We start from the raw sequence: 230,529 nt of genomic DNA on the forward strand, positions 1-230,529 counted from the left end.
CATCTGATGTGAGGTAACATGTGAGGGCGAGCTTCCATCTGTCCACGGTATACGCTAGCAGAAGGTGCAGCTAATGAGGCTTGATTTGCTGCTGCACCTGCCTCCAATCTGGGGGGCGATGGTAGTGGTGGTGGTTGAGTGTGAGGTTTTGTATGAGTGTGTGTGTGTGTATACTGGGGATGCTCTATCTCACCAGCCTCCACTCCTCTTCCACCCGCCCCCTCTCCCCCTCTAGGTGTAATCATTGGTTAGCTTGTATGGGAGCGCCTGCAGGTTGATGGACCCTGGGAATTCATTAGGAAGTAGGTGAGGCCTTGGGTTGAAAGGGCCTTTTGACCTGCCTCCAAACACCCTCACATTACAAAGCAGAGGACGATTCAAAGGGAGAGGGGAGTCAGCCAACTTGTCGATGCGCCTTCCCTGCTATCACGCTAGCCCGTCTTTTGTTAAAATAAAACATTTTGACTCTCACACTGTTGCTGTTTTTTTCCCCCTTCACAAAATCGATTTATTCAGACACAACTCGAGCGCCAGTTGAGTTGTTGCTTCAGAATTAAAAGCAAATTGAGGTTGATGAAATGCAACCAAAAACAGGATCTTTCTTTGGTAGCTGCGGATGAGATTGTTTTCCTTCCCAGATGGTGTTAGGGGGAGGTGTTATGTCCACATGTTAAATGCAGCATGTTTATCCCCCTTCCCTGTTCCCTGTCACAGATACCATTTGATACAAGAGCTCTTCAGGGGCCAGTTATTCCAGGCCATTGAATCCAGATCAAAACCAGCCCTGAATTTTTCCTTTTTTTGGGGTGGGGGGGGACTCTGTTTTCAGCTCCTCTTTTCTTTTCTATCACTTCTTCGCTGCTTCTTCCCCGGCTCGGTATAGCGAGGCCACAAATATGACCACCTCTCTTGGGTCGACTTGTCATGCAAAACATGTAATTGTGAAAGTTTTTCTAAATATGTTGTTTTTGGCAGTAAATTTCAGACGCGGTGGGAAAGCGAGGGGGAATTCTGCACCCTGCGGTTCGATGTAAGTATTTTGGACGGGGAAAGGACACAGAGAAAACCAAAGAGAAAGAGCTTGTTGCCCCGAGGCGGCACTTATAACTGGTAGCAAAGCCATCACTGGGAAACAGTCTTTAGAAGCGGCGTGAATAATCGACGGGATGATGTCATTGCCGACAAAAAGCTGTGTGCCACTTTAGATTATTTTCAAATTAGCTCCTCCATTCAGAAAGGACTTATACGTGGAGGCCCAAATTAGAACTCACATATTAATGACTGACCTGGAAAGACTGGTAATGCTTAACATAATTCACTTTTCATTTGGAGATTAGAGATAACACTCACAATCACCAAACATCCTGGGAATCGACTCAAGGATGTTCTTAGAGCTAATATTTTAACTTTCACCTTCTCTCACACGAGCGTGCTCGAGACTGTGAAGGAGATCGGCATCCTTGACTGGCATTAGAGCCGTTTTCATCAAAACTTTAAGGCCGTATTTTAAGTTGCCTGACAGCAAAACAAAACAGTATGGACTCGATAATGGTACTTGAGCCCCGCAGCCACTCCATAAATTGCATTTTAAACTCATCCCCTCTTTGAAACCTCTAAAAAAAGACGTCAGAGTTGAGAGCTGTTATAAATCAGAGCTTCGTCACCAAACGAGACGAGAGCTGAGATAAATCCAAGTCCTGTGCTTAAATTATGAGCCAGCTCCATGGGAAAAGAGTTTATGCTGCGAATCTGAGAATGCTGATCATCCCATCGGGCTCATTTGTTTACTTTTAAATTCCCTCTTTTGTGGGTTTGGAATTAGAGCAATGTTTGTGCTTGCACTGGCCAAGGGGGAAATCACTTGAGATGTGATTAAGAAAATGGATACTGCCCTCTTCTGGCAGCAGCAGTGATCACTTCTAGAGAGAACAGTAATTTTATTGAATATCAGTGTAAGCTGGCATTAAAGTTGCATCTTATAATTACAGCAATGATCAGTGCAGTGCAGAACGAATCACCAGCGAACAAATGGGGATGTTAAACTACTTATTTGAGCATTTGTAGTACTGACTGATAGTGAAACTGTTAGTGTTGTTTCTCCATAGTTTTATCTGATTACACAGAGATTGTTTTTACAATTCACATAAGACTTTGGAGGGCAGGCCATCGGGCTCCAACCAGGTAACTGTCCAAAGCTTTTAATGACCACTGCAAATCATTCATTACAGCGAGGTATAAATCCCATATGTTTCCTCTGCCTCGCTCTTGTGTGTAACGGTGCTCCAATCTTGTGGCTGACGTGGGTCAGATCTTCAGGCAGGTGGCTGGGAAACAGAGGCAGATGGGCCGAGCACGCCACCACTGAATCTGTGAAGTTCTCTCTTCAGTTTCAAGCTGCACCGATGGGCCCTTGAATTATTACCGGGCCCCCCATTCATAATTAGCCCGGGCCTGGTGGAGACTAAAGCCCCACTAATGACGCCTTTGTTGCCGCTGATCTGCAGCGCACAATCAACAAGAGAGGACGTATGACTGGAGAAGCAGTCCCACACTGAGCAATATCGTGCCTTTAGGGCAGCCTCTCTAAAACAATCACGCATGGTTTCAGCTCTCCCCTCGTTAAAGATGAGTGTTCACACGGGGCGTGAGACAGAGCGGGTATGTGTGACTGAGGGAGAAAGTGACGCTTGTAGGTCCAAGGATATGCCAGTTCCCACAGGCAATATGTGGCTTTTGATAGGCCATTAGTGTCTTTAGTGTTAAAGACTCCTCCAGCCTATAACAATCATATTGAGCCTACATTAATCTCTCTCTCTTTGTCATATAATTATATATAATAATTATATATATTTAAGTATGTACTCCAGCACCATCTGGCACTTATCAGTTTTAAATGTTTTTTTCTAGAATATACTATATTTTAGAAACTATTTGTCACATTTATAAAATGCCAATATGAGGGCCTTTTTAAAGTTATAAAAAACAGATACTATTATACTATATGTTAAATTTAGAGAAGCTTAAATAGAAGCTGAATTGTTGCCATGTTGTATTTTCATTCTTTCTAGCATTTGAGCGAATATTGATTGACTAACAGGGAACAAGCTCTGATGTCAAACTGTTCTCACTGGAGTTAAATTTGATGTTCAGACAATCTTCATTCAGAAACAAAAGACACGTGTACACGTTATTTTAACTTCATTTAAAACCCCAATAGTACATTTTTAAAGTAGGTTGAAGAACGTCACCTGTTTTCTTGATGTCCTTTAAGTCTCCTCGTCCCGTGTGTGATCCCCGTGAATTTGGAACAAGTCAGACTTTAATAAAGTGTAGAAAAACATGCAGAAATGCTGCATTAAAAACAGTCAAAATGTTATATATTCTTATCTATCTGTGTTGTGTATAAAAATTTATGTCCGAGAAAGCTGCTGTGGAGTATTTGTAGGATTTTTTTTAATTTTTGTAGTTAAATAAAAGTGTAAAGTAGTATTGATGAAGTTACACAAAACTACAATTTCATTAAATATTCTCTTGTTTTTTTTGTCTGACTGTCTCTGAAAAATATTATGTAAATATACAGTACAATTGCTGTTTCAATTGGGGAATCGTAAAGGAAAGGAATTTTCCATGGATGTTTTTCAATGCATATTGTGATTCACCATTTAAGAAAATGACCATAAACAAAACAAAAACTGATGGAAACATAATAGAATATTTTCATTATTTATAAAATATAGTGTACATGATTGTTTTCTCCCATACTTATTGGTATTTAAATAATGTGCGTAATTTCAACCATGCTATCTGTTATCTATTACACCTACAGTACCTAAGGCCTATCCCATTTTTGCCACATTTCACTACAAAAAACACCATCCCACTGCTTCCATCTGCCAGCTCTTCTTCACCTTCTTCTTTGCCCTTTTCACCGATCATATCAAAAACACTCAAAAAAAAAAAAGAGAGAACCCACTCCCACTGATGAGTGCAAGGTCACACATAGGTCTGAAATAATCTCCTACTTTCTTCCTCTTGGTCACAGCACTCATCTTCTACCTGGAAGTGAGTTGGAACGGAGCGGCAAGGAAAGGAGGGAGGCGAGGATGGAAGAAACACAGAGCAGGAAATGAATCGCATCTGTGCTTTCTTTTCATATCAAGGACTTCATTTGACTTCAAAAAATGTTTAAGTATTATTTCATATGCATCACGTCCACATTGATACTGGAGTCATTTAACATATGAGACAAACACAGTTTCCTTTAGAGTGCGCACTTGAACATCACTTGAGCCTCCGCTGGTGAAGGAGACTGAATTTGGCAGCCCCTGTCATCTTGGCAGTATAGTGGTACCAGCATCTGTTTCTGACTCACAGTGGCATTGAGAAGCTGGAGTAGGGAATGGATTTATTTTTTACTTTTGGGAGAAAACTTAAAAAATCCTGGTCAAATATGAAGTGTCTAATGGCTCTTAATGTCTCGCGGGGATGACGGCAAAGTGTTCCTTTGTTTGGTGCTGCAGTGGAGGTTTGTTGCTTAGTAAGAGAAGTGTGCAGATGTGCTGAATGAAGCTGAGGGTGCTTAAATCTATCCAAGAGGGGGTGGATCCCAAAGTCCAGAAACTTGGCTCTTTTTCAAATCAAAGTGTATTTGTGCATTTATCAGTCAGCGCTGACATCCTGTGTTAAAAGACTTCTTTCCACCCACTGGTTAAGTCCAGCTTTGAAGTCACATGTGGAAGGATTACCAATCTATACATGCCAAGGCAGGGTTTAAAAAAAAGGAATATACTCTGGATTCTTTTTAATTATTTCTCAGAGTCGAAGGAGTGACTTGAGTTATGTTGGCTTTGACAGCACAGTCGATGAAAATGAGCGTTAGGATTGAAACACAGAGTTGGGACATCGAGCTAAATTCAGACAAACTCAGCAGCTATTTGGATTTGTCTTGTGTTGTCAAAGGTTATACTGGCGTCACCCTTGTGTTTGTCTGTTTCTGTTACTTTCTCTTGCTTCCAATTTAATTTTGAAGAATTTTTCCCGTCTTGCCTTTGTTCTCATTCCATCCTCATTAGTGTCCCACTGAGGCCGCCTGTGCCTCTGAATGAACACAATGGAGCTGGGACTGAGTATGGAGTCAGCATCCTATCCCTGCTCCTGTTCAACCTATATGCCAAAGAGATCTTTTGGAATGCTGGGCTTGCTGATTGTGAATAAGGATTTTATGTTGTTGGGGGCCAAAATACGAACAACCTCAGATATGTAGATGACACGCTTTTAATAGCAACCAGCACCCGATGCATGAATAACCTACTGAGAAAGCTATAACATGGCACTACTACTCAATATCAGTGGTCTCCAACCTTTTTTCCCCCACGGACCGGCCTTTAAGGTGTCGCGGATAAATACAACAAAATAAAATGATACGACCGAGACAAAAACTGTGGTATTTTGTAAATATAGTAATAAACGCAAATTCATTGTGTAATTGTGTAACTCTATTAGCAGCGTCCTCCTGAAATGCGCCAGCAACATTGAGAGTAACATCCTCCTCTCTGCCCCTAAATGCTCTCTGGTCGCTATGGTAACGTGTAAATATTTCTTTCAAAATAAGACACGCAACTAGAGATGGCACGATACCACTTTTTTATGTCCGATACCGATACCGATATCATAAATTTGGATATCTGCCGATACCGATATGAATCCGATATAGTGTTTTTTAATCAACAAAACTGTTTTTTAAATATCTTGCTGCATTTTGTATAAGTTCATACTCAAGTTTAAAACAACAACTACACTAAAGTTATTCTGTTATACCTGTATGCAAAAAAAATATTTCATAGTTCAGCAATACTGATCAATCTAATAAACTTAAACCTACACCATCCTCCCTATTCTGGTATTTTAAAGAGTACTTAGCATAAATATTAAGCAACCTAACTAATAGGGTTCCAACTCCCAGCAACAACAGAAATAAATAAATAAAAAATAGGGAACCACCCCTCACGCTCCACCTCATGATGCTTAATCGACGTAATCAACCTTAATTTGATGCAGTGTGAAAAAAAATGCACAGAAATCAATTATTTTTCAAGAAATATTAAATAGATTCAACATCTTTCTTCAACAAAATTGCAGACTGCACAGATGGTACCTTCCCAAAGGAAAAAGTACTATAGCTTACTAGGGTATATATATATATATATTAGACTTAATAGTTACTATATACAGTAATTGACTTCTATTCATTTTACATCAAATTAAAACTTTGGGTGTCAGATAATTATTTATTAAAAGCTAGACATTTTAAATGAGAATAAGAAAGAAAAGTATGTCTTTGTGCCCCCTTTTCCCTGTTAATGCCCTATTGGCCCCCCTGGCTAAACTTTGCTAGATCCGCCCCTGCACAGTTACAGCCGTCAGCTACGTAGAAAAAGATCCTCGAGTAGAAAGTAATATTAAATAAATTCTAACAACAGCTGATCAAGCTTAAACGTGCTGCTGTTGTTCAGCCGCTGGTTTCCTCTTTCTGGTGCAAAGTGGGCCAAAAGCAAACTAGAGACACGGACTCACGACAGAAAAGCCGATCAGCTGATCGTTAAGCAGTTTCATGATTGAAGTAGCAGCAGGAGAGGCAGTCGCTTGTTAAGCTTAACGCAGGAATGCTTTACAAACATTCAGAGATGGACTTACACACTTGCTTTACTTCTCTCGGGATAACTTTGTCGGAGATGAAATGCCGGGTTGCTAGCGAAGCTCCAAATGCTATCCAGACCACAGACAGGTCCCGCATGCCACAGCCGCTCTATCACGTGATGCATACTGCTCCGACTGCTAACGTTCTGAGGTGAGTTACGGCGTGTTGCAAGTTTTGTGAGGTGCTTTCGTGATATTTAATGGATCGGATTACATTTTTTATTTTTCTCCGATATCCGATCCAGTAATTTAGGTCAGTATCGGACCGATACCGATACGTAATATCGGATCGGTCCATCTCTACGTGACGCAACTACAACACAGAAAAAGACCTAGAGAAAGCGAGTTAACGATAAAAACCCTGAAAACCATAAATTTCACACCCGATTCTCAACTCTCAGGGCCTGGCACCAAATGACTCTGGCCCGGGGATTGGGGACCGCTGCTCAATATGTCTAAACCCCCAAATCCTAGCAGCTAAAAACTACACCTTCAACACAGACAACAAGAAAATAGAAATATTCAAGAACTTTAATAATGAGGCCACGTCTACGTTGGAAATCAAAAGGAGCAACGAGGAAATCACTGCATAAGGTCTTCAAATCCAAGGACATTTCTCTGTTGATTAAAAGAAGACTTACACATGGTCAGATTTTTTTCATGGTTATAAATACTTGTGACAGTTGGACAATAAGAAACCAGGACTCAATGAGAAGTCAGTGCTTTTGAGTGTCTCCTGTGTTGGAGACAGGTTTTATTAGTACTGTGGACAACCAGCGGGACAGCCATTCAGCTGTGGAAGAAATCAAGCCAATAATGTCACTGGAAGGACAAATAAGGTAACTACAACCTGCTGAATTTTAGACACATCATTAAAAACTAAATTACAAAGGGACATCATGATTGGAAGAACAGAAGCAACAGGGTGCAGAGGAAGACCAGCAACGGGTTGGCTGGACAACATTTTGACAATGACAGGAAATAACTTTGGATGGGCTTGATCAACTCACACAGGATTGGTCTGCCTGTAGATTATTTATCCCCCAAGTCACTATAGACTTGGCCTTAACTATGCCTCTTTACTCGTCTCCCTGCTGCAAATTTAGTCTTTTCTCAGTTTTTGTTGGATCATTGCAGCTCCCACCTAACCTGCTTCTTTTCCTCTTGCAGCAACTTTTGTCTTATTTCTTCATAATGTAAAGACACTTATTTTAGTTCCTGATTGCCAGCCTTCCTTCACATCCTACACGTGGGTCCATTAAAAAAGCTTAAACATTAAAATCCTGACAGGCTTAGCTTAGTCTAAAACAGTGGTTCTTAACCTGGGTTCAATCGAACCCTAGGGGTTCGGTGAGTCGGTCTCAGGGGTTCGGCAGAGCCTCCACCGTGACATGCACGGCTCATTTTGTGCACCAATAAAAAACATATCTATGTCTTGAATTTGAAAAAAATCATATTTTATTTTTCACTAAAGAGGGGTTCAGTGAATGTGCATATGAAACTGGTGGGGTTCGGTACCTCCAACAAGGTTAAGAACCACTGGTCTAAAAAAAGCTATCTTGGCTTCTTAAGACTAATAAACTTATTTCACATGTTTTTGGTTCTTTTCTCAACTATTAAGGTGGATTTTAATTGAAATTAACATCATTATATATAATCAATAATATTCATTTAACTTAGCTTCAATAACTACTTTCCCCCCCCCCTTGGTGATCCATCAACAGCCCCCACCCTCCACCCACCCAAACCCTTTGCCAAATGCAAAAATCTGTAGAAATGTTTTATGGTACGCAACATGGCCATCGCTGTAATGTAGCCCCCAAAACTCATCTCTAAAGAGATTTAAAACTTCTCTCTTTTCAATGACTGCCTGACAAGTGTTATGTTGCCAACATGTTTTCCAAGATCTAATAATTCAGCCTTTGGCTCACAGCTCTTTTGAAACTGATTGTTAAGATGTTGTTACAGATGTGCAAATGCTGCGAAATTAACAATATCTGAGCAGCGCGGCTCACTGATTACATTGAAACTAGGATGCAGGAAGCCAGCTGTGGAGAAGCCCTCTATGGTTTTTGGCATGTTGGAGCCACTATTTGCAGCCAATTGTTCGAGTCTCTGTTGTTTTACAGATCTGAGCAAAAGAGCATGCAGTGATACAGCAAACTGATTAAAAGAGGACATCACAGCACTTGAATGTGCATTTGTGAAGTGAAAATGAGAATATTAGGACTTTATAGAGAAACCCCGAGTGTTTTAGATTTGTGTTATTCTGAGAAGTTTTGCCGAAACACATATTTTTATTACATGCCAGTGTTAAACGCCTCATGGAACTATTTTAAAAGGGGTTTGGAAAAAAAGGCCAGAAGCTAACAGTTTCCAGATAAGATTCCACTTTTCTCAGCACTTGCAGTTCCCCTGCTGACCTTCCTCCTGTCAGAAGAATACACATTGACCTCGTCAACAGTGCGAGGCTCCTTAAAGGAAAGCTGAAAATCCATAATGTGAAATGTGATTTCTTCTTGTTTCCGGACATACTTCTTGTTTCGGGGCAAACTCGGGGCAGACAGCCACTGTGCCTAGTAGATTAGACTTCTCCAGTTCTTCCTGTTTCATTCCATCCAGGTGCATACTGGGAACGCTGCCATGTATATCCCTCGGTGCACAACAGTACAACGCAGCTGTGGAAGCCACCTAAATTTGATTCCTCTCGTTGTAGCCTAGCAACGGTGGGTATTAACGCACACAGGCTGGATGGGTGCAGTTCTGGTGCCAGAGGCAGGATGGGCGCCTGGTTGCAGCTCATTGGCAGATGACATTGAGTGAAAGCTGGCATTCTGAGATTAGGGGATCAGATGCTCACAGCGCTCTATGCAGGAAGTAGGATGAAATGTAAAAATCAATGCCAGGAGGGCTTGACAGGTCCTTTACACTTGACGTGCAGATGTACACAGATACGCCATACATAATGTTGTTACACAGCGCATGAACCCACATGTTTTAGTTTGCTGTACTCTGTAATTTGCTTTTTGGAAAGAGAAATATATTATCTGGTGATGTAAATCCGAAAATGAGCATTTCAGAAATCTGCTATCCGATCTTGGCTCGTCCTGCAGATAAGACATTTGAGAAAATATTCTGGCACGTTTCCAATAGACGCAAATTCCTGCCGTCACCTTACCTATTGATTTACTCTGAGTAAATAAGCTAGTGTTTATACTTGTTGTGTTAAGAACATTGCACAGGGGTGTCCTGGCAGCTCTGCGGTATAAAGTGTGTGCCTTGTAAACATGACTTCCTGGTCTGAATCCAGGCCAGGACCTTTGTCACTTGTCTGTGTTGTGTCTGTTCCACCTGCAAAAAATACCATGCCCACTCCCCTCAAAGCAGCCTTTGGACGACGCGGCCAACAAACACACCTCTTGTGGATTTAAAACACAGCCTTCGCCAGCAGCACTTCCACTGGCTTGAGGCCGCTGAGCGGGGGGAGGCTTCTCTCCCCTGAAAGCATTGGCAGCTACGCTAGCTTCTGTTTTCTAGAATACCAGATGCCTCACGCCACATGCTTCAGCCACTTTGATTTCATCTCTGTGCAGTTGTTGATCAGATCTGTCTCTGTTTGACACAACCTGCCTCCCGTCTCCCTCGTAACTTTCATCTTTTCCATGCCGGGCAGGCAGGCGGCCGCGGCTGTCTTGAGATGTCACCCGGTGACGTGCAGTGTCCATCTGGTATACGATGTAATGGGCCTGGATGAATGAATGGCCAGCCACTCCACTGCTTCCTTTATGATTCTCAGCAGTGGTGCTGTCCAACTTTGATTCCCCAGTTATTAGGGAATTGAATTCCCCACTGAGGCGACGCCCAGAGGAGAGGAAGAGAAAGAGACACACAAAAGGAGTGTGAAATCTGTGGCAGTGCTACAGAACATGCTGCACAGCCCACCACTGCTCTCTTCCTGGAGCCTCTTCTCTCTTTGTGTTAGTCTGTAAACACATTTGCACCAGAGCCACTGCTCCAAAATGTAAAGATTTGCAGCAGCAATTCATTGTCAGGCATGATCTAGGGCTCTTCACTTTTCACATAGGCGGAGAGGAAGTCACTCAGTTTGAAGAGCAGCACGTCCTCTGAAGGTCACGTAATGAAACAAACCTCCTATAACAGAGACGGAGTAAACTAGGTGGATAACCCTCAGGGGATTTTGCTTCATCTTAAAAACTATTGACGGTTTCCCTCTGAATTTAAAGGGCTCCTACTGGATCCCATCACAAGGGGATTAAAAAGGAAAAGGGCAACTGGGATCACTTGGAGAGCAGACCCCTTCCACTTGAGCCAACACTCAAGCAGGGATGAAGTGGAGGCGTAGAGGCAACCCAGAGGGAAAGAGCGCAGAGGGAAGGGAGAGACGGGGAGGTGGCATAGTTTGGATTCCCAATATGTGTCCAGGGAATCCGAAGTGAGGCCAGATGGCACAGGCCTGCCGGTCTTTGGGAATCACAGCATACGGCGGCGGGATGCATGGCAGAAGGTAGCGGGAAACAGTGCCGGGGTCAGCTCTTGATGTTGGACGCTCCCCGGAGCGGTTCCTTCCATCTCTTTGAACAAGAGAGCATCTCCACACAACTGTGCCGCTTCTCTGCTTAATGCGGCAGTTGACTTCAAACGCAGCGCTATTCCCTCCTGCCCAAAACCTCCCGAGTTCGAAACATATGTTATCAGACCCGATGAAAACACCGTGCCAATAATGTGCCACCGAGCGCCACGTATGGACATATGTGTTCTGTTTCAGCTGCAACTTTCATCTCGTACAATTTCATTCGACTCGCTGGCGGAGCCGACATGTGGGAGCTACGTCACAAGGCCGGAGCGAGGTGCGGCGGCGCTTCGCGGTGCCTGTCGTGCCAGCGTGCTTCGCCGTAGACCGAAGCACAATATGATGGCGGCCAATTATATATCAGTCAGCTTTCGGAGACAGATGTCCAATATAACCTGGTTAGCGCTAATAGGCAGATTTTTAAACGAGTAATTATTCATCGTTCGCAGACCAGTAAAAGAGACGGATGCTAATATCTGATGCTGAATGTGTGTGACAGGTGTTACCACCGATTTCCCTCAGTCTCTCGTGGCAGCCACCACTACGCAAACATCTTAAAACATGTCTGCATTCACGTTGCAGTGATCTCACATTTTTTGACACATACTCTTTGACTTTGGGAAAGAAGCAGCCCTGTATGTGCATACTGATTATCTGCCTCTATTTCTGTCGAAATAACAGTTTTTTGGAAGCCAAGTGTGGTGTTATGCTTGTTGTCGCATCTCCATATCTGTGTATAGACTAAGATCCCCTCATTATTCTCATTAATGGTCCATCTGTCATCTTGGCAGAAGCCCACTGGTATAGAGTTAGCTATGATTAACATTTAATCTATATGATTTTCTAATGAAAGCAGGGGTACCGCACTCGGTAATGATTGATTTGTTTCGCTTTTTTAATAATGGCTCGAGTTGTTGGAGAAGATGTTTCACTGTGTGCTGATTATGGTGCCATTGTTTTCTTAATTTCATAAAGTGCTGCTTCTTAATCTGAATTTCCTTATTGTGTTTTTTCTGAAGTCGTCATTGTGCACGTCGCAGGGGGAATGAAAACGCTGTCACTCATGCATGAAGTGCTGTTTTGTGTTTTTTTGTAGTTCAGCTTGTGACATGTCAATTTTCCGAGGGCCATCAAAAGGCTTAAGGTTTTCAGTGAACCGAAAGTTCACGCACACTGTGTGTTTGATCGATATTAAAACAGATTTGGAGAGTCTGTCTAGTATTTCTCTGCAGGTCGTACAAGTGCAGAATAAAAACGACTAGGTTTTAGTAAGTAATTAAGATGAGTCGGTCACATAATAAAGAAACAAAGCAAGTATGAGGTCAAAGTCGCATTTGATCTGTTTTGCAATCTGTATTCGAAATTCACATAAAGAACAACTGTAACAGGAGAACAGGGAACAAAACAGGTAGAGGAAAAAAGAACAGGCTGCACATACTATAGGTGCCATATGTGCAGAGCAGCGAGGAAAAGAACTGCAGTAAGATTACACCGCAGAAAACCAGAACTGCATTATCATAATCCCCTGGGAGACTGCTTAACTTCAGTTTTACCATCTACAACAAACTAAAGCTACACATGGAAATTTCCCAGATCCCAAAGCGGTATCTGTCTGAATAACTTCTTTGGTTAAATTTAAAACAGCATTAAACACAGAAAAGCTGAAGAGAGTCTTAAGCTGAGCTCAAACATCAACATTTATTTGTCTTTGATTTACCAAAAGAAATCAATGGGATGCTAAACAATAGTATATTTAATAATGTGTTAAACATCCAGCACTTTTTTTTTTTTACTGAAGAGCAAAACAAATAAATTATACTCTTCAAGTTGCAGTGATTAAAGTATGGTCTAATTCACAAGTACAATTCAACTAACACAATCTGACTCACTTTTATTGAACACAGTCGGTAATCTTTCACAGTACAGGCTGGAAAATTCAACCGAACCTCGACCTCTGCGCTAACGACGTCTCTAAAAATACAGGGAGTCAGGTGGTCCAATTAAAGAGAAGAGACTAGAAGTGGGGGTTGTTCTCGTGTTATTCCTATAAATAAATGCATTAAAAGCCTTGTTACTGACACAAAAGTCTGGACTTCATAAAAGTGATTCAGTTTGTGTCCTGATCACAAGAGTGGAAGCTGGAAAACAATTCAAGAGGACGCGAGTGTTCACCGATCCACATTCGGACACTTTGTTTACAAGCAGGGGAACTCTTGACATGATTCTCGGTGTGATCACCAAGCAGCACCAAACCAACTTCAAAATAAAAGAATTGAAGTTTTTAAACACTAAACAGATTTTCCACAACACATCTGGAACAAATGAGAGACAAAATGCTGAACACTATATGTAGCTAAAAAACAAACAAACTACACAACATCATCAAACCTGTGGCGATTGGCGGATGGCTTCTGGGGCTGGAGGCTTTGCTGCTAAGGGAATCAAAATTATATTCGGGAAATTTTAGGTGAGAATATAAATGGAGAGGGTTGGTGATGCAACAAGACAATGACCCTATATCTGTTCGTGTGTTAATACCCAAGTCAGATTGTGTTTGTCTTCAGTTTGGTTGTAAAGAGCCAGTTTGGAAATCCCGGTAATCCCAAATGGTTAGCAAACTTTCTCTTTATGACGCTAAGTTGTGTTGCTGTTGTCTGCATGAGAAACAGATCTGTAACCTTCCATAGGCTCACCGAGACATCTGCTGTACATGGCAACATGAATAGAGCTTTTGGCTTGGGTTCAAGGCTCCGAGAGTGCCTTTTGTCGGTGAACGGTCTATTGTGGGTGGATAGGAGGATGGTGTTTACGGTCGCCACTACCTCCATGGCCCCCGCAAGGAGGATAATGAGATACAGTTGTTATCAGTGACAGCCGAGGGCCACGAGGAGTTGTATCGGCCCGGTGCCTCGACTCTGATCCTCCCAGAGTGGGAGGCAAGATTGGAATGATGCTAATGTTCACTTGAAAGCCTTTCTAATTACTTCTTAGTGGGAACTGCACATCTTTAACTGGAGAGATGTGACATGAAATTTAGCATATAGTTAATAAGCTGGTCCGACTGGTCATTTTTGCTCTATTTTGCTCATTAGTAAGTTGCATAATTTGCATTTTAATTGACCAAAGCTAGTGTTAGACTCTTGAATAACTTTTGCTAAGTCTACATTTAGCTAACGATACACAAGGCTAGTAAAAAGTTGCTTAGAGGTGTAGTTCTGTTGGTCAACATATAACCTCTGTGGAAGTCTGCATTGAAATCCCTCTCATCTTAGTGACTCATGTTAAATTTCCCAACTTAGCAGCAGAAAAAGAAAAAATGGTATGAAAGCCTGGTGTAAAAAGGGGTACTGTGGTATGTGATAAAGTGAATGCGCAGTGGAACACTTTCATCCTCACCACTTGTCTCATAAATATGAATTTTATACACCACAGTATATTATTTTCTACATGTGCTTATTTGCTATGTTTTGCCATTGCCAAAGTAACACTTACTATTCTGGGTTTATTTGTGTTAGCATTATGTTGCAGTTAACATCAAAGCAATTGCACAGATGAATGCAAATACAGTCTATCTTTTATTGTGTTGTAGATGTTTCCTGTCATTTATTCCTTTGTTCATACTTTACTATTGTTTCTTTGTTCTGAGCCGTAGTGGAGGTAAAGTGTTTGGGAAGGAGGCTCCTCCGCATCTCCTGACTTTTATAGTGCTGGTGATTTCATGGTCGATATGACTGGGTTACATCAAGACGAGGGTTTTTCTTTCAGTAGGAATGTTTTCTTTTGTGTGAGTTTTTTCTTGTCTGGATCACGGAATCACTTGTCAAGAGTATTTGTCTTATTGGGAGCTATTTAGCTGTGTAAATTAGCAAGTTATTGAGTTACAATTGAAGTTCAGTAAAACACAGAAGAAACAGAAGAAACACACAAAAAAAAACCCTACACAGAAGTATTTTTGTGGAGACATTAACACAATGAAACAGCTGTGACAAGCTAACAGAGACAAGCTAACAGTGACAAGCTAACAGCTAACGGCTACTGGCTAACATGTATATATAAAATCATATGACTCATGAGATTAAATCACATATTACCTGCATCTTTTTCTACCTTTGTGTTTTATGACATTTTGTTATTTTCTATCTCTGTTGTGTTTTATTCAACTTCTGTTGTGTTTTGTGTTTTTCTTTTTCTGGGTATTTCCTTAAGCAGTGGTGCTTTTGACCCTTCAAGGCCACAATAGATTTGGGGAGTTGTTGGTTTGACTTTTGCACATCCTGTAGAACACTCTAAATAAACTGCTCATCTCTGGGAAAGCATTGCCAGACTGTTTTACATGGTGCAAGGACAAAAATGTTGAAAGACTCCTTTAAACTGAATTAAGACTTTAAGTTATGCATATTAGGAGCATGGCAGCTGGCACGTAGGTTTTCGGTACATGCAGTGTTAGCTACTAGCTGTCTGCTAAATGATTTCACAGGGACATTTTTATATAGGCACAATAAATACTAGAGCCCTGGGCTAAACTAATGCTTCCCACTGAGTAGGCCTGTGCATATTAATATAATGGAAAGTATTCAAGCATTACTTTGTAAACTGGCATACTATTCGGCTGACAGAGGTCTGATTTAGAATTAAGACGTTTTGATCTAAAATATACCTTAGTTTGAACTTTGACATATCTTTTACTCACCCAGCCTCACTCTAATCACAGATGCCATTCATTCTTATCTCAGTGCTCAGACCAAACATAAAAGCGAATCAGTAGTAGAACCCTTCACCCAATATCCTTGCTGGATGTAGCACAACATCTTAATTGATTTGTTCCAAAACCAGATGAAGTGACTCACAAAAATCTGCACTATATGCCCTCAGATAAGTGCAAAAAAACCAAGATTTCTGCTTTGAAGAGTATCCAGCAATTATATGTGGTATTTGCGGACAAACACCATTGTTCATGGAATTTAGGGTCGAAGCCGAGGCCCTTACAGATGATTTATGTATTCAGCTGGGGATGGGGGAGGATAAAATGGGCAAATTTCATCTGGCTGTAGAAAGCTCCAGCCCAGCGGGCCTAGAGAAGGCTTAAACATAAGCAGGACGGGTGCCAGGTCCTCTCCTCGGCCATTGTGCTTTAATTAACCTACATAGGAGCTGACTGCTTAAATGTGCAATGATAGATAAGGCCCCTTGGATGATTGATTTATTTACTGCACATGCTAGTGATTTCCATAACATTACAAGCCATATGAGGCACAAAAGTCATTAATGCTCAATATGGCCGTCAATGTCTACAACATACAGTAAAACCTGCTTTCAGGTGGAGGTAAGCTAATAAAAATGCAGCAAATGGATGGGAAATTTTGGCTTGAAGATCAGCCAAGGTCACTGATGTTCCAGTAAATAACAGCGAGGACAGGAAATGATGGAGAGATGTTGAATTCACGACTTTTAGAGACATTGTTTTATAAAAGCACACCAGGTCTGGCTTTGTCAAGTGAAGTCTGGCATGGGCCCAGCAGCAGTCTGAGGCTGTGATTGCAGCCGAACGTCTCCATCAGAGAGCACTAGAAGGTAACGGTGGGATTAAAATGGGCACTGCTGGCACATACAGGCGGGCAGGGTGTTTCTTTCTTTTTTTTTAGCTAGGCCATTGTTCCATATGTGCTCCACCTGCGCCTCTCAGAGCCTCGCGCCAAACACACGGCCGGCAGGCTCCACCATCCTCGCTGATTGGAAGTTGCCATGGTGATGCTGGAAGCCGGTGCTGAAAATAGGGGGGGTGTGCTGTAAATCTCAACATGGTATTTTTTTAATTTAGGAAATTGGCAAAGGAAGTGTAGTAAATGAATCGGCGTTAATAATAATTCACATATGGGACAAAACACAATTAGGCTGCTTTTGGCTACAGGCAAAGAGAAGACAGCTCCCTCTAAAATGTGATCTCATCTCATCAAAGGCACTTCAGCTTTCCCAGTAGTCCTGAGTGAGCAGATAGTACGGCTCTATGTGATAATGATGTTTATGGAAATAATATGACTGAAAGTTATCACTGGACACAAAGAGCAGCGAGATGGAGACATCAATCATGCAATGATGACCCATAAATTGATTCCTTATCAGCTCGTGTAAATGGATGGAAAGAGTGATTCAGTGCTTTGGTTTATTAAATAGAAAACTCAATTTTTTCTTCCTCCCCCTGTGGAATGCTCACCCACTACCAGCACTGTTTTGTTTCATAAGTTAGCTTTAAAAAAAAAAAAATTATTTCGTTTTTTTATAAATTTGTTTGGAGTGCAGAGGAAAGCCGAGCAGCAAAGCTCACCCGTAGCTTTTAATAACACGATGGCCACCATCCAGCTTCAGACGAGTCCTGGGATTGGCTGATCCCTTCACACTCTGGCACCTGGAGCAAGCCTGAAGTATATGTATGTGTGTGTCTGTATGTGTGAGTGGGAGAGGGAGAGGGTGAAAGAGGCTGTCATTGGTGGCTGCACTATTGGAGGCGTGACATGACGAGAATCAAAGGCCGTCACCTGCAACCGAGTGAGAAGAAAAATCATTAAAATGGTTTCAGGCCAAAAGCCTTTGCATAAAATCCGAAAACTTTTAGTTTGGGAGAGGAGAAAAAAACATTTTCTCTTGGTTTTAAATTCAAAGTTCAAAGTGCATTCAAGGAAATTCTTGGCTTAGGTTTTGGTATTTGCAGCAGGTGTGAGGGAATACGTGAGGAGAAAAACCTTCCTGACTAAAACTGTCTGCGTTCGAGTTTGTATTAAAAAGACAAAGCTGCAGCGCTGCCCGCAACACTCAGTGGTGACCCACGTATTTGTTTATGATTGGCAACCCCCGTCTGAAAACGGCTGTGCAAATACGATATGTGCATTTGCATGTTTGTTGTCATTCATTTCACCATTAATCCATAATCCAAACTAAACTGGCGGTAAACAGCATTGCGGGGGGAGGTGTTTGGTTGTTCAGCTGTGGCTCCAGGATCATCCAGTGATACATGCAAAATGGGGCTTTGGGTCAAGATCACAGCACAGATAGAAACAGATAAAAAAAAAACCTGCCGTTTTCTCTGCACAGAAATCCTCAGCAGCGTTTTCTATACTTCTCAAGTCGGTGTTGTTTATGAGACTCCTGCGCCAGCTTAGCCGGTGCGGAAGTGACCTTTCCGAGTCATTGAAAATGCAGAGTAGCTACAGACAAACTGACCTGCAGAGGAATTAGCCGCTGCTCCTTTCGTCTCCTGCAAACCCAACAGCTTGAACACGCCTGGGCGCTGCCTCACAAAGGCGCTCTATGGAGGAGGCCTATTAATCTTCCCAAAGCCTCAAAAAAGCAAAAGAGTCAGTGTGGGCCCCTAAGTCTGGTGCCCGGGGCCCGCAGAACGGGGGTCCTTGGCAGGCTCTGTGGGGTCAGTCTTGGCCCTGGATCAAATAGGTGGGGGTGGGACAAGGGCACAGGATGGTGTACCTGTGCCCTTTAACAGATGCCAGGCTGAGGCCGGCTCCGGGGAGAGGGGAAAGGATCATTCCTGGTGCTGCTGGCCTTCACAAACATCAATCAGGATGTAGCTGTTCTTCCTCCATCATTAAAGAGGAGATAGAAAGAGGGTCATCTGAAAGCGCTGCAGCTTCTCCGTCTGATATTTAAGGGCCCGGAGTGCGACTGAAGAGAGCGAGTGACACCTGTGATGCCGCCACTGCATTACGGAGAGAAATATTTTATTAGGAGTTTAATCTTCTGATACATGAAGCGATAACAGCTGACAGTACAACATGCAGATTGCGAGTGTGAGTAATTATTTGCCTGCACTCTGAGTAAATATTGAAGCAAAATAGGCCCGTTCTGTATTTTGAGCCTTTTGCGGCATGTAAAAATAGCAAGAAATGATCGTTAAATCTTTAAAAATATAAGTATTTAGTAGTTCCCTACAAACATCTGCTGAAACACATTACACATACTGTTGCAATGGATGATATATTCCTTCAGAAAGATGTGAAAGGAAAGAGGAAAGGTTGTAAAATTTGCTGGCTTCTAGTGGGTGGGGCTTTTAAATTAAATCAGAGGCCCAGGTGCAAGAAGGCATGAAGGGAGGGGATCTTTTTCCTTTTTTTTTTTTACTTTAACTGAGCCAACACCTGCCTTTAGCTTAGTTTACCTTTTTGGGACTGGCCGCAAGCAGCAAATCTTAACAAGAATCTCTGTATTAAGTACTATTTAGGCCGGCTGCTGGTGCTGAGAAATCTACTTAAGCTAACCTGACTTAAGGTAAGCCCTAAATAACCCAGTGCCAGCAACCTTCAGTTACTTCCTGTAAATCCTTTACAGGCACACCCGGTGTTAAAAAAGTAGAGCTTCTAGTCATTCACTGTCATGTCTTAAATACATACATGCATTTAAGTGTGTGTGTATTGTCAACAGCGTGCACCAAACCCAGTGTTACTCAGAGGGTGTAACAGTCTGTCGCAAACGTTAAAAGTTAGGCACTGAAATAATCTTTTATAAGGGAAACATACAAATATAAAGTGCTGTAATTAAAAATGAATTCATTACTCAATAAACTCAATTATGCAAAACCGTAAATTAATATTACTCATCTCAATATACAACATAAATGAATGAGACCAAAAATAAATCCAAAGCCATTAAATAAGGTTACAGTTGTGAAGCCTCGAGCTGTTTTCACTATCGCCATCGTCAAGCCAGAGGCACGTCTGACCGAGGAGCTATTGAAGACTGTAATTTGCAAAATAAGCATCTAGTTGGATTAAATGAGACTTGGAATTGATATTTTACAGCATAAATTTAAGAGGAACCTACTGAGGTCAAAGATCAAGGGAAACAGGGGCTGTTTTTTTATGGCCTAGACAATAGCGACTTCTTTTTGCCACCGGTTGGCAATCAGAAAGAATGCAGGTTCAAGGCTCTCCTCTTTAGGCTTCACTTTTCCAGCATCTGCATTCTTTTAAAAGAATTATACATGTGGAATTGGCACAGATGGCATCATGGAGGGGAAAAAAGCAAACAAAACACCAGTTCTCTGCACAGCAAGTCTGTCTACCATGGACACAATTCACGCAGACTCTACCTCCAAATCATCATTTTATTACAGTCCAGTGATTTATTCTGGTACATTTAAATGATAAAAATTTAACTTTCATCACATTTTAGAGCGCAGAGATTCATAATCAGTAAGATAAAACTAATAAATTCAGATTATTTCCTGCTGTTTGACTGTTTGATCCCTAGGGGTGTAGTTTTGAATTCAGCATATTTGTGGAGGGGCTGAGGTAGAAACCAAATGATGATTTTTCCTTAAATAAACAGTCTGTAATCAAGTTTCCTGAGCTCTAAATGCACAAACAATAAAGAGGAAACATTTAATTTGATTTCTGTCACGTAAATCTACGAAAAGCAAAACCCTAAAATTATCCTGTTATTGCCTTAATGCTTCACTATCCTTCAGCTGGGCCTAATGCCTCTTAAACAAACAGACCTTGCTCAGGCTTTTCAGTGTTTGTAAGGACTTGTCAGAATAGATGTACCCTGCTGTGGCTGCTGCTCTTTTCCCCCCACAGCCTGCGAGGACTGAACAGAGCTCTACTGTGCCTCGGCGGACATTGAAATTCCCCCGACGTTTGTACAGTGAATTCCATTTCCGTGCCTTTTGATTCATACTTCTTTTTTCCTCCTCCTTTCCCCCTGTGAAGTACCTTTTTGTCCCCTGTTTGAACTTGGGTGAAGAATTCATCTGCAAGTGGAGGTTGGAGGTCAGACAAAATGGGCGAACTGAATGACTTAAGGAGCGACGGAAAGGGAAAAATATGAGGAATGGTGGCATGCATTGACAATGAATAAGATTAAATAAGGTCTGCAAGTGATGGCTTCCTCTGTTAATGCGATTAGTGGAAGTGGGCTGTTTGTATAAGCGTTAATGGGAATTCAGTTGAAAGAAGTAATGGTGATGAATATCCAAAGTTCAACCAATCCGACCTATGAAGAAGAAGGAGCTCAGAAACTGTTACGCTTTAAAAACATTGTTTTATTATTAATGTTCTTCTTTATTAGCAGTAACACGTGCTCACAAGAGTGATGGCAGCTGGCCCGCGACACAAACTCATCTAACTGGAAGCTAAAAAAAGAAAGTCAGCATGAACTCCTGGATTGGACGCTTTGTTTTTGCTCCTGTGCCATACACTCTAGCTGCTCAGCTTTTTCTTTATAATCAATGCTGTCCACATTTACTGTTGAGGTCAGCTCTGAGCAGCTTGTTCTCATCACAGTGAGGTTCATCTATAACTATATGCGGTTTGTGGATTAGGGGATGAAAGAATGCCACTGACTGTGAAATTGCCTGATTTTTATCGGGGATGTTGGTGAGCAGCTGTGCACAATCCTCTGCCCTAATCTCGGGGCTGGAGAGGGGACTGGGCAAGGAGGGGAGGTGTTTGTGTGTGTTTTTGTCTCCATGCATGTGTGTGTGTGTGTGAGAGAGAGAGAGAGTGTTGCGTGCATGCCAATGTTGGAAAGGTTCTGAATGGTTGTGTTTATGCATGATCCTTCAGAAGACTAGTTATCCCTGATAAGTTATCCCAGTGTTGTCCCAAAATCGGTGGTGCTACAGGGATGCAGGATTCAGTAGATGACTGTGGCGACAGCTTGGCTTTTTCTGTTTCAGTTGGTAAAGGCCAGTAAAAAGATATGTCATAATAATATTATTGATGCATTGACTGTATAATCCTGTCTCTCCACTATCTAACCAAGTCTAGTCCTGGAATAAGGATAGAGAGGAAATCTAATTAAAGTTCATGTTGCATAATAGTGAATCCATAAAACTGTATTCTGTCTACAAAGTTTCATATTAAATTAAATTCAGTTTGACTTAGCACTGAGTCACAACAACAGTCACCTCAAGACACTCTATATTGCAAGGTAAAGATCCTACGGTAATACAGAGAAAACACAGACAACCCCCTCTGAGCAGGCATGTGGTGACATTGGGAAAGAAAAATTTCCTTTCAACATGAAGAAACGTCCGGAAGAACCAGGTTCTACAACTTCCTGCCCACCTATTTGAGCAGACAATTTGCATGGGGCATTTGAATGTCACTAAACTCTGTGGTGTTGTGCTCAAGTTTACTGTTTTAGCTCTTTTGAAAAAAATGCTCAGATATGCAAAAGGCCCAGCAGCAACTGGGAGGCAGACAATTAGCAACTCAGTCATGGAGCATGGAGCAACTACAAAGCGGGATATTTTCCTTAGAACGAGCCAAAATGTTCCTCTCACCCATAGCCTCCTGACTTTACGGCAGTAAAGATATTCACAGGTGAAAAAAAGAGTTTTAATCTCTGTTTTTAATTTTCCTCTTAATAACAGCTAGGTGATTTCTTTTTATAGTTAATAATTAAATTTAGGCTCACTGTTAGGCATTATATAGCAAGTGGAAGCTGCTAACTGTTTGCTAATTACTCTGCTAGTTACTGAACTGGACCTCTTTACAGTTTTTGTGGTGCTGGTGCCTTCTGGACCTTTTTTAATGGAGTTAGCTAACAAATAGCGTGGTTTGCCATGTGGCACAGCCCATTCAAAAAGTCCATACTCTATTTTTGGTAAGTGGAGCTCTAGTATTTTACTGAGCTACTTAGCCTTGCTAGCCAAACTTGCTAGCATTAGCGGAAAACTTTACACCATCTTTTCTAAACATGGTCACTTCTGGCAAGTTTGCCATTATGTTAAATTTGAGTTTTTAAATCAGACTTTACAAAGCAATGTGCGATGCTATAGTATCTTTTATTTAGCCTAGTCTATAATTTATACATAGAGTGCTTGAAAATATATCCTAAAAAAACCAAAATAAAGTGCATTACTATTTAGTACTATTTGAAATGTAATTAGATTTTTATTGTATATTTATGGATTTTTTTTAACAATGTATTGAATTTTACTATTTATGGAAATTCCCATAAACTTCTGCAAAAAGTAGACAATGTACTAGCAAAAAATTTGGAGGCCATTTTACATGTATTGTGGATTTATTGTTTAAGTGTCTATACTTTTACTAAAATTTGCACAGCACAGTAGTACAGCTCTTTGGAAGTCATGTTCATACATATACATTTATGCAATTAAATGTTTTAGAGATTTCAAATGTTTATAGTAAAATATACATTTGGTAAAAAAAAACAAAAAACCTCCAACTCACAATTGTATGAAGTGTGACCACTTTTGTGACCAAAAAGAAACAAAGTTACAGAATAGAGAAATACAGAAAGTGTCATTTCGGTCAGTTAAATAACATATACGATCAATGTAGGAAGTGTGTGTGTAGATTTATGTTTCAGAAACATCACAAGAATTTCTTTTTTCAAAGTGGATGCAGAGTACAGGGTTTGTCAGTCTTTGATCGTGTGTTTGATGTATTGCTGCCCACATACAGAAGCATGCTTTGTGTGGGCAACGCATGACACTGAAGTTCCCTATCTCCTTGTCTCTCTGACTAGGGAATTATTCCATGTGGTGGCGCTCAGAAATTTGCATACACAATGATTTGAGGCCTATCTCGGTGGCCGTGCCCGATGCACGGACTGAAATAAACGCAGCAGGTGACAGGCAAACATATGCCTCGAATGCCATGGGGTCCCGAAGCCGGATCATCTCCAAAGGCTAACTGGCAGGTCTAAGTAGAGACGGCATTAATACATATTATTCACAAAGAGCATGATTGAACAGAAAAATGTGCCCGGCGTGTACCCAGCTGCTTTGTTGGCACACAGCTCAGCCTCTGCCTGGGTTTCAAGACTGAGCTTGGATTTAGCCATGCATTCACTGAATTCCCCATGCAGCTCTTATTCATTCATTCAAGCACAGGCAGGGCTATACCAACAAACTGGTGTCTGTGAGTGTGAGAAAGAGTGTGCTCATATGTGCCAGTTCCTGAATGGGTGTGTAAATCACAGCAAATTTAGATTTTTGACAACTATGTACCGTAAATATTTGCTGTTCACAAACGTGATTGACGTGATTTAAAAGCGCCGTTCTAAGAGGGTATTTATTAAATTTGTAAAACACAGAGATGGCTGCATTGTGGCAGCTAAACAAAATGATTTTCCCGGCAACATCAAGCCTTCTTTTACCCTAACATGACTAATATTTCTGCTCTTCGCAGTAAGCCGGCTTACAGCTTTCATTTTCTTTTCTTCAGATTCATATTGACATTTCTTGGCTGACGCGAAGATCGAACACATGCTTCGTGTTTGCAGCCACAGCAAGACGTAATTAATTGATGTGCTCATCTTCTGATTACATACATCAACATGTATGGATACATTTTTCCAAAGCTTGCCACCCAGTCAATAGGAGGTCACAGGTGCATCTGTACTTACAGATGTCTTCAGACTGTGGGTGCGATGGCCATATCTAGAGATATGACGCCCTCTAGAGGGAAACATTTGGAGGTTTTACAGGCCGAGACTTGCTGATGTGAGCGCTGCCTTTCTCTAGAGAAGAAGCTCATAAAAATGAGAAACACATAATTTCCTCACTAATTATTAAAATTGTGGTTTAGTTTAAACATTTACAATTGTGAGCGAATTGCTGCAAATTCAGTAACAAAAAAACTGTTAGAAGCAGTTTAATCTACAAAATTACAGGAATACTAACATCTAAGTTTTCACAAAGCAAAACTATATGATGCTAAAAACCTGTCATTGTATTGTATATTACATATAATTATTCAAACTAATGCACTGATACAAGTTATCCTATAAGAGGAGGGTTAAGCTGGATGTGGACTGTGTAACATCCTTTTTACTTCTTATTTCTCTGAAAGAGAAAACAAAGAAACAAAGGTGTTTATGTATTACAACAGATCACAGCAGCTAAAAGTCATAATTGAACAGAATATTAATAGTGTCTTTGGAGCCAAACAGAAAATAGGAGTCTGGCTTAAATAATCAAAGAAGTGGATTTCATACTCACAATCGATATAGGACTTGCATTCACCGTTTTTCGGATTTTCGGAAAAAAGCCGTCTGCAAAAGAATTTGGTGAATTGCTGCATTATTATATTTGCTTACTGGGACGTCAGTGTACAGTATTTTTTTTTGTTTCAAGCAGAATAATCAACAGATGTGATTAAATGATATATTAATGCAGCTGAGCCAAACTGTCCTACTGCAAGTGAGGTAAACGTACCTGCTGTGCTTTAAGCGGCTTGCTGTAAAAATCAGACTCTGCTGGTTGGTTTCCTCTTTGACTTCCATTCACCGCAACACCTGGGGGAGAAATTATCCAATATGCACTGCTGAACAGAGAATCATTCGGTAAAAGAAAATAAAGGACTCTCATTTAGCGCTGGTGAAACTCACTAGATCAAAACACAAGGCACTGGGGATTTGATTAAATAACACTTCCCGGAGGATTAATTTCCCAGCACTGCGACTGCAGCTCGAGAAACTACAAAGGCATGCAAACACAGATTTCCTCTGCGCGCGCTGAGATAAGTTTTTAAAGACTTACTTGCCGTGTGATGAACGATGTTGATTTTATCTGTAGGGAGAGAAGACTTTTTAAGCCATTTACAGTATACAGTTTAATACACTCATTTGTACCGGGGTTATTTATTCCATATACTTAATATTTTAAGGAAAACCAAAAAGTCTCTGCGATGACAGCACAGTTTAGCCCACATCGAATGTGAATATTTACCATAGACGCTGTCGTCTGCCTCTCTGTTGTTTATGATAGTGGCTCTCAGATGGCTCAGCTTCTGCTGTAGAGACAAAGATCAGTGCTTCAGTATTAGACTGACTGTACAGAAGGCATCCAGGTCTTTATACATTCTGAGATTTCCATGATGGAGCCGTGTTATGTTTACACTGGCTAAGACAAAGAAAAGAGCGCGTTTCACAGACTCATCATAAATCTTTCGGTGCTTTCGTGGAGGTCCAGTGGAAAACATACTGCAAATATAGTCCAAGTATGCAACAACACAGCAGAACAAAAGGGTGGAGGTAGTTTTACTGACGATATTAGTCCGCAGACCAATAAATCTGCTCTCTGTACTGTGCTGCATTTCAGAGAGCAATATACTTTTAACTGTTGATGATGTTGATGTTAAGGTGCTACCTTGATCATTTATCACTAAGTCTGTTATAAGATGTGAAAAGTAGTAAGAGTTAGTGCTGAAATGCCCAGATGAAAGCTCCTTATATCAAATATTGAAAATTTGTGTAGCAGAACTGGTGACTCTTTAGTCGGACTTTGAATGACTTTGATCTCTGTCGCTCTACTGATTCTTCTCCTCGAGTCTTACATTTTTGCAAGTATTGTGACTTGACTTCAGTGTTAGGCGGGAAACAAATTCCTTTAGCTTCTACAAAGGCGTCTACCGCTGTTTTACAACCTCATAACCTGTCTGTGTAACGCACAGCAGCGCACCGTAGACCAGACCTTATAACTTGCCTCAACAGGAAAAGCACAGGTGTTACTAATAACATTAAAAATGTGTCTCAAAAATGAGACGGTGAGCCAACAAAACCAGGACCCTGAAATAAAAGCAGGTAGATGGAATTAGCGCATCATCTGTTTTATTATTTCCTACTCTGACGTGCCAGAAAGTATTAGGCGAAAAAGGTTTGTTAAGGCAGATTGAGCCCGAGCACTTCATTGTAAATTAACATTTATATTAACTGCAGCCTGATGAAATTTACAGTACTGTGCGAAAGTCTCAAACCACTCTTCATGTCTTTATATTTTGCAGCAATTTATTCAAAAATCTGAAAACATAACTGGAAAGTGTATAAGGAGTTTGTGCAATTCTAACGAGCTCGAAAGTGAGTATTTGGCATGACCACCTTTGTTTTCCTACACACACACAACGCTCTGAGGCAAGCTGTCTTGTCAATAATCTTTTTTTTATCCAGGTAAAAATATCATTGAGATTCAAATCTAATTTCCAAGCGAGACCTGGCATCATGGCAGCAAAAAGTCAAAACACAAACGCATAAGGGTTAAGTAGTCATCAGGAATAGTTCTCCAGGCTTCTTGAAGGACATTCAAAGCTCTTCTTTGGATGTTTTCTGCCTTTTGTTCTGTTCTCTGTCAAGATGATCCCACACTGCTTCAGTAATGTTGAGGTCTGGATTCTGGGGAGGCCAATACATGACTGATTATGTTCCATTATTTGTGTTTTCCTTTACCCAGTTATGCTTTTACTTTGTTATCAGGGTGTTTGGGATCACTGTCATGCTAAAAAAAATTAAACCCTTTTCAATCAGACACTTTTCAGGTTGAATTGTATGGTGGATCAAAATCTGATGGTACTTTTCTTTGTTCATAATTCCACCAATTTTGACAAGATCTACAACACCACTGGCTGAAATGCAGACCAAAGCCATGACAGAGCCTCCACCCTGTTTTACAGATGGCTGTAGACTCTCACAGTTTGGATTCATTACTCTATAAGACGTCTTGCCACTGATTTTACGTCCAAATTGGCATACAGTCTCTTCCTGTTTCCCTTCCTTAAATAAAACTTCTTGACAGCTATCCTTCCACTGAAACCATTAGATGGAAGGTCCAGATGCATCTCATGTCCTGTGTTAGGTCTTTGGTGGATTATTTTTTTTGTATTTCTTAAGGACTTAACTTTCTGTACTGCTCATTTTCTGTAGATAGTTTTTTTTTGTAGGCCTGTCATTTCTTCTTTTCCCCTCACTTCTCCAGTTTTTTGAAGTTTTTTTATGGACGGATGGCACATCAAGCCAAGGCATGCCAAGTTTACGGCTAAAACCTCTTTGGGAATCACCTTGTTGGTGGAAAACTACATTCCTTTCCTACCCTGGTGTCCTAGTGTTGCACAGCTACCTGATAACGAACAGATACACCTTCCCATCATTCCCCTATCTCTATCTGGAACTTAACAGCAAGTAACTTGTGTTGTGCTTCAAATCCTTCACTACAGCCGTTACAGTATTTTGATTGCATAAGTTTCACATTATTATTTATGAATTTATAAAGAATGCCAAAAAAAATACTAGGTAAAAATACCCCTCAAAACTGGACTGCGGAGCTATTAAAAACTGCTCTCCCTCTCTCTATCATTGCCTTCTTGGTTAACAACATAAGGCGCCGATGCAGGGTAGCTTGCCGAAAGCTCTAGATTTGACAGACTTATTTTTTAAGGCACAACAGCTAAAACCACCCAGGTCATGTGATATGTGCAGTTTGGTGTTTGAAGAATGTGTGCGTAGAGGCTCCTCGAGTTGCAGGTGTTGACGAAATAGAGTAGCTACAGGAAAAAAACGACAGCCAGATATTGTAAACATCATTTCTGCTACTTTGTGGTGCGTAACAATACTAGAAAACAGTACCATGTCAAAATTTACATGCTGCTGAAAATAAGAAACCCTTCCCTTCAAATGTGAGTTTGTCATATTTTTGGCCCCTCTGGCTTCCTGTACAATTCATAGCAGAAACCCTATTTTGAATCAGCGATTCTTAACGTCTTTCTTTTTTCTGGCCTACAGAGATCTTTAAAACCTGAGGGACTGTTTTCTTTATTGTGACACATGGTTCCCCAGATGCATACCACACTTGCCTGATTATTCAGTATTTGTATTGTATCGTGTGTGGACCTGCTTGCTTCTTTCAGATCCCTTCATGTGAGTTCGGTCAGAGCGTGCAGCGATCCTACCTGCTGCTTGGCATCCAAGTCTTTCTGAACGTGCTGCCAGTCGCTGAAGAGCTCGAGAGCCTCGTCCACAGTAAGCGAGCCTGCCTTCACCTGCTGCTGGAACTCAATGAGCTGCTGAAGCCCGTCTATCTGGTTTGGCACAAAGGTGTCGTAGGTGGTAGAGACGCTGCCTTCTCGCCCGCGTGCTGCTGTAAACGACAAGCCCATAAAAACAGTAAGCAGGAAAGTTTCAACATGTTTACTGCTGTAGATTATAACATAATCATAATGTAAGTCCTAAAATATCCACCCATAAATTAAATAGCTGATTTCTAGTTGGGAGAAGATAGAAGGAAGAAAAGCCCGAGTGTAATACTAAAGCAGCTGGTATCCATAGTCGGGTAATGTGAGTTCGCTCAGCACATCTGTGATGTCTGTGAGTCACCGAGATTGTAAGTAATTTTCGTGGCGAGTGTGATGATCTGTGGACGTGTCATTCAGTGTCACTAATGGAACAGCGAGGCAGACAAATGGCTTCATCTCTCTGTAGGTGCTCACTATTGCAGTTCATCCTTTTTTTTTAAACTTCTTGGCATGTGGCTTTGCTTAAATCATTTTATTGCCTTTTTTACTGCGTGTGTACCCATTACACTGCTGCTTTAATTACTGCCTTCCCCATGCTGATTACTGGAATATTAATCTGCTTAACAGAACACTACAAATTATTTCATAGCGTCTCCATTAACTTATATCATCCAGCAGGTAATTTTAATAGACAAAAAATTACAACAAAAAATTAGAGGAAAGTATTTATTAAAAAAATGATTGGCACATCTAATCTGAAGTGACGATATCAGTCGTAGCCAAAGAGGGAAATACAAGCAACTGTTTAAAGACATCGCAAGCATGAAAAAAAGCATTAACTGCTTATTCTAGCTGCAGGGCTTGTTTGTTTCAAAGTTAATGAACTGCGACTGTCTGTCCCAAACAAAGCAAAGAGTAAAGCGGCAAAACATATCAAAGCTACTTGCATTAGTATGCAGGCGACTGCTTAGTCAAGCCTGAGAATAAAACCCTGATATATCTTCAGGATTATCTCAGCATGGGTCTGGAGACTGCAGATTTTTAACAGAAAGTCTGCATCACTGAGGGCATGGAGTTTGAAAGATGCAGATGTTTGGATATCTCACTGGTCAAAGCTTATTTAAAGCAGCACACAGGCAGAAATAAGGGAACGCTATCGGAAGAATGTCTTCATGCAGCAGTAGTTCATGGAGTTCTAGCTCTAGTTCAGGGGTCCGCAACCTGGCTCGCGCGCCCTTCAGCTGTGGCTCATGTGAGCTTTGAACGAAAAAATATTGCAAACTATACGAAACAATAGGAAAAAAGATTACATCTGTTATCCATCTGGCTGTGTTGCGGCTAAAGAGGCTCTTTTGATGTTGAAGGTTGCCGACCTCTGGTCCAGTTTATACACACATATCCCAGAAGCCACTTTGTTGGTCCGCTTGTTCAACTGTTCATTAGTGCAACCAATTTAAGAGTCCAGCCCAGTACTGACAGGGCGTACCTAATAAAGTGTGTATGCATTTAAATGATACCAACTGAAGGGCAAATTGTATATGATGAAACAGAAAAGGATTAGCGCTGCTTTTTGTAAATGATCACATACGACTGGTTAGCACTGGTTTCCTAGTGATGTTATATAAGTTACAAATATTCAAGTAAAGTCCACGTACCTTAAATATTGTACTAAATGACTGTTGTACACATTGATCACATGTTACTTATTGCTCTTATTACTACATATTACTCAACACCTACCTTGTTTAGAGGGAAGTGAGTACAGATCTCCATCGCCTGGTGTTTTCTTCCTCTGGAACACTGTTGATGCACAACAGTTTTATGTAACATTGTGTTAATAATGTGGTAAATATCTCTGTAATTTTCCACTAATTATCTTATTAGATAATACTACTAGAATGATGAAAACCAGATCTGAATCTTAAATTTTTTCTAATTTGTGCCTGCATTTTAACTGTCCTGCCACACGATGGAGCCGTGATCTTATTTCAAAGCACCCTGCTTGTGGCTTGTTCGTAGCTTAGTTAAAAAAACCCATCCAGCACTGTTTCAGAAATGACAAACGTAGTGACATCTGAATATATGTTTAAAAATCTCAAAATAAAAAATGCAGGATCTTGGCTCTTTGCAAAGAGACACAGTTGAGCTCTGAATTGAGTTAGACACTGAATGATGCTTTTGGTTTCCTGTCAGCGCTCTGAATGAAAGACTGCACTGTTTTAGCTGTCAGAGGCGGGGGAGCTGCGGCCGTGTGACCAACGCTGGATTTCAAATTCAGCATCCACACCCTGGAAGATAATCCCAGCCTCTGACTCCGTCCTCTGTGACAGCATCTCCTCTTTTCCACTTCACGCTCAAACACGACCTCTCTTTCCTGCCTCGCTCATAATACAAGCCCGGCTTTGTGGCTTCATTCGGCCTCGGAGTGTGTCCATGTATGTTGCATGTGCAGAACTGCCTGCCCATGGGATTGAATTTCATTCACGTTTTCAGTCTCACTGAGCCCGAGACGTCGCTGCTAACAAAAAGAAGACTCCTCATTGTTTCCACTTGTGCCGTGTTCTCCAATAACTGGCTCGTCGCCTAATCCTCCACCGAGCCTCATCTCTGCCCTCACATCTTTGACTGCGGTGGTGGGAGTTAGGGGCAAAATGTGATCCTTGTGTGGTTTGAAGCTCCTCTGTCTCAATAGATGGAAACCTCAAAATCCCTCTCCTTTCTCTTGTGCGCTCTGGGGACAAGGACGATGGAAAACATGTGTAATGACTTATTCTGGCTGACTTGGCCTTGATCTGGCCAAGATTGGTTGCAGATGGCAGCCCGGTAGTTCCCTCTCTATTACTGAGAGGATGGTTGGGGTGCAGAGAACTCAGTGGTGCACTCAATTCCTTGTTTTGCTTCGTAAATCCCACCGGGAACGGGGTCGGCTCAGTAGATACAAGCAAGCTCACTAAAGGAAAAAAAAAGGAGCTATTTACTGAGCCGCTCTAATTAGTTTCGTCCATTTGAATGCACGTGAATGCGAGAGGCGGGCGTAATATTGTCTGCGGTAATAATTAATTGCGGCCCCGCGTGTTCATTTTTGCATTTGCGAGACGGAAAAAAGAGAAGCCACAGCTGTTTTAATGATTTATAAGCCTTGATAATACCAGTCACTTTTGGATGTTTCATCTTCATGAAATATTCACACAGCTGTAATTGAACAGTTAGGGACTGCGGGCTCTCAACGCAGGCAAATGGGTCTTTCTCCAGACTCGCTCGTGTTTGTTTTGTGACGGGGAGCGACTATGTTCTTGCGGTTTCTGAAATCAAAACAAACTGCATCACAAAGCAAGCTCTCTTTTCTCTATTCAGCGCTCTGCAGCGCTCTGCTGATGGTGGCGATGCACATTCCAGGCCCTTCCTCCCCCCATCCTGCATAACTCAGAATCATAATCATCACTATTGTATCTGTCTGAATGAGTGATGCAAGAAAAGAGTCTCAAGTTACCTTGAGTGATGTAAGGGGTTTTGCTGTCCATCAACTGGGTGCCTTCAGGCCGGGGTGTGGGTGCTGGTGGGCGGTTGGCAATGACCACTGCTTTTGCTTTAGCTGAATTCAGGATGGTGTCGTATTCACCATTCACCCCCAGCGGTGCGTAGAGATCTTCATCCTCCCCCTCTTTTTCCTCCACCTGTTGCGGTTTCTGTGTGTCTGTGATGGAAAGATTCCCTGACACACAGAGTGTTTACTGCACTAAAGCCTCAGAATCATAATGGATGCTGCACATGCCGGTTTTTTTTTTTGTTTTTTTGTTTTTTTTGGCCACTTGTCATTTCACAGCTGATCAGAAGCAATGCTACACGATGTCCCCATCATTGAGGGGAAACGAAATGAAAGGAAACACAGCGTAATCATATGCCGGGGGGCATAAAACAATTCCATTACTGGCTTGCCTTCTGCCCTCCCTCCACTTCCCATCAGTTGCTCACTCACCTGCACTGCACATCATTTCGTACACGCTGGTATCGTCATTGTCCCCGCCTGAGCCAGACATATTCTGCAACAACAACAGAACACCGAGATGCATTTCTTGCGCCCGTCCAGGAGGCCACTTTAAAGGATATTTGTCTTGCATTGTGATACAGTGCAGCAAAATGTGGATTACTCCTTAGCTCGCTCTCCCTACTTTGCCCGCCGGCTCTTTTTCTCACCTGCGTTCTTAGGCTTAGAAATTGAAAGCTCAGAGCACAGATGACTCTCCACACACCACCACAGGCTGATATCTTCTTCCGTGCACTGATTTGATATTCAGCATTTCATGTCAGCTGTGACAAACGTCCAGATTATTAATCGAGCTTTCTCACTGCATCTGTTAGGACTTGTGGAAAAGCAATTTCAGGGGGCCATAATGTGAATTACAGAGGTGTGCTTGTTACCCCGCCTGCTGGCTAGCAGAAATCCGTTTTCTCTCTGACAACAAAAGCTGCAGCAGACTAGGCCTCTTCGCTAATAGCACGCTGAGGGACAGACAGGGGTATGATCAGGGTAATTATGAAATCAGACTATCTTCCCTTTTCAGTCTAAACATATCATTTAGTGAGCAATTCAAGACCCCTTTGCTCCATATCAGACCGCATCTATAATTAGGATGAGAAACAGATAATGATTTGCTGCCATATTTCAACTTCTGATAGAGATGCACATTCTGATATGGCTAACAGAAAAAAAACAGACAGTACCACTACATTTTTAAATAAAAAAAGCTTTTACTGTATTGTAGCTTTTCCATCGAAAGAGTGAATATGCAATAATATCTATTGATTACAGCTGACCCCGCTGCCGCTTTACGAGGATACATTGTGAATGCAGCAATGTAAATCTGCAGAATGCATGAGATACAGCTCATTTGGATCAAAACATCCACCATATAACCCGCCCTGCTGCGTGTGCCGTTCCCAAGCAACACAGCAAATCATGACTCAATTAGAATATTGCACTGTTCCGAGTACTGCAAATTACACATTGGCTGCCATGAATGCATTACTTAACAGTAGAGGTTCATAACAAGCCCAACAGGTGGAAGGGACGGGTTAATTACCACCACTCGATCATTGAATTTTAATAGTCATATGCTGTGCCGAAGCACAGTGTGGTATTTTCAGGGGTAGTTCTGAACCGAGGAGGGGTATTTGTTTACTAACCACAAATGCTAAATCATTTTAAAGATGCCTGAAACTGCAGAAGCCCCATTCATTCCAGACAAATTCAATATGAACTGCCGCAGTCCAGACAGTATACATCTAACATGGGATAAGGGCCGTAAATCTGCCTTTAACGGCTGAAATGGCCAATTCACAAGCTTGCTCTTCGCTCGGCTCTCAGCTTTAGCGTGCTCGCTATCTTTTTGCATACTGGTGTCAGCATGGGAGTGTTTGATGTGTGACAGATTGCAAAGTGTAAAGCTGAACATCACACAAGTGCTGTGCAGTTAAAAATCTGTCCAACTTGTTGTTTTTTTTGGCATAGAACAGCTAGTTGAGCTGGCGAATAAATACTTCACACTTCTGTAAAGCTAATTTTGCTCAGGAATGTGTTACCTTCGCACTTTTCTTTTCACACAAAGCCAAACATGTATTATTGAAGGCTAACACAGCAAGCATAAATCAGTTGTGCTTACATCAATCTGCTGTCAGTGGCAATGCTAAGATGTCGGTTACATGTTTACCATAGTTGACCTATTCTTATATTAAATAACAAACAACTGGGAATAATGTTCCAGAGGGAGAAGGTTTTTTTTTTAAACCAGCATTTTACTGTAAAGAAAATGCCTACTTTGATATATCAATAATTTATCCTTCTTTAAAGGTGACTTGATGCTAAGTGACTGCCCCAAAACTAAATTAAGCTAGCACTAGCTTATGTTAGCGAAAGTGCGTATCAGACAGATACTGATAGTGACATTTTCTAATGGCTCATCATATGTGTTACTTTGTCCTGAATGAGACTATTAATTATTTGTTCATTGATTTCCATGGCACTCGCACGGCATACAGTTAGCATCTCAGTGTATACCTGAAACGCCGCTAAAGAAATGTGTAAAGCTGCACGTGGGTGTTCAGATGAACTCGTTTTCTGTTAGTTAGAAGGCATGTGGACTAAGGAGCAGTGAGAAGAAGAGACTATGCAAAGTAAAAGCTTGACTAGAGTTGTAATATTCACTGAAAACATTATACAACATTAACACTTTAGAACTTTTATGTTACTACCAACATAAGTCGACTGTAACATAAGCGTTATTGTACAAAAACCCATCCATTCATCTATTTTCTTCCACTTACCCAATTCGGGGTTGTGGCGATTCACGCTCACATTCACAGCTATGGGCAATTTAGAATCACCAGCCCAACAGGTGGAAGCCCAATTAACCTAACCCCACTAACTTCATGTTTTTGGACTGCGGGAGGAAGCCAGAGTACCCGGAGAGAACCCACGGAGAACGTGAAAACTCCACACAGAAAGACCTAGGCCACATGGTGGATTCAAACTCAGGACGTTCTTGCTGTGAGGCAAGAGTGATAACCACCAAACCACATTACTTTAACCAAGTATACCCCATATCATAAATACAGTTTGAGTAAGTTTGAATCTAGTTGTGATTTCACTGTGTAGAGATCTGTGTTTCCACAGACGTGCATTAGAAATTAGAGTGCAGAGGTGCTTCAATGGATAGCCACTGCCATATCTACGCATATATGTCTCTATTAATATTTACCATACTATGCTGAATAACATCGTCATGCCGACATTTGCTAATTAGAAACAAAGTCGAGAGATTCATCATGTAGGACTGTGAGATAAAACAACAACAACCTAATCTGTTTCACTAGAAACTTTGTCAAGCTGACTGAACGATGTACGAATTCAGGGGATTGCTAAATTCAGGCTTCTTCAACCTGTTAATATCTGCAAAAGCTTTTGATGGAGCTCCATCCAGTAGCTGATATATTTCAAGTGTTTCTAAACCAGCTATGCTAGTCCGGAGGAATAAGTGCTTGGTGAAATGCAATGGATATGCAACATATAGTCTGGTAATGAATGGTAAAACAGCGTTTTACTTGAGGAATACGCAAATGTTAAGCAAATCTCTGGAGCTGACGCATATTACTGTGCAGTTACTAATAAACCAAACACCTTATGCAAAATATGGTCAGCTGATATAACAAATCTCACGACCAGAGTCTAGGACGTCACCTAATTTGGATTTTGTGAATTTGAATAGGTGGATACACGAACAACACATAAAACGTTCTTTGTAGCCTTCGGGTGGTGAAGTTGCTAGCTGATTTGTATTTATCGAGTTGTGCTCTGCACTCAAAGCGCACACAGTGAAATCTTGCAGCATGAGCACAGAGTCCATCGAAATGCCAAGTGACACTCAGCCAGATTTGTGACCCAGTTCTGAAATATTAAATAAGGAATATGCTGGCTTGTGTAAGTAATTGAGTGAGCACATTGCAGTCTGAGGACATAAACATTGTTGATACCAGCGGAGCATTTTCTATATTTGTATTCTAGTTATGCTCTCCCTGAATAATTCAGCTTTCCCCTCTGGAGCAGTTCACAGCTAATTAACAAAGAAGTGTGGTGCCGGGGCAGACTAGTGGATCTAACGCAGGCCCTGTGAGTGATTCGGCCCGTCTATGAAGCAGGGGGCCAATCCATCTAGGATTTATTGACAGAGTGCTGCTACGCTGACGCCCAAATCACTGATGCATCATGGGTTGATTAATTGGAGGTGGTGGGGGGAAACGCTGCAGATGATTTAATGAACCGAGGACAAAAAAAAAAGGAACAAAACCCACAACACAATCATGGCTCTCATAATTTCTCCTCCAGGCCACATGCAAGCACAGTATGTGTTGTTTTTAGCTGTCGAGATGAATACCCTCCAATAAAAACTGCCAAGAAATAACACTTTCGTCTGTGTGCTGTATCTGAAGTCTGTTAGGTTGTAGCTATAGACTCCTTTTTGATAGACCTCCGTATGACTCGACCGCTCCTCTGTCAGTTCCGCTCCAACGACTTATTGTACACTCACAGCGAGCACCCGCTAGACCGCTCTGATCGAACCTCGCTCACTCTGCACTCACTCTCAATTAGCAGCGTTGCCAGGGGGATAAATACATTTGCAACAGCTGTTGGAGTGCCAGGGCTTTCTATAGGTTAGGCCGAGGCATTAATAAAGCAAAAATGTTTTCGGCATCATAAGGAAAGATGAGGGGAAATTGACATTTTCTGACTGAGCATTAAGTATGTCTGAAACAACCTGATTGTAATTTGTCTGATTGGCTGCCGTAGCTTTTATTTTTTCCTCTGTTTCTTTTTTCTTTGTCTTCTGTGCCTCCCTGTCTGTGTCTATTTTCTATGTTGTTGTTCTTTTGTTTGGTATATCTGTGCTTCATTCCTCTTCCCCACAGAGTGTATTTAGTTTGTGCTGTCACATGAAGCTGGTTATCTGCTTGATAAGATAACCCAGAATTTATCGATCTAGCTATGAGTGTGTTCACATAAAAAGGGGGTGACATCTGACCAGTCACAAACGGATAAGGATCTCTGGAACATAACCTGTTCTGGAGCAGGTGATGTCTGCAATCTCTTAAGAGGTTAACAATATGAAAACACACAGTTAGCCCTGAAGCTACCTGAATAAGCCCAAACCTCTGCTCATCATCTTCTCTTAAGCTGATTTTATTTTTATTCCTTTTGTGGGGATTTTTGTGTTTTTCAATTCAGTTTTATTTATACAGCGCCAAGTCACAACAACAGTTGCCTCAAGGCACTTTATATTGTAAGGTAGACCTATATATAATAATACATATGGAGAAAAACCCAACAATCATATGACCCCCCATGAGCAAGCACTTTGGCGACAGCGGAAAGGAAAAACTCCCTTTTAACAGGAAGAAACCTCCAGCAGAGCCAGGCTCAGGGAGGGGCGGGGCCATCTGCTGTGACTGCTTGGGATGAGAGAAGGAAGACAGGATAAAATACATGCTGTTGAACGTCCTGTCTCCTTCCCCTCGCCCTGCAGCGCTGCCCTTAACTAATCCTGGTTCTGTTCAACTTCCTGTTAAAATTGAGTTTTTCCTTTCCGCTGTTACCAAGTGCTTGCTCAAAGGTTGTTGTTTTTTGATTGCTGGGATTTTCTCTGTATTATTGTGGGGTCTTTACCTTTACTATACAAAGGGCTTGTTGTGATTTGGCGCTATACTGTATATCGCTATATATACATAAATGTTGATGTTTCTATTCAGGTTTTGAGGTGTCTCTCTCTGAAACACTATTTGTTTTCATAAGAATGAGTGTACCTCTGTGGACATTTGTGGAAAACATACTTATCCTTACTGATACAAAATAACACTTTTATTTAGAGCTTTAGGTAGGAAGATTTGGTAACCTCACTTAAGAAGCTTGTGGGTATCATGAGCAATCAAACCTTGCTCAAAATTGATGTTCGACTACCTCACAACAGTGTACCAAAGATATACCGCTCCGGCTAAAATGAATACACTGAAAAGCTTTTGAGGTTCACTGACAGCAGATGTGCAATGTTGTGTAATATTTGCATTACACACTGAAAAAAAGGACCCGCTGACCTTTCTGTAACACTGGGTGCGTGATGTGTGTTTTTGCTTTGTTTTTTGGTCTTGTTTTGTTTTTAAATATATATATAAATAATGTCCTCACGGCCTAATGAAATTAGTATCGGAAAGAACATTGTGATCCTACAGGTTTATCAAGTAAAGTGAGGTAGGTGCACGCAAGGAATCTATTAAATATGGATTACCTCTAATTAGCGCGTGAGAGGCTAACCTGCGGCTCAGGCGCGAGTGCGTCTGCACAGCGAAGTGGAAGGTTGAGCGGGAAGATGATCTCCGCATTAGCATGACAAAATGGCAGCTGTTACGCAAGGACATTTTTAACATCAGCGGCCGCATTAATTGTCTGAATGTATGCAGACGACCTGTGCTGGGAGCCATTGTGCACGCATGAACAAACACCGTCTTTCTAATCTCTGTGGGGGTGTTCCATTAGGAACCTCACAGGCCAGATATATTGAAGATGGGAGGAGGGAGCCCACCATCCATGTGCTAACTGAGTCATGATCTGGATATAAAGACGCAAGTTAGGAGGGAGTGAGTTCGCCTCTCCTCGCTTTCAATCCTTCCTATTCTCTCCGTTCCTTTCATTATTGATAAGGGACCAGTCACTTATTGTCCTGCTGCCGTACTCATTTCAGTAAGAGCATTCCTAAGTGCTGCACTGCTTACCCCGGCTTTTAGATCTCAAGAACAAACGTCTATCTTGCTATTTTCCTCAACTGTCAGCAAGTAACTGGAATTCAGCTTACCTAAAATGACATCCAAGCAGCTCTGTAACAATGATTAATGGATTTACAGCTTTTTATTAAAATTAGAAATCACTGAGCCGGAAAGCTGCAATCAGATATTGTGATTTTTCTAATAATGTCTTATGAATGTCTTGCATCTATGGAAGGTTAATAAGCCAGAAGCATGATCTAACTTGTTGCAAGGATCAATTCCACATGGAATAAGAGTCAATATGAGCCCAGAAGATGAAACGCACACAGCGAGAGTGAAAGAAGTCTTATAAGGACGTAGTTACCAGCATCTCTTTCAGTATGACGTGAACCTCTGTGTGGCCGTGACTCTTGGCAATCTGAACGGGAGTCTGTCCGTGGCGATTGGCCGTGCGGAGTGTTCTTACAGCACCTGGACACTGCAGGAGGAGGCTGGAGACATTTCTGAAGCCGTACCGAGCGGCAAAGTGGAGGAGCGAGGGCACCTCTGCACGGTGGAGCTCTGCGGGGGATGTTTGAGAGTTTAGGTCTTGGAAAGGAATTTCCATCCATTACATTAAGGCTGAAATTGAAAATGAGCTGCTGTATCACGTAATAGCAGCAGATACCTCTGCCTTGTGATAACTTGACGGCGATCTAGTGCAATGTGGGTAATCTAACACATCCAGGAGCGTCAAAGAAAGACAGCTTGGAGGTACTTATTGACCTGTTTGTCATGGCAACATTTCCCTGTGCCCTTTTCAACAGAGTTAAGAATCAATCTCAGTGGCTGATGAAGCCATCAATCTGCCACATAATGAGCCAAGTAATAATGGAAGGCTTTTTTTCCCCTTTCAAAGTGGATACTGCGCTTGATGCAAGTGGGACCTATTTCAGCTGTGTGCATTATGTTGAATTCACGTCATTGCTTCAAGACATGGTCAGGAAAGAGAGAATTAGGTAGGCATTATAGTGCAGCAATGCGGCACCTAATATAAATGGCCCGATCTGACATTTTCTGTTGTCATAACCTGCCGCAGCTTGTATCAGCTACACGTTAGACGTGTTGATTTGTAGCTTCTGTCTGAAGGGAAAATGTTTTACACACAATTAGGGATCGTGTAACTACTGTGGTTTGGACTGTGGATCTTCTGACAATCAAACAAGAGTTTTGTTTTTATACATTTTATATACCAGGTTGGGTTTTTCTGTCTTTGTGATTACTCAGCAGATGCTTTTTAATGTAAAGTTCAGACTAAGCAATCCACCATTGAGAGCTGTACCTCTTTCAGGTGCGTTTTCACACTGCAGTCCTTGAAAGCCTCCCGTGGGCATGTTCTCCAACAGCATGGAGGCCAGTTTCTGATCCAGCGTGTTCACAGAGGACACCTGAAAAGCCTGAAATGCAAACACAGTCTAGTGAGTAATGGCTGTAAAGAAAAGCTTGCAGCCTTTTCTCTTAATGACCAGGCTGGAGGCCTTTTTTGTTTTTATTTGATGAACGAATTAAACATATGGATTAAAAAAAAGTACAATGGAACTGTTGTTGATCTTATACTGAATTTACAGTAGAGAGACCATAAAAGTGCCAGGTTGATTTTTAACCACACACACATCAGAGTCGTGTCCGGGCCTTTAGTTTGAGATTGTCTTGGCAAATTCTTCTGCTGGCGTGCCTCGAGTGTGCCTCTTCAGCAAAAGGGATCTAATCAAATCAAGTGTTCATGGCTCCAAGACAGCTGAAACCTGCTGTCCTTTAATTTCAGAAAGGAGATGGTGAATGGTTGTTCATAAAACAGAAGAAATATGCTGATTCAATCTAATGGATGTTTTCCCACATCTTTGTGCTTTTAGGCTGTGTTCTGAGGTAGTGATTGACTAATTTTGATGAGTGAGTTGCATAATCGTGAGTCACACTAAGTAGCATTGCGCAGTACCTCAGAAGAGTTACTTCTATTGTTAAGGGGGAGTCTGGAACAGCAGTTAAAAGTGCTCTAAACATGAGTAAGTTAATGATTGACTGCAGGTATTTAAATATATTTGCAAGTGTTATATGTTTGGAGTCCCACTGCTGTTTCTGTGCACACATATACTGTGAGCTAAGAGCCAGTCTTTAGTACAATTATTTAGTACAAAAACCAAATGTTTTCTTGTCTTAATGGCTCCTCAATTTAATTGTCCACCTCTGTAAAAATAGTTGGAAACAGACTCTAAAGAAAGGATGCGGAAATAGAAACAACAGAGATCATTGATGTATGTATAATGAGGAAAATTTCCCAGTTCAGCACTAATCCTTTCTGGGGGAAGTAGTGGAATTTCCCATTTTAAAACTCAGATGAGGCATTTATTCTTTATTCTTTACCCACATATCACTTATGGCTTTACCTGACACATGAAATCTACAGGGTCTGTTACCCTCGAGAGCAGACACGCGATTTCCTCGATGTTGTTGTAGTACTGCAGCTGTGCATCATTCAGCGGCGCTCCACCGCTGTAGACAGTCACTCCTACGTTTCCTGCTGGAAAATCTTCAGTAAAAACACACAGATAACACACAGGCATGGTCAGAGAAGATACTGAGATTTTTGTGTGTGACCAAGTTGTTATCACGTGCCAAGAAGTTACTTTAGCAAACAGCCTATTATCTTGGTTCAACTATTTAGTCCCTTGTATACAAAGATAAATGACTCATTCAAAGAAGATCACTTCGTAGGACTTTAGAGGCTTCACACAAGACAGAATAAAGCTTCATTAATCATACAGTCATCACAGTATTTTATTGTTTTGTTCACCTGGGGCGCTGACACATAGGATCCGTTCATTCCAGCGGAGAGGCTTCACTCTTAGCGTCCGACTCTTACCCGTAAACTCAACTTCAGTGTCGGAGCCAGCCACCTCATTTTTTAGAAGAATGAACACTTCCATAGAGCTCTACCAAACAGACAGTACACATGTTACATGTGGTTTGTGAAAAAAAAGGCTTACTAATGACTAGATGAGTTTCTCACCCCACAGGGAACTCTGGAAGGAACCACCATAATGCTGGATCTGGCGCTGTCAGCTCCAGACAACTGCATCTGCACCCCCTTCAGCTCTGATGCTGATGGTTTGTGTGTCATGGGGTTCATATTTGCTGCTGAGGCTGAAAAAGATAGACACTCAATAACATGCTGAACTATGCACTGATAATTTCTACAAAACACATTTTTCAAATAGCAGTAGCTATCTGAAACATGTGTTTTAGTTACTGGAAGATCCCAGATGGTTGTTCTGCCACTTTGGCCCGAGCTGTAATATCTTGCCGACAGTCAAAGACATTGTCAAGGTGTCGACAGCGTTATAGAGCCACTGGTGGTCAGCAGAGAATGAATTCCTGTAGCATTAGGATAAGTTTCTTGCAGTCGATTTTGTGGAAATGTCTAAGCATGTACCTATACTGACTCTGTACAGCAGCACAGTGGATCTCTCAATATGTGAACTCTCAATATGAGGTCTGCTGGTCATACTGTTTTTCTTTGTTTCTTTGTTTCTTCAACCATCGTTCCTACATCTGCTTCACATTTGATAATCAGGTGCTGGAGATAGCAAGGCAGAAGGTTGCAGCAGTTCACATTCTCACCATTATGCTCCCGACTCTTAAAAACCTTGCCACCTTGGAAACACACTCATCTGCTGCCTTTAGAAACCTCCTGCCAAGCTTGCCTACTCATCGGTTCTCACTAACCCACTAACTAACCTGCTCACCAGCCAACCAACAATCTGCCTATTGCTCTTGCTTACATTGGCTTTGCCACCAGCTTCCCACAGACCATCTTCGTAACTTCATTCTGACAATCTCCTCTCTGGCATCTTAGGCAGTTTCTAGTCTTCCTAGAAGACTAGTGGACATCGCGGCAAATTGCTGACAATGCTGAGAGAAACTGTAAATAAACCCAAGAGCTATATCTCAGATTCTATGTGCCTCAGTTAGCATGCTAAATGTTAAAGGTCATGACAGTGCAATTATAAAAAAAACTGAGCAAGTGTGATTTGTTTGGTGGTTGTTTGGTGGGGTGGTTAGGAGAAAGGCTCGTGTCTCTAAAGGAACATGGCAGCAACGCTTAGGTTTACAAAGCTGCATCTGAAAAAAACAAAAGATTTCTTGAATAAGGTCCTTTGAACAGATGAGACTGACGTGGAGGTGTTTGGTCATAATGTGCATGTAATACGTCATCCATAATGCGTCATGTTTGGAGAAAACCAAGTGTATCAACACCTCATGCTAACTGTCAAGCACAGTAGTGGAGGGGTAATGGTTTGGGCTTATTTTGTAGCCATGGGATCTGGGCAACATGAAGTCATTGAGTTGACCATGAACTCCTCTGTATACCAAAATATTACTTAAATATGAGGCTATCTGTCATGCAGCTAAACTGGCTGAAACTGAGCTACACAACAGGATAATGATCCCCAGCAGAGCAGCAGAATAGTTGATAAAGAAAAGGATCTATCTGCTGGGCCAAGTCACACTCCAGACTTCAACCTGATTGAAATGCTGAGTCCTTAAGAGAGCTGTGCATAACAAATGCCCACAAACCACAATGAATTGAAGCAACGTTATAAAGAAGAGGGCGCCAAAATTCTTCTATAATGACGTGAGAGACTGAAAAATACATACAGCAAACAGTTAATATAGCTGCTAAAGGTGGTGCTAAAAGCTGTTGAATCGTGGGGTGTAAATTTAAGACCTGGTGAGAACTTGATGTTGATTTGCTGTCATGTCCTAACATGTAAAACCTGGAAAAACTGGCAGAGGCTGTACATTGGCTGTATGGCTGCCAGGGGAATGAAGGCAATGATGTTTACTGATGATGTGACTGCTGACAAAAGTAGCAGGATTTGTGAAGTGTACAGGGTTATGCTCTCTGCTCAGATTCAGCCGAATGGCTTATGACCTAAAGCATACTGCAAAGGTTTTCTCATGGCAAAGAAGTTGACAGTTCTTCAATTATCAGGTCAGCTGCATGTATACTTTGTCAGGTATAATACTGGCATAAAAATACTGTATGAGCATGTTAGCATGCTTATGCTAGCCTTTTGCTCAAAACATCGGTGTGCTCAGAAGAAACTGATAGACCTGCTGCCATGGTTACATGATGTTCTCTTGTCGTTTACTTACCTAACCTAACATGGTAAATAGAGTTTTTAATTTAATGATTTCACATGTGTTTGAAATAGAAAATCTAAACTCTCCTTTTTTATTGGAAACAGCCTGACGCTGATGCATGTAGGTACAGAAACCAGTAAAGAAGTACGCTTACTTTACGTGGGGTACGCACTTATCAAACACCCACATGTCTGTTGCATGTGTCAACAAACAAACAGCTTCATCCTGCATTAATAGTGAAGGTGCTTCTGGGTTAAAGTGTAACTGTTTATAGGCTCCCGCTCTGAACCACTTCTCTGTACCGCTGCAATGAAGCAATGCTGTAAGTGCTATTGAATTTACATGGCTCACAATGAGTAATCAGTGGTGTCTGAATTTGCATCAAATGTTCCTCCTGCTCCCACACCTGTTTAAATAGAAGCCCACTCCTCCACTTTATGGTTTTATACAAATAGTGTAATTAGGAAAAAAACGGGAAAGGAGGCAGAGGATAATTGGCGGGGCAGATGAGGACATGGTAGTGATACACTCAGTTTCACCAAAGATGTCTCTGCAGCTGCTCCTAACAAATATTGGATCTTCAAAATGCACAATTCTCATGAAAAAAAAAAAAACTGAGTAAACAGGTTTCCAAGCTGCTCAGGCATTCTAGCAAATAACGAGCGCTCGTCTCTCCTCGCATTTATTACAAGGGAACAGCAAGGACATTTGTCCTAAAGGAAGGGCAGGTTGAAAAAGCTGTTCTGGGTTTTCAAAGCTGAGATCAGCACTGAGCCAAAAAACATGTTTTTAACTGTTTGTTTTTAACCATCATGCATTGAGATATTTTGCATGCTATTTGAATTCAAATTCAAACCTTAAACTTCAAACATAATTTTTAGAGAAACACTAGGTAGCGTTAGGACTGGAATAACAGTTGGAATGATGTTGAGCTCAAAATATGAGATGTGACAGAGTTGCGGGGTATTTCACACCTGACTGGTTCATGAAATAAGATCAGAGACCTCATGGGGTGGCAATGATAAAAGATACCAATAGTTCAGTTTTACTCATTATCCACTCTGCAGGAGGTGGTTGATTTACTTTTACCCATTCTTTTGCACTTTAGCCAATATTAGCATTCTTAAAGTCCTATAATCTTCTACCAGGCTAAAGACAATGGTGCTAACACAATATATGGTCAGTGATTTTAAAAAGATTCCATACCTTTTCTCACAGTGTCCATCACAGTGGACAGGTACTCAGAGGCGTCTTGTTCACTAGAGATCTGCGTGCACTCATCACCGTTCAGAGGCACCAGCTCTAGCAGGGGGTTCAGGCTCTCCACCCCACATAGCAGAACCACCACATGAGCCGCAGGACTCAACACGCGTCCCAGGAAGAAGCGTTTCGTCGGGCAAAGACCCTCCAGCAAGCCCTTGGAAAGGATTAGGAGCTTGCAGGTATACTGGACAAGCCTCAGGAAATCACCCTTCGGACTGGTCGCTGCAGCAATGTCATAGCAGCAGATCCCAGCCTCTGAGATGGGACCAGTGAAAACTGACTGTAGGTAGGTAGCCCATTGCTTTGCCTCAGTGTCGTAGACGATCAGCAAATCCCCAGCTATGTGAAGAAAAAACTTTATGGTTTCAGTATTTTATGAAACAACATTATCTAGACTTTTCTGGAGCTGAGCCACATAGAGGTAAACTGCCAAAGTAATCCCTGTTTATTTAAATATATAAAAACAAGTGAAATACAGAAATTATTGATCTGGTGATGACAACAAAATCAATCAAAAAGCATTAACTACAAAAATCACATACTACACAATCATTTTTCACTATCCAAGATAAAATAGTAATAATGGGCTAATTAATAAATAATATGAAAAAGTAGCTTACCTGTGTGGCTCATGTCTGTGGTGCTGCTTGTGTGCAAGGCTGACTTCACAGTAACTGGATGGCTATTGTCAGGAGGCGTGCAGATAAGAGGCTGTTTCCGTGCCAAAGCAGACAAAGACTCAGCTATGATGACCAGGAAAAAGTTAGGCTTTGATGTTTTGCTTAAAATATACATAAATAGTTGCTTGATATACGCTATGAAGTTAGTCTAATTGAGAAGTTACACAACTTTTTACTTTTTGTCCTTTAACGTGATTTGAAATTTCCCAACAGACCATAAGAGATAAGGACATCAGAGGTTTAGTTTTGCTCTTAAAATGATGCTGACACCATAAAAGCTGGCGTGTTGTGCGTAAAAGGGAGTTATAAATTTATAGTCATAAAATAATAAATAAAACACGATGCTGAGGTAATGGAGTAAACATTATCTAAAGAGGGCGGCACATTAAGATGAAAAAGATTGTTGTCAGTGTTTGTTTACATCTTTCATGCTGAAAAATCTAATTTGTGTGGAGCGTTTTTGAGTATCACCTTATCACGTTATATCGTAGACATGCCAAAATAATGAAAAAAGTCACATACAGCCATGCTTAGATTTTATGGTATCCCTTATAAAGACAAAGTAGGCATTCAGGTAAGCGAAAGAGGAAAACAGAAACCAACAAAAGGTCATCGTCAAGCAGAGCTTGAGTCACAGACTTGACCGGAGTTTAATTAAGCCTGGGTACAAAACAAAGTGTTAGAACCCGAGGCGTGTTAAAATTAATGATCTGATGTGAATGCCTCCCGTACAGCCAGAAGTTAAAAAAAAGAAAAGGATTGTCTGACCTACCAGGTGCAAAGCTTCTCATTGAGAGAAATGTAAAAGTTAGGGCTTCATTAACTGCCTCCACTTGTCAAACAACTGACTCATACCACACAGGTATCTCATTAATAGCAGTTTGCAGCCGTTTATGTCCTTTCAGTGTTAGAGGGGCGACTGAAATGTACAAGTCGAGAAAATGAGCAGGTGAAAGTTGAGGTCTCCTTCATGCAAATCACTGACGCCGTCTATCTGGTGACTCACCAGCCACAGATCTTCCTGTTCCTGTACACGCAGATCCAGACTGGTTCACTCAGATTTATTCATTTGTTTTTATTATCGTTATTTTTTTGTTGCCAAACTACGCTGAAGAAACCACTAAAACAGAAAACTATTGTATTCTGTATGAACTATTCTGCATTTGGAGGAAGCCCAGCTGAACATAGTTGACAATGAAGCGACAAGTACCTAAAAACATGTAGTCAAATAAAAATGGCCTTAAACCTGACCTCAGATGAATGACTCACTGTGTACAAACACGTGAAGCTGCAGATCCTGTCCTGAGGGTGGTGCCAGTGGGAAAGACATAGAGTAGTTGAAATTAAAAAAAAAAGGTTTACCTTCATGGAACAATGAATGTTCCTATCATTTTCTTTTAATTAATTAATTAATTTATTTTCAGTAAATGTGTCTGTTAGATAGGGCAAAGTACAGACAGGTGAAAAATATAAAGAAAAATCAGTATAAAAAGGTCTTTCCCGTATGTGTTCAGCTGGGCTGAGATCCAGTCGCTGTGAAGACTGCCCCTCATAACCTGTAGATGAGGGGTTACTGACATCAGAATAAAACAGATTCTTCATATGATTAAAGTGATCAGTAGGAGCAGTTTTATATTGATTTCCTTTGATTGTTCCCTCTGGGGAACATGTATACCCAAACCTGGTAACCACATTACCCTGGAGCATAACAAAGTCATGAGAACCTTTCACTTTAAGGGTCAAAGGTGAATTCTTTGTCTTCACTTTGTCACATGCTATCTTTGCAAATATTGATTTATTGTCCCAGGGTTGCTGCACATGGAGAATCTGATGTAGAAAGGTCAGGGGGACCTCTTATATATAAGCATTAAGGAATCCTTTACTTCTCAGTTACTGTGAGAATATTTTGCTATAATCTCATAATATAATCTCATATTTTACTTCTGAATTTTTACTTACGTCACAATATGCAATGAGACTTTTTTTTTTACTGTTATTCAAATCTGCTTTGTTTTGTTTTGTGTGTAAATGACTTGTTAATATATTTTTAAAGCTAGCTAAACAGGTGTAAATCTTTTGAGAGCTAATTTCCAGCTGTTTCACCAATCTTTTCAATATGCTGACAGAATGTTTCAGTTTTTATCTTTTTTTAAAATTTAAATCGTTAGGGACTGTTTATTTGTGCACTTTAACCAGTGTATACATTCATATTTATCCATACCAGTTATTAATACCAGACTGACACAGAAACAGCCCTTTGATGAAAGTGGATGTACGGGCATAGGCAAACTGTCACTCTCGACCAATGGGCGAAGCCGCTGTCACCAGAAGGCGGGTCTTGCGCGACAGCACGTTTGAGTGCACACTGCGTTGAGACAACTTGATACAGAGTAACAGTAAATCAGACAGAGCTGCTCCTACAGCACCAGCAGTGAAATTGTAACCCTGTTGCAAGTATTTTTGGCCGCTGATAGGACCGAGTGAGATCACTGCGGTCTCTTTCCTCGGATAGACTCACGAGTTGTTCGGCCAGAGCAACGCAGGGACCGTTTTAAGTCTCATTTCTGCCCTATCTTAATTTTATATCACACTGGAAATGTCCGAAAACAAGCCGAATGATGAACCGAAGTTATCTACGACGGACAGGGTGGTGAAATGTAAGTGTTGCTTTTCGTGTCATATTGAAACGAGACGCTACCACAGCTCTGGGTCTGACCAGCACAAGCAGACTTGAAGAATTCACGGTCGCAGCAACAGCGGGCGGCAAATGTAGTCGAAAAAAAATTGTTTGCTGGCTAGGGAGGAAGAAGGGTGTTAGCCGAGCTATGACAGCAGCAGTAAACTAGGAAGTCAGGGTAACTCCAGTTTGTAGACCAGAGCAAGAATTTAGCATGAAATGTGTCACAGTCTGTGCGCGAGGCGTTAGACGCGGTACAGCCGCTCGTCTGTAAATACTCGGGGTTTTTTTTTTTTTGCTGTTTTTTCCCCCCTATTATTAGTGAATAGCATGCTACCAGCGGTGTGACAGATGCATGAGCGTTTCGATTCATATATAGTGCACAGGTTTACAGTATGCATGCAGATGTTGCACAACCGTTGCATTCAACCCCAAGGGCGATTTTCCCTCATTTTGCATGCATCGTCAAACAGTTATACCAAGGCTCCTCTTCTCTCTCTCTCCCCTCTCTCCATTGCATAATACTGCTTGATGTCGTCTATTTTGTAATCTCACATTTGGGGGTGTTCATCGTGTGCTTTGTTCGTGTCACACACGGTGGTTCTTCCTGCACTCTGTGTTTACACGTCTGACATTCCACCTTTGCAGTCTACCATAAGAATGCAATAAAGATCATAATCGAGGCAGCCTTCCCTCGAAATAGGAGCAATGCAGCCTGCCCAGTTTCGTGTCACTTGACGTCTCATGTGTACTTAAAGGCAGCACACTTAAGTTGCAGCATTCAAGCCTATTTCTGTGTTAGCATGTGGGCACTTCAAAGTGAAAAATACCCCCCTCCTCCTTTCTCTTGTTGGAAGACAAAAGCTTTTCCACACAAGTGAGATGACAGAATGTGTTTACTCCTGCTTGCTGGCACTAGTTACAACCCCCCCAAAAATCCTCTGCAGCTCCAGCCCAACAGGGATGTGCAGTGATCACAGTGTGCGCGCACACACACACACACACACACACACACACACACACACACACACACACACAAGGGGACTGTTGAGTGATTTTTATTCAAGTTTAGCTGGTTGAGTTCAGTCGATTGAAATGATTGGATCATCTCTGAGCATTAAACGTCAAGATTTATGCAAGAAAGTTGGAATGAATCGGTCTGGTATTGTTGACTCTGTGTTAAAAGACCTGGTTGCTCAACTCAGTAAGGAATACAGCTCTCCCGTGTTGCTATCTCGGACTTAGGACTTGACACTTGAAACAGAAGAAAACGTTTCACAAAGATATCTGCAGCCATTTTTTTGCAGCTACATTTTGCTCCAAAAAAATAAGGGGTTGAGTGTTAAGAGTCACTGCATGTCTTGGGTGCTTTTTGTAATGAATATTTCAAGAGATCATACCCCTACAGTCTCCACCAACTTGAAGGCTAATGAAAAATATATGTGACAAGCATAAGTTTTAAAGAGACAACAATATCACTGGGTGACCGGTCTTGTTGCATGGATCTGAAGCTACATCTTCCTCTGTCATGCAGAGGAGATGCCAGATCTTCATGCTCGGCTCTGTGGATATTAATCGGGTTGAAATGTATCAATTAGACGTTAGAGGGCCCTGTCAGTTAATCTCGGAGGCCAGCTCACTTTTAAACCTTGTGTCAAGCTCAACAAAGTAATTTTGCTCATTTTTCATTCATCAAGTTTCGAGGACTCAGTGTTTTGGTAATGCATTAGTATTATGACAACACAGGCGCTAGCTGTGTACAAAGCACCTCCAAAATAACTGCAGGCTATAGGTGTGAAGTAATTTGTTTTCAGCTGCCTAGCTTGCCGTGCTACAAGGTGTCAGTCCAACTTATCATAAGTGCTTTGCATCCACCTGTTTTCAAAATGCATTATCATAATGCTCCTGAAAGCCAGCGCTGCATAGTAATTGAGTTTAATCAGCTAAGGCGAGAGAAGTTGCTTAATTTTTCTTGTGCTTTCATCACTTGCAGGAATAAACACGTCAGCAATTTCCAGTATATATTTCAACAGACTTGACTGTGTTTGTAGCTGTTTTTTTTAATATTGTATATAATGCTTGGTGGATCATCACTGGATGACCTTTTTTTTTTAATGCTCGGTTAATTAAATGGAGTTTAAATAAGGATTATCCTCTTATGGTAATCCTGATTATTTTGTCAGAATTCGTGGTCATGATTTTTTGTTTTATTTTGCTACAATTAACAGCAAAGCTTTTTCATTATCAACTAATGAGTCATTTAATCTTTTATTTTGAAAACCCTGTTTACATACTGATATTGCTGAGTTTTGTCCAGCACTGTATAAAGCAAAGATGTAGCAATGTCACATAAAAAGTTGGTAATATGGTTGTCATGGTGCAGTCGTGACAACCTCAGCACGCCAAAGTAAAGCAAGCGCACTAATAGTGTTTTTCCATCAGCGACGGAGAAACTGGGCCTCCGAGCCCCCAGTGGTGCGCTGGGTGCTTCTCTGCGAGTTGGGGATGGATAACATCTGACATTTGACTTTTGAGAAGAGGCCCCCATGCTCAGACATGCGTGGGCTGGAGAGACGGCGGTGGTGACAGCGGCGCGATGCCAGCCACTGATCCCAGCTGGAAAGCCGAGTCATTTATAGAACAGAACATTAAGTAATGCCACAGACTTGATCCTTGCCTTACGTGCGATCACCTGCACACAGACCCGCCGCATCGTGCTCATAAAGCGACCTGTGTGCCATCATAGTGTTTCTTTCTAATCGAGTACAAGCGCTGTGTATTGCAGAGCTATAAAATTACCAGTCGTGAGTAATTTTCCTTGAGGTGTTGTCATTCTGAGTAATATTTCCTCATTACAATTCATAAACCTTGTCATCAGGTTTGTTTGCATGGGAATAGGATTGCTGTGAGAAAGTCAGGTGATTTATAACCATCGAGGTTGTTTATAATTTTAAACCTGTGCCAGTCTGCTCTGTCTGTAATTTGTAATGTTAAAATTTCAACTGGGATTTTTAATTTTTTTTTTCGGTGACGTTTGTGTTACCTTCCACTCGTACTTTGGTTTGGCACATAATTTCTTCATCTTGCGAGCAGTCATTTTTATTCAGAGGGAGTAAGGACGTAGATTTGTTGCTTTGTGAGACGGAGACAAAGCAATAAAGATGGCATCAAATTGTCTTAATTAAATTGGAGTTGCAGAGATGTGTTGTGATGAGACAAATACATTACACTCTGTTAAGTTGTGCTGCTACTAATGAATAGAAAGAACCCGTTTGAAAGCGTTAAAAGAAGAAGAGAGGCACTTTTGGCCATTATTTTTATTTCACTTAAGTGTAGTGGGATACAAAAAAACACTCTCTGGGAGCTTAAACATAATGTTGGGTTAGTAGGTTTGTGAGTAATTAATCAACATTTCTGTGATCAAGTTATTTTTTTAAGGAGAGTTGCAGTGAGTGTCTGTATTTCTTCATCTCATGAGACAGCAAACAGATTGTAGCTGCTCCTGTGTGCGCGTGTGAGTGTGTGAGAGCAGCAGTTAATCTAAGGCTGCGATTGGTCAGACAGCTGACCCGTGGGTTGCTTGAGCCGATGCTCCAGAGCAGGCACTTAAATGTCAAATTGTCAATTTCATACCAAGTCTAGTTTAATTATCTTGGGAAGGAAATATCATCTTGAAAAAATAAAAAATATATTAACTGTGCACGATCAAAAAGGAGTTTGGGAGGCTCCAGCTGCTGTCTTGCATTGCGTTTCAGTGCCAGCTTTCCCGAGTTATTCCAGACAATGAGTTTGCAAGATTTAGTTTTTGCTTTCTGCTTTTGAACTCTTGAGAAAAAAGTTAGTAGGTCACTTTCCTAGGTTTCATAAGTCATCAGGGCCGCCACTTTCCAATTCCTTGACATATCTCCTTCGCATGCGAAGAAGTCTGGGGTTAGGAGCCTGAGGGAGGGTGGGCCACCTCCTCCACCTTTTGAATCTTCTGACAGCAGTCCACTTACTCAGCTCAACCCTGAAATGTCTCCCATAGCTGCAGCAAGATAACCGAACTAGCTATTGGTGCCTGCCATGTATGTGCTTGTCTGATCTCCTGTGAGGTTTCCTTTTCTTCTTTCTTTTTGAGATTTGATGGTTCTGATAACAATGCATTGCATCATGGCCTGAAAGGGAAGACCTGAGCCATCTCTGTTGTGGTACAACAGTAAGATATACGGTCTGCGGTATTCCAAACCAGAGTAAGTGCACCTTTACTGCTCATTAGATTAAAGAGGAATTAGGCTCTGTTGTGGATTTGGGGCACAGCAAAGCAGCGGATTTGGACAGATTAAGCTCCATATAGGGGGATAAAGGCAGCTCTGCTCAGAGGTTGTAATCTGACTCCATGCATTAGCTGCTGCTCTTGCTAATTCGTGTGAACAAATGGATGTTGGTTTTCGAGGGGAAAAAGTGTTTACCTACCTTTGCATTTTCAGGTTGTTGCTAAGCCTGCGAGTAGATTTTGGGGATTTTCAATCCTTTGAACTTGTGCTGTTGATACACTTGTCTAACCAGTACACATTCATAAGCAGCACTTCTGTAGCTTATACGTTGATGGAAGCTGTTTTACTTTGGCTTTTTAATGTAGCTGCTTTCTTCATAAGGTGCCTTTTTAATCACCAAATGTAAAAAATGTAAAATACCCAGAGTAGCATCTGTGACCCAGTGACTATAACACTGTTTTATTGTTTTTTGTGGTTAAAAAAATCAACCTCTACATAAACAAATCCTCAGTTTTTTCCCATTTCATGGCATGTACACACCGACACATGTTGCTGCTGCTGCTGTGAGCTACAGTGGCTAACAAAAGCCATTTGCAGCAGAGGCAGGAGTTATGTGTCATTGGATCCCTCTCTAGAGTTGGTTGCAGAACAGTCACAAATCAATCAATATAGTGTCTGCAACACATGTAACTACAGGCTGCGCTCCCAGTACAATGAGTGTGGGGGAGGAGAAGCTAACCCAGTGAACTGGGAGCAGTCGGGTGGCTGGGTTATATTAGAGGCTAGTAGAGCAGTAAATCTGCTTTCTCACTTTGACTCTTACTTGGAGGGCTGAGCATGGACAGCCTAGGAAGACACTAAATTTTTATAGGAGTTGTGCATCCGCGTCTGCACACTCGTGTATACAGGCATGCACGTTAGCTGCAACACTGGACACATAAAGTTAATTGAGAAAGCAGATTTTGGTAGAATTTACATTAAAAAAAAACATCTGTGTGCAGTTGTTTGGTAGCTTATGTTTAGCAAAAATTGGGGAAAAAGTTTTGTCAAAGAGCGTGCGTCATTGGCTGAACAACACTCAGTTCAATCAGCAAGCTGCTAAATCGTTATTTGACTTGAGTTGGAGTAATTTTGTGCTTTTTTTTTTTTTTTTTTTCTTGCATTTTGTCAGTAACAGTTTGGTAAGTTAAAATTATGACTCCATTTGAGAAACTTATGCTGGGAAAACAAGTGAGTCTGTATTTCGGCTATGAAGTAATTGCTCGGGGGTTTGTGAAACACTAAAGACTGAAGTATAATTAATTCCATGTAACTATGTTGAGCTGTTTCCCACTCATAAACCTCACCTCGGATGTGCCTCTTAGATAAATTAATGGCCACCCATCTGTATTCGGCAAGTTATTTGAGCACGATGTGTGTGTGAGAACGATGAATTTGGATTACTTTTGGATAATCGCCGCATCCTCTATTTTGAAAATCTGCTAACCAGCTGCCTTGTATTATTCCTGCAGCCTGCCTCGCCAGCCACTTTACTCTTTTGGTGGTCTTAGATATCATTCAGCTGCTTCTTCAGTGAGAGGCTTATCTTGTGGTCACGTCCTATAATAATTCAAATCGTCGTGGCAACGTTAGTTTTTGTTCTGCTGTGGAAACAAGCTGCAGCCCACCGGATGACCACTCCAACCAGATCCTGCTAAAGGAAAACGATAGATAATATAAATTCTGGTTGAAGATGTGGGTGTGAAAAGTGAAGACAGCCTGTCTCTTTTTAATAACCAGCAGGAGGCGATGGCTGCGGCTGCAGCAAAACTTCAGGTCCTGTGGAGGTTTATGAGAAAACAGCCCTCATGCTTGACCTCAGTAGACACTTTCCTGATAACTTTAAGGGCTCAGTCACACATTACGGGTCAAACTGAATAAAACCTAAAGTTCATTTTGTGAATTTTGGTCATTCTACGTTTGAAAAAGGAGCATTGTCCATCACAAGAGTGCATTTTTGCTCTCAGGTTCGCCCGCTCTCGTCTCACATCTGGTTTCAAAAAAGCAAGGTGGTAACAGCTTCAAAATGGGACTTCAGAAACCAGTGGGTGACATCACAGTAGCTACGTCCATATATTTCTTCACAGTTTTATGATGACAAATGCCTGACCTGCCATTTCATGCCAAACTCACAGAGGCTGCAGAACAAGGACTGCAGGCCAGGACGTTGTAGGTTGGAGTTCAGTATTGAGAGACTCATGGAAGAAGCAGCTGATCAAATTCATTATTTTTATTAATTTAAGGAATGGGACAATACAAAAGCAGTTTGAGAATTGCCAACAGTTTGATCTATTTCATATGTGAGTTTGCTAAAGTCAGAACAGTCTATTTTCTTTTGCAGCGTGAATGCAATTGAATCTGCATAAGTGAATGAATGTATCAGTTACAGATAAATGTTAACACCTCCAGCTTTATTCTCTGCACAGAGAATCGCAGTCTCTTAATATATTTGAACCTGCATGTACGTGCACACGTGGCCACCTTTAACTGCTCTGTGCATGAGACAGTTTTCACTACCCTGAGTAATGTTTTGAGAGCCCAAATACAATTTCTCTGCAGTAATGTGTTTATCTAGGACAAATATCCCGCGTGTAGATGCACACAGTATTTTGGCCTCAGTTTTCATGCCATGCTATTTAGCAGAGGAGTTTCCTTGTGGTGAAAACATACCTGCATGCTAAATGGGAGACTCGACTTCCTGGATTAGGTCAAGCCCCTGCATGGTGCTGTGTGACAGATGCAAACACAGTCGCACACTCTCCTGTGCTGGGCCAGGCAGTTGTTTGTATTTAAATACGAGCAGAAAGAGTAAAGCCATCTGCTGGTTGCCTGTAAATGGTAGATTAGTAAGCGGAGAAAGCCATCCACAGGGGAAAGGGATGTTGTAACTTTTATGCCCGCTCATCAGCTCAGCGCATGCACAGGAGGGGAATGACATGGGAAGGGTACACAGTGTTTCATGGCTAATGCCTGTTTGCAATTGCATCTCGCTGTTATCATAGTAGCATCTGCACTGGTTGACACCCACACACGTATACATACTGAGGCTGATGCAAATGTGACCTGTTGAAGATGAGATGGATATGCTGTTTTCTTTTCATTTCCAGCACATTGGAGTTTGCACCAGGGAGCACACAATAAACTCAGCAGATGTAAAACTCGTATATTTTATCCATCATTATGACTTATCGAGGAAAGGTAAACCTCAGCTATGAGGAAGTCTGATGCGATGGCTCTAGTTTGCCTTTTTTTTGTCAGCTCGACACCGTGAAAAGGGACGAATTTCACAGGAAGACTGAGAAGAACCGTTGCTTCCTGTTAATTTCCCTGTTTTCTCATTGTGTTTTGATCATGCTGTCGTAGCAGAGCAGGATTTTACGCAGAATTCCTCGTTGCCTTCTGGGTGTAGCATTCCACTGTAGTGTTTGTTTTGGCAGCGGTCTGGTTTGGCACGTCACTGAAGCACCGGGAGCAGTATCAGCCAACATGGCATCAGGATTTAGACATGTTGCCCCGGTGGTTTGTGGCCAGTGACGAGTTTCAGGCCTTAAAAATGCAGTTTGACATTTTCCAGGCCAGGACCCATAGCTATGAACCAGGAGAGTAAAGTATCTGTGGCTCTTGTATTAAATACCGTGTGTAGCAGTTTCCAGTTGTCTGGCTAAATTAGTGAAAGAATCCAAGTGGACTCACCATCCTCCCTTACCTTCTTATTAATCCTTTTATTTCAGCGAGCGCTCGAGATTTCTTTTACACGACGAGAAACTCCGTCTTTAATTAATCATCATCAGATTTTATGTATACACTTCAGTAAGGCTGTAACAAGAACACACACACACACACTGAAATATTTATTTATGTTTCTGCCTGAGTGTTGGATAATGCGATTTAGTTTTAAGGAATTTAAACAAAGAGCACAATTCATTTTCACTCTTTGCTGAGAAAAGTCAAAGCTATTCCTGGGTTCTGCACGTTTTCTGCGCATTTTTGCTTTGCAAAAATTATATTCATTGAGAAAACCAGTAATTATGGATGGGTGTTTAAGCACATTGCATGCTACGTGGCTGTACTGTGTAGGTTCATGGTGGATCTTGGTGCGTTAGATCCTGGTGCACCTTTTTCCCCCCCTTGTTCTTCCAGGTGTTATCAGCTTACTAGTTAAAGTACCCAGCTTGTGGACAAGAGAGAAACTCCAGCTATACAAATACAGCTGGAGGTGAGTCGAGGCCCCAAGGTTTATTTACCCTCATTCACACGCGTTAATTATAGACCACCTGGCTGAAAATTAACCCTCTTATTCCATGTGCTGGTGAATTTGGCGTGTGCTTATCTTGGATTACCTCTGGAAAAAAAAAATCTGTCGTTGCTTGTTGCCGTGTTCTATAGTTGACCTGAGAGGAAGTTGTCTGGTGAGACTGGCATTTGTCTAATGGGATATGATGATTTTGGCTGAAATGCTTTATCAATACAGCCTTCAGGATATTACTTCCAAGTTTTCACCTGCAAATGTTTCAAACCTGTGAAACATTTTTTTTTTGTTTGTTTTTCCAGTTTTACTGCCAAGCTGTGTTTTTTGTGCTCAAAAAAGGACAAAGAGGCATTAAGTTTGCCCAAGAGCTGATGATTTCAGGCCACTCACTTCCTCCCACGTGGAGAGTGGAGCAGGAGGAGGACCACTGGCTGGCCCACTCACTCAAAACATTGCAGAGGCTGACCGAAGCCAGAGTCGTGACTGAGATGTGTCTCTGCTGGTGAGGGAGGGGCTTGGGGTTAGGCCAGCTCTAGAGGTGGCATATATATATACACACATAATGTTCCCCTGCCTCTGCTGTTTCGTCTTTTGAATTAGGCCCCAGAGACAATTCGAAAAGCTCCAGTAAATTTCCTCTGGGATTACTCTCCACGTAATTGCAAGTATCTTGTTCTAAGTTCCATGATAGACCTTAGCTTTGGCAGTAACTCAAGGCAGAATTTGGCCTCGGCTGTTGCCACGTCAAATCGAGTCCAATCATAGGGCAAACTGATATCCCATTAGTCTGAACTCACAATATGCCTCGGCTAGCCAGATTGCGGCGAGGTTAGTGTGTCCCATGGCTCCGACTGATTATGTGCCTGTCCAAACACCACCAGAGTGCCATACATTACAGTGACCAATCACTTGTGCATCCTATTCCCTGTTGCACTCAGGGTATAGATATATATATTCTTTTGGGCTTGCCACTCAGGAGCAGTTCCATTTTTGCTTTATTGATTTGCATGCAGGGAGATTTTCAGCAAACTGCTGCTGATGCACTAGTCAGCTGTCACCGTTGTGCGTGTTCATACGTGTGCCTGTGTGTTCTCAGGATCGTGTAGTGACGACTCTGAAAAGCGTCAGATGTGAGGATGGAGGAGGAACCTCTCATTCCACTCATTTTTGTGTGTGTGTCTCGTGCCTGCATATGTGCGTGTGTGTATTAAATTTAGTGAAAACTGAATCATGAAACTGTGGGAGACGTGTTGTTTCAGCTAATCTTCACTCCATGTGAACTCCCGAGCCAAAGATGTGATCTTTTGTTGGTAATTAATACCGTTGTCGCACCCCAGTCCTACACACATATGCTCCCTTGCTGTCATGCTCTTGGCAGCCTATTTATTGCTTTTGTATATCATGCAAGCCTTTCATACTAGCCTGCCCCCACATAAACTGGTAAGGTTGCAGAGTGACACAGCAGCTAAGTGGTGCACAGTTACTGCTGCGCTGCAGGTTTGGGTATGTCCACATTCATGTCACACAGTCTCAAGAATACTAAGGAGTACGATGTCTTTGACAGCTTTGCTGCCGAGGCTCGACAGTTTCACAGTTTGCCTTTTTTTCCCCCGTTTCTTGTAGAAATGTCAGACATACTGTACAAGACCGATTATTTTCTTGTTTTACCTGCTCACTTATTTTTGTCTCTGCCTTGTATTCCAGCAGTATATTTTATATTACTGTCTTTTTCCTCTATTTAGCTGCACTTCATCCATTCCTGCTTTCAGCCATGACTGCAGTGTTTTTTTTTTTTTTTCTAGGCCACCGTCTGTATTTCATTCAGCATTTCCTTTCATTCCCTTTTGCGCACTTGCTTGCTCAGGCTGCTGCTCAACTGTGGCAGACCCATGCTCCAGGGCCGTCTCCCTGTATAGAACGTAATCCGATCCCTCGGGAGGAATGTGGTAAGCCTAGGGGACGGCCAAATTGAGGTACAAATCAGCTGGTCATCCAGCAGATTGTGTATCTCCAAGTAATTTTAAGCGACACTTGAGCAGTAATTAGAAGTGTGGACTCAATTTAGCATTTAGCCTCCACTGCTCATAATTCATGGTTATTATTTTATTTCAAACACTCCATGACAGCAGGGATGTAAGACAATAGTTTTAAGCTGAATTAAACATAAGTCGAGTACTTTCTGTTTTGCAGCCAGCAGTTAAGAGGGCCAGAGGCTTCATTTTAGCCCAACAGATGGTGCGAACACAGTACAGTTTTATGCAGTCCCACAGTACTGGGCTGGAGCCCTGCATGGGATGTCTCTATAAAGCCTGTTTGCTTTTGATGAAAGTAAATATAGTGTGTTAGAGCAGCAGATAACGTAAACACCCTGCCCAGGGTATGTGACAGTGCGTTTTGTCCTTGTTTGTCTTTCGAGGAGGAAATGGTTACCTGAAATTTAACTCCAGCGTTTTTCCTCTTTCTTTATGTAAACATGGACGTTATTCAGCATTTACAGTGCAGCGTGATCCGTTCTGGGGAAACCCAGAAACTGTTTTTAATAATTAGAGGGGAAAAAACTGACCCTCCACCCTCCCGTGTCTGATCTGAAAATGTAAGTGCAATAGAAGAAAGTCAAGACTCCCTTCAGGCACTCAAGCTGTCAAGTGAGCTGAACATACTCTGTGACCTGATCCTCAAGAACACATGAACCTTGGAGCAGCCCTGTTTGTCCCAGAGGGATCAGGGGCATGACCCAGGCCGCACACTGCTGTTTGATCCACACAACCCAGCAGTGCTCGGAGTCTTATAAAGGCGCTGTCCATTGCTTATGCTCTCATCTTTGATTGGATGCTGGCTGGCGGATGGCTTTTCAATGCGATGCTTTAACTGCCTTTAATCTCACGGCTGCTAGCAAAGCCTGCACAGATGGTGCTTCAGCATAATACTCCTGTAGTGAGTTTTGAAAGTGCTTCCTCTGCTATATGGGGGTCAGGCTGGCAGCAGGGAAGGATGATTTACTTTACAGTCACTTTTAGCCTAGAAGAGTTGCATAATAGCAGCTACTTCAGGAGCTTCGTCACAGATTCTCCTGATATATAGAGCTCCTCTGGGGTGCTAACAATGGCGAGACAAGATGCGTGTGCGTGGTTAGTGTGGAGTTATTGCTCTTGCTGACTCAGAATTCCTTTGGTCTTTAGAGATGTAATTCCTTTGTTGCCCATCCTCTCTCCAAGTCAAGCCACGTGCTGCTTTTGCTTTTCTTTCTTGGCAGTCAGGTACCCCTGCTGGCAGGAGAACCCACCACACCCACACAATTTTGGCCTAGAAACAGCGATAGGCTTGAGAGGTGGGCGTGGGTAAGGGGGAGAAGGAAGCAATGGCAAAGGAAGGGAACTCTTAGGGGCTTTGTTGACTTGGCAAGAGGTGGGAGGAGGTGGCTGGCTGCGCCATCCCATTGCCTCACCACCTGTCCCCTGAAAAACCACGGTCAGTCTGCCAGAAATAAAAACTCTGCCATGGACCTCTTGGATGCAAATGCTTGATCCCACAAAAATCCTTGCTATAATATAAGTACTTTATACGTTCAGTATTATTTCTTTGCTATAAATACTTTCAGTACTTAAGTTGAATCATTTTGTTTGCCATTTCTGACCCATCCTAGTTATTTTGACACGGCATGGAGGAATGCTTTTCACATATGAGATGTAGCTATTCTTGTGTGGCGGGGAGGGTTTTCCCCAGTCCACACATCATTGTAATAGTTGGCAGTGCGGTATTCATTTTTAAATCAAACAGGTAGCGTCCCCAGCTGAGAAGAGTGGGGGGGTGGGGGTTAATTAATGATGAGGAATATTATCTACAGCTCAGGCTCTGTTTTATTTGGGTCAGCCTCAGGTCTGGTATGCTCCGTTTACCAAGTGTGGTTGCAAATATAGACTGGCCTCAACCCCTCTGTATGTGTCTAGTAATTGCATTCTAGAAATGCCAACATTGCGGCTGCCAACAAGCCCTCCTTGGGAGGTGCGATCACGCCTGTTGAGGCATATTATCTCTGAGGCAAGCTGTGAATGAGTACAGAAAACACTGAAGTCAGTTGGAGTTTCTGGAACGTAAAAGCATTTCGCTATTGATTTGCGCTCCATATTGTTTCACGTTACATAACACCGTATCCAGTTAGATTCTTCACTGTGTCATATGTATAGATTTGCAGTTGGATGTTTGATGTTGTTGTGCGTCTTGGTCCAGAACTTTCTCAGGTGATAGATGAAATGTCACAGTGTTGTATATAAATATGATCCCAATTTTTCAAGAATTCATGAATGTACTCTATTAACGAGACTTAATGTGCGTAGCAAATGTGTACTTTTCAGACTTCTCTTCGAAAGGTTCATATGTGTTTAGAAATTTTTACAAAGGTCTGGCAAAACGGCTTCAATAATGATCTCTACAGCTGATATCGACAAGCAGTGAAATAGTGATTTATTTATTTTCTATTTAGAAACTAAGACTGGGTGTAGAGTAATACATCATGTCACTTGTAGAGCTAACATGATGCATTTTATTCTTACACATCTTCCAGTTTGAAAAAGTTTTAAAATGTATATGAACTGCAATGCACGAATGCAGTAATTAGAAAATAAATTGGGATTAAATTAAAATCACTACAGATAACGTGTTCAGTGTTCAGTATCTTGCTTGAACCTTGTGTACAGGTTTTCAGGGAGTGTCTTGCATGTTTCAGCCAAACCACAATTTCCAAGTAGCATGACGTTGTGGTAAGAGTTTGGCTCTTAAAAAAACAAAACAAACATGTAAACAAACTGGAATTACCTGCTATCCAGAAATGTCAGTCACGGAAAGCATCTGATATATTTAAGAATTTCTTTGGGGCGGATTATTTTTGTTTTTTCACTGTTGACAGTGCTTTGAATAGAGGGGTAGCAAGCACGTGTTGTTTTATTTTTATTTTTTTATGACAACACTGAATCTGTATCCTGTCCAGCCACCTGTCTGCTTGTCACTGCGCACTCATAGAACAAGCCACCAACAAGAACCCTTTGTAGACTGGCTGCCGGCACACTCGCAGAGCTCTCCAAGGTTAGTGGGGACACATGTTCTCGATAGACCTATGTCGTCAGTCCTTCCCAATACAAGCGCCAGTTGACAGCATGGTGGAGAGTGGCGCGAGACTGACACAAAGGCGGTTCTGTCGATGTACAGGGCCAGATTTTTGTCCAGACCGGAATATAAACATGTCCACCTAATCCCTTCTCAGCTGCGTGACCTTTGCCTTTACCACCTGAAGAAAAGGTTGAACTTGTAGTTTGTCATTATGTCAAAGAATAGACACGAAAGACCTTGAGGGTAATCACATATCATTAGATGAAGTTGTGTTGAGTTGCCTTTGTTAGTTTTTCTTTTTATGGAGGCAGCCTTAGGTGTTTTGTAGATTAAAGCATGTGAACATATCTAGTAGCTTTCTCTTATTGCCTGTAGATGAATAATTAAGCCCATTAAATATTAAACGTAGCAGGAAAAATTAAAGGCGTTGGCTGCCTCTGAAGTGCTCAAGAGCAGAAGAGTACCTTGCATGCAGTGTCAAGGCCCTAAAAACATAAGAGAAGCAATTAGCATGTTGCATTCAGTTTGTTAACTTTTTGTTTTTAAGCTGGTGAATAGATGCCACACAGCATTACTTCTCTATCTGGCTGTGCCACAGGTTGCATTCGGAGCTTGCATAGAGCAAAGCATGCACCCTTAGCGCCCTGTCTTCCAGATCCTTTCAGCCTCCTCCATTGTTCCGTCTCTGCTATGCTCCAAAGCTGATTACAGCACCTTCTCTAATGAAAGCTAATCCTGTGTCACGGCATTGTGTAGGAGGAGGAGGGGGCAGGCCTGAGCCAGCAAAGCTAGCAGGGAATGTCTTCTTCAGGGCCTGTCAGAGTGGCTTTCAGAGGAAATGCCAGAAAGTGTTAACGTCTCCACAAACCTGCAAATCCGAGTTTTAAGTGGAGGTTTTTTTCCTCTGGGCTGGCCCATTGTCCCTTAGTGACTTCTACACAACAGCAGCAATTTCTAAAATCCTCTATTAATTCCCCCCTATGTTCACATTAGTTGTTCAAAATATTTATAGGAAAAATATAGGGTACACTTTAAAGTGTTATATACAGGGATTGTTATCCTTATGCCGTTTCCCTTCCCAAGTAAAGCTTCTATAAAACCTATAAACTACTTATCATGGGAGGTAGCACAAGTCCAGGGATTACAAGTGAAATCAGTGTGAATCATATCAAAGTTAGGATTGAGGTCTGAATGAATCTGCTTTCAGTCAAAACAAGACGTTGCGCATTTTATTCCTTAACAGGATGTGTTTACATAATCCCAGCTAATCTTCTTACATACACCCACACAACAAACAATGATCTTGTTAAATGACTTTGTTTTAATCGATTTCAAAGGGGAAGAGCTGTAACGCCTTTGAGTTTGACTTTTATCTACTGAGCACAGGACCAAGGTGCTCTCCTGGAATAAAAGCACAACACAATCTCATATTTATGTGCTATAGGCTGTTATAATGTTACATTATGCAGGATTGTAGTAGCAAACTTAATGTTAAGCAACTTCTGGCATACTGAGATGTGCTGTGTTTAAAGGTATATGGGTTGCTTAGGTTAAGTTTTATTTACCTTCGTGTTAGATTAGTGAGTCCATGCGTGCAGTGGGTTGCTGGCTTGATGTTGAGCCCCATGTCAGCACAGAAAGGCACATTGTGTTATTAAAATAAAGAACAACTCTGCAGTTTGATTTAAATTTTTCAAATTTGAGTACATTTGTCTCAGTAGGTTTCTTATCAAATTAAAAAAACAGGTCATTGCTGTGATTAGTTGTGATTGCAAAAAAAGTAGGATTTACCTGCTAATACACACATGAATGTAATTATATACACCGTACGATTACAAAATGTGAACATTTGAACAGAAACAAGAAGTTTTGAATCAAAAATAAATAACTTAAGTACATCACTCAAAAAAATGAGTTGGAAAATGTAAAAATTAGACGTTTATGCAGATCCTGCTCTAGCTTGATGTTCAAAATAATCTGATACGATTATGTAAATCCCAAGTTAGAGGGAGGAAGACCAAGGACAAAATAAAAAATACATATTGTCCGATATAATACTTGTAGCAAAAACCATGATGTTCAGATTCCCTGTAAGAAGTGTGAAAAGCGTTTTACCTTACACCTGGGCCCTTGGCTTAATGCTGGCTCTTTCACTGTGTGACTGTATAGCTTTCTAGACGTTGAACTGTTTTTTCAGGGTGCGGCTCATAATTTACTGTAGGTAATAAATTGTGCAAATACACAGGGACCTCCCATTATTGGACTGTGACTTGGTGAATAGATTTTTTTTTTTAAAGATTGGCAAATGCTCTTTTCTTCTTTTTCTTTTTTTTTCATCCATTGTTATTTCATTGACTTATCTTTCACTCTCCCTGACTCATGCCCTTCCCCCAGTCCAGCTCCAAATAACTGAAGTCATTTTCCAGCCATGATCTAGATCCCTGGTGGCCTCTCACTGTGTCATTGATCCACTGCTCCACTGACGGCTTACCACACACCCAAGCACTACCAAAAAAAGCTGCAGTAGGAGATCCCTCAAACTGCCTGTTGACCCCCATCCCCCACCCCATCTCAGTATCTACTGCCTGCTCCTTTCTATCCATCCTTACATGCATATATATCCACCCCTACATTCACCCACGTCAGCCTCCCACGCTCCAGCCCTAACCTCACTAATTAATCAGAGACTTAGGCTGACTAAGTGCTGTCTGAGTACCGGTGCATTTTGATCACCTACTTCTGCAAATGTTTTCTGCATTTCTCATCTAAAATCTGTTGAGGCGACAGCAGGACCAACGTTCACTTGTCACTCATGCGGACTTCGCTGTTGCCCAGGTCTCTAAAACACTGCTCAGGGCTATTTTCTGTCAGAGCTGGATGGTCTTTGATAACCCTGACAAAAATGGCAGGACGAATGCAGGTTTGGGGTGTGTGGCCGGCTTATTAGTACACAACCTGTCTTAATAATGAGCATACCTCGATAACTGTCGCTGATGAGACCTCCTGTGCAGATGGACAAACATGCCACTGCATTGAACGGCCGTCAGATCCACCGTCGCGCTCCTGTTTGTGTTCACCGCATTTTTCTAGCATGTCATTTTTAAGCATGAATATATATATATATATATAATTTCCAGAGCTTTATCGACTCTGTGCAGAACGTAACATGCTGCCAGCAATTCATTTTTAAGCCAATATTTTGATGGATGAAAGATTAATACCGAGACTCTACAGCACTGTTTCCCTGGCAACCCCTTTACTCACTTTTATCTAATATCTCTCCTGTTTGTCGACGCGATTTAAAAGCTCTTTTCTCTGCAGCAGATGATGATGGTCAGCAGCACTTTAAAGTGCAGTAATGGCACCCTGGAAGCAATAAAGCAGAAAGTTGGGGTCTTTGCAGCTTTGGTTGGTTATGACACTGACCTCCATGCTGTAGCTACTGACTGAAGGAAAGAAAAGTAGATGTGTACGGGATAATCTCGTTGATTTAAAAGCTTGTTATGCAAAGATAAAATAGAGCCAAAACATGACATGTCTGCTTGCTGCGTTCAGACTCGATTTAACAAAGAGCTCGATTTAGATTGCTGCTAATCAGCCCCAGTTTATTTTTAAATTGATCAAACCGTGGCTTTTGTGCGCCACGGATGACCAGCAAAAAGTGGTCATATTAACGCATGAAATTAATGTTAATTTAAATGCAGTAAGATCAGTAGCTCCAGGACCTGTTTGTAATGAGGCACAGTTTGAGTGCTTTTCCTCCCTGGCCGGACTCTATACACAGTTGTGTGTAATTTCTCCTAATTCTGCTGACCTGCTGTTAATTCAAATGAATGAATTGAGGGAAGCAAAGACACCATTTTGCTAATGTTCGGAAATGTGTTATTAATTGCAGGGGACACATTAAGCAGTACGGGAGTCCAAATTATTAATTTAAGGGAGCCATTGCTCATTTGTTAACATTAGAAATCTTTAATACCTGCTGGGCGATCTCCATGGGATGAGATGCCAGCCCCCTGAGTTTTTGTTGACTGCTCTGCTTGCCCCACCCACCTCTTGTTTTTGCATGGGTCTGTATAGTATTTTATCTGATGCAGCTTCTCTTTCTCGTACTCTCCCTCTCTGGGAAAGTGAGCGCTATTGGCCATGCTCTCCTTCCTGCCTCAGCCAACCAAAAGTAACGCCTACACCTCCATAATGGCACACAGATATAATCAGCAGACTCGTATCATTGAACTTCAAAGCTATGCTGTGCTAAATGTTGTGTTTCGCCTGGGTTCATAGCCATACGTAGCAAAGAGCTTCACACCACTTTCCACCACCGTTAACCCTGAAGCCCACGGGCCTTCTAAAGTCCTCACTGAACAGAGTTCTAACATTACATGATCTTTATATAGCATCATATTAAGATTTATAATATAGTGGTAGTAGATAAAGTCGACCGGCGTATAAATATCCGGCTTCTGGATTTAGTTTTTGCAGTTTTCAGCATAAGCAGCTGATAAACGACCAGGTTTTGGTAAGAAAAGAAGAATTGCAGTCTAGAAACTTCTCATCACCCACATAGCAGCAGATTCCATTAAGGAATTTTTAAAAGGCTACCTAGATCAGCCAAGTGTCATTATGTCCTTATATTTCTTGCCAGTAGCCGATTTAATATTCTTTTTGAAATCCTTTTTGTAATAAAAAAATATATACTCCATTATTACTGTGGACTGACATTTGGGTCATTCTGCAGCTAAAATCTATGTTGTGTTAGCTTAATAAAAGATATCGAATCTTAGGAGCGCAGACTTATGAATTATTGATTTACTGTGTCTTAGGCTTTACAGGTGGGTTACAGAGACACGGAGCTGTTAAATACAGCAGTCTCATCTGTGACTTGCAGACATCACACTGCAACCTGTGTGCGAAAGATGGGTTATTGTAGATCATTTCTCACCTTGCGAAAGTAATTTGTGGTGTGCTTAAAGTGCTGCAGCTCTTTGTTGTTAGTAAATCAGGGTCTCAATCTTTGTGCAGTATGCGTGTCTGTTAACCAGCTTCCGAATGGGCCGAACTGTGTAATAACGGAGTAATAAAACAGCTTCTAAATGACGTGAAGTTGAGGTGTTTTCTGCTGTACAGTATGTCCTTTGTTTCCTACCGCCTACAGAAGCTCATGCATTCTGTTCATCCTGGACTCCTACCCCACTCTTATTCAGTGTTGTTACGTAATTTAATTAACAAACCCTGACTATCAGTGGAGAGTGAGTTGCACACTCTGTGCCCCTTCAACACTTGGCAGTCGTCCTCTATGCATACAAGACGCGCAGTGGATCCTTCATCACTAACAGGCTTCCAACTGGGGGATAGTAACAAACCAAAGAATCTGCACTGTCGATAGCAGGTTAATCTCATATGCAGATATTGCAACTGCAGTGTAGCATTCAAAGCGTGATCTCACGTTGTGCAGCTGGATGCATTTCTGTTTTGTTTTTCTTTTTTTAAACATACTGCTGCACTCCACTTTGGTTTTGTGTCTTACCTGGTGCTGGTATTTATGTACCATTTGATCAGATAGTGAGTTTCCACTTGATGCATTACTCAGAGATCTTGCTCACGCTGGCAGCCATTTACCTTGCCTCAGGATAAAGAGCACTGTACCGTCATTCAAAAAGGCAAATGGATCTGGCAAGTAGTCAGTGCTGCTTTGTGCGGGTAAGGAAGCAAAGTTATAGATCGGTATCGCGCTTCAGATCCGACACCGCACCGCCTTTTGCATAATAACGTCTGGCTGTGCAGTCAAATGAACTCTGTTATTCTATACTTTGTATGAACTGACCTTCTGTTGCACTCACAAACAGTTTCCTGAATCTTTGTTCTGACTTGGCTCTCTTTTGTCATGCTGAGATTTCCACTGAGTCTTAAGGGAGGGGAAAATGCCGGTGCTGTGGCTTGTCTGGTGGAAGGGGCCCGGATGGTTTGATGTGGGAAATGACAACCCAAGTCTCGCCCACACTCGGGGAGGGCCGTTGCTGCATCATGCCATGTCAGCTGTTTCTGTGGGGTTCAGTTTAGCATCGGCTGGTAAGATGCTGTGCTATGCCAAAGTGGTTGTGGACGTGGAATTGGAAGAATTTCTCACAGGTTGCTGGGATTCTTTGCCACCAGTCTGCTGTGTCTTTATGGTTTTAATGGATTTTTTGCTTTTATAAATGGCTGATCGTTGGCCTCCATCCCAGTCCAGCTCAGACTGTGCCAGCTTTATATTTTTTTGTCCAACAGAGGTAGTAGGTAATGGCTTATGCTGCATGATTTTCTGCATCAGCTAAAATTAAGCCATTTTCTCATGTGCACTGTGTGAAAGTGGCATTTTCCTCAGAGCATCGTGTCGTGTGTGCTGCCTCCTGCTTGCTCTGTCCTCACCTAACACACACCAAGTACTCCCAGTAGCATGTGAATACATGTGAGAAAGAAAATTGTTAGAAATTGTTCAGTTTGTGTTTGAAAATGACTTTAGTTTATGTTTTTTTTATCGTTCAGTTGGTGTCTCTAAGTGGCACAAGTTGGATATTAAATGACTGCATTGTGTGAGCAGCCTCAGCAGTTTTCTGATTTGCAGAAATCGCTCTGAAAGAAGACCGAACGTGATCGTCGTTACGTCTGTTTGCAGGTTTAGCACACACCTTTCACAAAGCTGCCGGGGCCAAAAGGACATTGATGCGCACCAATTGTAGCGACCTGAGCTGCCGGATCAGTCCAGACTAACGGTTGCACTCCATGTCCTTCATTAAACGGAGTCAGGGGTTGGTGAGCTCTGCAACAGTCTGTCTCTCTTTCTCCAATTAAGCTGATCTGTCCAACAGCGTATGACTGCGCACCTCCCGCTGTCTCATTCCTCCAAAAGACTGCCTTAGCGGTGAACTACACCAACCTCACAATTTCCAGCTGCCTATCTTCCCACTGCTTCTCAGCAGTTTATGCTGCACTGCACCCCGTGGTGCCGATTTTCTCAAAATTCACACCTGCATGTCTGCTATGCGGTGTGTAGTTATATCATGATTGCTGCATGCACGAAGGTGGCTGCGGGGGTCGACGATCTAAAGCTGGATGACTTTAAAACCCGAGGTACATGAAACCATACCGTTTGCGTGAACCTGACTGTAGTTTTAAATTTATTTTATCCACACTTCAGTCATTTAGAGGTCTATTAGGCTTACAATGAAATGCCTGATGAACGGCTAGCTTGGAAACTATAATACTAATCTGAGACAAATTACCATGGAAAGTGAAGTCGGACTCCAGATTTCTTTTTGCGTTTTATATTTTTTAAATTTAAAAAAAAAAAAAAACCTGACTCTCTCTCGCTCTCTCATCCTTTCTTTCTCATGCCAGATTTGAGGCTGCAGTGCAATTTCCCTGTTACATAACAGAAGAGAACAGAGAAATGTTAAAATTAATGAAGGCAAAAGTGAACGGCTAATGGAGACCATTTCTGACTCATACTTGGGTTTCAGGCACATCGCCGCAGGTCAGTTTGTGCTCTCACGGCTATAAAGCATTGTAAGAAAAGAAGAATAGATGCACAAGATTATTTGCAACAATCAACAGCTGCTGTCTGGGGAAAGCCCCGATACCGCTGATAAAGGCTGGGTTTGGGAGGAAAAGGATCAGAGAGATTTTTGCCGTGTGGTTCTTTTAGACTTGGAATAGCCAATCACTTCAAATAATGATTATATAATGCAATATCTGACACAATTATTTATTCTTGTTTCTTTTTCATGAAAGAACAATAAATGTTAGCTTGTTTTTAAATGCATTTCTTTATGGAGTTGTTTTTTATTTATTTTTTAGACAATTTAATTTTTTTGTAATGCGTTGCTGTGCAAAAGCCTCGAGACCCTCCTCATTTCTGTGTTTAGGTTCCAAGGAGCCAGACTTAATGCTTTTACACACCGGATCCGTTAAAAATATTTTTTGTCACCTGTTCATAATGTAATTGTTTTTATTTTTAATTATTTTTTTTTATTAATTTTTGAATCAGCTCGATATTTCCAAATAAATAGATCTGACCAATCAGACCGTTGCATTTGGCAAAAAGTGTGCTCATACTAAAAAATGCACACCGCTACTGAATATATAAAGATTTGGAAATAGTAAAATAAAACTGTTTTGGAATTTCAAATCGTATCGTTTGTTCCAGTTTCTTTAGCTGAATCTACGAAAAATGTCACAGATAACAATTTGGTTGCCGTAAAATGTTGGGAATCCCAAAAACCTGGGATGTCTCATTTCATGTTTTTGAAAAAACTTGAGGATACTGGACAAGTGGAGGGCAAAAGAAGAAGTGCTGGGCCGTTTTTAAAATGAAAAATGTGCATCAGATGAACAGTGTCTGAAAATCATGTCCTAGAGAAATGGGAGTAACACATTCTTCTTAAGAGTGTGGAACTGATCATTGCAACGTGCCATGTAGTGTTTTGGCAGATGTGGGTGTTACTCTTGTTAATAAGGGAGCTGTTAGAAATTCCACAAGGGGAAAGTTCACAGTGTTTCCATTGTCATGACTGTAGGAAATGGAAGGGTGATGTGTTAAGAGGCTGCTAGCATGCCAGCACCTGCAGCTTTCACACAGCGTATTTTTATTCCAGAATAATGTCTTTGGTGTTTGGATTTTAGAGTGCGTCATGTTCTGTCACTTCGGCGGGAAGTGGGATCACTCTCGGCATTCACAGTGGCTACACTGTTTGGGGACTATCAGTCTCAAAATATCTGTAAATCAACTCACCGGTTGCCATTGTTACTGCATCAGTTACTGGTTATTTTGGGGTGGGGGTCGGGGGTTCTACTTCTTTCACTGACTGACTTACTACTAATTATTATCTACAGGAACCAAATAACTATTGCAGCTGGTAGGTACAGGGTTTCCCATGTAGTTTCCTCATAAGCTCAATATGTTTACCGTCGGGTATGTTGTTACACAGATTTCGTACGTCACTCTGCGCATGAATGATTTATGGCTTTGTCCTGCCGCTAACTGTCATTCCTCATAATCAGAGTGTTTTTCTTTTTTCCTGCACAAATGGCTCTGTTTCCTCTTATGCAGTTCAAATTCAACAGCAGCGCAGTTGTGGCAAACAGCCTGGGGAGTTTACCTGCATTGCCTAATTGGCTAACAGCGTGGGATTAGGGAAATAATTTAAGCACCTTACTCTCTACTCCCATTTGACAGTTGGATTACGTTTAGCCAATTAAAGCACCTAATCCTTATAGTCTGCGGTTCATTCCCCGAAAGTATCCCTCCAACATGAAAGCCAGCTTTGGTCATTCTTTTGTCTTTTTCTGGCTTTAATTTACCGAGTTTGCATAAGAAGTTGTCACATTGGCAGCTATAAGTAAAAGGTTTTTCTGTATTTACCTGAAATCTAAGTTGAAAACGTGTACCTGTGTATGAAATTTGACATCCGAAAGGATTTCGGGGTGTGATGTTTAAATTTTGTAGCACTTTTCAAATAAAAAAAACTCTTTTTCGTGCTGCTTCTCAATCATTATCTGAGAGCTAATCATGTCGCAGATTCGTGGCCTAGCTGTCATTTTTTAAAAGCTTGCTGCTCAGTTGAAAAATGCCCTCTATCAAGTTCAGAACACTTCACATGAATGTAAACACTCAATTTGTTCAACAACTCAAGGGGCTGTGCTTTCTGCACCGTGGAGTCAAAAAGCAGTAAGGCTAGAGTTGCGTAGCAGGTGCTCACACCTGGGGCTCTGGTAAATCACTCTCAGATGGGGGAATCTCTAAATGCTCCTGACACCTGAGCAAAGACATCGTATTGTATTATTCAAGATTTATTTCAAGCATCGTAACTATTTATTTGGCTTAAAGTGACTTTGTGGTATCCACCTCCTTCAGACATTTTGGTTTTACGTGTTTGAATTTACAAAGGAAACTGAATGAGTTGCATTAAAATGTTTGATGTTGGAAAACTTGTGTTATGTCACACAGATTCTCAAAATAGCATTTATGGGGAAAATAATTGCCAGGTAGGTAGAACAAAGCTTATTTCCGTGCAGCTTGCCAGCATCATAATTATAACTTTCAGATATCAGAAACAGCTTTCAGCTTCACTTCTTTTCTCTTTTTTGGGGGGCTTTTATAGCTCGTGTTTCTAAAAGCAAGTTGGGACGCCTTTAAAAAAGTGAATAAAAATGGAACGCATTGAAATGAGTACAAAGACAGCACATCGAATGTTGTCCTATCATTGCAGGATCCTTTTTTATAAGGAAGGACGTGGACGTGTTTACGGCCGCGGTGCATGACCTCATCCTATAGCAGCCCTCTTAAGTGTTAACTCAAAATAAAGCAAAACGTTTCCCAATCCTTCGTGTCGGATTTAATCTGCAATAGGTCCGACCTCCTTTGCGGTATTTTCCTGCCATCATACTTTCCAATGCTGGCAGGTCTGTACTGCAAACATGCCAGTTTAGATGGAGCCATGCTGGCATTAAACATGCTGGATGTGCTTTGGTGTTGTCTTGCTGAAATAGGGAAGACCTTCCGTTGTCTGGATATGTTGCTGAAAACCTGTATTTATTGTTAAACGTCGATGATGCCATCACAGATGTGCAAGATATCCATGCTTTGTGAACGAATACGCCCTCATGCCGTCACAAATGCTGGCTTTTGAATTGTGACGATGAACTGTCCATGATTTTTGAAAACAATTTAAAATTCTGATTAATCATACCCCAAAACAGTCTTGGCTGTTTACTAGTTAAGAGTTAAAGCTTACTAGTAGTTAAACCTTGAAGCTCTGAGCTGAGCCGCCTCCTGTTTCAGGCTAGCTTATAGACCGACATGACTGGATTTGCATCAGTAGTTGGTGAGGATCGTCTCAGAAAACCCCAGAAACTATTCCAATGGTCGTCAAACCATGTCTTTGTTGATCTATACCCAGGTGTCAAAAGTTGTCAATTAGAGGTCCAGGAGAGATCGTCAGATGTTATGAGACGAAAGAGTTAAATGCGTGTGTAGTTTTAACATGTATATGTGGATGCGACAAGACCAAACCATATCTAAACATTTAAACCTTCTCTGAATCTTTTCAATTAGAAACAATACTCTTACATTCGCCCTCTCACAGGGTTATGCCTCTCTGAATTTACTACTATTTTGTACATCCTGTCTCTTTCACCCTGCTGATTTTACATTTTTACACACATAGCATTGCTGAAAATACCCAGGATGCAACTGTGCAAGTCCAGTAAATTTGTAATTTCCACATAGACCCATTAGAAACTGGAGCTGAGATCCCAAATGTCATCTGTTGCTAAAGCTCACTGTGACACAGATAAAGTGCTGGCCTGATTACCGCTGATGTCACCTTCAGGAAGGATGGATGCTGGAATACACGTGCACACCACACATGTATACAACAAACACGGACACTAGCTCAGCAGTATTTTCTTCTGGTTTTGTGGATTAGTCACCTGTAAGCTGTATGTGAAGTCTGACTAAGAGCATGATGTATGTTTTAAACTCTTAGAAGCAGTTCGATTGAGCAAAAGAAAAAAAGCGGGGAGGAAAAAAACTGTAATTTTGTACATTTATTGTAAGTAATATGTTTAGCTTTCATTTAATAAAAGCATTAGGCTACTAACATCGCAATAATATGAAGTCCAGTTTGAAGAGCGTTTTTAATAAAAGAAGACTAGACCTAGACTGCAAATCCCTGTTTTGATTTAAAATGCATGCAAATAGCATTGCAGCTTGCGAGTGCATCAGTAGGATTCCAAATTACTGGGGAACATTGAATTACTCTGAAAAGCTATCCCTCATAAGCCACTAATTATGGAAATTGACAGTTACAGAGATTTGTTGAGGATTTGGATATTGTCTGATTTCCACAGTGGCTGCAAGACTCTGAGGAATAAACCCAATTTTACTCTTAAAAAAATAAATAAATAACTGTTGCTGAGAAATAAGTAAATGCTTGTCAGGCTGAAGATGATATCTCTGTTGTTTCAATCGAACACAATAAAAGAGAGCACACTGAAGTATGGAGTTGGTTACACGTCACACATCCGCATACACTGGTGTTTCTGTCCTCGCAGCACAAGCTTTTAATGTTAATAAAATAAAGATGTGTTGGTTCTCTGCCTCGTTTTTAATATACAGTCTCTTTTCTCGTGAATATTGCCAAGTAAACTAGAAAATGTGTGTGTCTGTAATAAATATTGAAAATTGAATGACTCACAGATCATAGCAGCAATCAGGTAAATTGTCTCAGAGGGTGGGCTGGAAGCATGGGAGTGAGCGCTAACTCCCTCTCCTGCAGGGAGTCGATCCCCTGGTACAAAGTACCTTCTAATCAAACAGCTTAAATGCAGTTTTCTCAGTGATGTGGAAATAACTGTGTATTGCTGTAAGCCTTTTGTCAATGAAAAGTGTATTAAAGGACTGTAAACGTGGTATGAAAGTACATCAGTTCTAATGATTTTCTTCTTCTATTTTTTTTTTTTTTTTAACCCTTGCAGCTGTCCCCTTCCCCCCCAGTCACCGACTGACAGCTAAAGAGGTGTTTGACAGCGATGGGAAGCCCAAAGTGGACGTGCTGAAAGCTCACCTAACCAAGGAGGGCCGTGTGGATGAGGCGGTGGCGCTCAGGCTCATAGGAGAGGGCGCCGCAATCTTGCGTTCAGAGAAGAACCTGCTGGACATTGAGGCTCCTGTGACAGGTCAGGGTTCAAATACTGCATGTGTTACTGCAAACCAGTAATCGACCAATAAAAAGTGAATAATTTTGTTTCACTCCAGAAATAGGAGTCAGAGTAATTATTCAGTAGTCAGCTGATGCATCTAAGATTGTATGCAGTCACCCTGCAACTAGCCAGTGCTGCAGCCCTACGACTTTACCAAACTGGACACCAGGGTGTATGTCACTCATTTGTTCTCTACTGCTGCAAAAGTGACAGGAAGTTGTAACCAAGCACAGTGAAAAGTAAGACATGACTGTCACGTAAATAATGCAAAACGACATTGGGCATGTGAAAGTTAACCTGTGGGCAAGGTAGGTTGTGCCAGCACTGAAATGGGTGTGTGTTATGTTGTGTGCAACACATTTCAACATCTTTTGAAACAAGGTAAATTTACTGAAGAAGGCTCACCAGTTTGTCTTTTGGGTTTTTATTTTCAGACAATAATGGAAGATTTGTTGAGCTATTTATTTATTTTTATTTTTTTTGTCTGCGAAACTTTCAGGATTTATATTCATAGTCTAATGCAAAGATGTCACTGTGCACTTATAGAAATTTAAAAGGGAATCATTGATTAATTGATGATCAGAAATGACGTAACATCAAGGAAACACAGCTGCTTGGGTGGACACCGCTCATATACTCTTTATTCCACAAAATCCTGCATATCATGACCTACATTCATTTTTCTTTTTAGTTTTTCTCGTGTCAAGTTTAGGCTCCATATATCTAAAATGCAAACCTTAGAACCGGCCCACAACTATAAGAAGAAACAGACTCATTCATCATCATTTACCTTAACAAACAACAGATGATGATTCACTTACAGACACTTCCCAGCACGTTTCGCACTGTGTATTCCAAGTATTCCACCTTCCCAAACAAACGGCAGCTCACAGTAACCTACAATAACTGTTTGTTTTATTTATTTGCAGGTATAAACAATATACAGATACAAGATTTTAAAATCAAACCGACACAATGGAAGAGAGAGCTGAATGTTTACAGCAGTATAAAACTTAATTTTCCTAATTAACTGAGTCACTGTTTTACCAAGCCACACGCGGGCCATGCCGATAACTAGAGCAGTGTATTTTTAAGAAACACTGCTTCAGTTCATCCAATTTGGCAAAGCTAACGAGCAGTGTTGCATTCAGTTACTAGGCTGAGTCTCAAAGCAATGCAGAGGGACGTTATTGAAAACATCTGCTAACTTTGGAGAGAGGTAGTATGACACATCGATCGTTGTTGTTTTAAAATCGCTTATTAGTCATTGTAGTTTTGAAAAAAATGTCATTTTCATTTCATTTGCTTGGTTTAGCTAACAGCTTTTACATTCAAAGCTGCTAGTAACTGAAGCTTAGCTCATTCACCCCCGTCACACGCTGCTGCGGGAGGTTCGCTGATGCATATGCACAAATCCAGCGCGTCTATTGTCGTCTTTTCTTCCTGGTCAAGTGCCCTGTTCCTCCATTAGACTTTCTGATGAGGCTTCTTTGATGTTGTCGTAATCAGAGGCAGAGACACACTCATAGGATCTATGGCAACCAAACATTTCCTAATGTGAGATCATTCCCACAATATCATCCAGAGAGGCCTGCGTTCATATTTAGCAGGCGTGGCACTTACTTAAATTCATAAATGCAAATACCCCCTTTTTTTTTTTTAAAAGCTGTTTGTTGTTTTGTCTTAATGGATGTAGACCGTTATGATAACCCTTGCTGTTCGAGAGAGTTGAGGTAAACAAAAAGATGCAAACAGACTGCATGTTTTCCACGTCTGTCTTTGTGTTTGCAGGCACCTGAGAGCTGTAAGGTTAACAGATGTGTTGTTGAACACAGCTAGATTCCTCCAGTTTGAGCTAAAACTAAGTGCATATTTATACTAAAGCTGTGGGCTGTTTGTGAAAATTAAACACAAGTTCATTCTCTGGGCGTCTAAATAGGGGTTAGAGGGTTAGGGGTTAACCCTAACCCATTTTAAATCTGACGCTCTAGGTGTTTAAAAACAAAAAACACAAAATGTGGTGCTGGGACAAATTGGATAACTAGCATGGATAAACCTTATTCGATTTTCTGGCTTAATCTGATCGCAGGGTGGATTCCTGTGTGTAAACATGCTCCAGTGGTGACCTTCCCCGGTCAAGTCGCCTTTTTAAAATCTGGTTCAAGTTAACATGTTTTGGTTTCAGATTTTACAGCACTTCAAATAAGGGATTTGCCAGGAAAGCCTCCTCTCTTTGTTGTGTTACATGGAAACAGTGGACAGCTTCTCCTTCGTGTGCGAGCCACAGATCCCGAGGAGCGGTGCGCGTTCGGTGCACTTGTGTACACAAGTGCAGCGATGAACCGGTTCTTTCCCTCCCACTCAACACCCCTGCCTCAACCCCTCTCCCACTCAGTAGGCTTGGACAAGGATTTCTCTGTTGCGCGTGCTCATGCGCCTGCTGTGTTTCCCTCTCCGTGCGCACTCCTGTTTGCTATAAGCATTTCTTTGTTTTTGCTCCCATTCCCTCTCTGCCTGCCATGTTTTGACTGTCTGTGTCACGGTCAGGAGCTGTTTCTCTCTGCCTCTCTCCGCGTTAGCAGGCCTCCAATTCCAACATGACACATGGTCAGTGAATTAGTATGTAAATATTTATCATGGATGCAAAGCACCACGACATGTCAGCTACCTCTCTCTCTCATAGTTACTTCCTTGTTGGGCCAGATGGCAGGTGGGGTTTTTCATGAAAGGGAGGGGTGTGTGTGTGTGTGTGTGTGTGTGTGTGATGAACGGTGCTGGCTTAGTGTACTGAGTACAAGCTGCTCTCATGGCCTTCACACAAGTCACCCATCAATAGAGCTCCTACAGCCACATCACCAGGCAACAGCCAGCTTTTAAACTATTCATACACATTTGCAGTGTGTGAGCTCCACTTTGCGCAGGGGCTCTGTCATGGTTTCCTTGAACAAATGATCTTTTAATTCTTTTTGTTGTGTGTTGATGTAACACTACACAGCTGAGTATAAAATGCTCTAAGTTTCCCTGCATCTTCCTTTAGCTGTTCGTGTTTGATAAGATTAGAAATAAATTCGAGAAATCTGCAAAGCATAGTTGGTCAGGAAATATTAAGACCTTGGTTGTGGAATTTCCTGTATAGAGCTTAAAAAGCCTCCTAGACCCTGGTGAGAGTGGCAGTTTTATGCGCATAATGTGAAGTGTTTGCTCTGTGCAGCATTACAAGGTTGTTGAATATTTCCAATAGGTTCTTATGCAACAGTGTTATAATGAGAAATGCACTTGTATGGACATTAGAGCAAGGTGGATAGCATGTATGGTATTTGTACGTATGGGCCCTGCTTTATTTTGTAAAATGTGACAGCCAATGTAAACACGAAAAACAATTAGAAGATATTTTCTTTGTAGATTAGCAATCCTACAAGTTTACTGCAAGCCATGCAGTGCAGTGTTTCCCAGAGAGCTGCATAGTATTTATGGCAGTAGTAGGTATTGGGTGCACTCCAATGCTTTTAAATTGAAAAGAGAATTTATTGTGTAGTCAGTATAGGCAAGACAGAATACATGTGTGTGAATGACAGGAAGACAGGTGGGAAGGTGAAGTTGGAGGAGTTTAAACATGTGTCAGCTATCCAAAGTAACGAACAGTGCACGAGAGAGGTGAAGAGAGTACAAGGGGTGGAGCGGGTGGAGATGAGTGTCGGGGTAGTGAGACCTGCTATGATGTATGGTTAGGAGATTGTGGCACTGACAAAAAGACGGGAGGCTGAGCAGAGATGAAGCTGCTCATATGTTTATTGCAAATGAGCAACAGAGGGGCAGCTTAGGTTGAATGCTTGAACTGCAGCTGGTCACAATAGTCCCTGCTTTGCTGTGCAGCTTTGGATCTCGGCATAAAACAGGGATTACTCTAGCCGACTCCAGTTTAGGATAGTGCAGTTGGCATCTGTCTGATCCTGGGAGACCTGAGACAGCTTAATGACATTAAGGACTGCTTCAGTAGCATCTTAAACAGCCCGCCAGTAGGAAACGCAGTAAGGAAAAGAACTAGTTAATTAGCAGTGACTGAACCTCCACTAATTCATCCACTAAAGACGTAAATTACAAAGCCAGTGGTATACATCACCTGCCCATGTAGAATATATGTGTGGGAAACCATGCTGTGCATTTTATTGTAAATAATAAGATCTACTCAATCATAGGCTGGAATTCCTCGATGTCCTCCTCAGCTCAATCCTGATAGCCGCTTGAAGAAACATTGTATAAACAAGGGTCCTTCTGACACGGGTCAGCTGTAATTTATTTTTGAATGTGTTTTGATTAGGACATTTATTTCCATCGTGGTGAGACCATTACAAAGGTCACCCCAAAGCCTGCTCTGTCATCCAGTGGGGATGACTGTTTTGGAGCCACAGTTTTGTCTGATCTTTTGGTCGGGGCTAATCCGATCATGGAAAGGTGTTTTGTTTTTTCCCCTATGTGAAGTAAATTAGTATTGACATTTTCAGGGTTTGGTTTTTTTCTTTCTTTGATTTCTGAGGTCATCATTGATAATATTTGTCAATACTGTCTAGAAAAATCCATTATTAGCAAATCTCCATGGATATGGATGTGAAGGGTTATGTTTTTTTAATAGTTGGGAACTATTTGTATTATATCCAGACAAAATGAATCTAAATCTGACTGAAATATATATAATATGTTCAATATTTAGTTTTGCTGCTTTACTTTAATGGCAGCTTTCACAATATTGCATTCAAATTGAAGTTTAGAACAGATTGCGTTTTCATAAATGTGGGCTAAAACCGGGGGTATTGTTATCATCCAATCTCAATCAAAACACGATCTGACACAGTCTGTATCACAGTGGATTTCACTCGCTCAATGAGCGCGCCCTTTGGAGTGGCTTGTGTAGGTTCTGAAGCCAGGTTGTGTAATGCCCGCCACCCACTCAATAACTGCTGCCCGCTGATATGCTGCTACTCAGGGAGATCACTTTAGCACACAAGCAGTAGATGGCCAGAACGAATTGTTTCTCACTCCAGATAATGTACTCCCACCTGCTCTTCTTATGTGGGCTGTGGTTCTCACCTCTTTTTTGTGTGTTGTATGACAAGAGGGAGGGAGGCAAAGCACGTCTGTAGGTGTACTGGAACAGAGTGATGGGTGGATTGTGTGTTTGCTGCGATAAAGCAGAGCCCTGAGCTGGAGGAGTGAGCTGCTGTAGTGTTACCGTTTGATTTGCTCTGACCAGTGGCGTCCGGGGTTGCACACATGAGACAGCCGCAGTTCACAGTGACCGTCACATCGGGTCTTTTTGGCCACCGATTGAACTCTTAACATCACCGCATCGCCCCTGCTGTTTTCTTCAGCAGCAAGCGATAGCTTTCCAAAAGGTCAGCTGGAGTCCTCCCACACACGGTGTGTTTTCCATTAGCTTCAGGTGAAATCGCTGTCTCTGGCTCCCTAAATGGACTTCTAAAAAACATATTGTATATTAATTTTTCTGTGAAAACTGGGAACGCTTAATTTTGATAGTAATTACTCTCGTGGTGGTCATCCATTCAGGCAATATCGTATTCTCAGGAGCACAGTTTATTGTGAATATTAGAACGTTTAGTCTACTGATGAGATGGTTACTTATGTTGTGCCATCAGCCTGTGTGGTTTTATACAATAGCTGCATTGGATTGCTGCCTCTGGTGATGCTCGTAGAGGTCCTCTATCAGGTCAGGAGCAGCTTAGGTTAGCCTTTTTATTTTCTTGAGAGATATTGACTGCCATTGTTTGGAGGATTTACTGTCTTGGGGGTGTTTCTATAGCGATAACCAGCCTATGAAGCTATGAATCACTAGGATTTCCGAGTTGTGTTGACCTTTTTTGAAATATATTAATTTCTTGTTGTGTAAAAATTCCATTAACACCTAATGCGTACGCTGCAGTTTGAACTCTTGACTTGAAAGAGTTAAGTCTGCATAAAACTGTCGAAGAACTCAGTAGTCATGTAGGTTTTAAAAGGTCAACATTTTTTCTTTTTCTGTCATTTTTTCTTTTTTTTTTTCTTCAATTTTACATAATGAGTTCATGCTTGTGACTTGGCTTTGCATATACACAAACCTGATATTGAATTTAATTTTTAATACAGTGTCAAATCACAATAACAGTCGCCTCAAGATGCTTTCTATTGTAAGGTCGATCCTACAATAACACATACAGAGAAAAACCCAACAGCCATATGACCCCCTATGAGCAAGCACTTTGGCAACAGTGGGAAGGAAAAACTCCCTTTTAACAGGAAGAAACCTCCAGCAGAACCAGGCTCAGGGCGGGCCGGCCTGATATGACCATCCATAATCAGATATCCCAACTGCAGTTTGTAAAGCTTCTGTTTACAATTGAGAGGCAGTCAAAAGAAATTTGGTGAGCTGAGGGGCTGCACCAACAAGAATGTTGTTCATGCAAAGCTACTCTAGTAGAGCCTAAGAATAAAAGTGAGGCGATGGAAATGAGAATTATGAGTTTCATTTAATTATCTTATTTTGGGGCATAAGACAAATATGTGTAGCTCTAATGAAAACAACTAAGGAATCAACATGTGGGCATTTTAAAACATCAAAGAAAACAATTTGAATTGTAATTTTAGTCAAATCAATAAACTTTTAACGATGATTTAACAATGATACATCGTTGTCAGGATGAATCAATACATTCTCTGTTGGTGAGGAAAAAAATTAAACCTTTCTAACGATGATGGTGTGATTAGAAGTGCTGCATCATGATCATCTATCATATCTGATAGACAAAATATAATTTATGTATCCCAAAGTTTGGAATTTCTGAAAAGTTGGGATCAGGTGGGAACTTGGTGGCATTAAAGCACCAACAGACTGCAATGAAGTATTTTTCTCTGAGTACATACAATTTAAAAAAAAATGGTGTCAATAAATAAGTTTTGTGCAACTAATATTTAATAAAGCTCCGTTTGAGTGTTTTTGTTTCAATAAATCACTTTCACAGGAACTTTACAACAATTGAAAACAGACCAGCGCTCCTTTGAAGTATACTTAGCTTGATTGCAAGAGAGAGTGAGGACGTCCTTAGAAATGGGACTACAACTACAAGGCTCCTTTTAAGTTGGTCCCCGCTGTGGATTTAAACAGTTACTCTGTGTGGGTTTAATAAAAGACAAATGGTAAAGTAGAGGTTTACGATACAGTCACGCAGAGCTGATTCTCAGAGCTGTCTCACGAGGCTCGTAACCTGAGATAATTGCTCTCCAACGCTGTCCTCCAGCTTCCACTAATTGGGTATCTCTGTGAAAGAGTTTTTCACTGGCTCTTATTGTATTTCTTGCTCCTAGATACAGTTCATAAAGCAACGGCCTCGCAAAAAGAAAGTCTGTGTCCTTTTCAAATTAGATTTAAATCTATTCACCCTGTGGTTAATTACTCAATTAGCCGATTACTTGAAGAATAGATGAATTGAGGTGCGCTGGCTACGAATGCCATGCTTATCATCACAGTTACTGTGATGGTGTTCAGTGGATACTGGTAATTGGTATCTTTGGTGTTATTTGTGTGTTGCATTTTGCGGGTGAATAAACTTTTGTAATATGTTCACTGAACTGGAAAGGCTTTAAGTTTATAAAAATAAAAAATAAAAAAAAAAAGAGGAAAAACTTATTAATTATTGTTTTGAACACTAGCTGTGAATTTAATTAAAAAACTTATCTGACTGTATTTGTTGAAATCTGAGGCCCTAATAACACATTTGTCCACGAACATGTCCACCAATATATATGGAACTATTTAATAGGTGTTATCACACAGTGTGTAAAAGACCCGCACAGTGACGTCACGCTAAACACCGTTTAAAAAGAAGATTTCAACCCCTTGAAATGAGCTGAGGAGACCGTGACTGTTTCTTGTATCAGGCTGTAAACTTGTTTATTTTTGTTGGTCATTTTAACATGGGAGTCTGCAAAGATTAAATCGCCTTTCAACCATAGACTGTATAAAACACTGGCGTAGCTCCCAGATTGGAACAATTAAGCCAATGTTGAATTGCCTTAAACCAGCAGTCTGTGTAAAGACCGAGTACTGTGATTGCAAAAAGACATCTAGTCCTCTAGAAGTCTGTGGGAAAGCATATTTTTGCATCGACCTCACTTTCTGACCAAACTGTTTCCTAAGTCGTTTCACATAGAAAGAAACAAGTACTCTGCCTCAAGTGGCCGCTAGGGGAACTGCAGTTTTTGCCACTTGGCATAATGGAGCTTCACATTTTAAATGTGTTTTAATCACATTTTTGTTTCTGTGCAGAAATGATCAAAAAGTTAACCAACTCTTGAATCGATCTTTATGGTATCTACAAAATTGAGCAGAGGCTTTTCAATCAGATTATCTGACATCCCTCAATGTTGTCTAAGCAGCTAATCTCCTGTTGCTTCTGTTCATCCTGTATCCTCGGGGAGTGAAAAGAGTATTGGATCACAGTGATAAGAAACTAATTCAGACTGAATCGGTGTGCTGGCTCATTCCTGACACAGATGTCATCCAAGAAGCCAAACATGACAGTCGGTTTATCTCATACCTGCTGTGCTTGTTGTAAAATAACAAATCTATATGATTATAGTTTAAAGTTACAAGATAAAGTCATTGATTACTAATAAAATGTGGTATGATGTTCATCAAAGCTACAAGCTACCTCTGCTGGCGCCCTGTGGCATCTGGCGCTGAATTGTTGGCGAGGGATCCTTTGGGTTGTGTGGTTTACAAGGTTTCTAAAGAAGTTTCTCGAGAATGAATCCACAGTGCTCGAAAACTATGCCTCTATCAACCAGTCAGGTTGCGTTTTACAAGCTTTCCTGCCCAGACTTATCATGAGTGTTATGGTCCTGAAACTGAGACCAAAATATGGAGTTTCATATCACACTTGAGCTGTTCCATTTCACAACAACTTTTGAGATAGTGCCTCTTATCATTTGTGTGGACACCATATGTATAAAGAATGTAACTATATGCTGCTGACAATCATGTCGTCACATTGCTTGTGCTAAAAAGCCATGTGGGGCTGTGTTGGTTAAATCATGCTTTAAAGCATAAACTGGAAACGCACCAGAATGAGGTTTGTTTTTGTTGATGATCCAGTAAATGTTATTGTGACATCTGTTTGTTTTTTGTCCTCATTTCTTTCATAGTCATCCTACCTCTTAAAATAATGAACCTAAGTGTGGGTAAAGTTAAATTAACCGGATCTATGATTTGAAGAATAAGTGCACTCCCTAATATATGTAGTAAAGATGAGTATGTGAGCACCAAAGATCTACGTCACCATTTCAGTGTCTGACAAATGTTGAAATGCGTCCCATCTCCCCCTCTGTTCCCATGTTGTTGTTGATTAATGGACTGAATAGTTTTAGCAGAACATTAAGATGTCAAATGAAGTTCCCCTTTGACCTTTACGTATAAAATCACGCTCCTTCTAGGAAGTCTTGCTACTCGTTATCTTGGTAACGCCCCCCGGAGGTTATTTTGGGCAGTTATTTATTCCACTACACAACCACTTGCGTCAGTCCAGCAATACCATTGGCTGAGTATGTTTCCCTGCTTGGCTGTCTTAAAGAAGACAATGGCTCAGGAGAGGTGGGTGATTCAGCAATGCCCATGATCCAAAGTACACAAAAAGGAGGGGAAAAAAAGATTGTAAAGTCCAAACGCTGATCTTAACCCAAACTGTAAACCTCTGGCATGTCCACCTAAAATTATGATGATCTGAAACAGGTTTTGAAGTGGTCTCAAAAGCAGATACACGAAGGGTTTGATGGATTGTTGCAGGTTTACTAAATTAAAGAGTCCAGTCTTTGTGTGGTCTGATCCAGAAATCCTGGTTAATCCAAAAGCTCATAACTTTTTTGTAAGTGATAGAGTGACCAGATAGCACCGAAGCCACGTACTTTGTAATTGTCTTTTAATATTTGTCGTGACAAAGCCAGGTTTTTAGTCGCATCAACAGGGGAAACTTAGAAATGAACACAGCTGGAAGCTTTGTGGTGGTTTAAGTTCAGTCAAATGCTAGTTTATTTGTTCAAATTAAGTCTCGCAAGCCAGCTGAAACACCTGAAGGTTATAAAGAGATTGAAAGAGGATGGGATGGAAAAGCAAGGCCTGGAAAGGGACACTCAGTTCTTGTGATTCCAAAGTATTACAGCATGTTAGAAGGAAGATGGCAGATGCACTGTTAACAATTTCTGCAGGCTTTGATTAAAAATCTCTTTTTAGGAAAAGCTTGTTTGGATTATTTCTTATTTACCTTACTTTGTGCAATGGGATAAACGCTATGTGCAGAGTTATTAGGCAAGTCATAATTCCATGATTCACTTTATTGTGTAATACTCTCGATCCAAACTCAAAGTTTAACAATATGAAAGTGAGTTTTGTTATCTTTAGGAGGAATATAATTATGCATATTATCTGGACATAATAAATTACAGAGAAGATTTTTTTCCAAACTCGCAGCCTTATTCTCAATTTTATACAGCGTGTGTATATAAAACACAGATGACGTGGTATGTCGGTTTCTTGAACTATTTGGAAGCAGCTCGGCCTCCGAAATGTGTCCAAAGATCCTCATTTGGTCATTTTTGAGGCTTCTGCTGGCCAAACAGTGGGCTGCTTGAAAAACGAAAGGGAGAAAAATCTAAATGCGACCATTTTCATCACTGTGGACATGTTGTCAGCAGTAGTTTCTCCCCGTTCATTTTCCATAACACCTCTGAAATGTTCTTGGCCCATCAGCCTGTAAACAGTTGCCATGTTTCAGTAGTCTTTACCTTGGCGTTTTGGCATTTAGTAGAGCTGAGGGACAACCAACAGAGTCAACAAAGTGCTCTGCAAAGCTGGTAATGGTGTGGGTGTGGAGCCCGACTCTCTGACAGCGGTTTCAGAAAGGATGCAATCCAAGTTGCAGTCAATACTGAACAACCGTTCACGCCCTCTCCACCGTCCTCTACATCTTGTGCTGATCAGCAACAGGAGCGTGTTCAGCAAAACACTCATTCTCACACGATGCACCGCAAAACACCACACCACTTGTAATGCCTTGTTTGTATTGTGTGTGTAACATTTCACACTAAGAACTTTAGTTTTACTTCTTCTTTTTTACATAGAGAGTTTACATTTTTATCGTTCATATTTTCTTTTTCTGACCTTTTTCCAGTTTGCGGAGACATCCACGGGCAGTTCTTTGACCTGATGAAGCTGTTTGAAGTAGGAGGCTCACCAGCATCCACGCGCTACCTTTTCCTGGGGGACTACGTTGACAGAGGGTATTTCAGTATTGAAGTGAGTCTGTATATTTGTTTTTGTCCTCACCAGGGCCTAATCAAGTGTGACACACGCCATGTGTTCGGCTGAAGCTGTGTTTATTAATAGCTTTCTCTCAGCGTAGATCAAATCAGGCTGCAGATATTGTAGTGGTAATAGGCTTTTGTAATAATTTCAAATGTGCCTTGGAAAACAAATGTCACAGTGAGGCTTGGAGTTTTTTAAAATAAAGCAATATACAGATATTTAATCTGGGAATTTGCCTATATGTGTATATGGCCTGAAATATTATTGTTTTATTAATAAAAGAATAATGTATTGGCGTGTGCCATGAGCACAAAATGCAGAACTACTTTTATTGTACCACTCTGTAAAAGTGGCACGATGTGACTCGATGGTTTTATGCTTCCAGCCTCTTAGAAATATGACACGCTAACAGTTTCCTGCTTTCTTTTGTTCTGCTTTGTTTCAGTGTGTGCTGTACTTGTGGGCCTTGAAGATCCTTTACCCCAAAACACTGTTTTTGCTGCGTGGGAATCACGAATGTCGACATTTAACAGAGTATTTCACATTTAAGCAGGAATGTAAGTAACGCTTGTGCACTTAATGTTTAACCTTTTGATATAAAGCGAGTTAGTCTCTGAAGCTCTGCACGGGGAGGGAGCAAATTGAGTTATCCTTGCTAAAAAGCTGTTTATTATGTGTGCAGTTCAGCCACTGACCTCAAACGTTCGCTTAAAAGCACACTCTGGCCCGTTACAGGATTCAGCCTTTATATTTGTACATGTCAAAACTGTTTCTGTTGGACTCGGACGGGATGGGGGGGAAAGCCCAACGAAACCCAACAAAAGGGAAGTTTTTGGAACTGCGGAGAGCCTTTCCGTCCGAGGCCAGTGAACTTCCCTGATGTATGAGAGCGCCGTTGTTTGACTTGGCATCCTCTGTTCTCCCTGCCCCGTTTCTCCCCATGACAGGTAGAATTAAGTATTCAGAGAGGGTGTATGACGCATGTATGGACGCCTTCGACTGCCTTCCCCTGGCTGCACTTATGAACCAGCAGTTCCTGTGTGTACACGGAGGACTATCTCCAGAAATCACAAATCTCGATGACATCAGGAAAGTATGTGTCCGATTTTTTTTTTTTTTTTTTTTTTTTTTTTCCTCCCCCCCCTTAATTTTAATAAAGCTACAGTCCTGTGTTTTAGCATGCCATAACAACATTGCTTGCAATGAGTGAAGTTATTCCTCCGGATCTGTGTGCAGACGTGGACACGGTGGATTGTAAGCAGCAGTCTGGTCCTACCTCTGATTAAAAAATGTTGACGAGTCAGATCCAGCTTTCAGACTAATTCAATAATTCTAAATGGATTTTGTGGCTGCAATCAGAGGGCATGCATAATAGAATTTTCTCTATTGAAGTGTCCATCATGCTACCCATCCAGTAATCCACGAGCTTTTGTTGGAGAAAGAGCTACGCTTGCCTGAAAGCAAAGCCATTTATGTTCAGCGCTCGTAAAGAACGGCTGCCAGTTTTTGCAAGTTTTTTCAGGCCTTTCCTTGAAAGATCCGTCCATGTCCTGAAAGACGAGTGGTGTCTTTTGACACGTCACCCATATTGTGTTACCTCGAATGCGATTTAAAATCCCATCAGCAGACATGTTACTTAATTATGATCATAGCTGCAGTCGCCAGCTCGGCTATCGCAGAAGCAATTTCTCCGCAGCAGTGTGAAGACTCCGTGTGTCATATTTCCATTCGAGCAGACTGACGGGAGTCTTGACTTTTTCCCTTCCACAGCTAGACAGATTCAAAGAGCCCCCTGCATACGGTCCAATGTGTGATCTGCTGTGGTCCGACCCCCTGGAGGATTTTGGGAACGAGAAGAGCCAGGAGCACTTCACACACAACACAGTGCGAGGCTGTTCCTACTTCTACAGGTGAGTGTGTTCTGCGTTGATTCACAGTCATGTGATTTATTTATTTGTTTGTTTTTAAGACATTTGTGTGTGTGTGTGTGTGTTTGTTTTCTTTTTGGATTCCAAGTAGCTGTCAGAAGGAAAGCAGCTTTAGTTTAGAGTTACATTCATCTGCAAGCCAACATTGTTTTTGTTGGGCAATCGGAATTAAAAACAAGATGTTGTTGCCGGTATTTTAGAAACTTTCGGTGCTCTTATTCCGCTTAGTAAAACTAAATAACCTGATTAGTTTTACTTTGTGTTTTTTTTTTTTTTCTCTAAACAAAATATTTGAACTTGGAGGGGTGAAGGAGGGGGAAAAAGAGTTAATAACTTCTCTCCTCCCATCCCACAATGCTCACGCCTCTGCAGCATCTCAGCTGTGAGACGGTTGTTAGAGCGCGCTGTGCAATTGAGAAATCACAAAGACTCCTCCCTAGACTGTCGCCAGTATTTATGTAACCCACATTACCTTCAATTGAGCTGAGTAACTGAACAAACTGAGGAAATGCTCGGAGCGAGCGGCTCGCGCTGTCACAAAATGTAATGAACTGGCACATTACCACGAGGCACAGTCCCGCTTCTAAATGCGCTCGGCACTCCCTCCACTCATTACTGCCTGAGTGATGCTTGCTTCGCCCTGGCGTGCCTCTGGCGAGCAGCAGAAGTCGTTGGAGATGTCCCCAGGCTCCTAATAAGCATTTTCTCATTTTCTTTTCTTTTTTTTTTTTTTCCAGGTGTTTCATAACTACTTACTTAATAGTTTTTTAATGCTCATGATGCTCAGAGAACGACTGAGTCTCGATATTGCAGATCAACAAGTGGTTCTGCGTTACAAGAATATTTTGCCCACGCGTGTTGTCACCAAAAATGTAAGCTCTGTGGCCTTTTTGCCTCATCGACAGATTCGATCACATGTTTGTGTTGTATCAGCATCCCAGTTAACCTTCTGCCACTTCGGTCAGAATTCCTCTGGAGTCTTTCTTTCATCGTTGTCCCCTCCACTCCATCTGCCCAGGGGATTGCTGCTAATTGGCATCACATTGAGTTTCAGGATTTATGAGACGGTTTTAGCCAGACCGAGAGAGAGAGCCATTCCTCAATACTCCTCCCCAAACCTATCGGCTTCTTTACCCCCCCCACACCATCGCCACAGGCACGCTCGTAACACTTTTACAAACGGTATTCAGGCGTGAAATTGCACATGTTTGAGATACGGCTGCTTTTTACAAACGCCTCCACTCGGTAGTGCGTATGAATAAGCCTACAGTGGATGTTTAAAAAAACCAAAAAACATCTGTAATTAGTTCATATAAACAACTTTAAAGCTTTAATTTTAACCTAGCGAACGAGTTCCTCTTGGATCGCACATGGCGAAGTAATTTCTTGTACATCTCTTCTTGTTGTCCAAGGAGCACATTAACATCTGTGCCCCGTTGTTGGACAGATGGGAGACGATCTAATCTCAGAACGCAAACTGCCAAAAGACAAATTAGGCCAAAATGTGTCTCGACTACCAAACAGCAGCATATGGCACGTATCTACATCTGCTGGAGGAAATCAAGTGAGAAATCAAACATTTATTTCTAATTTCTCGTCCCCTGTAAAGAAAAACAAACTCATTGCGTCGTTAATTCCTTCATGGCATCTGCTCTCTCCTTTCACATGACTCCCAGCAGAACGCGCGGGTTCTTGTGTCTACATGCGCCGCGATTGTTGATAGATTTCTCCTAATGCCTTCACTTTTAATAATTAATCTCTGCAGCGAGCGTGGAGCAAGACATCCAAAAAAACAGCCAGTCAGATTAACGCTTGCTTGTATAAATTTGCTTGATAATGACCGTGTCCCAGAAGGACTGTACAATAGGAAATGCAAATGTAAAGCTGCAAAACGCTTCTCTGCGGATCACACTTGAACAGAACTCCACAACAGCTTATCAGAGCCATTATGAAACCTCAGCGGTGCTTTGCGTTGATTATAGAGAAGTCTAAAAAGCTATTTTAAAATCAGCAGGTTTCGTCGTGCAGCAGTTGCTGAGGAAAATGTCTCGTTTGGTTTTGATTGCAGCGTGTGGGTGGTGTTCATTGTCGGGCAGAGGTGTCGAGCTAGGATTACAGAACCTAGTTTAAAATCCAGCCTGTATTTTATTCAAGAACTTAATATTACTTCAGTGAATCAAAGAGATTTGAGCATTCAGGGGTGTTCATTTCTTGGTGCACTTTTGTGTTTTTAACTTCTGGGTTGAATAAAAAGCGAGAAAAACTAATTGGGGTGTAGAGACGGGGCCCAGAGAGATGGGGATTTGAAGCAGACTGACAAAAAGCATTTCTAAGTAACCGAATTGTAGCAGTGATTTTAAAAAAAAATTGAGAAGGATGTTGTAACCCAGAGTAGAAGAAGAAGCGGGCAGCTGTTGCGCAGCGCCTGGGGACCAGCTCCAGATGTAAGCCTCGGTCAAGGGCGCGACGACAGAACATCCAGCCTAGTTTTTGATGGCAGGGGAAGCTGGAGCTCCACACAAAAGGGCCCTGTCCTTTTAACATCACGAATGATATTTCAAATGCTCTCATTTAATTAACTTCTGCGGCTCGCACAGGGCTGTAAAGTGGCTTGAAATTTCATCTGCATAGCCGCAAGATGCCAGGGGAGGAGAGGAAAAAAGAGAAACCTCTTGAATTTCGCCCCTGTTACTGTCGAATAAATCCTCCCACACTGAAGCGTTTCACATGTTGCGCGTCGGTGCCACTCATTTATTGCGAGTTGTCACTCACTTTGCGAATCGTGGGTTTCTTTGAAATGAACAAAACCTCGGCGTCCACTGGGGTTTTATTTTATTTATTTAATTTTTATTCACGCGGGGTTGAAGCATCTCTCAAATGTTTGACGGGAAGGCTGTTTTTCAAGAAAACCTATAATGAGATCATTGTTTTTGTTCTTTTTTTTTTTTTTTCTTAAAAAAATAAATAATCTCGAGGAAAGGATAACCGGTGGAAGCTGGCGCTGCAGGATGGCAAACTGCAGAGAAGATCTCTGAAGCCTTATTGTACTGCAGTATGCTGGCAGTAAGGGTTTTAGTCATGCTGCTCACAAACTGAAAAGATCAGCTCAGGCATGAAACAATGCCCTGCTTTTATTCCTTAAAGTATTTCGCCGTGTGTCACTCCGTAAGATAAAATCCAGCATTTGGAAATAGTCGCACTCCTCTTATGTTCTGAACCTTTTTTTGAGAAATTAAGTGCATTATTGGTGATTATATGAGGTATGAGTTATCAAGCCTTCGCTCAGGAAGTGAAAGAGCCTGCTTTAAATTTCAGGTTAGATGTTAAGATCACCTTTAAAGGCTTTCATAATAATCTTGATGTATTTTTATTCAGTGTGCGGCTGGTTTTAGAGCTTGGCCACTGTTTCCCTGGGCACAATCAATAAAGAGCCATGACTTATTTGGTTTTTCTATTGATTGTCCTTTCTTGGTCTTTTCTTGACATGGGAGTAAACTAAATACCTCTTTTATTCAACAGCTACCCTGCAGTCTGTGACTTTCTACAACACAATAACTTATTATCTATCATCCGGGCCCATGAAGCACAGGATGCTGGGTGAGTGCTGTGGTATTTTGTCTTTTCTCATCCCACTGTCACACAGAGCGATTCAGACTGGGGTATTAAATGAAAAGCCTTCCCCTGGTACCTAGGGGTTTGCTCCAGTCTGTCTGGGAGCAAGTTCAGGGCAGCCTGATCTTTGAGAGGAGCCACGTTAATCCAAGAAATGAAAAAGAAACCTCCGTGAGGAGCGAGCTGGCCAGATGTGAAGCGACAGGAATGATTCACGCAGCTCGCGGTGCGGTTTAAAAAGTGTTGCGCATTTCACATTTAGACACCTTTACAATTTTAAGTACCCAGCAAATTTTTTTGGCACAGCAGGAGGTGTGATAAGCATTTCATCAGGATTTCTACAAAAATAAAGCCTCTTTGAAATGTTTTTGTTTTTTTTAACACTGCCAGGTGGGTGGATGTGTCAAGCCGATCTTCCTCTAAGCAAGGTTAAGACAGTGGGAGGCACAGCAGCAAAGTTGTTTACCATTGCACTCCCACTGGGTGGTCACATGGGACACCTTGGCCCTCAGTTGAGATAGCTGCCCCAAGACACCTCAGACCACACATCATTAAGTTAATGGCTCCCTTTTAGACTTAATTTGCAATACCCAGTGAATATGCAGATATTTTTTTATGTCTGCAGTCTGTGGTCTAATAAATCGTCTAGGCTAAAACATGAAGCTTTAGTCCATTCCAGATATAAATACGTAGCATTCCCCATCATCAGTAGCTGTTAGTTGCATCAGACTACTCAGAACTTGGGACTTTAGCAAAGGGATTTACTCTCTGGAGGCACAGTGAAATATTAGGCAATAAAAATTATCACTACTAATCAATCTCAAGGGTCAAATGCAGTTGAGTAATTCATGAATGAATAGTTGAAATGTTAACTGATGCTTCTCCCTGGAACTTCACAGATACCGCATGTACAGAAAGAGTCAGACCACTGGCTTCCCGTCCCTTATCACCATCTTCTCAGCACCTAACTATCTAGATGTCTACAACAACAAAGGTAAGAGCGTGGAATTTGTCGTAATCAGTCTACTGCGGCTCGTAGCTTTTGAATACCAGATTGTGACATGTCGTTTTATGACTTGCCTAAGGCGACATAATATTCACTGTCAAGTCGATCCAGGCTGTAGAGTTGTTAGTGTCAGATTTGTTAAAGATGAATGACAGCAGTGTGACGTCTCAAAATGCTTCGAAATCACTGCAGGATGATTGTAGATATAACTAATAATATTATGATTTTTGGGGAGGTTATTTGTGAAGAATTGCTCTACATTCATAAACTGTATAAAAAGACAGACGCAGCTTCTATATCTGATAGGGCTGCCACAAACGATTATTTTTATAGTCAACTAGTCACCGATTATTTTTGCGATTAGTCGACTAATCAGATCATGCGTCCATTGGACGTAAAACGTACAGCTTATTGCACCAGCACCACTCCAGCATCTCGCACTTCTGATAATCAGTTGTCTGCCTGACATTTATTCAGCTGTGTAAAAATTATAACTTTAATCTGAGCCAAACAGATTTACTCAGGAACAAATAAAATACTAAAAAAAGCCAAACGATAACATTTTAAGTTATCTAAGTGACTTATATATCATGTTTAACCTGAGTAGCGAAAGACAGCAGGGGGGTTTGAAAACGATTTGCCGGGAGTCCGGTGTTCTCACGGCTCTAGTGAGCCTTGCCCCCGGTTAGCTATCGAGCTAGTGGGTAACAGACGTCTCCGAAAACGTCAGAGCACTTTTGAAAATATGTGGTGTCTTAATAAACTGAGCAGATATTTGAGGTTTACAGAGCTACATTCTCGCCAGAAAATATGTTCAACGTTTATTTTGTGACCCAGAAAGTATAATAAGAGTAATATTAAAACTAACTAGCTGCCGCCATTGTTGGAAACTGAGCAGGGCCGCGCTATGAATTCTGGGATAGGTTGGGCCACAAAGCGACCCATCCTTCAAATCTGGGGAAATGAAGGGCGCGTTTGTCGGCCGCGTTTGTCGGAGTCTTCGAATTTGGACAGTCTTCGACGTGTCGCTGTAAAGTAATCTGCCTACAAATGCGGGCACAGGAGGATGCGGTTCCTAAATTTGGACACAGCTACGATACCGGACACCGCTTCTTCTTCTTCGAGGTTTAACGGCAGCTGGCATCCTCGTACATGCAGTGCTGCCATCTTCTGTTTCAGTCCGTTATTACACTCTTAAATCCTACTACTTATTCCTGCGTCTTTTGGGATCTTACAAAGCTTCAAACGATGCTTCGACTATTAAATTAGTCGTCGGCGATTTTAATAGTTGACTAATCGTGACAGCCCTAATATCTGAAAAGTGAGGCCAGTGCAGACATGGCTTAACTCTTTACTGCTTAAAATCCTACTAGGAGTAACCTTAGTTTTTTCTGACATGAGTGGTTTCTGTCCTATTTCAGGTCTACTTTTAGTTTGTGAGGGTGGTCTCTGCCTATGTGGCCACCCTTGGAAAAACCCAGAAGCTATTCTAGTGGTCATCACACGACATCTATATTGATATATATTCCAATAGAGAACTACTCTTCCTTGGGTCAGTGGTGTACACAAAAGTTGGTTTGCACTATTTGTCCTGTGCAACATTGATTTTAGTCTGGTAGTTTTGGGGAGGGAGCTGGTGTGAAGTGGCCTGGTGCCGCATCACTTGGCACCTAGTGACGCCCGATGCTGTGCTGCGGTGCCTGCACTGAGATGGGCTCGCCTTTGTGCTGTGAGTCAGCACTTTTCCCCGAGAGAACAGACAGTATCTGCTTTAACTGTGGGGGCACGTTTGGAATGGTGACATCGGTGGGAAAACCACAGGAAATGGGAAGGAAAGAGTGACGGGGGCTAGTTCGTGCTGTTCTGCAATGCCTCTCTTGATGAAATGCCACATCACCGCAGTGGTTATTACACATGGAAGTGAGGGCTTTCCTATTTGCAGGTGTGTGCCATCTTTGGTGAGACATTAGGTTACGTTTGTTTACTTTTTTTGGAGCTGCCTCCTTCCCTACACAGTGAAGATGGTGAAGAAGTGTGGCACTGTGCCTTTGTTTATTATTAGAAACCTATTTGTTCCATGCCAACTAATCTTCCTAGGACTCACAGTCAACACAGCACAATCCAAACAAGCACGTGTTTGGGTTTTTGTGTTTTGTTTTTTAATTCTGGTAACCAATTGCCCGGAGAATCGTTTAAGTCTTCTGGAGATCATAATGGAACAGCCGAAATATCAATTTTTCTTCCCGATTTTGTCTCAACGCTTCTTTTAGATGTAGCTGGTGGATGTTCAGCTGATTAAAATACTACCCAGGGCATTGGTGGTTATCAGACAGAAAAGATTGCTTTGTGTTGTTTCAGAACTGACTTCATTTAGACATAAAAATATATCTTCCCCCAGAGTACATGCTTTAAAAAATAAAATAAAATAAAATACAATTTCTCAACATTTACTCTCCGTTGCAAAACGATGCACACTTTTTGACTAAATCCATTTTCTTAATGTAGCTACAAGCAGTAATGAAGGCAGCCGTGCAGTTCAGTAGAGCAAAGTCGCGATGGAAATGTGATCTAATCATGTTAAAAGCTGAGCAGTAAGCACTGATATAAAAAATGCTTTTTTGCTCATTACAGAAAGTTACCAGACACAAGAATTACTTATAGATATTAGGTTAAATCCATTTTTTTGCAACTTGCTGGTTTTTATTTAGTTTTTTAGTTTTTCGCTTGGTTGTAACAAACACTTTCTAAATTTTCAGTACAACAACTAACGTGATGCTGGGCCATCTGTGTTAATTTTAGCAAAAATGTTTCCTCCTTAAAAAATAAAATAAAAATGAATTGTGACCTTTCAGTCTTCAGTGGGTGTAAACCAGTTTAACAGTCTGTGTCGTGAAGTTTTCTGCTTGATCTCAGGAATCTTAGTGTTTCGTATCTAAAAACTGGCCGTCGGCTGTTGTTCAGAAGTCTCTATATAAACACTCTTCTAACCTCCACCTCTGATGGTGTTGGATGGAGACCTGGATAAATTAAGGGACGGTTACAAATCACTATCGGGTTTTTAAAACTTCACAAATATGAGTGGGGAAAGGGAGTAGTTCCCAGCCACAAAGAATAAAACACTCCAACTTAAAGGCTCTGAGATTTCATATCAACACTAAAGCAAATTACTTAGCTCCTATTCACTTGGCATCCACTTGACAGTTACACAAGTCCGTGAAACGATCCCACATTCCTGTTGATGCTCTTAACGAGTGCTGTGGGTGGGGTTCATTGGTAGAAGTAAAGCCCCTGTAATGAATTGCTGTGCTCTTAGCTTCATGCTGGAGCTCCACGCACACTGAGCAATGGCCCTGTGATTGATGGCCAAACGAGTGGGCGCATAAATTTTAAAGAGGAGGGAGGAGGCATCGGCAGCTCCCATCAATCCCGCGTTAGGGGGTGGAAGGATTAACCAATGATACCTCTCCACGTGGGGGTAAAAAAAGAAGAGAAGTGCACCTCCTATCAGAGAGGTGGACGATATCTGAAGCAACACAAACTGACTCCTTTCCCAAAAGTAGACTGAACTCACTTGAAGGCTAGTTAGACTGACGAACACACGAATTAGGACTTAATTCTATAAATTCCAGCTTTAGATGCCACCCCAGCCCTCAGTCCTCCTTTTTTCATTGAGTGTCAGATGCTGACCAGCTGTCCATCACTGCTCTGACCCCTTCAACCCTTCAGTAAAAAGTGACACAGGCAGTTGCGACATGGCAGAGGGAGGCTGTGTGAAATGAAAACTCAGCAGCAGTGATTTTGCAGTTTTCACTGTTTGATCTTTCTCGGTTTGGCTCCAGAAGTGACTGCAGTGGGGGGAGAGAGTGATGGAGTAGGGTAGATGGAGTGGGTGTAGTTGGCAGTTGTACACTTGTGCTTTTGTATTAATGGAGTGCTTTGTGCTGCATCATTATTGACCGGTCCAGAAAATCAGCAACTAAGCCCGAATGGTTATGTTTCTTAGATTGAAGTAAAGCTAAACGACAGTGGTGCTGCACGAGCTGTTTACATGAAACATTTACTTCGTCCACGACGACAGTTAAAGGTAGTTTGATCCATCTCGCTCGTGTCGCTTTCCTTCCTTCCTGTTTTCCTTTCAATTAAACAGAAAGTACCTGTTGACATCCCCTTGCAATTAATTACATACAATACAAACTGGAAAGTAGGGCAATGAGTGGTAACATCAGCAGATGCATTGTATTGTAGGACAGTTCAGTTCATGCATGGATTAGAGCCAAAGTGGAGCAGATCCAGTATGGCTCCAGTTCACCGAGACGTCGCACATCGTGAGGACACACTGTGATTCGTGAGTTCTTCAGCTGTACACGGACAGCACAGACCAATTACGCAGCAGTCACTTTGATATGAAATGTTAGGCGGACATTGCAAAGGTTATTGATGAAGGTTGTGTTCTGTTTAGTTCAATAGCCTCAGTTGTTTGTGATTAGTACCGCCTCTTTCCCCACCATCTCATACCAAAATGACTGCTCTAAAATCTTTTCAGTCCCTGCAGTCCACGCGTGTGGCGTCAGCTTCTAAATGGCTGGTGTGAAAAGCTAACCCAGTGCAACTTTATACGCGAGGCATTAAAGGCAAATATGTAGTCAGCACCGAGTGTCGGAAGGACAGCGGGAATCTCCCCCTGGTCTCAAAGCAGATTTAACAGTCTTCGTTGCCAGGGAAACCGGCTGGAGGCACTCCCTTATGAATAATGAATGAGCAGGCGTCTCTCTGCAATATCTGTGTTACCGTTGCAGCAGGCTTGGCCTCAGCTGCCCTATTATCCGCCGTCAGAGCAGCAGAGCCCTCTAGTGGCTGTCATGCAGCATGCTCTGGCAGTGGACACAGAACTCTCAGCTGGTCCGTGCGAGCTTAAGTGACTTCCATCGTATGAAAAAGCTGCATATAATTGTGTTTTGCAGTGATGAGGAAAATAAAGTGCTTTAATGTCACCCTCATCTGCCCTGACAATACAGACGAGGGCACTGAATACATATTTGTCTCTAATGCCTCTTGTATTTTAAAAAAAGAAAAAAAAAAAAGCCTGAACAAGTGTGTTTGTTTGGTACGAGGCAGGTTGCTGGGTGTCTCTGTTCCTTTAAAAGGAATCTGATTTGAAGGAGCGACAACAGGGGAGCTGACCTTCTCCCCCGCTCTGCCTTTTTTCCCTCTGGGCTTCCATGGCTGCATTCAATCAAGTGCCTCAACGATGTTTATGCAGTATGTGATGTTTATGCAATGGCTGCCCACGTGTGCGATTGCTTTCATGCACGCCAACGCGCAGGGATAAACACCCACAGCTCCGTCTGAGTGGAGCGTGTTGTAGCAATGCTGCGCTGTTCTTATTCGAGCGGGTAGTAGTGTTTTGCTGATATTGATAATAATCCTGCATTAATTATACAAGTGTATGGATGTTCCCCTGCAGGAAAGTTTTCTGTTTGTATTGTGTTGCCTGGCACTTACGAGTGTTTAAGTATTACTTGAGCACCACTTTCAGTGCATACTACACACACACATTTGTATCAGAATGCTTACTGACCTGAATTGTGTTGTTCCTGAGGTAAAGCTGCCTGGATGCCAGGTTTGATGACTTGCTATTCTTGAATCTGAGAGGAGCTCAGGCAGGAAAGTCCCCCTTGGTGACCCTGCCACAGTATCCGCTTTCCTCAGATCTGGGCCACCAGACTGGCCTTGTGTATTAGAGAATCTGAGGCTGCTATATACAGCATGGGTATATTTATGTTTGGCAGCTCTCATGTTTTCCTCCACACCCACGTTAACACTGTCTAATCATGGGTGAGGTCGCACGGGGCACACCGTGTGGCCAGTGTTTGAGAGCTGGTTTCTGTGTGCGTGGAGATCACGATTATAATGAGACATTTTGTAAAATAAACTGAGAAATATACTGTAAAATATACCAAATATGGCACAAGCAGAAATGTATACTGGTGAAATGCTGTGTCTTCTTTTTAATACCTAAGATTTACCTGGCAAGTTCATAAGGAGTGACACATACCATGCCAGCTGTGTAATCCTTTTTGGAAAAGCAGGTGCTGTCAAGCAGGCTTAAGTTAAAGACCCAACACACAGCATGTTTGTGCTTTTATTCTGCTGCTCTTTCTCCACCCTTACTGTGAACACCAGTTACCACACCCACTCAAGTCTCTCCTCTTAAATTATTCATCTGAGTAATTGAAAACCACTGTGTATGGATTTTTTTTTTTAAGGCAAATGTAGATTTTTGTAAATATTCTCTAAGTTTGCAAACTGAAACTGCTCTAAAAATAAGAAAAAAATAACATGTGGGTAACTTATGAGTTCATATATCGATTGCCTAGAAACTAAGAATACATACTTTCATTACAGTAATGATCATTATTGTGTCTAGTACCTTACTTTTCTATCTATTCCTTCCTTTCCTCCTCACCAGGAACTGCTTTTCTGTTAACCAGTGAAACGTGCTCGCCCTCATGAGCCTAAATGTTCCAGAGCATCGATTTTTATTTTCTCCAAACAGCAGGTTACCCTCGTTTAGATGCTTGTGCAGTTTGCTAACTTTGATTTGCAGAAATCAGTTTGTACTTTTGCATTTAAATGAGTCCTTCTGTCAAAGTGAGAGATTGGCACATGCTGACTGTGTAGATATCACCTTAAAGTGGCAAAAAAAAATATCCGCCTTTTAGTCTTTGTGTAGGTATTTTGTTCTAAACCGTTTTATTCGCCATCATCTCCAGAGGTTGACTGACAGCATTTGACATGATGTTGAGCGACGTCCAGGTTTCGGTGTGGACGTGGACGACAGTTTTGTCCACCTTTTCCTTTTTTCTTTTCGGGCAAATGGTACTCTGTAGTTATCAGTGGTTTTGCTGAATCACACCTCCGCACAGCACCTGCAGCTAATGAATCATTAACCAGGAACAGTAAGCGACTTTTAACATTGAATCCCACATCAAGTGTTTCATAATGCGACTGAATTAATTTGTTGTTTTAGGTTTGAAGAAGAAATGTTAAGGCCAGTCTCGAAATGCTTTCTTACTTCAACTAAAGGGGGGGGGAAAAGTTACTTGTAAAGAATGCATCACTATTCTTCCAGCGATTGCTCGGATGTTTGTTTCTTCTGTGTGTATACCATTAGCTCTTCAGCTGAGTACTTTGAGGGCTATTCTCCTCAGACCAAGTGTAAGAGCCATCATGACAGTGAAGGCTGTAAGTGGTGGTTGGGAACAGGATAGAATCTAATAATGGACCCTGGACCACAGCGAGAGCTGAGGCCTCTTTATCGACATAAATCCCAAATGTGTCATAAAATCATAAATCAAAACTTCCATTATAGGCTTGGGTGGTATCTCTTTTTTCATACTTTGCTGACATTTCATAGGAGTATATTATATTTGTTGGGTGAAGCAACCGCAACTTTCTTGAGGCAGATGGTACACGCAGCTTTGCCCTTGCTGGCGGACAGATTTTTATCAACAGGATTAAATCTAAATGCTTCCATTGGGGTTTTTTTCTGTCTTTCGCAGCTTGCTGAGCTCAGCTGCCTTGTTCCACCAGTAGAGACTGAGCTCTGTGCACTGCAATCCATGACCTAGGGCTGCGGGATATGACCAAAATCTCATATCCCGATATAAAACATCTCTATATAAACGATATAAATTTTCTGTAAATTCTGTGAATCTCGGGCAGCTCGACTTGCGTGAAGTGTTTCCAGCTGGGCGTCATGTACCTGGAGTCAAGTGTTTTAACCGATGCATGAAACGATACATTTTTAGTCATAAGTTGTAACGCCCATCGTTTTCTTTGTATTTATTACTTTGTGTTTGAGTCTAAGGTTTATTTTTTTAGCACCTTTGCTTCTCATCCGTAAATACTCTGCATACTCTCTCACGTGATTCAGTTTATTTTGAAAAGGATCTTGAGCTTTATTGTGAAAGGTTTATGTGGAATATAAACAAGCGGACACGCGATGCTGTTACCATCATTGTTGCTAACGACAACTCATAAAAACAGGCGCTTGTCCGTCCGTAGTGTGGTTATATTAAATATAAGAGAAAGAGAGAACTTTAAGAAATTAATATAGCCACTACAGTGACCATCAAAACGATGAAAAATATTGCCGTAAACAGTTTATTTTGTGACTCCACGAAACAAACGATAGCGTAAAATGAAACGATAGATGTTTTTATATCGTCATCCGATATATATCGTTATATCGAACAGCCCTACCATGACCCCGATACATCTCTATACCATTTCATTTATAGAGAGATGTATACTCCCTGATTTTCTTTATTTTGTGACCGTATTGAAAATTTCTACATCCCACAATACCCACAAAGCTTATTGTCTTGTTACATGTAGGCAGAGACGTTCTGGAAACTACGACTGTTTAAAGGAATATTTTGTTACAGCTATTCATCTTGTTTTTCCGAGGATTGGAAAGAAAACAGGATTTCCTTTTATTTAATACTCTGAATTTGGATTTGCTTTAACATCTTTCCTTTTTTTTTCCCATCCCCAGCGGCAGTGCTGAAGTACGAGAACAACGTGATGAACATACGACAGTTCAACTGCTCACCTCACCCCTACTGGCTGCCCAACTTCATGGATGTTTTCACCTGGTCCTTGCCCTTTGTTGGTGAGAAAGGTGAGTGTGCATGCACTACATTCAGTTTCTTTTAGTAATGAGTGAAAGCAGTTCTTCTTTTCATTCTTGAATGGCGCTTGTCCTTCTGATTTTCATGAATTGCTATTGAAAACAGCCCGGTCTTGAGAAATATAGCGTGTACACTTTGTGCAGCAAAATCACTTTGCAGTTCATACACGGGATACTTAAAGCCAAAGATTTACAAGCCAGAAAGGCGCTTGTATGCAGCGTTATAAATAAGTTAGAGGTAGAAGTTGGGACGAATGGGTTTGTTTTTTAACAAGGCACGTACACTTAAGGATACATAAAAGGGAAAATTGGAGGAAAGTTGGAAAATAAGCGTGTTTTGAATGTTTTGTTTGATAGTTTCCAGCGGACTGGATAATCTAATAGCAATAGGAAACTTTTCCAGAGACAAAGGCAGCAGATGCTCAATCTCTTTGATCTTAAGTGAAAGGATAGACAGTGGAGAGCCAATCTGGTTGGATTTAAGTCCTAATGCAAACACGAATCATTCAGAAATATGCTCCAACGTTGCACCATGTAGCACCCAATAAGCAACCAAAATTATGTATTGATTTCTAAATTCTTCTTGGAGCCAGTGTTTGTCTCCCTGCTTTCTTGATCAGAAGATAAACTCCAGCTTTTCTTGTCTTTCTTTGTTCTATTTGCTGATGAGCTGCAGCTCCTTGTTAAAGCAGGAGTATAATGAGCAGTTGTGAGCTCTCTCTATATATATATACATGTCTATATAAAGTAAATTGCAGATAAGTAGAAGTCCATGAAAGTTAGAAACTGCCAGACATTGGCTGTGCTTGGCATTGTCGAGGTCTGGGTTGCTTTGAAGATTTACTCTGGTTAAGCTGTGACACATCTGTGTCAATTAATCACACATAAGTATGCCATTCCTGGCAGTCTCACGAGGTCACTGATCAGCACAGCTAACTGCATGTGTGTGTGTGGAAGAGTCAATCGAGTGAACCGGAGCAGCCCAGAGTTTCTCAGCGAAGTTTTTTATTAAATATGTGTGAGATGTTTTAAAGTATGCTTCTCTTTTCTTGTACAGTGACGGAGATGCTAGTGAACGTATTGAGCATTTGCTCCAATGATGAGCTGTCAACTGAAGAGGAGCTGGACGGTAAGCTCGGTGGTTCAGTTTTCTCTGCACTTTGCCCCTGCTCCACTAGAGGGCGTATCAGACGTTCATTATTCAAAACCTCACACACACAGACTCTTACTTAGTTTTTACATGTATGGTGTTCAGAATTTTACATGTAAAAACTATATATGCTTTAAAATATTAAACACAGAGGAACGTGACGTCTGAATGACTGAACTCGGCAGCTTGGAAATGATGACCTTAGATAATCCAGGAAATATGAAGACCCTTATAAAGTCTCAACATGTCTGTCAGTATTAAAACAAAAAAAATCCTTTGAGGACAGTTTTTTGAAGTGTTGTTTTCTGCTAAGTTGCTTGGTTTATCTACGCTAGTGGTGAGTCTGAGTCATCTGTTTGATACCAGCTTACAGCTTATGTACACGAGATGGCCAGTTTTCCTCTGCCTGCCCCACCTCTTACTGCCAAACAGGAAATGATCTCACCAGACCCCCTCCTCCCACCTCTCTTCCTCCTCTTTCTTTGTGTTTACTAATGGTCACAGTGTGCATTGGTAAACCCAGGATATGTGTCAGGATCTCAGCAGATTTCCACCATGTCTGAGCTCCTTCTGCACATCTAAACGCAGCGTTTCCTTTAATCTACTGATCAGGGAGCGTAGATTGAGATTTGCACAGATCATGTGCAAGACCAAATGTTGTGGTTTATAATGATTTAGAAATATTTGGGGGGGTGTTTGTTACTTTTCCAAATTCACAAAGAGAACCTTTCTTGCTTCATTGTGCTGTTGAAGTTGTGATTGTAAATATCATTATAGAATGAACTGGTTTTACATGTGGCTCATTTTAAAAGCATTTCATATGAGAAAAGCTAAATTCTGATTATATCGATGAGGAAATTGGCACAACTCATGCACTCGGCCATTCCTAAACATTAGTAGCTGTCCTTTAACATCTTCATTTTCTACCAACTCATTCATGCTGATTTTAGCTGATCTCATTTCTTGCCACTGCTTGTTTCTTGTTTAGTTTCGCAGCCATTTCCATGCTTGTTTTATTTATTTTTTTTAACTGTTTTGACATTTGAATTGTGTTATGTTTTCTTTCTCGCTCATGAGCTCCTTTTTTGTGCCCTGTTATGATTTCAGATAATCCTTCCTATGACCCGCTCTTTATCTGCTATGGTTTCCATGGTTTTCAGTTGCCATTATGTTGATGTTTCCAACCTCACTACATATTTCACATCTTTTCTTCTCTCTCTCATTCTCTGTCTTTCCCATGATTATCTCATCTAATTTCTCTTTTTTATGTTTTCCAGAGTTTTGTGCTCAAGGCATCGCTTTTGTTTACACTCGTGCTTTCTTGCCTCTTATTTTGCCGTGCGCTCCCTCTCTTCCACCTCATTCATTCTGCAGCCATCCACTGATCTCTCTGTCCTTTCTCTTGTCTTCTCTTCTGGGGGTGTTTCATGAGAAGGACAGCTAATATATCCCCCCAAAAAAGGTACAAACACTAGCTGTACTGGTGTGTGCAGAGATGGACAGACTTTTGTTCAGTGCTTGCTCTCTGCATTTCTGAAGTCTCTAAACTAACACTTCTGTTTAAAGCACCTGCTAACACTTCTGCTGAGGCTAACTGTGGTTCTCAATTAAACCGAAAAATGGGTCAAAAGTGTTAACAGTTACCCACTCCTGTTTGAGGCCGGCCCAGAAAGGGGAAAAAGTGTTCAGGAGGGTCATGCCTTTTATCTAAATTAGTCTTTGTTGTACACAATAAATATATTCTGAAGAATGAGCAACCTGAGGATGGCAGGAATACTTTGAAACAGATCCTCACACTGTCAGCTGTGTCCCTTACCCAGCTTTACTCCATGCATCGACTTCATTTCTGTCCCTCGTACATTTTCCAAACTGGGCCTTTGGGACCTTGAAACTGTTATTTTGCAAAAGGGGATCTTTAAAACAAAGTTTCCAGTCCAGGAAAAATCCCGTTAGTCTCCACCGCTAAAACACAGCACAGGAAAATTTAAAGAGCGTGCTTATCGAAACATGCTGAAAACACTTTGGACAAGGTCAGAGCCATTCAGTGATGGAGAACAGTGGCTTGTTTTAAAAAGGTTTAAGTGCTCTCTGGGCAAAATAATCTGTGAGAGTCAAAGGGACTGCAGCTCACAGTACGTAACACAGCCGCAGCATGAATGCACTGAATGCTGAGAATTACTCAGATGATGTGATGTGTTTATAGATGCAAACCATTTTCTGTAAACCGAACTTAAGACTCCAATAACAATGTGTTTGCATTGTATTCGTCTCCTGCACTGCTGGATAAACTAATAGTGGAGAGACGTGCTCTGTTTTGAGTAGACTCACTGAATTCGATGGTCTTTTTAAGTGAGGATTTGGGGGATTAAAACAAACAGCACATAGACTATGCGGTGCATTGTACGCTCGACTTCCACAGGACGTGGTTGAGTTCAGATGAGTCACGGGTTGTAAGACTTTTTGCACTTTCTCAATGCAGGTGCCACAGCTTCTGCACGTAAGGAGGTCATCCGCAACAAGATCCGTGCCATTGGGAAGATGGCCAGGGTATTCTCTGTGCTCAGGTAAACACTTAAAAACAGTGTTGTTGCGTTAAGCTCCATTTACACAGCCTTAGAGATCTGCGCTTGAATATATTATTAATAACTTATTAAAGTAATAAATATGTTACTTTAATATTTCATGTTACAATTGATTTCTGACTTTTGTTTTGTTTTTTTTGTTGCCAACTTAGTAACATGGTTATGTAGTTATGTGACAGCCCAAAACCCATATTTTTGATGTTTTTCTAAATAAATAAAATCATCTCTACCGTGTAAATAAATAAAATGTTGCTCTGTTAATATTTCAGAGAGGAGAGTGAGAGCGTGCTGACGCTGAAGGGTCTGACGCCCACAGGCATGCTACCAAGCGGAGTGCTGTCCGGAGGCAAAGAGAAGCTGCAGAATGGTAAGTGTGTCACAGAGACCCCCCACCACCAGTGGATTCTCACACCAACACGTTTTCCCCTTACACAGCAGAACTCTCAACAAAGTGCAAGCTTAGTGTTTACAGAATACTGCAAATACAGAGTCCTTCACTTTTCTCGTCATTAACTGTACTGGAATTTCAAAATGTTAGCATAGTTAAATGTTTCTGAGAGTGTCAGTCTTTTTTTTATGTTTAGTTTAATTGTTACTAAACAGCAACAGTTGCTCCTTGTAGTTTTTATCTCCCTAAACAATGACAAACACATTCAGCAGATTTTTATTTATTTTTTTAAATTTTTTTGTGTCCATGTGTCTCCTCTGATCTGTACGGAGCCCCGCAGGGGACATGGGAGAAAAAAAAATTAAGACGGACTTTTGCGAGATTTCGCAAAACAAACTCGGGATCTCGTTAGCTCGAAGCTAACGGGAGGTCGAGACCTACTACAGCCGGGAGGAACACTGCTTTCCTGGCACATCGTGCCTCGACCTCCCGGTCGGCTTCAAACCGGCGTCCGAAGAATGCGGCTAAAACTTTTGCGAGATCCCGAGTTTGTTTTGCGAGATCTCGCAAAACTTTTGCGAGATTTCGCAAAAGTCCGTCTTAATTATTTTTTTTTCTCCCATGTCTCCTGCGGGGCTCCGTAGATCTGGCATTAATACGCTCTCTTCCCGTCCTATTCTTTCACTGTATTCCACTGGGTTTATCTCAAATATTACCTGTATCTTTTTCTTTCTCCTTTCTCCCTAGAAACTGCAGGTATAATCAATTGTGCAAGTATTCCATTGTGTGTTGTTATTTTTTTCTTTGTGGGAAAAGATAAGAGTTCAGTTCACTCTTTCTCATGTGAAATTTCAAATGCTCCCTCAATGAGTTTGGCAAGCTGCCGCAGCAAGGAGATGAAGGCTTTTTTGGAATCACCTTTACGCACGCTTTAATTGGATACAAACGTTTACAGCGCTGATCAGATCTGAGCGCTAGCAGAGAATCTCAGCAGTGCTCTGTCAGAATAGACTCAGGTCTCTGTGAATCAAGGGATAAAACTGTATCGACACTAATAAGTGTAGAAAAAGGGATAGCTGCCATCTGCCTTGTCATTCACCAAGTAAAGCAGAAATCCGGTAGACTTCCCTCTCCTCGCACAGGTTCTCACCCTACATCAGCTAGCACTTTCCTGAATACACAAAAACATCTGTAGCATAGTGTTAGTAACCTTTAAATAATGATGATAATAATAAATGTTTAATCATGCTGTACAGTATGGTGTACAGTACTTTAGCACACTTAATCATCAAACTGTTTGTTTGGTCCTCGTGTAGCATTACCTACTTAGCTACTGGTCATACCACACTAAGGTAGCAGCAGTCGTGCAGGTTTATGGATCTCAGTAAGATTGTGTTTTATTGCTTAATAACACCCCTTTTCGTTTCTAATGTATAAAATCTTATTGAAATCGTGGAAGACTTTACTAAAGAACCACTTGAACATATTACATAACACCGTGTTCATCAACTTAGTGCGCACGTGTCCTTAGACGTGAGTCTGTCAGAAATCAAAGAGCCTCTGACTAAAGCTGTCAGTTTTGCATATCTCTGTTAGGAAGGATGCAATTATCCTGAAAGCATAGCATTCTTTCACAGTCATTTTCAGCATCTCTACTGAGCTTTTAAACCAACATTAAAGTGGACCTATCATGCTCATTTCCAATATCATGGGTTTTTTCAGGGGTTTTTTTTTTTTCTGGGAATCAACTAAAGTAGCTCTGCATGATTCATTTTTATCATCATTTATCTTATGCTGGGCCGTGTTGCTGCCCATTAGCACATGCCCTGTCTGAAAAGAGCTGCTTGAATAGCAGGTGGGTGGGGCTTCTGTGTTATCAGCCGGGGGAATATCTGACTCTGACCTCATTATTTGGAACTTTGACCATGTCTGATATGCCCGTCCAGCATTGGAAAACAAGGGAAAGCATCATGGGTCCCCTTTAAGTTTCAAACAGGTGTTTCTGCCGATGGCCTACATGACAATAGTGCTCTTAAGGATTAGTATATACAGTATATAAGTTCAGAGGGATTTGTTTTTGAAGCAGCTGACACTAAAGAGAACTGCGGTGAAGGTAGAGCGATGTTCAGAGATTCCTGTTACGACATTGGTAGAATCACACTGCTGCCCTTAGCACATCAGTGTGCTTCTACTCTAATGTTGACTCCATCAGTCATACTCTTTAAAGTCTCATGCTATTGTGCCCTTTTTTTAAGTATGTAGTCTTTAGTAGAATTTAGTCATTACTTTGTTGTCACCCTCGCCCCACCCCCCATCTTTGTTAAAGTTGACTCTGCAAAGTTTTATCGTGTGTTCACTTATTATCTCGAGGATGACTGTAATTGATTGGTAAGTGGCTGAAAGGTTTCCTCCCCTCACGCGTCGCAGAAGTAAGCCAGCACTTTTGATATTTATTATCAAAAGATGCTAATCCCGCAGCTGCAGATGCTACTTCATGTTGCACACAACACAACGCTAACGACGCTCCATGTTTCTGTTGTACTTCGAGCTTTTACATTAACAGTTCAGTCACGGCCAGAAAGCTCACACCTGCACGCGCACTTAAGTCCTCTCTCTGTTTTCCATTTGTCTCGTTTCGAAATGTACTCTTTTCTTTGCGTAACAGGAACACCTAATGCATCTGCAACGTGCTAAAATTGCTGTCGATGTTCATTCTTGCAGTTTCCATTTTATCTGTCACACATTCAGACCTTTTGTCAAACACATTCAAAGTACCTCAAACATGCAATCCTCTCCATGAGGCTTGCTGCTACATACGTGTATCGCCTTCCCTTTACAGATCTGGAACTAAGGCTCATCCTCTCCCCTCCTCCCCCCTCTTTCACCGTTTCCCCTGTTTGCTAACATCCACATGTCCTCTGTCATAAAATGTGGAGATGATTTTTAACCTGTGTTGTCGGCATTGGCTGTCTTTGCTGCTCATTGACTTGTTCCTGGGACAAAATGAACTCTCCTGCTCACTTCTCTCATTCATTTTGCAACCTCCCTCTTCTTCTCTTCAGCTACTATTGAAGCTATTGAGGCTGACGAAGGTAAATGGGTCTGGCTGCCCTCTTCTGTTGCTTCTCATGGCAATAGACAGGGGGCTGTGCTGGGTTTTCATCCATCTCGCTGGTGCTTGAATAGAGTGTGTTGGGTGTTTGGGCTAACAAATTGTGGCATAGTATTAACGGAGAAAAAGAAGTAAGTAAATTAGGAAATCCTGTGGTCACATGTTTGAAAGGGGAATGTCTTTCATAGCACAGATTTTATAATCACAAAGGTCATCTGTGATTTTGAGTGAGTGCAAAGCAAATTACCACTCGCGGTCTTCCTCGGAAATCAGCGCTAGTGTAGGCCACAATCGGTTCATCCACAAAAACTCCTGCGTTAAGGATCTTCTCTGTTAGAAGTTAAAATAATCTGCATGAAACATCAAGATAAAGAGAAAATGCACATTCACACGTATATAATGTAGGAGGTGGGTATCATCAGGTCATCTGGCAGCTTTACCAAGCCTTCAGCCTATCCAGAGGGATAGACTGGACCAGCATCCTTAAAGGTCCTGAAAACCTAAAGTTTTGAGGGGTTATATGATGCACACAAGCCAATAAAATCCTTCATTTTTTATTCATAGAAAGCTGCTTCTTAATTAATGTTGAAAAGTGCAGTATTGTGCAAAGGTCTTGAGCCGTGGCCCATTTTATATTGTTTTTGTATCGTTTCGGCAAGGAGCCAGACTATGTTTGGCAATTTTTAAGGTGGTCTGGAGCAATACTTCTCCAGGCACTCCATTTTTAGAATTAGTACCGCTGAGCTATGAATCTTTCAAGTGTAAAAAGACACCCGACGAAAGGGATGAACCAGTGTTGTGTCTACACATAACAGACAACTTATTTAAAAGCCTATTTTAAATTGTATCTTTAGGCACGTTGTTACTAGCAGCTTATCACAGAAACACACGAGATGAGTTTCAGAGCTGTTATCCAAACAACTTGGTATCTCTCACATGGTTTGCCCTTAAAAAAATTGATAAAACTGGACAAACAAGCGGTAAATCAAGACTTTTGCACGGTATTAGATCTGGCATGAACTTTTCCTAAACAAGCCTTAACTACTTCAGACCAATAGGAGAAGCACAAAGGTTATATCACCATCACGGGTTCTGAATTTGGCCTTTCCCAAAAGCACAAGTGCTAATGTTGTGGTACTGGTACCAGTATTTTTTCCACAGCAAATGTGTGCAGCAGATCTAGATAAAGCACCATGTAAGTGAAAAATAACCTCACCTTCCTGATTAAGGTTTTCACGACCTTAAAGAGGAAGTAGGTCCTGTAGAGTTATCGGTAGAGTTCACCTTGACAGGATATTGAATATCATTTTGAAGTAACACTTTATTTCCTAATGGAATATATTCCTAATGTTACCGAGGGTAATACTTTATGTGGTAAACTGCACTTGTTCTCTTATCTGGGGATTGAATGAACTTTTCCAGAGGAAGGTACTTCAATGAAATCACTCATCATAGTTTAAATGATTAATGCAATGCTCTTATCATAGTAGACAGCACGCTCCCCCTCTACTCTGCCCTCACACAATGCAATGAAGTCTTGCTATGAAAGCTCTTGATGGGTTTCCCCTTTGAAACAGCTGAAGCAGTTGTGCATTGTTGTTGCTGTTTTATTTATGTAACACCTTCCTTAGAGCTGAATCTGAATTGGTAGACGCTCCACAGGAGGCTTTGAAATCCAAATTGGACGCTCCCTAAAATCTGCTTTACTTGCATCGCCTTTGGCGCAAGAACAACCTCAACTGCGAGCTAAATAGTAGTATGCCAGCTGCTATTTACATTGAAATTGTCCAGTACTTCCTCTTTAGCCCCATAGAGGACAGTCCATTGTAGTGTCCAGACTCTTCTCTGCTTCTCTCTCCATGTGGATCCTCTGTGGCCCTGCTGTGTCGTGTTCTTTCCTCTGAGCTGCTAATAACCTGTGTCTGACCTGTGCTATGCAGCAACACAACTACGCTACCCATCACACCGTCCTCTCCACAATCCCCAATTTGTCCTCTTAAATCAAATCCCCTCCTCCCCTTGTCACACCCCCATTCTAGTAAGAAGGGTTTTCTTATTTACAACCATAGTATTAATCACCCTCAGTCTGTATGAAAGGTGGAAGTAACAAAATGTTTTTTAAAAAGTGCTGAAATAGAACTCAAGCTGAATATTGGAACGATTCGTTCTTGTAATACTTAAAGTATCCATCGACTTGAATGAAACAGCCTTGAATTGCTGGTTTTATTCATTTCATTGGTGTTTCTTTGCATATTTAAAGGGTTTTATCTCCATTATTCAGTTTAGTTCACTCAGTTTTGTATCATATTGCGACTTCCACCCATCATAACCTCCAGTCAACCTTCAATTGCTGCATGCTTCAAGCAGACTAAACAAGTCGTTAGCACCCCAAGTTCCTTTGATAGTGTCTTTGTACGTGAGCTCAGTCTCAACGTGGTTTCTATTTTGTGGAAGTGAATGTCTCAGTGGGCTCCACTCTAGTGTTTCTTTTTCTCCTCCCTTTATTCTTTTCTTGTCTCTTTGATCATTTCTCCCCCTTCCCTTTTGTCGTTACAAAAGCTGTGTTGTGATGGGGTGACCTGGATGTTTGGGGTCTTCAGGTGTTCCGCGATACGGCTGCGTTGAGATTTTGGTTAATATCGGTCACATTCTTAACTTTTAACATGCGCAAAAAAGCATGACAAGATGGCCACGAGATGGTCTGCTATCACGGATATTGTTGGCACAGTGAAAACCTGTCGACCCTGATGTCAGGAAGTGCCCTTTGTAGAGTTAGAAGGAATATGTAATCGTTTCATCTGTCAAGCGGCATTATCACATAAGTTATATCAGTGTGTTGTCACATTATCAAATTGCTTAAATACTTTCATATTGCGTTCATGCCTTATTAAACCATTAATCGTTTAAAATGCTGCACGACAAATACTGTTTTCCATGAAAAACACAAACAAGTAACAGTGGTTGAAGACTTTGTCTGGCCTCATGAATAGCAAAGATTCTTCTCACTTCATTCATCTTCAACCCAAAGAAAGTTCAACTTTTAGAATTTTTTATTTCCTGGGTGGAGTCACAAGAGAAGATTCATAACACTCGTGATTCTCAGTCACAGCTAGCTATTTCAGCTTAACACCCAGCAAAGCACTAATGTGCACAAACTTTGACCTGCCTGGTATCCACTTATAACTCATAGAAATTATTAATAGAAACCAAAAAAACAATATTTTGTACTAGCCTGTAAACATTCCTTTGGTAGTCTCCTTTGATTGCCTCGCTTTTGGTTCCACGTTCAAGGGGCGGAAGTTTAACGCTTTAGTCGGCTCCATAGTGTAGTGGTTAACACATTTGCCAAACATGCAAAAGATGCATGGTTCTAGTCAGGAGGAGATTATCAAAATCCCTTGAAGAGTTGTATCAAAAAGGACAGCTTGGATAGAAATATGAGGATATTGACACTTTGCAAACAAGGTAGCAGCCAAAAGAAACTTTTTTTCTTGTTACTAAGCTAAGCTAACCAGATTTAATGGGCAGGATTTTTTTTTTTTTTTTAATCTTCTCATGTGACCCCACCCAAGAAAGCAAGTATTTCTGTTTTCCATACCTACAAGTGTGTCTGGAGAGATCGACGCCATGCACTTATCATATCAGAGATCGCCTTTAGATATTCAGTTTTCATGGATTAAATGTAACTGAACTAGCCAGCAGCTCATCAGGTGATCAGGTGCAGTCTCTGTTGTCATTTTCTCAGTAAAACTATTTTTTTCTCTCACAATTTCAAGAGCAAAGCAAATATAATCAAATTTGGTGATTCACGGGTGAATGTGAGCGTGACCCCCACCCTTTCCACCCCCATTCTTTTAATCATTTAAACTCTACACCATATAAAATCACTCCTAACTCTCTTCCCCCCCCCCTCCCTACCCTTATTTCCTGCATCTCAACAGCAATCAAAGGCTTCTCGCCTCAGCACAAGATCACTAGCTTCGAAGAGGCCAAGGGCCTGGACCGCATCAACGAGAGGATGCCTCCGCGGCGAGACGCCCTGCCTTCTGACGCCAGCCTCAACTCTCTCAACAAGGCCCTGTCCTCGGAGACCAACGGCACAGACGCCAAGGGGAGCACCAGCAGCGGCAGCAACATCCAGTGAAGGCCCAGCAGCAAGGCGCCACCTTGGCCGACGGGGCTGCCTCGCCCCCCAGCCTCATCGCGACCCGCCACCACAGAAAAGGGGCAGAGGGTGAAGGTGTGGGAATGGAGGAGGAGAAGGAGTGTTGGAATGTGGAGGGGGGAGGCATCTATGGCTCATAACGGGGGGACATCTCACTTGCTAGTCTTTGGATATGCCTTCAAAATATTAGTTCATAGTCAAATCTGCTAAGTTATTGCCAGGTCACATTTCTGAAGGGTCAGGCCGTAACCGCGCTTGATTCACCTCCACACCACAGTATGTCAGAGAGGGAGAGAACGATGGGGGAGAGAAAGAGAGATCGAGATCTTAAAGGTGATTCAGTTTCTTGTTTTTCTTTTTTTTTCCTTTCTTGAAAGACCCTTGCTCATTTACACCGAAACGGAAAGTCGTTTAACTTCTTACTAACTATCGTACGTTTACAAAAATACAGCACTAAAAAGGACAGAACATGAGATAATGTTTTTAACATATAAGGGTGTACAAACTAAATAAGGACTATTTATTGATAACTTTTTGTTTTGCTACTCTTATAAAATAGCTCTGAAATTAATTAGGCAGTCTTAAAAAAAAAAGAATGTTGCAATGTTGTGGAAATGCCAAATAATGGAACGTTTTATGGTTTTGTACATATTATGCTTACCTCAGGTTCTTTTGGTGTGTGCTTTGACCTGATTTTTCTGTATAATGGCTAAATAACTCAGTAATGAATACCTATTTTCTTGAGTTTCATAACTGGAATTTACACTTAACCTATCTATCATTTGCAGATATGTTTATTTTTTGTCTCTTTTGGAAGGGGGGGGGGGGGGGGGAGGGTAGATTTATTGTGGCTTGCTGGAAATGAGTGTTATTTTTTTTTTCTCTTTTTAAGTATTGCGAACAAAGTAAAAATAGAGAAACTATATTGTGTAAAAAAGAAAAGGAAAAAAGAATACAATAAAGTGTCTGCCTATGCATGTTTTATAAAAAAAAAAATCAAACAAAAGGAAATAGAACATCTGAAAACTTTGGCTGTGGAGGCCTGTTTTGAAATATATTGCGCTTTAGTGAACATATACTGGAAACGTATAACTGCATACTTTCAATTAACACCATGATGCTCTATGCCTTCTTTTTTTGTAATTGAAGCATTTAATTATCTATGATGGATGAGAAATGAAATTTTTAACCTGCGCTTGTAAGTGCACACAGTCCAATTAAGCATGTTTGACAATTCTTGTGAGGTGTGTGGTTACATGTGGAACTCCAAAATGCATGATTAGCTGTTTGTGTCATATAACAGGTGAATCGGTTTTGTTTTGTTTTTGTAAATGTGCCACAGAAAGTGTAATTTGATTATTATTATTATTATGACTATTATTTGGACCTCTGCTTTGTATATCAGTTACAGGTTTGATACTGCTCAATACTTTAAGATGAAACGAGGAAAAAACAAACTTAGATCTTTTTTAAGAACTGCTTTAAGTGCCCAAGTAATTCACTACACGACATGAAGCCTTGCTTTTGTAATTTAACTTCAAAACTGTTGGCAGATGAGGCATGCACTTGCAACTATGAAAAGTATTTTATATAACTGTTCAATAAAAATGTGCATGAATTTCAACTTGAAATGAACCTGAATCTCCTGTGTGTGTGGTGAATGCGTGCGTGAGACCGCAGGTCGGCCTGCAAGTCGTCCCGCAGTGGATTTCAAATGCGGTGTGATCAGGTGTGTGTTTTGCGGAGAGATTACAGGAAGCCCACTCATGTTCTGTGTAATTTAAACCTGTGAGGAAACCAAAGACGGTAGAGGTGTGGTATTTAATTTGCAGCTCAGGGTTCAGGAAGGGAAAAGCGCCTGAAAACCGATAGAAGTCATCGTCATATATGGTTTCATACGAGTTCAGTGTGATTCTCCGCTACAGCTCCAGTCAAACACAGCTTGGCTCAAAGCGCTGCAGTATGTAAATAGGAAATTGCTACTTGGCAGTTCCTCAGCAAAGGTGTTTCCTCTTTATCAACCTCAGTGACTTCTTTGATTAAACTCGGGAGGCTAAGCTCAAACATAATCACTGTGCATAATCACACTTGTTTGTGAGAACAGGGATCTGCAGCCTTGTTTCTTTTTTAAATACATGCAACTGCCACTTTATTAGCTACACCCGAGTTGGACCCTGAGGTGTTGAAAACATTCCTCAGATTGATGTGACAGCATGGCTGCACATCCATGATGCGACTCTCTGGTTTGCGCCACATCTCAGAGGTGCTCTTCTGGATTGAGATCTGGTGACTGGAGGCCATTCGAGTGGAACGAACTCACTGTCACATTCAAAAGAAGTTTGAGATGACCTGAGAAGGAAGCCGTCAAAGGATGGGTGCGCTTTAATTAAAGAGATCGACATGGTAAGCAACAGGTAGGCTTGTGACTTTTAAACAATGAGGGAATTGATACAAAGGGGCCCAAAGTCAATATCTCAAACACCTGAACTGCTCATACAAGTCAGGACGGAGCCATGCTTTTATGCTGTTTATGCCAAATTCTGATCCTTACATCCAAATGCAGCATGAGCTCGAGACGACACTTTGCAGTAGCAGTTCTTAGCTGATGGGAGTGATGTTCTGCATACCTTTCTTGTCACAAGTGGTTATATATTGGCAATAGTGCTGCCTTCCTGTCAGCTAGAAGAAGCCTGGTCATTCCCCTCTGACCTCTGGAGTCAACAAGATATCTCCACCCAACTGCTAACTGCATATTTTCTCTTTTTAGGCCACTTTCCTTACTCATACCAACCAGCCTGCCAAGGACAAACACATTAAATTAAACAAACACTTCAATCACTTTTCTTCCTCATTCTGATGATTGATTTGAAGTCCAGTGAGTCATTGTGAGCATGTCAACAGGTCTAAAGGCACTGAGCTGCTGCCACGTGATTGGCTGATTACACATTTGTATTGACGAGGAACTGAATAGGTGTACCGAATGAAGTGATCGGTGTGTGCATGTACATTAGGTTGCAGTTGAAGTTTACGTTTAATTTTGGAAATGTCAGGCTTTCTGAAAATGTGTTGGGAAAATATGTTGCAGCTATTTCTATTTTATTGTCAGTGGAAAAAAACAATTTCTAATTAGTAAAACAAACATTTAAGTCATTCTATATTTTAGCTAAGAAGTCCACTTCTCGTGTGTGTGTCTCAAGTGTCTTTCGTTTGGACCTCCTTTCATTTATTAAACACAATGTTTAAATGAAAGGAAGTAAACTCTGACATCCTGTTTTTTGGGAGGGCCCAAAAACAGCAGTTTGGTTTTGTTGGGGGGGGGGGATAGGGTAGGAAACAATATGAGTTTTTAAAAAGAAAAAGTTTTTCAAGTAAAACGTTTCAAGTAAAAACGGGCAGTGTTCAAAAGTGAAGAACTCATTTTGTCTTTGATTATAACCTCACTCTGTATAAAAATCCAAACTAATTTTGTGATGCTTTTGCAAAAAAAACAGCTGTCTTGACTTTATGCATCGGTCGATGTGCGAGTGTGTGTTACCACCAACACGCCTGGACAACAGGTTTTGTGAAGACATTGTTTAACAAACAGTGGAGAATGGCTGGCATCTCAGCGGCTCCCCTGGGCTGTCAGGTCTTTGTCATCAGTTCCAGTCATTATTTACCAATCTGATTCTATCTCTCTGTTTATGTGTGTGCGTGATGACCGAACTGTGTAGTATGTTAATGGTTTCCAATGGATTAAGGCTTGCAATGTGTCACCACTATCAAAATTTACCACAGTTACTTCACTTACGCACAGCTCTGGCTCAGTGTAACTACTTTTTTAAAGATCTAATCTCATCTGTTTTGTCCGATTCTGCTCCGTTCACTCTCCATGAGGTCTCTCCAGTCTCCTTCACCCTCGTTAAGTGGTGTCAGAGCAGGAAAAAATAAGCAATGGGAGTTGCCTTTGGGTTCCACCACATTATACAAAACTGACATGATTGTTAAATAGACCCAGAATTGAGCCAAGTGCCTGCCTTGTGTTAGTCTCTACATCCACCCAGTTTACGTCAGGAAGGGAAGCCAGTGTATTTCCTCCCCTTCTCTATCTAAAGGAAGTGCCAAAATAAGCATCAGCAGCAGAGCACCCAGGCTTGGACACCTTTCACACGGGCCACTCGAAGGGAGACGTCTAAGGAGTTCACAGCTGCAGAATCGCCATGAAGTCCGTCAAGGTTTTTGCTGTCCTGCTTCTAGCATCTGCCCATGTCTTCACACAAGGTAGGGCGATCATTCACAATGGCTACAGCTTGATCACATGCTGATAGAAGTCTTCAGCACTCTTTAATAGTTAACAACAACCTTGTTTCTGTGTGGGGAGGATTCTGTAGAATGGCCGCCTTCACTGATTTATAGTAAAACTAAACGTAGTAGGCTTTCTATCAAGATGACCGCCTCCATAGTTGTGTTCTGTTTTGGTTTGAGCACTGGTTAATGGTGCTTCCCTTTAACCCATGCGTTTCCCCCTTGGTGTGTGCAATAATAAAGATCACAGCGATGGTCAAAAGTCACTTACGTTACTTTAAGGACATCCACTCAGACTATTTTTGCTTATCCAAGGGAGATAAACTTGGAGCACATTTTTATGTGATTGTGTTTCTATGCCTCCAAATCTTAACGGAGACCTTCAAACTAACAAGTCTGACAATTTGTTTCTGATTTTTGCGAGTGAACAGATGTTAGATGCAAGTCAGAACCTCTGGCATGAAAAGCACCAGAGTGCCACATGGCTACTGACTTGTCGTTTTTTTTTTCCTTGTGCAGAAACAAAAGAACTTGAAAGCTTGTCTGTGCCGAGCAGATAGGTGATCTAACAGCAGATAGGCAGTGAGAACCAAACCGCCCCCTCTATCACAGAGACAGCAGATTATTGTCCTGAGCCTGACAGATCCCAGGTGACAGCCAATCTTCTTCCAAGGTTTAAGCGGTAAACAAGCTGGAGGAAACGCCCACGCCTGGGCCATTAGAATTATCTGTGTGAGATTTTGTTCCGCGACACATAAGGAAAAGTAATGAAGTGTGGGCCTGGTAGGATCCGAAACGCTCTGATGCTGGCAAATCTTTAGCTTTTGATCTTTAAACTTGCTTTGAAATACTTGAGGCTTGACTTGGATTTGCTTACCTGATTAAAGGACTGAAAAGGCCACGATGCGTCGCAAACAATTTACACATACTTAACATTTAACTTTACCTCGATTTACTAGCAGGAACTTAAACAACTCTCTGAATGATCCAACATACCGAAGACTCGCCTCGTACTCTTCCTTTAATAACTCAATGACCTGACTTGAGACTTGCCTTAAATACTTTAGAGTTATGTCTGGCAGGGAGACTTGATTTTCCTTCCTGACCAGATTCATGAAAAACAGTCTGATCTTTGTGCGGTCAGAGCAGAAACGTCCTGTTAGCCATCAAGCTGCCGGACTGCAGTGAAATGCACTGAATGAAATCGTGATCGACAGCAGGAAGCTTAACACGGGTCGGGGAGCAACAATTGTATGTGTCTGGGACAGGATGCAGCTTCACACTGCTGCGAAACTTGGGGCAGAGGATATCCACCTCGACATGCCGTAATCTCCTTCTCTATCTAGACTTTTCACCCCCTGTCTGACACGTTTGACCCTCGGTCGTCTCAGAAGCTGGCCTTTAAAGTAGCGCCAAACAGTCACGACGCAGGATGGCGGTCAGAGCTTGTAAAGCAAGCCTGTGACTCAGTGAGCAAAACTGGGCATAAATATCTTTACAGTTTCAACCAAGGATACACAAGTAATAACTTACTGTAATAACAAAAAGGAAATATTAACCATTTCCTTTCTCGGTTGAGTATTTTTAAAAAGGTTTGTGCACATTGGAAAAGAGCAGCAACATGTCACTTAAGTTTAGTGACTTGTAACGATGACAAGTGAATTCATCGTTGGCGGCACGGTGTTCAGCAGAGACAAAGAATACCATCACTTCCGTCACGGAAGCGACTTCAGATGGAGCCAAAGAATTCCATTCCCATGAGTAATTATGAGAAATGCAGGGTTACCAAAGCAACCACAACCCAAAATCTTCAATGGAGACCATACAGGTGGACAATATAAGCTGTAGCCACTGCTGCACCACCCGTTGGTCAGTAAAATCCTGCTGTGAAACCTCAAGCTGAGCATTTCTGCTGGAGCCATCTTTCTGTTTCATACCCTGACGTGGCGAGTCAGGGCCTGATCTGATGGTGAAACCAAAGACTGTACATAAAAGATAGACATACCTTCCAGCGGATGCAGAAATACCTTAAATCTGGATCGCAGAGAACAATCCAACCAAAGAAGGCACTCAGGGACGTTACAAGACAGACATGCAGACAAAGATTTTGAGTTTTTAGATGCAATGAGTTCAACAGTGAGCTGGTGTCGGTTGTAGATTTTCTCTGGATAGATGACAAAGTGTGTTAATCTCTCTTGTAACCTCTCCACAATCACATATATCTTTAAATAACCACCAAAAGACATTTATGTGGACCTAATCAAATCATTTTCCTTAACTTCCTTCATGATTTCTTCATACCACACAGGAAACGAGCCAAACTCAACCCAAACCACAACAAAAGCACCAGGACCGGCAACATTTCCAACAATAGCAAAAAAAACGACAACAGCAAAGGCAATAACAGTAGCACCTCCCTCTCCTCCTACAGATACGACCACATCTCCTCAGGATGGTGAGTGTGTCTTAAAGCCCTCTTCCAAATTTCTTTGCATTTCACTTTGCTTTATTGTCCTGTTTCATGGAATTTACATGCATCTCCTGAGCACAAAAACGGTTTCTCAAAGCTCACCTTAAAACCATTTTTAGGACACACCTGTAGATGTAGAAGCACGGTTTGTGACCTTAAACTGCATACTGGAGTACTTGTAAAGACATTTAAAATACGGTGGATTTAAAGGTAATAAATAATATACTGTAGTAAAGGGGGGGAAAAAAGGGACAAGATGGTGTGCTTTTAAAAACAAGCTAGTTTGGGCTAAAGACTGCTTGTTTATTTTATCGTCAAGCTCCAACAGATTTTCCTACAAACCTTCATTACATTCTGTTTTCTAGGAGACACGCCTAAAGCCAATACTATGTTACCTACAACTACTACTACTACTACTACTGCTGCTGCTGCTGCTGCTGCTGCTACATCCACATCCGCCCAGAATGACTCTTTGACTACTGAACTAATGAACAAGACAAGCATTGGAAGTAAGGCTCTGTATAATTTTATATGACATATGTGGTTTGTTGAAGGGTTTCTACATGTGCTTTAGTACAGAGACGATTTAAATGAACTTCATTTTGTATTCAGAAATAAAGTGTAACAATGTATATGGAAGGCAGTTTGACATAGATACTTTTAACATATTTCATGAGGTTTTTTTCTTTTTTATCAGCCCCCACTAATGTCTCTCAGAGTGAGCATTCTGATGTCCAAAGCAGAGCAGGTCAAGGTAAGTGTGGCACGTGTGAGCTCCTCAGTGATAGGCATAGGTTGCTTCACTTGTTACAAAAATGATGACCATGTTTGAAGCGTTTTTCTTTTTCTTTCTTTGTTTTCTGAACAGATGACACCGATCCTGACCAGGACTTAGGTACACAATAAAATAAAATGTGATCATGCGATTTTTTTAAAGCATTAAAAACACATCAAACAACTAAAACAGTTTGTTTTTCAAATGAAACAACGCTGCTCTTTACTGTCCACAGGTAACACTCCTCCTCCCCCAGGTACAGTACTGTTTGTATCGACATGATTGTTTGCCTCCCTCTCTTTCTTTTTCCTTCTGTGCTCTCTTCTCTTATTGATAACCATCCTTCAGCACTTCCTTGTTGAAAATGTTGAAATTAAAAGAAATCCCCAAACAGCTTCACACATTATAATTGAAACCAGAATCGTCTGTGAGTAAAAAAAAAATTAAGTTAATTGATGAAATATATAAATAAATAATGAATTTAAATGTGACAGGACAACAAAACACCACTGACTCTCAAAGCAGATCTTCAAGGACATCATCACCTCCCACTAAAAGGACCCCTCAGGAGAACAGTCCCGGTAAGTGATCCTGTGTACAGTGAGCTAAACGTGAGGTCATGAATGGACATCCCAACCGTGTTTAATCAAATCAAAATGTGTGTCGTTGAAAGGTTCTCAGGCGGGTCAAACAGAGGAGAAATCAGCAGGTAACAAAGCTAATCAGTCTGACTTTGCACACCAGCGATGCAGCAGGTGCAGTAAAATGCAGCCAATAAAAATATAGACACTAAATAAATGGTATATGATTAAACGCTAGCAACAAGTAAATGTAGATATTCATTCATTCATTTCATTTTCACTGAGTCATATTGAATGATCTTGATATGTAGCTCTTCTGGTCCTCCATATGATTGACTTATAATCTAGAGATGAAGATGAATGCATAGACTGTGAGTATCGTTTGTTAAATAAAAACCTTGAACTTGAAAGCACAAAAAGCTTCAGAGCAAAGAAAAAAAAGGGAAAACAGATCAAAACAGAAAACTGGTGTCCTACTGGGGATTACGCTATCAGCAACACCGCAAGCAATTTGGGATTCCTGATTACATATATCTGATGTGTGGGCAAAAAAATACACAGTAATTACTGAGATTCCCATTTGCCCAGCCCACTGACTCTGCCACCTCAGAGGGCTGAATCATTCCACTGCAGGGCTCCAAAACCTTTAAAATAGCCCAATCCAATAAAATCTTGTTTTAAAAAAGGTCACATATTATGTTGACAGACTTTAATTTTTTTTTTTTTTTTTTTAACTTTTTAATGATTTGGGGGATAAAACTCTGCACTGCAATGCAGAGTCCATGTTCACGGGCTGGTAGAAGGGCCGTTAAAGGTCGAAAGTGCAAACTGCGTGGTTCTGCAGCTGCTACATCACTGCTCTGCCCTTTGGTTAGACGCAAATGTGGAAGACGCACGTCACACCAGATGGATACTGATAGCCGTGTCCTTCGTGTTCCCCTCCCCCAGATAAAAAGCTGTGGTGGCTTGTGTTGCCCGCCATCCTGGCCGCAGCTGCTATCGCCATCGTCCTCAAATTCAAATCCAAGAAAGTCCACAACCCCACAGGTACATGCTCTGCCAGGACGCCCATGCATGAGTGCTTACACTGGGATTTATGATTTGAAAAATTATTTTAATTCAAACAAGCATGTGTGCTTATCATTGCCTTCTGTTGTCTTCTGCTGAACAGAAACCGTCGACACTGGAACTGAGAAGTGAGTTTGATATTAAAAGATCAGACAGATTATGCCATTTTCAGGGTGTGTGAAGAAAAGCCAAACATTTATCTCTTTAAAACCCTTCACAGCGCATCTTTCCAGAGAGCTGAGAACAGCAAGGATGGCGTCATGCTCCTCGGAGTTAAATCATCAGGAAGAGAAGAGAACGGTGAGCCACCTTCCCTCTATTTCCTGCAGCGGGTTCCTCCCGACTTCCCTCTGTTTGCGCATTCTTCCATCACTTGGTGAAACTGTTTCTCCAGACATCGAATTTCAATTATCCCAGGGAAGTGCTGGGCTTTTAATATCCTCATTGTACTGTATGGGGCTTCTGGGGCTTTAGCTAGGCAGCAGAAGGTGTTTCCTGTGATTTCGCGTCCCCCGCCCTCAAACAAGCAGCAGGGCTTGAAAGATAGGGACATCCTAACATAAACGCAGATTATTTTGGACGCGACCTATTGTGCACTGGGTAAATGTCAGCGTGGCCCCACATGCTACTGAGGCGTGCGTGCGTAAAGGCACGAGCACATCCACGGGCGCGCATGTCAAGCATAGTTTGCGCACACACCCTAAGTTACCCCTTCACCCCACCTACTATAAAACACAAGTTGGCCAACGAATGCAGTGCCTTCCTTCCCAGTCAGGCCTGCATGCCTTTGGCAGGGAAATGGAATAACGCTTCAGGAATTCTGATGAGGAAAAAAAAAAGAAGGGTTTGTTTTGTTGCAGGCTGCTGGAGCGGAGCTTTAAAACAGCAAACGCAATAAGATGAAAATCACAATTTAACGGCCTTTTTGACTTTTCAGGTTGGAAAATCAGTTTTATGAATTGCTCCTGTTCTTTTGTGTGTTTCAGCTGAAGCCAGATAAGAAGAGTCACCATCGCCGCCCACACACTGATGGTCTGAGAAAGCTGTTTCGATCCTAGGTCTCCTTTTTTTAAGCTGTAATGAAATATTTTAATTTTTTTTTAAATAAAAGATGCTTTCAAGTGTGATTCTGTATGCAGAGAGCAGTTTTATGAAGTAGGGCGTGTGACTGCGATGATAAATCTTAAAACAAACGAACTTGATCTCAAAAGTAAGGACCGCAAAGCTCATCTAAAGAAGCTGACACGCCACCTATTAAATGACAGTGGTGACTTATTATTTATACAGCCTTTATTTGTGCAAACTACTGCCGCAAACATGTTTCCTGTGTAGTGACCCCAGATCCTTCACGTTAGTCTTATCATACGCTTTATAACTCTGTAATCATCCTTTCGTTACCTTCTTATCTGCCATTTACTTTTTACTTGCCAGGAGCCATTTTGCTAATTATGAAGGTTTGGGGTTTGTTTGATGTGCGCTAGATATTTGCTGTTAGGACGACTTGTTTGCGCGTGTAACTCAGCTCACATAGGAATTTGCTGCAACAGAGGGTCTGTTAAATGTTTTTGTGGGGTTTTCTTCTACAAATGTTGCACCAAAGCACACATAACTAAAGCAAATGCAAAAGGCTGTTTGGATTTATAGACACTGGAACTACTTTATGCTTTGTGGCTGGAATTTGTCATCATCAATTTCCTCAATAAATCACTAGAAAATGTCTTTTTTGTGCTGCCCTGTTTTTTAACATATACATATGCATCTTCTGATAGATCTGAAATAGCATATAGGAGATGTGCTAAATGGATAATTTAATCATTAAAATAAATTAAAAGTTCTAATTTATTGTATTTAATTGTGGTTCTTTGTGAGCGAGCTGTAGGACACCAATGGTGTGAGTTAAGTGATTCACCACTAGAGGGAGCCAACAGGTAACTACGGAATGAAAGAGCAAAGAAATGTTTTTGGCTGCTGTTTATTGCAGCCAGGTTCCAAAGGGGTTGTTGACAGTGGAGTGAGATATAAGCAACGATAGTCAAACACACCTCTCAGCTTCTTCTTCATATTTCCACGCAGTGCGTAACAAATAAGTTCAAGAGCCTCCCTCCCAGATGGTGTTTTGAGTATATAACATCAAACATAAAATCTCTCATGACCTTCATTTTGCTCTGATTCACACACTGCCCTGTTAGGTCTGACCGTGGCCTTCGTAAAATGAGACCGGGTGACAGCTTGGACTGTGGGCACGTTTCCATCAAAGACACGGCGAGCAGGTTGGCAGAAGACCCTCCACACACAAATAAAATGCGCTAACAGCTGTGGCCGGGGCTGTGACATTCAGGGCATCGTGGGGAGCTTTCTTCGCGCTCTCCTGCTCAGTGTGTTTGTCCCCCTTTTCGACCCCTTCTCCTCTCTTGACTCTAAATAATCAATATGTATCTTTGCCTTTTATTTTCTCCCACATGCTTTTGTTCCTGTTGTTACAAACCTGAATCCTTCTGTCTTTTTACATTTTAAGGCACAAGTCTTCTTAACTAAAAGTGCATGCTTCGCAGAATAAAAGGAGATACTCGGAGTCTGAATATGTCAAAGTAATCCTGTACTCTGGGATAGAAATATGGAGTTGGAAATGAGCATAGCGGGCCTTCATTAACTGCCATTTGAAACATTCACATGAACGTTGAGTCATTTTATTTTAAAAGCACATTTAATAACAGCAGCACTCGACCCAAAGCGCTTTACAGTCGATGCATTTAGAGGGGACAGTAAAACTGTGCATCTGAGGAAGTAACTGGCAAGGATTACAAAAACAGATGAATAAACTATCAACGCATCAAAGCTGTAAAAGTTTTTAAGAAAAGGTCGAGTTTACATTTACATCAGCTGTGGGACACGATCTGAGCTGAAGTAGCAGATTCATCCAAATCTGGGGGCAGACAGCTTTAAATCTGAGAAATGAATAAAGAAGTCTGACAGGAGCAGTTGTGATAATGACCTAAGTGACCTGGGGCAGAGAATAGTGCGAGCAGATCAGAAATGTAAACCACTAAAGCCTTTAAAAAGCTAGGAAGGGAGCGATGTGCTTTCTTTTCTTAGCAGCTGTTAAAAACCAAGCTGCTGGATTTCAGATCGTTTGAAGCCGTGAAATAGTTGAATGGGTGTCAGCCCCGGACACAGCGCTTCACAGATGACCAGCCAACAAATTACAAAACCATGGACTGGGGATAAAAGTTGACTTTTTTAATATTGCTGAGATGTAAGCGATGCCTTTCAGAACATTTTTCATTTGTTAATTAAAACTGTTCAAGCTGCCTGTGAAAACAGAGATTTTGAGCTCACTGTGCGACACATAAAAGCCTTTTATGTTTGAATTTATAAAGTGATAAATTAAAGCCTTCGTGACCCACAGACTTTAAAGAATAGGTTTAACTTTTTTCTGTGTGTGTGTAAGTCCTTTTTTAAATGTACAACCAGCAAAACGCAGCTACACACCGATATGAACCCCGGCACATGCAACCTGCTTTCTCCTGAAATGCAACTCAGCAAAAAGCTTCTTGTTATTCAGTTTCCTAGCGGGGGCAACGAGGGGCATGTTTTACTGGATGGAGGCGAGTCCCAGATCGGCATACCACGTGTCCTCAAGGGGATAAGAGAAGGCTCATCTGAACCAGAATGGATTAGTAACCCGAGACCTGACACGTTTCATCTTTTGCTTCATTCAGGGAAACAGGAGTTGGGGAAAAATTATCAAGCGGATTCGGATTTGACTCGACTTACTGACAGGAGGTTAAGGTCGAACGCAGCAGTGCCTCACATTACGGGCCTGCTCTCAGCTGTTTCAGTGGAGCAGATGTTTGACGCACAAAGCAAAACGAGCAGAAGTGGATGTGATCTTGTGCAGAAGTGCAAACGCACTGCACCTCCTGAGCTCAATTTCCGAGTGCTTAAGAAATGCTTGTGTTGTAGACACTGCACGAATCAGTTTGCTGCCCAGGCTACTGCGGCTAACTCGCACTGCTGCAAATTACAACAACGCCTGCAAGATAAGAACCAGAGCTTTGCAGGACAGGTCTCGGGCACAGTGTCTGGAATAAATCACACACGGTGTTCTCTTCATGGCAGATTTTCAATATGTCATGCAGCTGACACTCGAGATGATAGTCTTCAGAATATAGAAGTGTCTAGATTCTTTTAAACTTTACTCGATGACCTGGATAAATATCTCTTCAAAGGAATCTCTTCTTGCTTGTAAATTTTAATTGCAGGGTGTAAAATGTTGGTTGCTGGCTTTGAAACGATTAGATACAGAGTTTTATGTGCTGGACTGTGCCCTAATACTGATGATGTTAAGAGGCGCTGCATAAGAGCTGGGAAATTATTTTACTTCTACTTGTAATCTACCTAAAGTACAAGTACTCCTTATTCAGAGCCCCTGACCCACTTCTACCCCTTAGACAGCTACTAACGACCTTGCATATTTTTCATAAATGTCAGTCCAAACCTCATAACCCCGCCTCCATAATGACAGCTCTTTCGGTCCTTGCTGTGTTTTTGACACATGTGAACTTTACCAAAGTCCTTGCTTACCTAACACTTGTCAGTATATTTCTGCATCTACAAAAGCAGCAACATTAAAGAATGTGACTTTTTTTCCAGGGCATATCTAGTTCCCCCCATGTGACCGGTGGAAAACGCTTGGTCTCTCCGTCTCTCCCTCGCCCACTGGATTCCATTACCCTTTAGCCAGCAGAGCTGCTGGGGGTAAGAGGGTCAGATCCAGTTACTGGGAGAAAAACTCTGTTGAGACTGTAAGTGGTGAGAGATAAACCGCTGATGAACTGAACAACTGTGCTCGCCGCGTTGCCTGCCAAATGTATACACACAATACAGTAAGACAAGACATTTTTGGCTCAGCGGCTCTATAGTCAAAGGGCTTCCTCCTGCCTCACAATCCTGAAATTCACATTTTGATCTGGTTTAAAAGAATATCTGGGGAAATGTTTGCACACTTTACTCATAACTGTACTTTTGGGAAGTGAAACCCACTCAGACTTCGTCTACTGATCTTCTGTGTTAGGATGAAGGTCTTTCATACGGCAGTGTGTCCTTTTGATGAGGACATTGTGCACTCTGTGTTTGGGGTGAGGTTCACAAAAATTGGATTTGAGATGAAAAAGGGATTTATTTTCAGCTTTTGCCTCAAATTTTCTAGATAGTACCGTTGTGTCAATACAGCTAATAAAATTATGAATAAAGTTACTTTAAAAAAAATCTGTTTTTAAAGGGCCCACATGAGAATCTGGGACTGTTGTGGAGGGCCACCAGAATAAGTTCACAAAGAGATAAACTTGATACTGAACAGTAATGAGTTCAGCTTATTGGTGCAGTCCCAGTCTATCAAGTGACACATTGGGAATATTAATTAACCACCCCTTCTTTAAAGTGTGTAGTTTAACTTTTATTTTTTCTTTATTCGTTTACCTTATTGATTACAAAAATATTTTGCGTTTTCTGATCAAACAGCAATATGAAAACTCACGTGGCTTGGTTACAGGCTTAAACATAGCTCGAGGTCTCTCTCTATAATAATAATGAAACAGTCATAGATAGCTTATTAACATTTGCTGGTGACCCATAATCTACCAAACAGGTGGCTGAAACGTTGAGTGCATATTAAAACACGTTTCGGGCGAAGTTAACGCTTTAAAATGAATACAAAAACGTTACGGCGTGTTATCTTGCCCACGTAGCAACACAAGAAATCACCCCCAAGTATTGGTCAATGAATTAATTTAAATGCTATTTCGCAGCCAATCGGAAAGGAGCTGTGTCCCGCGTCCAGCGCCTGATTGGTCAAGCCCTCTGGTCAGCTGAGTAGACGAGGGTATAAATAACCCTCAGAAGTTTCACCCCGTTGCAGTACGTCTGACTGTCAGTGTGTGTGTGTTTCTATATTAATGTGTGTGTGCGCGAATTTGTTCATGAGGAACCGTCTAAATTAAGTTATTTTGTATTAAATAATATTTAAGGTGAGTCGTTTAATGCTGCGAATGAGTGTCTTTTAAGCTAGCAGTTAAGAATTGAGGGGTTTAATTTTTTATTTGTTTAGGTTTTTTTACGGCTTTTTGTCGTTAAGGGCTACATTTTGAAAGTTTTAGCATCCTGAGGTAGCTACCTCAGTTAGTCATTTGTTTAAATATAGCTCAAACCATCCGCTTGGACTGACACAATGACGCTACTATTTTCAGGCAGCTTTTCTAAAACTACGGGAAAACGGCCGACTCCAGGAGAAACAGGCTATCACCATGGTTGCTACGAGCACGTTAAAGCCCAAAAGCAGCGAGTGTGTTTCAGAATTGGCGGATAGAAGATATGACCACGGTTGCATTGATGCAGGTGAGCTTACTAGTGTTTTCTTTTTGTTTGTGTAGCTAACCTGCTAGATGCTGGATACTTCTAGTTGTGCGCTTGTTTATCCCTGTGTGGTGCATGGCTGCAGCAGTGGGGAGGAGGAGGGGGCGGGTACAGATGAAGTCATCCCTTCAGTTTGTCTGCGAAACAGCAGCCCACGATTAAAGGCAAGTCTGAGGCTGTCTTTCTCTGCACATTGCTACAAGATTGTGCTGCAGAAACATGATATTTTGTGGGTGTGCAGCTCAGACTCTTGAGATGGTATTTCGTTTTTAAGGGACTGTTGACACATTCACACAAAGCAGCTGAAAAGCATACAAACACAGACCCATTCCTTCAGTCATTGGTGGAGTTGAAATCTTGTGATTTGTCCCAGTTGACCTAATAAAATACCTTTCAATTTTACTGCAGCTGATATGATTAAGTCAGGATTATCTGACCTTTAAATGTTTATCTTGCCTTGTTTTCCCAGGATTGGATGTCTGGTTAGACTGCTTAGATGAGACCCAGAGGACCGCAGATGCCACTGAGGACAGAACCTGTCAGCAGCTGGCAAAGATGTTTGAAAACTGCCTTTCGCGGGCTAAGAAGACAACGCTACACTGCTCCTCTGTGCTGGTACCAGAGAAGCTAACGCGGAGAATAGCTCGTGAAGTCCTGCGGCTGGCATCTTGCGAGCCCTGCGGTCTGCGCGGCTCTGTTCTCTACGTCCACCTGGAGTTGGACAAGGGATGCAAGCAGCTCGAACGCATCGTGTACGATGCCACCGTGGTGCCTACATTTGAGCTGACTCTTGTTTTTAAGCAGGATGGCACCGCCTGGCCCAGCCTGCGGGACTTTCTTTTTATGGGAACCTGCTTTGCGCCGACCTTTAGGCACGCACTTAAACTGAGTCCAGGTTTCCGTCTCGTTAAGAAAAAACTGTACTCCTCCTCGGCAGGTACCGTGATTGAGGAGTGTTGAACTTTTGTAGGGATTGGGGATTTGGATATTGGGTTTCCTGTTGTGAAATGCACTTCTGCCCAAATGTAAATGACACTCCAGTGGTGTCACGTTTTCTACAGTGTTTTTGTACAGCGCAGTGTTAACTATTAGCCAGTCAGCTTTGGATGTAAAGCCAGAAGCTTGTGCATCAGAAAGCCTGATTGTTCTGATTAGTCTTTTTTTTTTTTTTTTTTTAAATCAGCAAAATTGTAATGTTCTGGGTGTTTGTGTGTTTTCTAACATGAGTTGCTCAAACACCATTTGAAGTTGTACTTTTTGCAGATGAATGTAAACCGATCCCAAAGTGTGAGAGGGACATACTGTCGGGTACACTTTTCTTAAAGACACTAGACACTTTCTTGAGGCATCTGTGTGTTTCCAGATACGTTGAACGCTCAGCCACAGCGAGCACACAGAGGGCTGAATAAGAGTCTGACATTTAGTCTTTTGGGGGCCATATTCTGGTTGTGTGATGCTGTATTTAGGGCTTTGATTGTTTTTAAGACTATATGTCTTGCGTAGATGCTGCTGTCATGGTGTGGGACTTCCCACACTATAGGGGAATATGTGGATGCCTTAAATCTCATGCACATTTTTTTTTTTTTTTCACATAGCTTTGTCACAGCTGCGTCTCTTTCTAAATGTTTTATTGCATTTTTATTTTTTTACCCCCCCTCCTCCGCCTGATGCACCTTTTCAATGCAGAGACTTTATAAATTATTAAAGGATGGTTCGCCCAAGTGATGTGTATTTGTTTTAACAATTAACTTGTTTAAAAAAAAAAGTCCCAAATCCCCCTCCCCCTTTTTATTTTTTAACTTTCCATTGTTTTTCAAATTTGATGTTGAAACAAACGGAGTTGTCGGTTTGGACAATAAAATCACTTTAATGTTCATTTTTGATTCCACGTGTGCTCTTTTCTCCATTCTTATATTGCCATGGATATCCTGTCATGGCTATGCCTGCAAAACGGGGATAATTCTCCTTTTAGACACAGCAACAGGCATTACAAGATCTTGACAAGAATGTGGCACTTACTTGATCCTTAAAAGCTTAAAAATGTAATTTGTTCTGCAGGCTTCCACACGCCACTCTCCTGACTGCTCATAAAGCTCACTGGCTGCCGCTGTGTGTCCCTGCAGTGTTTGTGTGACATTTCTCTCATTGTCTTGAATGGTTGGGATTTTAATAAACTTGTGAGAAATGCGAGTGAGATGAGCAAAAGATTATGAGACTCGTGTGGTGCATGACAAGATTCCTCCCAGTTTTGCTTTAATAAGGAATTACTGTCATAATTGTTTACAACTTTTTACATTTGTGTAAAAAGTTAGTTATGGCAACACGCCGGTCATGCTCAAGTGGCGAAACAGGCCGCAGGGGTTACAGCAGGTTAATGGCAGAGTCACATGATGTTGTGCAAGATGCGCTGCATACAGTCCTTGTGCAGGACAATGAAGCTCTGATCGTCTGGTTGGCGTCACACGTAACGACCTCTGATCCCGTTGCTTTGCTGTGCTAATGTGGGTCAGCGGCGCAGATCTGAACTGCGAAGCCCATAAACACAAAAGATCCACAAAGAATATGTGCTATACAATTCATCGCTATGTCTAATATTTCTATAGATACACTATCAGTCACAGGTTGGGACACACTTTGTCATTTAATTGTTCTACTTTATTTTATTTTTTTACTTTATTTTTTATGTAGCAAAGAAAATAACTCTAAATATGTTCATGATGTCTTCAGTGAGAATCTACAATGTAAATAGTCGTGAAAATAAAGGTGTCCAAATTTTAGATTGATAGTGTAACACACTTGATTATTCATGGCCGGAAAAAACAGGTTAAATTGAAGCCCAAGTTACAGTCTAATTTCCTCCTGTCCCCATTGTTATATAGATTTACTTCAGGCCTTCTCATTCCACCTACTACATCTTACAAGGATCTTTGTCAATAAGTCCCTTGCAACATTAGCATTTTCCCCTGATTTATGGTCCTTGTCCATTAAAAAGGCAGAGTTGGCAAATCCTCCTACTGAGGGAGGCTTTGCCATAATATCTTGCCTCATGGAAAAGTACTGAGGCCCTTGTCATGCTGCTGCAACCAAAAAAGAAAAAAAGGACAATCTTAGCGCACTGTACTGGCTCGGCAACTCGTTTGCTGAAGCTAGTAAATCTGCTTGTGGTGCTCGATATCCTCGGTGTCAACATGATTCATCTCACCCCTGCGCAGCGTGAGTTACATTGACGGTTGTGAAAGGGGTCTTTTACCGCCACAGCTGTGGAGTCGATCACACCGATCAGACGGATGCATACTGCTTACCCTGCACAAACAGCCTACAGATGTTTATCGGCTTTTGATGCCTCTCCATCCACACGGGCTTATCCGAGTTACTGGATAGGCCTATTTGTTCCTGACTCCTGAGAGATGAGCTGGGCTTGATTCCATGTTTCCTCCTGACCCGTAGAGCAAGGTCTTTCTGGGAAGATGGAAATCTGATGAACTTACTAAAAGGAGAATGCATGCCACTCTGGGACCCGGGGTTATCTTGTAATGCAGATATGTTTATCTGATTGTTTGTTTATGTTCTAAGTAAACAATACCTTTTCCCTATTGCCTCATCATCTTTTGGGTATGTCAGTTCACAAGCAGACATAGCATAAACATAGAAAAAAACCCAACCAAACAAAAAAACAGGAGCCCTTCTTACATTGGTCAGTATCCCCATTTGGAATTAGGTAATAAGTGATTGTGGATCAGCTGCTCTGTGATGCCGCGATCTTTATCTCACACCAGGAAACAATAAAATTCTTGAAAGTTAGACGATAAAACTTAATTTGAAAAAAACGTCACTTTATGTTCAGCTTTGTTTGCACAAAAGAGAAAAAATGAGCCCTCCATCCGAAGAAAGAAGAAGAAGGCGTTAGGTGGTTGGGTTGAGTGTTCAAGCTCATGTTTACGAGTTTCATCACATGATGTTTGGGTATCAAAATACATATCTTTAAAACACTTGACTCTTGCTGCCATTGGAGCAGGCAGCATGTGATGTTCAAGAGGGAGATGTTAAATCTGCTTTGGCCTGCAAAGTTTCAGTGGCTGTAGGATGTGCTGTGCCGAGCTTAATTTAGCCTTAAAAGTAAGAAGATAGTACAGTGACTGTGGAAAAACACCAACGTTTGCAGCGCTTTCTTTTTGGATTAAAAGTAGACATTTCTTATCAGCGCTGTGTGGCATGAGATATGTTTATTTAGTACGAGTCCCGTCTAGCGTAATATCCTAATCATCTTTTTCTGATGTATCCGAGGGGGCTTCAATTTTAAGAAACTTACAATCCATGACACAGTATCAAATGTAGGATGACGTGAAGACTCCAGCGACAGTTTCCCTAATACTTAAACTGTCTTCACGTCATCAGATCTTTGTCTTCTCCATGCACCTTGTGCCATAAAAATTTATTGGACATGTAATGTAGATCTAAATGTAGAAAATGCCTGGTGAGAAAAGTAATTTTAACTTTTAAGGACAGTATGTATGGTAGGTCCGATTTGATGGATTGCATTACAATGAATGCATTTCTGTTTTGGGTTATTTTATGCTCACTTTTCCTCCATTGCCATGAGTCTGTAACACTCCTTCCACAGTTACATGAAGGTGCTTATGAGCTGCAGCTGAACTAGTGAATATGTGTCGAAAGCTTAGCGTCTGAATGATGTTAAACAGGTTGTAAATACGTGATTTACAATTTGTACCTCGAGGGTGTAATAAACTGTAACGAACGTACAGGTAGTACCTTCCCATGTGACGTCATATTTCCTTCCTACTGAGATATTTGATATTTCGTTGTGCAAGGTGCATTATTTTGAGTAGTGAGTGAACCGAGATTTTAAATAAACTCTTATGACTGGTCTTGGATGTAATGAAATAGCCCCTGCAGGCACATGATGCACAAGTTTAATAGCAGTGCAGGACTAAAAGAAATGGATATTTTGAGATGTTGCTATGCTATTTTCAGTATGCGGACTGTTATATAAGTGTCACTACAGTGTTTATGTGGCGGCTGTGTGTGACCTTTGTAGGACACTGCCTCTGGAAGGTTTGGAGATGACAGTTCCTCCATAACTAATGAAGCCCCCCCAGCTTCAAGCACAGATTTCTCTGGCATCTCGCAGGTGGGCGTTGTCTCACTTCTGACCTTTTATGGCAGAGCTGATAGAGGTTGGTCACCTGGGTCATATCGCCCTCATAACTGTGGCCCATTGTGGTTATTAAGAATTTGTGCTTGGGAACAAAGATGTAGAGATGTATGAAACTGTTTGTAATATGAACAGAGCAAGGAAGATTCAACTGAATATCTGAATGCGTGCCCATTAACAGATGCCCAGTAGATACAGTGGGGCAAAAAAGTATTTAGTCAGCCACCGATTGTGCAAGTTCCCCCACTTAAAATGATGACAGAGGTCAGTAATTTGCACCAGAGGTACACTTCAACTGTGAGAGACAGAATGTGAAAAAAAAAATCCATGAATCCACATGGTAGGATTTGTAAAGAATTTATTCGTAAATTAGGGTGGAAAATAAGTATTTGGTCACCTCAAACAAGGAAAATCTCTGGCTCTCACAGACCTGTAACGTCTTCTGTAAGAAGCTTTTCTGTCCCCCACTCGTTACCTGTATGAATGGCACCTGTTTGAACTCATCATCTGTATAAAAGACACCTGTCCACAGCCTCAAACAGTCAGACTCCAAACTCCGCCATGGCCAAGACCAAAGAGCTTTCGAAGGACACCAGGAAAAGTATTGTAGACCTGCACCAGACTGGGAAGAGTGAATCTACAATAGGCAAGCAGCTTGGTGTGAAAAAATCAACTGTGGGAGCAATCATCAGAAAATGGAAGACATACAAGACCACTGATAATCTCCCTCGATCTGGGGCTCCACGCAAGATCTCATCCCGTGGGGTCAAAATGATCATGAGAACGGTGAGCAAAGATCCCAGAACCACACGGGGGGACCTGGTGAATGACCTGCAGAGAGCTGGGACCAAAGTAACAAAGGTCACCATCAGTAACACACTACAACGGCAGGGAATCAAATCCCGCAGTGCCAGACGTGTTCCGCTGCTGAAGCCAGTGCATGTCCAGGCCCGTCTGAAGTTTGCCAGAGAGCACATGGATGATACAGCAGAGGATTGGGAGAATGTCATGTGGTCAGATGAAACCAAAGTAGAACTTTTTGGTATAAACTCAACTCGTCGTGTTTGGAGGAAGAAGAATACTGAGTTGCATCCCAAGAACACCATACCTACTGTGAAGCATGGGGGTGGAAACATCATGCTATGGGGCTGTTTTTCTGCCAAGGGACAGGACGACTGATCCGTGTTAAGGACAGAATGAATGGGGCCATGTATCGTGAGATTTTGAGCCAAAACCTCCTTCCATCAGTGAGAACTTTGAAGATGAAACGAGGCTGGGTCTTCCAACATGACAATGATCCAAAACACACCGCCCGGGCAACAAAGGAGTGGCTCCGTAAGAAGCATTTGAAAGTCCTGGAGTGGCCTAGCCAGTCTCCAGACCTCAACCCCATAGAAAATCTGTGGCGGGAGTTGAAAGTCCGTATTGCTCAGCGACAGCCCCAAAACATCACTGCTCTCGAGAAGATCTGCATGGAGGAATGGGCCAAAATACCAGCTACTGTGTGTGCAAACCTGGTAAAGACCTATAGTAAACGTTTGACCTCTGTTATTGCCAACAAAGGTTATGTTACAAAGTATTGAGTTGTATTTTTGTTATTGACCAAATACTTATTTTCCACCCTGATTTACGAATAAATTCTTTACAAATCCTACCATGTGGATTCATGGATTTTTTTTCACATTCTGTCTCTCACAGTTGAAGTGTACCTCTGGTGCAAATTACTGACCTCTGTCATCATTTTAGGTGGGGGAACTTGCACAATCGGTGGCTGACTAAATACTTTTTTGCCCCACTGTATATAAGCCTTCATTTTACACAAAGCATTTTTTTCTGCTTTTAACATACAAAGCCAAAGTAATGTGTGCAATATACACATTTTGTGAGGAAATGTGCCAAGAATAAAAATACCTCGGAAACCAGAACTAAACAGGCAGTCTGACCCACAGGACGTGGTTGGGGAGCGTCTCTCATGTTTTTCACTAGAAATTCTGGGTTATGGATGAGTTGCGCTGAAATTAAACAGGAAATGCTTTTGGCATCACTGATTTTCATGTTTTGTCGCCTTCCTTAAAAAAATAAAGTTAAGGATTAGTAAAGCAAAGTTTATGCCAAAGTATATGAGAAGTAGTTTAAATGATGTTTCAGTGGACAAAATCAATAATATGAATGCACTGGTTTACTTAAAACAGATGAGAGTATCCTATTCTTTTTAAAAAAGAACATCAACATCAAGCAGACCGATTGAAAAGAATATAAATAATATTATCATGAATTGCTAATTACTGTCTGAGAGTGTGTTGGGGTGGTAAAGTGGTCACAACCTCTTTAGATTTATTAAATCTGTGTATTCACCTGATCAGCATTTAAAGTCTTGTTGTAAAATAAAACCTTGCCAAGGCTGGTTTCTTTTTTCAACACTGACTGCATTACGATTGAAAATAATGAATATATGAACGTTGAACTGAAGGCTCTTGTCCATGGCTGCTATATTTAACCTTTATCTTGTTGCTTGGCTCATATTGTAGAACAACTGTTTCACCATCCTTTATAGCAGACCTTCCCAAAGTGTGTGTGTCTGTGTGTGTGTGGGGGGGGGTGGGGGGGTGGGGGGGGGGGATGAAAGGGGGAAAAAAAACAAAAAACAATGCTTGGACACTGCTAGCAGGGGGCTCCCACACAAACGCAAAGCAGGAGATGAAGCATAGCTGAACATGTTTCCAAACCAACTTCATTCTAAGCCAAAGACTAGAAAAAATGGTGAAGCATATCTGCCATTTGGTTTCACCTGCACAAGTGCCGAGGTAGGTCTCCCCTGCAGAATTAGTTTTCCCTTTGTCGGGAGCAGCGCTGGGCTCTCCAAATCACGGACAAACAGTATCCCATATTCTTGATTTGTAGTTCACAAACACTTGTTGTAATGTTGTCCTGACATTTTGGAGATGTTGGCTCTTTATAAAGTAAAGTTACAGCGGGATACAAATAATATCAGGCTGATCCTGCCACAATTTGTTCCCCCTGTCTAAATCATGGACAAACAGCATCCCACAGCTGTTTATGTTTTTAAACCCATTTTGTACAGAGAGGCTTTTTTTTTGACAAATGTATTGATAGCAATGTTGAATATTATTACACAAGAAAAAAACAACTACATGTAAAATAATCACACCGTGAGGACTCTGCCTTTCTGAATAGTGGGACAGTAACTGCATGTGTATGTAAGCATGTAAAACCTGAAGATAGAGACAAAATACTGTTAATCTGCCGTTCTGCAGTTCATCTCATGTAAACAATAACGTGGCGCACAGCGTGACGTGAAAAAAGGCACATACCTTTGACTTTGCATGACAAACTCTGTATTCCTTGTCCACACATAAACACGAAAAAGGAGTTTTAAAAAAATCTCCGTTTTCGGTGATTGGAAACGCCGTTTACGTTTGGACGAAACAGCTGCGTTTTCAAAAATATCCATGCAGGTGTGACCGTAGCGTAAAAGACTTAGCAGTTTATTTTCTTACTACCTGTAATTTATTGCAGATTACTTTTATTTGCTTAATTGTTTACTAAATGTTCGAGGTGTGAAATAAACCGCAATGGAGCAACATATGGGTGTGTGTGGATGGAGGATGTGTTTGTGCGTGCGTGTGCGCGCGCGGGGGTGGAGGAACATTTTTCTTGTAAAACAAAGGGGGGCCCAGCAAAAAAAGTTTGGGAACCACTGCTTTATAGGGATTTTAAAAAGTGTATGTGCCGTCATTATCTATTCTCAGTTGCTGTGGATCACTGTTTCTATCACAGAAATTAATCAGCTGTTTTCAGTGTTCACTGTCTGAGCACAGTGACAATATTGCTCAGGTTTGAATCTATTAAACTGGTAAATGGGAGCTGTTTTTTTGGTTAGGTTTACAAAGCCAAATGCTTTGAACTTTAGAACTGATTACCATGTACTACTATAGATATAACAATCACTGAAACTGTGTAAGCAACGACCTGCATTTGGTTTGTAAAGTTTTGATTCACGAGGGGTTGTGACTCTGCTGTGAAAGCGCAGCTGTAGACAAAGTATAATACGGCCATCTAGTGGAGACAGGAAACGACAGCAACATTAGACTAAAAGGTTGTGTCTTTAAAAACGAAGCAGATTTTATTATATTCTAATTCTTGTATTCGTACCTTTTTACTACTAAAGTCGAACACGACGAAACAGCGAATTTGTAAATAGGGAGGCGCGTTCCATCAAGCTTTTGTTCTGAAAGTCTACAGGAAGTCCCACTCTGAAAACATTACTTGACGCTCGTGCCCTTGCGGTTACCAGGGGCAACATGAGCACCAGATGACAACTCACAGTTAGTAATCTAAAGTTGATCTCTAAGTCGAAAATTGCATTACTGCTTTCACTGCTCTGTGTTGTTGAATTACCACTAAGCGGAAATGCCACCAAAGGGAGCTAAAAAGGGCTCTGCTAAAAAGTCCAGTACTGATGGAGGCGCAGTAAACAAGAACTGGGAGACTGGTCTCATCAAAGCAGAGTTTGAAGAGGTTTGTCGTCTCACTGACCACTTTTTTTTGGCTGAACTTAAATAGTTTGTTGGAAACATTTATATCCTCTTCACACTGAGTGAATCTCGCAGTTTTCTCATAAGGCGTTAGCCGAGTCTAAGGGCAGGTTAATGGGTGCGCGCGTGCGATTAGCCAATTCAGGCAGCTTCGATTTTTCAGACCGGAAGTTATAATTTCGACATCCCTAAATGTTATTAGTAAACGTTGTTATGCTTCTTAAAAGCTTTTTCTTCTTCTTTTTTTTTCTTTAACGTAATTTTTTTTTCCATTTGTCTTAGCATAAATTGCGCCATCACTGAGCCTAAAGCGAGCTGTCATATACTGCAAAGCAAATATGTATAAATATGATATGAAATAATGTAGCCTGTGACTGGGGTGTATTGCAGTGGTATATCGTAAAACGTATTGCCCTTCCCAGGATTCGTGGAAGGCCTGTGTGTCTTTTGTGGTTGGGAGAGGTCCGCAGGAGGAGGAACTGATCCAGGCGTTGGCCTTGGCTGTACAGGAACCGCAACGCAAACTTTTCACCTTGCTAACTTGGGACGACACGCTTGCAAAGGTACTCCAACTTTGTTACTTCCTTTATATTAAAGGGACCTGTGGTGTTGATATAACACATTTTATATTTTATTGTTGACTCTACTAGACTTGCTTTACATCATTTACACTTAAAAATAAGCCTACTTTGTCTCAAATGTTGCATGGCGGTGTTAGTGACTGCGTCATGATACTAACGCCTACCAGCAAGAAGGTCGTGGTTCGAATCCATCAGCAGGATGAGCCCTTTGGGTGGGTGTTTGAACCTACCTGGCTTTCTTTCTGGATGCTCAAGGTTTCTCCCACATTTCAAAGGGCATCCCTTTTAGGTGAGCATGTGGTAGTCGTCGTATTTGACTGGCTCCTATACAGAGTGGACTTGACAGTTGCGCTTAAAACTGGGATGGACCTTCCAGAGCTGTGTTTAATATTGCTTAATAGCTTATAGCTTAGTAATGTACCATTCATGATATATATTGTAAAGTAAAATCCTTCCTCTTTGCAGATCCATGAGCTGGGGAATCCCAAAGCAAAAAAACCCGACGATGCCCCCATGTTCTATCAGGTATGCTTTGGAAATTTTTACAGGAGTGACTTTGTGCACCATGCCAAATAATGTTTTTTTTATGTGACGTGTTTCAGTGTAACAGTCATTGTTGTATGTGTATTTACAAGTGTCTGTGTTTTGTGTAGGTTACAGAGCCAGCTAAACTGCTGCTCGATGCAGGAGAGGGGATTCCCTGTGACCTGATGGCAAAAATACTGAAGTTCCAGCTGCTACTTATCAAAGCCTGTTATCAGCAGAGGTCAGATGCTAACCAGGTAAATGACTTGTTATTTAAGTGATTCTTATTCCTTTTTAATTAATTAAGGTGTTGACAGGGCGTGAAATTTCACTTTCAGTGTTATCTTACTAACACTACTAACATCTAGTTGTTTTTAAAAAAGATTTATTGTAACTCCAAATTCTTTGTATTTTGGTATTCATCATACCCCTGTAATATTACATTCTTCGTTTGTGTTTCACATGTCATGGGTACATGGCCTATACTTAATGGTCAAGTATTGTTTCATTCAAGACAGCTTTTGTACCACCAGTGATATAATTCTGAGTTGTAGGTACAAAAAAAAAAAAACCAAAACATTTGAGATGTTCCTCAGAGTCATATTTTTAAAACTGTTTTATGTTTAAGGCTGAGGAGGAAAAGACAACAGTCTCTGATAAAAAGGGAAAGGGTCCTCATACACCAGTGATACCACCCAAGGAGAAGAAGACCAAGCTGAAGCGCAGGGGTGACGTTGAGCCACCTACTTTCAAAGGTAAAAGCTGATGAAAAGCTAAAGTGGTAAAAATTAATGTAATTGTTCAGGTTGTTTCGTGCTTTAAAATCTTGTGCGCACTGATTTTGTGTCTTGGTCATAGACGATGAGCCAGAGTGGGGTCCTCAGCACTATATTCTAATCCTGGGATTCTACCAGCCGCAACTGATAGCGGGACTTGATGCCATAGGTGTTCATGTGTCTAATGTCATCAAATTGTGTTTGGAGTTCTCCCAAAATATGGAGGAGCAGCAGGATCACCAAGACAGCTGTGAGGGAAATGAACAGAGTCTCAGAGCTTCGCCGGTTTTTGATGCAGGTAAGGAGTAAACAGTAAATCTTCTGTTTGCTATCTTCAGTAAATAGTAGATGTATTGTATGTTATAAGAGAAGTATAAGACATGTATGTTTACACTGCATCATCATTTTTTCTGTGTGTATCAAAAGCTGCGCAGGAAAGGAAGTTGAATGAATTCTGGTCAGGTCTGAGATCAGTTTTGGACAGCGGGCCACCAGACTCCAGGCTCCATGATGTGGTTCAGCTCAGCTACACTGTTCCTGACTTCTTGCTTCCCTTTGACGCGCAGGACCCTGAAACTGTGGTGAGTAGATAAGTGTTTAACATATCTATTCTCATTTTTGAGTTTATTAGAATATTGCACATTATTTTGTTTTTCTGTTATCTAGTTTGAATTATATATTACATATCTGCTTTGTTTTGTTTAAGCATCACATGACGTGACCTGCTTTTTACTTGAAATCCGTGTCTGTGTGTCTATGCTGTGTGTCCAGCTGGAGTTGGGAAGCCAAATCTTTGACGGTGTGGCCAGTCTTATCTATGACTGCCTAGACGTCAGAAGGCAGTATCAGCAATACCGGAACAATGTTAAATTCATCAGTGTGCCTGCTGTTGTGAAGCACTCAGAGCCTGTGGAGGTAAATATATGTAGATACAGTTAGACACCAGTAGTTTTCTTGAGTGGATTTATTTTATAAAATAGACTTGTAGCAGAGGATGGTTTCGATCCATCGACCTCTGGGTTATGGGCCCAGCACGCTTCCGCTGCGCCACTCTGCTTACGCTTGTGATGTGACTCAAACCCACAATCCCTGGCTTAAGAAGCCTATCCATTAGGCTTCATGCACTGGTTTTAACCCACTAGGTACAAACCAGTGTTCACTAACCTGCACTTAACCCTCCGTTTTTGGCTTTATCAAAACCAAATACAAAAAAGATTGTCAATTACACTATCAAAATAAAAGTGTTGATATTCTGGTTGGTAAATGTGTGGGTTTTTTCAAGAGTATATTGAGGAGGATAGATCTAGTCTGAAATGAATCCTCTCACAATCAGACAACATAGCTTTTTATCTAAAAACAACACTCCAGATATGACCCACAGCACTGGTCCTGAACCTCTACACTGACATCCTTGTTTTTCTTTCTCTTTATTTGTTGATATTTGTCAGAATGGAGATGATTTTTCTGTTCCTTGTGCCAGGTTGTGTCAGCAGCTCCAACCCCACTCTCCAAGAAGAAGTCAGGTCAGGAGGAAGCCCCAGGAGACCAAGGTGAAATTTTGTTATTGTTAATGTTCATCTGGACTATTTTGGTATAGTCTTGTTTGGCATTTTGAATTAAAACCTGGATGGTTTCTTCTTGGCGGACAGAGAACAGGCTCCTTCCTCTCTCTCTAAATGTGGACATGTGTTACTATAACAACCTGCTGGACCTGGTTGCTCCTGAGGCCTGCTCTGTGCCTTTGATCCTGCACTGTATGTTGGAACAGGTATGTGTGCATTTGGTTTTGTGAATGTGCAGTTTTGCTCTGTCTCTTACTGTGTGTGAAAGAAGCATTTCCAAACATGGTCGATGGGAAAATGTTGTGTGACTGATTAATGAATAGCTAAAATGAGGACATATTAGAATTTGTACAATTTGTGTCTCTAGGTGGTGATTTCTGCAGAGCAGTCCTTGTCTGCCCACCCCCATGTGGCTGAGGACTCCAAACCTCTCAGCAGCCCCTGGTTAGACCACCAGCTGGTCAGCTATATGCTCCAAAACTTCTTGCCACTAGTACAAAAAGAAGAGGAGAGACTCTATGTATTAAACAACCTCCTAAACACAGTACAGAATGAAGAGGATAAGAAGGTATAAGTACCACTGCATAACAATACACACCTAGATAAATCCAAAGAACACGTGCTGAGAAGACCACAAAAAATCGCTAAGCCTCCAGCCTAGTATGTGAAGCATTGGTGGTTCAGTGGTAGAATTCTCGCCTGCCACGCGGGAGGCCCGGGTTCGATTCCCGGCCAATGCAGCAGCTTTTTTTTTTTTCCCCTTCTCCTTTTAAACAGAAGGCGCCGACTCACAGGAAGACAAGGTCATATTTCAGTGGACAGGATTAGTGTCAGACACTTAAAGCTGAATAGCAAATCCCCACAAGCTCTCGTGTTATGATAATAGAGCACTTGCGGCAACATTCCCTAAGTAGGATGGGCTTGGTTGTGACGTATGGGGGATGGGTGGGGTAAAACACTCGGTTTCCTGAACATGTGACAGGAAAACCATGTCATCTATTTCATGCTGTTTATGCATGAAAAGATTTTTTCATTTTTACAGAACAAAAGGTTTTGGTATTCAAAACAATTGTATTTTTAATGAACTCAAACTCACATTTAAGTCATAACTCAGTCACATGTATGCATTAATAGAAGAATCCAATTCCAAATCTAATTCATCAAAATGAATCAGATATGGATTCTTCAAGAAATACTCCAATATAATAATGCTTAACACGTCCTTATTAATCCTTATTGTAGAGATTAATCAGAGCTGCGTAATGCTGAAATAACACGTACAACACTGAGTAACCATGCTACAAATACATACCAGTGCACCACCAGCAGATGGTGCTATATTCAATGTGTAACTTTAGCAGAAATATTGAGGTTTTCTGTATATATGTCTAATAAATACTAATGCTAAGAAACCAGCCATGAGCTCAAAGGAAGAAAGATTTTGGAGGGTAGGACAGGATTCCTTTAAATATGACTTTGCTTCTAAGATTTTCCATAAGCTCCTTTTAAACATTCACTCTAATCATGAAAACAGCTTGAAGCTGCTACTTTATGAACATATGCATATGCATTAAGCTGGCTTTTTATTCTTGCATACAGGAAATTCACATTACAGCACCAGCATTGTTCCACAAACCCCACAGAAAGCACAAAAACACAGTTTACATTGCTTTAGTTGGGAGATTTTCACTGAGGCCTTAAAAATACTCCAAACACTTTGCATGTTTATGATAAGTGTTCCCTCACTCAGAATCACAACTCTAGGTCAGATTAACAAGACTCTTATTTAATATATTTGACATTTTAACAAATTCTTACCAGGATCTGTTGCTCATACCAGCAAAGAGAAGTTTTATCTCCTGCTTAAGTGAAAAACTTGATCAGAAACTAACTGCAAATAATGTTGTTAACTTCTATCAGAAAAGGTTTAGAAGCTCCAGTTTAACAATGAGTTCTGGGCTCTCAGGTACGCTTAGAGCACAGTGTACAATTTATTAATGTTTCTCAATTTTATTATCTTTGTTTATCTGTGCTAGAGGCTAGTGGCGAAATTTGGAGCAAGGGAAACTGACAGGAAGACTGAGCAACCTCTGGTTATCAGACACCATGATGAGCGGGCCCAGCGCTTGAGAGACATCAGTGTAAGTAATTTTATTGTATTTTAAAATCAAGTTTTTATGTTGTCCGTGTGTGATTTTTACATGATATTAAGAAAATGACTGCCTGGTTTAACAAGAGCTGCTGTGTATTTGTGTACATGCACGTGGCCCTCTTAGGTGGTTCAGGATTTCGATCCGACAGAGGTGGAGTTGTCCATGATGAGACTGTCTCCGGTGTGGGAGATGATCGAGTCAGTCCCTCAGCAGAAAAACAGAAAATCTTGTTGGATGTCCATCAAACAACAGCTACAGCACTACTGCACAGATGGTCAGAACCTGTGCTTAAGGCCTCGGGTCAACTCATTGTACCTACTTACAGTATATTTTGATGAATCTTGTGATAAAGTTCTTGATTCATCGGCTTCCTACAGATGATGTGTCATGGCCGGAGGTGGAGCGTTTTTTTCATCAGAGCGTCTTTGAGGCTATGCCGCTGTCCGGGGTGGATCAGCAGGGTGTGTTACGTGGAATAGCAGACCCAGCACAGCAGCAGACATCAACAGTAATCCCCTGGGATGACCCGTTATCCTTTGCTAAACAGCAGCTGTATAACATGAGGAACAAAGGTCTGATGTTATATTAGTTAATTCACTTACTGTTATGTTATGACACTTGCTTACATGCAGTATGTTACATTTTACAACTCACTCATGAAACACCCTACATCACTGCTTTACTTTACTATAGATCCAACATTTCTTACTGATGAGCCTTCTAACAGAGAGGTATTATTCTTATATTTATCTCTTTATTTATTTATTTTTTAGCTTGCTTTAATTTAAAAAAAAAGAAAACAGCAATGGATCCTGTATTTTTCCCCCAGGAGCAGAGTGGTAGAGTGTGTAGCCACCTGGACTTATCTGACATACAGAGCTGTAGGTTGAGATCTCTGTTTCACTGGTGCTATGCTGAGCACCACAATGCCACCGTCCTGCCTCAGGTGATATATCTGTTTTATCTTGTTAAATGTGTTAGGGGTGTCACATTAGACGTACTCTGGTTACTACACGTTAAGTCTCCTCTACTCTGAAGCTTTAAATGTAAAATGCAAGAGATGAAATGGGTTTAATGAGCAAACTAAACAAAGTTGAGGCTATACTCTGCAGCAGTATTATGTACATCCTGCAGAAAACAGCACCGTTCTTTCGCATCTGTTTTTACAGTTTGAGGCATTTGCTTGGATATTTTGACTTCCTTCTTTTGTGTAGTTGCTCCAGTTAGCATCAGAGGAATACTGCTGCTTGGACACCTTCAGAGGAAGCCATAACAACATCCTATACGTTTTCTGCCACAATCCCATGAGTCCTCAACGCCAGTCCAGGGAGTTCTGGCATGTGGCTCTTCACACCGATGTCAAGTTCAGGTGTGAAATGATGCTTGTTACAAGAGGAATAGTAAGAAATCTTTTGCTGATTGCTTTCATGGATGTACATGTCTGTGTCATAGCAATGTGTTGGAACCGAGTACTCACTCCTGGATTCATTAAAGAGCGTAATCTGCAGCTCACTCTACATTGTCCTGTCTGTCTGTACAGGAGTTACTTTGAGCATGTAGCAGATACTGTTTCACAGTGGACGAGACAAGAGGAATCAAAGAGAGACACAACGCAAGACGGAAACGACACTCCAGAATCTGATTCTCCAAAAGGTATCGTACTATAGTGATCAATATGTGGCTCTACCAATGTAACCTTGCTTACCTAGGTATACATATAATATTTGTTTTCTTCCTGGACTAGATGACAATACTGTTTGTTCTTCCAAGGAGGATGAGAGAATGGAAGTCTTCATCAGAAAAGGCTCCCTTAAAGTCAGTACAGGCTAACACACAAGTACACACACCTGAATCTGACATGGAGAATTTCATAGAGCAGTCTCATTTCTTATATCCCTCAGATGCTTTTTCACAGAGCAGTTAAGTAATAAATTCACGAGTTCAAATTCATGGTCCAGTTCTAATAGTTCCAGTTTTCAGTATTTTATGTGTAAAGTACGTCTAGAGATAAAATAAGATTTCTCATTATCTCAGGATAGAATTCAGCCACATTAAACTACTTTAGAGTCACCAAAGTGTTACATGGTTACAGTATTGTGGTGTTACAGGCCTGGAAGTTGGAGCAGGAGCGTCAGAAGGAAGAGGCGATACCCAAAAAGTCAAAGAAAGAGGATTTGCCGAAAGATAAGCAGCAGAAAAAGGAGGATAAGTCAACCGACAACAAGAAAAAGAAAACGTCATCTGATGACAAGAAGAGCAGGCCAGGGACGGAAGGCAGCTCAGCCAACCCTCCCACAGAGTCAGCTATCACAACAGCGCCCCCTGTGGATGAAGTTGTAGAAGTACAGCATGCAGAGGAACCTTTCAATGTGAGGGCACACACCTAGAACCCATTACAGAACTAAACTCGTGTTTTGGTTAAGGTCTTGATAAGTGAAACAGCTTCGTTCAGGTTAAGTAATAAATGACTCCATGCATATGGTCGTTCATGTTGATGTGTGTGTCCAATGTTTAGGGTTTCATTGGCTACATCATGGATGGAAAATTGATCCATGTGTCAGGTTGTCTCCAGTACCTTTTCCCCTCCGATGGAGGACGTGTCACTGTGGAGACAGTCAGCTTTGTTCAAGGTACGGGAACAGTTTTTCTCCCCCTCCCGCAGCTATATTTCCCTAAGAATGAAAAAAATGTTGAAGTATTTATGAGCTTAGTTCCATTATTAGACAAATGGCACCATAAATAAATGAAAAACATAAATAAAGCAAAGGTCAAATATTCCTCAGTAACACATAGTTTTTCCTCCAGGTTCCAGCCAAATGAAAGTCGTTGTGAAGAAGGATGGACATCATTTCTACACACACATCAACCAATTTGTTGTTGATCCTGCAAAATGTCCCCCTCATAACCAAGACAATAAAAACATTGAACCGGAAAAGGACTGTAGAGGTAAAGATGCTACCTGTTGTAATTTTAGGTTACCTTTTTATACACCTGTGTAAATACCACAGTTATTGTGAATGATATGTGATTTATAGACTCATTTAGTGTGCGTGTGTGTTTGCGGTCTCTTTCAGGAGCAGAACCTGCGGAGATAAAAACAGTGAAGCAGGGCTCCTTCTCAGCTGTGCTTGACAATAGAATTCGTCTTTCATACAGTTTCTACGGTCCCACGGGAGAGCGCACAGGTATTACACTCAGACATACAGTACATATTTATAAAAGAAAGTATTTTTTTATACTTAAAGTTGCAAACAGGTTAAATACAGTATTGAATAATTAATAAACTCAGTGTTCCTGACATTTATTAAGCCTGGAGCATCAAGTTTAAAAGGCCTTGACTGTACGGGTAGCGTAGTGTTTTTGTTTGGTCAGACCTGCACTTTAGTAACCCCTTTGCCCAGTTATCGATCCATCCTTGGCTCTTCTTCTTTTTCTTCTCTATTTGCATTTTATCTGCAAACTCAGTATTCTTTTTTAAGATTCTGCAGATGGCATCCATTTCTACGCCCTAGTGAAAGACAATGAAAGAGGGAAGGATACATCAGGTGAAGGAGATGCTTTTCAGTAGCTTCCACAAATGTCAGTCTATCTTCACTGTGGGTCAGGTCTAAATCACTGTCCAGTAATGCTTCCTTCTGGCCACATTTCAAAAATTTCAGTGCTTCCACACTCGCTCTGACATTGAGGAGGGTATATGTGCATTTATTTCATCCTGTCTGGACTTTGGAAAATGGATTGTAGAAAAGAACACAGACAGACAAATGAACAGAATTTTTAACACCTGCAACTAGTTCAAAACACTTTTTTTTAAATTTCAAAACCGTATCTTGTGTTTAGGCCTCCTTATACTGGTTACAATTAAAGTTTTAAGATTGACTTTAATATTTTTAATCCCATTTAACTTTAAACGAGATAGGCTCCAGCTTCCTCACAAGCCTGAATTGGATGAGCAGAAGAAAGCACTTTGTTGCTTGGCTTGAATTGCTACAGCTTAGTGCCTTGCTGATGGTCTGAAACTGGAACAATCCAGGCCAATCAGTATTTCTGACCGGTTCTTAATACTTAGCTTTTTAAAAATTATTTATTTATTTAATCACTACATATTATATATTTCCTTTTTACTGCACTGATCATAAGTTTTATTTATTGTTGTCACTTGTTGTGAGCAGTTTCTGTTTAATGTCCCATGTTGAGTTAGTTTGTCTCTGTTTGATTTATAGTCTTCTTTGTGATGTGAAAATCCCTTACGTGTTATTAAAGTACTTTTTAAAATAAAGTTATTATTATTATAGTAATTTCCCAGGAAACCAAAGGCAAAGTACCAGAGACATCTATCGCAGACCCCATTCATCTGTCTGCCTCCATCCACTGCTCCAAGGAAAAAGATGCAGCGTCAGTTCCCTCAAAGACACAAACCACATCCAGCAGACCTCCAGAGTCCCAGGTTAACACACATTTACATGTTTACAGAAAATAATGTAGATTCATGTAGACTATATGTACGTGTACACATAGGTTTTTAACCATAAAATATGTTCTGTCATTAGACTAAATATGTAATGTATGTCTAAGGGTTGTGAAGGTCAACCAGCAGAGCAATCAAATTCGTTCAGCGGTCTCAGCCTCTCTATTCCTAATGGCCTCATGCTGCAATATCTGCGAGAAGATACACAAGGTCAGTAACGGATGTGTTTAGAATTTATAGTACCTATGCAGTCAATTTTGCAGACTCCCGTCCTTGGTGCAAGTAGGACCCTGTTCGTGCTCGTAGAGACTCATCTGTATATCTTCTGTGCTCAAATCGACCTGCTTACCCGCTTATGTGCCGAGACTAGTGCCACATTTTGGTGGCCTATCTACAAATAGCTTGAATTTAATGAATGTGTCTTTCATGAAGTTTTAGCACAACTTTCTGCATCTACTATAATCCCATTAACCATTCTGCATATGCTAAAGAGTCATACTCAAATATATATGACATGATTTGTGTGTGTTTTTGTGTCCATGTAAAGAAGGAGGTATTATGGTGAGACAAAGCTTTCCTCTACATGGCAAAGGAAAGGCAAGACATCTTCAGGATACATCCCTCTCCAAAGAATTGTCCCGTATTATCACCAGCCAGGGAGCTGTGATCCGTTACATGAGAGATGGATCCACAGAGGTACACTCATTCATACTGAGGCACATTTTGAAATAAATATACAACTGACTCCAGGCAGGTAGTTCTTGAATAGCTGCACAAATTGTTACATGAAAACGGTGAAGAATCATGCCCGTTTTTTCTGGCGTCTCTTATTTTTTTGTACTGCAGGTGCTGTTTGCTGATGGCTCAGTCAGTTTCAGTCAGGATTCTGGTCCAGTGTGGGTCCCTGACTCTGAGGTTCAGGAGCAAAACTCTGATCAGGAATCTAAGGATAGCAAGAAAGGTTAGACTGGTGTACCACTGAATACAAAACAGCGCTTCTTCTGTCTCGTAATGAGTGTGACGGGGCGCTTGCTGGGAAGATAATTAATTTTCAGTGGTACAGTTATACTCTCTTTGCACGTCTTGTGTCTCTGCAGAACAGGGCTCAAAGGAGGGGACTAAGGATCACAGAGGGTGTTGGTTAACTACAACTCCATGTGGAGATCGCATCTGTACTGTTGGGACCACACACAAAAACATGCCAACCACGTCCCTTCTCACTTACAAGGCTACTGACCCCATCACCCATCAGGCAAGAAAGTACTATTTCTTCTAAATTATACAGGCTACCAACATTGCAATTAAGTCCATAATAAAAATGTGAGAGTTAAAAAATCCTCACGGTGCTTGGGGGCAGAAATTTCATTTCAGAGTGTTCACACTTTGATGTTCTCTGAGTACCTTGAAGTATATGATATATAGAGAGAAATGAGACTCATTCTGAAATCGTCTTATGCTTTTCATCGCTAACTTAGCTCGCTGACTCTGGTTTCTTGTGTTAGGTGATGCTGAACCGCGAGGATCTGGTGGTTTCTGTCCAGAACCCAGATGGGTCTGTAGTTGTAGAGCATGCAGATGGAACCAGGATTACCAGCCTCTTGCAAGAAAGGCCAATGAATGCAAATCCACACTGTTTGCTGCGCACTGGTGACCAGCAGGCACACAGTACATTGATCAAATCCATACTCAGCAGTAGACCTGCACTTACAGATGACTACACAAATATATGCAGTATACATGCTATCACCATTAAAATACATTATAATCTCTAAGCAGATTTTTATATCTGATTTATGTTCCTGTGACATTTACTTTTCCAGGACAGCAGCCAGGGAGTGTAACCCTTAAATCAGCCTCTCAAAGTGCAAGCGACTGCACTGAGTGTGTGGAAAGCATTGCTGGGGACATGGATGTCAAGGACACTTGTCTCAATGGAGACATCAGCAGGAACAGTGCAGGGAATGCATGTGACCGGGAGGGAGCTGTTCATGTGTGCACAAATCTGAATCAGTGCGGATGTATGTGTGATGAAAAAGAAAGTACTGAAAGTAGTGTGCAAATGAATAGTGAACATGGTGTGTTTGCCAAAGAGACTGCGACTCAGAATGTTGAGACTAAAGGGTGTGGGAAGGATGAATCAAGGATGTCTGCTAAAGAGCGGATGGTGTTGGTAGAGAAGGAGGGCTGCGCCACAGTAGTGATGTACCCAGAGCGTCAAACGGCTCATATCTTTTTAGCCGATGGAACGGTCGTCACTGGGAACAATCAAAGAGAATACGAGGTGCGTGATTTGCCAGCAGATGGCACCAAAACTTAAATAAAAGCTTGGAACTAGTGACTTTAAGACATGGATAAGGCTGCACTTTGACACTTGTTTGCAGAACCGTTGATCCATATTTGTGCTTTGTACCCAAGGTGTTCCCATCCAGTGTAGGAGTCCTGTCCATCAGAAGCGATGGAACATGCGTGTACTCCTCAGACCCACTCGTAACTCCAAGTCCAAAGGGGTCTACTCCCACTGAACAGACAGGAATTTACACTATGAGTCATACGGGCGAAGTGGCCTGTGAAATTACAGACCCTGATGGGAACCATTTCCAGGTCAGTTTCTCTGATCGCAAGATAGTGAGCCTATGTTGCTGTGCAGGTCTTTTTTAAGGTGGTTAGCATAGAAGGAATGTGGGAATTTGGATCAATGAAATAGTTTGCTATATTCTTAAAGTCTCAAAGAAAGACCTATGATGGGAAAAAATATAGAAATTCATTAAGCTCGTATTATTTTTAGTTTCGGTAACATGCTGAACTTTGTTGCAGGTTATGGAGGATGGGCAGATATCTGTGCTAAACTTGAGACCTGCTACTAGCACGCTTAAACAAACGGAGGAAGAGCTAGAAAAGGAAGAGGACAGTGAAATGGATGGGCCTCGTGAAAAACCCAGAGAGCAGTGTCCCAGGTAGCTTGGCTGATTGTGTGTATGTTGTGTGTGTGTGTGTGTCTGTGTGTCACCATGGAAAAATGCAATTCTGGAGAAACTTAAGCAACCTAAAAATGCCCTTTTGACTATTATTTCTGGGTTTACATGAAACAGCCATTATGTAATAAAGTTGTAGTGACTACTGAGAACTTGTATGTCAAAATGTCAGCAACATCCACTCGTATTTCAATTGTTTTTAATTGTCCACAAGATCAAAGAAAAGACAATTCACAGGGCATTTAGTAAGAAAACTCTTATAAACTGTATTTGTTATGTTTTTTTTATCTCTCTAAAAGAAAGGTAGCAGAAATGAATGCCAAATAACTAAACTGATGTCCGGCATTGTTACTCACAGTCTGCTATTATCTATTATATCTATTTTGTCTTCCAGGTTGTTTCTGGTGCATGAGGATGGCTCAGGCACTGAACTGCTGAGCTCTCAAACTGTAAAGGAGCTGCTCTGCCAGGCGTACTTGGACCCTACCATAGCACTGTTGAAGGAACAATTGGCAAACACACAAGGTTTAATGTCTCCTAAATCAAGAAACAACTGGACTGAATAAAATTGTTCTGTGGTTTTTGTTAAAGAATGTCCCCCAAAAAACTTCCACATAGTGTATAATGACAGTTAACTGTCTCTAATTTTGAGTGTACTTTTGTCATTCTGTTACATCAGGAGATGGATAAAAGAAACTATTCAGTTAACCAGGAAGTAATGTGAGGTTTGTGGGTGTGTCTGTTCCAGATGAGTTTGGCATCACTATCCTAAAGCCCAGCCACCAGAGTGTGTGGTTTCAGTGGTTGCTTAACAAACAGAACCCTGAAATTACCCCTCCCAACCTCAGAAACCGCAGCTGGCATGACTTCCCCGCAGTAGAAGTATGTCTATACATGCTTACACATATCACACACACACACACACACAGAAACAGCACTTGAAATCCATTTTACTGTTTTTGCATTCCTCTCAAATCCAGAAGAAGAGTCCAGGTCCTCCATTTGGTACTGACGTAGTGTATAATTTGGGTCTGAGAATGAGGCCTGCAGGTTCTGCAGTACATCATCGGCCTGTCAGGAGCTGCCCTAAGGTCCTGGAGCTGAGAGAACTATACCAGCACAGACCATTCACCACACCACTCAAAAATACTATAGACTCACGATTAAAGGTAAAATTATTCTTTATCATTTGTCTCCAAAACTGGAGTTTGTGTTAAAACATTTGAGAAAGACATAAATCATCTCGTTAATGTGACTTCAGACATATCTAGAAATGTGGCTTTTACTGCAGGAATACATCGAGAGTTTGATGGAAAGAGAGCAACGGTCAGAAAAGATGAAAGTTAAAGACCCTCGCTCTGAGGAGGAGACTGCCCATGCCAGTGATCTCATCAATCTGATTTTGGTAAGCACACACACACATACACATATTGAGTATAACAATGATAATGTTTATAGTTATAGGGAACACTGTGTGGCTCTTTCCCTCTACTACATACTGGCTTCTAAAAGTAAACCTTGTACTATAACATAAAGGACAAAAGCTGACTTATATTGCACTTTGTAGTCTTTTCCAGAGGAAGATGATGCCAGTCACACCATTGATAGGAGGATTTCAGGTTGGTAAGACAGCATCTGTAAACCAGTTCATTTGGTTTTTAGAGTTGGCTTGTACCTGATTTAGTCCTGGTTTGGTGTCAGAATACTGAGGGGAAAGTACACCTTTTGTTGTATGTGTCCACAGAGGACGTAGCCAGTCTGTACAGCCAAGGAATCTGTAGCCCAGCTGAACAGTCAGATGTTTCTCAAGACTTTGCCACGGCACAAAGTGACAGCTTGGAGAAATTAAACCGGTACGTGTGTTAAAATAATCTCATCTTCACTAAGGTGAAAGTTCCAGGTTTTAATCTGTGTAAATATGCTTTTGAAATGCTCTTTTTCTTTCCAGTTGTACCAAAGACAAGGATACAACATGGACTGAAAAACTTACACAGTACAGGTAAAAACATTATTACTGATTGTGAGTGATAACCTTAATATAACAAAGCAGCCTTTGCAGCTTAGCCTTTTTTAGGACTTGCATAGGACTTAATCTGGACATTTGTCAGTCACATTGGTTTGTAGTAATTGTAGAAATGACTTTTCGTCTCTCTTTTCCTGAGTGGGTTTTATGAACAGAACTAGAGCTACTGCAATACTTTCAGTACTACTAACAGAAAGATAGAAAGAAGTACTGCCACCGTTAAAGTTTGTACTATTTTTCTATTCTTGTGTGTGTATTTTAGGCAGGAGATGCGTGAAGAGAAGATCTATAGAGAGGCTATGAGGAAGAGGAGCGTTGTTCCCTTTTTCCACCCAGAAAATATTCCCCTGTACGAGGTACTATATTCTCTTAACATCATCTTAAAGCATTCCCAGTCGATTTTTCTATGTGCAGTGTAGAAAAACACGAAGCACCGTTTCTGGTTTTCTCAGAGTCTGCTACAGCAACAAATACCTGACATGAGGAGTTTGTCAATGGCTCTCCCACCATTTCCTAAGTCGGACAGTACTGAGGGCTTCCTGAAAGATGCGCCACAGGAGGACAGTAAGTTATGATACCTTTGTGAGTATTTACTAGAGGTATAACTTGTTTTAAAGATGTTTTTTTGATTGGAATCTTCCCAAAAAAACAAAACAACAGAATAAATGAGTCTTAATGGTGAATTCAGTGACATGAAGCTGTTTATTAAACTACATTTGTGTTTGGCACTGTAGCTCCAAGGCCTTTAAACCCAACACCGTCTCAGTCTGCAAGGTAATAATGAGCAAATTATGTTTTGAACTGTTTCTCCTGTTTCATTTTTCACTCTGTGATTTAGCCACTTACAAAACTGTCATCATCAGTGCTTAATTTGTGTTTTTTCTTTTAGTCATTCAGCAAGAAGCAGCAGGGTGCTAGAAAAGAGACCCACCAACCCCACACCTCAGTCTGCTGGTTTGTTTCTAACCTTCTCATGTTTTATATTACTATTAATTCCTGGAAACTTCAATAATGCATCAAATATTTTTTAGGACAGAAATGACGTAAAGCCACTGTGAACATACAGACATGGAGCAGTATGATCAGTCAGAAACTGCACTCTGTGAGGACAGAAGCAGAATTTTATTTAAATTTATTTAGATCGTTGAATCTCTGCCAGGACTTGATGGCTCAGTACAAAGACAAATAATACTGTATATGATTTACACTTCTATGCAAACTTATGAATTATCCTGTGTGTGTCTGTGTGCGTGTACACGTCCAGGTGAAAGCAGTTGGAGGGATTCTTCTAGGAAATGCAAGTCACCACAGTTAGATGTGAGTGGAAAGCCCAGACAGACTACAGTCGCACTACCATCCTCTGTCCTCGGCTCTAAATCCTGCAGTGCACCGGTACAAAATCATTTTTGTTTTTTTGCCAAAAATGTGCTGGTCGAGTTTTTGTTTTGGGTGGTTCCCTAGTATTAAACTTGCTATTGGTTAATAGTATTACCACCTGTGGGCTCAATGTTTATTAAGAGAAACTTTGAACTTACATTCCAATAGTTCATTTTTTGTTTGTTTGTTTGTGAAAAGTAAAATGGCCCTTGAAGGGACCTTTAGAGGATCTATACGTTTGTGCCATAATTATTTCATAACCTGAAGGATTTTTCTCCTCTCTCCATCATCAGTGGGATTTAGGAGTGAGCCTTTTTATCGCTGATATCCTATCAAATTGGGAGTGTTAAAAAAAGATGTTCCTATAATACCATTTGTACACATACTTTACCCTATATTTTTATCAGGGTAGTATCAAGCTGCCAGTTTTTCATTGTTAACTTTTCTTTGTCTATGTCCTCTGTTGAAGCTCCTGCAGGCGGAGGAGCAAGTGAGGAGGAAGTGTCAAACAGGTGCCATTGTGAAGGGCTTCCAGCTCATCCCATCGAGCGTAGACTTTGGCACGCTGAAGGAGGGCACCTCCTCCACCATTACTGTTGTGATGAAGAATGTTGGTTTTGACATATGCAGGTAAACCACCAGACAGATAGAGACAAGTGATTTTTGGGGGTTATTTTTGTAGTCTTAGGTCTTGTTTCAATTGTCTTTTAGTACCTCGGAAAGAAATGAGGACTGTTAGGTGGAGGCAATTTATGGGTCACCTTCAAGTCCAAAGGGAAAACTCTGACCTAACTATTTGTGGTTTATTTCACTCTGTCGCTGCCAGGTTCCATGTGAAACAGCCTCCTCCTGCTACAGGCCTCCGGGTCATCTACAGCCCTGGCCCTGTAAGTTTTCATTTTGATGTTTAATATGAAATAAAAATTTAATGTAATATAATATTTATATTAATGTTCCAGCCACTGCGTTTCTACTTTAATGCTATTGAATTAATTGTATAAATGTTCAAAACAGCTGACATTTTTTTTGTTTGTTAAAGGGTTAAATTCTACTTCCTTCAATGTCTCATAGGCATATATGGTGTCTTGTTTTACTAGGTGGCCGCAGGTCTGCAGGTCGAACTGCAGGTTCAGCTGTTTGCAATGTGTGCTGTCCAAGCAGGGGAAGTAGAGCCAAAGAAGTTAATCTCCCAGGAAATTATCATTCCTACTGAGAAAGACATCCTCTGTCTGCCAGTCACTGCTAATATCCTTTGAGCACCTAAAGAAACTCATTCAGTTTAGCTTTTAATTTTCTTACTAGAAAACAGCGTTTAAAAAAGCAAAAACTTCTCTTCTGACTTCCGAAACAAGTGAGAGAAAAGTTGTGTATAAGAGATCTGCCCAGACTTAGTAACCAACACCAAAATGTCAAACATACACGTCTGAAACAGAATCAAACCCAAAATAACAAAAAGAAAAGGACTGTTGCAGCTTTCCTTTGCTACACAGTGAATGGTATTTTCAAGCAATGGCAATTTCATCTCTGAAATTGCTTTTATCCGCATCATTTTTACCTGTTATTGGTAAATGCTAGCAACAAATCCATCTGAGTTTAGCACAAAATGCAAAATGCAAATAGAGTAGACCTCAGCCAGCCTACATTCACTGGTTTCACAATCGACAATCACATGTGGTAATACTACGTTTTTGTTTTTTTGTTTTTTCTTTTGTTGTGGTGACATTACTATAAAAAATAAAAGTAATCCACTGGGTTTTAGCTCCACAGATGCCAGGAGTGCTTTAATTCTAGGAAATACATAAAATTGGTGGGCTGTGAGGCAGCTGCTCATTCTTTGATTCAGGATGTGCCAAACCCCACACTTAGGCAAGCGTAATGCGAGTGTGTTACATGGTGACATGGATAAGTGTTGGATAAGTGGTAGTTGTTTTGGTTAGTGCGAACAAACTGCTTCCAATTTTACAGTAGGTCTAAAGTCCATCACTGGCCATCAGGTCTCTCAATTCCCGTTGTTCTTCTTCCAGATCTTATCCATATTGCAGAGCTATGAGCTTCTCCAAGATCTTATCCATACTGTGTTCAAAAAACACAGTCTGAGTACTCACAGCCCTGCCCATCGAGTATCCGGCAGCAAACGTCTCCGCAGGACAATCAGGCTCTCCCAAGCCCAGGAGTTGTCAGTTTCATTAAGGGACCAGTTGATAAAATCCATAATTCTTCTTTAGGTTTTTAGAGAACAAGTCTGGGAGACTATCTTAGGGTTAAAGAATAAGCCAGACTATACAAATGACATGAGAAGCCAAGCAGGAAAGATAAGGGAGAGGGAGAAGGAGAAAGTGCGACCGCCTCCGTCAAGAGCCAAGAGAAGGATGAAGGATTTGTTGTTGCCTAGGTTATTATTCCAGCCTCAATTTCATGTTAAAAAAAGATTTTCTTGTGTAACTAAGATTCAAAGTTACTGCTGATATGAAATTTCATGAAGATGAATGAAGATTCATGGTGTGTGTGTTGAAAGAAGTGATGTTGGTCCTTAACTAACTTCACCTATCCTTCCTGAGGGATTATATGAAATTTGGCTAAAGGACCACAGCAGGGTCCATAAAAAGAACATCTCCAAGGTCTTCCAGGCTTCCAGCTGGGCAGGGAAGCGTCCTGATCAGCCCCGCAGTAAACGCAGGTTAGTGTCTTACACCATGAAATAACATCTTTAAGATTCAGACAGAGGATAAGTCACTGATAAAACCGTTTTGTTTTCAGGACATATTAAGGACTCCAGCTTCTCTCAGTCAGATTTCACACCTTTTAAGCCTTCATCACATTATAACCATCTCACGTTTGATTATTTCTGATAAATTGTGATGTTTGATGTGAAATAAAAATATTAACCTAAGTAATTGAGGCAATTGAATTCTTATGTGTGACCATGTCTGCTTGTAACACATTATGATAAATACCTGCGCTGCCTAATGTAATTTGGCTGGTACTGTACGAGTTAGAGCCGTGCCTCCTGAGTGTGGGCGCGTGTCTAGCTCTACGGGGGAGACTCGCGCTGGTGCACGTGATCAGGTGAATAGATGGGGCGGGGGTTGTTGGTATATGACGTCAATGGGGACCCAGAGCAAGGTGCAAACACGACCGAATAAAGTTAAACGGAGACGGACATTCGTGTTTTGGTTGCCGTACTTCGATGCTGCCCGTTTGTCCTCTTCACCTTTGCGCAAAAAATCTAAAAATCGGTGGGGTGCAGCTGGAGAAATCCTTGACTCCGGTTGCCCCCCCCCCCCCCCCCCTGCGCTGTCGGTCACGCGCTCCCACGTGCACATACACACGCTTGTGTAGCTCGAGCATCACTGGAGGTGGCGTCAGCGACGGTTGTTACGGAGGGTGACGGGGCTTTGACTTTGGCTGCTTCGTGCCGTCTTTCTGTGAGCGCGGAGCCGGAGGATGGAGCAGGTGGAACCAAAGCAGTAAGCGGGGTCAGCGCGAGAGGATGCGGACGGGAGGCAGGGGCTACCTATAAACCAGGAGTAGATGATGCCTATTTGCCGCAGGCCCCGCCATCGTGAAATTATATACCGACTTGCGGCGGATGGGGTGACCGAGCTCCCTGCTCCGCCGGGGAGGTCCCTGCCTTCGGAGGTTACCGGGGAGGGAGCAGCCTGTGCCCCGTTCTGAGGAAGGGAAGGAGTGGCAGGAAAGAAAATGCAGACGGAGGAGGAGACGGCCGCCGCAGAAGAGCCCATTTTGGAGGAAGGGTCGGGAAGAGAGCAGGTAAGGACATTTTTTCCTGTCTCCTTGGGGTTTACATTCCAAACAAGGGTCCAGTTTACCTAAAGGTGGATGTGTTTTCGCTCACTGAAGAACTATCAATGACACAATTTCTGTCATTGCTTCCCAAACAGCCTGCCGTCTCCATGTATAGTACTTGCTTTTGTACGCTTATCAGTGTGCTCTTTCATTGACAAAACATGTCTTTGCCGTTGTTTCCTCCGTGATGCCTCACGCAAGGACACGGAGGAGCTTGGTTTAGTGTGAATGGAGATCAGGCTGTGGCTTTAGTAAACAGATAGGGGTGGTAGGGGGCTTAGTATTGATGCGATATGTCTGACAGGGCTGCGTGATGTGTTACTCTTGGGATGGATGGTCTTTTCTGTATAGTAGACCACGTCTACCTGCCAGCTGTCACCACAGAGATGCAAGAGGGTGACATCACAGTTTAGCCACACACCCACCTTACAGCCAGAATTACACAAGGACACGTAATGTGAAATCACGGAAAACCCTAGCAGTATGTCAGGATTTTCACCCCGGGAGTTACAATATGTTACAGTGTACCTACTCAGCAGTGTGTTTTCTTCTGATTTTCAGCTAATTTTACGAACACATGCAAAGCTCATTAGCAGATATCCTTGTCCTTATTACACACATCCCTAACTACTGAAGCCTGCCTCCTGCTGCTGAAAGTCCTCACACAGGGCTCAAATGTTTATGTTTACATCTTGCCTTGAATCACTCTGTGATTACTATATTACCAGACTTAGAACAATCAGCATCATCCACTTAAACGCACTTTATCATGAAAAAAATATAATAATATTATTAATGTAATTTACCAGTGGAGTTTATGACAAGTTTACTAGCTTGACAGAGGCTACTAACACATTCCCACTGAACGCATTTGAAGACAAAGGTGGGGTGTGTTGTAATGCAAGCAGCCTGCCAGTGGCAATATGCTTGTGTCACACTTGGTGGTCAGGTGAGGCAGTACAAGGCTCCCTAGTCTTATGGCAAGCCTCTTGGTCACATGTATGAATGCTATAAGGCTGCTACTATTATGTTAGTTGTCCATTAAATAAAAGCCCTTTTTTGCTTATTTGAATTACATATCTGGAAACATTCAAATAAAAATTGCAGTGACAGATTAACTGAAGAGAAAATGAGAGGCACGTCATTCATCTCTCAACTGAGTAGTCCATTAAAAGACTACTTTGGTTTTATTGGGCTTTAAATACCTTGGCTGGGTGGCAAGCAGAGTAAGTGTATTAATTGTCCAAATACTTTGAAATACACAATACTTACAAATAAGGACTAATACAACTGAAAATAAGAGATAAATTAAGCGTTTGGCACCTGAGAAGTGATAATTCATAAACCAATGGATGTAATGTGTGGACTAGGAACGCCTGTTAAAAGATACCTTTCACTTACAGTCCTCTGTCTGTATCCGTTCCTGCAGTGCAGACAGTGCAGTGTAATGCAATGATTTCAACCTGCATCTCTTCTCTGCCTCCATTACTCTTTTCATCTTCCCCTCCTGGTTTCCTTCCTGTGTTTTTTGCCCAGTGGAGTTTACAGCCTCGTCCTCCTATCCCCCATCGTACTCGACTCTCCCACTCAAGCGTTTCCACACTCATATTTCCCTCAATTGCATTCACTTTGCGCCACATGGGTATGCATGCATGTATGCACTCTTATGCAGGCATTGCTACAAATGAAGCAGAATTGAATGATTGCAGCTCATACTCTTCCATACATGGAAACACTCGTGCCATATTTCCATTAGCGGGAAGGTTCGTCACATCAAAGCAGGCGTTTCTAATTTCCTTCTAAGTTTCACTCGCAAATCATGAAAACTACATTCCACCACATGAGACGCCGCTCATCATCAGGAGGGCGAGGGAAAAAAAGAGCCAGAGGAGCTGAAAAAAGCATGTAAACTTAACAAGAATAGAAACAAAATGTGTCAACAGCCACAAAACCTGACTCGACAAAGAGAAACGTTACAACTCGCTGAGAGACAAACAAGAATAGCTTTTTCTAAAATTAACACACAAGCAATGCTCTCAATTCTTTGTTTGAATGTTTGTATTCAGTCATTATGTTTGATATTAAACATGATTTTTCTTTATTTCTTCATGCCCGTGATAGTATCTTGTTGATACTGTTGTTGTCATGGGCTACAATAACAGTTATATATTAGCAAGCAATGACCTTCTACATACAGATGGAGACTAGACTTATACTGAGAGGTTTCTGTGAAAACTTTTAGCATCCACCATTCGGATCTACAGTATTGTAACTAACATGGATTCAGGCTCACGTATAGGCCAGCCTCTGCCTTCACTGATATTTAATTTATGAATAAGAGATGTCATTGTTTGGTCTGTAGTCTCCACTGAGCACACTCCAACACGGAGCAATAATGATGATAGCGTTATGAGTGTATGATGACACACTGCTGCCACATCAAGTGGTAATAATTTGTTTGCTGCCACCGAACAGTTAGTAGAAACCTGACATCTCCAAATGACTCCCTCCAGTTGTGTTGAAATGACATAATTTTTAGCAGAGCGCTGTAAGCATCAGCAGCACATTTTCCTTTCTTCGCTCCCTCACTTCATTTGCCACCCACACGCTAGGATTGCTAATTATAGCTGCTCCAGTCACACCTAACCAGCTGAATCAGTATGAGCTGAAGCACGGAAGGACGGGAGAGCAGCGCACGTTTTCTATTAGACACCTTAATACGGAGAGAGGGTTGTACGATCCTTTCGTGCGAAGCGCACAAACACGGTTAACGGGAAAGGCCTGTGAGTGTTTCAGTTAGTAGAAGCAGGGTGTATCGGATGTTTGCTCAGGATGTTCAAAATTACTTCTTTAAAATCTTGTTCACAGATCAAGCTGGTCCAAGATATAAAAAAAACAGCCATCTGCAGTCATTGTGGGTGCTCGGGATGCTTCTCGAATGTAGATTGTGTCAAAGTGTCTGCGTTTTGAGCCCAGCAAAACTTTGTCAAGCAGTATGTTTTATGCATATTTAACCCTGAAACGATGTCATTAATGCAACAGAATATGTCATGTCAGAGCCACTCGCCCTCTTCAAAAGAGCTTCTAAGGAGAGCAGTTCAGACTTTCAGTATGAAATAGGAAAGATGACACCCTCCAGGCTGGGCTATATAGATTTCTTTGCATAATGGTGTCAAGGAAACTGAGATTTCACTTTGATCTGTTGCAGCCTACAGAGGCAGCTTTAACAGGCACAGGATCACAGCCAGAGTTGTTTTTATAGACAAAAGTGTTGATTGTTGGTCAGTCCTTCAGGAGGTAGGTGGTGGGCAAAAGTCTTGAGTCACCCCTCATTTCTTGCAGTATGTAAGGGAAAACAGATTTGTACAATTTGAACAAGCTTGAAAGTAAATATTTTAGTGGGGTCAACACAATGACTCTCTCAAACTAAGATGAAAATCTGTTGGCACTTTTCTGCCTTTGTAATTCCATCAATTTTGACAAGATCTCCAACACCAGTGTCTGAAAGCAGCTCCAAACCATGACAAAGCCAAACTGTGTTTTACAAAGGGCTGTAGACGCCCACAGTGTAACTCCTCTGACCTTCTCCATCCATACATACGTGAAAACTATTTGAAGCCAACATCTTCACATTTGGATTCATCACTCCATACGTCCTGTTGTCACAGATTTCCAGTCCATTTCTTGTGTAATTTGGTATACCTCAGCCTCTGCTCCATTTCCCTTCATTAAAAATGACTTCCTGACAGCCACCCGTCCACTGAGACTGTTTCTGATGAGGCTTCAGTGTACAGCAGATGGATCAACTGAAGGTTCAGCCTCTCTCAGGTCCTGTGTCAGGTCTTTGCTACACTTTTTCTCTTGTTTCTTAACGTTAATTTCAGATACTGTTCAATACTGTTGTTTGTTTTAGTGTAGACACAACACTGGTTCATCTCTTGAGTTAGGTGCCTTTTTATGCCTGAACGATTCACAGATCAGCGTTAAGTAAACAAACAAAAAACATTCCTCTGAAGATGATATATGAAAGATCAGCGTTGCTAAAAGTTAGTGGAGTCTATTCAACATAGTTAACCTTACTCTGCAGTGAATACAACATCTGATTGTGTTCATTCAGTAGCAAAGAAAGCATTTACTGATGTCATAGATCAATGTTCGTTCTAGGGCTGCCACAAACGATTATTTTGAATAGTCACCGATTATTTTTGCGATTAGTCGACGAATCAGATCATGCATCCATTGGACGTAAAACGTACAGCTTATTGCACCAGCAGCATCTGCTCTTATATAACTATCATTAGCTTACAGCTTTAAGTGTTTAAGGTATGTGCCAACTAAAAATAATGACAAGATGATAGTTTATTAAATTTTAATGACATTTGCAGATTGTTTCGGTGAAACAGACGTCTCTGAAAACGTCGGAGCGCTTTTAAAAATATGTGGTGTCTTGATAAACCGAGCAGATATTTGAGGTTTACACAGCTACATTCTCACCTGAAAATATGTTAAACTTTATTTTGTGACCCAGAAAGAATAATAAGAGTAATATTAAAACTAACTAGCGGCCGCCATCGTTGACAACTACGCTAGGCTGCACTATGAATTATGGGACACCGCTTCTTCTTCTTCTTCGGGCTTTAACGGCAGCTGGCATCCTTGTACATGCAGTGCTGCCATCTTTTGTTTCAGTCCGTTATTACACTCTTAAATCCTACTACTTATTCCTGCGTCTTTTGGGATCTTACAAAGCTTCAAACGACGCGTCGACTATTAAATCAGTCGTCGACGTTTTTAATCGTCGACGCAATCGTGACTAGTCGACTAATCGTGGCAGCCCTAGTTCGTTCTCCACAGACTTCTGGACAACTTGAGGTCTTTTTACAAACAAATACAGTATAAATGTTGGATGTACCTTTCCGTAGCTGTGACTGCGAAAAGGTGTATAACAGCTTTCTGACTTGACCTCTTTAACCTCCTAGGACGTGGCGTCCACATGTGTGGACATCACATTTTGGGTTATTTAGACCAAAATACTCAATTTTGCTTCAGCTTTTAGACCTGCAATCTCAGACCATCTTTTACCTACAGTCTATGACTGAATCTGCATGCTTTCAGAGGACACTGAGCTGTGGCTCCCGTTCATGCTGTAAATCTCACCTAAGTTGTCAAGCTGTCGTTTTAAGCTGTCACATGGTTATCGAGAATAATAAGTCAACAATAATTAAGGACCTACAAATGCAACACGCCTTGTTTCTGCTGCTGATAATTATTCATGAATTGGGCTGAATATTGACAATAGCCTTCCAAATCCCCTGCTAGTATTACTGTTTTTAGTATTAAAGCTTTTTTGGTTTTCAGTAAAGTTTTCTTTTTTGCTATTTTTGTAGTACAAAATCTTTGTTTGTTTTTTTCTAAATCAGTTCTTTCAGCAATCCTTTGCCTCACCTAAAAATATTTTCTGGTCCACATAGTTGCACACTCTGTGTTTTTTTTTATTGTTGTAGGCTCAAATATCCTGGTAGAATAATAATTACTAAGGAGGTGTTAGTAGGAGCTTTTCCTCCTCTGAAGTTACTTCTACTCCACCAAAGACTTTCAGTTTTCTGAAGACAACTACTTGTGTGCATTGTTGCTGGATTTGGAATTTGACCCTCCATTAGTGGCTGTGTAATAATTAAAATGGCCTCTCAGTCCCATATATGGTGTATAATTCCCATTACTGTAAATAGCTGGCGTCATGCAGAGTTGATGGTTGACAGAGTGCTCTGATGTTTCATCTTTCACTGGAATTTGTGTGGTGACTTACGGCACTGGTTTATTGGACTATGCTCACTAAGTCGTGCTAAAGCTCTGGCACTCAGGTGTCTTCACCTGTGGGACAGAGAATGGCTCATACTGACAAAAGCTGACTGGGATAAGTGCTTACAGGAATAATCTGACTCCTGTCTTGGGCTGATTGTACCCACACTGGCATCACGGCTGCAGATTCTTGTTGAAAATGCTTGACACATTTTTTTTGGTACTGCTGGAGTATTTTCTTCTTCTTTTGGGTAATAGGTAAACGACAAAAGAGGTTTGGTGCCAGAAGGACAAAATAAGGGCACAAGAGGGAGGGAGACGGTGAAAAAGGATGGATTTTGGCAGCGGAGTTCTCTGGAGAGAGGTGCACTCTGTCACTGCTGCTGGCTCTTTAGCTTCTCTCCCTCTCTCCTCATCCTCCTCTTCTTATTTAGCTTCCTTTCATACTTGCATTCATGAAAAGTTCATGACCGTTTCTCTGTCTCCCCTCACACTCCTCATCCCCTCCCCCTACGCTACACTCTTAGCCCAATCAATCCACTTAGAGACAGACTTTGAAAGAGGATGTAACAGAGGAGACGTGGAGGGTGGGGTTGGCAGGCGAGGACAGAGTGAGGCGAGGTAAAAGTTCTGATTGGTGGGTACAAAATGCTTAGGAGCTGGGGGAGTAGATTTGGGGAAGGAGGAGGAAAAAGAGATTGCATAAGAATAAACAAATGAAAGAAGATGTGAATACGAGAAGCATTAAATATGATATGAAGTTGGTACCACGGATCATTTTCATTTTCTTAAAGGCAGCAAACCTATTTTTAGGATCTTAAGGCCTGCACTTGGATGCTTTTTGGGAGCTTTTGCAGAGTGATGACAGACTGGTGGAGTGTAGATGCCCTTCTCTCTGCCTTTCACTGCTCGCCCTTGACGTACAGTAGTGAAAAATGTCTGTGTGTGTGTGTACAGTTAATGTGAGCCTGAGTCTGTTTGCACAGTCACGTATAGACACAAAAAGTAAATCATTAAAGGTTAAGGTAAAGACATATTATCAGCTGAGGAGAAGGTAAGATTTGCAGTAACATTGGTATATGTTTCAGGCAAGACACGCAAATGTCCTCTGAAATCATGGGTGCACATTTGTGCGTGTTTGTGTGCTGTGCATCCACCAAGATCTGCTAGCAAATATAGCAAATAGCAAATTGAGGCTCTGTTGTGGCGCGCAGGGAGAAAGTGAAGGATATGAGAGTGTGTGTGTGAGTGATATACTGTAGAAGGAGGGAGGAGAGGGGCCAGTGTGTGAGACAAATGGAGGGCGTGATGTGCTGACAGGACGAGCAGACTTGACTGAGAGGAGGAAAGGACAATGGTGTCATCCCATCTTTTTTTTCCTTCTTTTCGTCATCTGCTTTGTTGCTCTTTCGCCTTGTCGCCTTCACCACAGGGGAGACATCAACGCAGACACAAATAAGCACCCTTTGTCACATGAAACAGTTCAGGTGTGTGTTAAATGTGTTCCTTTCTCATCACGTTTTCATGAGGTATGCATAAAAATGAGGTATGTTTGGGTTTTTTTCCTTTTGGCACAAGCAGTCTATCTTTCTGTCCTTCATTCACACACACACAAACTGCAGCAATGCTGATATGCTCCTGATGTTGGAGCGGAGTCAGTTGGCTAGAGAACCGTCTAGAAGCATCGTTCTCATCTAAATTATTCACATACTCTCCGCTGGCTGCATTACAGTGCTGAGAAACGTGCATGCTGGCGTGAGTATGGATAGAGATAGCAAGACTGAAAAGAATGAGGCGCATTAGACCATCTATGTCTGTATATCTCAAATGTGTGTACGTACGTATATGTGTGTGTTTGAGTGCGCTGTAATATGATGTCTCCACGGTGCAAGTCAGGCTGTGTGCACTTAGAGAGTGGCATAAGCAGTGTGTGTGTGTTCCTAATATGCAGCACTTATCCTGTGATGGGAGTGGGGCAGCGTAATGCATTCCTTTGGTCAAGACCTCAGCTTACACACTTTCTCTGTAATGTGACACTGTTTACCAAACAGGAAGAATATGGTTATTAAAACCTCAGCAGGTACAGAAAACCTGTGTTGCGTCCTTTACAAACATTTTGTGTTCAGCAGCATTGATTGTCACCTGTCTGGCTTTATTAATGAGGCATATTTAGAGGCATGTTGTGTTGTTTATCACTCTCGTGGCTGCCAATGTGTGTAGTCTTGTGGCTCAGCTGTTTTTTTCCTCTCTGTGCCTCCACAGCAACGGCCAGTCCAACAGTCTCTGGCCTCTTCCCTTTGTCGGGAGTCCCACTGGAAGTGCCTCCTCCTGACCCTCCTCATGTACGGCTGTTTTGCCACGCTGGCCTGGTGCGCTCTCTGTCGCGTACCCGTTCTGGGCTCCTCCTCCGTATCTGCTGACGGCACCTCGGCGGCCTATTACATCCAGCATTTGGAAAGTCCGTGTTCTAGTGGTTACGTGTACATCCCACTGGCCTTCCTGGCCATGCTGTATGTCGTTTACCTGGTGGAGTGTTGGCACTGCTTCTCCAAGACGGCCATGTTGGCTCATGCTGAATTCCAGGTATGTGTCAAAGTTATAGCCTGTATTTTGAAGGTGGGTGTAATGGGCTCGAGTGAGGTGAAACAGAAAGACGCTGGAAGAGAAATCTAGAAAGACCTGTTATTAAAAAACAAATCTGTTCACTTAGTGATTGTTTTTTGTGTCTGGAATCCTTAAAATGGTGAAACCAGTAAAAATAATGATTAAAAAAAGAAAATCCTCACTTCAAGGAAGCCTGAGTTTAATGCAGTTTATTCCGATTTGTAATATTTCATGAGGAGCGTCATTATACAGCTTCCTTCCCTACATGTGGAAATTAGCTGACCGAGGGTTTTGCTGTTTTTTGGTTTGTTCCGGCCTGTCCTTTGTCTGTCTCCAAACGTACAGCTGTTTGTCTGTCTCTACTAAGAAGGAAACGATAGAAGGACAAAAATAATCCCACAATAACCAAACCATCACCAGCCTGCACAGCTTTAAACTGTATGCAGATAGTAAAACAACTGTTTCTGCTCCTGCTGTGATTGCACATTTTAGGCAATGTTATGTCTTTATCTCGTTTTTAACACATCAGGCAGCAAGTTGGTTGTAGAAAGTGTAAAACATTGTGACATGGTTTAAAGCAGCCTTGTTTTACCTCATTGTTTTACACAGGAAGTATACGAGCGTGTGCAGAGACTTCAGCAGGCCACACCCTGTATTTGGTGGAAGGCCATCAGCTATCACTACGTGAGGAGGACCAGACAGGTGACAAGATACCGCAATGGAGATGCATATACGACCACACAGGTGAGGACACTTTTCTGGTTCTACACACTCACGTTTCACCCTTCCTGTTATCCTGACTGCTTTTGATATAGTGAATGTTGTTGAGCTGTGACAAACAGCTGTTCACAGAAGGCAAAACATTCCATACAGCTGAGTTTTATTCATGCTGGGACATATTTTGAAAATAAAAATGTCCCTCTAGTATCACACATCCTGCTTTCCTTCCTCCTCTCCTTTTTTCTTCATCATTGTTCGACCTCTTTGTCCGTGCCCTGCTTTTTTCTTCTTCAGGTCTACCATGAGCGGGTGAACACTCATGCCTCAAGTTCTGAGTTTGACTACGCCCGCTATGGTGTCAAAGACGTGTCAAAGGAGCTGTTGGACCTGCAGCAACACCCTGCTGTTCGCCTGCGTTTCACAAAGTGTTTCAGGTATCAGCGAGACATTAAATTTAAACCTGTATGACTTTGATTGTTAAAAGGTTTACCTTCTTTTTAAGGTGAAATAGATAGTGACTCATTTTTGTGTTCTTTAGCTTTTCAAGTGCACGTGCTGAAGCTGCCTACCTCACCCAGGTAAGATGTGAGGGATCAATGAATGCGATTCATTTTGTTCTTTATTTTTTGTATTTTTTTTTAAGCTTAAACAAATGTCCATTTTCATTTTAAATCAAAAATACGAAGCATTTGAATCAGTAAATTTCTCAAATATTGGTAATAATTTAGCATTAAATCTCATACAGTGTTTTACTTTTTGATTTTTTTTCTCTGTAATTGCAAGCGAGCACGCTTCTTTGGGGAGAACGAGGGGCTTGATGACTACATGGAGGCCAGGGAGGGAATGCACCTTAAAAACGTGGATTTCCGCGAACACATCCTAGCATTCTCCGATCCGGCTCACCAGCCGTGGTTCTCCAGGCACAAGGTGTTCTGGCTGGCTTCAGCTTTCCTCCTGTCGTGGCCGCTGCGAGTTGTGTCGGAATACCGCACAGCGTATGTCCACTACCACGTGGAGAAGCTGTTCGGGGAGGACGAGGATACCGTTGGGGGAGTCGGTGGAGGAGGGCCAGGCGGAGGTGGAAGAGGGGACGGCGTTGAAGGAGGGACTGAGAATGGAATCCACCCGGGAGGAATTTCGATTGGCATTGGTGTGAATGGGACAAGCTACAGAGCCATCTCTCGTGTCAACACGGTGGACATGACAGAATTGGAGTGGCACATTCGCTGTAACCAACAGATGGTCCCGAGCTACTCTGAAGCCCTCCTTATGGACTTAGAAACGAGTGGGGGGACAAACCCTACAGCCTCCACACCTATCTCTGGGCCTCAAGGCATCACTCCCAGCCAGGGGACCAACCCCCCTCCTCTGGCTTTGCCTGTGGTGTTCAACTCGGCTTACCTCCTACAGAGCTGCCCCCGATGCCGGCGGACCACATCGAGTGCCAGTCTTCCATCCAGGCTAAGGGCTTCAATGGGAACCACAGCCCTCCTGAACGCTACAGTGGCAGGGATCAGAGCAGCAGGGCAAGGAGGTGGGGGTATGGGAGGGAGACTGGTGCTCAGTCGGAGCGGGTTCTCTCTCGGGAGACTTGGAGGTGGTCGCCAGAACAGCCTGTTTCATTCAAGAAGCATGGGGGGTGGGCTGGGAGGAAGTAGGGAAGATGGAGGAGGAGGAGGAGGAGGAGGAGGGGTAAGTGGTGGAGGGGGTGGAGGTGGTGGAGGATTCCTTGGGTTAGGTTCAAGACAGAACAACGAGGAGACCAGAGGAGTGCTTGAAGGGGAAGGTGACGATGACGAGGAAGAAGAGCAGGAGCAGACGAGGAGGGAAGATAGAGGAAGAGGAAGGAGAGAGAGGGATGAGGAGGCAGAGCAAGACAACGCAGGGGGAGGAGAGGCGAGAGAGGGTGAGAGGGATCGGCCTCCATCCTATCAGGATGCGTTCTTCTTCCCCGTCCTCATTATACACGGCGAGGAGAGCTGCCATGCCGGAGACGACATGTGATGAAGAGAAAAATAAAAACACTGAGAGCGAGAATGTACAGGCACAGGCTGAGGGAGATGAAAGAAGAGAGGAAGGATGCATAGAGAGAAGAAAGGATTCAGACAGAACACAGTGAGAGAGGTAAGAAAGACAAAACAGGAGAGATGTAGGGAAAAGAGAAGATACTGTCAGAGGAACTGGGAAAGCAAACGGAGGAGATATGACAAATACAGTGCATACTGTAAAAAGTCAGTAAACCCACTAGATCAGAAGAAGAGAGCTGATAGAGAGTGCAGCAGCGAGGTGAGATAGAGTCTAAGAAAAGGAGCAAGGGCAAGAAAATCTTTGCAATTTTAGGTGACGGATTGGATAATTTGGAAGACTGCAAAGTTAGAAATGTCTATCTTCAGATATATCGGAGCAGGAGTGGGAGGGGTAACAAGTCTAAAGATAGCAGCTTGGAGAGGCAGTGGAGAGACACCAAACCAGCTGAGAGGTAGTGGAGTTTGTTGTTGTCTAATCTTTCTTTAACACAAATGAAAGACTACAAAAAGGGAATTTAAAGAATAATATATAGAGAGAGGAACTGAGAATCGGGCCAAATTAAAGAATCAAAAGTGGGAATTGATAAGAGGTTCTAAATAATTCAGATGCGGGAATAAATAGATCATGTAAAATACAGCGTAGTAAAGTAGAGCAAAAGACATCAGCATGCAAGAGAAGGGAGCAGGACACGCAGGCTAAGAAGAACCCAAAATGGACACAGACCAGATTACCCTAAATCTCATTTTTCCCATTTGACAGATTCTTAAAAGCTAGAAAATAAAATTATCCAAAAGATAATCACAAAAGGAGGAGGGGGGATGTAGGACTGATCACAGACACAACAACCTCTGAACAACAATCCTGACCTTGAATCTAATCAGGAAATCCAAATATCATTCGAACAGGTGAGAAGATTCAGTCAGATTCACCGTTATGACCTCACACGGCACCTCTAACAGAAGGCAGTAACAATAAAAGAGGAGAAGCATTGATTTCCTCCCCGTCTCGTCATGCTGTATTACGTCTTATTTCACCATTAGCTTCCCCACCACTCTGTCCATTACTGTTATAGAGCCGATAGGAAAAAAACCTCCATAAAAGTAGAGCAGTCGCTTCCTCTACTTCTCAGCGCTGCCCTGCCCGTCTCCTCCCCTCTGTCCATTTTATCACATGTCCTGTCTTTCTTCTTTCTATTGCTAAAAAACTAGTGAGGAGCATCATATATTTGGAAGAAGCAAATTTTGCATTAACACAGTGAACTCCCCCATCCTCTCACCCCACTCCATCCTTCTTCTCCTCCTTTTATTTTTTTTTCAAGCGGTTGATATATGACACCCTCCTCGCTCCTGTAGGCAATGCGATCGCATTTTCACATATCACATCTCCCCGAGGCTGAGGTTTCCTCTCAGTGACCATATTTTATAAACTGGATTTTCCCCCCCACTTGTGTAACGTTATTGTGACCTTTATGCCTGTGCATTTGAAAGGGGAAAAAGCAAATTATGTGGGCACCGTGATATAAGTGACTTCACCGAAAAAGTAACAGCTGAAAGGTTTGATTCTCACATGAGCTTTAAATTTCCCCAGTGATGCCAGTGTAGTTGTGCTATAGATTAACACATTTGTTCCCAAAGATAGGCCTGCATGCTACTAAGAAAACGCAATAACCCCAAAACCCTCCTCCTTATCAATATACTATGTAGTACTACATGTGGTTAGGCATGGAAAATGACCTCTTTATCTCATTTATGTCCATAAGATTGGACTGCATGGGAAGTAACACTTACAGTAAGCAGCAATCAGAGATTTAATTGCTTCCTTTTTTATCGCACAGACAACAAAATTGCGAATGAGGAAATACAGTATGAGGTTAACTCCCACTAACGATCTGTCATTATCAGCCCTGTGAAAGAACTGTGGCCCTAACTCTGCTACCTCCTACTCTCTGAGAATCATCTGCAAATAAGAAACAGTGCTCTCTGAAAAACATCGCCTCAGCATAAAATGTGTAAACGTTTGCTGGCATAGAGATGCATGTTAGCTACTAATAGCTGTGTAGCAAATATGGCTATCGTTGCAAAACGCAGTGCCAAAAAGTAGCGATCGATGAACAATCTGCACCGATTCAGATATTTTAGACGTATGTAGACAAGGGCATGGATAGCTGTGTCCTACTTCCTGCGTTGTCACGTCTCAGCCCAGGAGAGGCAATCGGCACAGACGGTGAGACCTTCAGTGCTTTGTTGCTGATACTTTCCAAAGCACACTAAACACGCTAAAGTAGTTCCATGAACATTTGTTGATCTTTCCTGCATAGCGCCCTTCAGAGGTCACTCCAGCCACTATCTGATGTCGGAAGCGTCTCCCTCGTTCTCTCTCTCTCTGCTTCCTGTTCACAAGGGAATGAAAAGCACACGGAAAGAGCCGAGTAAAGAGCCACGAGGCAGAAACAATGCTGGATCAACTTTGCGAGCGATGGCAGTAAACGGACACGTTTACCGCACGCAGACACGGATGTGGATCGAGCAGAGACAACGGGGAAAAGTTCTCTCATCGCAACTTTCTGGAGAGAGAAAGTGGAGCATGACTGCTGACCTGGTTTGGCGTAGGGGACACATACATGCGCGCACACTCTGACACACATTCACACACACTGGATCTTGTGTAGCTTTTGGGAGGGAATCGGCGCAAATAATGAGGGGAAGGAAAACTGTCGAGGAGCGAAGAAGTGGAAAAATGCTGAAAATGTGAGATTAAAATGACAATTATTTTTACATAATCAGTCATTATCTCAGTCTATTGACCTGTGGATAAAACTGACTCCATTCATGTCCCTAAACAAAAAGAAGCACTGGAAAAAGCACCGAACACACTCCTGTGTTCATTTATTTGTATAATCGCATTGTTCTCACTAATTCTCGGACTTTTGTTTCACTGTAATAACGTGGCTACTGTTCAGTATGTGTTTTTGATCTTCGCGGTGAAAAGTAACGAGCTCTAACTGAAAACCTGAATCTGTCAGTTCAGTCAGTGATTTGCTACTTTTATATCATCTACATTTGTAGACGTTTTTCAGGTTGTTTAAGTGATCCAGATGCTTTTGTAAGCTTACACTTATCTTTGCTGGTTTTTATTATTATTATTGTTATTTTTGTAAAACTGACAATGCTCCTGGCCCAGTCAGCTTGGGTTGATGAGCCTCAAGTTGTGGTTTGGATGCAGTTATACTTGCTTACAAGTCTTATTTGCTCATTTGTTCATCTTAAATAAGTGTATTACACTAATACTTGTTGTTACTGGATATTTATATCATGTTTTAGTATCTCTGAGTGTGTCAAAAGTGTGTCAGCCACTTCAGGTGTGCCAAGAGATCTTTGTGCCCATGATGTCTTACACAAACACACACTCACACTCGCGCTTGCATGTTTAGTCACAGCAGTAAAGCGGCCATTACTACAGCTTGTTTTAGACTAGAGTGGCATTCATCCCGAAACCCATAATCACCGCACACATGCAGTCTCCAAACACAAACATGCGCGCACGTACACACACACTGAAAGCATGGAACTTTCCTGCTATGCTGCCTTTGTGTTGCCAACGTTTTCTGCTCAGGATTTCAGTTAATTGCTGCGTTCCTGGGACAACAAAAGCTTTTCTTCATAAATCCATCAACATGCCAAAGCAAAAAAAAAGTAAAAAAAAAAAGTAAAAAACTTACAGAGAATGCCTGCGCTTATATACATGCACATTAACAGCTCACACAGGTGGCTTCACCAGATCCACACAATGTGCAACAGTGTGATCTGTGCTCGTGCACTGTGGGGCAGAAGCAAACATTTACATGAAGCGACTAAACTTCATCATCAACATGCACATTTTTGTTTCTTACAGATGTTTGTTAATTGTTTCATAGCTGAGGTGCTGTTCACGCGTAAATCCACCTAGAATGTTTTTAATACTTGGTGGTTTGCCTGATAGAACCTGGCACGTGACTCTCATCCACCAGATGGCAGCAGAGCCTTATATATATGAAGGTTAATGGGGATAAACCACCAACAGCGACCCAGTGTAGAAAACAGCTGCTGTCCCATGCTTTGTGGGTTTGAGACTTAAGCATCTGTACACACCAGCTGGTGATGTGAAACCAGGTGATTTGTTTAGCTGCAGATTTTCCTTCTTTTTTTAAATTGATTTATTTATTTTTAAAGCACATGCTGTGACATCACTGGTTGACGTCGCTTGTGTCTGATCTGATTGTGCTTTAATCATCTCAGCCTCTGCTGATTTTATTCTTTTCCTTTAACTGTGACTGAATGTGTTGCCGAGCAGTATTGCTCATGCCCCTGCTTCTGGCTGGACTTGTATGTGTTGCTAAGCGGCTTTCTGAACGTATAACCACAAGCAGTGGGCGCTACACTATTAGACAAAGACATTTTTAACATTTTGTGACTTAGCTTCCATTTCACCTACACAAACAACTTATCGTCTGGCCGTTTTGCGCTGCACGACACAAAGCGACACGGAGGAAGTTGGACTGTGTTCAACACTCCTCTTAGAGCAGTCGAATGCACGACGGTTTCCTTTCTCATACACGCTTTTCTTTCTTCGCTCGGACACAAAATCCTGCTCTCATTTTCCACCGTTTCACCAACGTCACCACTTGAATATCTTATAAAATGCTCTAGCAATTATGACCGATGTATTGTTGTCAATACTGTTACTGTTTTTCTCGTGGTCATGGGGTGAGTCGAGTAGTCATACCAAGTTTGTCAAACACCGTAAAAAACAATTTAAAAAAAAAAGTTAAATGGTTTGACTTGAAGTCACGTGGATTCCAGCTGCATGATGAGCCTTCATTTTCATAAATACCTTGCTGGCTAAACAAATACAAAAGTGTGACCAGGTGTCACAAATGGATTTCTTTGACTCTGTACATGTTGGACTGTCGAAATGCAGCTGAAATTGCTGCGTATACAGACAATAATTGTAACATTCATACATACTAACAAGCATTTTGACCTTTGACCTCACACACATCAGCGTGAGTTGCATTAAGTCTCCCTGATAACAGCAATTACAACAGCAATGTTCTGTTGGGAACGTGAAAAAGCATACGTCTAACGAGCCCTGTGTCCGCGGTGATACAGTATCCGTGCCCTTTGTTTTTGCACTGCAATAAAGAGCAGCTGTGTGTCGCTGATGCAACGATGTGTCACCACCTTAAGGCAGTCAGTCTGCCGCTCCGACACGAAAGACGATAATCAATAGCACAAGAAATGGTCGCGTGTAAAAGCTCAAACGCATATAATCACATCACTGTCGTCTCGCTGTATTTACGTGTCCTCCTCTGAAGTTTAAAGCAATATATAATTATCCTGCAGATACACAGTGTCTGGTTAAAGGCTGATTGTATGATTGAGGTCACATTATAGTCAGGCTGAGTTTAAAAATGTGTTGATACGGGTTAAAGACGCAGCAAACGTCGACTGTGTCGCCTGACGTTATTTAGTCCGCTTTGTCGCTGCCCTGTACGCAAGCTCTCTCGCTGTCTCGGCGCTAACTTCGCATTTCAGTTCACATTTCCTTTCCTGCTGAATATTTCATGCTGCTGGATTGCGTGTGATCGAATGTCAAACAAACGGATTGTCACCACAGTGTAGTTGTAATGTACATGCAGCCTCTATGGGTTTGAAACAATAATGTCACATACAGCGCATTATTGTCTTACACAGTGACGTGTGAAGCCGAGACCGGGCTTTCTGTTCAAGCACCGTCGAGCAAAATGTCCTCAGTATTTAAGCTACTTACTATGTAACTGATAATGAGATTGTCAATATCACAGCAGATTAAAGCGTTTGTCACCGGCCTGTTTAAGATAATGTAATTTCATTATTTGAGCGGATGGTGACTGTGAAGGTAATAGAGACGGCGGCAATAACACTGTTAACTGATGCGATCCCGGTGATGATTAATGATGATTAATTACAATGGAAGTTGGAAGTTACAAATAAAGTCAATCTGCTTGATATACCAAAGTTTATCTTGTGAGATTATTATCCCAATCACATCTCTGTCATTTTAATAGACCAGTTCTTGTACTGAAGTGTTTCTTTCTTTTTTTGTTTGTTTAAGATATTCAGGTCTTATTTGATTCAATTCCGAAAATGGAATAATCTCCCCAGTGTAAGTGTAAAGAGTCTAAGTTCTAACAGTTTCTAATGAAAACGACTTGTGATTTAATCTGCTTTCTCATTTTAAATGATCAAAACATCAGTGTCAGTGAAACTATCTGCAGCCTGTCTTAGCTTTGATAGAGTAATTCAGTTGTGCAAGCACGGAGAGATGGAGAAAAAACTCCCTTTTAACAGGAAGAAACCTCCAGCAGAACCGGGCTCAGGGTAAGAGGCATAGTACACTCTGCACACATCATCAGTTTGTTTCAGGACTAATCAAGAGAGACGTTTCCCGATATGTGTGATAGCAAGTCCAAAAACCATGAATGTCTTTAGATTGTGTAATTAAGAGAAAAATTGATCTTAGCTCAACAGCTGAAAGGCTTCTAAGTAGTAAAATATTTGATAGTTTCATTCTGCCCTTTGCATTGTATGTTGGTGAAGTATGGGGTCCACTCAGTCATGTCTGCATGCACAATTCTGCAGATACATTTTTACATGTACACAGGCAAACATCAACAAATACCTGCTGAGCAGCAGTAGATCCATATCCATCCATTTTCTTCTGCTTAGCTAATTAATTGAGGGGGGTTGCCGGTCTGTCATAGGGTTATTACAGAAAGACAGATAACCAACCAAAGACTCACCAATTAATCTAACCACACTATCTTCATGTCTTTGGACTGTGCGAGGAAGCCAGAGAACCCACGCAGAGAATATGTTCCACACAGAAAGGCCCCAGCCAGGTGGATTTGTACCCAGGACATTGTTGCTGTGAGGCGACGGTGCTAACCACCACAACACCCTGCTGCCCGTAGGTAGGGGACCCACTGAAACTCAATTTTAAATTTTAATCATCTTAAATCCAGCCTCAAAGACACAACCTCCCAGCTCTCCCCTATATAAATTGTTGCTGACACTAACTGCCCTCTCTCTAACTCCCTGTCCAGTCTCACAACAGCACCGCAAACACTGATCAGATTGAATCGTATAATGCCCCATTGCAAAGGGACCTTTTTAGAACACTGGAAAGAAGAACGCAAACAACAAAGCAGACCATAAACAGATTATGTATTGGCAGAATATCACCTAAATGTCAGGGACAGAAAGCAGACAAACATTCTGGCCAAGTCCACTCTTACCTTAACCAAAAGTACTAAATTTCACCGAACTGAAGGGTCTCTGAAAATTTAAAATACTCCTCTAGGACAAGGAGACCGGGTAACACAAATGAATAAATGTTGTTTATTGACAGCATTGGCATGATATATATATATATAATTGTTATTTTATAAACTGTATTTTGATTCTTTGCCAGTAGTGTTTTCAGAAACTGTCATGTTAATACAACCTTTGAACTAAACTGAGGTCCGCACAGGGACAGAACATGCAAACTACAGCTGGCTGGTGGATTCAAACCCAGAACCCACTTTCTGTGAAACAGCAATGCGAGCTACCAGGCGAGCCATTACCTTTACATTACTACCATTATTAGCACTTTTTTCCTTCTATCCATCCATTCGCTTCCGCTTATCCTTTTTCAGGGTCGCGGGGGGGATGGAGCCTATCCCAGCTGTCTTAGGGTACACCCTGGACAGGTCGCCAGTCTGTCGCAGGGCTAACGCGTAGACAGAGACAACCATTCACACTGACAGTCACTCCCGCATTCATGCCTATGGGCAATTTAGAGTTATCAATTAACCTATCCCCACTAAGTGCATGTCTTTGGACTGTGGGAGGAAGCTGGAGTACCTGGGGAGAACATGAAAAAACTCAAAAAGAAAGACCCCAGCTTGATGGTGGAATTGAACGCAGGACCGTCTTGCTGTGAGGCAACAGTGCTAACCACTGTTCCACCATACTTCCTTCCATAGCAAATAAATAACACGAAAAATACAAAAGAGTATTTCTGCTTGAACCGCTTTTAACATAAGAAAGTAGAACTACCAGAAAAATACTGCAAAATGTAGTATTACATGTAGGTCACACTACTCCTCAACACTGCATACTGGGAGGTGGCCCAGTTCTTCTGGAGTTCGACTTCAGAGTTGAGACCAAAACAGTAATTTTGTTTTGATCTCCCACTTCTAAATCTGTGGAGACGTCTTCAAGGAAACCTGAATATCAGTTGTTTACTGTATTATATTGACATGCACAAGAAAAGGGTCCACAGCGCTAATCTTTCTTTTATCTCAGTATTTTGAAACCGAGTTGATGGCTGCATTTGTAGTTTTTGTCATTTTCATATCAGTTCAGAAAAGCCAGGCTCAGTAAATTAATCAGGATTAATAATGACTAGCTGCTTTCTCACATTCCTCTGTTTAAATCGACTCGCTGTATAATAGATGAAAAGCTGCGTTATTGATGTAGGAGAGGCCCGGTAGTGTGCAAAAGACACACTTACGTTCGCATAAAATATTCACAAAGGTTATTTCCATTTCTGCATCATTCACAGGCTGAGCACAACAGGCTGGAACATATTGATCACGTTGGCAAAACCGCACTTACGCTTCCTTTGAATGGGCTTTGTTCCCATCATGTTAAAGCGATTGTGAACTGTGTTTTTCCCTCTCTGTAATCTCACATCACTGTAAGATCACAGCACCATTCTGCTGTACGTGAAGCTTCTGTTTTGTTTTGATTTTCTGAAACTGCACAGCTGAGGTGTAGTCATACATTTGTCATCCGACTTGTTTTCCATAGGTTTAGACATCAAAGTACTTTCGACAAAAGCTTTTGTCAGATCAGTAATGCACGGAGTCGGGAGATAGGAAATTTCACTACAGGTTTCCCATCCCAGGGGAATGTCTCCAAGATCCACTTGTTTGTTTTCATCAGATTTTTCATCTAAGAATGACTCTGTTCGATGTTTATGAAGTCAGCGGTTGAGCTCCGGATCGATACATCAGACACGAATTGCTTCAAAGGTAAGCCAAAATTCATACGCTTTCATTTTTTTTTTTTAAACCACTGTATATCAGAGTTGCAGTAAAACAGTACGTGGCTAACGCTGACTGCACAGTGCAAGCTGTTGAGTCAGACACTAGAGGCCAGCAGAGCCTTTGCATCGTGTTTCTCCGTTTGGATGTTAGGCGTGTGAGCAGAATTTCAAATCGTCCTCCATTTCAAAGAAGTGCATGGTAATGCATGTGGAACAGCCACAGATATGTTTTCATACCTATGGCTGTTCTCACAGCATGATTATATGACACTACAATTAAACTGGAAGCCAACTATGCTCCAGCAGAGTGATATAGAAACTGCCACATCGCTTACATGGAAAATGAAGAATCTACTTGAGTTGGAAACATTATACTTAAAACAACTGTAGCTTATTGATTAGTTTTTTTAATGTACATCAGTGGAAAATGAGATAAATTCGAATTCAAAGTAAAGTGGTTTAAATGGTCTTGTCTGGAGGGGATCTTTAAGTATATACCATAAATTGTTTATCGTCCTAGTAAAGAAGTGTATGTTTTCTTACTTTAACACAAACCTTTTGCATCACTTGTGTAACGCATGCATTGTGCTTTTGTGTTTTTTCAGGCTGAAGAAGCGTCTCATATTCTGTAGCTCTGCAACTACTCTGTAAGTATTGCTTATTTATTGAGGCCTTCTGCGCACAGATTATTTGCAGACCAATCATAATGGCTCGTGTGTAGGCTCTTTAAGATTGAGCATTCAAATTCTGCAAAGAGACTGAATGTCTGGGGAAATACATGGAAACATATTGCTCGCTGTTTCTGGCAAGCTAGCCGGCCTGCAGGATTGATTTGACCAATAAATAGGAAATAATACTTGATGTCAGCTGTTAGAGTAATTCACTGGATCGACAACCACAGCCCCCACATTTCTTCCGTGGCACTGATATCTGTGTCTGCTTGCAGCCGTATGTTTCCCTTCCATTCGCAGCTATCGGCTGCCAGCATTGCCAGTCATTCTGACGCTTGATTTTCCCCCACAGACCTGGCTTTGTTGTCTGTACCGCACGGAGCTCCTGGCTGCACCGGCGGCTGTTTGCCCAGCTCCTCCTATTGGGCTGAAAGGAACAGTGCGGAGGGGGGTAGGCAAAATTTGTTTACTGTTTGACAGCAACTGGAGGTAAAGCCTTCTGGAAGGGACTGAGTAAACAGATACTAGTAAAGAAGTATATGGCTGAAGAAGCACACAAAGTAGCATACACTAAAAGTACACTAGATTCCAATTAGAATCCAAATTGGGGTAAGTTTCTCAATCAGTGGATGCAACAATCTTTCATTACAGCCGAAGGGGGGGAGGGGGCGCTGCTGTGACCACTTGGTGACACTGTAGTTCCACAGTTTTACAGCAAACCTCCTCTTCTAACCATCAAATCTAATCTGAGACAAAAACCAAGAATACCAGTGGAGCTCCACATCAGGGCTACAGCTCTTGATTTTGTCCAAAGTACCCAAAAGACAAAACGGGATTAGCAAACATTTGGAAAAGTTTATTTGAACAAAGCTCACTTATAATTGGTAAAATATAAAGCCCCATTGCACAGGCCGGGTGCAGCTCTCATTCTGTGCAGGGAAGAAAGTGTGTGTGTGTACATGTTTAGACGTCTTTGTGAGGACAGAAAATTGGCATTTCACTATACTTATGGGGACCAACAGTCACTTATGGGGACAAAATGCCCCACGAGTTTGAAGGCATTTTTGAGGCTCAAAATGTGGTTTTAGTGTCAGAGTTACAATATGGTTATAGTTATCATTCACTTTTGATGGTTAGGGCTAGGGTAAGCGGCTAAGGAAAGCATTATGTTCATTAGATGTCCTTAATAAGATATGAAAACAAGTTTGTCAGCTTTGGGGTAAAATTATATGCCTCAAATTTGCAGAGTAAAACCTTAGAGGGTAAAGGCCTTTTAATGAAAACAGAAATTAATCGCATTAAATACGTCTGTGGTAAACGTTATAGACCAGGGGTGGGCAACTCCAGGCCTCGAGGGCCGGTGTCCCTGCAAGTTTTAGGTGTGTCCTTGAACCAACACAGCTGATTTAAATGGCTAAATTAGCTCCTGCAGTTCTCCAGAGGCCTGGTAACGAACTAATCATGTGATTCAGGTGTGTTGACCCAGGGTGAGATCTAAAACCTGCAGGACACCGGCCCTCGGGGCCTGGAGTTCCCCACCCCTGTTATAGACCATAGACGAAGGCAACATTTGGCGACCTACCAACATTTGATACGTATCAATAAAGACTTGGTTTGATGAGGATTTGAACAGGTTCTGGATTTTTCAGAACACCCAGTCATTCTGTTCTGGAAACAGAAATAAGAACTATGACAAAAATCACTCAATTCAGAAAAGAGTACCAAGGGTTGTCAATCCCTAATCCCTGTATTTTTGCATTCTTTCTTGAACATTCTCCCTCAGCACAAAAAAACACAAAAAACACATTCGGAGTCTGTCAGAAGGTGGCAGGGAAATTAGTCAGGAGTCACAAAGTAACAGTCAGTTCTGGAAAGAGGCGAGAGAAGAGAGAGATGGGGCAATGGAGAGGAAAAGAGGAGCGTTGGATGGAGAGGTGTACTTTTAGTTCCATGCATTTATACACACACACACACACACAGTGTGGCAGTGGCCGCCTGCCGTGGAGTGACTTGCAGGGTAAGGCTAAAGTCAGTGGAGCGAAGGATGAGGTGGAAGGAAGGAGTGAAGGATTGAGGCGTGAGGGGGTGGTGGTGTGGTGTGGCATTGCGGGGTGGGGTGGGGTGAGTGAGGAAATGTAGCAAATCTGAAGTGACATATTGGGACATGCTTTGAGTCACCCCGCAATAATACACAGATCTTTCTTTTTTTTTTTAGCCCGTCTGTCTGCTTCGCCCGTCAGGTTTGCTTACAAAAGATTTTGTTTTCACCCCCACCCTCCTCCCATACAACTTCCCCCTTCGTTGCTCACTTCACCACCATTCCTGTGTTCCTTTAAGTTTTCCTTTACCTCATGCTTTCTGTCTTTTTTTTTTTTTTTGAATGCTGACATTTTTTTTTTAGTTTCTTTTCATCCTCAAGCTCGCTGCTCTCAAACACTTCCCCCTGCATCTCTCACTGCAGACCCCCACCAGGCTACCTCTCTTCCCTTTCTAATAATATCCATAATGTGCTCTGAGTGCGTCTTGCTCGCAGCAGCTCGTCATTTGCTTCTCTGTCCCTCCGATGCTGCACCACCACCACCCATCGCTGGTATGCAGTCTTTCTCACCTCCCTTCCATCTCCCACTTCCCTTTATCACATTTCTCATTCCCCTCTCGTTCCATATGCTCTTTGTCTTAGTGTTATCTCACCCTTCTCCTTGATTTCCTCCCCCATTTCCTCCACCCCTTCTTCTCCTCTCCTTTTCCCTCCCTCCTCTTGTTTCTGGATGCGGTGCAGACACAGTGTGAACATGTGATCCTCTTCCACTCCCCTCCCACTCGTTGCCGTGTCTTGGCTCCTTTCATCCTCATCACTCTTCTTCTTCTGTCTGTTTGTCTCCTGTTTGCGTAGGCCACCTCTTTTAGCTTTCAGGAGTACGAGGTCCTTAACTCCACGCCCAACTTCTATCACTCTCTTTCTTTCTCTGTCGTTCTGTCTCTGTCACACACCTCCCCTTCTTGTATGCCCCCCCTCCTCCTTTTGTTAATTCATTTTCTGTTGCAGGAGCGTGCACTGTGCAGGCTGTCTGCCTTTCCCCTGCTATTTTCACATTCTTACTGTGTCGGCTTTTTTCTCCAAACTCTCCAAGCCTGCCTCGTTATGTTTCTGCTCGTGCTCAGTCTGTGTCCGTGCATGTATCTGCTGATGTGTGCGTTCCTTTTCAGACGTCTACACGTGCTCATGCTCCTTGCTCACTTGCCTCCGTGTTTGTCTGCTTCATACATAAAGGTTAGCTTTGCATTATTGCAGTTTTCTTGCATCCCACAGAAACACACACACATGCTTGCACACACTCTCACATGCACACACAGAGGCAGACGCAAAGATGAAAGCTTGAGAGATTTTCTGGGTAAATTCTCTGTGTTGCCGTGTGAACCTCATTACTGCACCCAGGTAGAATATGAAAGAACCCAGCAGACCCAGAACAACAGGAAGAGCGGTAAGATGCCTTCCTTCTTACGCAATTAGACAGGCATGCAGACAAACAGATGGGCTCTTAGATCAACACAGGCGTGCAGTGACAAACATGATAGAAGCACCAAAATAAAGTGCGACAGGGAATAGAAGATTTCCTTTGTTAATGATGCCTCAGTACTTGTTTGGGATATAGTAAGCTGCAGGATCTGAGGCTAAGCCTGCCGCCCATCACTGGGTAATGAGACTAATGAGACTACTCTTTATTGCTATGGATTCTATAAAGAGCACCTTACATGTAGGTTACTTTCTGACATTTTGAAAATGCAGGTTGGGCACCAAATAGCACCTAACACCAACCCTTCTTTAATCTAAGATTTTGACAATATTTCTGCACTGTTTAACTCATAACCTTTAATCTGCATTTCGTTTAAAAACAGCCTGTTAGTGGAGCCTGTTTAAGAACAGGTTACTCAAAAATATACGCTCAAATTTATTCAGACCACCAACTAACACAACTGAGCCATAATTTTGAGCACACAGTGACAGACATTCACCAACCTCTTTATTGGATACACCTATTCAACTCCTCTTTAATGCAAATATCCAATCAGCACGTGGCAGGAATGCTGTGAAGTTAAGCATGTAGATCTGCTGAAGTTCAAACAAAAGTAAAAATAGGATTTAAGTGTCTTTGAGTGTGGCATTGTTGTCGGTGCCAGATGGATTGGTGTGAGTGTTTTACAAACTGATCTCTAGGGTTTACAGAGGTATGAAAAAGAATCAAATGTCCAGTGAGCGGTAGTTCTCTGGAAAAAACACCAGAGGTCAGAAGGGAATGGCTAGACAGTTTTAAGCTCATAAGAAAGCGATATGATATCTAATAACCACTTGTTACAACCCTGGTATGCAGAAGAGTACATCACAAAGCTCACATGATCTCTAACGGCTTTCTTGAACATGACATTGAGTTCACCATCCTCACTTGGTCTTCGTAGTCACCAGATCTACAGCCCAATAGAGCACCTTTGGCGATTCTCATCATGGATGTGCAGCAGACAAATCAGCAGTAACTGTGAGATGCTATCATGCCTATATGGAGCAAAACACCTCAGAGGAATGTTTTCAACACTTTGATGAATTTGTGGCACAAAGAATGAGCAGCTCTGAAGGTAAAACTAGGTCCAACCCTGTAGTAGCGAGGCGTACCTGTGTGAGTGTATTTCAAGACACTGTACTTTAAGTGCTAAGCTGTAACCAAGGTTCCCCCTAATGTTTCATGTGTCTGAGCGAACACACAAACTCCCTGAGCGGTCCCTTGGACCACTGTGAGCAACCAAGTTACATGGTTTATTAAAATAATCAAATTACAGCATTTACATTTATTTTAGACTACTTTTAATTAACTGCTTTAGCCGACTTACAATGAAAATTAATAAAAATCTTGTTCATGACCTGTGTTGTATGTTAACACTATTGGAAGTAAAAATAACTTGAACTCCAATTTTGAAAACACAACTTTCTTTTTTTCTTCTGACTTGTATTATGAGTATGAGTCTGTGGTCTGGGAGAGAGTCTGTAACTCTCTCTCTGCAAAATACAGGATATAATGACCAATGTTGGGCAATTAATTATATAGTTACTTCTTCAAAAAAGTAACTGAGTTATGCAAACAACAAAGTTTTTTGCAGCTGTTTACCTAAAAATGCAGCCAAGGCATTTTTTTTAAATAAACATTTCAAACTATTTACAGAACAATCAGCTGTTCTGCATCAAATCTGATGCCACACAAATTATTTGTGCCACTCCAAAAAATAATTTCTGTCCACTATGAGATAAAGTAGAACAACAGCCGTATACCTGCAGGCCTGACAACAGGAGATATATCACTCCTGTAACACCTGTAACATTCAGTAGTCGCCTCATTGTTCTGACACACACAACAAAACTATTGACTACACTACACACTAACTACACAAGATTTGCGCTAAACGTCGAAAATCTCTCACATCTCAAAACACTGCCGTCACTCCTAAAACTTCCCCCCTTCCTAAACCACTAAATGCCACGTTGCCATATTATTTTTTTTGATTGGTCGACATGGTACTTTTTTCGACCAATAGGAAAGGGTGGGTTTTTTTGGTTTTGTTTTTGCTCACAGGCGGAGAGTGCTTTTGAGTGTTTTCCTTATAAAACACCATTTTTACTGTTTCTTCCCGCAGTAAATATAAACAACGATAGTATTCATTGCATATATTTTTTTTTATCATAACTCCGGTTTTACGTGGCCGATCAACACAATTTAAAAACTGGTATCAAGTCCACACTTTTTCCATCAGTTGAACACCGTCTGTCCTGCTCACATCTCCAATGGTTGTACACGTTGTCATTAACGTGGCTTCACTCCACATCAGCCACGCCGCTTTGCCAGCTAAAACACCGGTGTCGGCAAATAAGGACGCTGTCATAGCCTGTCAACGACATTGATTAGCTGCGTGTACACACATGTGAATCGCATTATTGGCTGGACTATGGGATAAGGTGGCATCGTTCTAATCCCAGCAGCTGAAACAGCCAGTCACTACGGACTAACCCACTGACCCAAAAACAGAATTGTAAACGTATAATTTTAATTTCAATTCAGGTTAATGTTTTTTTTGTTCGCCACGCAGAATTTTCTGTGCGCCGAGGCCGTGCCAGCAGTGCCGCCATTGCGCACGCACGCAGCTTAGAGAGAACATTGGTTGTAACATATATGAAAATCACCATTTGAAATGCGATGGCTTATTGAAGTCGTCACATTCACTTGCTGGTGCTTGCCAGCTGCGCACACCTGTAAACGCTGCTGTAATTGCCGGCTGTTGGCCACAGCTGATGTTGATGTAGTAAAGGAGGTGTAGTCACTCTGAGCAGGATTTGATAATGTCACACTCCGGCTTCCGCAAAGAATTTTGTTGTTGTTGTCGTCACAGTCCGTTGCTGTCTGTATATTGTTTTTGGAAATGCACATTTTGAAGCAGGCTTTTTTTTTCTGTACCAGATGTGGCGCTCCCTGGATAAAACTGAGTCGTGGAACCACTATTTCCTGTAGGTAAGTACAACTAATTTCAAACATTGTACAATCTGTAAACATCTATCATCTATGTATCTATCTATACGAGCTAGTTAGTGTGCTAAAATGCCAAAATTATAAAAGTTTGCTATTTCTTTTTTTGTTTCATTTCAATTTTTTGTTCTTAGTTCAGTTTAGTTTAGTTTTCATTATTTTCAGCCTTAATTTGATTGTCTTTTTAAGTTATTGTACTATGGAGGATATTTGTCAGAATTAAGAAGTTCAGAATTGGTGTTACAATACAAACACAATACTTTGCGGAGCCAGTTGACTCACAGCCATGTAAACATCACACAACTCGGTAAACACATTCAGGAAAGCCTCATCAGGGAGACTGTTGACAAATTGCACCACACTGGTGAAGACTAAAATTAAGGGTATTTTAGCCAGTTCTATAAGCACACAATACTCCTTCAGTCAGTTTTTTTCTTTTTGTTGGAGTCCAATGTTCATTTATGTTTTTAATTGAATGTTTATTCATGAGGCAACTTTTATTGTTACATTGTACCAATATATTTAAAAAAAAAAAACACTTGAATATTAATAACAATACCTTATTTCACTTTCATATTCATAACTGTGGAAACTTGATATTTGTTCCCTTCAGTTCTTTGGGTTAAGTACAGATACATTTTTGTGTCATATGGTTCATCTCTTTTTTTCTTTTTTTTTTAAATTGAGCTGGTTGTTTAGCCCTAATCTAAACTGATAATAGCACCATTCTATAATATTGCCCTAAGACCTAATTAAAGAGTTAAAGAATTAAAAAGAATTCCATATTAAACTAACACAACCTTCTTGTTGCGGTCCTTGTGTACTTTCTGCTGTTTGTCTCATGCTTAGCTGCACTTGCCATTCTTTGCTCCCACATAAAATTTGATAAGGAATGACACACTGTAAAATATAAAATTTACAATTTATATGAATAATTATGCTGTGCAGCGGTCATTCATTAGGCATATGTGTAAGCCAACAAGGTACAAAACGATACAGGAATACACAAGATGACTTTTTTCCAGTATTAAAATTGTTGTTTATGCTTTAAAACCAGATTTTTCTGTTGGCATATTTTCACCCAAACTGCCAGATACTGGCAAAATTGTCTGTCTTTTTCTTAGAAGACTAATCATTTTGCCTCTGACATTTAGTGCAATGATTGACGGGAAACAGGGAGAAAGAGGACATGACATTCTGCCTAGGCCCCCCAGCTTTGTGTCGAAGCGCAGATGCTGCATTTATGTGGTCTGCATTGCCCTTCTAATGTGTCATAGCCTGTTATATATAAATTGGATACGTCAGTCACTGATCTTTGCAATGCTGGAATTGGTTAAGTCTTCAGGTGCGTCCTTCGAGTGGAGGGATTGGGTGCAGACGGATTATATGAGTGGTTAAATTAGTTTGAAATTCTGAACAGTTTTTGCTTTCACTGTATGAAACGTGGTGACCTCATTCGAGCAGACCGGTTCTGCACGTTACAGCACACATTTATGATGTTCTGTAATAACAAAACTCTCCTGTAACCTATGACGGTGCCCTCCTCACCTGAAGTCTTTGCCGTGCTTATGAAATTTCATAACATTCCCCAGCCAACCAGCTTTAAGCTTTGAATATCACATCTGCCTGCAGGATGTAATCTAAGTTTTCCTGGTTTGTGGGGTTTCCAACCTTTGCTGTGCTCTCCTTGGTGCATGGTTGCAGTGAGTGATGAAGTTTAACGGCGACTGGGTTAACACAAGTTGATCACTTTGTCCCTAACTTTGCCTGCTAATGTGTGAATGAACACAAGGAATACAGCTATTGATTATCATAACAAAAGCGAAAAACTCAGCAGTTGCAGTTTACACAGCGTTTATTTGAATGTTGTTGATTATTTCGTTGTTAATTGGTTGTCATAATTCCATTAATTTAGTGTTACGAGGAGGCAGCATTTGTTTGGTAAAATTGTCTGGCTGTAATTATTCTGTATTATTCACTTTTTATTATCAGCCTGTCGCAAAAAAACATACTTAGCACCATTTCTTTATGAAAAATGCCAAAGATCACATGATTTGACAGCCATAAAATAGTGTTTCTTACACCAGCAGGGTAATTCTCAAAACACTATAAGTTAAAAGACTGTTAATGTTAGCATGGTGTGCAGCATGCCATGTTTTTAAGAAATAGAAAACAATAAGTAAAGACATAAGAGATAAATCTGACCCTTCAGCCTGTCTACTGTTCACTTAAGCCTCATCAGAAATGGCCTGAGTAGAAGAGTGGCTGTCAAGAAGACTTAAAATCAGTGGCAACAGGTCTTATGAAGTGATGAATCCAAACTTGGAATTTCTTGTCCAAGTCATTACATTCCATATGTATTTAAGAATTCAAATGTCTTACAGTGGTGTAAAAAGTTTTAGGTCATTCAACATAAGACAAAAATAACCAGAGTAAATACAACATGCAGGTTTTAAATGACAATTTGATTCAATAAGGGAGAAAACCATCCAAACCTACCTACTAACCTAACCTCCGTGAAAAAGTAATTTCTCCTCCCGTTAAATCGTGAATTAACTGTGATTGATCACATTTTTGGAAAACTGAGTTTCACTAAACACACTCTGATTACTGGCAAACCTGTTGACTGAAGGAATCACTTCAATAGCACCTGTCTCACAAAGTGAAGCAGGCTAAAAGATCTCAAAAAGCAAAACATCACCCCATGATCTAAAGAAACCCCTGAGAAACAAAGTCACTGACATCTACCAATCTGGAAAGGATTACAAAGCTATTTCTGAGTCTTTGGGACTCCAGTGAACCACGGTGAGAGCCATTTTACACAACTGGAGAAAACTTTAAAGGAGTGACTGGCCCTCCAAAATTACTCTAAGAGCACATCGATGACTCATCCAGGAGGTCATGTCTCAGTTAATGTCAGAGTTCATGATTCAACGATAAGAAAGAGACTGGGCAAAAATGGGATCCATGAGTGAGTTCAACGAGAAAACCACTGCTGACCAAAAAGAACACAAAGGCTCGAATCACATTTGCTAAAAAACATCTTGATGACTTTTGGGAAAATACTCTGATGAGACTGACGAGGCAAACCCTTTGGAAGGTTTGAGTCCCATTACATCTGGCGTAACACAGCATTTCAGAAAAGGAACATCATACCAACAGTAAATATGGTGGTGGTAGTGTGATGGTCTGAGGGTGTTTTGCTGTCCCATGACCAGGAAGACTTGCTGTGGTAAATGGAAGCATGAATTCTGCTGTCTACCAAAAAATTCTGAAGGAGAATGTCGGTCATCTGTTTGGGACCTCAAGCTGAAGCACACTTAAGTTCTGCAGCAGGACAATGATCCAAAACACACCATCATCCGATTGAGATGCTGTGGCATGACTTTAAAAAGCCAGTTCATGCTCAAACCCCCCCAAGGTGGCTGAATTACAGCAGTTCTGCAAAGATGAGTCAGCCAAAATTCCTTTACAGGACTGTAAAAGACTCCTTGCAAGGCAAGTTATCACAAATGCTTGATCACAGTTGTAGCTCCTAAAAGTGGCCCAACCAGTTATCAGGTTTAAGGGGCAATCACTTTTTCAAACAGGGCCATGTGGCTTTGAAGTCTTTCCCCCCTTAATAATAAACCCTTTTATTTACAACTTACTTTTTGTGTTTACTTGTGTTATCTTTGTCTAATATTAAAATTTGTTAGATGATCGGAAACATTTAAGTGTTCAACATACCAAAAAATCAGGAAGGGGTCAAACACTTTTTCACACCACTGTAGAAATGGTAAAATATAAATAAGGAATGGCTGAGGACTTTTGCACAGTACTGTCCACTGAATCCCATAAAATCTTAATGAAAAACATCAAATAAACTGCATCCTCAGACTGTAAAGTCCGAACAGTATTCAGAAGAAGAGATGGAATTAAATGTTGCCGTGTTGGCACTTTCACTGATTAAATCACGGTTTGCCTGTGTGGAAAACTAAAACCAGCTCATTCAACCTTTTTCTGAAACAAGGTCAGTGTCAGGAGACTTTAATTTAACGTTGTTCTTCAAATTTACATTAAACTTGTTTATAATGTAGTTTCTTTTCAGCATTAATTTTTAGTTTTACAGTGAAAGCAACATCTGAATCCTGCGATTGAATACTCTGTAAAATATATTCACAATTAAAATGCATAAAATTCATCTCTGAGTCCTGACATCAATCTCAAATATGAACTGTAAAACTGTCTAAAACTATTTTTCATTGGCTGTTTTATTGCTTCTTTGACAATTTCATTTTAACTGCTGTCTTCTTATAGCATTAAAAAAAAAGACAAAAGCATACCTAAAGACTGACTGTACTAGAAACATTTAATAATAATTTGTCTTTACAAGAAGTTTTTTGCAGTGAGCAAAAACATATCAGTAATATGTATTTGTTAAAAAAAAGAGGAGCTTGTGACACATTAGTGATCATATTGGAAGTAAAAGAAGGGGGAAAAGAGATTTTTCTTTCTTTTCTTTTTTTTTTCCTTTGGATGCTAGCTCCAATGGGCAATGGAGTTTGAAGAAATAATAGCTTTTAAAGCAACAAGCAGGCAGAGATGAAGTAGAGAATGACACTGTGTACGATGTTTCGATCCAAACTCGGCATGAAGTGCCTTGAAGAACAGCAGGATCATCCTTAAAAGAAGAACAATAGATAATAACTGAAACACAATTAAAACAAAATGTGTTTCAGATTTTGAACATATAGTGCTCCGTGTGTTGAAATGTAAGGTATTTTAAGGACACAGAGGAACCTTAAGTGAAAACAGTAACAACAAACTCTGCACACAATGAAACTGTCAGAGACAGAGGGAGAAATATAGAAAGGAACAACTAAGGTGCAGCTGGGCTGAGGGGTAGAGTATTTTTTAAATGATTTTATATGATGATTTAATTTATTAAGGGAAAAAAGTTATTCAAATCTACCTGGATCTTTGTGGAAAAGTAACTGCCCCTTAAACCTAACGACTGGTTGTGCCACCCTTGGCTGCTAGAATTGCAATTAAGCATTTGTGATAATTCAATTCAATTTTATTTATATAGCGCCAAATCACAACAAAAGTCGCCTCAAGGCGCTTCATAGATACAGAGAAAAACCCAACAATCATATGACCCCCTATGAGCAAGCACTTTGGCGACAGTGGGAAGGAAAAACTCCCTTTTAACAGGAAGAAACCTCCGGCAGAACCAGGCTCAGGGAGGGGCGGGGCCATCTGCTGCAACCGGTTGGGGTGAGAGAAGGAAGACAGGATAAAGACATGCTGTGGAAGAGAGACAGAGGTTAATAACAGATATGATTCAATGCAGAGAGGTATATTAATACATAGTGAGTGAGAAAGGTGTCTGGAAAGGAAAAACTCAATGCATCATGGGAATCCCCCGGCAGCCTACGTCTATTGCAGCATAACTAAGGGAGGATTCAGGGTCACCTGGTCCAGCCCTAACTATATGCTTTAGCAAAAAGGAAAGTTTTAAGCCTAATCTTAAAAGTAGAGATAGTGTCTGTCTCCTGAATCCAAACTGGAAGCTGGTTCCACAGAAGAGGGGCCTGAAAACTGAAGGCTCTCCCTCCCATTCTACTTTTAAATACTCTAGGAACAACAAGTAGGCCTGCAGAGCGAGAGCAAAGCGCTCTAATAGGGTGATATGGTACTACAAGGTCATTAAGATAAGATGGGGCCTGATTATTTAAGACCTTGTATGTGAGGAGCAGGATTTTGAATTCAATTCTGGATTTAACAGGAAGCCAATGAAGGGAAGCCAAAACAGGAGAAATATGCTCTCTCTTTCTAGTCCCTGTCAGGACTCTTGCTGCAGCATTTTGGATTAGTTGAAGGCTTTTCAGCGAGTTTTTTGGACATCCTGATAATAATGAATTACAGTAGTCCAGCCTGGAAGTAATAAATGCATGAACTAGTTTTTCAGCGTCACTCTGAGACAGGATATTTCTAATTTTAGAGATGATGCGCAAATGGAAGAACGCAGTCTTACATATTTGTTTAATATGTGCGTTGAAGGACATGTCCTGGTCAAAAATGACTCCAAGGTTCCTCACCGCGTTACTGGAGGCCAAGGTAATGCCATCCAGAGTAAGAATCTGCTTAGATACCATATTTCTAAGATTTTCAGGGCCGAGTACAATAACCTCAGTTTTATCTGAATTAAGAAGCAGAAAGTTAGCGGCCATCCAGGTCTTTATGTCTTTAAGACATTCCTGCAGTTTAACTAATTGGTGTGTGTGTTATCTGGCTTCATGGACAGATAGAGCTGGGTGTCATCTGCATAGCAGTGAAAATGTATGCTATGTCTTCTAATGATGCTGCCTAAGGGAAGCATGTATAATGTAAACAGAATTGGTCCTAGCACTGAACCCTGTGGAACTCCATAATTAACCTCAGTGTGTGAAGAGGACTCTCCATTTACATGCACAAATTGGAGTCTATTAGATAGATATGATACAAACCACTGCAGCGCAGTACCTGTAATACCTACAGCATATTCTAATCGCTCTAATAGGATATTATGGTCAACAGTATCGATAACTGCCAATGAGTCTTTCACGTGGCTGTAGAGGAACTGTGGCCCGGTCCTCTTTCCAGAATTGTTTTAATTCTGCCACACTCGAGGATTTTCCAGCATGAATGTCCTTTTTAAGGTCATACCAAAGCATCTCAATCAGACTTAAGTCATATGAGCCATACTAGACAGAACCCAAGAACATCACTGGGTTTCCTCCCTTGAGATCTTCAGCCAGGACTTCACTGCAGCTGCTTTCGGTTGCTGCTTGTTTGTGGGGCTGTACCTTGAGTTGCATCTTCAGTTAATGAAAAGCTTACTCTACTGGGTTTAGCTCAGATGACTGACTTGGGCATTAAAAATATCCCATTTCTTTACAGTGGGAAATTCAATTTAATTTCAATTCAGTTTTACTTATATAGTCCCAAATCGCAACAGCAGTTGCCTCAATGCACTGAAGTATTGAGTTGCTTTTGCAGCATGCTTTGTCTTATTATCTGTTTGTACTGTTAAACACTGTCTGATCAATTTTGTAGCATTTGAACCTGAGCAGAGTCTAGTCTGCTGTTTCTATCTGCAGTAACATAATACTAGTGACTTGGAGCCACTTGCTCTACATGCCCATGTCACCTCCGTCATGTTTGACAGATGATGCTGTATGCTTCTTTTGTCTCCGTACTTTTCTCTCCCAATCAAGAATTTGTTTTAAAGAACGAAAGATGTTTTCTAGCAAACTCTTAATCTGTCCTTCTCGTCCTTGAGTGTAACCAGTAGTTTGCACCTTGTTGTTAACCCTCTGCATTTGGAGGGTTAACTTGTTGTTTCCACTTTGTTGCAATGATATACCTACAATGTAGATATATCATTGTAGGCTTTGACAATTATATATCTACAGAATTATCCACTTTAGTTGTCTTTTTGATCTTTCTGCACTTTGGGTGTTTTATTGTGTATTTGAACAACTTTAAACTTTTGTTTCCTACTTCTCTGATAGGTTTATTGGGAATTTTCAGTTTATTGATGGCCTCCTTTACTTTGGCATTGGCATAGCTTTGAACTTCACATTGGGAACTTCAGTGAAAAGATACCAAATGCAAATTTAACACTAAGCTCCAGCTCTTCTATCTGATTGATTTTTCATGGAATTATGAAAGAACATAAAGCTATTTGTCAGTCAATTAAATTACTTTTATACTTTTTGCTTACTTTTGTTAAACCTGCACCAAAAACATTGTCATTGTTTAAAACTATGCTTAGCATGTGTAGCTGGACACAACGAAAACCTACAAATACCACAGTCTGCACACACAGTTACTATTTTCCTAACTAGACAATATTGCCAAACAACCACCTCCTCGAAGCTCTCCTATGCTTCTATCTGTAGTAGTCTAAATCTGGTGTTTTACTCAAAGTCTTCTCTTCTATATTAGAGAAATCCTGTGTTTTTCTAGGGAGAGTTTCTGAATTTCATTTACATGTTTGTTTAAAGCCAATGTGAAGAATTTCTGTCTAATATTACAAAAATAATATGCAGAGAACTCAGACAAGCCTCTTGGATCTTTGAATAACAATCATCTTTTAGTTAAGGACATGTATCCATTGTTCCATTGCATTGATTTCATTCAGAATGAAAGTTCAGCTGGAAATTGAGGAGATTAAAGTCACTTTCTCATAGAAATTTCCAGCCATTGGGGTTGACAGACTTTTCATTTTCTAAAGGAGTAAGAGTTCACTTTGGTTTTATAACTGATCTTTCTAACGTTGTAAAATGATACCAAGGTAATGCCATGGTTTGGAAAGTCAATATTCTAACACTGATCAGGCTCATATGTGTTATCAGACAGGAGAACAGTTGAAATGGATTATGAAGCATTGTTAAGATGCACTATGTTCTTTAAAGGTGGAGCTTTCTTGTCTTTCTAACATTTAATTAAACCAGACAAACACAATTCTAGGGTCACAGTGGATTATCTGCCATCATCTCATTTATCCAAGTATAAAATATATTGAACATATAGAGTATAAAATACTTAAAAAGTAATCAAAACTTAAAATTGACTCATAGGCTCTATTAATAAGAAATAAATATATGGTATTTGGAGTCAATCCTTTACAGGCTTCCTATTATACTTTTCTGTAACATGTAATGAAACTTTTTGTTGCAGCTGTTTGTTAAACAGCGTTAACATATGGCTCATTATCATCATTATTTCCACAGCAGCACTGTGCAGAACCTTTGATGCATCCACCACTTGTACTCATTCTTCTAAAGTTTGTAGCATAAATTATTCTGTCATCAGCAAAAACACCTGTTGGCTTGCAGTAACACATTATGGCTAATATTATTAGAAATGTGAATGAGAACGTTAAACGGCTGATACGTGGGTTTGTTTTGTTCGCTGGTATAGCGATGCTTAAAAATAGATTGGTACATTTAGTGCAACCTGATAATTAGTTCTAAGTAATAATTAATTTCACTAAAACAGTGAAATTAATTAAGTTTGAGCACAAGCTTCATATCTATCCATCTATTAACCTATCCATTGTTATCATGAATAGATAGAAACCAAAACTGCTTTATATACTAGGCCAGTCGCTGCGTGGGTGAGAAGGCTTTTCTTTTATTCTTTCTGTGTTTGTTTCTTGTTTATGTTTCGGGAGGCAGGTAAGATGCCTGTGTCTTCTTATATATTCTTTTGTGATAAGTTAGTTATAAATATTCCAGGCTGTTTTGTTGTTTTGCTCACCCTGACATCTGTTCTGCCCGCACTGCTAAATAAGTCAGCTGTGTTTGGACTGCAACACTGGCCGTTTTTGAAAAAGAGAGTCACTTTTATGTTGTGCTCAGTGAGGGATCAGTTCATGAAATCAGTTGGTTTTAAAGGAAATGAAAAATGTAATATGCTGCTTGCAAAGATGTTCAAACAGCTTCACTTCAGCTCAGGTAGATATACACAACATGCACAACTGTGCGTGCTAATGATTCAGGATGAACAATTGCCCAATCAAAGTGATACACCTGTTTTAGAGAATAAGCTCAATTTATGAAATCTGAGCCAAAGCCTTAATCTTAATGACCACAACAGAAGCTGCTCTGGAAAAATAACTGTTTTCGCCCACTTTGACTCTTGTTTTTGCCCTCACCGTCTTTCTACTGCTTCCAGACGTCTTTCCTGTTCCTCTTTGTTCTGTCAACTGTATACAGCATATGTACAAAATCAGTGGTTTGGAATGATTGTTGTCAACATCTTGATAAATCCAGCACTGTTGCATTGGCGTGTATTTGGAATAAATGCATATAATTAACACAAAAGCCCTGACCCAGCTTAAAGAGGAGTGCTTCATTTAGTGTGTGTGTGTTGTGTGAGTCATGTGTCAAAATTCAACAGCTTTCCTACTGGCATAAAATTTTGAGTAGGCCCTAGTGTGCTAGTGGAGGGTGGAAAATATTTACAAAATGGAGAGGATATCAAGTATATACTCTACGTAGTATATAGTAAGTATATTCTCACGGGCCACTTTGTTACTTGTACTTTGTTAGTACCAGTTTGGGCCCCTTTTTGTCTTCAGAGGTGCCTTGTTGCATAGATTCAACAAGCAGCTGGAAACATTCCTCAGAGATTTTGGTCCATATATGATAGCATCACAGTTGCTGCAGAGTTGTCTGCTGTAAATCCATCTCTGTTGATGTGCTACTGGATTGAGATCTGGTGACTATAGAGGCCAATCGAGTACTGTGTCATGTCATGTTCAAGAAGCCAGTTTGAGATGATGTGAGTGTTGTGACATGTCTCATTATACTGCAGTCATCAGAAGATTGACACTGACGTTATAAAAGGATGGACAATGGCTATGCCACATAATGATATTCAGTTGTTTCTAAGGGGCCTAAAGTATGCCAAAAATATTCCCCACACTATTATACCACCCCCAGTAGTCTGGGCTGTTGATGCAAGGAAGTATAAAGCATGTTTTCGTATTTTTTATGCCGAATTCTGACCCTACCACGTGAATGAGCAGCAGAAACAGAATGATGAGACCACCCAACATTTTTCTAGTCTTACATTGACCAATTGTGCTGAGCTTTTGTGAATTTTAGTCTCAGTTTCCTGTTCTTAAATGACAGGAGTGGTCTTCTGCTGCTGTAGCCCATCTGCTTCAAGGTTCAGTCTGTTATGTATTCAGAGATGCTCTTCTGCATACCTTGGTTATAACTAGTAGTTATTTGAATTACTGTTATTATTTCCATCAGCTTTAAAGCATCACTAAGGCATTTTCCCCCAGAGAACTGGTGCTTACTGGATATTCTCTCTCTTTCACACCTCTGTAAAAACTACACATGGCTATGCAGGAAAATCCCAACAGATCGTCTGTTTCTATAATACTCAAAACAACTCATCTGGTACCAAACAGTCGTTTCAATCGCATTTCTTCCCCATTCTGATGCTCAATTTGAACTTCAGCAGGTCATACCTAATGAAGTAACGGGACAGAGTAGTAGGACATAGTATAAAAGTGCAATACAAAAATTTTTGTAAAAGAAAAACAAATATATTGATGCTCTGCAGGTAGGAACATCCAGAAATGTTTAATCAACTGCAATTGTCTGTCTCTTAACTTTAATAGACACAATTTAAAAGTTTTCTTTCCTTTTTTAATGATACCTGTTTCTAACAGAAGTGCTCACAGCCAGTCACCTGAAATAAATACATTCTGTGGGGTATAAAACACGATGTTTTAAAGACACTGTGCCGTTTACTCTGATGTGGGTACAAACATTTAGCCGTGACTGGAAAAACTAATCATTCACAGGAGTTCGGAGTGACATTTATGCTTGTTGCTGATGTTTGTGTGATGGATTTGACATTTTGCAATTCACACTAAACCCAACTGTGGTCATGCGGAGTTAACAAGAGATCCAGTACAAAATTAACACAGATTTTTCCAAAGTAATGGAACAGACAGGAGCAACGTGGTTTTTCTTTTCTTTTGAAAAGCCACAAGACGTAAACAATCTGTACATTATTTTGCAAAGCTGGCTCTGCTCTCCTATAATTAGACTGTGATAATAAGCAATAGCATAAGCAGCAGATCTAAACACAGCTAGAAATTAGGCAGAAATATGAAACCAGGAAAACCAGTTATTCTTTTATTAATGTTCCAAATATTTCTATAACAAATTCGATCTGTTCTGCTTAATTCATGCAAGCTGTCAAATCATATTAAACCCCCAATGCTGAGCAACAACAAATGGTAATGAGATGAAAGCAAATGAAGACACAATGCAAAATACTGAGTACAAAAATTAAAAGAATGCTGTTAGACCAACCATAGATGTGGAATACATTTAAATAGCAGATACTACTTCTCTGTTAAGAAAATGTGGTGACAATGTTAATGTGGATTCACTGCGTTTGGTTCCTTGCCAAAACTCGTCTCTGGCTAAGCTGTAAAAATTTTTTCTGAATGTAATTCTAACTTTATGGGTTAATATATCAGCTTTCCTCTTATTAAAATGATCATTTACACGGTCTATAAAATGTCAAACAGTGATGGCCTGTTGCAATTTGCCAGAGCTCAGAACATGTCCATAAACGTTCTTCCTAAAATAAACAACTGCAAAATGTTTAATTAAAGCCAAAGAGCAAATACTCATGTTGACACATGTAAACAAAGTTAATGCATTTATGTACCGTTAAACCATTCAAATATATTGTGTCTGGTCTGCTAAAAATGGATGTAAATGAACGTACATATACCAGGGAATTTACTAAAATTTACATGTTAGGGTTTGGACGCAGCTTTGTCTAGTTTTAGTCTGTTTGCGATTCCATATTTTGTTACGTTCTCTTGTACTTAAGTAGTCGCGTGTTTCCCGTGCTTCCATGTGTAGTTCAGGTCCCGTTGTCTCGTCATTCCTGTTTTGTTCCCTTCTGTGTTCCTTTGTGTCCCCGTCTAGTCTATGTTGAGTAACCCCTGTTCAGGTGTCTTTCTGGTCTCCCTGTGCTAGTCAATCATGTCTCCATGTTTGTTCAGCATTTTGTTTGTGTCAAGCTTGTGCATGTTAGTCCTGGCCTTTGTCGTGGCAATGTGTTTATTAAACCCACTCCAAATCACGCTCAGTGGGTGTGTTGCAGGTTGTTGTTAAAATTTCCACAACACCTTAGTTCTGGTATTAGTTACTTCCTGTTTTATTTTGGTGGTCCCTAGTCTTGTATGCATTATGTTCAGTTTTGCTTCCTCTGTCTTCCCCTGATTTGTTCCTGCCATGTTTCCCACCTGTCTTCCCTTTGCCTAATCACCTGCTGTGTATTTAATGTCTTCATCTCCAGCTGCTCTTCATCACGTCCTACTGTCATTGGTGTGTGTTCCTTGTTCTGTGTTATATGTGCCCTAGCACCTCAATTTTCCCTTGTTTCCCAGTGTTTAGTATTCCATCTACTTTGTGCTTTTGGGATGTTGAAACGTCACCTGCAATAAAACTGTATTTCGAGTCCTGCATAATGGGTCCAAAACCTGCCTGATAGGATGTTGGTTTGTAATAACAAAAGGCAGACAAGCCGCTGATTTTTCATCAAGGTGTTGCTTCCAGCATATGCTCTGGCAGCTGCTCGAGCCAAGCAATATAAAACAGCCATGCCTGTTGTATTAATTGATCTGATTATATATTTAGTTAGCCGCTGGGTAATGATCGCTAACAAATTTGAAGTCATAGCTGGAGAGAACATTTGATCCAGACTGACTCAAAGCTCTGTTTTTGGAAGGTTGGGGAGTGTCCTGAAGCGAAAGGTGAATATAAATCCTTGTCTGATTGATCCTCTGAGAGGAAAAAAAGCACTACAAGCACAGCAACAGAGCTCAGTATAAAGCAGCACCAGTGCACATAAAAGTTACTTTCCAGGGCAGATAAATGAGCAAATTCTGCCTTCCTGCACAGTTTCATCATTCTGAGTTGCGTCAGGCTCAGCTTCGCTGGATGTCACATGGAAACAATATTTATTCAGTGTTTTGGGGCCGAAGTAATGGTTTAGATGGATTTCTGTTTGTGCAGTTGCATTATGTGTGAAATATAAAGCTGTGCTAATGTGGCAAGTCAGATACCGTCCTTAAGCGTATTTGCATTGATTGATGGATTTTCAGTGATTAGTTTTTTTTTTAGCTTCATCAGAAAATATAAGTGCTCAAATCTATTTTGGGTGTCTTAATCAGCAGGCTTGAACAGAATACGATTTGTCATTTCATGTCTCTCCACCCTCAATATTTTATAATGTGAAAATTCCTTTAAATGGAGCATCATTTTAAATCATTGAATGACCTTAATGACATTTTCCCCTCAGTTAGTCACCATCACGTCTCAAGATGCTTCCTCTATTCTTTTGGTAAAGTAACACCTGCTGAGTCACTGTGTTGTCAAGCACAGCCTTCCAGGAAAGCGGTTAAAACACACCTGAAAAGGTGTGAGAGCCAACTCGGTAGTGTTTTTAGTAACATGCCTGCTGTGTTATAGCAGTGTTTTACCATAGACATCATCATTTGACAGTTTTGTATTGATTGCAGTGACGGCAGTAATAGCTGTGCTGGTAATTAATTGCACATAACAGATAAAAATCTGCTCCAAAGCCAAAAACTAGAAATGCTGTTTATGTAGCGGGATAATTAGGCCGACTGCAGGAGTGGCGGCTGAAGACGTCACAATCATGCTCTGTTTTTTGCCGTGCTTGCTTGTCAAGGTGCTTTTTTTTTTTTTTTTTTTTTCAGCCGAGATAAAAAGTGATTGAAAAGTTGTAAACAGAGGAAATATTTCATCATTTTGCTCACAATATAGATTTGCAGTTATATTGGACAGACAGATGGAGCAGACACGACATTCTTCCCCAATACTGTGTATGTTTCCCAAAATGCCGCCAGCTGTGAGATGTCAGGGCATAGACCCACATCTCTGAATGTTCTCTGTGGTGTCAGAAACCAGCATTAACCTGGGGGTGAGGTGGCGCCTTCAAGGATTTGGCTTGTTTTTCCAGCTCATCCCGGAGATAAGATTTCATATTTGCAATATTTTTGCACCAGTTTAAGTGAAAGGCATGAGAGCTGAATCTGCCTGTTAGAGAAGGTGCTCTGCTGCCTGTCCAGTAAGTGGTGCAGAGGGTCCATTCAGCACCACGGACAGCAGACTTTTGGCTTCAAACAGTGAGCTAAGCTTCCTTAGATGCTCAGCTTCATTGAGATATGAGGAGATATCTGGGGGCCACCTCTTCTGAACAGTGTTTGTGAGGCAGGGTACTTTATTAGGAATACTGTTGCTGTTAAGGGATGTACACCAGTGTTTTAAGTAACATTCACATCAATGGGAGGACCCAAGGTTTCCCAGCAGACCATTTCTGAGAGCAACACACAGCTTCTGTGGGACTCTTCTGAGTACATTCTGCTGCTATCTCTTCCTCATGAAAGTGACACACGATCTCTAGTTCCCATGATGTAAGAGGTCAGCATGTGACCAGTCAGCAGTCACACAACCCATTTGCAGCATGATGTGGTACATAGACCTTTTCACCACAGTCAGCATTACACTCCCTTGTTCTTTGGAAAAAACAAACTAACCCGTATAACCACTGCATACTGGGAGCACGTATCTAGACTTGGTGTTTGGGAGGTTCATTGACTCAGTGAGCCGTCAGAATTTATCCCGGTATTGTTGAGATCCTTACACTTCCTTATTTTTCCAGCTATCAAGACATCAAGTTCAAGAACTGACTTTCCACTCGCTGCCTCATAAATCTCACGTATTAACAAGTGTGAACATTCAGAGTCACTGTTACCGTCTTCACCTGCCAGTGGTTTCTGTGCAGTAGCTAACTAGTGTGTTTGTGTGTGTACAGTATGTGTGCATCCTTCCATCAAATGCTGCCAATTACAGCTTGATTTAAGACGAACGTTTTTATGCGTCGGCATAAATACGAAGCAAAGTGTTTCTGAGGTGAACACTGAGCTTCATTTGCATCACATGTGTGAGTGTCACGTGTATTTTTACAGTCTGCACTTTACAGTGAATGTGTCCGTGTATGTGTGGGTTAACATTTTTGTGAGCACTAACCAAGCGGAAATGACAGTAATTAACTAAATGAGCTACATCTGCACCTGGGGCTTAGTGAGATAAAGGGAAATACAAACTAAATATGAAGCTGATCTGCACTGTAAATGTAAGCAGTGCTCTTACTTAGAGTAAATGGTGCATTTAACTTATTTATACTAGTCTTTTCATTTGAATTTTCCTGCACTATTCGCCTTTTATACTGGTTTTATGTGGAGCATAGAGACTCATTGGATTATGTTTTAGTTAAAATAATTTGTTTGATAATGTTGTCATCATGTAATTTCTATTAGGCTGTTTAGACTTGTTGTGTGATGTGATATTCAATGTTTATGTGGCCAGAAATAAGGTTAAGGTTTAGCTACAGTGCAGTAAGAGCGAGTCTCTTGTAGCATTCCTTGTTCATAACCATGTACAGTGTTGGGAAGGTTACTTTAGATTACAGAATACATGGCCCAACATGTATTTTGTAATGTATTCGGTTAAGTTACTCAATGTGAGTAACGTACTCTGAATACTCTGGATTACTTGATATATCATCATGCTTTTTACAACTACATGAATGTACTATTGCTGCGTGATTTATTACTATTACTGAAGGCTACTCATCACCGAGCTAACATTGTTAGCTGAGGTTAGTTCATAGATTGCAGACTGTTAGACTTGATGGATAGTATTAACAACCTGCTAGCTGCAAATAATGATGTGCAGTTCTGAAAGCAATACCAACAAGATTTGGTAACAGTATGGTGGACATTAGGTAAGGCTGCACTTTTTACAGTGATCTCGTATAGAAAACTATGTCTGTATCAGTAATATGTTTTCTTTCACATGATTATTTGCAGCTAGCAAGTTGTAATGCAGCCTTCAGTAATAGTAATAAATCACACAGCAATAGTACATCGAAGATACTGAAGTGGCACATAACCCAGGTAGTTACCACAACTAAAACAAGGTAGTTGCATGCTGGGCATGCACTTTATGCATGATTTTTTTTCAGTTGCGTTATTCAACTCCTGCTCAAACTGTAAGACTGAATCGCAGGGGTTAGAAGTTCGGATTTCAAAACGGGTTTGATTTTCTTGTGACCATACGATTGCTGATCGGGAGCTGGTCGTGAGATGTTAATCGCTTCTCATTACCCCATGTAAAACTACACGATGCACAACACACGATTAAGGCAAAACTCAGGCCGATCCCCAAAATGGTCGCACAAGTGAAAAATCGTCTCACAATGGACCAAAAATCGCAGTGTATGCCTAGCTTTAGTTTTAAAAAGAACTTATTTCGAGATGTTTGTTTAGGTCGGAGGTGGAGTCTTTTGACACGGAGAGCAGTTTGGTTGCTGGCAAACAGTTTGCATTGCATGGTCAGATTTCACCCATCCCTTTCTTCTATATCCTCCTAGGACCTGGTGTCCACATATATGGACATCACATTTTGGGTTGTCTAGACCAAAATACTACGTACGAGGACATTACAAGCTTTTGAGTTGCTTAAGGAAAAGTTGACTAGTGCCCCTGTTCTAGGCTATGCTGACTTCAGTCTCCCTTTCACGCTGGAAACGGATGCTAGCAGTCTTGGATTAGGCGCTGTTCTGTCCCAGAAGCAGGGGGTAAGGAATAAAGTCATAGCTTATGCTAGTAGGAGGCTCAGAGGGGCTGAGAAGAATGATCAAAACTTTAGCAGCATGAAGCTCGAACTCCTAGCGTTAAAGTGGGCAGTCACAGAAAAATTTAGGAGTTATCTGCTGGGGTCCAAGTTCACAATCATAACGGATAACAATCCCCTGTGTCACCTGCCCACTGCTAATTTAGGAGCCATTCAATAGAGGTGGGTAGCTCAGCTGTCTGTGTTTGACTTCGATGTTAAGTATCGCCCTGGCCGCTGCAACACTACCGCTGATGCCCTCTCTCGGCAACCAACAGTTGTATTGTATTGTATCTTTATTTGTTTCAGACATATAAAACAAAAAACAATATATAGACAGTTGACATGGCAGAACCTGACAGTGAGGATGCAGAATATGATGGCTCTATAGCCATATGTAATGTGCTAAGGGCAGGTACAAGTCTAGGCTCAGATCTTGTCATGGCTGGAGTTGAGGCTTGTAGGATCAGACTGCTGCAGGCCTCCGAACCAGATGAGGAAGCAGTCAGTGAGGTTGTGCTGGGCAACACCCCAACGATGCCTGGTTATTCCAATGCAGAACTCTATCGCTTCCAAGTGTCAGACCCAACAATTGGTGTCTTGAGAGAGTTTTGGAGCAGACAGAAGAGACCTACCTACAGAGAGAGAGGGGGTCTGTCTAAACCGGTACGTTCTCTACTGAAGCAGTGGCCTCGGATCAGAGAAAAGGATGGACTGCTATACCGTGTGATTGAGGATGCTCACCTTGGACAGTGCCATCAGCTGCTACTACCTGCCTGCCTTAAAGAAAAAGTTCTCAGGAGTGTGCATGATCACATGGGACACCAGGGAATCGAACGCACACTGGGATTGTTGAAACAAAGATGTTTCTGGGGGGGCATGTTTGAAGATGTTGAGCACTGGGTGAAGAAATGTCAGAGGTGTGTGTGTGTGTTAACAAAGAAGCCTCAACCCAAAGTTCAGGCACCCCACGCTCCATTTTTGGCTACCCGCCCACTTGAAGTTGTTGCTGTTGATTATACCACCCTTGAGCAGGCTACAGATGGTTGTGAAAACATTCTTGTAATGACTGATGTGTTCACCAAGTTCAGTCAGGCATTTGCCACACGAGATCAAAAAGCAGCTACCACAGCTAAGATTATCCTGAAAGAGTGGTTCATGAAATATGGGGTACCAGAGCGCCTGCACTCAAACCAGGGCAGGAATTTTGAAAGCGCAGTGATTGCTGAGCTATGCAAACTGTATGGAGTGAAGAAAACTCGTACAACACCCCACCACCCTCAGGGTAACCCACATTGTGAGAGGTTCAACAGGACTTTGCACAACCTCTTGCGTACGCTTCCCCCTGAGAAGAAGCAGCGCTGGCCCGAGCATCTGTCAGAGCTGGTGTATGCTTACAATGTCACGCCGCACTCGACCACAGGGTATTCTCCCCATTACCTGCTGTTTGGGGTCCACCCACATCTACCCATTGATGCATTGTTGGGCCGGGAGGAAGTAAAGGATGACAAACTAGACTGGTTATTAGTGCATCAGGAGCGTCTCCAGGATGCACATGCCAGAGCCAGAGAATTTGCCGAACGGAAGGCTGCAGAGAGAGTGGTTCAGCAACAAGGAAAGGTGTTCTGTCCACCTGTTGACATCGGACAGTTTGTGTATCTCCGTTACCGACCACCAGGAAGGAATAAAATTCAAGATGCCTGGGCAGCCCCTGTGTATAAAGTGGTTGATATCCAAGGGACAACATACACAGTAGTGCCACTAGAAGGAGGGCCGGTGAAAAGAGTCCACAGATCTAACTTGAGGCCATGCGTGGGGTCTATACCTGCACCCAAGCCAAGGCTACGTGACCAGGAAGTCAGTTCTGCAGATGAGCACCAAGTGTCTGATACGGAGGTTGAGCATCCAGAGTTTGCCTTGATGGAGGAGGTCCAGTACCCCATGGAGCTGCCAGTGCCTCAGGGACCTGGGAACTTGGTTCCGACGGTCGACGAGCCTGGAGACCAATTGGAGAATGGAACTGAAAATGTGGGTGAGGATCTACTAGGGCAGGAGAGCAGTAACAACCCTGATGACCTCGAGGTGGAGCCAGCAGCTTACCTTCCACCTGGACCAGGAAGCATTGGATTCTCCAGCGAAGAACCGGTGGCGAAACCTGTTCCAGCTCCTAGGAAAGGAAAAAGAGAGAAAGCGGAGGCAGGTCCACCCACACCTGCTACACGCAGGAGTAGGAGAGAAACTGCAGGGGTCCACACAAACCCATTTAATCTACCTAGGTCAGCATGCAATGCAGTATCCTTCAGTCCAGATGTACTCTCCCAGGTGTTAGCCGGTATGGTTCTCTACACCACCAAACTCAGGGGAATGGTGAATGAGCAGGGGGTCACCGAGGACATTGACTCATAGCAGGGGAGAATGTAGCCAAGTGAACTAATACTACGCATGGAAAGGGTTTAAAAAGAGGGGATTGTGTTTTTGACTGATTGCCTGTCTACCAGAGGTCTGTTGTAGAGTTGTCATGGTGATGACTAGACCTCGCATTTTAGGGGTATACTGTCCCTTTAAGAGACGCCGTGAGCCAGAGCACTGCAAAAGATTCTGTGGCTAGCTACACAAGAGGTAAATGTGCTAAAAAGTGTAGCATACTGCAAAATATTGTCACCAGTGTTGTAGTAGACTGTAATTAGCTAAGTTTCTTTAGCAATGACTCCATGTTTGTGACCATTTCTGTAGAGCTCTTAACGCGCGACGGGTGCATGTTTAATGGTCACGTGCTGTGAAAGGGACTGAAGAGCGGGTTGGCGTGAGTAGTGACAGTGTCCTAACAGATTTCAAAGTTGTTAAGTTTATACTGTTATTCACTTTGCATAACTCTGTATGTTTCTGTTTGATTCAGAGGGGAGATCACTTGCTGTGTGATTCCTGCGTGTGTACTTGTCCTAGCACAGTAGCTGTGTGGAGAAACCGAAGTGAGTTCATGATGTTCTCCCATAGAAATGTATGTTTAAAAGAGAGTTTACAGTGCACTTTATTGCCAGTTGACCTGCGAAGTTGTGGGATGTAAACAATGTGTTTATTTGTTTTATTTTCTCTTTTTTGTTGTATTTGTTTCTTGACAGGTCACTACTGTTGTCTATACTGTTTGAATTTAACATGTACATATGATAGTTACTGTTGTCTCAGACCCTGAAAGCCAGTTTTAGGCTGAGCCAGTGAAATAGTTAAATTTTGCCGTTTCACTCAAAACTACAGAATTAAAACTGTGCTCCTCCGAGTACAGTCGGAGAATAAAAAAGCCCACAAAAGAGTATTTCCTGTGTCCTGTCTCATTCCCCATGACCGGGCCACATATACTTAACATGTCTCACACTCATACAGTAAGACAAATGGTGGGGGTCTAGTAAGGAAGTTGGGGGAAGCAGACAACTCCACAGGAAGAGTCTTTTGTCTCTTCGAGGACTCTGGAAGGTAGCAAGGGAGTGTGAACCTTGAGGTGTGAAACAGCTGTGTACTGCCTTTTGTTCCTGGAGAAGGTATTTAACTGAGAGCCATGCTAGGCTCAGGGAGACTCTGCTGACCGTCTGTCCCGCGGTCATGCAGGGACTTCATCAAGCTTGCTTGTCTGTTCTTTGTGTGTTTGGATTAAAGAATGTTAGCTACTGCTCACCGCTCGTCTGCAGGCTTTATTTAAATGGAAAACTTCCACAACAGGCAAAAAAAAGCTTTTTGCTAAAAAAAAAAAGAAGATTTAGAGCAGAAGTTTTTTGCACTGCATTTTAAAATGAAAACATATGGCATTTATTTACAATTAAAGACACACAGAGCAGAAAGTGTGTTACTGTTTTACATCCACAGACACACAAGAAAAGAATCAGGCAACATTAGGTCAAGTTATGGCAATTTTATTTGTGTATTTCAGTACATGTATTTAGATTAGAGTTTTTAAAAAAACAAACAAACGTCCCAAGAAGAAGGATGGGGTGAAAGAAAGGTGGAGAGAGGAGGAAGAAACTATTGATCTCCTCAAACTCGATGCTGCTGGGTCAGTTCTTTCTCAGCAGTCTGCTCCAGAATCCCCTCCTGTCCTCGGCTTGCTTTTCTTTTGCCTTCAGTTCTTTTAAGGTTTTGTTGAGCTGCTCCTCGGCATCTTTAAATTTTTCTTTCAGCTGCTGTTTGGCCAGTTTCACTTTCTGTTTGAGGAGCTCTTTAGCTTCCTTTTTGTGCTTTCGTATTTCTTTAAGTGCGTCTTTGCAGTCTTTCTTGGTCACCGTCATTTCTTTCTTGAATGCCTTCACCTCAATTTTCTCTTCTGCAAGTTCCTCTTGCACTTTCATCAGTTCCTTCTTCATGTTTTGAGTGTAACTCTTTGTATCTTCCATTTCTTTCTTTGCTTCCTGTATTTTAATTTTCTCTTCCTCCAACACTTTTTGAGCTTCCAACAATTCTTTCTTCATATTTTCAATCTCATTTTCTGCCTCGTGTTTACGTTTTTTCTCCTCTTGAAGTTGTTGTTTCACATGCAGTAATTCCTTCCTTAGTGTTTCAGCTTCAGCCATTACATTTGCAGCTTCTTATGTTGCCAACTGCATTTTCCTTTTTCCCTCTTCAAAAGCTTCCTGCACCTCCTGTAATTCCTGTATCACATTTCCTGCCTCCTTCTTTGCAGTTTGATATTTATTTTTGGCTTCTTGTGCTGTGGTTTTCTCTTCCTCCAATGCTTTTTGAGCTTCCAACAGTTCTTTCTTCATGTTTTCATTCTCGTTTTCTGCCTGTTGTTTTCCCATTTTCTCTCCTTTAAGTTTGAGACCCACATGCAGTAATTCCTGCAATACTACTTCAGTTTCAAACTTTGAATTTTTAGCTTCTTGTCTTGATTTTTCTGCCTCTTCTTTTAATTTGACATTTTCAGCCTGTATCATTTGAAATTCTTCTTGCAGGTTAATCAGCTGTACTGTAATGTATGGTGAAGCACTCGCCGATCCTCTTCTCGTTCTCCCTCGATTCATTTTGGCCTTTTAAACAAAGGAAGATAGAGGAGTGAAGTGAAGTTTTCAATGTTTTCTTCGTCAGCTGTCATTTGTCCTGCACAGAGATGCTGCTGTAGATGCGTCTCTAGCTGTGTCTGGATACAATGAAACATGCTGTAACTAAGTGCTTGTTTTGCACAGTTCTACTAAACATTCCATTCCATGCATGCTCCGCCCAGATGGTCAGGAATGTCAGGTGCTGCATCGCCAAATGCTGCTCCATTGCCTAGCAATAACAGCTGTTTACGTTTTGGGGTCTGGTTCATTGTTTAATAAAGAAAACATGTCCAAGTACTGGGTGCTGAGGCTCAGCGCATATTCTAGCCTGCTGCCTGGGTGGGCAGCTAGAAATCACTGGTGGGCAACATGAGTGAGGAGAAAACTGGAGCAGCCAAGCAGGGAGCTGCCGCTGTCCTATTGAAATATAAAGTGAATGTCCTCATATGTGGATCTCATTGTTCTCAGAAACCAAAATCAGGTTAAAAAAAAAAAAAAAAAAAAAAAAAAAATCACGTAAGTCTTTGCTTTTACATTCATCAGGTCCCAATCAGCTCAAATGGCAAAGAGAAATTAAAAATTCTTGCCATGAAAGAGTTCGGGTCTTAGGAGGTTTAATATGAAGTGCTGTCAGAATTTTCCAATTAAGAAATGCATTCCCGCCCATGCACTGCTGGCTCTGTTGTGCTGGCTCTGGGTCCATTGTGTAACTGACACTACCAACATTAACAGGACGCTTACATTAGAGCCTCTTATTGCGTGTTTTGTTTGGGTTTCCAGCAATGCGCGGTATTACCAAAATTTAGAGAGGGGATAGAGAGGAGATAGCCTAACACATGAAACAGGAAAAGACCGCTGTGTAATCAATTTATTTCAGTGGTAGCTGTATCAGAATAGCTACTCGTATTTTGGATTTTAAGTACGATATGTGATATGTGGTGTATATAGGAATTTTGATTAAATAATAAGATATTTCCCCCACACACATAATGTGCAAACATTAAAAACAAGAGAAAAAGAAAATCTAAGGCATAACAGAAATGCACCATTTAGCTTTTTAAGTGAGAGACAAATGAATGTATCACAATAGTATCTGACACTAATGCAAGTGTGTCATAAAACAACAGAAACGCGCGCACACACACAAACACCAAACAGCACTGAAGATACCCTGTGTATAAAACAAAAACAGACTCAGTCACCGAGAGCGAGTTATGCATACTAATATCTGTCTGTCACAGCAAATACTTGCACTGTACGAGTAAATGATGTGTAACATAGTCAAGCTGCACTTTGTAGCCAGGCGCCCGACGTATTATAAAGGAAGTGACTGTCTCACTTTCTTGAGGTTTAAGTTTGCATTGGCCACCCTTCCACAGGTTTAAAGAGATGTGATGTTCAGTAACCTTTGTGTGTGTCTGAGGCCTGCTGTGCTCCCACAGTGTGGTTAGCTGAAGCAGAAGGGAGACAACAGATAACCCATGTATTTTTTCACAGTTAATTGGGCCTCCTTTCAAATGACCGCAAACAAAGCAGCTGGAGTATCTGGTTTCAATTTGATATTTAGTGTCTGAGAGAGGGTGTAAAAGCTCTCCGTCTATTACTTGGTCCTGACAGGGCTGGAATATAGAGAGAGGATGGGCTGTGATACATTTGTATTTGTCACAATGAGGAACTCAAAATGAATAAAACATTTTTCTTTTGAAATATGAGCCATGTGTGCTGCTTTAAACTGACTGGGGTAATGACAAGAATGAGCTTAACTATGGAGACTGAAGCAGTCACTTCTCCCACTGAAAACGCCACATCCAGATGAACAGAATCATCAGCATTAAGTGTAGTGCTCTGAGCATCTTCACTTGTGTATTCATCTGGTTCCAGTTGAGAACTTGTCCCAGATTGTCCAGTCAAGCTACAGAAAGACGGCAGGGAGTTCATTTTTAACTTTCTTTATCTTTTCAGATCAGTGTTCGAGATCGTGTGAGTGTCATGGCTCCTTATATTCTGTTTGAGATTTCAGAGCTGGGATGTGTGATGTGCAGCCTCGTTTCCAACGAGCTGCACAGACTGTATCAACATCTGTCGGTGGACAATTAAGAAAATGATGACTAGCATGTAGATAGCAGTGCACCTCGGGAAAAATGATTTAGGATAACTGATTTTTTTTTTCTTTACTACTCAAATGATGCCAGAGTGTTGACTATATATAGATCGTTGATGCATACGTCTCCTGTGCCATCACTGAAAGAAAATCCTGAACAGATGGTTTGATGTAGTCAGTGGAAAAACTGCACGTTTTCCTGCATTCATCTTCATGAAAAGGATTTCTTTGCATCTGGAAAATTGAACAAATAGAGCAGCAGTAAAGAAGAAGGCACTGAGGTCCCTGTTTTTGAGACAAGAGCAACAGATCATCAGCATAAACTGAGACGACATGCTGTAGTGGCTGGTTTGATGACCGAAATCTGCAAAAATCCGTAAAATCACATTTTATCCAGACTGTGAGGAAACACGTTATCTCCCATGGAAAAAGTTATGTCCAGATAACCAGAATCAACTTTTTGAGATTTCCTTACCTGGATGATTGAGCATGCATCAACACACTTTATCAGAAACTACTTAGAAAGCTACTTTCAACTGCTCTCTTGTTCACAAGGGGTCACAGCACTACAGTTGATGGATCCACATGTTTCATTTGACACAAAATTGACATCAAATGTCCTTCTTGACACGCACCATCCAGCGATTTGTGTCACCCAATGACGGCTTCTATAAGCGGTTTTCTATGTTAACTGATTACTCAGAGCCTCATTCACCCAGTCACTCACATTCAAACAAGAACTTTTCTTCTTCATGTAAACCTAAGTGCCTTGCCTAGCATGCATACACACACACACACACACGCGCGCGCAGTCCAATGGATCCTCAGGGTTCAGTATCATGTCCAAGGATACTCCAGGATGCAGACTGGAGAAGTTGGGGACCTAACTACAAACCTTCTGATTGGTAGATGAGCGCTGAGTCTGCTTTTTAAAAATGTTTTGCTTTTATGAGAATAAGCGTGAGTGAAGCATCTGGACATGATTGAGGGAGGCATGTAGAAATGAATGAAAATGGCTGTGAGGAAATAACCATAAAACCAAAGGGGGCGAGGTATTTGCCTGAGTGCATTAAAGAAATGGCTATTAATCCCTGACATATTGATTCCTTTAATATCTTCATGCAGCCTAATGAATTATTGCTGAAATGGCTCAAGAGGTCAGCAGTTCTATTAAGATGTGGCTGATATTCAGAGGTATGAAGCTGTCTTTTGTGAATGTGAATGAAGCTATGTGACGGTCTTCTTGTTACTGCTGGACATAAAACTTATGCTTAGCCATGACTAGGTATAAAATCAAAATCTTGAGCTTCTGTAGTGCTTGTCTTAGTATATAATGAGTTATAACAAGCAGACTGTTGGCAGAGACAAAAAAAGAAAAGTGAGAAGAGTGGAGCTGATTGTGAGCAGTGTTGGTCAAGTTACTTGAAAAAAGTAATCAGTAACTAATTACTGATTACTTCCCCAAAAAAGTAATCCCGTTACTTTACTGATTACTTATTTTCAAAAGTAATTAATTACTTAGTTACTTTTTAAAAACACGATTTACAACCTGAGTAGGTGATAAAGCGATAGATCTTTCAGCCCAATTCTACTTTTTCTGCATAATCCATCATGCAAAATGTAATCAAATGGAAAAGTCTCTTTTTTTAACTTGTTTTATCAGTTTTAATCTTTTAACTTTATGCATCAAGCAAAAATTTAATTATATGCAACATTCTGACTTGAATAAATTAGTTTAACATTTAAACCTATTTTCTACATATTCCAGCACATAAAATATTTTTTGTGTTTACACTCACTCTTTCAAATAGATGCAAGTAAAACACAGCAGAAAATAATTAAAGTCAAAGACTCAGCGGTCCTGTTGCTCTATTTTCACCTGTAAAGCAGGACTGCAGTAGGCAGAGGTTTACCCTGGTGCAGGTGTGCCGCGGTCAGTTGAAGAATCCGCGAGTTTCTCTGTGAGTTTCCCATTACGTCGTTGCGCACTCGGTGCTTGCTTGGAAGTTTAGGGGGTTTTTTCGCTGTAAAAAGAAGTTTTCTTCCCACGCACAACGGACACTAAGGTTTTTGTCACTTTTTATGGAATCAAACTCAAAGTAAGGTCAGTACTTCCACGCTTTAAACGCTGCACGCTCATACTCTCTCCCACACTCGATATGTGATCCACTGTTGATCTGCACACAGCTGTTGTCAATAACGGCGCACTCGCTTATGTCACTGTCGTGAGACATTCTCGCAAAAAAAATCACGGTTTTAGTAACGCAGTAACGCAGCGTTACTACGGGAAAGTAACGGTAATCTAATTACCGTTTTTGCAATAGTAATCCTTTACTTTACTCGTTACTTGAAAAAAGTAATCAGATTACAGTAACGCGTTACTGCCCATCTCTGATTGTGAGTCACCAAAAAGCTTTCACTGGACTTGGAGTTGGTGTTGCACAACAACCCAGCAGCAGGTTGTTTTTTTTTTTGTTTTTTTTATATTGTCCAATAACACCAATGCAGGTAGCGCTGTTCGATATAACGATATATATCGGATGACGATATAAAAACGTCTATCGTTTCATTTTGCGCTATCGTTTGTTTCGTGGTGTTGCAAAATAAAATGTTTATGGCAATATTTTTTATCGTTTTGATGGTCACTGTAGTGGCTATATTTTAAATTCTTAAAGTTCTCTCTTTCTCTTATATTTTATATAACCACACTACAGACAGACAAGGGCCTGTTTTTATGTGCTGTGGTTAGCAACAACGACGGTAACCCCATCGCGTGTCCGCTTGTTTATGTTCCACATAAACCTTTCACAATAAAGCTCAAGCTCCTGTTGAGACTTTTCAAAATAAACTGAATCACGTGAAAGAGCAGATTATTTACGGATGAGAAGTAAAAAAAAGAGCCGCCAGGTGCTAAAAAATAGACCTTAGACTCAAACGTTAGAACAGGCTTTTCCCCGCAGCACGCCGTGTAATAAATACTCACAAAGAAAACGGCCGCCGTTACAACTTATGTCTAAAAATGTATCGTTTCATGCATCGGTTAAAACACTCGACTCCAGCTACATGACGCGCAGCTGGAAACACTTCACGCAGGTCGAGCTGCCCGAGATTCACAGAATTTACAGAAGATGTTACATTTTTGTGATTTATATCGTTATCGGGACGATAGAATTCTTATATCGGGATATGAGATTTTGGTCCTGAATGCAGGTGTATCCTCGAACAATTCTATCAATCCACCACCCCGGGTGGTTTGATGGATTTTTATCTTTCAGCGAAACGCCTCTCTTTGTCATTCCAGTGTTCCCTTACATCATTTTCTGAGCAAAAGGATGTCTGTGTTACAACATCAATTTATTTATTTCTTAGTTGACTTCCTGGTGCTTTTCTTTTTTTTTTTTTTTTCTTTTTTTTTTCCAGAAACTTTTATTGACCACTTAAAGGACTCCAAACCTCTTTTTCTTTCGGCTTCCAGAACTCTAATTGGCTTGTCTGAGTTTCTCAAGCTTCGCTCTCTGCAGAGTTTCTCTGATGAGGAGATTCTTTGTCTGGTATCTATGCAGACAGAGAATGAGTTAGCTGTTCAGTCACTGTCTGAGGGGAGGTATCAGCCTCTTACAGCAGCACTGAAGAATTCAGAGGACAAGGATACATATCTCTAATAGGACTCAGACTTCCAGCTTTAGTTGTTAGCTTGATGCTGTGTTTGTACAAGGTGCTGCAAACATAACTCCTACGCTAATGTAACATGATGATGGGCATCAGGCTGAGTTTGGCATATTTCTAAGTTGTTGCAAAGATGCTGATGGTTGATTGGAATTAAAAAATAAAATAAAAATAAGACAGGCTTAATTTTTTAAAACTTAGAGGGCTGGATGATAGGAACAACTTAAAAGCAGAATATACATGTGCAGATAAATACACACTTATGCACACTAATATTGCCGAAATTTTTCCATTTCCTGACACTACAGTCGACAAGTGGAGATATCAGTGGGGGGAATGCAATATGCATTTCTTTTTAGTGTTAAATCAACCAGACACCTCTCTAAATGCTTCAGATTACACTACACTGATATAGTTCAGCTGCTTCTTTACCTTTCATGAGCTATACTGCTGATCTAGTTCTCATTAAGTTCTTTGTGATACATCCACAATTTATTTTTTAATAAGATAATAAAATGCACAGAATGCCTCAGGTTGCACCATTAATTCTAGCAATCTGTCTTTTATCTAATCATACCAAGGGCGTAGATTTGGTTTTGGCATTGGTGGGGACGGATGATTCAACCACCGAACCCTGCCCTGTTTCTTATTTTTGCTTCTTGATAAAAAAGGAGAAATATACTTACCTACATATGCTATTCTACATGCTTTTAAACCATTTAAAATTACAATTCATAGTTTTACATGTGAATTATATAATGTTAAATTACTATTAAACAAATGACTAAGTATTTTAGGCTTTAGTTTACTTCAGCCATATTTCATATAAATCAGGTATCATACAAAAATAAAAATAGCTTCAAATACAGTCATGACAATAAAAGAATATTACTTTAAGGACTTAACAACATTACTTCACTTATAGTACACCAACATCTCTTATACATTAGCACTAAGGGAACACTGAATGACCTGGTGGGTTTTGTCCATAAAACTACTCATCTAAGATTACCACAAAGTAAAAGATCTCTCAGCAAAATGATGCAACATTTTAGGCACTATTGCCCCGATCAGATCAGTGAGCTGGGATTTTTTTTTTTATTCTAAACATGATCTACTGTTACAGCAACAGACGTGGACTACTGGTGTCCCACACAACAACTCATTGTCCACTATGTGAAGGAGCCAAACACATGCCTGCTCCTCTCGTTAACTGAGATAAACTGCTGGCATATTGGTTTTACATCCATGCTGTCCAGTCTCTCCTGGTGGACATACAGCAGCATTGTTTAATCTCATTTGAGTCATTGTTAACCTTAGCCATCTTTTTAGTCTTCTGAGAGCACTGAAGCTTCTTTCAGCCTCAGTACATGCGTTTTATCCTCAGATTACAATTATTATTATTCTGTGCTTGATGTGCCTCACCTTTGGCCCTGGCTCTTCCCCTCTGACTGCACTGGGACATATTGCCACCTGATAAAATAACACATTGATTCGTGCCATATAAAAAGTGAGATGTGTCAATTCCGATTCTTTGTCAAATATACACTAATGAAACAATTTACATCAGCAGCCTAACAATTGTCATGATAATAAATACTAGTTAATCTACAGCACCAAAACATCAGTCAGTCACCTGTGACCTCGCCTCTTCACCTCTGAGCTACAACATGGCAGAGCTGCCTCTGTCACCTGATAAATAACAATGAGACAATCCAATACATGCAGTCAGACATGTGCTTCAAATACAGTAATGAACCATCAAGTCATCATCCAATTTCACCTGTGATCTTGCATCACCATTACTCTCTGAACTTTGTGTTGGTTGGAATATTTGCAAAATCATGACTACCTCATGATATTTTGTCTCAAAAAGTAACCCTATAAATATGTCAGTACCACTAGGATGAAATTATTGTGTCACCAACATTTAACGTTAGACATAATTTTAACAGCCTCTGTAAACTAATATCCTGGCCTGCTCAAAGCTGCCGTTTTCTCTGACAGTTTCAATCAAAATTAAAAATGCTACTCTGAGACTGAGATAACTAATAGTGCTGCCTGTTGTGCAGTTAGTTTACAAAACACGTTATTCGTGGTTACATACAGTTTTAGACTGATGTGGGCCAAAGCCTAGCATAGTCTGTAACATTATTGTGACGGACACAATATATGAGTGAACTTGACTTTAAGTGACTGACAGGTTTCTTTGAAAAATACTTTCTTATATCCAGGTTCTTCCTTTTTGCTGCCATCCTCCTCCTCGCAGCGCAGTTTTGCTGCTGCTGAAACTAAACAGAGCTCCCTGAAAGGCACAGCCAATCACATTGGCCATATTTGTCACATGACGTAGGACTCCAGCAGAGGACCTAATTTAACTCTTTCTGCACCGCTGGGTGAATGAGACGTTAACAGATCGTTGTTTTTTTTCTTCTTTCTATCGGGTTTGTTTTTCTTTACTCGAAGAGATCAAATTATTGTTTGATTATTATTCCGTCCATGCCAAATCTACGCCCTTGAATCATACATGTGACACTGACCCGAACTGGTGAAACAAAACAGGAAAATGATGTATTACTGACCTTTTTGCAAAGTTTAATAATCCTATTGCAGCATAGTGTAACAATTAAGAGGAGGGAAGGCGAGCTTGCATGACCACTGCTGCAGCCATGATTACTTTGGCCCATTCAATAGATACAGTATAGATTTAATAGACCGCGACGCTACAGTACGGAAGTCGAGTAATTAAAAAGGAGGTTTAGGTAAACTCACAAATTGTGTTCCAGTCCATCCTGATAAGAACAGACTGCTGGAGGAAACGTTGAGCCCGTCTGATCATTTGGGATTTTCAGCATTGATTTGGACTAAATTAAACATGGATATTGGCACAAATCATTATAGCTTTGCTTGCTCTTAAATCTCGTAAGTTTAACCTTTTATAGAGGCAATGAAGTACTGTAGATTGCACATTTCAGGAAAGTTGCTGTCCGTGCTGAGCAGAAGTAAAGAGGCGGCAGAAGCGATAATTGAGCCCATTATTCTGAAAAAACAAGCTCCCACTCACACCGTCTTACTTGTTTTTATACTAGCCTTTCAACATGGACCTCCTAATTTGTTGAAATGGTATGAAATAAGCGAAGTATCGCCAGATGGTAATATAATGGCTTGTCAGCTGCTGCGGCGGCGTGTATTTGTGTTTGTCAGAACTATGAATATTGTATCTGTGCTTCCATGGGTGGAGATGGTATCTTCTGAATTTATTGGAAATTCTTGCAATTATTGCCAGTGACAGAAGCAGAGTTTGCAGATGCTTATATAATGTTTGCCAAGATAGCGTAGGATATGGGTTAATGAGTCAGGCGATTATTTCCACCTGTTCTCTCCTGTGACGATATACAGCTCTCCCATGTGTCTGTTTTGTGTGTAAAGTTGCATCCGCAGTGGGGTCTGCTACCAGGTATAATGGAGCAACCTGTTGTGTGATTTAACAGGGCCATTTGGAGGAGACTGCAAATGTTACCAGAGCTGGGTTATTTTTTTATTTTTATTTTTTTGCTGCATATTTGGTTTGGATAGTTTAAGTGTGTCCTCGTGTCACATGCAAAGGAACAATTCCCAGTATGTTTTTCCACAGTAAGGAATACAACTTATTAATTTAACATAGCATACCTCAGCTGACACTACGCCAAAGTAGTGCTGATATTGGAAGTGGAAAAAGCTTCTTCCTCCTTTTCTTGGTGGAAGCGAGTCAGTCATTGGTTGTTTATATATATTATTCATTTTATGCATTTATTTACCCGATTATGTAATTAATCATAGTTTAGTCATGTGATTTTAGACCTTAGGAGCACTTTCAATCACAGGAAATTAGGTCTAATCACATTAGCATAACTTCAAAGATAGACGCCTTACATTATTCATTGCCCTTTTTATTTTATTATGAAGAGGAAAACAATTAAAATAGTTACATGGTTTTAAAGTTATGAAGAGAAATCGTGACTACATTTTTACCTCAACAGACTTCCCTCTGAATTATCTTAGACTATAAGTTAAAGGGTTATGTTGTGATCATGCCACTGGTAAGATTTAGGAAGGTGGCTTTGGTCAGTCTGACAGCTAACTTGATTTTGCTGTCACAGCTTTCGAGTCGTGCTCAGCAGCCCAAGCTTAATTTCAGTCTGTGACCAAGCTGGTGGTAGATGTGTGACCTTATTCATAATGTTTGGCTTTTCCCCCGATTTCCAATTAATGAGCAGCTTATATGAGTGTTACAGGGAGTAGGGAAATGCAAACACACCAAACCAATGACTGCAATTTAATGGGAACATGTGGAGTAAGAACATGCTACACACGATCGTGTAGCGTTTATCTTTATGATGTCTTTACCGCTTAAACCCTTGATTCGTTTAGCTTGCCGACTGCTTTATCCAGGCATCCAGCAATGAAAAGCAAAGTGTGAACTGGACTGGATTTTTCTGTTGACTCTTTTAGTGTCACGCCACAAAAAGTGAACAGACTGAAGAGATGTAGGTGAGAGTGGAGTGGGAGCAGTCTGGTGGCTGATAAGTCTGTGTAGAAATAATCTCTGTGTTTTAAAGTGTGGGAGTTAAGGTGTAGGAGGACATTTTGAAAAGCACACAAGGTGTGCGCCAGTTTAAGATTTCAGCAGTCTTACTTTGTATATTGCACGCATGTGTGCCTGGAAACATGCCAGCTATCCTAACACTAGTCACTTCAAACTGTTCAGGAATGCTCACTGTGCACGACGACTTCAGACGAGACTACGCAGAAAACCTGAACAACATACCTACACATAAATCGTGTAATGTCAGCGCGCAGCAGTTACTGATCCACGCATGCATACTCATAAGAAGACGCATATAAACAGAGAACACAAACAACAACTTCTTTTTGCATCTCTGAGAGACATCATGTAGCAAAAGAAGCACAAACCACAGCATATATTTACAAAACCGACAACGCAGCACAACGACGACTTCAGTCATCAGTTCGGTGGCCCAGCAGAGTTTCCAGTCATGTGGGCATGATTTCTGGACTTTTCGCGACAGGTTGCATTAATGACTCATTTTGTTAATTTAATCTGAGCTACAGGGCATAATACTGCATCAGTATCATGCAGTACGCTGGTCAGGATTCCATTAATGAAATGAATTTTCAAATGTCACCGCTTTGGCTGAGATGGCCCCCTGTGTATGTGTGTCAAAGGTCCAAAATACACCAGTCAAGAGTCTGGGCACTCACTCATTGACTGGTACTGCGTAACATATTATTTGCTGCCAGAAGTGCTGTGGAGCATGATAATGGGGATCTGTGCTGACTGATTCCCACTCATGTGGTGTAACAGGACAAACATAGTTACACACAACAATTTATGAAACGTGGGCAATTTGTAACACTAATGAATGCATGTAATGAATGAATGAATACCTGCATGTAAAGATTTTTGTAGCATAACAGCCAGGAGGGGGTTAGCTGCTCCTGTCTAAAGAGCAGGTATAATAAATACTCAAAAAAACAGACTTAAAGAGACTAAATGAGAGAGAGACGAGATGAGATGAGATAGCCTTTATTTGTCAGTTGCAGGTCTTTTGCCCACAACCGAGATGACAGACCTTGCCGACCGTACATACAATACACAAACATCACATTGGGGAGACAGGTCAGGCTAGGTAGCGAGGGAAAAAAACATTGAAATGTGTAACACCGAAGGATAATACAGGAATGCACAGATATCCCCCAACTGGTCGCAGCAGATGGCCCCGCCCCTCCCTGAGCCTGGTTCTGCCAGAGGTTTCTTCCTGTTAAAAGGGAGTTTTTCCTTCCCACTGTCGCCAAAGTGCTTGCTCATAGGGGGTCATATGATTGTTGGGTTTTTCTCTGTATCTATGAAGCGCCTTGAGGCGACTTTTGTTGTGATTTGGCGCTATATAAATAAAATTGAATTGAATTGAATATCAGCACACCATAGCACAATAAACACAGACAAGCAACATGGGAAAGAGTTCCAGTGTGTACATCTGATCTGGGACCGCTGCAATCTTCAACTGCGCCTCCAGCTGACCCGATGTCCACATCAGAGGGGAGGTAAGCGTTGGAGGTGGCGTTGGATCTGGGGTAGGGAGGGTGATGCGTCAGTGAGTGCTTATCAGTATCAGTATATGTATGTGTGTGCGTGTCCATAGTTCAGCTGAGACAGTGTCCTTCGCTCTGCCAGGCTAATTAAACAGTCTTCCAGCCAACCCAGGTGGCCTTGTAGGGAATGGGAAGGAACAGACTCAACACAGTCGTTATCAGGGAGTTTTTGTTCGGCTCCAGCCTTGAGCCCACAGCTGGCGCCGAAGGGGTAGCCGGATTATGTTGGTGATTTTTCTTTTGCAACAACTCATGAGAATTTCAAGCTGTTCTTTAACACTCTGACACTGGTCTCTCAATCTCCCGTTGGAGAACCGCGAGCTTCTCCATGATGTTATCAACCTTCAGTTCTGTGGTCTTGTCATTCTTTTGCTCAGAGAGCCGATTCTGAGAACTCACGACTGCAGTCAGCTGTTCCAAGATGTAATCCAACTTCCGCTCAGAGGTGTTGTTCTGAGTGGACTTTTCCTTGATGTAACCCAATGTACGCTCAGAGGTGTTATTCTGAGCATTCACTGCAGCCGTAAGCTCCTCCAAGCTCTTAACCATGCTGCACTCAGTGAGCCCTTCCTGAGAAGTCGCGCCTCGTCCCATCGTTTCAATCCCAGCGGGCAGCCTTGGGGGGGTTTGAACAGCCGGTTCTGCTTTCTTAATTCTCCGATAAGCCAAGGCCAAGCCAGCTCCGATCAGCAAGAACCCTGTTGTCATGGTTCTGAATAGGTAGATATCTTCAGCGTCCTCGATCGACAGTCCCACGACCCTCCATGTCTGCCACCCGTCCATCGTGTATGCGGCAGGGAAAGTCCCCCCAGACTTCTCGTTGAGAAAAGGGTGTCAATAGCATTCAGAGACCAGTTGATCAAATCCATAATCCTCTTTTAGGTTTTTGAAACAGACTGTGAGAGAGTGTTCCAGGGAAAGTAATACAAAAAACACAAGACTAGACAAGGACATAAGAACTAAGCAGGGAAGATAGAGGAGGGGAGAGGAGAAAAAGTGTGTCCGTCTCCTCCGAGAGCCAAAAGAAAAGGATGAAAACTCAGTGGATCATTAGATGAATCTGAACTCATCTTAAGCAAGCTAAGATGCAAAGTTTATGAGAATCAGTCAAACAGTTGTTGAGATTTAACAATCAAAGGATGAATGTTGCCCTAGAAATGGTGATGTAGCACTTTATTGAATACGCAGCTTCAGAAGACAGAATACAAAAAATACACCGAAGGCTGAGCCTATAACGGGGTTTAAAGACTTACACTCAATAAAACCCTGTTATTGTGCATGTCTGAAGGAGAGATCTGAAAGAAAGAAACACATTACTGAAACCATTCACCTCTGTCCTTTTCTTTTGAGTGTCTCTACTCTGCAATGCAAAAGCATCTGAACCGTGAAATGTGACCCCGTGTCTTTGACTGTCAGCGAACTGACAGCTCTATACAGCGTCACATGGTGGAGAAGAGACTCTCGAAATTGTTTCTGGCCTTGGAAGGTACTTACTCTTAACTTCATTTAAACCACACCGCTTCAAGGTCATAAGAAAATCATCTGTGCACTCTGCCTCTTTTCTTCACCAAAGATTCCAGAGGGTATGTCTCGCCATCGACCCGGCCCGACCTCTCCTCTCTCACATAATTTCACCATCTACCTCTATATTAATCTTGCTGTCTTTCGTAACGCTGCTTATCGTCTCACTCTGTCTGTTTGTCGCCTCCCTGCATCCCTTTCATTTGATCTATCTGTCTGTCAAGCCAACCCCTCCTCTGCTGCATCTCTGTTTCTGTCCATCCATCTGAATCTCTGCCTGTCTCTCTTCGGGGGACACGGGCCCAGTCATATCGATCACATCATCCCGTCCGTGTCCCCTAGCGACATACACATCTCTCTCTTCACTCCTCCTTGTACACCTCTGGATGTAGAGACAAGACCATCCATTAGTCTCTCTCTCATAAACACAGACCTCTATTTTGACATGCAAAGTTGTCCCATGCTGCAGCTGTCCACTTATTTTGTTGTTTTTTTGCATCTATCTGTCCATCCATCTCCCTTCTGCCTTAATCCAATCATTGTCCGCTGTTTGTGTTTGCAGTAATACAGTTACGTCCCCTCTTTGTCGTCGTGCCTGGCAACGGTCCACTGCTTCATTACCACGGCAACTGAAAACTGTCCCCTTTCATTACCGTGCTTATTAATGCAGCATGCATGCACACACACGCAGTGCTAATATAATGGGAATAATATGTATGTTTAGGCTTGCAGTCAAGGACACGTTCTCACAGCTGAGGAGAAAAGATGATGTTGTGCGCTCAGAGGAGGAGCATAAATATTAACTTGCTGTTTAATTGCCTGACCACATCAAATGCTCATCTCCTCCTCCAGTATGTTAGACACACAACATACTGCAGGACACGCACTGCTGGGTTCAACTTAATAGCATTAAGTGCACTTCAGTGCTTGGCTAAGGCCTTAACAAATAATACCCACTGCATGCACTGTTGATTCTAAACTAAAGGCACAATCTGCTGCTAAACAACACGCCGCAACAGCACCCACGCACCAGCCAAAACACACGAGAGGGCTCAGAGACTTGTTTCTGTGCTCGGCACAAAGATAGAGATGTCTGTTTCCAAATATGAAACTCTGGGTTTGGCAATGAGACGTTTTAAATGCAATAACATTATTTGTCAAAAGGACGCCCGAAGAAAAATCACTTTAGTTTGCTGAAATTTGGGCCTGTCAATTTCTTTTGTGTTACTTCCTGTGCTTTGCATGAAATATATTAAAAGTAGATGTGTGGGTTTTTTTTAAATTGGATGTCTGCAGATGAGTGCGCAAACGCAAAACTTGCAAAGTAAAACAGAACGGCTAATAACTCGTGCGAGTGCGAGTGATTGTCGTGCGCTGACAGACAGATGAGCTTTTTCTCGAGGAGGCGAAACTCCTTCAAGGTGTGTATTAAGTTGATGATACCACTTTTACACAATTCAGCGGTCAAGTCAGTTGTCACTTTTTCCCTTTTTTGCTTGGCTGGGCAGTATGAGCCTTGCCGACAGAAACTGGCCCAGAACCGTAGCAACCGAGATTACAGGTGTCAAACTACCTCAGCTGGCTGACAACTGTAACAAGCAGGCTGTCAGCAGAGCTAAGCCTCCCTTAAAGCGCCCCCCCTGCATCTCATTTACGAAAGGTTACAATGAAGCACCTCGAGGCTCAGTAGGTCGAACAGAAAGACAAACACAAGTGCAGCCTGGACGATTTAAAGTGAAATCCCGAGGAAATGAATGGAGACTTGACAAATGCAAATCCGTCTGCACAAGGCAGTGTGACGTGAGTCATATCTGTGGCATTTGCTGTTTCCAGATCCCAACCTGGATGAACAGATTTTAGAGTGACGGATTGGTGCTGTTCACCGCCAGTATCAACAAATAAAGGAACATCTTTCTGTAGGATGGTGTGTGCCCCACTTTTTGAGTAACCAGACACATTAGAAGAGGGAGACTGGACTGGTACTCTTTGCTCTTTGCTACTAATCTGACCAATCGCATTCATCCAGCAGCGTGTCGTGCCCAAAGATACTTTGACATGCAGACCGGATCAGCTGGCGAATCGATCCACCAAACTTCTGAGTGGGAAATAACCCGCTCTGTCTCCTGAGCCACACCTGACCCGGGTAGAAATGCAACTTCCTGTTTCACGTGCACATATTGGTCCAGCACCATAAGCCTTTGTCTAAGGCTCTTTTCTACAGAAGTGAATAAACACAAAGATCATAACAAATTTTTAAACGCACTTCAAGACGAGTCAAAAAAAAAAACAAAGGAAGAAAAAGGCTTGTTATGTTAATTTGTGATTCTAAATATTCTGCAGATGTGAGACCACGTAGCTGTTTGTCTTTCTGTTTTGGCCCCTCGATAGACTGGCGACCTGTCCTGGGCGTACCCCTGCCCACCTTTTGCAGCCGGGATAAGGTCCAGCTCCTGGATGGATGGTTCAGACAGAGCGAGCATCACGAGGAGTCGCGCTGCTGCCACATTCAGTTGTGGGTTTTTGTAAGTTAAAGTTTTGTTCACTTTAGAACAAAACTAGGCCTGTGTAAACACTGTTTATAAGCTTCATGATTCTTTCAGTGTCCCTTGCTGTCTGTTAATAAATTTTTAACAAGGAAGCGAGGAGGATCTTTGACAGCAGCACTCCCAGCTGCCACTGAGTTCAGAGTGAAGATCCAACCTTCAGACTGAGTTGCAGATATAGGATATTTAACACAGCTATTTTATACTGGAGCTTCTTGGTTCCATTTGAGATCAGATTTCCTTCTGGTACAAATGAAAAAGCCATCAAATCAAATCTATCTTGTTAGAACAGCCAGACATTACTTTTTGCCTTTTTCTTTTAAGTTTAAAAAAAGATAACATAGCTGATCAGGTTATATCAGTTTCACAATAATCTGAGTTTTTACCATTTTTACCTTCAGTCACTTAACAGCTGCTCTAAATAGATTTGAACACATTTGAAACAGATTCAGATTTAAGACATTTTAAAAACCCCGTCTGAAAACAAATGGCTCTCCTCTGCTTTCCCACCTAAGAATGGACTCTGTTGCTGTCCTCATGCAGAGCAGAAGTGCGTGTTGTTACATCCCCTTGTTGTTATTCTGTTTTGTTTTATGTGTTCCCTCCTTTTGGTGAATGTGCCCGCCGGTAGACCGGTGCATCAGGTACAAGCTGTTCAAACAGGCCCCGATACAAAGGATAGCAGCATGTCCCTTTCTTTTCAAAAAGCGACAGGCGGAAATAAATGTTTCTATGCTGTAATCAGTTACTCGCTCCATAGAGCAACGTTATGCCAAAGCAGGGCATTTGAGACTGTCAAGGTAAGACATTATCCTTCCTGAAATAAATTGTAATCAATGATGGCACAGACTGATGGGAGCTGTCTGCTGAAAAATTGATCCATTTACCCCTGACTCTTACGTTTCAGCGATAGATTTAAAAAATAAATAAATAAATGTGACTGACCATTTGGAAGCTCCAAGATCTGAGAGACACGTTAAGCCGGGAGACGTTCCAGGTCGCCAAAATCTGGGCCGCGGGCTTAAAACATCTAAGTATCCATGTCAAGAAAATTTGCAGAGTGAGAATTTAATAATGGCTTTAGTATCACTTATACCCCAGTGGCTGACTGGGCCTTCATGCCTGCTTTCATTCTAACTGGATGTATTCTGCATCAGCGGATTGGCTTCATTGAGATTCATCTAATATGGCTGTTGCAGGGTTTCAGCCCGGATTTCAGAGGAGGTTTAACTCGCATCCTCCGTGCTATTCTCTTCCTCGCTCCGTGGTTGACAAGAGACTCGTGCTACGTTTGTTTTCCAGCTGGGTGTAATTCAACATCGATAGCACTTATCTGTGCTCCACTGATCTTCCCTGGCATCGGGAAACCAATGGGATAACGCCTCTCATGTGGCAACTTCTGGCAGGCGGTCTCACGAAGTCGTGTTCAAATTTGTAGATACAAACCAAAAAAAGTAAGTGAGTGAGGCAGGGAAGGAGTCGCTGTTCCTCAGTAAATCTGCACAGAAAGAAATGTTTTTAGTTGTGTTTTGTGCTGTTTAAGTATTCCCAATGCAATGCAACAAAAAGGCTGAGTGCATTAGTGGGCTCAAAAGACTGGAGTTCTGTTAGATAAGTTTAAAATACCTGTCAGATTACGTTTGCTGGGCCACAAAGGGATGAGAGAAAACAGCAAATTCCACAGTTCTCTGTATTTGTATTTATTGTTGCAGTCAAATTAAAGTTTTCTGCAGAAAAGATGAGATTTACAGCTGCACCAGTTTAAGCCTAATATTACTATAAGCCAGGTTCGACAAAGTCAATAAAAAATTGATTACAAATAGTGGACACCCTCTCAAACATGATCATAATGCTAATGCTTGGCTTCTAAGTAAACTAAACCTTTGTTTTTTCAGAGGCTTTTAATATAACACAATGCTGGACAGAAAACAGCCCCTGGCAATGTATAACTGTAAGTTGCTCATTTGTCATAAAATTGGGAAACAAAGATGTAAATGGTGCTGCAAACACATTTAATTCCATTGTGTGGTTATAAATTTTCACACGAGGGATTGGAGAGCCGAGAATATTGAGTAGCTTTTAGAGGCAGCCTCAAGTGGCTCTTCATAAAACTGCAGCTTTTGGCACTGACACAAAGGACAGAGCTACCTGCCGTATGGTATTCAGGAACATTGCGTAATTTTCTGTAGCAGCAAAGCAGCGATTTGACAGTAGACATCTGGCTATAGGAAGGTGCTTCTACCACTGTGGAGTGTGTGTGTGTGTGTGTGTGTGTGTGTGTGTGTGTGTGTGTGTAGGTGGAGGACTGAGAGCAGTGAGTAAGAGACTTTACTTTTTTAACTGTTTAATTACCAAGGAACAGCTGGAAAAGAGAAAATATTTAAAATATCTACGTGTGTGTGCATGCATGTATTTTTGTATGTACGGTGAGCTGTGCATTATGAAACTGATGCACGCGGGTGTAATTTTTAATAAGGAGGAGCGAGTTTAAAATAAAGCAGCATCACCGAGTTAGCACCTCATGTCTCTCTGCACACGTGTGCACACAACATGGGTTCAGTTCCTCGCGCTGTGGTGTGTTCCAACATAAAGAAGCTTTTGTCTCTCTGTGCTTTGTTTCGGATAAGTAAATTGGGAATATTGCGATAAGAAAGATGGCTAAAGGACCGCTTCTTTTCAAACACAATTTATTTGTTGTATGTCACATGTACAGAACGTCACAAAAGCCATTTTTAGACCTGCAGATATGAGAAGTATTTGCATCGTTGATGACTACTTTAAGTCGGTCCTTGAGAAAAAGAGGAAACGCTGGCGCTTATGAGACTGAAAAACCACTTCAATAATTCGTTAGACATTAGCGTGACATGTTTTGTTTTGGGTAAGCGCCAGACTCCCTGAGGTACGCTTGCAATCAAATATGAACACGGCGACACAAGGCTGCTTCAATATTGATGCTGTTTGTTACAGACCTTGATTCATCAGCATCTTTCTAATGGATTTAACACTGAATTCAAATGTAATCCTCTAAATGTAAAAGGTTTGTAAATGCTGAGGAAAATTGAGATGGTTCGGCAAATTGGGTGCAGATTTTAAAGGACAATAGACGTCTTCTCAGTGAAAGCCTGAAATGCTCGGACCCCCTGAAATGCCATCTTTATTGTCTCAGGCTGTTGTTGTTGTAGTTGAGTGTTTATTTTCCCCTAAAGTCTTAAACTGCAGCAACTTAAACATGTGCTGCTGTGTAAAATGCTTCTGAATTCATCCACACTTTTGCAGACGTGTCGGTGCCGTGAGGTTTGTGGCCTCTTGCCCTGCAGCTGTTCTGACAGCAGGTGCATTCACCAAACGGATCCTCCAGTTCACAATCTGACGAGTTATCGAGACGAGTCTTTGGGTCAGGAGTCGTCCGTGAACCGGGAGAGGCACGCTGAATATATGCTTTGATTGGCCCATCGATGGTCTGATAAACAATACCTGTCACTCCTCCCACGGGTGGAGGTTACACAGCGAAAGAGGTGCTTTCATGCTTTGTATGCTGCATTGAATTCATGTCTCATGAATTGTATGGCTGAAAAGAGTGATGTAAAATGGGCAGATTGTGTAAAAGCCTATCATTTTGTATGTGTTGAGATGCGGGAGGCGTTCAAGTGAGCAGCTAAATTGTGGGACATGTGCACGCTTGGTGTTGAATCCATCAGCAGTCCATTGTTTATGTAACTGACATCTTTTAAACTGGGGGTTAGTCTTCACATTTAGCTGCAGAGATGTCGGCGCTTTGAAGGTTAACTCCAGTCCGAACCTGGAATATTTAAGTAGATTTTTTAAGCTATAGTAAATATCTTGGCCTTGCTTGACTCTTCCTGTGAACGAGGACTGTCTACATCAAACCAAGTGTCAGCAAACTCAACTGAAGGGCATAGACGCTGCTCACCAGGCTTTCAATAGAAAGACGGGTATGTGTGCTCGTTTTGTTCACTGCGTCATCGTGTAGTGTATTATTTATTGATATTTTTAATTCAGTTCAGTATGATTGATGTTGTGCCAATTCCCAGCAACAGTCACGTCAAGGCTTTTTATACTGTAAAGCAAAGACCCTGCAATAAGATAAGAAATAAGAAAGAAACCCAAACAATCCTATGAGCAAGCACTTGGCGACAGTGGGAAGGAAAACACCTATTTTTAGAGAAAAGGCAGAAGCAGAAGCGGGCTGATTGAGGGGCAGCCGTGTGCTGTGATTGGTTGGGGGTGAGTGGTGAGAGAAGAGAGCGACGGGACAACATCATCAATCGTGTGATTTGTGCGTGCTGGAAACGGCTGCAGAGTGTTATTAAGGGCTCCACAGTGTGGTCTGTGCAGCAGCCAGACAATGGTGCTTCATGTGGTTAAAAGCTGCTCAGAGCTCCAGTTGAGTAAAAGGTTAATTCTTAGGAGGGCTGGCACAAGCAGCCCCTTTCACATTAAACTGAGGCATTTTATTAATCTCAAGAATCCAAAATATCACATAATAGAGCTTTAATCATCCGACTTTGTTACAATAAAATCTTTCAGCTCAGAGTGGGAGTAAAGTGTGAAATATCTGGGCTCTGCATACCAGACTGCTATACTGTAGATACTTAGGCCACCCCACCCTGTGATTCACTGAGTCATGCAGCACGATCACTTAAACGTGTTGTGTGCGGACACACACACACACACCACAGCTTTGTTTACTGGGTCACGAGGCCATCTTAATGAGGGTGTTTAATTTACCACAGTCAATACTAGTCTTTAACCACCGATGTGCGTTTGAGCTCTCGCTCGCTCTCATTGAACACGTGCGTTCGCATCGCACGTGTTAGCGGTTCGCGCGCTGGAAATGCCAATGCCATCGACATTTGCTGACGTCATCTCCCGCCGGTGTGAATGAAAGTTGGATTTTCAGTGAACTTGACTTCAACTTTTCAGTGTGAAGTTCACATCTGATCAGCTTTGGCTCTCCACATTTCAAAAGAGAATCTAAAAGACTCGCGTATGCTATATGGAAGGCTGTTATATGTCGAGGGCGTCAGCAAAACACTACAATATTTAACAAACACACTCATTCTGCATCTCACATTTGTATCAGCTTAGCTTGTGTTCACTGGAAAATGTTACAGATGCTGGAGGAAGCTGCATGGAAGAGCAAAATGGTCAAAAGGTCCTGAAACTGCAAGTTTAATATTTTAATTTGAGGAGGAAATCCTTATAACTAAAGTAAGATTAATTATTTAGTACAAGTATAGCACAAATGTTAGATATGTAACATATAAGTAGGGATGGGTATCGTTTAGGTTTTATCCAATACCGGTGCCAAATCGGTACTTTTGAAACGGTGCCGGTGCTCAAACGGTGCTCAAACCGGTGCTTAAAGAATGGAGAACACAAAATTGGTCCAAAAACCTCTCATGTTCAGCTGTTGGTTTTTTTGGGGGGGTTTTTTGTAAAAAGATAACAATGTTAGCCTTTTCTGCAGCTATAGGGCATATATGGTATCACTCTTGGCTGGAAGCAGTGCTTAAACAATGGGAAAAACACAAACTTTGTCAAAAACCTCTCATGTTTAACTGTTTTCCACTTTTTCTTTGGTCATTTTAGCCTTTTTGGCCAGAGTGAAGGGAGTATCTGCCATCAA

At 41.4% G+C, this 230,529-nt stretch overlaps 7 protein-coding genes, 1 long non-coding RNA gene and 2 other non-coding genes across 21 annotated transcripts; 8 read left to right on the forward strand and 2 right to left on the reverse strand.

Moving 5' to 3' along the window:
• Positions 1-24,626: 24,626 nt before the first annotated feature.
• On the reverse strand, positions 24,627-47,600 carry LOC120721832 (B-cell scaffold protein with ankyrin repeats-like). Of its 4 annotated transcripts, none has more exons than XM_040012486.1 (17): positions 47,257-47,600; positions 46,425-46,515; positions 45,748-46,143; positions 42,404-42,537; positions 42,188-42,326; positions 41,781-41,923; positions 40,679-40,793; positions 39,722-39,918; positions 33,029-33,092; positions 32,543-32,764; positions 30,793-30,852; positions 28,990-29,177; positions 26,001-26,064; positions 25,812-25,841; positions 25,488-25,567; positions 25,272-25,324; positions 24,627-25,115 (listed from the first exon to the last, which is right to left on the reverse strand). In XM_040012486.1, exons 2-16 carry the CDS (start codon positions 46,435-46,437, stop codon positions 25,292-25,294), a joined length of 1,878 nt encoding a protein of 625 aa, XP_039868420.1. In that variant the 5' UTR covers positions 46,438-46,515; positions 47,257-47,600; the 3' UTR covers positions 24,627-25,115; positions 25,272-25,291. The 4 variants fall into 4 exon arrangements, with proteins under 4 accessions (XP_039868420.1, XP_039868419.1, XP_039868418.1 ...); XM_040012485.1 differs by having other exon boundaries at positions 46,425-46,547; XM_040012484.1 differs by having other exon boundaries at positions 32,543-32,746; positions 46,425-47,600.
• A 1,262-nt stretch (positions 47,601-48,862) lies between these two features.
• LOC120721835 (serine/threonine-protein phosphatase 2B catalytic subunit alpha isoform) lies at positions 48,863-115,162 on the forward strand. Of its 3 annotated transcripts, XM_040012488.1 has the most exons (15): positions 48,863-49,141; positions 75,325-75,525; positions 86,760-86,884; positions 87,339-87,450; positions 87,841-87,986; positions 88,664-88,803; positions 92,341-92,418; positions 93,333-93,427; positions 102,000-102,125; positions 103,192-103,263; positions 105,764-105,848; positions 106,136-106,233; positions 107,002-107,010; positions 109,317-109,346; positions 113,308-115,162. In XM_040012488.1, exons 1-15 carry the CDS (start codon positions 49,081-49,083, stop codon positions 113,508-113,510), a joined length of 1,581 nt encoding a protein of 526 aa, XP_039868422.1. In that variant the 5' UTR covers positions 48,863-49,080; the 3' UTR covers positions 113,511-115,162. The 3 variants fall into 3 exon arrangements, with proteins under 3 accessions (XP_039868422.1, XP_039868423.1, XP_039868425.1); XM_040012489.1 differs by lacking the exon at positions 107,002-107,010; XM_040012491.1 differs by lacking the exons at positions 107,002-107,010; positions 109,317-109,346 and having other exon boundaries at positions 48,864-49,141.
• A 2,362-nt stretch (positions 115,163-117,524) lies between these two features.
• Positions 117,525-124,428, forward strand: LOC120721838 (salivary glue protein Sgs-3-like). The gene is made up of 12 exons (XM_040012494.1): positions 117,525-117,791; positions 120,124-120,270; positions 120,651-120,794; positions 120,983-121,039; positions 121,154-121,180; positions 121,296-121,316; positions 121,555-121,641; positions 121,734-121,769; positions 122,590-122,688; positions 122,813-122,837; positions 122,930-123,009; positions 123,696-124,428. The coding sequence occupies exons 1-12, from the start codon at positions 117,731-117,733 to the stop codon at positions 123,707-123,709; spliced, it is 798 nt and encodes a 265-aa protein (XP_039868428.1). The 5' UTR covers positions 117,525-117,730; the 3' UTR covers positions 123,710-124,428.
• Positions 124,429-128,596: 4,168 nt separating this feature from the next.
• Positions 128,597-130,996, forward strand: LOC120721839 (DNA damage-inducible transcript 4-like protein). The gene is made up of 3 exons (XM_040012495.1): positions 128,597-128,735; positions 128,955-129,102; positions 129,590-130,996. The coding sequence occupies exons 2-3, from the start codon at positions 129,012-129,014 to the stop codon at positions 130,078-130,080; spliced, it is 582 nt and encodes a 193-aa protein (XP_039868429.1). The 5' UTR covers positions 128,597-128,735; positions 128,955-129,011; the 3' UTR covers positions 130,081-130,996.
• Positions 130,997-138,439: 7,443 nt separating this feature from the next.
• Positions 138,440-158,175, forward strand: spag17 (sperm associated antigen 17). 6 transcript variants are annotated; one of them, XM_040012474.1, is made up of 50 exons: positions 138,440-138,832; positions 139,272-139,412; positions 139,896-139,955; positions 140,084-140,212; positions 140,584-140,710; positions 140,814-141,029; positions 141,158-141,312; positions 141,503-141,646; positions 142,212-142,281; positions 142,381-142,499; positions 142,661-142,861; positions 144,330-144,434; positions 144,570-144,720; positions 144,824-145,018; positions 145,140-145,177; positions 145,276-145,392; positions 145,661-145,815; positions 145,987-146,099; positions 146,191-146,261; positions 146,555-146,815; positions 146,962-147,076; positions 147,252-147,392; positions 147,521-147,631; positions 147,926-147,991; positions 148,739-148,890; positions 149,019-149,121; positions 149,459-149,607; positions 149,758-149,872; positions 150,009-150,163; positions 150,414-150,576; positions 150,732-151,192; positions 151,327-151,512; positions 151,726-151,865; positions 152,278-152,408; positions 152,632-152,765; positions 152,864-153,052; positions 153,175-153,288; positions 153,451-153,502; positions 153,628-153,736; positions 153,832-153,882; positions 154,169-154,262; positions 154,359-154,470; positions 154,641-154,680; positions 154,796-154,860; positions 155,171-155,223; positions 155,753-155,913; positions 156,110-156,170; positions 156,381-156,528; positions 157,828-157,960; positions 158,041-158,175. In XM_040012474.1, the coding sequence occupies exons 1-50, from the start codon at positions 138,725-138,727 to the stop codon at positions 158,048-158,050; spliced, it is 6,390 nt and encodes a 2,129-aa protein (XP_039868408.1). In that variant the 5' UTR covers positions 138,440-138,724; the 3' UTR covers positions 158,051-158,175. The 6 variants fall into 6 exon arrangements, with proteins under 6 accessions (XP_039868408.1, XP_039868405.1, XP_039868404.1 ...); XM_040012471.1 differs by having other exon boundaries at positions 149,462-149,607; positions 155,171-155,298; XM_040012470.1 differs by having other exon boundaries at positions 138,441-138,832; positions 155,171-155,298.
• trnam-cau lies at positions 141,717-141,788 on the reverse strand. The gene has a single exon. It is a non-coding gene; the product is annotated as a tRNA-Met (tRNA).
• Positions 142,963-143,033, forward strand: trnag-gcc. The gene has a single exon. It is a non-coding gene; the product is annotated as a tRNA-Gly (tRNA).
• A 449-nt stretch (positions 158,176-158,624) lies between the features above and the next one.
• Positions 158,625-176,019, forward strand: LOC120721834 (transmembrane protein 151A). The gene is made up of 6 exons (XM_040012487.1): positions 158,625-159,054; positions 167,152-167,472; positions 168,103-168,237; positions 168,508-168,647; positions 168,752-168,791; positions 168,997-176,019. The coding sequence occupies exons 1-6, from the start codon at positions 158,986-158,988 to the stop codon at positions 170,215-170,217; spliced, it is 1,926 nt and encodes a 641-aa protein (XP_039868421.1). The 5' UTR covers positions 158,625-158,985; the 3' UTR covers positions 170,218-176,019.
• A 9,846-nt stretch (positions 176,020-185,865) lies between these two features.
• LOC120721842 lies at positions 185,866-229,286 on the forward strand. Its single transcript, XR_005693271.1, has 2 exons — positions 185,866-186,574; positions 224,725-229,286. It is a non-coding gene; the product is annotated as an uncharacterized LOC120721842 (long non-coding RNA).
• LOC120721831 lies at positions 204,155-207,181 on the forward strand. Of its 2 annotated transcripts, XM_040012482.1 has the most exons (3): positions 204,155-206,674; positions 206,768-206,840; positions 206,991-207,181. In XM_040012482.1, exon 1 carries the CDS (start codon positions 204,217-204,219, stop codon positions 206,275-206,277), a length of 2,061 nt encoding a protein of 686 aa, XP_039868416.1. In that variant the 5' UTR covers positions 204,155-204,216; the 3' UTR covers positions 206,278-206,674; positions 206,768-206,840; positions 206,991-207,181. The 2 variants fall into 2 exon arrangements, with proteins under 2 accessions (XP_039868416.1, XP_039868415.1); XM_040012481.1 differs by having other exon boundaries at positions 204,155-206,840.
• Positions 229,287-230,529: the final 1,243 nt, after the last annotated feature.

The sequence above is a fragment of the Simochromis diagramma genome, unplaced genomic scaffold (genome assembly GCF_900408965.1).
Source record: "Simochromis diagramma unplaced genomic scaffold, fSimDia1.1 OVJJ01000604.1, whole genome shotgun sequence".
NCBI lineage: Eukaryota > Metazoa > Chordata > Actinopteri > Cichliformes > Cichlidae > Simochromis > Simochromis diagramma.

Excerpts from the sequence above, each read along its gene's own strand:
- spag17 (XM_040012470.1), top strand. The coding sequence starts at position 138,725 with ATGCCACCAAAGGGAGCTAAAAAGGGCTCTGCTAAAAAGTCCAGTACT. Across the intron at positions 153,053-153,174 it reads CTATAGACTCACGATTAAAG|GAATACATCGAGAGTTTGAT; the intron begins GTAAAATTATTC and ends CTTTTACTGCAG. Across the intron at positions 153,737-153,831 it reads AGCTTGGAGAAATTAAACCG|TTGTACCAAAGACAAGGATA; the intron begins GTACGTGTGTTA and ends TTTTCTTTCCAG.
- LOC120721831 (XM_040012481.1), top strand. The coding sequence starts at position 204,217 with ATGGCAGAACCTGACAGTGAGGATGCAGAATATGATGGCTCTATAGCC.
- LOC120721838 (XM_040012494.1), top strand. The coding sequence starts at position 117,731 with ATGAAGTCCGTCAAGGTTTTTGCTGTCCTGCTTCTAGCATCTGCCCAT. Across the intron at positions 120,271-120,650 it reads GACCACATCTCCTCAGGATG|GAGACACGCCTAAAGCCAAT; the intron begins GTGAGTGTGTCT and ends TCTGTTTTCTAG. Across the intron at positions 121,040-121,153 it reads CCAAAGCAGAGCAGGTCAAG|ATGACACCGATCCTGACCAG; the intron begins GTAAGTGTGGCA and ends TTTTCTGAACAG.
- LOC120721835 (XM_040012488.1), top strand. The coding sequence starts at position 49,081 with ATGTCCGAAAACAAGCCGAATGATGAACCGAAGTTATCTACGACGGAC. Across the intron at positions 86,885-87,338 it reads GAGGGTATTTCAGTATTGAA|TGTGTGCTGTACTTGTGGGC; the intron begins GTGAGTCTGTAT and ends GCTTTGTTTCAG. Across the intron at positions 87,451-87,840 it reads TTTCACATTTAAGCAGGAAT|GTAGAATTAAGTATTCAGAG; the intron begins GTAAGTAACGCT and ends TCCCCATGACAG.
- LOC120721832 (XM_040012483.1), bottom strand. The coding sequence starts at position 46,599 with ATGTATATTTTAAGCAAAACATCAAAGCCTAACTTTTTCCTGGTCATC. Across the intron at positions 42,538-45,747 it reads GATGGACACTGTGAGAAAAG|CCTCAGCAGCAAATATGAAC; the intron begins GTATGGAATCTT and ends TATCTTTTTCAG. Across the intron at positions 39,919-40,678 it reads TGAAAACGCACCTGAAAGAG|AGCTCCACCGTGCAGAGGTG; the intron begins GTACAGCTCTCA and ends CATCCCCCGCAG.
- LOC120721834 (XM_040012487.1), top strand. The coding sequence starts at position 158,986 with ATGCAGACGGAGGAGGAGACGGCCGCCGCAGAAGAGCCCATTTTGGAG. Across the intron at positions 159,055-167,151 it reads AAGGGTCGGGAAGAGAGCAG|CAACGGCCAGTCCAACAGTC; the intron begins GTAAGGACATTT and ends GTGCCTCCACAG. Across the intron at positions 168,792-168,996 it reads AAGCTGCCTACCTCACCCAG|CGAGCACGCTTCTTTGGGGA; the intron begins GTAAGATGTGAG and ends TGTAATTGCAAG.
- LOC120721839 (XM_040012495.1), top strand. The coding sequence starts at position 129,012 with ATGGTTGCTACGAGCACGTTAAAGCCCAAAAGCAGCGAGTGTGTTTCA. Across the intron at positions 129,103-129,589 it reads CCACGGTTGCATTGATGCAG|GATTGGATGTCTGGTTAGAC; the intron begins GTGAGCTTACTA and ends TTGTTTTCCCAG.